This window comes from Diplotaxodon limnothrissa, linkage group LG18, assembly GCF_057381915.1.
Source record: "Diplotaxodon limnothrissa isolate DT_005_m linkage group LG18, D_limnothrissa_male_GT1.1, whole genome shotgun sequence".
NCBI lineage: Eukaryota > Metazoa > Chordata > Actinopteri > Cichliformes > Cichlidae > Diplotaxodon > Diplotaxodon limnothrissa.
In genome coordinates this window covers 7760321-7997986 of record NC_140613.1, presented here as the reverse complement: position 1 = coordinate 7997986, position 237666 = coordinate 7760321, and the positions used below count along the sequence as shown (strand labels likewise).

General features: G+C 40.0%; 2 protein-coding genes across 2 annotated transcripts; one reads left to right on the top strand and one right to left on the bottom strand.

Moving 5' to 3' along the window:
* Window positions 1–20145: 20145 nt before the first annotated feature.
* LOC146613019 (contactin-associated protein-like 4) lies at window positions 20146–165590 on the bottom strand. The gene is made up of 24 exons (XM_085378639.1): window positions 165506–165590; window positions 110555–110665; window positions 86831–87024; window positions 81828–81975; window positions 80039–80245; window positions 73022–73197; window positions 72739–72885; window positions 69852–70119; window positions 68382–68531; window positions 67918–68089; window positions 58238–58344; window positions 55857–55976; window positions 52070–52270; window positions 50564–50726; window positions 49038–49165; window positions 48167–48337; window positions 44875–45093; window positions 39960–40199; window positions 37855–38079; window positions 32865–32998; window positions 28796–28883; window positions 22283–22501; window positions 21376–21447; window positions 20146–20342 (listed from the first exon to the last, which is right to left on the bottom strand). The coding sequence occupies exons 1-24, from the start codon at window positions 165588–165590 to the stop codon at window positions 20146–20148; spliced, it is 3942 nt and encodes a 1313-aa protein (XP_085234765.1).
* LOC146613020 (uncharacterized) lies at window positions 147624–149312 on the top strand. Its single transcript, XM_085378455.1, has 2 exons — window positions 147624–147965; window positions 148855–149312. Exons 1-2 carry the CDS (start codon window positions 147706–147708, stop codon window positions 149123–149125), a joined length of 531 nt encoding a protein of 176 aa, XP_085234581.1. The 5' UTR covers window positions 147624–147705; the 3' UTR covers window positions 149126–149312.
* Window positions 165591–237666: the final 72076 nt, after the last annotated feature.

Below are 237666 nucleotides of genomic sequence, written 5' to 3'. Positions count from 1 at the left end.
ATATATAAGTAAAGTTGTCAAATGTTACGGGATCAATAATCCTATTCTGATCGCTGACAAGTGTGCCGTTATCAGATACTGGACTTTTGGTGGCTCACTTTCCTCTTGGTGCTAAAAGCAGCGATTTGCTTTCAAAGGATCACACACAGGATGACACTCAGAAAGTCACAGTAAATATCTGCCAAGTCTGTTCGTCCCCTCATCGTTCTTTCCTGTTTCAACTACATATGGACAGATTCCTGACTTAACTTTTTTTTGTGACCTAGAATTTCATGCAGAACATTAAATTCTTGACAGTGCATCTTTCAATTAGCATTCATTTGTAGTATTAGCTCATGGGTGTTTTAATCCTCAATCAATTAACATCTGTTGCCAGACCCTCACATTTCAAGAAAGGCTTTCATGTTTGAACCATAATGTAATATTTATTGTGTTCTACACACAGACAAATTATGAAGGGACTGTTCACAAATTATGTCTTGGCACAGTAACAAACACTATACAGTGGATTAATGAGTCCCTGGAAAAAGGGATAATTCAAAAATGCCCAAAGACAAAATACAATGACACAAACTGCATATAAGGAAAAATGATTACCAATTAAAACAAGTGTGACTACAACAAACACAAGACATTAGCTAGAACAAAGATACTAAAAAGAAACATGGGGAAAGACATGGGGACAGAGGAGACACTAAATACAGAGCAGACCATTAAAGAATATGATGCGAAACCAACATGGTGAACTAAAAGAGGCAAAATGCAATCTAGTTGCAAATTTATGGTTTCCTTATACCTCAGTAGACTGACTTTAACATCTAATCTTATTCATTTCAAAATGTACCAAAGAAAAGCCGATATCCACGTCTGAAGCTGAGATTATTCAGAGAGCTGGCTGGAATAAACACATTTAAAGTAGACGAATCTGTCTATGATCCATATAGAGTGTAAAAGAAATGCCTGAAGAGCTGTGATGCTCAGAGAAAGGATATATTTCTATATACATACATACATACATATATCTCTCCATCCATTTGCTTCTGCTTATCCTTAGGGTTGCAGCTGGAGCCTATCCCAGCTGTCATAGGGCGAGAGGTGGGGTACACCCTGTCAGATTATTTTCATGAGCGACATATTTGAACAGAAGAACATTAGAATTTCATATTTTCCAAAGCTCTGTGCAATGTTTTGGAGTCTCATATGGAATAATACCTGAAATGACCTGCCTGTGTTGCATTCCTTCATCTCTGGCACTCATAGCATTAATTTGGGGACAATTTTACCCTGTGATATTATCAGCTACAGCCCTTGACAACACCATGCAGAGTCATTCCTCGTGATAAGGTCTTCAATTGATATGGAATGGAAATTCAATCATTTTAATTATTAAACTTTATAAAAACCAAAATAAGTTTTGATATTTCTCATGTTTTTCCCCACAAATTGTAAACATTGATATTGTTAAAAAAAACAACAACAACAATTTCTAGAACCATTCGCCCGTGAAGATTACTGATGCTAGTCTCCCATATCAGCTCTGTGAGTACTTGTACTTCAGATTTGTGGTACAGTTTTGAATGAATCCAGTCTTCCTCAGCTATTTTTAATCAACCTGAAGTACCTGTGGTCACAAACTTTCATGAATCTTATGGAACATTTATTGTAAGTCTCTACATTTTTTATGCTTATAATCTTGCTGAGAAGTACATTTTGTTTGTACTGTAGACAGAAACCACAAAGTCTTCCTCTGACCCTGTGTTCTTGCAGAATAGAGAATAATATTTTTCTATTTGTTGTTTGCTCTCCATGCACCGTTGTCTGCTTGTTGCTTTCAAGATTTAAGATCTTCTATTGTACCGTCCCACCTGAGTGTGTTGCTTAGTGCGTGGGCATCGATTAGACACCTACAGTTAAAAGTAGAGGTGGTGTCTGCAGCACAGAGAGATTCAATTGGAGAGAAAGCAAGCTGGGAAAAAGCTAGACACAGTGCAGCTGCAAAGGGGCTCGTGGCAGACACAGATTCTCCTTGCTTGGTTGCTTTTATGGCCGGGAACAAAGTCATTCAGCAAGACAGAGCTCTGCAGGCATCTGCCATCGCACACGAACAACTACCAACACTGTTCCCTGCTTGAAAACCTGTTACTCTTCTGGGGTCTTTATTAGAAATGAAACTGCACAGGGTGGTTCATTTGTGCAGAAAACGTTTTTAATAAAAACCCATAAAGAAAAACTATAAGACAAAGCCACAAGAGAATATAAAGATAAGCCAAATGTCCATCCACTTTGTGTGGCTGTTACAGTTTTCCCACTCAGTGATGAAATTCAGCTTTTATGGTTTATTGAACGGCATATGGTTTTGACCAGAAAATCAAAATAAAGTTCCATATCAGGAATGATAGTCAGCTCTACTGATAACATGGGGTCCTCACATACAGACTCTGTCCCTTTTTTTTTTTTTTATTGTGGTGTCAAGAAGTCTCAAATAAATAAATTATGCGCCTGAAAAAACCCACCAGAGATTGATTTAATGATTTATGCTAGGTGAGAGATGATATTGCTTCAAAACCCCCGGTATGTCAGCTGGTTAAAAGAAGCATGTGGGGTTAAGCTGAAAGATTGCAGGTTTAAAAGGCAATGAACCTCTGGTTTTATTGGAAATTTGGATCAAAACTGCATTTTGAACTTGCCTTTTTAGATGTTAACGCTGATAAATGTACGATAGAAGGCACAAGAACCGCTTCTTTAAAAATTCTAAACTCATCCTGGAGCCCATCCAAGCTGTAATAGGACAAGAGGCGGGTTCTTGATTTGTTACCAGTCTGTCACAGGGCTAACACGCCTACTACCAAGTTAGACTCACCAGTTAACCTAACAAGGAGGTTTTTCTACTGTACCTAAAGAACCCACGCAAGCACAGGGTGAATATGGACCGGTTGACCTTAATATTCAAAAATTGTTGTTAAATGTAGACTTATTTATTTGTGAATTTAAAACAAACTACAAATGACCACTGTTACCACCATTGATGCGCCAATACACTGCAAAAAAGGACATTTTTGTTATTCTGTGCTGCATATAATCTAATCCAATTCAAATGGCTGCAAATCTTCACAGTTCCAATGACGCCCTCAAAAGCTGAAAAGAAAATGACACATTTCCAACACTGAGCTGTGGGCGAGAGACTGCTCTGAACATAAATGAACGCAAAATGATGAGATGTAGAGTATGTACTCCGCGAATTTCAAGCTTTCGCCTTTTTTTAAGCCTCCCCCGTTATGTATTATATTGTAAGAAACATAAAGGTTGCAGATCTCCCACTCATATGAGCTTGCCACATGAATAGCTTTCATTTACTTCTGATGGATTCTCCTCCATCTGTCTTCCGTCACCTCCCGAGACTGAAACCGCATCTGCATTCATCACCGTGAATAATTTCACCAATTTAAAGACTTTCATTTGAAAGCCATGCAGCAATTAGTCATATTTCACTTCATCAATCATCCATCAAGTCTTTATTGCAGTTTGTATTATAACAAGAGTTAAAAGCTGAATAACAGGATTTCTGATGGTGACAAAAATATAGTATCTTCCTTTTCATTTTTTTGTTAAATGAAAAGAATGACTGAAACGAAAAGCAGCTGCTCTGGAATGCACGATCTCTTCACTGTCGTTCTGTTAAAATTCCAATTTTCCATTTTTATGGATTGGTTGGAGCAATTATGGTTTTGTATTGAAATGAAAACACAAGGACAAAATAAGAGTTTTAATTTCTATAGAACAGCTATAAGCTCTGGTTTTATTCGCATCAGTGCAGGAAATTGCTTGATCCCATTAATTTTTACACATTTAACAGTTGTTTAGAGTACCGATCATGACCAACTCAAAGACTAAAACATTAAGCTTAAAGTTCCCAGCTGTTCAATCATGAAAGCACTGAGCATGCAGTCCGCTAAATGAAGTTCCTGTATTCAGCACATGCTACTGATCTTTTTTTGAGAAAGTAACTGAAGAAGAGGTTGGAAATCCTGGAAACGCTCCTGCACTTGTATTTTTCCTTTAATCTTTTAATAGTTCCTGTATTCTTCGTGGATTTAATTCTCAAGGTGGAGTGTTTTTAAAGTGGAGTGCGTCAGGTTTGTCATTAAAAAAACAGCTCCATCAGTCATCAACTTATTTCAGCACCACAGCCTTCGTCAGCATCAGGGCAGCCAGAAAGGTTGCTCATTGATTGACAGGTGTGATGTGCTTCTCTGCTTTTGAGCTAATTTTGACAAATAGCCCGGTGTGCGCAGCATCACAAACTGCAGCAGCGTGAAATGAGCTTTAATTACTACCGGTTATTACAGCTCTGACGTTGTTTGGGCTTTGTTGCGCTCCGGCAGCCACCGACTCGTTTGGTTTGTAGATGAGCTGAATATGTTGTTGCTGCTGAACATCTGTGTGAGAAGAGATGTGTTACTTACTGCACAACAAATGCCCGAAGACAAATTAATCTCTTTTACTTCATAGATTATCGATATTCAACGACGCTTAAAGCACTGAGTAACCTACAGTTGTATGTCACCATTATCCCATTAAAATATCTGATTATTTATTACAGTATGTGGTGGACCTGCACAGCAGCGTCCAATACACAAGCATAATTCAGTTCTAAGAGCACAAAGTTGAAGGAGAGCTAATTAAAAACTATTAGCGATCGCGCATGCGTACTGAAGCACTGCACTCTCAGCTCACCCTTTTTTTTTTTCCTAAACTTAACTTTTACTTTTTGCCTGCCAACCACATTTTCTATGAATAAAAATTGAAATTTCACAGAATACCTTACAGGGTCAAGACATTCAGAAATTTCATTTGCAGTGTAGACGTGCAGCAGGGAACATTAGTTTTTGGGCCGTGAGTGCATTTTGATCTTCTTCCCTCAGTGATAAACAGGTGAAGGAGATTGACAGCAACAGAGATTTTGTTAGCCGCAAGGTTGCTGAAAACATGTCAACTAAGGGGACAAAAAGCTCAACTAAACGAGGTTCAGAGGCTCACTGCAGAGAATGTCAGGCTTAAAGTCAACGATGAGAATACAGGATTGGTTGAGAAAGTGGAAGCTGCTGCTGAGTGGCACCTGGACAAGCTGTAGTAACATGGTCTGCCTTACACCATTTTTAATTCACTTATATACTGTGTGGTTTTTACACACACGCACGCACACACACACTCTCATTTTTGATAACTATGAATAATGGAGGTCATGCTAGTGTGTGATTAAAAGGGCTAGTTTTGATGCTCATGAAATTTATGGTTGGTCTAAAATTGCATCTTGCACAGCAACTCCTTGTGAGCTTTATAGGCCATTAAGTGGTGTACAGAGCTTGTTGAGCATATGTTTGTGAAAAAAAACAGCCTACAGATCAACTGAGGTTTTCACCATTTTTATCTATGGTAATTCTATTAATTAGATTTTCTATAACTAGTAAAAAAAATTGCTAAGAATATTCAAAACTACAACACAAAACTCAAAAACCTGTGATCAAGACTGACGATATTAGAAATGACATGTAATCTGTATTTAGTTTGTGGCTAAAAGCATCAAATCTCAATAAATCACTTTAAGGGGAGAGAGGAGAGCTGTTCAAACTGAAGTGATAGTGAGACCATCAATATAGAGCCTGGCAACTGATGTCACCGTGGCCTCACCATGCAATTTGGAGTGGAGGCCTCAAGCTAAAATGTCATTCTTTGCCACTTCATTTGATCGTGTGTGCTACTTGTGTCAGAATTATACTTGTAACTTTGATAATGGCCTGCACAATGATGGACTGCAGGCTGCAGCATCTATCGATATGCATTTCACACAGAAAAACACATTTACTTTAGGAGTGAAAACATTCATTTACCAGTTATCACTGCCTCCAATTTAAAGTTCATTAAGTCTCAGTGGAAGTAATTTGGGAACAAGGTTGTATCCAACGATAGATTAAGGAACATGTTTTAGACTGGTTCAGGGTTTATACCTGGGATGGACTCCTGTCCCCCTTGACCATGAAGTGAAGTGATGTTTATTTGAATACTGAGTGACAAATTATTTATGAGCTCCTGGGGCCAGGCCAAGGCACGCAGACAGCTGTGGGTGGTCACTGAGTGGACACGGTAACAAGCTGTAAGTCAATGGTTTTCTGGGAAGAGGCAGCGATGACCTAACAGCTGAATGCGAAACCAATTGCTTGAACATTTAAAGTCATGATTAATAGCTGCACTAAAAACACCAGTAATCAGGAAATGGTTCTCTATTTCTTATGCTGCCTTCTTGATTCTGATGAATCAAAGACTGTTATACAATAGAAAAACAGAACTATATAAATAAGAGGTACAAAACCATGTGTTGATCCATGTTTTGATATTGGGGCTGCAGACTAATGAGAAGGTCTGGGATTTGGAACAGAAATATACCAACAAACAGCAAACTTGATGTAAGGTTCCCGGGAAATGAGCAAATTATCACCTGAAAACAAACTACTGGCAAAGGTGGAGCAGATGGGAAAAAAGAAGTGGAAAAACAGAAGTGCCAGTGGTGTTGCAGTCTAAACTACTTCATTGCTTGACAGAGCAAACACATTTGGCCATATGTTGGGTGACGCAAAAAGCACAGTGAAGAGAGCAAACTTACAAGTAACATTCAGTGGAGCATGTAAGGGTCTGGCCATACACCGTCAGCAGCACACCGGCTGATCGAGCAACAAATTGTGCATGCAGTAATATTTAAGGATAAAAAAGTGTTTTAATAGTTGTTTTAAACACAAAAATCAGCTTCCAAAGAAAATAAAGTATTGATACTCAAACATTAGCCATTAACCAAAAGCAAAAGACTGAGTCACATGTTTACTTATTCCCAGGATCCTTTAATGATAACTGTATCTGCATTTGATGTGCGTTTTTGTAATGCTGGAGACTGAGATATTTTGGTTTTTTAAATTCAGTTACTCTAACATGGCAGTTAGTGGTCACATGAAGCTAGTTAAATGTGGTTACTTGGTAAATCAGGGTTTCACCAAACCCGCAGCCAAATGAAAGAGGGGGCAATGGTAGAATCTGACCAGTCAGACATGGGTAAAGGTCAGCACTGTGTTAAATCACTGCAAACTGCAAAAAATGCTTTAAAAAGCATTGCAGCTACAATCTGTATCTGTATTAGCCATATATGGAAGGAACAAGCGGTGCCTCATTTATTGATTGCTAATTGGAACCCACACCTGTAGTTGGTGTTCTGGTCTACAAAGTGTGTCATTTATGTGCCTTTCCAAAGTTAGTTGAAGCTTTAGTGCGGGTTGGCAAACTCATGTAATGAGTAGGTTGTGACAAATCACCGTGTTCAGACTGTTTAGCTGCCTGTACACAAAAAGGCTTGTGCAACAAGTTGTTTCTGTGAACGTATCAAACATTTGCTATTAAAGCACAACAGATACAGGCAGTGAACATTTTATTTTAAGTAAATAATGCAAAGAGGGGCATACAAAGTGTGTGCACTGTTTTACAACTGCTGACCTCATCTAATTGTATCACATGTCTGCAGGGGTGTGCAAATCCAAATATCAGTGATAATGATGCAAAGTAATTATCAAAACCATTATGGCTAACAAAGCTTTTATTTTCCGGTAACCTAGTACTCCAATAGTCTGTCAGTCCATTGCATTGTAAATACTCTTCAAAAGCCTCCACCCTGCTGCTTATTGCTTCTGCACTTGTTTACCATGGAAACATTGCACAAAGAATCTATGCTAAAATCTTTTTCTTTTTTTGGGGGGGGGGGGAATGCAAAACACCTGATCTGACATGTCATTCACTTAGCTCAACATTTTAATGCATGCAATACTATCCTGCAGATATGGGTGTGTTTTCTAAAAACTAATTTCAACAGTTCCCAGTGGGGAAATTAAACTGTAGCCGTCAGCTCATTCTTACCTATGCGGCTTCCTATGTGAGCACACAAATGAGCAGGGAGGGGAGCCCTCAGTTTAAATGGTTCGGTTTGCAAATACATTATTCATGTTCATCCAGCAAACACTAATATATTTTACCTGTCGCTATTTTTTTATTTTTTATTTTTTTTAATTCATTATATTGAGACTTTTTCCCCCACTTGCCTTAAACTTGGTGAACGAATTCTGGGATATGTTGTGATATTTCTTAGAGGCAGTTGTCTCCTCACACTACAAGCCCTGAATGGCACTAATGATTCCTCAAGAAATAAAATCACCCTCACTTTAGCAGAGAATATTCCCCGAGGGGTTACCAAACAGGGGAAAATTGCAAATGTCAGTTTGTGGCAAAACTGTTTGACAGGTGAAAAGGCATTCACAGTAATGAGCAGCTTACATCACCCACAGCGCACTCCGCCCCCCCCCCCCCCCCCCATTCAATTTCTGATGGCCAGTATGGTTGCTCTTATAAAATTTTAAGATGACTGAATTTTATAATTCAAAATGTTACTTGTTCTGAAAGGATTACTGAAGTCTCCAAACTTGAAGAGCTTCTTAACGATGTCTTGGCTGCCAACAAATTGGTGCTGTAACACTCATGAACTGGCATGTGAATTCTATCACTTCAACCAAATAGGTGAGGTGTCAAGATCAGTATCCAGCTTATTGGAAGTGATTAAGAACAACTAAAAATTTGTAAATGGGATGCTGCCAGAAAGCGTAAATTGCTGATGGAAAAGCAGAGGGAATGGGAGGGAGCCTGCTAAGCTGTGAATGGCCTTCTCATAGTGAGGTAACAACAAATTAGGATGTCAGGATGTAGGTGTAAACATCCAACACCTTCTGACATTGGTCCCAACACTTTGTGTCTAAAAAAAAAAAAAGTGTTTTTAAACACTCTTAAAACAGTCTTCATTGTGTATTCTAAGTTGTTGGAGCATCAGATGTTGTTGTGTTTTCGTTTGGTTTTTTTTGGGGGGGGTCGTCTTGTCTCCAGGTAAGAGAAAGTGATTCACAGTGGATCATTTAAAGGGAGACAAATGTCACTAATGCAAATGATGTGACTCAGCGGGCAAAAAAAAAAAAAAAAAAAAAAAAGAATAGTAAAAGCAACAAGCCCTCATTTTAATGTTTGAAACGTAGATTACGAACAAGGTATTTTACAGGTGTGATGGGGTTAAAAATTATGGCCCATGGGAACTGGGAGAGCTGGCTCCATGGCTGATCATTAAGTGGGAAGCTAGGGTGAACGCTAATACTGTTAATTCTCTACAGCCTGTCAGCACACATATTTACTTTAAACTATAAATAGCCTCTTTGATACTATTGAAAGTTTGAGACTGGGGGATCCATGACAGGGATGGACAAATATCTCTCACACGTTGAAAGGGATTGTTCAATGAAAATTTGTCCAGAGCTTAAATACATGAGCAACATGTTTTTAAAAAAAGAAAAAGGAAAAAAAATCAAATCAGTAATAACACTAGCTATTTGGCCAGATGGTCACATGCTAGCTTTGTTTTGCTCTTGCGATGAAATTTTTAACAGACAAGTGCAAATACATTCAGAGCACTGAGTTAGTATAGATGATTAACTAGCTAGCTAATTGACAAACAGGAAGAAAAAAAGCTTTGCTTTCAAAACATCCCTCAAAGTTCAAAGTGAGCTTTCTGCCAATTAGGAAAGTAACAGAAAGACGCCTGAAATCATAAAATACTCATTCTATCAGGGTTTCTAACAATTGGGACACAGACTTGAGGCCACGCCCTCCCTGCTGATATCCGGGGAGGGCGTGGCCAGAGAATGCTTCAAATAAATGGCGCCCATTTCTATGAATCACTCTCAATCCTTCCTGTTTGACCCACTCCTGCCGCTTGCCAGAATTTTATTTCTTTTTTTTTTTTGGGTAGGTACTAGTATCAAATTATGTCTTACACCTCACTTTGTAAACTGTCATTCTTTTATTATAATAAACATGCTACCTATGGCTTACCATTGGACCTCTAATGGTTGTGTGAAGTGAATGTAAAATTTCCAGGGGTGAAATGTAACAAATAATCTGGGGATCTGAGTACCACAGAATACAACAATCAGCCTTCTGAGCCTGCCTGGAACTAACAACTGATATGTCCACTCAGTAGAATATAAACATTGAAACTGGGTATCCCAAAGCTGCTTTTTTCGACTAGGACCCAGGAAATAAAGTACTCATATAAATGCACATACACTAAATTGTCTAAATGATATAGAGCTATTCACACGAGGGTCCAAATTTTACAGATGCTAACAAGGAGGTGTTTGAATGAAATAAAGTTTCCCTTATTTGTTGGGTATGAGAAATCAGAGTGATGCTGCTTCATGCTCTGGGTGGGCTGATAATGAGAAGGACAAACTCTGCCATCTAATTGCTCACCTGATTGAATTCAAACTCCAGAGTGAGGAACTTTCACACAGAGTCTCAGATTATAAACTGTAGGTGGGCTGGATAATTAACTGTAGAGAGGAGCTCCTTTTCCTCCAGCAGAGCATTATGACAAAACACTAGGGGCTCTACTACTTCTGACTACTGTTTAATGAGACAGCCTCCCCTAAGGTAATGGTCCTGAAGTTTCTAGGGGGAAACATTTAACCAAATAACTAACTAGAGCTCCGTATACTATCTTTTTATGGAGTTTAAGTGGCTCTTACAGTTTTCATGCGTGGCTATAGTTTGCTCTGAGAAGACTCTGTAAAAATCAGCTAAGTGGATCATCATTGGAACCTCTTTCTTTCTGTCTGAACACAAAGAACTAAACTGTCCCAGGCCATCAAAAGGACTAAGTGTGCAAAGAAACTCCACAGACTGAAACCTAAAGCACATGTGGCAAGAAATGCAATGTATTACAGAGTACAAACCAGTACTCCAAGACTGCAGCAGTGATGCCTCATTAGAAGATGTGCTAACCAGCTTCTGCAACTGACAGCGGTGATATTAAGAACATTTTGAAGTTAGCTTAAGAAAACAGCTAGACCAGACAACATGCCTGGCCAGGTGCTCAGATGTTAACTGGCACATGTTTTGACATTTTCAAAACATCCCTGAGCACAATGGCTCGTGTTTGCCTCAGGATCATCCCAGTGTCCAAGAAACCAACTATGTCCTGTCTCAACAACATTGCCACCTGCCCAGGGCTGTGTGCTTGACCCATTGTTCACATCCTTAAGGCGATGAAAATGATTAACTTCAGGAAGAACTCTGCCACCCTACTTTACTCCATATCAACTGTTCTGCCGTCGAGATCGTCAGCAGTGCAAAATTTCTCGGAGTACACCTGATAGTGACACAGGGGGACATTACATTACATTACAATACATATGTGCACATAAAATTGAGGCCGTAAAGGGGTGTATGAGGCCACTTCACCAACCCCTACCCTCCAACCTCTGGATAACCCACATGCCCCATGGCCCTATGTGTATAGTGATGTATCATGAGCCATTAGGATTGTAGTGATAATAAAAAGGAAGGGTGGGTCACTGCACAGCAAGCAACAACCCTACCCACTGTTGCCTATGTGACCACCTGCTTGGCATACAGAGAGTCGAGAATACAGCCGACCACCTCCACTAAATAATTGAATTGATCACTGGGGAGCAGTGATACACTGATTGTACTAAGATAAATCTGAGTGCCTGTAATATCAATCATAATGGAGCTGCTAACTAAAAAGTAGTCTAATGTGAGTGGTGTACTGTTGAATAGGTGTGATCCCTGAGAGTAGAGTGATATGAACACCAATTATCACTGAGACAAACAATACAGCAGTACTTTTGAAGAATGTCTAGACTCACTGCTCACTCAGCCTGTCAATTTCTGGATTAAATAACAGGTTAAAGTCACCTGTTAGTGTTAGAGTGATCCCAAAATGAGGTAGTGAAAGCATGAAAGGAGGGAGGGTCATTTATATATACAAGCAATATATAATTTATCTATTCAAAATATGAATTTAAGTATCATAAATCTTCTGTATCTGTTACATTGTTGCTACAGTGAAGTTTCTATTTCTGTGAATGTGGCTGCACCTGCTTTGTTTTGAGTTGTAGCAGGCTGAGTAAGAGGGACGTGTGGGGAGTTGAGTGTGCGTGCAAATGTTTTGGACAAACTAAGTTTCCTGTAGAAAGAAAATGTGCCTGTAAGTCATTTAACCCACTAACAAGTGTTAGCCTATTTTCTTGGAACCTGCCCCTCGTACATTCCGTGTGGCAAACCTCAATGCGTTCACTTTTCCTAAATTAACTTGAGTGTGAATGTTCACTAAAGGTGTGTGTGTGTGTGTCTTGTATAGCTGCGTATGTGTCTGTAAATCACAGCACTGAAGGCAAAGCAAACATAACGCTGAGTGCTGAAAGGTGAAAAGAGATGACAAGTGAAATGAAACCTAGGAACCCTTCCAGAGTGACCTAAAATAAAACAAGAAGAGGAAAAAAAAACAACAAACTATACTATTTAAACGGGACTAATTCATCCATGAGAAAATCAGGAAAAAAGGTACTAGTGTGGATACAGATCACCTGACTTGGGACAGCCATATTGTGTTGATGTAAAGCTTACTGATCGGGGTTACAGCTCAGGAGGCTCCTTGTGGGACAGTTTTGCAGATCAGGAACAGGATCTAGCATCTCTAAGGTTTCATTGGGAAACTGGTAGTTGGCATTAAAGTCTGTTTCTCTCAGCTTCTTTTTTTTTTTTTTTTTTTTTACCAGGTTTTTGTGGCCAAATTTTTAAACAATCGGTCTGGATCTGTCTTTGCCAGGTCAGTTTCCTACCAGACCATGGAAGGTGATGGTTTTTATAAACTGTCTCACTGTTGTTTCCAGGTCTTATGCATTTTCAGCAGTTCCTGAAAACACTCATGTTGCACCCCTCATTCCATTGTCTTAGCAGCTCCTCACACCTGGAATCTCTCCTGCTAGACAGCAGCAAAATGCAAAGAGTGCAGATGGAAAGAAATATGAAAAATAATGGTAATATCTGAGTCCTTAATCTTGCAGGGTTTAGATTTCCATTTGTACTATATTGTTGTCAGAATATGGATCATTTTACAATAAATAATACTTAGACAACAATTTTCAGTTCATATTCAGACTAAGAGGGTTTGGGGTTGTTTTTTTTTTTTTTAATAAAATGTTTAAGCTGTAGCCAGATGTTCCGTCTAGTCATGACTGACAATTTAAATTCATCTTATGGAAAGGGGAAAAATGTAACTGTAAGACTTGCAAGACATTTGATAGTTAAAACAATATTACGAAGAGTTATCTGGCCTGCTGTCTCAACTCCCCTTTCAACCTAGCAAGGAGGTTCTGTTCCTCAGCTTGCATTTCTGGGCCATTATCACAGGTGTGGATTTCAGCATGTGAAACTTGTCACAATCATCTAAATCCACCTCAGCCTTACAGTTGCCTTCTAGCGTTTGAATACATTTATGTGAAGTATAAAAAGATTATTTTCAGTTTCCTCGTGGCAGACTCCTGCTCCTAAACAAACCCTGCTCCGGGCCATGTTCAGTTATAGTCTAGTAAATGTCTTTACTATTCAATTCATCAGACATCTTTTTGGTGTCTGGTTTAGGTTCATTTCCCCCCGTTTCCACCATTGGTAACTCCCCAGCTACTTGTCAACTCAGCCCACTTGCCAACCACCAATAATACTTACAAGAAGAAAAGGAGAAGAAGAACTCAGCCCACTGGATCCTAGTCTTGCACGGTGATTTAGAGGCTTGTATATTAGCTGGCGCTTGTAGAAAGTTATCTGACTTTTGTTTAAGATCCTTGTGTTTGCAACATTCCTGGTTTCTTGTGTTCTGCATCTGTATCTTGTTCAGTTGTGATTTTAGGTTTAGCTTTCCTTAAAGGTTCAGAATTCAGAAAATAAGTGTATTTACCTGACATTCAATACCTGTTTTCCAGTGACCTATTGCTGTTGCAGAGCCAGTCCTGCTTTGATACCTTTTCAAGATACAGACTACAACTCAACCTGTGTCAAAATGTGGCCATTATATATACTGCACCACTAAAGATGAGAGAATATTTATCATTTAAATTCCAATTAGGTTTTTTTTATATACCTGTTGAATTTTATTTTCCTTCACTATATCTTTGATGTCAAAACTAGTGCTAAATATTTCAGTTATTAGCTTCACATCTGGTCTCTTATTACAACCACTGATGGTAGATAGAGATTACTGATCTGAGGCAGCAGAATCATCATGTAACTCCAGATGTCTGAGACCTTTAAACAGGCAGAAAGAAGATATGGCTCCTCACAGAGAATCACTTTGGCATGCTCTGCTCCTCGATGCTTCACAGCTTTACATATTTCCCTAAACTCTGGGCTCTAAAATTGCTCATGTTAACAGGAATCAGCCATCAGAGGGATTCTCAAACTACTGAAAGCTAGCCAATGGTTAAAGATTAAGTGCAGTTTAAATGTATTCAGTGCTAAAGAATAAAATAATCTCTGGAAACCGTCAAGGACTGTTTTTACAATGTAATTTTTAATTAACCTTATTAAATATATGTTAAATAAATTCTAATATCACACTCCTGCAATACTACATAAAATAAGATTTTGTTTTCAGGACTTACTTTGTATTTACCGTATTCCATATATTGCCTAATATAATTTTGGGAAATGCATGCAAAATAAATTTGTAATTCTAATTTACATGCTACATCCTAGGAAAACTAGTGAAAATAATTTTTTTGCATTCTCATTGTAGCCTCTTCACCCTCTGTAAACTGCCTAAGTGCTTGGAGGGCACTGCAGGACCCATATTATCTGCAAAAAGCAGAGATGTGATCCTGAGGCCACACTCCAGTACGCCACAATTTACCATGAACTACAGCACATAAATGTATTTCCTTGTTACACCGAATTCAATAAATCTTAAATTAACATTGTAACACCTTGTGCAACTTTAGGTATAATTAATGATAATAGTAATCATACCTATTGTCCAGAATAGTGCAAGAAAAAACAGTTTAAACTCAGAGGAAGTGTTAACCATACGATATCTTTTTGGCCAATATTTTGTTTTCGTTGAACCAAAGTCCTTCTTTTGTTCTGTGAATTTTTCTTTTAGACTTTGAAAAATAAAAAAAAATAAAAACCTGAAGAAAAATGTAATTCTCATAATATTAAATTTTCCTTTCTGTGTGCAGTTTGCATGTTCTGCCCGTTCTTCGTAGGTTATCTGCGGAAACTCCATCTTCCTCCCAGAGTTTAAAGACATGCAATTGGTGCAGTTAGGTTAATTGATGTTTCTAAATTGCCCATAGGTGTGAATGTGAGCGTGAATTGTTGTATGTCTCCCAGTGTTGGCTCTGCAACAGATTGGCAACCTTTCTAAAGTGATATTGATACATCTCCTGTGTAACCCTGATAAAATTTACAGCACTCAGAAAGACACGTTTCTTTGAATGCATTGTAGTTTCTCGTCTAATTTCCAGGCTTGGCCTGGAGGCATCACCTGCAGCTCGGTGCGCGTGAAGGTGTGGCGCAGAGGAAAATGACGGCAAGGAAAAACTCCATGCTGCCTGGAAGCACGGTTTTCCAGTTAAAAGGGGAAAAAGAATTCCATTAACATTTGTGAGAGAGCACATGTGTGTCGAGTGAGGAACTGGTATCGTGGATCTAAGACGCTGTCGCTGCTGTGGAGGCCTTCTGTGTGTCAGGAGGACGCAGGCCTCAGTGCAGGCCTGTGGTCTCCACTCCCTATAGTTTTTCGAACTGGAGGTAAACACAATGGTGTCTTTGATGCGTTCCATCAACCCAAAGTGTTCGGTTTTTGCTGTGTGTTTACTTGTGTAAACATTTGGTTTACTTTTATCAGCTTACACACCAGTTGATTGGAAATGGTCATTTAAGCTGCATCTGCATTAAAATGAAGCTTAGGAGTCACACATCTGCCTGCCTTCCAGGTGTTGGGGGATAAACTAAGCTTGACATCACTTCCACTTTCCCACGCTGTCAAGCTTATTGTGACATCACTGGTGTAGTCCAATTATCTTCTGCCGGTCCTCTTCTGGCCAACCAGCCTTCGCTCCTCTGACTTTAGATCTTACTGCATATCTGTCATTCTTTCTCCACCGTCAGCGTCTAGACTCAAGGATTTGTGCAGGACACCCCAATCACTGCTGGGATGGGCTATCGGAGTCTAACCACTTTACTAGGCTTTGTTGGCCTGAACACATCTCACTTGTACTCCTAAGTGTTAAAAGTGAGTGCAGCAGAAATGATCTGCAGCATGGGGACCACTTATCGACTCCAGCATAAAGTTCATAGTGAGAAGACTGCAATACAGGAGAACGCAGTGTCTGTCATTAGTGTTGACAAAAGTACATTTTAAGACAAAATACACAAGGAGAGTGAGTTTAAAGTTTGAGCAACTTCTCTCATTAAAATCTCATCTGAGGTTTTGGATCTCACAGAGACTGTGGTGTGTATTTGGGAAGCAGCTGCTGTTGAGCTTCCCTCTGTTTCTCATCCTTCTATCAGCAGTCCTCTTTCCACATGAGCTGGATTAACACATGGAAGGATTGGCTTCATTTTCAAGTGTTAATATCAGAATGAGTTTTCATTATAGCCATGAATGCTTGGCAGTGTCTCCCAGTTATCTTTGTCTGATTCTTTTCATCTCCCTCTGCTTTATATCGAATCACAATCCACCTGTCAGCTCAAAGCAGATTAGCATTTCCAAAACACATTAACTGTCTCTGCGTGTACGGAGCGAGGTGACAGACAGACACACTGTTAGAGAGTCGGTGTCGCTGTCGGTGTTAAAAGCTTCACTGTTCAAAGACATTAAGGGAGCTGAGTGAGGAAGCTCCCAGCAGGCAGTATGCAGCAGGGAGGAGAAAACTTTTAAGTGGAGGCAGCAAAGTGAGGAGGATGCAAAGACTTTTTAAGTAAACTGCACATGTGATAGGAGTCTAGCAATGATCAAGGTTTTTATTTGTGTTTCCTCTTAGTGCTGTCTTTTTATGATTAAAGGGGCCCTATTATACAAATTTGCAGCTCCTTTTTTAAAATTCTTGGACCTACTAAAGCTTTGCATGATTAACAGTTTGAAATAATTTACCTTTATAAAGACATCCTGTCTGAAATGAGGTGTTTTAACTATTTTAAACCGACTTTCTTTTGATTTCCTCAATCCATCTTATACTACTCCTCCAATTCAAGATCCCAGAGCCTATTTCAGCTGCCATAGTGACCTCACCTCATGACTGTGGGAGGAAGCCAGAGTACCTGAAAAGAATATAAAAGCCTCACACAGAAAAGCCCCAGTCGGGACTCAAACCCAGAGCTTGTGAGGACACAGTGCTAACCACTACACCACCATGCTGCCCACATTTTTGGATTCCTGTTGCTCATAAACAAAAAATTTGATGAGCAGGGCATCTATGCTCATCACTACTGTATGTGATGACCATATAAGGGATTCCCCCCATCTTTGTTGTCACACAGAGCCCAGAGTAGGAAACTGACTCAAAGCGACTCTTTGCAGAAGTCTTAACTGTGAGTTTTTGTCTCTCAGAGACAGATGTTTCAATCTTTGGCAGCCGTGTTTAATATGAGAATCCATCAAAATAACACCATGTATATGATCATATATGTGAAAATAACTATAAGCCTAAAGATGTTCTTTAAAGAATAAGCTGAAAGTCTAATTGTGGCTTACATCTGTCACACCTTTACTATAACAGATACAAACATATATAAAGGTTTGTATAAATCAATCCAGAAAATTTACAGGGATGAAGTCATAGTATCATGAAGTATCCAGTGAAGTTAGTAAGGCTTCTATTAATGATTTTTCTTTTTTTCATGAGGAATTTCTTGAGCTACACTGAACAAAAGAACTGATTTCCATCCCGTCGTAGAAGGTTAGCTGACTCAGCACATCCGTTTTAAAATTTCTGAATTAAAGTGTCAGACTGAAATTATATAAAAAAAATCATCTGACTTTGATAACTGTTCACATGACATGAACTTACATATCAATTAGAGAATGTATTTTTAGGGTCATAATATTAAGACTTGAAAAAAAAACAACACATTTTGGATACCATTGTGCACAGCCTTTCCCAGAGAAAAATGTACTACTGTACTTTAGCTACTGTATTGAGAGTTCGTCATTCCAGCTCTGGTTATATAACCAACCACATCCCAGGACTGCAGCCCTGACACACGGCTGCTCCCCTATCTGTCTCTCTCTTTCGGTGAACAGCCTTATAAATAAACAAACGAGACAGCCAATAGATGACAGCCATACAAACCATGACTGTTTTGCTGAACAAAAGATTTAAAAAATATAATAAAATAAAAAGAGTGGCTGTGTTTTGGACCTTCATATTTCTCAGAATTAATTAGAACCATATTCTGTACCAAGATGTGAATACTGGAGTGGAAAAAATCAAAGCTACTGATCGTACAGTTGGAAAAACTACTCAGACACACTGCCATGTATAACATAGCAAATAGTCAGTGTCACAATGTAATTAAAGAAATCTTTAGACTAGCAAACTAGTCAATTTTTATCTCTTGCTTAAATGATAATTGCAAATTGGTGACCAGGCACGTCTGTAGTACACATCCTGTACCGACGGTGTAACAAGTTGGGAAATCTTTTTAGTTCTGGTTTGGTCTGATAAAAAGATATTTGGCTCTTTTGCTGCTCAATGCTCCATTACATTACACACGGAGCCTGATGTTTGAGCCGGTGTCCTGGCAAAACACCCTACCTATCAAGCTGTCCTACTTGTTGTTACTGCGCATGCGCACAACTCAAAACGGCCATATTTTAGGTGTTAATACTACACGCCTATTCTTTGATCCTACCCTTTCGTGCATGCGAAAAAAGGTTATTATTATATATTTTACTTCTTTATTACAGTGGATACTTGTTTTCCTTAAGCTGTTGTCAGTTTGTTAACTTTTCAAGCTAACATGCGTTTTGTTTCTTTGTGCAAAAATACTCCAATTTGGAGTCTCAATTAAAGTCATATTTCAAGTCTTGATTCAGTACTTCTAAACTTCTGTAAACTGGCGTACAGCTTAAACCTTGTCCTACCTAAATAAATAACAGCAGTGTGATTTGGCCATCAGAACGTCCTACCGTCCTATGTACGATGGAGGTATAAACCACGTAAGATAGCATATTCTGATAAGGTAGCACAGACTGATAGACATGACTATAATTTACGTTACAGTAGGATGTCTTGACAAAGTAGGACGTTTTGTCAGAACACCGGTACCACAGTGGGCCTTTTTTGTGAATACAGCTGTCTACTGACACCAAAGATGATGCTTTGAGTTGTGAGCGTGAACACAAAGCTTTGGGCCTAATGGCTGAACAGCGAGTGAAAAAACCTACAACGGACCATCACCTGAATCACTAAGACAATAACAACCTTTGTGGTAACATTGCTTTCTTATTGTCAGGATACACATTTTCCGTCAACAGTGATCAAACTCATAACTTTGGAATGTGTTTGTGTGATGAGGAATAATTTCTACGGATGTAATTCGCATATACTGTATATTTAGACCACTGACCTCACAAACGTTAATGAAAACTCGAGAAGGGGTTAAAAACAGCCAGTTACTGGGAAGAATAGCTGGAAACATGAAAAAGGTAAATATAAAATATCCATGGATGGCTTTTGTTGGATCATTTGAAATGCAGGCAAATGTCTCGCAGGCAGTTTGGAGTTTATCCCCATCTTTCTCCAGGTGAAATCCAAACAGAAGACAGCTTCACACTCTCCCTGCCCATGCACAATAAAAATACTGTTACCTCCATTATTTCCAACATTTCAACATTAGCCAGATTGTTACAAAGACATTAATCAGTGTTTCACATTGCTGAATATTTACAGTTGCTTGAACAAGTATATCAACACCCTTAAAGTCCAACGCTGTTGCATCAGTGTATTCACATTTTACATTAAGCAACAGAAAGACAACACTGTGAAAATTGTTCTTCTTTGTTTTTCACATGCTGCAGAGCCACTTCTGTCATAGAAGTGTCTGAGTGGCTCTCGAGTGCACTGCAAAGTCCCAAGGCGTGTCAAGATGCGTCTGTCTGCAGCTTCGGGTCCAAAAGCCCAGCAGTGCATCAGGTCATCGGGCCTCCAGTTAAATGAAATACTCCTTTGGGTTTTCAGTGGAGAGATTCTGGGAGTCAGCCTGGTTGTTAAAAGGAAAGTCTTGGCTGTCCTCCTGTTTGACTCCCTTCACTTCCTTGTTACGATATGTATCCTTCCTCCGGTAGAGGAATCTGGCCGTTATCGCCAGTGCAGTCACAATCACAAAGATGACTACTGCAATGACACCTGTAAGGTAAAAGGATTTTGTAGCATATCAGATATCACCTTTCAGAGTTCAATGTGGTTGAATGTTCTGACGTTATTGTAGCTGATGTATGGATTAGAAGAAAACTCTTCCCCTCGTAGTACCATCTCTAAATGTTTTGATTATCTTGCTAATCGCACTTTAGAGAACATTAAACACCAGTTTAAATCTTTTGAAGCCATCACGCTCTTCTGCTCTGTTGAGCACATTTGGGAATACGAGAGCAGGTTCCATTTAATTGGCATTCCAGAATCCATCTGAAATCAATTTCATACTACGTTACATTATAAAGTGACCAGAGGTTTTAAGATAAGAGCAGAAAAGGTTTTCCCATCAGCAAATCATCCCTACATTGGTTTAATTAGATGGGCTGCCCTTTGTGTACTGGATGGTTTAATGGACAGTTTTAAATGACTTTTCTCTGAGTCTCACCTTTTCTATCTGCACAATTATAGATTGAACCTTTTCAGTCTTCACTTTGAATCAATCCGTGCTGGCAGAGCAGCAAAGTTTTAAATGAGTTTTAAATGGACTCCTGCCTGGTAGACCACTTTACTCTTTCTTGGAGTTCAACCTCTCTCCACAACCTGATTCGCTTGAACTCATCACTTTTTTAAATAAAAAGGTACCAGAAAAGCACATGAAATTTCATTATTTTTAGTCAAGGGCAATACGATTGACATGATAAAACAACTATTTTCCACTGAAGCAGTGCTGGTGTCCAATTTTCCACCACAAATAACACGGACACCGATGTCAGGAGTTCTATCTTTAAGCCAAGCAATTTTGTTGTTGCTTAAAAAAAATCGCCAACAAATCACAGATGCAGGCCAATTTCTGTTTGCTGTCATTCTCCTCACACAAAAATAACCAAACCTCTGCTGAAAATGTTGCACAAATCTCTTGAAATGTAGGTAACGAGGTGTAACTGCCTGCACACCAGCACTGCACGGGTGGAAAATGGCTATAAGTAAAGTCCAGTGAAGAAGATACAAAGGTAAAGCAGTTTAGTACCTCCAATTAGGGCCGAGTCAATCCTGATGGAATTGACTAAGGGTACACCTGAACCCACTGAACCAGACTGGTCTACAGGAGAGAGAGAGGGAAAGAAAAAGGTGGAGAAAGCTAAGGACAAGAATGTGAAAAACCAAAGGACTCCAAGAATAAAAACAAGGAAGAACAGCAAAAATCATTCACACCAGAAGAAAGAAGCACAACAAGAGGCAAAATTAGAATAAAGAAAGAAATGAGATCAAATCAGAGTCAGAAAATGAAAAGCAGAGACTCAAAAAGAAAAAAAAAAGCCCAACCCATCAGATCAGGGAAGATTACTTGAGCTCTACAAGTGACTGCTGTAAAGCATTGCAAACTGGATTAGAAAGAACCCAAAGGATGGAAATCCCAAACGAATCTCCTGTGTCTCAAACTCATTAAATCATCAGTCATACTGTCGTTAGACTCCCAAAACAAGGAGCATACTTCACGTAATTAACAAGCCGTTTCTGAGCTGCAGCTTTCATTCAGTTTCAGTGCAAAAATGAAAGACAGCAGGAGATATATGCCACCCTAATCACAGAATCAACTCCAAACCCCATTGGCCAGATTGTTTTTTGCATTACGTGGCATCATAGTTTTTGTAATAAATTTGCCTGTGTACTGTTGTAGTGCAATCAATTACACTGGCCTTCAACGTTTGTCCTGAGAAATAAATATTTTGATATTATGATGATGAAATGCATTGTTGACGTAGCTCCTGTGGAGTTGAAGTGCTAGTATAAGCAAAAAAGATGGTAAGTTTTCATTTAAAGGCTTTATATTTGTACATGTAGATGTTCAGCCAAAACTTTTAATAAATGTTACATATTTATATTTTCAAAGATTATAACATAATAACAAGTCAGATGTCTCCTCCATTTCTCACCTGACAAGTGGTGTGTGTTCTCAGCTGAATAGGAATTGGCAGAAGCTGCGGAGCCGCAGTTGGACTGAGCTAAAGGTCCAGTGATGATGACGGGGCTGGAGTTGGGGCGGAGCAGAGCTTCTTTCAGAGGGCTGATGGTGTTAAAGTGGACAACTGACAGGCAGCCTGTAAAACCGAGGGAAGCCAACCTGGATAGGTCTGCATCCAGGTCATCAGACTCTGGAGAGAGAAAATGAGCAAGATAGAAAATGTGTAGTGAGCAGTGAGGATCCAAAGGCAGGGCACAGGAGTTGGCCTCAAAGAGCAAATAACAAAATGGATAAAGTTAAAAAAAGTAAGTAAATAACCCCCTATTTGTGAAGGAAGAAACACTGTCAATATACACAGTGACTGAACAGAGGTTTGTAGATGGGTATGAAAACAGACTAATGACTTGCATGGGAGAAACAGGATGTAAATAAAACATAAACATAATAAATTACTGACAAGACACAAGAGGAGAAAAAAGGGAGGGGTAAAGAGTTCAGATGTAAAACAAAAGAAGAAAAACCGGAAGAAACTGAGACACAATAAAAATGAAGAGAAGGAAATAAGGAAGAAACAATACAACTTATCGAAGGCAAACAAAACATTATGTACAACAAAACACTGCATATATCAAAACGAACACCAACATTCATGCAAAAACTACAGTAGCTGAGTGGGCCATTAGTAATAATTATATTTATAAAGAAAAAGTAACATTCAGGATGCAGATTTTATAATGAAGTACATTATTTGCTGTATAATCTTCCAATTAAATATTATGAATGCATATACCATTGTTCATTAGTAATAGCGAAGCCAGTTTTCTGAGGGTTAACAGGGACACATTTATTAGTTAAATCCGTGTCTATGGAAACTGCCACACGCTGAATAATTTCAGCATGCAGAAGTGCAGATGCAATGTGATCTGATTATACGTCCAGGCTTGGCTTTTCCAGTCTGGGCAATCACGAGGTGACAGGCGGTGTACAACCTGGACAGGTTGCTAGTGTGTTGCTACGATCATCTGATTATCATCCACACACCATTTTAAAAGGTACAGAAATCTTCTATTTATATACTGGCAGCATGCAGACAGAAGGGCAGATTGCACTTTTCTCCCTGGTTCATTTTAGCAATATGTTAACTTGAACTCTGTTAAGCGAATCAGTTTTGTTGATTGCATTACTGATTATCTGTTGGTGAATTGTATGCTCACTTGGGTGATGGCACCAGCAAGACACAAATTGCTGCTCAATCCTGAAAGTCCCAATTTCCAGGGCTCAACATAAAGTTCCATTCATGTTATAGTGACCGCCTTGTAAAAATGCTCATATTTACATTAACATCTATTTAAAAGGCATGTCTACAACAACAATTTTGGTTGTTACAGCTAGTTGCTCCCTTAGTCAAACCATAGGATGGATCTTTTTGTTGCACTTTTGACAGGTGGATAAGTGGTTGCCTCCTGCATCACTTCCACTAATTAGGGTCACAAAACTGGACTTTTAAAAAACAAAACAAAAACCTTTTAGAGCATTTTTAATGCAAGTATCTGATGAATAATATGCTTTGCAATGTGGTTAGCTTAGCTATGGCCTATTTGCAAGTTCAACCTCTCCCAGTCTGTTGTGGCTCTGACAAAGATGGGGATAGTGTGACATGATCCATTGGATTGATCATGTTTTTAGGTCGGAATTCTTACTTTCCGTTATTCAGGTTTTTATGGTTTAGATTTTTGTATTAGTGTCTTCTTCTTGTGTTCCCTTTTGTATCAAGTTTCTAGTGAGTTTCCTTGTCGGTGTTAATTTGTGTTCTTTTGTCATTTCCTGTCTTATTTGGATAATTTTCTTGCATCTTGTTTTGTGTTTCACTATCTCCTCTGACTCGCTGTCTTGACTGTCTTCACCTGTTGCTCGTTACCCTCCTGTATCAAATCCTTAGAATTAATCACAGGAAACTGACTATCTTTGTCGTTGTATTTATTGTGCCATTCTGCTTAGTGTAACTTTCTCTGTTAAAGTCCTGTCTAATCATTATGGCTTAATGGTTTGCTATCCCTTCCATCTTGCCCTGTTTGATTGGATATTTATTGTGGACCTGATCATCAGTATTAAAAGCCTGCTTTTTTTTGTTGTGTACGATGTACACAAACTGCAGTTTATGATGCTGTGAATCTGAAGTTAAAGCACCAAAACTGATTGCGACAAATCAATGGGTGGCATGTCCATCTTTCATATACAATCATATGATCATCAGCATACACCCAGTCACCTCTGTTATAGCAGTCAGTTATTCTGCTTTCAGTCTGCAACCATCACATTATGAGAGACTCTCCAGCATTATCTCTTGATTTTATTGACTTAGATCCCTCCATCATTCACCTCTGCTCCTTCACAGCAGTGTAAACAGCAGCTGTGGAAGCCCACATTAATGCTGGAAGCAGCTGCACCACTATCTGTTCAGATGACTGAGAGGTGACTGTGGTTTTTACCAGCATACATCTGCATGTTGATGAGAGCAGCAGGAGACACTGCCGCAGCCTGTAAGCTCCTCTCAGCTGATACACCCCCCCCCCCCTCTACTTCCAGGTCCATTAGTTAGGCTGATGGATGACAGGGTTGAAGGCGAGTGACAGAGAATCTACTTTCCTGATGTTTTCCTGATCTGACTTTCTGCCTCCTCTAGTTCGACTGCAGGGTAACATTCTGACATGACAGTTTGAAAACTTGGTGTGCTGTACTAAGGTCTATTGCAATATACAGTAGTGGTGCTTTACCTCTTGTTCTTAAATGTAGTTGCTGTAATTGACCGAGATTTTCCTATACACCAACATTAGCTAGATAAATGAAGAAATGAAGTTCACACTCACTACTTACATCCTACTAAAGTGGTTCCTTTGAAAACCAGTTTATTTATATTTTTAAAATTCCTTTTCTTTCATGATATAGCTTAAGAGTACTTATGGAAATCTCTGATACATGGAAGGAAAATGTGTATTTTTCTATTTTTGTTCCACTGTTAGTTGTTCTTTTTATGAAAGAGCTGTGACTGCAGCCTGTGGTCTCCCAGACGCTTATTCACAGTTCATATCTTAGTCCATCTTTCATGGAGGCACCGAGGGAAAAAATTACTGGCTTTTTAAAAATTGTAAAAACTGTAATCACACCAACACTGTTTCAAGTCTCTGCCCATGACTGGAGTGGAAGTGGAAAAAGCAACACACTACAGAAATAGTTGATTCCCATTTAAAAGTTTAAAACTTATGTGGAAGAAGCACATTCAAGTAGTCAGAATGAGACCTCCAGGGATGAGCAGTGCTGGAGCAGTCCAAAGGTACACAAGATCTGCACTAGATAGAGATGATATAATTATTATAGTATATAATAATAACTATTATTTTTCTTTTTTTAGTTTATCTAGAAAAAACAGCTGGCTCATTTGGGAGGGACTCAGAGTAGAGCTGCTACTCCTCCACATTGAAAGAGGCCAGCTGTGGTGGTTCAGACATTTGATTAGGAGTCCTGTTGGGGGTGAGGTGTTCCGCTTATGTCCTACAGGAAGGAGGACATGCCAGAGGGATAACTTCTCTCAGCCTGGGAACACTTACGTAGGTCATTTTTATGCTCACTGCATCGCTTGTGTCACGTGATGCGTATATGTAAGAGACATAAAGACACACAGAGGAAGATGTTGCATCTGTTTGAAAATGTGAGTTTGTGTAAAGAAATTTGCAAAAAAAATGCTGATGCCCCGGCAACATAGCCCCAGATACACAGCAGAAAACGGATGGATGGATGGATGGATGGATTTATCAACACTAGGAACTTAAATCTTAAATTAAGGCAGAAATGTGCCGGTTCCATTTATGATACAGTTCAGATCAATCCAGCTCGATTAAATCCAGTCCTAATCACAGGAAGCTAAAAGCAAAAACTTGCAATTATTTCTTTGTTTCTGCTCTATACATCTGGAAAGACTGTTCCTCTTAGATGATAGCACAGTTTTAAGGAAAATGCATTTATGGGTTGAGCAGCTGAGTTGAGTACATGGTGATGGCACGATAAACTTGCCTTTACTGTTGTGAACAGCAAAGAAAGATTTTCATTGCACAGGCAAACGTCTCTTGCAGGGAAACATGTACTGTGTATAATACAACTTTGAAACTTGAAATGTATTGTGCCAAGCTTGTTTTTTTGTATATACAGCAGTATATTTGCAGATAAGTTTCTTTCTTCCTGTTAAAAATGAACTTTAAGGGTTCTACAGGTGGGGTGTCAAACGTATTTCATATTTTTCGATTATTAATGGCTCGTCAGTATGTGGGAGCCGAATCCTCAACCTGGCTGAGAATCCACACAGGCAGGGGTGGGGCTTTATTTTGATGGGCACACCATGCAGCCACTAACACGCAAAGATAGACTGGAACCATAGCATGGGGGGAAAGGAAGGGGGGCAGACATTCCAAAGACAGCCAGTGTACAGGTCGGATTTAAACACGAGCATGTTGGGAAAAGTGAAGAAATGAGCGGAAACTTAAAATAAGAAGCATCTGGCTGCATTTCAATGATATTGAGTATCTGAGTGTCTAAATGAGTGTCACAGGCCTGAATGGGTGCTTGAAGCCATTTATAATTCTTGTATAATTCTAATTCTAGAAACACAACAAAAAAGAAATTTTGGACGTTTAACTGTATTTTCAGTTTTAAATTTTTTCAGTTTTTCCCAGTGATAAAAAACTCCCTTTTTCATACTACACAAAGTAATTAAGCAATAAACAATTAACTTGTTGAAACCCAATGCTCACGGTATTGGGGGACAAGAGGGAGAACATCTGGTTTAATGGGATATACTGCCAGATCTGTTATTTAAATATAGACATGTGTGGGATCCACAGAAACATCAGAATCTCAGCTAAAAGCTCATGTATAGGAATTTCTTTTATTTATGTATTAATCACATTATTTTATTGTATAATGCCTTGGTGACACTGGATTTTAACGAGTCTCACACTCATACATTAAGACAAATGGTGGGGGTGTAGTAAGGAAGTTGGGGGAAGCAGACAGCTCCACAGGAAGAATCTTTTGTCTCTTCGAGGACTCTGGTAGGTAGCAAGGGAGTGTGAACCTTAAGGTGTGAAACAGCTGTGTACTGCCTTTTGTTCCTGGAGAAGGTATTTAACTGAGAGCCATGCTAGGCTCAGAGAGACTCTGCTGACCGTCTGCCCCGCGGTCATGTAGGCTCTCCACAAGCTTGGTTTTCTGTTCTTTGTGTGTTTGGATTAAAGAATGTTAGCTACCGCTCACCGCTCGTCTGCAGGCTTTATTTAAATGGAAAAACTTCCACAACACTCACAAAATCATTTGAGCGACCACCAAACAGCTAAAATAGCAAATGATTAAAAAGCAGGTAAACAGATTTCCCCCCCAGCAAACAAACAAACAAACAAAACCTGGACAATCCGGGCAATGAGTTACCAGAACATTTTCTGCCATTTTGCACTTTTCTTTTTCAATTTAAGTCCAAAGAGTCATGCTAACAAGTTTCTTTCTTTGTCACAGCAGCGTTTTCTTTATCATGCACACTTCAGACGCAGACTACACCTTTCTTGGCTGCTGCCTCAAAGCACATTGTGCGCTGTCTATCTTGCGTGCTGCACAATAGCGTTTAATATTTAGTATCTACTGTTATCTACTGCTAGCTAGTTTATTGTGATGGTGCTGTATTTATTATGTTGCTTTTTTTTTTGTTTGCTTTCTCTTCTGTTTTTTTTCTCCATACAGGTGATTCAGGTGTTTTGTTTGTTTTCTTTCTTTCTTCCCCCTTTCTCACCGTCTCTTCTCCCCTCTGGTTTTCTTTCTCTCCCTTCTTTCTTTCATTCTTTCTCATGTCTGTCCCGTTTGCAACCGAAAATAAAATAAATACATAATTATAATAAAGGTCAATCAAATGGACCAATATGGCAAGGCCATGATGATCCACTTGGTAAAATAAATCCGCTTGGCATCTTTCTTGGCCTTAAGACAACAATTCTGATGGCTAAAGATCCAAACGAGACAAAAAAAAAGAAAAAGAAAGGGGAGCTTCACTGGCCTGCTTAAGATCAAAGTGGGCTATATGTGGCCTGTGGTGTAAAATGAGTTTGACACCCCTGCTCTACAGTAATCGGCAACTCCGTCCGAATATCAGAAAAAAGTTGTTGCTGCGGTCCAAGATTGTAGAGTGCATCCCCAAAACCCAGAAACTACTTAAAATATCTTTTGTTTACTTCTTGACTCAACATTTCTGAGCACTCAGTACTAAGATGAAAATATCCCTTTGTCCAGCTAACAGCTCTGGCTCCATGTATTACAGTCAGTTTTTCTAAGAAAGCTCACGCTGAGAGTCAGGCACCAAACTTCTCAGAGCTGTTATCAAATAAATGTGAGTCTGAGTGCTCCCTAACTAAAAAGACATTCTGTCTTCTTTTACTGTGTCCTCACTCACCGTGCACTCTGCCCAACACCAGCGACTTGATTGCATTAAATTCCCCGTCAGATGTCAGGTTGAAGTCTTCTCTGGCATTTTGGTCAATCTGAAAAAAAGAAATAAATAAATTGGCTTTTGTTCAACCTTTAATTTTTAAAGTAGAATACAATACAGGATAATTTAAGACAAATAAAAGCACAGAAAATTAAAAGATCTGAATACAAATTAATGATTAAAAAAAACAAAAGGAAAGTTTTTGAAATATTAGAACAATTAAGAAAAATGAAAACTGAAAGTTGAAAGTGCATCAACTAGGACATGAACAGCTGGAAGTGGAATAAGATCAAATTAAAATTTTAAAATGCCCTAGGCATAAAAACGAGCAAAGTATTACATTGTTCTGTGAGCTATTCTAGTTATTAGATGCAGTGAGTATTACTTTCGTGCCAGTCATTACTTTTCAGTCAGCGGTGACGTGAATCTGGCGCTCCATCCTTTTTAAATTTGATTTTTTTTTTTTTTTTTAATGTTCAGCTTTCCCTTTATCTCAACAGCTCAAAGGGAGGAATGAGCAACAGAGTCCAAACTTGCAGTTAAAAACATTCAGTCATCCAGAATGAAATTCACCACTGGAGATTATTTTAATTAGAGCAGCTCCACAGAGAGTATCTCACCATGTGGCCGTGAAGAAGAAAACCTAGTCAAAATCATAACTGAAGTTTCCATCAAAGGGGGAAAAAAAAGAAAAACTTTTGTAAGTCATTATAAATGCTGATTACTTCAACAAGACATCTACTGTTTGAAGTAACATTTACTTGAGGTCATAGCTACACTTCTTTATCGTAAAGCTGCAGAATGGTGTATTTACAAGACCTATTAGGAGAAATGGAAAAAGCATTCATAATGATCTTTGGTTCAGGCCCAGAACAGCTTCATGAGTGAGGGGAGGATTAACAGATGGCTGTTATTATGGTGAGGAGAGGTGAACGTGAAGCAAATCTGTAAGATTTACCGGTCGATCTACGTTGCTACCCAGACCACGGCCACAAGTTGTCACCAAAAGAATGAGGTCATGGATACAAGTGGTGGAAATGAGCTTTTTCTCATGGGTGACAAGGTTCTTCCTTAGAATGAGCTAAAGAGCTCAGTTATTGAGAAAGGGCTTAGATTAGAGCTGCTACTCCTGCACATTGACAAAGGAGCCAGCTGAGGTGGACCAGGGATTTCTTACTGGGAGGAGGCTCGAGGACAGACCCAAGACACCTACCCAGATGTTCCCCCAGAGAATGGGACGACAGGGCATCTTTGCTTAAACTGCAGACGACCCAGATGCAGACGTGGATAAGCGACTGAAAATAGAGTGCTGAACAGACCAAAAACAAATAAAATACTAGCTCTGACCTTTCACATTTTTATATTGAACTTAGGGCACATACAAGGCTAAAGAAGAGGGGTGATTTATTGCAATGAATCACATATCTTATGCATTTACACCATTCTGCTTGCTTCTTTCTGCTACTCTCTTATCTGTAAGAGGTCACCACAGCAGGATATTATTTATTTATTTACTTTTACACTCAATGCCCTTCCTAATGCAACCCTCCAAGGGATTTGTGTTTTTTAAAGGTGTGTGAAAATATGATGAGCTGTAGGTGAAACTGTAATTGGGTACTTATGTTAAAGTGTACATAGAAGTTTTTGCCAATCCATTACACACATTGTATTAAAAAAAAACAAGTTGGTGTGAATGAAAGTGAGTGTACTAGGAATCCAAAATTGCCATTAAAAGATTAACTAGAAAAATAAGAACTGCATTTAACCTTGATATGAGGATAATTTACAAGGTCTAAAATACAACAGATGTGCAGTTCCCTCAAACCACATTTTTAATTCAGTAGATAGACATTCACACAGGATAAAGAAACATACTACGTCCCTGTAGTCGAACTTTAGTGAAAAATAGACACAAATAAACTTTACACTGACTCAAACACCGTCTCTCCAACCCAACCTGAAAATTGCTTGCAATAATTGCTTACATTAAATTGTGGAGGCAAGTGAAAAAAATGGCTGAAGTTGCTATTAAACATGCTTAGAATTAAATAATGAAAACTCAAAGACAAGCAGGAAGTCAGAGTTTGTCCACTTTAACTACCTGCTTTGGATACCTATGCAGGGAGAGGCTGATAAAACAATTACTGGTTAAGAAAGCTCCCCCAATTGGGTTTGCAGTTTGCAGTTCTACTGATATGAAATAAGCTCTAGATACATTTTTATAGCCTTAAGCTGATATGATATCACTGAAATTACAGTAGGTTTCCACATATTATAACCTAGATTGGTTCTATTGAACAGGAAGTACCTTTTGCAGTTAGGTCCCTTGTGTTTACACACGGCACCCAAGTCCAGAACTTTATCTTGCTGTCTCTGACAAACTTTGATGTACTATTTTAAGGATCTAATGGAGTGTGTCAGTAAACCTAAAGGAAACGAAACACTGGGCCATCTGATAAGAGTGCAGAAAGAGAGGGCAATGATGTATTAGCAGCCCAGGGTGATTTAGTTTTTCATTTTTCATTCGCTCAGGGGGAGAGGATATGACGGTGTCCAATTGTGAGACCACTTTAGAGAGTCTATGCTGCTGGCCATCAAGATGCAGCTGGGTGACAATCGATGAAGGTCACCTGATGTTCCCGAAGCATGTTGTAACAATATAATGACTCAAGGTGATGGAAACCGGTAAGATGAGATGCAACTCATATTTCACTGGAGTCTTGACAAACTGCATCAAGACGAGGTCACCTTATATTTCATCTCAGGGTGTTGATAATTATAGAGACGTCCAGGCTGCTGGCTCCCAGTGAGATTAAGTTTACCTCATATATCATCTGAGGCTGTTGTTAACAAGATGTTAACGCTGTTCATGAGATTTAGATATTTTGAAGTTGATCCATATTTCACCCAGAGCTGTTTTAATGTGTAGTTTATCCCTGCTATCCTTCCATAGCTCTGCAGTAATAACTGGAGCTTCCTCGAACTAAATTAACACAGGGATTATTGAGCCTTCCTGAAGCGACATGATGCGACTGGATCAAATGGAAAATAATTTCGGTTAAAAAGTAAAAAACTTTTTAACAAATGGCAACTCGTTTCAGACAAATCATTTTTAAACTGCCAAATCTGCCACATGTTTGTGGGAAACACCTGTGCTATACATTTTATGTCAGTGGTTTCAGGATTATTTTCCATGTTATGACTGATGGTGAAGGAAGTAAAGAAGGAGCCTATGCACAGCTGTGACGTTATCGTATCTGTGACAAATAGAATCTGTGTGCGTGGCATGTTTGAACAATAACATACAGATAGAAAATATTAAATACAGAAGATGACATTTACGTATTTATATTTTTTTATTTTGGGGTCTTTATCTTGAAACTGAACGGAAATGACTTAATTACAGGGGCTGGAAAAGGGAGCACATTAACTTTTCTGTGGAAGTCTATGGACCATAAACGAAACAACATCCAATGCTCTTTAGTGTATAAGTGTCGGGGTTAATAGACTCAGGTTAATAAAAGCAAAAATAAGTCAGGGTTGCCCGATACTGACGGGTAAGTTGTAATAGGACCTATTCACACTGGGCTAATGGAGTTTGTTTTAAAACAGTGAGAGCACAGTGGCATATCTGGGAATAAATGCTCAAGCAGGAACTGCAAAACATTCAATCATTCTTTAAAATAATTTGATTGATCAGAGCATAGTGCTTTTTGTCCCCATCTGGTGGTGAAAAAAACATTGTAACCTTTTATTTTAAAGTGGAAGTCAGTTGAAATGGCAGAAATTACACTCTTCTGTCACTTCAAAGCTGTTAAAATTGAACAGTGTTGTTATTTTGTGTGTAAGGTGAGATGCTCCTCCCTATTTTCTACTCACTCGTGCAGTCCCTGCTTTTGTAGTCTCTTGAAGATTTAAGGAAGCACATATCACCTTGTCGTATACTGTATGCATGTATAGTATAGTGTATATTGCACACAACCTAAGTAAAACCATAAATGTAGTTATACAGTATTTGTGTTCTTTTCCTCACCTGTACAGACACAGAGTCTGTCAGCCTCCTGATGGAGACGGTGTGCAGCTGTCCGTTGGCGAGGCTCCTCACTTTGCTCCTCAGCACTTCGGTGTCTCTGCTGCTGTCCAGCTTGTATCTCACCTCCAGCTTATCTTAATCACACAAACACAAAGTTTTTCCACGTTAAACTTCTTTCTTTCTCTTGACGAAAACATCCGTGTGTTCTATAACCTTTACGAAAAAAACATCCTTAAGAAAAATAACCTTAGATTCGCATCTTTCGGATTCATCACTGAGTTAATAAAGCTTTCCATTTTAAGAGGATTAAGAGGTAATTCCCTATCAATAACAAAACTCTAAATCTAATTAATTTTCCTAATATACAGAGCATTAGGAGCGGATTAATATAAAGCAACGTTATTTCTTTGGGGCTTTTAAGATTAAAATCAAGGATATGAAATTATACATTGTCCTTCAAACGCATCCATGTTATCAGGATAATATTTTTCAATTATAAATAATCCCATAAGAAACACTTCATAATCATGATTCACTGTGTTCATCTTTTAATTAGGTGTATTTACCAAAAGGGAATAATTACTTGATGTATTAAAGCTCATTCCCGTAGCTGCCATCTCTGATAACGTGGTTTATGCATAAGTTCTTGAAAGCAAGACTTAAGTGATTAACAATGAATATCTCTCATTTTGGCTGAAGAATGTTCAAGTGCAGCAAAGGAAATAAGCAGAACAAGAGAGAGCTCTTAAGGATTTCACTGGACACGTTTAAGCACATTTACCTGTCAACTCCCCGGTCAGCATGAGGCCTTAATAACTCAGAGAAAGCCGACAGACAACAGGGCATTAACAGCAGAAAAAAAACAAACATTTATAGCTAACCAAGCAGCATAGTGCCAATTTTATTGCTGGATGCTGAAAATGCCATTCATCATCCAAACTCTTATTCCTGCAGCACTTTTTCAAAGACAAAACAGCTGGACGTGTTAAAAGGCAGGAGAGTAGACAGTAGTAGAGTAGACAGGGATCCAGAGAGAGGATAGATCTGACAGATTCTTATAGATCTTCTGAAGCTGCTAAGTAGAAGAGGAGGAGAAGACTGAGAGAAGCAGGAGAGGGCAGAGCCTGATATGTGGAAAAGATGACGGGAAAGGGGAAAGACTGAGAGGTGAGGAGAACTTTGATAAAAAAAACACCCAGCACGCCCCTGCGGGCGGTTTATCCTTCAAGCTCGGGTCCTCTACCAGAGGCCTGGGAGCTTGAGGGTCCTGCGCAGTATCTTAGCTGTTCCCAGGACTGCGCTCTTCTGGACAGAGATCTCCGATGTTATTCCCGGGATCTGCTGGAGCCACTCGCCTAGCTTGGGAGTCACCGCACCTAGTGCTCCGATTACCACGGGGACCACCTTTACCTTCACCCTCCACATCCTCTCGAGCTCTTCTCTGAGCCCTTGGTATTTCTCCAGCTTCTCGTGTTCCTTCTTCCTGATATTGCTGTCATTCGGAACCACTACATCGATCACTACGGCCGTCTTCTTCTGTTTGTCTACCACCACTATGTCCGGTTGGTTAGCCACCACCATTTTGTCCGTCTGTATCTGGAAGTCCCACAGGATCTTAGCTCGGTCATTCTCCACCACCCTTGGGGGCATCTCCCATTTTGACCTCGGGACTTCCAGGTTATACTCGGCACAGATGTTCCTGTACACTATGCCGGCCACTTGGTTATGGCGTTCCATGTATGCCTTGCCTGCTAGCATCTTGCACCCTGCTGTTATGTGCTGGATTGTCTCTGGGGCATCTTTACACAGCCTGCACCTGGGGTCTTGCCTGGTGTGATAGACCCCAGCCTCTATGGATCTTGTACTCAGAGCTTGTTCTTGTGCTGCCATGATTAGTGCCTCTGTGCTGTCTTTCAGTCCAGCTTTGTCCAGCCACTGGTAGGATTTCTGGATATCAGCCACCTCCTCTATCTGCCGGTGGTACATACCGTGCAGGGGCCTGTCCTTCCATGATGGTTCCTCGTCTCCCTCCTCTTTCTTGGGTTTCTGCTGCCTGAGGTATTCACTGAGCACTCGGTCAGTTGGGGCCATCTTCCCAATGTATTCTTGGATGTTCCTTGTCTCATCCTGGACTGTGGTGCTGACACTCACCAGTCCCCGGCCCCCTTCCTTCCGCTTAGCGTACAGCCTCAGGGTGCTGGACTTGGGGTGAAACCCTCCATGCATGGTAAGGAGCTTTCTTGTCTTTATGTCAGTGGCTTCTATCTCCTCCTTTGGCCAGCCTATTACCCCAGCAGGGTACCTGATCACGGGCAGGGCGTACGTGTTGATGGCCCGGATCTTGTTCTTACCATTCAGCTGACTCCTCAGGACTTGCCTGACCCTCTGCAGGTACTTGGTGGTTGCAGCCTTTCTAGCGGCCTCTTCATGGTTCCCATTTGCCTGCGGGATCCCCAGGTACTTGTAACTGTCCTCTATGTCTGCAATGTTGCCTTCTGGTAGTTCAATCCCCTCAGTTCTGACTACCTTCCCTCTCTTTGATACCATCCGACTACACTTCTCCAGTCCGAACGACATTCCAATGTCATTGCTGTATAGCCTGGTAGTGTGGATCAGTGAATCGATGTCTCGTTCACTCTTGGCATACAGCTTGATGTCATCCATGTACAGGAGGTGGCTGACAACTGCTCCGTTCCGTAGTCGGTATCCGTAGCCAGTCTTGTTAATGATCTCACTGAGGGGGTTCAGGCCTATGCAGAACAGCAGTGGGGACAGAGCATCTCCTTGGTAGATCCCGCACTTGATGGTGACTTGTGCTATGGGCTTGGAGTTGGCCTCTAGTGTTGTACGCCACATCCCCATTGAGTTCCTGATGAAGGCTCTTAGGGTCCCATTGATCTTGTACAATTCTAGGCATTCCAGTATCCAGCTGTGGGGCATTGAGTCATAGGCCTTCTTGTAATCAATCCAGGCAGTGCACAGGTTGGTCAGTCTGGTCTTGCAGTCTCGGCTGATTGTTCTGTCTACCAGTAGCTGGTGTTTTGCGCCTCTGGTATTCTTGCCAATTCCTTTCTGTGTCCCGCTCATGTATTGACCCATGTGCCTGTTCATCTTAGCCGATATGATGCCTGACAGGAGCTTCCATGTAGTACTGAGGCAGGTTATTGGTTGGTAGTTGGAGGGGACCGGTCCCTTCTTGGGGTCCTTGGGGATCAGGACCGTCCGGCCTTCAGTTAGCCATTCCGGGTGTCTCTCGTTAACTAGCAGCTGGTTCATTTGTGCTGCCAGACGCTCGTGGACTGCAGTCAGCTTCTTTAGCCAGTAGGCGTGAACCATGTCGGGCCCTGGTGCTGTCCAACTCTTCATACTGGAGACCCTTTCTTGGATATCTGCCACTGTGATGGTTACTGGACCCTGTTCAGGGAGGTCGCTGTGGTCTGCCCTCAGATCCTCTAGCCACTGAGCATTGCCGTTATGGGTTGCGTCCTTCTCCCATATGCTCTTCCAGTATTGCTCCGTCTCCAGCCTTGGTGGTGCTGTTCTCTTATTGTTCCCTTGCCACTGAGAGTACACCTTTGCTGGTTCTGTGGAGAACAGCTGGTTTATTCTCCTGCCTTCTATCTCTCTGGTGTACCTCCTCAAGCGGCTGGCCAAGGCTGTGAGTCTTTGCTTGGCAGTTTCCAAGGCCTCAGGTATGGACAGCTTGCTGTATTTCTTAGGCACCTTATTTGTCGCACCTTGCTGCAACTCCGTTATATATATATATATATATATATATATATATATATATATATATATATATATATATATATATATATATACGTATACAGTCGCTCCAAACAGAGACTGCAGCGTGTTGTGCGCTCTGCTGAGAAGGTGATTGGCTGCAGACTCCCATCTCTGCAGGACCTGTACACCTCCAGGACACTGCGGCGTGCAGCCCGGATCTCAGCTGACCCTTCTCACCCTGGACACAGTCTGTTTGACCTGCTCCCCTCAGGCAGGAGGCTCCGGTCCATTCGCACCAGAACCTCTCGCCACAAGAACAGTTTCTTCCCCTCTGCTGTTGGACACATGAACAATAACCACATGACTGTCCCCGCCACTAACACATGACCCTACGCTGTGTCACTGCATCATTTCATGTCTGGCACTGATCACCACCTGCACTCATGTATATATCTTTCTACGTAGCACTCATAATTCTTATTCTCATGTATATATCTCATGTATATCTCATGCACATATCTTTCTTTCTACATAGCACTTTAATTCTTATTGTCTGCACTGAAGCACCGCAGCAATTTCCTAATGTTGTAAACCTCAACATCTGGCAATAAACCCATTCTGATTCTGATTCTGATTCTGATTCTATATCGTTTGGTAAGCTTAACGCAGGAATGCTTTACAAACATTCAGAGATGGACTTACACACTTGCTTTACTTCTCTCGGGGATAACTTTGTCGGAGATGAAATGCCGGGTTGCTAGCGAAGCTCCACATGCTATCCAGACCACCGACAGGTCCCGCATGCCACAGCCGCTCTATCACGTGATGCATACTGCTCCGACGTGCTAACGTTCTGAGGTGAGTTACGGCGTGTTGCAAGTTTTGTGAGGTGCTTTCGTGATATTTAATGGATCGGATTACATTTTTTATTTTTCTCCGATATCCGATCCAGTAATTTAGGTCAGTATCGGACCGATACCGATACGCAATATCGGATCGGTCCATCTCTAATCCATACTGAAGGAAAAGCTGGATCATTAACAGGAAAGAATTACAGAAAGATATTTAGAGGGTGAAACAGTTGGTTCATAAATAACAGAAGACATTCAACCTCAAGTCTGAAGGACGAAGAGGAGAGAGACCAAACTGAACATGGAGAAGAAGAAATGCAAACAGAAGCCCTCTTAAATTTGTCATCAGGTATAAAAACTTTTGAAAAATTAAAAGTTTTGTCTTACTGTAAGACAGGTGTTCTCCTCACCATGTTTATTGATGAGCACAGCCAGGTATTCTCTGTAGTAGGAGCTGACGTAGAGCAGCAGAGCTGGACTCTGGTTCGTCCTGAAGCTCAGGGAGACGTTTTCTCCTCTGAGCGTCATGTCAGAGTAGATGGAGGATGGCAGAGCGCTGCTGTTCCTGCTCATCTCGTAGGGCTCCTTGAAGGTGTAGCTGACAGATGTTCCTGACTTGAAGCTGGCTGACACCTCTGGAAGAAAGCGGCCACAGAAAGGTTGTAGCACCTACCTACCTCTATTATTATTATTGTTATTATCTTTTTTTTAGCCATGTTATCGCTGACATTTTTCATAGATTCAACTAAAAAAGTGGGAACAAATTATACAAGATACAATTTAAAATAGGTTCTCTGCTAAGCTGCTATGTTTAGACACAGCACTGATTAAGCTCTTGAGCTAGCTGCCTTTTATTTATGCCTGTATGATTCGTAGGTTAGTGTGAAGTACCAAAAGAAACAAACAAACAAAAAATTATATATATAAGGACTGGACTAAAAAAAAAGTTAAAAAGCAGCCAATGTCCAAAGAAGAACTTTGAAAGATTTTTAGAAAGTCTGGAGAACCTCTGATCATGAACACTTAAAAAAAACTACAAAAATGTCTGGCTCATTGCAAGCGAGAAGTGAGGGATGGCTCAAGACGCTTGCACACATTTGCATGTACATGAGCAGATCATTGGATTAAATAGATCCTGTGTTGTTTTTCCTCTGATAGAAATGACAAAATGTACAATTCACATATCTAAGGTTGCCTCTCAGTTTCAATATTCAGTTGCTACTGGTTATTCAAAAACTCTTTAAGTTAACAATTTCACATAGCCTAAATAGTTTTTAACACCACAAGAATGTTCTGAAAAAATACTGGAGCAGGAAGAAAAACAAATACTAATCACCTAAAGTTTGGCTTCAACTTTAAATACAGTTGTATCTGTTCTCTATTCAACTAATGAATCAAAGCAATTAAACACACTTGTGGGACATCAGCAGGCTGAAGAGAGTAGGTGCCAGCAGCGGGAATGAAAGAGGGGTGGAGAGTCCTCTTAACCAGCTGAACTCAGTGAAATGTTTGTGCCCAGACATAGAGTTCAATGTGAAGATGCATCATTAATGCAATGAATTTACATCAAACCAAAATACTTTGAGTACTTTTTAACGAGTGTCAACTGCAGAAAAACGATTCTGTGAAACAATATAGATGAATACCTTAACCTTAACATCCACTCTGAATATTCGTATTTATTTTTATTACCATATCCATTTATTTTGAGTTTCATTATTATGATAATTCGTCCTATTATAGTTCACTTTACAAAAATAGAAAACTTTGAATGTCAGTATGTTCTACCTGACTTCACAGGGATGTAAACACAGAGTTGATTCTCGGGCTCGAGGACTCCTCCAGCAGCAACCACAAGCTGACACATAACCACAGCTTTAACCTTGGCTTGTAGGATATAAGAGCTTATGAAATTAAATGTAAAGCCGAGGAAAGATGTCAGACACATTAAGTGGCTCTGTGCAGCATGTGTTTATAACAGGTCTCCTATAGCGACGTCAAGACAGGTGGAACCATTAATGTTGCTCAGTTCAGAAGAAAACACGACCTTTTAATGGCTTCAGCTTTTGAGAATTTTGTCAACAGAATGTAAACGCTTCCTGTCACTTCCTGTTGTCTGACTTGTTGATGTTACTTTTATTTATTTATTTATTTTGAAAACTTCCCTGTTGATGAACTTTTTAACAGAACTTCTGTAAAAAATTCCAAGATGTGCCAGTTTTCTAGTTTACACCATGTAACTCAGCAACCAATCGTTGGCAGATCTCCCTACAGTACTGCTTCTTTTGTATTTTTGCATCATCTGTGAGACATACTCGCTCTCTTCCACTCCACTACACTAAGAACTTCAAGGATTTCTACCACGTACTTCTTTATAGGTATTTGACAACGTTGCAAGTGAAATAATTTGAGGATATTTGTTGGCGCCTGTGACAATGAGCTCCTTCAGCTAAACGACATCTTTACAGCATCCAGACATTTTTAAAGTATGACTCTCGCTACACTGTGTGTGTACCTGTTTGGCAGAAGACTCCGGTGTACGCTGACAGGTTACAGTCACAGTGGAAGCCATTAGCTCTCTCCACACAGCGGCCATGGTTCTGGCAGAGCGAGCCGTAGCTGCTGCAGTGACCCGGGCAGCCGGGTTGAACGCCTGGTGTTATCTTCGCCCTCTCCTCCAGGTCCAGAGTGACGCCGTTCAGCTGCAGAGAGCGGATACAGCCGCGGAAGCCCTTCTGCCTGGATGCTGTGCCTCCTGAAATCACAAAAGTTAAGCGCCATTATCTTTACTTTCCACCCTTCTGTGTAGAGATCTTCCCGAGGGGTTGAAATGGTTATATTGCTGATATCACAAGCAATCAAGGCCAAAGCGTGCTCCCCAAGAACAATGATGCAACATCGATTTCTGTGTCTGTTTTCTTTCAGGCTCAGGCTTTGTTTTATTCTAAGTGTGCTGACAAGCCTGTATGTTTTTTATTTCTCCTCCTCCTGTCATCTGTAGCAGATCCACATGTCGCCTCTGCTTCCCCAGAGGCTTCAAACTGTCAATACTATTTCTATGAAATGACACAATGATGAAAACACAATGAGGCAACAAGCTGTAGGTGGAAGGCTGATTTAAAGGTATAACTTTCATCAGTCTGTCTCTATAACATCCTTCCAGCTGCTGACTGTGTGTTTGGCAGCCTTGATGAATTACTGTCTGAACCAGTGTCTGGTTGTATGTCTGAATTTGTAGGGGGGGAGCAGGAAGGCAGATTTTCTTCCCTATACTAGACTTTGCGTTGCTCATTCTTTCCACACTTACCTTACTTGCACACAAACAGTGGAGAAAAATCAAAAATGCATGTCCACTTTTGCAAACACGCATCCCATCCTTTCAAACGTGATGGCACAGCCAGAGTTCAAACCCGACAACCTCCCACTTCTGCAAAGATCGGGGCTCAATCGTTATTGTCCTCAGAGCACAGACGAGGCAAAGCTTTGCTCTGCGTGTTCAAAGCTGACAGCTTCCTATTGTTTAGCAGCAGGAGCTTTTCACACCAATAAATCAGAGCTCTGCTAGACTCCTCTCTCTCCTCTGATGTAAGCCAACAAACTGTATATGGTTGAAACAGGCAGTTTAGCCAAAGCAACACGAGTGCAGAGGTAAATATTCCCTGAAAGCTTTTCAAAATGACAGTTACTCTAAATGATTTACTAAAATACTTAATCTCTGTGTTGACAGTGATACATTATACTGATACTAGTATAAAGGGCTGAATATATTTCCTGGCGAACATCAGAGATAAAGCAATGATTTGGAGAGAAAATTTTACAGAATGAGAAACATATTTTTTTAATGAGAAATGTAAGAGCATGTAATTAAAATTATGAATGTTGTTTCAAGCATGTTTTGGGTAATTCAAAGGTAACAAGAAACTACACATGATAATGAAAACACGTGTCTGAAAAGCAAAACCATCAGAATTTGGACCCTAACAGAAACTGAAGGCGATGCTTGGTGAGATCATTCCTCAATGAATGATTAGTGAATGACTTGTGGAGCTAAAAAAGACAGATGGAGATAAACGCAAGCATCATCAGTAAGAATATAAAATAACGATTGTGCTCTTTTCACAAGATCATAGTGGCGAGTACATGCTGCAGCTGAAGCAAACAGTATGTGACCACTGGGGAGTAAGTGGGAAAGAATTAGTGGGATCAAAGCAATCATCAAAGGTTGTGTAGGTGGCTCAAACTACAAAGATCCCTCAAGCTGCTGGCTCAGGAAATGTAGTGAGGATGAATTCAAACGCTGTAGCACAGTAAGCTTTATGTGAATGATGTCAGGCTTATAAAATAAATACACTGATGCAATACAGACAAGGCCAGAGACACGCAATACATTTGCAAGGCTCTAAATATTTATTACAGTGCATTTTTTTTTTACTTAATCATTGGACTTTGGCTTCATATCACATTAGCAGTGATGCTAAATGAATGTCAGTCTTCTACGCAGTTCAAACCCTTAACAAAGCTTTCATTTCTGCATCATATCAACTGGATCCATATAGAATGCATGACTTTTTTTGATTAATGTAATAACTGGATCTTTATTCCAACCCATATCAGCTGATACGATCCTTCATATTGTACTGGCAAATCTCATACTGTATGAAGCATCTTATTGAAGCTGCTTCAACTTGTATACACGTGTTGCTTTTCCACTGTTTTTGCTTCTGCACAAATTTGTGTTTAAGGGCAGGAAGGTCCCAAATTCATACTGTCAGGTTAACAAATATAAAGACGATTTAATTGTGGGGTAATATTTCAGCAAATCAAACTGAGATACACTAAATTTTCTATTAAGCAAAACAGATATACAGATCCTGGTCACGGCACCACTCGCAGCAAGCAAAACACAAATTTACGGACACAGCGCACCAATAAACTATAGCTTATCTATTCAAAGCAGGCAATACAACAAGTGATGTGAAATGTTCCTTGGAATGAATGGAAAAATCTTTCACTTGAAACTGCTGTGCGCAACTATTTTATGTAATTTGCTGCCTTATAAAGCAGTGCAAGGAATAATTAAGGCTCATAAATACACTGTTCATGGAATTATGGGTATGAATTTAAAGAAGACAACTCTGTGTCTTATTAAATCATAGCTAAGTAGATGGGCTAATACATCTGTGCGGTGCACCTGATGAGACTTGATTTATTCAAAAGGCACAAAAGCATTATAAATCCAAACTATAGGGACCTGGCAGGATTATGATTTATTAAAAAGCTGTACACAGGAGTGAGTACAGCATCGTTGTGGCTAATGCTTACACAATTTCTGAGCTGATACGAATAGTTATTATACAGTCGTTTACAGATTTTGAAGAATATGGGTGGAAATTCTTCATGCCTGTTCATCAAATATAAAAAATAAATAAATAAAATCACCTTGTGAAATGACACCAACACGTTTTCATTCAAACACTCCTTCATACTTAGTGCAGTGTACTTTCCTGATAATTTGGAGGTAAACATACACGGCTTTAGGCTGCCGGTGGCGACCCGCTGGCTATTCAGAGTGGATTATCGGCTAAGCACACTGAGCAAATCAATATTCACCTGCTGCTGCAGCTGCTGCCTTCATCCAATCTCATCAGTGTTTGGTAGTTTGTTTTCCTTCCAGTGCGCGTTTACTGATATGAAGTGACATGCATAATATTTACACAATGATAAAACCCGATAATACACAATGGATTTTCAGTTTTTTGTTGGATTTTTTGTCCCTGCAGAGCTACAAACAGACTCTGAGGTCAAACAAATAATTTCAATGGAATGAAGCGATGAAGTTGAGATAACGAGGGCTGAAGTATTGATAAAGTTTGAAGTTAAAGAATTTTAGTGAGCTGGTTGTTGATTTGCACAAACTTCTCACAAATAACTTCAGATTCATTTGTTTATTAAGAATTTGTGCACCACACTCTTTATTATGCCACTGCTCCCTGATGAATGCATATTCAGTGGTCAAAACCATCGCCTCAGCAGACTGATACTCGATAGAGCTGGCATTTAGTCAATAACAGTTTAGCACTTACATAGCTATAGAATATTTCTCTTCCTTTTCCAGCACGTTTCAGGAGACAGGACCTCCTAATTGTATTGTCTTTTAGATGTCACTAGTTTATGCTGTAGCACTGTGAGTGACGATGTAGTAGAAGACCCAAAGAATAAATGTGCAGATGCTGCACCTTTTATATCCAATACAGCTGAACAAACACAGGGTTCAGCAGCAACAGCAGCAGATTAAGTTACTGCTGCACAATGTTTGACATCCTACATAAAACCACTTTAAGAAAACTGCTTTATACCATCTATAACATCTACACACAAATCAGACTCATGCATTGTGTCTGCAGATGCTGAAAATAAGCACCTGGATTGATTGCTGAGAAAATATTGTTTTGTTTATTTTTTATTCTGAGACGATACAGCAGTATGACTCCAATCTTTCCAGCAAGATTATCAGTGTCAAATCTAACACTACTCATGTTTCCCGACTTCTGTTAAGACACATGACTTCTCTTTCATAGTCAGATTTTTGTTGGTGTTGCTGAACAACTTCCTTCCCACATTTATGGGTTTCTAGACAAATAATATTTAAAGCATACTGTCCGGCATATTGATTTTGTTTAATATTGGTTGCTCTGCTCCCTTTTTTTTTTGTTTACCCTTCTCCCAGTTTCTGATCACTAGCAATATGAAGCTTTTTTTTAAGGATGGATCCAGCCCAAGCATTATGCGTCTTTAATAAAGACTTTTGCAGTAATGTGCTATGGCAGTGAAGTATAAAACTGCAAGGAAACAATGTTGACTTCAAGTTTTCACAAAAATGTAACACTTTTTGTAATTTCATTCAACATATTCAGGGTTTTCTGTGCATTTGAGTGAGAAATCACTGCAAACGTAGCAGTTTTCACCTTTTAATTAGGGTGCTCTTTAATTAATTTTCTTTTTCTTTTCTTTGACTCATCTGTGATACGTGGTAAATAAACATGACCTGAGACATCTGATAGCAGTCTACTCCCAAATGACTGAATCCAGATGGCTCCTGAATTTATTAACTGTTCAGTTCCAAAAGCCTCAATAAACAAGCACTGAACTTGTCAATGTTTCATAGAATCCTGTCTAATGGGAACCTTTTTCTTTAACCCCTGAAAGGCACAAAAAAGACTAATTTGACTAAAATTTCTATAATTATAAAGCTGACAGTTACAGAGAACACTGAGATCCTGGAAGAAATGGCCTTGAATCATCCAGAACTAAGACTAATGAGGTGAAAATTTACACAAAGAAAGAGTCATGTTTATACTTCAGACATAAATCTACAAGTTACATGAAATATTCTTACTTCTTGAGGATCTGAATATTGGATCGCTACTCACCTATGAACAGCTGGCTGTTGAGCTGCAGGTGGAAGTGTCCGTCAGCTGGCGCCTCCTGTGTGGCGACAGGAAGTTCATCCAGTCGAAGCGACGCTTCCTTGACGTTCCGCTCGGCTCGGACTCGATGCCACCGGTTGTCATTCAGTGGGAAGCTCGACTCGACACGAACCTCCAACGGGCCGTTACCAACATCAAAGGAGAAAACCACCTGAGTGGAGGCTTGACAAAGGAGAATGGATAGCATGTGAGGCAAAGGGGTAGTATAAAAATTTATATTGTTTCATAGGAAATGGTTTAATTAGACAACATATTAAGTTATTCTGCTCTCTGGCTAAGCACTGTCAATAAATTGATAATAATCATGACCAAAGTAATCATTAAGATCATGCAGTTTCTTAGCTGTAGCAGTGAAGCAATTTCTTATGCTTAAAATAACCCATTTCTAGTTTATAATCTTAAAAAAAAAAAAGTCTGAAAATAATGAGTTCAACTTTTGTTTCAGGCAATGTCTCTTCACTGCTGTTGCTGCTGTCGAGAAAAGACTGAAGATTTCAGTCATCGCTTCTTGTAAAGACACGACGTGGCAGACCCAACATCAGCATTTAATTTATGCAAACAATGAACATTCACTGCGACTCAATTAATGGGAATTCTACATCTCTGTTGAAACCTCTATTTATTTTGACAACACAGGTGTTCCCTTGCCAAGTGCAGCTATAATCAATCCTTACACGTAGCTGCATGTTTCCACAGAGCTCCAACAGTCAGTCTAAAACCTGCCAATGGCAAGAGTGGGAATAGAGATGGGAGTTTTAACAAGCAGGTTTGACTCGAGTGTCTGAAAACAAAACAAGAAGACATCAGGGAAGCAGAGCTCTACGGAATGAAGTTTAATTACTCCCCCACAACAAAAACAACAAACACCAAAGCCAACAAAGCTCCTAAAGAAGCAAACTGGGAACAGTTCTCACAGGATAACAAACAAGAGAAAGCTAATTCAGGTTGTGTACTGAATACCTGGAAGAAATAGACCACCATCTGATTGTTGAGAGCACCATGAAAAGAAACAAACAGAGTTAAACAACAGGATTGTTAGGGCAAGTCAGGCTCTTTCAGATTTCCTGCTGTGCTTCTTAGACTTAAGTTCAGCCAGTGATACTTTTAAATAATGATCTGAACAGGTGTCAAATACCAGGACATGGTGTCCCAGCAGGATGTCGTATTAATCACGCTGATCAGAAGTAATTCACTTCACCTGTCAATGGTTTGTGGCTGATTATGCAAGTAAGCTTTAAAACGTCTTTTATGTATTACGATTTATAGTCCTGCTGTATTTTCCACATCAGGCTCCTCATTATGTGTTACTGCTTTTTTTTGTTTTGTTTTAGGACTGACCAGAGGTGGGTGTCTTGCTGCAGCACACTCTGGAGTGCTTGTTACGGCAAAAGCACTGAAGCAAAGGACATTTTGGGGGGCAGAAACCTGAGGCATGCTGCAAGAAACTTGAGCTGTATAGCAAGACAACAACAATATTCACTTTGGGATTTAGGAGCTGCCATGAATAATGAATGAAGCCGTTTAAGGTGTTAAGACCTCCGTGATTATTGCAAATTACCAAAGTAAAAAAAAAAAAATCCTTCTATAAAATAAGTCCAGTAAATCAGTAAATCAGATTCATTGCATTCTACTGTGAATTACAAAATCCCAAACATAACACAGCACTTACAGCATGCAGAGAGATATTGTTCATTTTATACCAGAATTAAATGTAGAAAAATGAAACCTTCAAGTGCAAACGTTGTAGCATTTTGCAGGTGTTTTTTGTGATACTGCTGCTTTTAAGGAAGATCTGAGTTTTCCTCAGAGATCCGGAGTCATGACTCAGGACCAGAGCCAGCACCAGCACCAGCACCATGAGGTGCAGCCCTTCTTCAGCACCACAGACAGCGACTCTGTGCTCAACTGGCTGAATACAATTCTGCAGATACTCTGCTCTGTTCTTTTTGTCCTCTCTAACAAAGGGTAATGATTTAGGAGACCACAGATGAAGCAAGCTACCATTCTTCATGTTTTACTGGTGGAAGGTGAGGATGTATCACTATGGGAGCACAAGAGCAAGATGAAGCAGTGTCCCAGCATCCTGCAGTAACTCTATCTCCAGCTACAGTGTAACCAGGCGATCTGAGGCAGCTGGAAACAGAGCAGCAGTATTCAGAGCTGGAACAACCACGCTGACTATGATTTCCCCGAGGAGAGATGCTGTTGGTTAGCTACCCCGTATTAGATTTCTACGTGTGTCTCTTAAATCCCATTTCTTATACAACTTCCTTTAAAATGCATACACAACATGAGGTCGGCAACAAGCTCTACACGTGAGGTTAAAGAAACCCCAAAAGTACCTACAGATTAGTCTAACAGCTGATTCAAGCCTGTCCAAATGACACACGCATTGAAAGCCATAATCGTATAAAGAAAAGGAGACCTTGTTGAGTAATACAGCTATTCTAAACTGCACAATCTGTGGTAGGCGGTAAGCATACATCCAACACTAAGGAACAATTCCATGGCACCCATAAACTAAATCATACTGTGCTGGTTATTACTGTCATAATATAAATGGCCAACAGTGGTGACCATAAATGTGTGCATTGCATAAGAGACAAGAATTAATGGAGGGTGAGGGTGAAAATGCCCCCGAGAGTTCATAAAACAACTGTAAAATTAAAAGCAATGGTGCACAAAAAAAACAAAAAAGAATTGCAGGGGTAATTATGAGTTCCCTTTTACGGGTTTAGTCTTATTCACATTTATGTTGTGTGGTGAATGCAGTGCCGTGGGTTGGCATTTATCATCGGTGTAGGTGTACGACTGTGAAATGCATTCAACTGCGGCCTGTGGGGGAAGAAAATTTGATCATAAAATAACAAATAATGCAGCTTAAAGCATAATAAAATACTGGAAACACAAAAGCAGCACCGAAAGAAAATGCTAAAGAAATCAGTCTTTTGATGAAAAAACGAAACAAGAATGAAGAGTTCAATGTTGTCACCCTCTTCTGTAGGACCCACAGACTATTTCAAACACTTTGCTCCTAACACAGAAAAATAACAAGGACACGAGCATTTGGTAAGATCCACAAATAGAAATAAAAGATTTAGAACTATGGCACGCAAATATTTTGATACATAAAAATAAAAACTTGTGCTTTCATACTGTAAAAAAAAAAGAAAACTCCACTCCTTTTATCTGTGTTTGATTTGGACTCTGTGTTTAGCCTCCAGCTCTTACTCACAGCTCAGTTCAATCCGGATGAAGTCTTTGATGCCCAGGTTTTCCAGAAATACACCGGAGGAGGCCATGGTTTTAAACAGGAAGGAGATATCTGCGCTCAGCTCTCCGTGGAAAGTAGGAAAGTGGAGGTACGATGTCTCCTTGTCGAAAAACGCAGCATTCCAAAAATTCCCTAAAACAATATATAAATAAACAAAAGTCACCTTCAGCATTCAGAAGTCACATCAAAAGAAACAAACCAACCTGTTAAACTATCTTAAGCTAATTGTAAATCTCACATTTGAACTGGAACATGTAATTTAAGAACACCAGAGAACATTTTAATAGTGCAAAGAGAGAATGATGTTCAATTTCACTGCACTGTTATTGAAACAATACTTAAACTGAGTTTGACATCATATAAAGGTAAAAGAATGTGAGTTAACACAGTTATCACTAAGCTTTTCTGTAACATGCTCCAGCTTAATCCTAAACCATGGACAGTATCTCCCATCTAGACTAGCTTTGCATGATCCATGATTAAAAATAAGCTCTGTAGAATGCAGCCCCTCAGTACATCCTCCTTATTTACCCGAAACAACCTGATTAGCTCCCTACCTTTAAGCCATCTTTCTTCAGACTGGCTGGCCCTCATAAAAAGACCTTATCTTTTGAAATGTTGGCCATGTTTAATTTTAGTATCCGCCAAGTAAGCGGTGCTTAACAAATTTATCAGATCACCTGATAAGGTTTATGGCACAGCTGCCCTAAATTAAACAATCTCTTCAATCGAAATGATTGATGATAAAATGAGAGAATAAAGACAAAGTAATATGAGTTTTCATAAATTAAATGTAGGTAAATGGGTAACCAAAACCCATAGGGGGTCTTACGATCGCCGTGACACTGCAGTGGTCCCACCCTGTACACAGCCTCTGATCCTGGCCTCTGTATGTCACCCAACACCAGAGACCTGACAGGTAGGCTCTCCTTATGGGTGAGCAGGCCTGAGTCTTCAGTCCTGGAGAAAAAAAATGCATATGAACAAAACATGAGGGGCAAAGTAGAAAAATCAGGATTAATGTAATAGAAAAGGTGTGAAGACAATAAACAAATACAGGATGACAAACCGTAATCTACATTCACTTAGTATTTATTTATAGATTTATTGGTTTGTGTGTTTTAATGTTACATCTCTCTTGCAATAAGATTACATGATGTGACGGTCTGACGCAAACATTGCAGAGTGTAGGTGCAATCTCTTGGGGACCTATTTATTTCAAAACCAATTTATAGCCCTCCTGCCAGTCAAAACTTTATCCTTGGCAGTTATCCTAACAGCTAGCCCCAAATGAAGAAATCCCCTGTCCATTTATGCTCACATTTTGCTTCCTGCACTTTGGATAATCTGCTGGTTATCCTGCTTCCTCTAGAAATTTGAGTAAAGAAATACATCTGGGACTCAGAGTGGAAAAGCAAAGACAGCACTTTGGGAATCTGATGAAATATTGAGGGGCAGAAGTAACAGCTCCGGTCGGTAAAAATAGAGTTAGATTTGCACAAACAGCTTGGACTGGGAAATGATGGAAGGAAGTGAAGCATGGCAGGATTGGTTACAACAGGAGGAAAGGTTAGAGCCGTTTTTGTTTCTTCCTCTGCTCCATTTATCCCAGCTGATTTAGTGTTTGCTAAACCACCAAAGTTGCAAGTCAATCATGTTTCATATCCTGAATAAGAGGTTAAAGTTGGAGACATGCACTGTGTGTGTATTTCCTGTAATTACTTACTTCAGCCAAGCTGTCTTTGACTTTTTTCATTTTCACCACTCATCTTGTTGCAGACAGAATGCTTTATGGCTGCTTTTCAGTTGTCAATGGACCTTTTTTTCCTCCACTAATTTTTAACCACATATATTCACCAGGAGCAGAAACAGATGTTTCTTTTTGGCGAATAAAGAGTTGTTACTTTTTTAAATCAGTTTTCTATTTTCTAATAAAATAATTTCTGTAAAATTTTTACTGTCATTTAAAATAAATGAACAATTTTTGTTGCATTTGACAGATCTAAGCACACTCAACTGCTTTGCCCATTAAAAAGGAAGTAGACTGATATGAGCTATTGTCTGACGTAGAAGGGCACTCTAAGAGAAGAGGGTGGCCTCTGTATTTTTTGTAAACAAATGCATATACAGTATCATGGTCTTTTGTTATTCTCTTGGATTTATTTGTGTTTTTCATTTTTCCTGTGTAATTATTACACAGTGCTTACTGGACCGTGGAATAAGGCCTGGCATCACTGATATTCACTTCTTTTTTTTTTTTTTTTTTTTTGATGATATTCACTTCACATTAGCTAAAAATGACGGCTCATAGTAGATGCATATGTAGAGAAAAATGTGTGTATTCATTAAGGTCAGTACCACTCCATGCGGTCAGCATCACAGTTGCAGTAGTGTTGTAGATCGACACAGTCGCCCTGCAGACCGCAGGCACACTGCTGGCTGCCCGGTTGAGCTCCACCCCAATAAGTCTGAACTCGACCTGCACCCGGTCCACCGAACCACCAGCTGAGTGGAGAGCCCTCTGAAACACAAATGTACACCAAAACCAACGTGAACAACTTCTGATAAGTCATCTTCATAAATCCGAGTTTTATCTTGAGGGGATATTGTGCTATGAAAAGCTGAAGCTGCAAATATTTAAATTTCCTAAATGTGTGCAACCTAAATTACAGTCAGACATGCAGTAACCTATACATTAGTAGTAGAAACCTGCCAAGTAAAGTCTAAAATGAGAAAAAAATACAGCAAAAGTGAAATCACCTAATCTAAATTGTGTGTTTTCTGTGTGCTTGAGGTCATTAAACTTGTCTAATATGCGTGTAATACAAAAAAACTGTATTCATTTCTTTTTAAAAAAATACATCTTATTAAGACTTCTCTCCACTATACCGTGTACATAAATACTACCTAGATAAGCTTGCTCACTGTCGCTCTCACATCACGTACTGCTCTTATCTTGCGATGCTGATGTAGAGAGTGACCTTTTTATTGTAAGTCACTTACAACAAAACTTTTAACTAAATGCCAGAGGGACATAACACAACACCACCACTCACTTAATTCTTGCAGTTCTCTTTCCTCATTTCATGCCCCATTTTCCCTGAACAGTGTTTTCTAGCTAGATGTCTTCCCTACCCCCAGACAGGCGATGGACAGAGGATTATAAATGCATAATGAGTACCAAAGGAGCTAATACTAAGCACGCAGTGCTCCACTGCACTTTTTCTCTGTATGCTGCTTGGTTACCAAAAGGATTAAAGATAAATGTTGGCTGACAAACATGAATGGTTTCCAGTTAGATATAAAGGGTGTTCTTTGTAGTTTAGCTCAGTCTAAATGGCTGTGTTTGGGTCAATTAAAGAGTTGCAGGACCGTGAAAAAACATCGAAAAGAAAAACGCAGACAAAATAATTGGGCTTAATTCTCGAATCTAAAAGAAGGAGACATGTAAACACAATCCATTAGTCTGACTCACTGGTAAACAGGAAGAAAATCCTGATGCTGATTAAGTTTGCAGCAATGAGCATAGCAATCATTTTGTTTTCTCTAGTGGAGCGGGGAAGACGTGTGGAGCCGCTGGGTGTTTGATTGCTTTCTTGAGAGCTTTGTTTTTGTACAAAATGATATATGCCTCTTATAACTTAAAAAAATTGATTCAGTGAGTCACTGCTTGAATATTTTACTATCCTAAAGATGATTATTTGCTTTGCTGTCATTTTCTGTGAGTAAATCATTTTTTGCTCTTGGTGGTAAACAAATCTAAAAAGGCAAAGTCAGCACACGTTCACATTTTTGTACTTCTTCTCGTTTCATCAGCTGAGCAGTTGCATTGCTTTTGTTTTTTTTTTTAAACAGGGGTCTCACCTGGGGTGTTGAGGAGACGGGACATTTTGCAGTGATAAGACAGTTCCTGTTCACAGTGCTCCGACTGCTTAATAACGGCCAACAGCTGCTCTTCCTCAGACGAGTAGTCAAAGTGGATTGAATACTGGTTTACGCCTGTAAATGGTCGGAGTCTGGTCAGTTCTGTGTTGTTGTGCTGGATCACCATCCATGTGTTCTCCTCTGCAGACAGAGATATGCAGGCATGATTGATGCCAATTACACCACAAGGTGAAAGAGAATTAAAATAAAGGAAACTTTTTCCTCCATTTCTTCTCCTCTTTTAGGTTCAAAGAGTGGCTTTTTTAAAACAAGCTTTATTTAACCAAGGTAATCCAAAAGACATAAACAACAGGGACACAGTATGAATCAAAAAAGAACAAGCTGAGGTCGGGCACAGTAGAAACACCAGGTTAACAAGGCGTAGCTTAAAATAAGTTGATAACAAATAAGAAAAAATAAGGAAGTAACTAAATGGAGAATCACAGAGACGAGATGAAAAAAGGCACTAGACTAAAGCACAAATAAACTTTCTCACAAAGAAAGTAACAAAAGTCTAGAAACAGTACAAAAACCAAAACCATCCTTCATCCGCTTTATCCGGGGCCGGGTCGCGGGGGCAGCAGCCTAAGCAGAGAAGCCCAGACCTCCCTCTCCCCAGCCACCTCCTCCAGCTCATCCGGGGGAACACCAAGGCGTTCCCAGGCCAGCCGAGAGATATAATCTCTCCAGCGTGTCCTGGGTCTGCCCCGGGGCCTCCTCCCAGTGGGACATGCCTGGAACACCTCACCCAATAGGTGCCCAGGAGGCATCCTTGTCAGATGCCCGAACCACCTCAGCTGGCTCCTTCTGATGTGGAGGAGCAGCGGCTCTACTCTGAGCCCCTCCCGGATGGCTAAACTTCTCACCCTATCTCTAAGGGAGAGGCCAGTCACCCTTCGGAGGAAGCTCATTTCCGCCGCTTGTATCCGCAATCTCGCTCTTTCAGTCACTACCCACAGCTCGTGGCCATAGGTGAGGGTAGGGACGTAGATCGACCGGTAAATTAAGAGCTTTGCTTTTACACTCAGCTCCCTCTTCACCATATATCTACAGGGAGTGCAGAATTATTAGGCAAATGAGTATTTTGTCCACATCATCCTCTTCATGCATGTTGTCTTACTCCAAGCTGTATAGGCTCGAAAGCTTACTACCAATTAAGCATATTAGGTGATGTGCATCTCTGTAATGAGAAGGGGTGTGGTCTAATGACATCAACACCCTATATCAGGTGTGCATAATTATTAGGCAACGTCCTTTCCTTTGGCAAAATGGGTCAAAAGAAGGACTTGACAGGCTCAGAAAAGTCAAAAATAGTGAGATATCTTGCAGAGGGATGCAGCAGTCTCAAAATTGCAAAGCTTCTGAAGCGTGATCATCGAACAATCAAGCGTTTCATTCAAAATAGTCAACAGGGTCGCAAGAAGCGTGTGGAAAAACCAAGGCGCAAAATAACTGCCCATGAACTGTGAAAAGTCAAGCGTGCAGCTGCCAAGATGCCACTTGCCACCAGTTTGGCCATATTTCAGAGCTGTAACATCACTGGAGTGCCCAAAAGCACAAGGTGTGCAATACTCAGAGACATGGCCAAGGTAAGAAAGGCTGAAAGACGACCACCACTGAACAAGACACACAAGCTGAAACGTCAAGACTGGGCCAAGAAATATCTCAAGACTGATTTTTCTAAGGTTTTATGGACTGATGAAATGAGAGTGAGTCTTGATGGGCCAGATGGATGGGCCCGTGGCTGGATTGGTAAAGGGCAGAGAGCTCCAGTCCGACTCAGACGCCAGCAAGGTGGAGGTGGAGTACTGGTTTGGGCTGGTATCATCAAAGATGAGCTTGTGGGGCCTTTTCGGGTTGAGGATGGAGTCAAGCTCAACTCCCAGTCCTACTGCCAGTTTCTGGAAGACACCTTCTTCAAGCAGTGGTACAGGAAGAAGTCTGCATCCTTCAAGAAAAACATGATTTTCATGCAGGACAATGCTCCATCACACGCGTCCACAGCGTGGCTGGCAGGAAAGGGTATAAAAGAAGAAAAACTAATGACATGGCCACCTTGTTCACCTGATCTGAACCCCATTGAGAACCTGTGGTCCATCATCAAATGTGAGATTTACAAGGAGGGAAAACAGTACACCTCTCTGAACAGTGTCTGGGAGGCTGTGGTTGCTGCTGCACGCAATGTTGATGGTGAACAGATCAAAACACTGACAGAATCCATGGATGGCAGGCTTTTGAGTGTCCTTGCAAAGAAAGGTGGCTATATTGGTCGCTGATTTGTTTTTGTTTTGTTTTTGAATGTCAGAGATGTATATTTGTGAATGTGGAGATGTTATATTGGTTTCACTGGTAAAAATAAATAATTGAAATGGGTATATATTTGTTTTTTGTTAACCTCTGGGGGGTCCTAGAAAAATGCATACACTATTGGGCTTAGAGCCACAAATCGACCACGCCATGAAAAGTGCCATAAAATATCTATATATTAATATTTTTTTCCACTTTAAATTAGCCAATCTTTTAGACCTACTTCTCCTTGAAATATTCATATCAAGTTTTAATTACATTTCGCGGATTTTAACCCTTTATATCCCGGTTTCGTCACATGGCCGCACTGTTTTTTTAGCCCCAAAAAACAAAGAAATCAAATATTTCCCAAAAGATACAATTCCAAGGCCCGGACTCCCGAGTACCACCAACATTCGGAAGATGGCCCATTATTTGGTTGTAATGACCGTGGAATGGGAAATAGCGTTTATAATGGGTTTCAATGGGGCACAAATCGACCACTAGGACCAATAGTGTAAGTTTATCTGTAGCTCAGCCACTGAAGCTAATTTAAGGGAGTCAGACTGGAATTTTGAAATATATGTAACCAGACTTTTTTTTGGAAAAGTTGGCTATATTCCGTTCAACACAGTGCAAATGGCGTGTATACGAACAATGAAAAATGGCACAAATCGACCCAAGACCACCCAGAGGTTAAGTTGCCTAATAATTATGCACAGTAATAGTCACCTGCACACACAGATATCCCCCTAAAATAGCTAAAACTAAAAACAAACTAAAAACTACTTCCAAACACATTCAGCTTTGATATCAATGCGTTTTTTGGGTTCATTGAGAACATGGTTGTTGTTCAATAATAAAATTATTCCTCAAAAATACAACTTGCCTAATAATTCTGCACTCCCTGTATATATCTCACACTAGGAACTGCAGTCAGTGTCTGTTACGAGGAATCCCAGCCCCACTGAAAGCCAAAACCCCACTCACGGCACTTGAGTCTGACTTCTCAAATGCTAATATAGATGAATGTGAACATCTATTCTAGCTTGGCTGTTTGCCGTATATGTTTGTAATGTTCAGTTTCCACCTTCTTCTACACTAAAAATCACTAAATAAGTTTTTCTGTAAAATAAAAAGCATGGAATTAAATTAAAGTTATTTAAACCATATCAATAGATGGATAGAGAAGAGTCTAGGAGTCTAGACAGAAAAAGTGCTGATAGAGACTGACTGGAATATCTATATAATAATGAACAAGAAAAAGTTCTGTAGTATCATAACAGAAATAATACAAACATCAGAAAAAAGGCAAGGGGGTGCATAAGGTGCATTAAAAACAGTTGAGTGTCATTATTTATGTGCAATTATGTAAATGTTAATACAAGCAAATGTTGACTGTTGATGGTAGTAAAGGGGTCTGTAAGTGTGGTTGTGTCACCTGTCATGTTGCAGTAGACCAGCTGCGGTTTGATTGGTCCGCTGCCGTCCACGTCGATATAAAAATGTCCCGATGTGTTGCCATTGTGTTTGTATGCCTCACAGGACTGTTCATACACAGCTGGAAGGAAAATGATGAGATCAACAACGTCAACATGCTGGCCCATGGGAGCTGCCAGGGGATGGAGATCAAAACTATGGAGGATTTGTTCTGGGGTTCTGCTTCATACGTACGTATTGCCACTGAATCAATGTCATATGATCAGAGTGAAGAAAATAATCAGAGGTTCTCATGAACTAAAGTTATATCCAGCCGGAGACGATGGTAATGACTAGTGGGAATACACAGTGAATAAATAAACTTCTGCTCCGTCTCCTTCTTTTTATGCTTGAGCCCATAAAGCAACACCCATATCTAAACACTTCACCTGTTTATCTCTTTTCCTCAACTCAAAGAAAATACTTTTATTTATCAGGATTAAAAAAGGCTTTCACAAAAATCTCTTTACAAGTCTTGAGGCTCTAACTTGAGATAACTGACACAGAACTAGAAGCAGGGACCACCTTATGTACATAAATGTATGTATTGATTCAGTATTTGGCAGTGTAGCATCATCGCCCTCTTTCCTTTTAATCATGCACCATGAAAAAGTGAGAAGTTTCCTGGACAGGCATCCCAGGAAGCTCTTAAATCTAAAACGCCGCTTAGTTGTCCAAAGAAAAACTCTTTGTTCTGTCACAAGTACCAATTTGCATCACCACCACCAACAAAGGGAAAAATCCATGTCACTGTAATTGTAGCACCCTCAGAATCACGAGTTTTGTAAACACTGGAGCTGGAGCTACCAGCTCGACAGGTCATTCGATGCTGCTTTAAAACCCCTCACGTGAACGATGGGGAGCAAGATGAGACTATTATGTAGATGAAAGCAGCACAACACACTATTAAGGGTGATCTGTCTTTCAATAAATAATACTGTCATAAAACAATAAAAAGGGAAGAAAAATGAACTGCCTGCAAGTTTTCAGTTATTATACTGTAAGTCATCCCGTTACATTATGTACAAGGTAATTAATTATCGGAATTAAAGTTCTTTTTCTCTTACAATTTTTCTTCCAGCTTAATTTAATTAAAGCAAAGTTTCATCTGTCAAAACTATCGCACTGTCTTTTAATTAATATGAAAAATGCTTTTGGTTTTGACGAAATGGGAGTTTAATTATGCCACGTCAAGGCGGCGTTAACGGGGTTGTCACATTTGTGATTTGTGACAACTTGATTTTTTTTACTTTGTCTTCTGTTTGTTGTTTTTTTGTTTTATTTCAAACATGTAAATATATAATAATAAATCACCTGCCATATTTTACACAATCAAAGAGTCCAAAACATTAGGACATTTTGCTTAATAACTAGTTTAACACTAGCCTAAAAGGATGTGCTTCACGTCTCAGACTGAAAGTTTGGACCTTGTTTTTCACCTTTGGCCAAGACTCCCACAAATTGTATTACATGATAAGGTATAGGTAATGCAACAAGATGAAAGGAAACTAAAACAGTGTCGGATTAGGAACAGGTAAAAAAAAAAAGTGGTTATGATGGATAAAAGCATTAATCACATTTGTTCAGTCTCAAGGATGCACACACTCACGTCTTCTGATGAGTAACATGTATTTTTGAATAACTTTATTTAGAAAAGCAAAAGACTCATTTTAGAAGGTGAAAACTACGCATCAAGTCAGAAGTTCACAGTGCGATTAAAAACTAAAAGGATATGTACAGTAGCGAAGCATAAATATGATGACTAAATCCTGAAGCCATGTTTACTTTTAATAGGTTTATTGGTTTCTTATGGTTATTATCTGTTGAGGTGAATTAAACACAAAGAAAGCAGGGAAGCTAGTTAAATTCCTCAGCAGGGGAGTACTGGATGGCACCGGGTAGAGTGGTTACTATTGCCAAAGGTCCCACGTGTCCTTTTTCTTGTGTGTCCATGTTCTCCTTGTGCCTGTGAGTTCTCTGATTGTATTCCTTCCACAGCATACAAAACATGCTCATTAGGTTAACTGGTGATTCTAAGTTGACTGCAGGCATGAATGTATGCATTTTTATGTATTTTATTCATGCAACAGACTAGCAGCCTGTTGCTGGGACAGGATCCTGGATAGGTTTTCCCTATCCATCTATACATGGATGGCATACTGGAGTATGGTTTTCAGGACAAGCTATAAGTGAGACCTTTGTCTCATACATAGATTTACCCGAGATACAGTTTTGAATCAAAAATGAATGCTGTAAAATAAAGATTTATACAGCTATTCTTTTAAATTTTACAAATTCTATTTGTGGCTGTTATGACTTAAATCTGCTTGAAAGGTGACTCACAGCTGTGGCAGGTCGCTCCACTGTAGCCACTGTCAGAGCAGTTGCAGTGAAAGACAGTCCAGGACTGACTGCAGGGACCGCCGTGTTCACAAGGACTGGGAGAACACCTGAAACACACCGAGGGAGAGAAAAGTCGAGAAGATTATGAAATGGCACCCTGCTGGATGTTTGTGTGGGAGACAGTTGAACGTCTCTAAGGTCACAAAGCAAAAAAAAAAAAAAAATGTATACATTGTTATATATACATACATACTGTGACAGCAGATTTGAAAACATCCATTTGTTTTTTGGCAGCTTGAACACTAGGAACCAATTTTAACTGCTAAAAACCTTTCAAATGGGACAAAAGCAGTTGATGCCAAAACATACCTTTCATCTGTTATTGTCAAGCGCATCCAACTTTGTTTTGTTTGAAACAGCTGCTGAAGCATCTTTTATGTTTTAGCCGAGTCACTTATCGTACAATGAGCGAGCAGACTCGAGCTATTTATGAACACTTTGACGGGAAAACCGACTGCCAGGATCAACTCTTTGACCTTTTGGAATTACTTAATGGTGCAGATGATACTAGATAATTATGATTGGCCAAAATGCTTTCAAACTCTCAGTATACTCAGTGTACTCTCAAAGCACTTGAAATTATTTTCACAATGACTCTGTTATATAAAGCTCTTTTGTTAAATGGACAGAAAGCATTTCAAATGTTTACTCATACATGTCACTCACTTCATGGTCAAATGTGTGTAGGAGGGTCAGGAAAAAAATGCAGAAAATATTTCACTTCGAATATTTGCAGGAGGTTCTATTTTCAATTTGGGTAACTTATTGTGGGAGGCTGATGAAGTGGGGGAAAAATAATCCGGTGTACAACATCTTTTGTAACATTGCGAAACAATTCAGCTGAAAGCTCATTTAGTAAAAGACAAAATATAATTTCTTTGCTTTTCACATACTTTCCTTCTGAGAGAAAGCATGCGCAACTGAGTTTAATATTTCTTTCCATAGGTTACAACTGGTTTTATAGGAACTGACAGTTATATAGACCTTTTCTAGTAACATATAACATTCAAAGCACTTTACCCTTCAAGCTATATTCACCAATTAACACACCCTTGTATGCATCAGTGCAATTTGGGGTGCAGTGTTTTGACTGAGGATAGTATGCATGCAGGATGGATGAGCCAGGAGTCAACTCTCTCTCTGACCTTCCAATTAGAAGAAAACAAGCTCTATCTCTTGAGCCATAACTGCCAAAAATCCTTTAATTCAATCTGCATCCTTAATTTTGCAAAAATAAGTCAAGGCTGGGAAAACATTTCCTCCCAAAAAGTCGAAAAGCAGATACTTTTCTTTCAGACAGATTTTTGTGATTTGGTTACTAAACATGTGTTGACAAGACTATAGTAAGTCCAGCGATGCAGACACTATACTGCTATACTGTGGTAAAGAGGTAATCATTAAGGCATAGCTGGCCCATACACATTCCTTCCCTTACCTACAGTATGGCCACAACTTTGGGTGGAACAAATAAGCTCACAGTGTCAGGGGTTCATGTAGTCTGATCCTTAGGATCCGAATACATGCTGCATTACATTAAATGGAGCCAAATGAGGTGGTTTGAGCATTTAACTAGGATCCCTTTTGGATGCATCTTTGCTGAAGAGTTTCACAGCTGGCTTGAGAAACACCTTAGTGTTCTTCTGGAGGAAATGTAGGTGGTAGCTGGAGAGAGGTGAGTGCTGCCCACAGAAATGACTTTGGACAGAGGGTGATTGTACAAGTGTGTGCATACATACATGCATACACTTGCTATTTTTTTTTTATAATAAAAGAAACCCCAAAATAAATATTGTAACTACATAAAATCTCAATTGTCCCAAGGGATTCAACTCCACCATCTTGAACTGCAGCTGTTAATGTGCATATGTGAGCTCAGCACCATCTGAGGCAGCTTCTGGTTGGAGGGGCCCTCCAGGTTGCAGCAGATCTACAGAGCAGAGCAAGCAAGCATACCTGTGTGAGGTGGGTGTGAGAAATGCTAACAAATTTTGTTTAAAAAAAATTTAAGCATAAAAACAACAAAATGAAAAAGAAAAAAAGTGTTCAGCCTTTAAAAGAAAGATAAATAACCAAGCCTGGTCAGGTCTTTAATGTTTTGCTTTATCGTGCTTTTGCTGTGGCTGCTCCAAAGTTGTGGAAAGATCTGCGCTTGCACGTTAGACAGGCCTCTTCTCTTTCTGAGTTTAAAACTCTTCTTAAAACATATTTATTCGCTGAAGCCTTTGTTTAAGGGGGTTGACTCAATTTTGTTTTAACATGTTTTATTTTAGTTTAGTTATTTATTTATTTTTTTATTTTTATTTTTACTTTGCTTATGCTATTTCCATATGTACAGCACTTGTGAACTCTGGTTTTATGTTAAAGTGCTTTATAAATAACGATGGTATGGTATGGTATGTGGATTTGCACAATTATAATAATTGCACAAATCACTCAAAAGGAAAAATATTCTCTCAGTTGTGTTAGTTTTTTCTTTTTTTTCTAATAAACACTCAGCTCCACTCTGACTGGGATAATATATAAAGACATCACGTACACAACTTTGAGTAGAACAAATAAGCTCTCAGGGGTCAGGGGTCCATGTATGCAACAATATAGATAGAATGACAGAAATGTTGGAACAAGGGGCGGGTTTTTCATATAACTAAAGACATGTAGATGCAGATTTCTGCATACTGCCATTTTGTCTTGGAAATTTTTGTTAATGAAGTTTATTTTTGAAGATGTGGGATTAAACATGATGATCATGAAGGTGGTGACAGAGATGAAGACTTAGATGAAATGGAAAAAGTACAGGAAGAAAGAAAGCACAATTTAACTTCTACCCTTCCTAACTGAAATATCCCAAGCATCATTTGGCACTCTTCAAAGAACAGAAAAAGAATGCAGACACAAAACATCCTCTACTCCCCCAGTGCACACAGGCACATGCCTGCCCTGCACATATATTATGACATAACAGCCTCTGGCAAACACTTTCTACACTGAAATGCACTGTCACAGACAGATAATTGCAGATAGATGACCAACAAAGTTGTCTACAGACTGCAAACAACCTTATATAAAACACTTCCATCCTCTGCATTCATACTTAGCCCTAAGGCATTCAGGGATTGTCTTTACTCAGTAAATCAGGGTCCAGGAGCCCACTACCTCACAGAGCCTCGTGAGCCACATGACCATTTTAACATACCAAAACCAAACTCCACAGAGATTCCCATCTTTTCTCAGACTGTGTTTTTATTGGCGGTCAATAAAAACTTTAAAATGTGTTTCAACCAATTCTTGTTTTTAGTCTGGCCCAAAATATGTTTTGCCAGTACTCAGTAAAATGCCTATTTACTAAAGACAGGGATTATTTTTCACTCAATCCAAGTATTTTCACTTATAATGAGGAAAAGAAGAATTTACTGAAAACCCTTTGTCTTTTGTGGCCTCAGAATCTCATCTCTGCTTTTTGTGGATGATGTGATTCTGTTGGCTTCATCAGCTGGTGACCTCTAGTATGCACTGAAGCAGTTCACAGCTGAGTGTGAAGCGGCAGGTATAAGAGGTATCTCCAAGTATCTCTGAGTCTGAGGCCTTGGTTCTCAGCCTGAAAAGGGTGGAGTGCCCACTCTGGGACAGGGATGAGTTGCCCTCATTGAAGAAAGATATTGGGAGCAGGGCATTTACAGACAGATTGGGCTGCATATCCAGTGATGCCAATGCTGTACTGGTCTGTTGTGATGAACAGAAAGCTGAGCATAAAAGCAAAGCTGTCATTTTACCAGTCCATGTCCTTACCCTCACCTCACCTGGTCATGACGTCTGTGTAGTGACTGAAAAAATAAGACTGTGGAAACAAGAAATTAACTTTCTCTAAAGGCCTCTCCCTTAGAGATTGGGTGAGAACTTCAGTCACACATGAGGGACTTGGAGTAAAGCCCCTACTCCTCCACATTCAAACGGAGCCAGCTGAGCTGATTCTGGCACCTGGCTAGAATGCCTCCTGGATGCCTCCTGGGTGAGGTGCTCCAGGCATGTCCCACCGGGAGGAGGCCCCAGGGTGGACCCAGGACACATGGCAGAGATTGCTTCTTCTGGCTGGCCTGAGTTTAAAAAAGGTCTTCAGTTGATGTTGAGCTCTTTATGGGCTTTCGTTCCTTTGTACTATTAATAAAGCACTTCCTCACACCTTCCTTAAAATAGTATTATTAGCCACAGCAAACAGCTTTGCTGCTGGCAGAGCTGTTTGCTTTTGACACCAAAACGCACACACATACAATAACACAAAGAGTATACAGTAATAACCTGCTCTGAAGTATGACCACCACATTAAAGCCGTGTTGCCGAGTCCATTTTCCACCTGACTTTACAGTACGATATATCCCACGAGGCCAAAATTCAATCAGCAGGATTACAGTGAGGGAACATATGGTTGATTATTTTCTCCTGTCTTTATTGGAAAACAGATTTTGTTTATAGTTTTGTTCCAGTGAGCAGTCAGATCTGTGGAAGAACTGTATTCTACTGAATAATAATGATAATAATAATAATAACAATAATACAGGAACAGCACAACATTTAATTAAAATCATCCAAGCAGACGCTCCTTATCTGGCAAGGGTGTGTGGTTTGTACAATATTTGTGGGCAAGCTTTACATTCAGTTCACTGTATTTGCAGGAGGAGTGTTTGTGCTTCTGTGTGTGTGAGCGTGTGTGTGTTTGTTCCTGTTCCCTAGAGGCTTTTATAATTGTTGTAATTGTCTCATTAATTGTACTGCTATTTGGTGTGCCAACAAAACAATAAATGAGTGGTTCTGCTTTCCCTCCTTCCCTCCCTCATCTGAGTCTCTCCTCCTCCGAGGCCCCAACTCTGAATCTAAACTGTCACTGATGACATAAAGCACATGCTTGCACGTAATTGTATCATCTTTCCATCAATTATTGAAAATATGTATCATGAGGTGCAAAATAGCTCTCGGTTCAGTTCTTTTCAGTTTAATTCAAAGTTGCATTAGCCTCGTAATAGGTAATAAATATTCTGATTCTGGTAGTTCATCTCAGCGCTGCAGAAATTTATGGCATCTTTTAGCTCATTATTCTTCCTTAATGTTAGTTCATTCTCAGTGTTCTCATCAGCATTGTTTTAATTACAAGCAGCTTAAACTGAATGGAAATTATCTGTTTTTATTGCTCCCATTCATATTGAACTCAAAGGAAAATTTCAACATATCTTAGGAAATCAAAGGATATCTTATTGTTGTGTACCCACAATAAGATATCCTAGATAGCATGTGAAACTGGTTAACAGGTAATGTTAACATGCAAATTATTTGCTAATTTCAATTTTGGGGCCATTTTCTTGGAGTCAGTGTCAGAAGCTTTTACATCTTCCCTGAGATGATGCAAATGACATGTAGTTCATGTAACTCGACATTTTTACCCGCACTGCATTAATTGCATGGCTCAAGCAAGGATCAATAAACTAAAAGTGGGAAGAAAGTCAGAAACAACCTATTCTGGACAGAAGAACAATAATGCATTCCATAACCGATGGCGTTAACAGCATGCTAATTTCAAATGTAAAAATTCACTTATAGGTACACTACTGAATTTTAATCTCTAAACAGTTTTATATGTAATATAGTTCACTAAAAACAGCTTTAGGCGTGACCTTGATTAAAAAAGAACTTTTTCACATGAGGAGTTTCTGTAAAGTAGATATTATCGCTGGGGTGTCATAATTGACTGGTTAGATGGATCTAATAATGGATGTGTACTGGATGTGCTATCAGCAAGCTGTTGGTCATATATTGAACTTGATTGGTCCACTGCCTAAATTAGTTTAAAGCTCAAGAAAAAAAATTATATTGGCAAGGAAAAAAAATGTCACAGCACCTATTTTACATCACTGGTTTCCACCGATCATTTCCTCTTAATAACTGTGTGAGTGTGAGTGCTTGCTTGGGTTTGCTTGTATGACTTCTGAATGGAGAAATGTCTCTTTCTAAGCAATAAAAAAACAATAAAAATATTAAAAATATATCTAAAAAACAGTCTTCCACACCATTGTGTTTCTTATTTGACACAACATGACTGGAAACTTTTTTTTTTAGCTTTCCGTCTACGTAATCTATAATTATAATATAAATATTAGGGGTGCAACGATATTCGTATCGATATTGAACCGTTCGATACAGTGCTTTCGGTTCGGTACGCATATGTATCGAACAATACAAAATTTGTAATTTATTTTATCAACTTTCCTTCTGACTATGCTGTCTGTGTTGAGCGCTCAGTGAATCTGCGTTTGACTACTCCGCCTAGGGTCGACAGTGCAGCCTAGGCGGAGTAGTCGAACGCAGATTCACTGAGCGCTCAACACAGACAGCATCGTCAGAAGGAAGAGCGCAGGGCAAGCTAGCGAGACAGAAGTTAAGCTCTCCTTACAACATGGACCTCCCCCACCCTCATTCAGATCTGGCGTTTGGAATTATTTTGGTTTTCATGTGACGTATGACCCTGAAGGTAAGCAGTCATGGACTAAAGTAAAACAGTATGTTGGATGTGCCATGCAATGCTTAATTACATGGGTGGGAACTAGTGTGTTAGCGCAGTTAGCTCGTTAACGTGTTGGCCGTCTAGCCCCATGCACGGGCGATCGGCGGTAGCTCGTTAATGGAGATTTGCCGTGTTGTGGCGTTAAGGTCATTTCAACGAGATTAACCTGAAAGCACTAGTGGGAACACAATGAATATGACTGCACATTTACGCCGACATCATCCTAGTGCAAAGACAAAAACAACAAGCATGCTACTAACTTTAGCCGAGTCATTTAGACAGCTGTTTAATATGCTGCTGAGAATATAGCCCAGAAGAAGCGGATAGTATAGCTTTTATTTTGGAAAGAGACATTTCTCTGTAATAAACTCTCTTTTCCAAAGATGAGTGATTCCTCAATCAGATACAGGGCTTGCAATATCGCTAGCCCAACGTCCAGGAGCTAGCGATTTTTTTCAGTCGGGGTACCAAAATCTATCTCTGCCCTGCCCGTCGGGCTATTGTAGGAAAAATATATGTCAATGCTTTTGCATTCTTTCAGAAATGTAGCTGGGTAATTATGTCATTGGCATCGGTGAGCCACTGTCAATATGTGACATATTGAAATCGCATTTGAATTTGCGCTTGTTTTTTTGCTTTCACTTTGCAATCGCGCGAACTGTGTATAGACAGCACTGATCTGTGAGTGATGATAATTTGCGCACCAATTCCTCTGACATCGTCTTATTAATTGTTAGCTTACTATGCAAACATGACAAGTGAAATCTCCCGCAGCTTAAACATGTGAGAGGTTGATTGCGCAGAGAATCGCTGAGCTAATGTGAGTCCGTGTGTAAAAGCAGCAGGATTTATATTTGATTACGATGACCTGGATGACTGAGAACCTTCACAGACAGATATATATTTTAGTTCTGCTGAGCCAAATAAGACAGGTCAGGGTGAAGAAGTGACAGCCAAAGAAAAGCTTACCACAAAACGGAGAAGTTATGACAAATCAGACTATAAGGCAAAAAGAAAGTGCAGCTTTATGGTTTCATGGACAAAAGAATTTCTGTGGCTGCAATATGACGAGCTAAATAACCAGGGCTGCACATAAGTGGTCCGCAGGTGCGCATTCGCTGTCAAAATAAAAAACACGCACAAGGGTTAGGGTTAAATTTAAAAACTGTACTTTTGAGTTAAAATATATATTTATAATTTTAATAAATGACAAATTAAAAATGCATGAACATTTTTTTGTATCGAAAAAATATCGAACCGTGACACCAAAGTATCGAACCGAACCGAACCGTGAATTTTGTGTATCGTTGCACCCCTAATAAATATATGACTTTAGCAAGCCCCCTTTTTTTAATAAGAAATTGCTTATTATGTTTCGTGACAACAGCTGCAACCCTGCTAAATGCCATCACATTCTTATTATGCTGTATGAAGTAAATGCCTTAAATTGTTTGCCTTTTATATATTGCATTACTTGCACTAAACTATTATAACTGTTTGCGTTTTCAGCAGATGACACCTGTTGTCACTAGGATGGCCAAGTGATTTAGGTATCGCACTGTTATGAACGTTTCTTCTTGTGGCTCTCGGTCTCACGCCTGGTACAGTAAAGGCCATAAACTAAAGTTCCACTTGATAAATGGTCCTGTCACGTTACTGTAATAGAGAGTTCTGCTTGACAAAGCATGTATGAAGTTCAGTGGGGGCTTTTTTTCAATTAAATTATAAAGAGATGAAACAAGTGGTCTTACAACCTCTGGCAAAATTACAGAATCACCACATGTGGAAGATGTTCATTTAGATTTTTTACTTTGAAGGAAATAAACTAATGACATAGCTGATCATCTATGTATGTCTATGTATGTATGCCTATATATATATATATATATATATATATATATATATATATATATATATATGCATGCATTAAATGCTATATTGGTATAGATGCTTTTTGGGGGCAGATATAAATCAAATCAACATGCAATCAATTAGGCCTTGTTTACATAGCACTTCTCAGACAAATCAGATGCTATTGAAAGAGCTTTTCAAGTGATTAGGATGCCCTCCTACAACAGTCATGTTTCTGATTCATGTTTTAGATTACATCAGGCTTATAACTGTCCACTTTTCTTCTTAGAGAAGTGAACATATCATGCATTAACAAAACACACAATTCTTTGTGCAATCTGTCTTGGCATTTATTTAATCTCAGTGTTGCTCAGTTGCTCCTACATTCCAACCAAACACTGGCCCAGTCCCATCTCCACCTAAAGTCTAATCACTAAGGCCTAATCACTTAATCCTCACAGACTTAACTGACTCAAGAAGCAATTGACATAAGACCTTGAGGGTTCAAATCACACCTCTGGTATAAGTACAAAATCTCATGCAGTTATACTTATATGTGGTATAGAAAACATAATGTGTTCCTAAGATTTAAATAGGCCAGTGGTACCCATATTATAGTAATACAGATTCCAATTCTTTGAGCCTATCTCAGCTAAACAAACTGCTAAGGAAAAGGTTTGAGTCAGTCTTAGTATTTTTTCTTCTAATCATGCAAGTATGTAAGTACATAATACTTTGAAGTGGAATTTAAAAGAACAATGTGTCATGCCACATTGGTTGTAAAAAAAAAAAAAAGGGGAGACAGTATTATGTTTTTAAAATACATTTTTACCAAACTACTAAAACTTTCCATGGTTGGCTTTTACCTGATATTCTTGCCAGGAAAGTGGTTATGAAGGCAACACAGTTAAGATGCAATGGACAACAATCTTTGTGGGGTAAAATCAGACAGAATTATTTTGAAATAGAACATTTTGGTCCCTATTCCTACCAGAAAATGTCACTGTCAGCACTGCAATTTTGGACAGCTTGCAATTTGTACACCAAAGCTTCACGATGATTTATTCTATGAATAACTGCTGTACTTGTAACAGACTGCACTCTGACATAAATATTTCCAGATTATCATTTTTCATATCTCTGCTAAATATCAGAGGGCTGCGTCAGAGCTAAGAGAAAACACTAATGTGCCTTAACAAAAGCAGAGTTTTTGAAAACTGACCTGTCAATGATTCCACAAATGTCAATCTGCAGGTTGCTGTAGTTTCCAAGTTGCTTTTCCTGCACCTTAATCAGGTCCAGGTTTTGATTGTCCACAGTAAACAAACGCATGCAGCCCTGGAAGACACTAAACAGGTTTCTGCACTTCTGACTGCCATCTTCAACAGGACAACCTGAACAGAAGAGAATCACAGCAGATGGCAAGAGTTAATAAAATAAAAGTGCACCAAAAAACAAATACAACAGATTTGTAGAGATGAACTGAGATGTGTATTGTATGTGGAAAACCCCCCTAAAACATTGCTGTATTGTGATGCAAACTGTGACTGTAACTGACTAACTAATGCACTGTGGACAGAGAATTCTATATATTTTTTGGTTTATTACAAAGTTTCTACATTTTATGCTCACTGATGCTTGAGTGGGTATAATTGCATGGAATGACACAGCTGAACTGTGTCTTACCGCCGAAGAAGAGGTGACTTTCTACAGTGACAGGAAACGATGGGCTGGCTTGAGAGCTGTCTCTTTCCTCTTTATCCACTGTGATGGTTAGACGACCTTGTCTGGAATTCAGCTCCACTGAATGCCACTGACCGTCATTCAGAGAAGCACCTGGAAAGCAAACATCCATTAACACACCGCTGAAAATAAAATCTTTCCCATGTGCCATGGTTGCACATCGAGCCATTAAAACCTTCGACAGATGTTGGGAACACTTTTTTCCCCCACATGGAAACCAAGCGTGGGTAGCAATGACCAAATTATATATCCTATCATACACCGTCTACTACACAAATACACCTAATTTAGATATATACCACTTTTCTTCTTGGAAACAGCTTGTAAATCATTTCTTTTTATAAAACATAATGTTATAAACTGATTGTTTCCTTGCTCATCACTTCACATGTGCCACAGAGGGGAAGGGCCGTATCTAACACATTGATTGCAGCAAGTGAGCTTCCCACTTCCTACATCCTCTGAGTGATCGACTTGTATCAAGTACAGACGGCACTGTGCCAGCCCTGTGGATCTGTATGTTATTAGGAGTTAAGGGAATAAATCAATATCTCATTATCTCCACTGTTTTCCTTACTTGCACTTCTTTGCTCAAGAAGACATCCTAATCATCCTACAATGCCATTTGCTGTTTGTAACATTGCTGAGTGACCAGAGGTTTAAAAATTAGGACAATGCAGAGCATAAATATTACATCTAAACATTTCAAAGCATGAAATGCAAAAATATTTGTCAGAAAAAGATTGGCTTATGTTTCTACATGAACTGAGATGATCTTTTTTCTCCATGTGCCATTAATAGGTCAGGCTGTTGAAGGATACTTTTGTCTGTCTTAATTGCTTTTCCAAAACCTAAATTAAAACAGCAAACATTTGTATATCAACACTGACGTCTGATCAATGCGACTCACCTTCTGTTCACATTGTTTCCTTTTTCCCTGTAACTTGTTTTGTGTGACTAGTAATGAACAAGATAAATACAGCTAAGCAGTGTCTGGAGACGTTCTGCTACAGTTGTGTCCTTGTGTTGATCACACTGCACATTTGTCACTGTAACCCTAGAAACTACATGCCAGCCATGCATCGCCCACTGATCACAATTACCTACCATTGTTACAGGATATAACAAAATAAATAAATAAATCAGTGTGAAAAACAATGATTGTTATATTTATTGTGCTAGAACTGGGTAGGGATTATTATTCTTCAAGGTATCTGGTCATTTCATGTCTTTTTACTGATATGAAGTTTAAGTCTAAATACTTGAAATTAGATGGACAGAAGTCATAGCTCACTGCTCTTCAAAGTGCAGTGAGTGTGGAAAGATAATGATTTGACATTCGTGTGATCGGTTCTAGCAACTTTACAGTTGATCTGTGGATCTGAAGGTGCTTGGGATTTGCTTTAGACTGACCTGCACTGAGCTCCAGCAGCGCCCTGCCGCTTTTATGGATCTGTAGTTGGAGTCTGGCCTCACTCAGGTACAACCAGGCCACGCCTCCTTGTTGAGGGAGTTCAAAACTAAGCAGAAGCCCCTTCTTATTCCAAGTCCTGAACTGAAAGCCTATAGATACGCCCCCTGATGAAGACATTGTAGTCCCCGGTAACTGAAGGAAGCTCTCAGGCCCAGTGAACGTCACCGCAACAGAAACTGGCTCAGCACACGAAAAGGTGACATTGCCCTGAGAGGGAAACACGCAGAGTGGAGAGAAAGAGGAGGTGTGACAGAAAAAAAGATACTATAGAGATAAAACAACATAAAACATGAATATTAATCAGCTACAGAGGGCGTGCTGATCTGACCTCATGTCTCCGTGATCTCATCAGCAAGTCTCCTTAAAGAGGACATTGGTATTACCATAATGATAACAGCAGAGCTTAGGATAAGATTAGAAAAGCAAACTCTAAAATGCCAAAGTCACCTAGTGTGGAGGTAAAAGAGATTAAAAAAAAATGGAAATAAAATGAAGAGAGCATAGAGCATGGCCAGTACTGCAATATCTGACATCTCTGTTACAGTCCATTGTTTTGAGTAGTGGTAATGACGCGGGGTTCACCGCTAAAGCTGCGGCAGTAATTTATTATAGTCCTGACTCTCTGCTGGGAATTTCAGTCTGCTATCTTTACATTGCTCTGGAAACACAGATGACATCTAAAAGCCCTTTGTGGTGCAGTTAAAGTGATGTACAATTATTCATGTTGGAGTGGGCTTTGCTGCTGCACAACACAAAGTAAAGTTACCTTAAAAACCCTCAAAAGCCTTCAGCATCGGCACACCATTCTTCCTCCATTTACACTCTTATTTTCTTCTTATTATTGTCTCCGCAAAGAGCTGTAAGAAGACCCATTTAGTGCCTGTAGCAGATTAGACCACAGCTTTGCAGTTAGTACCTTAAGAGCTGCAGGACCACTCAAATCTTCAGCCATGCGTGTAAATCTTTGAACCTGTTTACCAAGAATTCATGTTTCTTTCTGCTGTTTGGCCCTATACTGTAATGAGAGAGCACATATTACTTCATCACAAGCGCTTCACAGCTCCCAGATGAGCTTGATCCACTCATTGCAAATGCAAAAAACTCTAAAGGCCATAACTCCCACAATGACGAGGCATAAGTGAGTCTAACCACACAACACTGCTTTGTCTTGGCTTCATTAACCAGCTTAGTAGGTCCTTAAGAGCAGCACAAGCATATAGTTCAACCAGCACAGCTTACAAAGCTTGAAAATTTAAGGATAACCTAAATTTACAGTTATGGAAAAAAAAAATTCAAATTCAAATTCAATTCAAAAAGAAAGTAAACCCTTTTTAATTTTAAAGGTTTACATATCAGGACATAATTTTAAAAATCTGCTAAACTACTAATCCTTTGTAAGTCTCAAAATCACGTGAAGACAACCTCAGATGAAGAGTGCCCCGCATATTGCAACATGACAGTATTTATTTAACAAAAATGCAAAATGCAGGAATATGTCGTTAGAAGTTCCATAACCATAGATTGCAGCCTAATCAAATTAATGAATTAATTAATCATCATCGAAGGGGACCAAAGGGGAGATGTGTGGCCATAATGCACATTTTGCAAAGACACAACAAAGCATATTAGCACAAACACCTCATACCACCTGTCAAGCATGTTGGTGGAGGTGATGATTTGGGCTTGTTGGATCATAAAGTCAACCATGAACTCTGCTTTCTGGTCATGCACCAAGAAAATGAACCTGAGAACACAATGACCTCAACCTGACTAAAATGTTGTGGTACGACCTTAAGAGAGCTGTGTATAAAGCCTTTCATCATTTTAACAGCAGAAATGAATCTGCTGAACACACTTTGAAAATAAACAGTAAAATGGTATTTGGATGGTCATAATGACATGATAGCAGACACATCGCATAACTGACACTTTTCACCTTAGTTTCAATGAAATGTGATTATATCAATGTATTAAAAAGATAATAAAACGATTCTATTTCTTTAAACATTTCAGCAGGTTTAAATTATTCATAGTTTAAAGAAAGACAAAATTAGGTCAAGGGTAGCTTTTTTTCAGGTGTGCTCTAATTCTTACTTGGCTGGCAGAAGCAACACTAGTGGGCTGAACCTGTGAAAGCCACAGCTGCTGGGAAGGGAGCTGTCATGCAGGGTCCATAGTTCTATGCATAGCTCACTGTTAAAGACTTGGACTAATGTCAGCTGGTTATGGTGCAGACTGATGCAAATGCTCTTAACACTCTAAGTCTTCAGTTTGGTTGGTAGAACTGTTGACGTAATGTCCTTACTTTTATCTTTGATATTTGTCTCTACAGTTGAATAAAGCCACTAAAATGGCCTCAAAAACAGAAACCTGGTGTTCACTACATGATGTATAAACACAAACACTGCAGTGCCTTAAAGGATCATTTAACATACATGCAAATCTTGCAGGCCCCAGTCTGCAGTGTGCCTGTATGAAATTGGTGAAAAACAAGAGCCCGAAATGTTTTTTGGGGGACAACATTTTTTACATTTCCTTTTCTTTCATTACAGTTTTTCTGCAGGTGAGCACCTTTTTTGATTTACTACACAATGCACACTCTACCATGGGCTCTTCAAATGTTTTTATTATAAAAACCTATTCCTTGCTTTTATGGGGAGAAGCCAACATGCATGTTTTCAGTTTTTTCCCCCTTTCTTAAAGTCCTTTTCTTAAAAACAAAATACAGTTTTCACTGAACCATCTGATGAAGGAGAAAAAACCCCCCAAATCATTAAAAAAGTCAGGTTGTGTTTAAATTGTGTTACACAGGTTAAAATTACTTACCGAAATAGTAACTTGTTGTTTTTTGTTTTTAGCTAGTTCTATCAGGTTGTGGCCATTATACAGCAGATTTTCCAGGCACCCGTTGAAGTTCTTCTTGGAGGTTACTGGTTTCTGAGAGACTTCACTCTGAACTGCCCCCAAACTCAGCTGTATGAAAACAATGATACACAAATAAACTGATTATTTTAAAAGAAGGAAACATAATATCTGCAACTCATCTTCTGCACTTTTGTTTGCACAAAAGGTAGAAGCTAAATTTAACCCTTTCTGTATTTGAAAATACCTGTTCAATGCTCCAGTGGCTGAATTCTGCAGGGATTTGAACCCTCTCTGTGTGTTTATCCACAGTGAGGTTTAGGTGAGAGCCACGCCGCTCCACTGCTACATGATGCCAGTGCTGATCATCCAACAGGCTGCCAAGGGAAACAAGGCGCTGGGGTTCAGTGGATGAAGTCCTGCCTGTAAAAGGGGTCAAGGAAAACAAAACAGCACTTAGGAGGACAAGGATTATTTCTGATTTGACCGTTTTACTCAGGATCCCACTGAGAGGTTCATACAAAGGTCTGTATGAACCTCTATTCTCCATGATGTCTCCTGAATATATCTGCATACTAGCGTCTAATGCCAAACTCATAATAATGCCTAATCTAAAAAACCACAGTGGAAACATGGTGAGAAATAAATTAATCATAGAAGAGCACCACCAGGTCTTAATTAGTGGATAGATTTTTTGCATCCCCCAAAGAACTGCGAGAGAAACTTTCTGCTGAGAGGAGAAACATTAGAAAGAGCTGAACACGGTCAGTCATTAAAAATGTATAAGAAACAGTTTAGAGACAGACAATTCCAACTTCAGAGAGAGAAACACAAAGTTTGGAGAAAAAAAGAAGACAAGCTCTGATGCTTTGTCTGTCCTGTTAATGCAACTATTGGAATGAGTCTTTTTATTACAGTCTGGACAAATAGAAAGAGACAGCTCAATTAGGGCTGGGCGATATATCGAGTTTTTTAAAAATATCGATATATTTTCATACGAGATATAAGATGTGGCAATATCGTTTATATCGATATAGTCTATGTTACGTTATAATTATACTTGTGGAGCCGCAGGTTTGCCTCGCTTTCGTCCACTTTTGTCTCTACGCAACGTTACTCGGCCTCGCCTCCCCCATAGCTTCACCTGCAGGCAATGACAAGATGAAAGCGGAAAATCTCCGTTAGCGAGTTACCGCGGATGGCCCCGTGCGTGGGGCTGGACGGCGTCAACGTGTTAACGAGCTAACCGCGCTAACGACATGCAGCCCGGAGGGGCTGCACGGCCTAAAATCCTTTCATTTTCTCAAAACTCGACAGTGCGCCTTATGTATGAATTCTGGTTGTGCTTACTGACCGCGAACCGATTTTATGTGGTACACAGCGCTCAGCAATCTGTCAAAAAATGTTTTAATATGACTTTGCTAAGCTACGGAGCTGCACGGCTTGATGTCGGAGGATTACGGCTACCGGGGAGGAGCCTCGCGGAGTGATACGTACTGTGTGTGTATAAGGACCACAAATGGCACCTGTTTAGAGACGTGATGCAGCTGTGAAATCTGTCTCTTTGTTATTATGCTCAGCGTCTATTAGTTTACATTTTGACTGCACAATTGTGAGCTTTTTGTTATGCACAAAAACAACATTGTTTTCTTTTATTTATGGACCATGATTATTTAATAAATGCTGATAATTTATTTTTGAGTAATTTCTTCATGTACGTCTACGCTGTATGTAAATAAAAGTGCCCGTGTGACATCTGGGACACAGTGTGACTAAGAACTCTCTTTTTGTTCTTAACTTATGGCTTTAAAAAAAAAAATCGAGATATATATCTTATATCGCCATCCAGCTAAAAAATATCGAGATATGAATTTTGGGTCATATCGCCCAGCCCTAAGCTCAATCAATATAAGAGGAAGGATGGCACGGCTTAAAGACAAATAGGTTCTCTTTATAGGCATTGATTAATGCAGCCCTTATTATGTTGTGAGCAGCAAGAAGGAGAGGAAGAGGACCTTATGATAGAGTGTGACAGATGATTTGATTGAAGCTTGAATAACAAGAGAAAACTGGCATCACTATGAAAGACGAAAGGGCAAACAAAGAGAAAATAAAGGAATTTTAATAAATACAGTCTTGCCCTCTCTTCCATTATTTGTTACTTTTTCTTCCCTTTTCACTGTGACTCCCATCCCATCCTTATCTCCTCTCCCTTTTTTAGCAGTACAGAGCTCATGAGGGGGAACAAAATAAGATATATTTTTTCTAAAGCAGCAAAAAGAATGCACAAGTAGATGATGACTACCAATGCGTTGAATTTTTGAAGAAAGTAAGAAAAATCATGCTGCAAAATTCTATGCTATTTTTATTTAAACTGTGATGCAGGGGTCATCAGAAATCAATAGGTTACTTCCTGATGGGAGCAAGAATGCACACAGCAAATATTAACAAGGACCAGGTCACCAGATATAAAAAATTCAAAGGGTAGGGTGATGGAGGCAAAGAAGAAAGGTCATGGAGTCTTAAAAAAAAAAGTAAACGTCACTATACGCATTATGTTTTATTGTGTGACATATCAACATGAAGCCCAGAAAATCAGGCTGTGGTGATGAATAAGAGCAAGGAAAATCTTTGGATAAATAACTGAAAAAAATGACTATGGCATATTTTATTAATGACTAAGAGGGTCAGACAGGATGTGTTTACCTCTTTTTCACAGCATTTGCTGAACACTTGCTGCAGACTAAGTCTATATGATGTGTTGTTGACTGTACCTTATTATGCAGGAAGATGTTTTTCTTCAGGAGCAGCTGTCAATGTATTTGACTCGAAACATATTTTGCAAACTTTGGGATACCAAATAGTTATCAGCCTGGTAAGGTATTAGGAAACTCTCATGGGGTTTAAAAGTGAGTCGAGAGGACTTGGCCAGTCATTACAGGGTGCAAATGGTCCATACATATTCTAACGTCATCTGCTGGCAGTATTTTGGAGTTTCTGTGAATCTGTCCTTCTGCGTTAAAGGGATTAACAAGTATCCAAACATGTTAAAAAGATGTCTTACAGCTCACATCATGTACTGGAGCTTGAAAAAAGAACAATCACTATGTTTGTTTTCCTAAACTGACAAAAGTAAGAGACAAAGACTGAACTGAGTTCAGTCAAAGCCACATCTTTATATGGTATTTACAGGTTTATAGTAGATAAATATAAAGCAGCAGTAATAATAAATCGTGAACAGCAGTCACAAATGTTAAAATAATCTTTCAAATGCCTGTAAACGGACTCCTAGACTGTATTTATAACTAGAGGCTGAAAACATCTCCGTATATCGGTATGGTATTTATAGATGAAAATTAAAACTGTGAAGAAGAGACAAGGGAAACACCGTTCAACCTTGTTATCAGTGTTGCAGTTGCATCGCTGGCCTGCCAGAGAGTACTTCCCATTTGGCAAATGTTTGGACTGTCACAAACACAACAACAAGCTGATCACATCCCTGCGGGGGCCCCGCAGGGATGTGTGCTGAGCCCCCTCCTCTTCACTCTGCTGACCCATGACTGCACTCCATCATACAGCTCCAACCTCTTCATCAAGTTTGCGGACGACACAACGGTGGTGGGTCTCATTAGCAACAGGGATGAGACCGACTACAGAAGTGAGGTGAGACGCCTGGCCACGTGGTGTGCTGACAACAATCTCTCTCTGAATGTGGAGAAGACGAAGGAGATTGTTGTGGACTTCAGGAGAATGCACACCCAACATGCTCCTCTGACCATTGACGGAGCGTCTGTGGAGAGAGTGAGCAGCACCAAGTTCTTGGGTGTGCACATCACAGAGGATCTCTCCTGGACGTACAACACCACAGCACTGGCCAAGAAATCACAGCAGCGTCTCTTCTTTCTCCGCAAACTAAGAAGAGCAGGAGCACCAGCCCCCATCATGTACACTTTCTACAGAGGCACCATCGAGAGCATCCTGTCGAGCTGCATCACTGTGTGGTTTGGAGCCTGCAATGCGTCCTGTCATAGGACCCTCCAACGCATAGTGAGAGCTGCAGAGAGGATCATTGGTGTCTCTCTCCCCTCCCTCCAGGACATTTACAGCACCCGTCTCACTAAAAAAGCCCTTTGCATAGCGGCTGATCCCACACACCCAATGCAAAGCTTCTTCAAGCTGCTGCCGTCGGGGAGGAGACTGCGGAGTCTCCAGGCCAGGACCAGCAGGCTGAAGGACAGCTTCATCCATCAGGCTGTCAGGAAGCTTAACTCCCTCCCGATTCTGCCCCCTCTCCCCTCTCTCCTCCACGGTCTCACTGAACTCTGTCACACACACACAAACACACACACTCTCTGACTCACTCACTGGCCTGCACCAGTTACCAGTCACTTTGTGGAGCATTGGACTGCCATTACCTCATAAGACTTTGTTGTTACACTTTCTCTTACCGTACACTACTAAATCTCCATTTGCACTATTTGCCTATTTGCACTACTCTGCCTGGTTTACACTCAATGTCACTTACCCATTATATTGTATATTGTATAGCTTCCTTGTTATATGTAAAATTGTATTTATTTAAATTTTTACTTTTTAATTATTTTACTTGCATTTTTTTTAAATCACTTTTATATTTAAATATATTTAAATGTTCATTTGCTATTTATCTAGGGATTGAAGAGTAACGCAATTTCTATTCTCCGTATGTCCTGTACATGTGGAAGAATCGACAAATAAAGTTGACTTTGACTTTGACTTTGATCTGAGTAAAGTGGGAGAGAATCTGGGGAAATCTGTTTCTTTAGTATTTTTTAGGTAAATATGGCCTAATATCTAGAATATTAGTAGTATTTTGATTAAATGTTTTTAAGTCTGTTTAAGAGATAAAAAGTCTGTTTTTAAAAAACAGACTTTTTGATTAATTCAATTTTATCATCATATCATTTTAAATCATGAAATATGCAGAAAAAATAGGATGGGGTGAAGGATCTATTGCTTTATTAAGTATTCAGGTTGTGTATCATGTTTTTAAAAAGTAACTAAGTCATAAAGTAATTACTTTTGAAAATAAGTAATCAGTAAAGTAACAGGATTACTTTCTTGGAGAAGTAATCAGTAATTAGTAACTAATTACTATTTTCAAGTAACTGACCAACACTGGTTATGACAGAAATTTCAATTCTGTTTTCCAGAACAGTGTTGCTGTTTCCTGTGTCGGCTGTTACTTAAGTATGCTGACAGCATACTTGGCTGTGATCTCAAGTAATGATGAATCTGCCTAGTGGGATGAGATCAACCACCTGCCTTTCTCAGAATCAGAATCAGAATCAGAATGGGTTTATTGCCAGATGTTGAGGTTTACAACATTAGGAAATTGCTGCGGTGCTTCAGTGCAGACAATAAGAATTAAAGTGCTATGTAGAAAGAAAGATATGTGCATGAGATATACATGAGATATATACATGAGAATAAGAATTATGAGTGCTACGTAGAAAGATATATACATGAGTGCAGGTGGTGATCAGTGCCAAACATATATACATGAGAATAAGAATTATGAGTGCTACGTAGAAAGATATATACATGAGTGCAGGTGGTGATCAGTGCCAGACATGAAATGATGCAGTGACACAGCGTAGGGTCATGTGTTAGTGGCGGGGACAGTCATGTGGTTATTGTTCATGTGTCCAACAGCAGAGGGGAAGAAACTGTTCTTGTGGCGAGAGGTTCTGGTGCGAATGGACCGGAGCCTCCTGCCTGAGGGGAGCAGGTCAAACTGGTGTAAGAAGAACAATCTTGAGCTGAACACCTGTAGGCCGAGGTGATCATTGTGAGAAATATCAGGAAACAGGAGAAACGCTTCCATCGTCATAGCAAAAATGGAGCCCAGGTGGAGGGGCTGGATAACTTTATATAGCTTGGTGTTCTCCCAGGACCTGTCATTAACACCCCAGTGAGGAAAGTCCATCACACGTCTACTTTATTACCTTAGATAATTAAAGGACTGCAAACACCCACCAGGCAGCATGGTGGTGCAGTGGTTAAAACTCTTGTCTCACAGCAAGTTTGAATCCACCTGGCTGGGGTGTTTCTCTGTGTTTGTGTGGTTTCTCTCTGAGTACTCTTGTTTGTTTTTAACTCATAGTCCAAAGACATGCACTTAGTAGGGTTAGGTTAACTGATGATTCTAAATTGCCAATAGGTGAGAGTGAGAATTACTGTCCTATCACAATGGATTACACTTGTGTATGCAAGAAATTTGAGTACACGGTTTTGAAATTATGCTAGTTTTTAATTTAATTGGCTGCAAGGTTATTCCTTTTGTCTGTTAAAAAAAGCGCTGACATATTTAAGGATAAGCTCATGGACACAAAGGTGTATTTAGCTGCTAATGGAAAAGGGAAAGATGTTCAGAGGTTCGTGAAATGGAGCAAGAGACAGAAGACTGATAGATGGATAACGTACTTCAGCAACCAGATGGGCTTCCCGATGAGAGATGTGCCATATGGTGATGATTCAGCATGGCAGCCAGACAAACTCTGCTTTAACCCCATTTACACACACACACACACACACACACACACACACACACACACACACACACACACACACACACACACACACACACACACACACACACACACACACACACACACACACACGCCGTGCATCAACTCTCGCACAGTCCAGCCCTAACACATGCTACACTGAACGGGAGCCATCCATCATGGCTGTAACTAGACAGAGACGCAAAAGCAGAATTTGGAGCCAAGATTTAAACCAATCAGGTGCCAGTATACATGCCATCGATCTGATCCACCGAAAGCCAATCTTAGTAATTTTAGTGGTTTTTATATTGTCCTCAACCTTTAAACAGATGTTCTGCACTAACACAAACAAGTGACTTACAAATATAAAAATACTTTCTATCTTATTAAATCGTTGTTTAGACATAAGCTGTCAGATTGGAACATATTTTAAATTTAAAGAAATTTAAATGTGAAACATAACAATATAAGGCAGTAAACTTTTCATATAATAAAGGTGTTCTTGGTTTTGATACTTCCAATTCAGTTATATTTCTGTAGCTCTGGTTAACAACTTATCTCAACGTGCTTCTTATTTTAAAGACTTTACAGTATTATTTTCTATCAACTTTTCAGCTGATGAAAATAGCATTCATACTGAAATCTCAGCCATACCCAAGTATATTATTAACGGATGTAAATGTTCTTGATATCAGTTAATAGATCTGTGTGTTTACCTTGTCTCAGCAGCAGTAGTAGCTTTCCTCTCTCTAACTCCAGACTGAGGCTGAGTCCTTCCTGTCCCTCTGCCTGCAGCAGTGTCCCAGAATTCCTCAGGGCTTTAAACTTCAGAGTGACAACATCTCTGGATGTCCGCTTAAGCCCAGAAGTCAACCAGTACAACAGACCGCTGCTGCCACCATCAAAGCTAACCACATCAGAGGCTGAAAATGAACGAAAACATCAGTAGAGAACTCAGGACTTTATGTTCAGAAGTCAGTGCTGTAAAGGAAGGGAGCAATCAGATCGAGACATAAGCTCAACTATAATCATGCACCTGACTTGACCAGCTCAAACTGTGATTGTTCTTTCACTGTTAAGGAATATAGCCCTCACATTTTACTAGCCAATAAGAAATGATGTGTTTTAAATGTATGCATTACACACAATCTTACGAGGGTAACACAAAAATGCAAGTGTATCACTTGCTGACATGTAAAAAAGGCTGAATGCAACTACTTTGTAACAAGATAACTTACAAGAAAATTCACCACCTTGTATTTGTTTTTAAAAACAGATGTATAAAACAGCCTTTTCCCCAAAAGGTTTGTATACTCTACACATTTAACTGTCAGCATGACTAAAGTAGTTAAGCTGTGAAAGCAGAAGTGACATGTGGTAATTTTTGTTTTCAATGCAAACAGCGGATATATCCACTAAAGAAACTGTGAGATACTTGACGTTTATTCAGAGAAAAAATCTGTGTTTTGAAATGTGAAGCTGCAAAAGTTACACGCATGGCTGAAAACTAAGTTGTGTGATGTGGGCTTGCTATCACTTTAATTCATTCAGTTAATCTGTGAAATCTGCAAAGCGAAAAGTAGAGCCAACTAAATTGTTATCACAGTATGTTTTCTGGCTTGAGGAACGCGTGAAATGGATGGTTGTCGAGGTTGATTACAGAGGTGAAAATTAAAAACATGAGCGAGGGAAACAATAGCTGGCAGGCTTTAGGCGCCATGGTGTATTTAAAAAACACACACACACAACAAAATGTTACAATATCAAGAAGGGTGATAATTGATGTGCTAACATCTTGGTTGTAAAAATAATAAAAACCAAGAACACGACGCGACATAATGAAGCGTGAAACTTAGAAAACAAGAAAAGTTGAAGTATTCAGAGGATACAGAACAACACATACTTAGAGTAATGGTGAAAAAACTTTTTGAAGCCAAATAGAATTTTTTTTCTGTAAACACAGAATTTTTTTTATTGAAGATACATTATTAAAAATGCCACAATATTTCTTGTTAATTAGAGGCTAGAAAAAACTTTGCATTTCATTTCTTTTGAAAACCTTCTTTTCAGTCATTCCACTAATTTATCTTTGTTACTTTTACTTAAGTTTCTTTTAATAACTGTGATAAATTTATAGCCCTTGGATATGATTAAACATAGCTTTAACACACAGTGAATAAATAACTTAGAATATATCAATAATCTAATAATGCTAAGTGGCTCTGCTAGTGTTTTATAAATGATCCCTATTCTTACAATTCTAATTACATTAGTTTTATATTTCTGCTTTGTACACTTACTCATTTCACTTACTTGGTTATTTGAGTTAAAAACTTTGGACCTGTGTAGTTTTGTTATGTCGTCTTAGAAAGCTTCAATTCTTTAATACAATTAAGAGAGAAAGTATTAAAATGAATGAATAAAGTTATTTGATCTGAATCTGATTTGATCTCCTTACAAATCTGTAAAGATTTTCATTTGTCTAGTAAAGAATATACGACTTACTGTAAGGACATCCATAGGTCTCCAGCCGGAGTCCAATCCGACCGTTTGGATTCCAGTCCAGAGGAATGAGACGGATAAAGCGGGCGATCGCCGGCTGCTGCAGCTTGTAGTGGACCACACTGTCTGCGTTACTGTTACCTGGAAAAGACTAAAATCACAGACAAAAGATCATGTGCTGCACTATTCTTACATGAAAAAGCTGTAATTTACTTTTCAGCATATAGATTGATTGGTCTCTGTGGTTTCTGTTTACATCCCCTTCAGTTTGGCTTATCCTTTTTGTTCATTTTCACGGCAGATTTTTGTAGCATTAACTATTTACTTTCTGCACATATATATATATATATATATATAAATTATACATATACATATTACTCAACTCCTAAATCTGAGTTACGTCTTTTATTGCATAGTTTTGGCTTTTGCTTTTCCATGCTTTAATGAAAGTTTCTTTTTGGAATTCTAGACTGCATCTTTGCTGCTTGGTTCGCCACAGGGACTCTCTTCTCTCTTCCTGTGTATCAGTCTGCTGTGTAAACACTCTTACAATGGTTTGGATTTTGAATTGCTTTGTGCGATTGGGAGTCAGCTCCCACTTTTACTTTGTTATACAGACCAGCGGTCCCCAACCTTTTTTGCGCCACGGACCGGTTTATGCCCGACATTATTTTCACGGACCGGCCTTTAAGGTGTCGCGGATAAATACAACAAAATAAAACTAGTACCGGTACCGAAAAAAAGAAGATTTATTCATAACACACGTGAAAAGACCCAGGAAAACAGAGTTAACGATAAAAACGATAACAAAATAACGCTGAAAACCGATAAAAACCCTGAAAACCATACATTTCACACCTGAGCCTCAACTCTCGCGGCCCGGTACCAAACGACTCACGGACCGGTACCGGTCCGAGGCCCAGGGGTTGGGGACCGCTGATATAGACCACTAGGTGACTACTTTTACTGTTTTAAATCTGGTATGCAACATTTGCAGTGCATCTCTGGGTATATCTGCATCCATCATCACCAAAGAGCATTAGCATATAATAATACAGGTGTGCAAATACAGTGAATATCAATCATTTTAACAAGACTAAGTCAACAGCCTCCTCTGCTGACACAATTGTGACCATGAACAAAAGGCTAACATCAGCATGCTAACATGCTTACAGTGACAAATGACATAATATCTATCATAATGACAAAACTTCTAGGTGCAACAGATGCATTGAACAAAGTAAGATTCAAACGAAGTATTTCTTTAAGATATGTTTTTGGCCTGAAGTTTTAATAGGTATAGTTAGAAATCAAGACACAAATCACCCACACAGTATGAATCCTAACCTCCAGTCCACCTGACAGCTCAGGCAAGATCACATTTGGTGGAATTTAGGGGGAAATTAAATCCAGGGTCTCTTCCCTGTACCCTGTCTCCCATTGACTTCAGAGCATTTCACCGAGTATAAAGGTTATAAAGGTGGGCTGTATGTAACTAAAAGACACACCGCATTAAGCATCAGGTATCTGATTTAAGTACAAAAATGCATAGTGTTGAAGAGATCCTTAGAACTGCAGTGAAAATATAAACTGTAAAAACTGTAGCCTGGTGCCAAGACCCAATAAATGTTTCTGGAACATCTGAGTCTGAGAACTTGCACCGTCTTTGTGCAATGATGACACTTGTCTCATCAAAATTTCCATAATAGTTCATCACTTCCATAACCACAACTGTCTGTATAAAATTTCATTTCAATCACTCAAATGATGATTGGATTTTTCACACAAAACTGAGGAAATGAACAAATAAAAAAAAAGTTAATGGTATTTTGCTCTGATGTTGCTTTGGATTAACAATAAACAGCCTGCCTTTAAAAATGTGAACAGAAAATTGGTTCCTTCTTACTCCGGGCTGGGTGACAAATGGCTTAATTTGGTTTATTTTATTTATTTTATTTTTTTACAGCCATTCCATCTGGCAATCTATCATAATTACATGCATCCTGTGAAGTTGACACGCAGGTTAACTGGCTCCCGCACTACTGAAAAAAAAGCTTATACACCTAATTAACTCATTAACTTAGGAGAGTTGGATCTGCTTATATGGTGAAAAGAAGAATGATGTGTAACTTTAGTAGTGTATATATCTGTATGGTTGTGCCTGGATACTGCTCATGTTTTTAAAATAAAAGCTTCCTCTGTTGTTTCCGCTAAAAGGAACAAATTGGCTGCAGTGCTACACACACACACACACACACACACACACACACACTGATACACGATTCCAGCAAGCACACCATCATATTATAGTATATAAAATTAGCAGCATATGTGAACTGACAGTACTGTTCAGTGGACCCTAGGAGCTGTGTATGCTTGGGTTATGAGGAGGCCTTATTTTTAGACCAAGCAGCTGAACGCAGTTTTTTCATCTCAGCTGATGAACCAGAAGAGCATTCAGCCCAGCAAAGCCCAGACTTCGTGGATTGAGCAGCATCTCATTTACTTTAACAGTCAGAGAAGAGAAAGCCCTGGAAGAGTCCTTGGACACAAACACTCAGTTTTCTGTCTTGCATTGTTCATTCACTTGACATGGACAGGTGCACTAAGACTGCCCCTATGTTAGGCAACTGTAAATATCTGTTAGGTGTACAATTATATATTATTATTATTATTATTATTATTATTATTAACTTATATGAATGGGCTTTCTATCATTTACTCAAGACAGCTTAAAACTCTTGATTCATATAATTTTATTTATACAAAAGAGCCAAGACAAGAGAGAAAGCTGCCAAAGGAAGGTGACTGTCATTGTCTCTCGAGTATCTAACACGTTCTCATCCCAACAGGTAAAATACAGAGGACTTGCCACAGTCGTCTGTATTTTACCTGTTGGGAATGAGAGCGAGTTGGAATGAATCTATAAATGTGTTTTACTTGTGAAATAGAAAATAATAAACCTAACAAAGCATTATGTACGTTAAATCTGTTCACTTTCAGATCCTGAATCAGTTTGGAAAACACTACGTGATGGCCCCAACACGAAGCTATTTTATTGTTGAATTATCAGAAATACTTTGATGCGTTTGTGTTGGAATGGACAGCTGGATCCTGTGCTCTAAGCATCTCTTACCGCCACGAGCGGGTTTATATTGGAGTCAATTGAGAACCCAGAATGTTTCAAACAGACGAGGAAGGGTACCTTTTGCATCACTATGAGATGCCTAGAGGTGTGACAATGATACGCGTTGGGAATGATAATGGGCTGTTTAGTTCTCATTTGGGTCCAAGTCTAATTTCTTCTCTTTGTCTTCTGGGTTTTTTCTGCTTTTTTCCTTGTCTCTCTTTTTGAGTACCCACTGTCTTACTTTGTAGAGTTACTTGCCGTGCTTACCCTATGTGCCTCCGGGAACAATGATACAATTTTAATATCTTCCCCTTAGTTTCCCTTTCTCATGGAAAGAAAGATACAACCCTGCCAGAAAAAGCAGCACCAAGAAGTGGTGTGGTTGATCCGGCTGCTTTGTCATCAACTTTTTCTCTGACAAGCTCTCTAAGCCTGGCTGACTAACTCACAAAAGTTCAGAAACACTTTGAAATGTGACTGGGATTGTGCAGAGTTTATGTAGAGCATCAGATCAACATGTTTTTAAGCTGTGAAGAGCTGTCCTCTGCTCTCTCTCACAGAAGATCCTCAGCACCGAGATTAACTCAATTCTTTTCACAGGAGGAAATTGCCACGGCTCGACTCCTAATCGAAAGCTTCTCTCTGCAGCACTGTAACAAATGCGGCTTCACCCCGGATAAATGGTCATGCTCACAGTGGAGCAGTATACCATATTTTGCATGTGTACTAGACTACTGGATTTGACATTAAAGCCACTGGAGACATATTTACAATGGGCTCACTGTTCTTACAGGATTTTTTCCTGTGTTTTTACAGATCACAAAAACTGAAAACTACTGAGTATCCCTCTGATACTGACCCATATTTTCAAGTGCAACTGCAAGTCTGACAAGACACTTGCAAAGGGAAAACATCGAAGCAATGTGCTATGAGGGAATGCCTCACTGCTTCTTCAGTCCTAAAGAAGCAACTGACTCATTGACAGTCAAGATTTAAACTAATATAAAATGTGTGATTTATGTAGCATTACCATTCCTATAGCTGGGATTTATTTATCCCAAAGACTGCAGTATTTTATTTAATGTTCAAAGCAGTCAGGCAAGAGACGCAGCTTCTGAACCTTGTAGAAAGAAGTTAAAAAGTAAAGTATAAAACTATAGCCAGTAGCTGTGTTACTTAGCTTATAATGGAGACTGAAGGAAGCTAAAAAACTGTGTGATGTTTGTAGTGTGCAAGTATCACAAACATGTAATTTCTATTCAAAAATCGAATACAGAAAACAATCCAACTATTATAACATCCTTTGAAGTTTTTAAAGTCACCCTCATGTCCATACCGTACATCAAGTGAAAGGACAGGTGAGACTGAATATGTGCATATGTAAAGACGTCCTTGAATTGAATTTAAAACAAAGTTGTAGTTTTCTTCAGTTTAGCATTCAGAAAGCCTTTAGATTAAATTGCACAGCCTCGGTCTCCTTGTCTCACTTGTGTCCGTCAACAGCAGCTTAAGTGTTTTGGCAACAGGTCAGCATAGTCAGCAGAGCCCTTTCATTGGTTCATCCATTATTAATGAGGAGTCAAAGGGCTTCTGATGACTGTGATTATCTCTGCAGGACTGACTGATTCGTGCAAATCAGCTCTACGAAACACCAAATCGTCTCTAAGTATGACTGTAGTGGTCCAGGAAAATTAGCTGCAATCAATAGGATTATTTTTTCAGTGTAATGACGCTTGTACATTTCTACTTGTGTAGTTTTAAAGGTATTTTTGCCATATAAGCTTTCGTTATACCTGTTTAAATTATTAAAATCATTAAAACACTTCTATAGTCTTCAGTTTGTTGTTTTGGGACTACTATTGCTCTGTGGACTCACCCCAATACTGTCCTCCTGTCTGTACTGCCTCCAGTTGTGCCCCGTGTCACTGAACATCAGCAGGTAAGACGTTAGCCAATCAGAGCTGCCATACCGGCCCTGTGTGGCGACAGCTGTGATCTTGGTCCGCTCACCCAAGTCAACCTCGAGCCACTGATATCGGTCTGAAATAATAGGTGACCAACCTCCAGCTCCTGCAGAGACACAAAAATGATAAAAACAAAACATTGAAAGAACTTTATTACATTTCAACCTTTGAGGTGTAGAAAGTAATAAACTTTCTTCTGTGTGTGTGTGTGTGTGTGTGTGTGTGTGTGTGTGTGTGTATACATCTGTGTCTGTGTATATACATCTGTGTTTGTGTGTCAGTGTGTGAGAACATGACAGATTAAAGAATAGCTTGACCTTTAAGTCATGTTTAGTTGTTCCAGACGCACAAATGCATTGTAAAAAATACTGTCAGCAGTTTAAAACTAATTTCTGTGCAGTGGCCGAACACACGGTTTCTAGGTTGTTCTTAACTTATTTTACTCAAACAGATAACTTGTTATTTTCAGTGCAGAAAATGTCATTTAAATGGGTTAAGGACCTCAGACTGCTGCTCCTTTATTACAGAGAATGTTTCTTAATAGCCATTTAAACTCAATACATGTTGGAATTTCATCACAAGTCTCTTTGGTCTTTATAAATCAAAAGAAGAGTAAAAACAAAGCCTTTTTTCAGAGTTACAAACTTTCACTTTCAGACTTTAAAGTTTTTCATTTGTGTCTCTCGTTTGTCCTTGGGTGAGTTGTTTTGCAGATATCCTTACCTTCACACTTACTTTCTAACCGTACACACACACACACACACACACACACACACACACACACACACACACACACATGCAAGTAAACCATAAATCACGACTCCCCATTTCTAATAATGTACGATAACAAATGGAGTGCAATGTGGTACTTTATTGTCATACACACAGTATAACTGTACCGGATATTAAATCTGAATAGATATAGAATGTTATCTTATAACACCGGCTCACTCCTTGGCGGCCGCTTGTCGGGGCCTGGGGCCTGGGGCTCGCTCGGGCCCCTTTGGAGGTGGGGTGCCCCCGGCCTCTCGGCCTGGGGCTCGGTCACTCAGGCACAGCTGGGGGCCGGCGGAGCTCACGGGCGCGTCACTGCAACCCCCCCTGGCTTCTGCTCCGCGGCTGCTGAGTGAGCCCTCATCTGGGACTCTCCTCAGCTCTTACTGGAACAGTGGCGCGGCTGCCCCTCTGTTGGTCTTCCATGGTCTCTTGTGTTCTGGGGGCCTCTGGATGTCTGGAGTTTTGATCTCCTCCATACCCGCTTCACACCCTGGAGGACGGGGCTGTGGCCCCCCCACACTCCCTAGCAGATCATTACATGGAGAAACCTTTGGAATGCAAGCATGCTGATCCACACAGGTATGCACACATGGGTATTCACAGACGCGGACTAAAGCTTTCTTGGCTGCTGCCTCAAAGCACACTGTGCGCTGTCTATCTTGCGTGCTGCACAATATCATTTATTATTTAGTAAATATTGATATCTATGACTAGCTAGTTTATTGTGATGGTGCTTTGTTTTCTCTATTATTATGTTGCTCTTTGTTGTTTGCTGTCTCCTCTGTTTGTTTTTTTTGTTTGTTTTTTTTTTTTTTTCTCCATACAGGTGACCCAGGAGTTCTTTTTTTTTTTTCTCTCTCTCTTCCCCCCCCTTCTCACCGTCTCTTCTCCCCTTTGGTTTTCTTTCTTTCTCTCCCCCTCTTTCTCTCATTCATTCCCCCTGTCCTATTTGTTAAAAAAAAAAAAAAAAAAAAATGACAAAGGATGAACTGAAGCTCTGCCATCACGTAATGTCGCATACTGCTGTTTCTGATGTCATTTAGAAAAAAATAAATAAATAAAATAAATAAAATAAAACTAATTTCTGTGCAGTGGCTGAACACACGGTTTCTAGGTTGTTCTTAACTTATTTTACTCAAACAGATAACTTGTTATTTTCAGTGCAGAAAATGTCATTTAAATGGGTTAAGGACCTCAGACTGCTGCTCCTTTATTACAGAGAATGTTTCTTAATAGCCATTTAAACTCAATACATGTTGGAATTTCATCACAAGTCTCTTTGGTCTTTATAAATCAAAAGAAGAGTAAAAACAAAGCCTTTTTTCAGAGTTACAAACTTTCACTTTCAGACTTTAAAGTTTTTCATTTGTGTCTCTCGTTTGTCCTTGGGTGAGTTGTTTTGCAGATATCCTTACCTTCACACTTACTTTCTAACCGTACACACACACACACACACACACACACACACACACACACACACACATATGCAAGTAAACCATAAATCACGACTCCCCATTTCTAATAATGTACGATAACAAATGGAGTGCAATGTGGTACTTTATTGTCATACACACAGTATAACTGTACCGGATATTAAATCTGAATAGATATAGAATGTTATCTTATAAAAAACCCATTAAATGTAATTACAATTAGGTTGCTTTATTGTCTCCCGTAGGAGGAAATTGTGATTGTGTCGTCTTGAACTGAAAAACTTGCTGCTTCAAACTAAACCAAAAATGTAAAAAAACAAACAAAGAAACACTTTAATGAACGCAAACCTGCAGGAGCTATGTTAGAAGCTTATATTAACCTTTGCAAATGTGAATGTAACACTAATTGTTACTTCTCATACCTTTACACATAGAAAATGACGACTAATGCAGCTGTTGTCATTGCTCCACCCTGACTTAATAAGAAAGGCATTAAGATTTGGGCAATAAACAATTCACAAAAAGCATTATGCAAATAACATAGTTTCAAATAATACTTGCAATTTAGTGCACCAGCTAAAAGGCCAGCATCCAAATCTACTTAAATAATTTAAGCTGATTACCTAATAATAACATTAGCAGGGTACTCAACAACCACCCTTAAATTTATATAAGTCATTATGCATGTAAACAAAATATGATGATAACATTTTTTAAACTATGCCATGATTTCCAAATGAAGGTGTTTATCTTTAAATATTGTGATATTTATTTTGCTTGTTTAAATTGTCTGTCTAATCTGTCTAATGATGCTACTATTACCGTAGTTATTATCATTATTATTACAAAATTTTGTGACTGTGACGTCCCCACGAAGGAGGTCTAGGGGTGTGAGTGTGGGGACCGGTAACAAATGGGAACGGAACGGAATGAAAAGGAAACCAGACAGAGGTGTTCAGCACATAATATGGCTTTATTACAAATAATCTTAACCTAAAGAGCTGGCAAAGCCGTTTTACCAATAATGCCAAAGAAGCAAAGGAAGCAGTCGCAGCAACGAAGGAAAAAAACTACCAAACAAATAAAGGAGGCACTTCCCACTTAACTCCTCACCACGGGGAGACACTTCCGGGGCCCACAGGCCCGTCTACTCACTCAACATAAAACCACGGACAGGACAAATATGCAGTGGGACCTTTCCAACACCTAGAAAGACAGTGTAGAGCCACAAGGGAAAATCCCCCCACACACAGTTCATCCCCAGCCCATATTATCTCCGAGAGGTGATTGCTGGCTGGGTCCAGGTGCCAAACGAGGGTAATGAACAGCAGGTGTGTCGTGGAGAGAGGGCAGAGTGAAAGAGGGACAGAGGGGTGGGAGGAGAAAGAGAGGCGGAGACAGAGAGAGAACACCACACCCACACAAAGCCAATATCAAGAGGAGGCCCTGCTAGGGCTGTAACAGTGACGTTATCACTAAAGTTAATGCAGTTCATCTTGAGAGGCATGTGCATGTCTTAACAAAATCCAGCGGTAACCCATGCAGAGGTTGAGATATTTTGTCTGAATCAAATCAATCAAATCCAACAGGCTTATCAACAGCTTATCACTTCTTCAACAGGTTTGACCAGCCCACAACCCCCCCACCCTCACCCTCACCTTCACTACAGAGTCCTCTCCCCACTCTCCTGCCTCCCTCGCTTCCCCCCCTTCCTGACACCATGACACCCCCCTCCTCGAATCCCTCTCTCAGCAGCAAGACATCTCCCCCCCTCCCCTCCTCCCAAACATCTCCCAGTGTCACAGTGGATCAGGTCAGGAGGCAACTGAGGAAGCTTCGCCCCAGAAAGGCAGCAGGCCCAGACAAGGTGTGTCCTAGGATGCTTAAGGCGTGTGCTGCTGAACTTGGGGAGCCGCTACAACGAGTCTTCAACCTCAGTCTGCGACTGGGGAGAGTGCCCGCCCTATGGAAGACATCCTGCATCGTCCCGGTCCCCAAAAAGAACCGGCCCAATGAGCTGAATGACTTCCGACCGGTGGCACTGACGTCACATCTTATGAAGACTCTAGAGCGGCTCTTCCTCAACTTCCTCCGACCACAGGTACAACATGCCCAGGACCCACTACAGTTTGCATACAAGGCGGGTGTCGGAGTGGAGGATGCCATCCTGTACCTCCTACACAGAGCCCACTCACACCTGGATGGGGGAAAAGGCACGGTCAGGATCCTGTTTCTTGACTTTTCCAGTGCCTTTAATACCATCCGGCCCTGTATGCTTCAGGAAAAACTGAACAGGATGGAGGTGGACCCCTGCCTGGTGGCTTGGATCTCCGACTACCTCACCGACAGACCACAGTACGTCAGGCTGAAGGACATCACGTCTGACACAGTGGTCAGCAGCACAGGAGCACCACTGTGCTGTCCCCTCTTCTCTTCACCCTGTACACCTCTGACTTCTGCTACAACTCTGAATTATGCCATATTCAGAAGTTTGCAGATGACACAGCCATCATGGGGTGTATCTGGGATGATCAGGAAGAGGAGTACAGAAGTCTGGTGAGGAACTTTGTCGCATGGAGTCACACAAACCACCTGCAACTCAACACCTCAAAGACTAAGGAACTGGTTGTGGACTTCGGGAGGTCCAGAGAAGGTCCACTGCCGGTTCAGATAGAGGGGGAGGAGGTGGAGGTGGTCAACAAGTACAAGTACCTCGGGCTGTGGGTGGACAACAAACTGGACTGTTCATGCAACACAGAGCACCTGTATAAAAAAGCCCAAAGCCGACTGTACTTCCTCAGGAGGCTGAGGTCTTTTAACATCTGCAGGAAGCTCCTGAGGATGTTTTACCAGTCGGTGGTTGCTGGAGTACTTTTCTATGCTGTGGTGTGCTGGGGGAGCAGCACAGCAAAGAAGGACTCATCCAGGCTGGAGAAACTGATCAGGAGGGCTAGCTCTGTGGTCGGCATGAAGCTGGACACTCTGGTGACAGTGGCAGAGAAAAGGACATTAAAGAAACTGCTGGACATTATGAACAATGCTGGGCATCCTCTACACACGGCCATAAACAATCAGAAGAGTCTGTTCAGTGACAGGTTGCTTCTCCCCAAGACAAGAACTAACAGACTTAAAAACTCCTTTGTCCCACACGCCATCAGACTGTTTAACTCCTCTCTGGAGGGGAGAGGGAGGGGAAACAGGAGGACAAAGGAGGGGGGAACAACTAAGCTGTAGTGCCTCTTCACCTCACTGTGCAATACCTTGTGCAATACTTTTGTAAATAGTCAACAGTGCAATAGCCTCAATACTTGAAATGTGCAATTCACTTGTATTTTTATTTTTTATTCCTATTTATTCTATTTATCCCCTTTGTATATTTTATTTATATTTGTGTGTGTGTGTGTGTGTGTGTGTGTGTGTGTGTGTGTGTGTGTGTGTGTGTGTGTGTGTATATATATATATATATATATATATATATATATATATATATATATAACAATTCTGTAACCGTAACTTCGGTCGTTGCTGTGCTTTTTGGAAGTCGAATTTCCCAGAGGAACCCACCCGAGGGATTAATAAAGTTCTATCTTATCTTATCTTATCTTATCCATTGCACTAGTCTTTGTGTAGCACTGTCTTTAAATGCCTTCTCGGCAGCTGCACACGCAATAGGGGGTACAATCCAAGCTTGAAAATGTCTTGCGTCTTTTTTAACCTCACTGCTACGATATTTTGCCCTTTACAAACAACCGCACATTGCTGTGAAGTCTCTATTATCATTTCTCAGAAAAAGCATCGCCAATAAGAGGATGCAGTTCTATACACTGAAGAGTTGCCAGACCATTTGTATCCTGTCCCCAAATATTGCAGTGCTAAGAAGCTGTGGTGTGAGCTATTGATTAGTTTTTAAGTTTGCCTGCAAGACTGCATCCGTTGCTATATAAAATATCATCAATAAAGGGTTGTGGTGCCAAGCATTGATTAGTTTTACAGCAGCTGTGCAGGTTCCTTTTCCGTATTACACATCACCAATAAAGAGCGGTGTGGTAGCATATTGATTAGATGTTTTCTAGATCAATAGGTTGAAAAAGGAAAAGCAAACCAAACAAAAGGCAGAGCTTTGAAAAAGTTATTTTATTCAAACATTATATACACATTTAGTTTTGTTCTTCATTTGGCTAGCAGCACTGTGTCTCACTCCAAAACACTGTCACTATAAGTGGTGGTGGTGTAAGCTATTGATTGGAAATACACCAGCTTATTGTAATTAAATGTATCTGTGTTTTCTGATGCAGTGACAACAGTTAGGAGAGAAAGAAGAAGCCAGAATCTGTGTTTGTGTGCGAGTGTGCAAAAGTGCTGTGTCAGGCCAAAGAGATGCCTCAGAGCTCAAACACCAGATGGTCAATTCTGAAAGTGGAGAGTGCTGACCCGAGCCCCACTGAGCACACACGCGCACACACTTTTCATCACTTCAGAGGTCTTTGTCATGATGCACATTTATTTCCTATGGAATTATTGTAACACTAATCACAGTTACCATAAACAGTATCTCACTTTAAATCTAATTGTTTCATTATTTACTTTTTTGATTCTGTGGACCAAATTTCTGCAGCCAAGCAGAAAAGATCCGCACAATGTGAGCAGGTAAACAGGTGTCCCACATGATGAGACGCTTTAAATGTACACAACTACTAATACTATAAAGAAAATCGAGGAGGAAATTCTGCACATTTGATGGTGTAGAGGTAGTAATCACAGTTGGATGCCATTTGTAACTCGAAACACCAGAAAGCTTTTCTCTGTCATGGACCCTGAGTTATTTTGCCCGAGTTTTGAGTTATTATATATTAATACTTGGACTTTGTTTTGTTTTTTTGCTGTTTTGACTTCTTTTTGAGTTTTGTTTTCTTTTTATGTAGCTGGTATTCCCTGGCTAGTTTCCTCATGATTACATTCTCTGTTTAGTCTTTAAATTGTAGTTTTTGTCATTAAATTTCTGTTTATGGTCAGATTTATAGTTTATATTTAATTCCTTGAGTTTCCCTGTTTCTTGTTAAATTTGCATCTCTGTGTCAGATGTTGTCCTGTTAAGTTACTACCTGTTTTACTGGTACACAGTAGCTGTTATTTTCTGTGTCTTTTTCCTGGGTTTTTTTTTTTTTTGTCATCCATGATTAGTTTCAGTGGAGTCTAATTATCCTTCTGCGTCCCATCTTCCTGATTACCTATTTTGTATTTAAGCCCTCAGTTTGCATCTATTCTTTGCTGTGTTGCATTGTGTAGTCTGCACATTTGTTTCTCGTTTGTTCCTGTAGTGCATTCCTTGGACTCCTCTGGCTTCTAGTGACCCTTGTAATCTTCGTGTACTTTTTTTTTTGTTTCCCTTAGAATTTAATCATCCTTGATAAATATCTTTATTTGTATTCTGAACTCTGACCTTCTGCATTTGGGTGCACATTTACACCCACTTACACTTGCGTACAAAGGCAGCTGGCAGAAATCAATTAGAGAAACTGTCTTGTCCAAATAACATAAAGACCTGGATGAAGTCCTTCTAAAATCAGACAAAACAGAGATTATTGTAATTGACCCTAAATATTTTTGGAAACATGTTTAACCATAGTTACTCATTACTTTGCATTACTTGAGTTCAAGAGACAGACAACTTCTTTATTTTGAAGATGATTGTGCGATTAAAAAGTTTGATTCTATTGACTGATGATAATTATGTGTAATTATGCATTTGGTACTTCAAATTGTCACGTTACTGTCACGTTACTGTACTGAGCTTGTTCCGTGTACAAGCTGTTTCCATCGAACTGCTAGGCAGAGTCAGTGAGTTGGGATTTACAGTCTGGGCTGCCCAAATTCCCATAGTACCAGCAACAAGAAGGTCATAAGCCATCTTGACAGTCTACAAAGGATAGTTAGCTTGGGTGTGCAGACTTTCATGGCCCAACAGTTTGACTGAATTGTCAAGAATTTTCCCAGAACTGAGACAGAATTTGCATTCATCAGTCAACTGAAGCCTTTCTTCCAGCATGCAGGCATTGCTAAGCTTTTCCAGGACACTGAGCAGTGTCATTTCTAAATAAATGTGCTTTATAGACTCACCATACTTCCAGATCTCCACAAGACATGTCACATGTGATTCAAGCCCATGCCATTTTCAAAAGTAAATTAAAAATATACTAAATGTAAGAAAATAAATGAATACATGATAAATGAATAGTCAAGGGGGGAAACCTACAAGTGTACAACTGTAGACATGTGGCAGTTGTAAACATTAGTGCCACCATTCATCATTTTGGTTTTAATATGTTCAATAAGAACCAAATGTGTGTGGCACCAGGCCCAGCAGAAATCTAAAAGAACTAGTATTGTGGCTGCTGGAAGCTGATCTTAAAAGAGCTAAAGGCCAAAGCTAATAAGCACTTGACTCAGACATGTCCAGTGACAGCAGAACTGTGAGGGGCAGACACTCCTGACCTTTACTCGTGTTGATAATGCTGTGGAGGCAAAGAGAAAGAGATCAGAGACAAAACTGAGACAAAGAGACGCTGCAAAGATTTACTATGTCCTGTCAGGTAAAACAACCCTGTCTCCATAAAAGATGGAGCACTGTAAACTGTACAAACAGAATACAAACCATTGGTAAAACTAGCATAACAACACCAGGATATGTTTTTTAAATATGTACTTATTTTCAACTTGATTCAAACCAACAGAGATTCAAAGCACTGAAATGTTCTTCACTTCTATCTATGTAGTCATGAATTATAAATCAGTTCCAACACCTAAAGAAACAATGATACAAAGATACAGTTTGACATAAAGTGTAAAACCAGCTGAAGCACAACAGTTGCTGTCCTAGAAAATCAACACATTGAATTGAATTTTACATTTTTACATTTTGCACATTTATACACTTCACAACTACTTGTTAGGAATACTCATTTAATCAAATGGATACCAGAGAACTTGCACTTTGCACTTCCCCACAAAACAACAGCTCTGCCACAAGTTGATGGTCAGAAGATGCTATAAATCAGAAGACAAGAGTCTCAGTCATATGGGATTTTTATTTTTTGCTTACATTGTTCTTTTGTAACTTTTTGGTTAAGTTTAGGTGAAAAAAAAACACAGTTTACTACCCATTCAAACTGAAAAATCTTACTTTTTTATTATTATTTTATTATGTTTTAATAGACAAAAGGTACAGCTATTAAGTGATGTGTCTGTGGCTATCCTGCTTAATTGCCACATGCTTTGGTCTTCAAGGTGTACACTGAGGTGTTTCCAGGCTGTCCTGGGTGCATATAGAGATTGAAAATGTGACGTCATTCAGGGGTAAAACTGCAAAGGATTCTGGGAACTCGTGGCAAGAGGTACTAGCGCACGCAGGCTTTCAATTGAAATCAGTTACACAGCGATAAAAAGAAACCCAAAAAATGGCAAGAAGCTGTTGTATTATTAACTGCAATAGCCGGTCGCATGACAGCCACGGGAAGCCGACGGGTAAAGAGATCGGTTGTTATCGGATTACGTCGTTGAAGAGAAATTGTTCGAGCCATGTTTCCGAAGTAACAAACAGGCGACGGATGGCCTGGATTGCAGCCATTCAAAGACCAAATATAACGTCCCAGAACCCTCCAGCTCACATGTTAGTCTGCTCCAAGCATTCCCACAAAGGTCAGTCTGCTGTAGTAGTTAATACGTCATTTTTCATAACATAATTGGTGATATAGGTTACAAGCAAGTCTGGCGCTGAACAGAAATTGCCGCGCAATGCTCCTTTGTTTATTGTGCATAAATAGTGAATTGTCCTGACACAATATTGCGTTTCGCTTCTGTTATTACCATGGTACACTGACAAAAACATATACTTTTATTCACAGGATAAAACAGGTTTTTTTTTGTATCACCAATTGCCCAGTGCGATTACAGCATTATTGTCACTGCTACATTTCTGTAATGCGTACCAGAAATTATTTCCACTACTAATTAATTACCGTTGAGCTTAAAGGTCCTATTATGAAGACGATTTGTGAGACTGGTAAACTTATGATAGGTACGATGGTCTTTCGTTCTACGCGGTGCATTTCAAGGTCCTGTACCCATTCGTTGGTAAACTGTACCTGGGCTTGTTGCAGTGACCTGAAGTTACTAAACTTCATGAGTGTATGCACTCACTCCAAGAACCGTATAATTATAAATATGAGCGTGGTGAAAGTTGGGCAGCACGCTAACGTATTTTGTCCACTCTGTGTGCTCGTACGGGTCTAAACCTTTCACTCCTTTGATTTTTTCCTCGTATCTTTTCTTTGACTTTTCATCATGTCTGTCTTTGTACGGACCGGCATTGTTCTCATTCATTTTGTACATAACTTTTTTGGGGGACAAAGAACAAGCAAGAAGGTATTGGAACCGGAGAATGAACGTTTTGCGGTGCTGCAAATGCTTGCATTTGATGCAGTATTTGGATTGTTTTGCCACGAGTTCCTGGCATGCAATGCACGAAAGTCACGTGGTCTGTCAATCTCTATACTCAAAACTCCTCACCTAGATGATGTCCAAACCGAAACCGCTCCTTTTGACATGGAAGAGTAGCCACTCTATTTTGACCTCTTCTTAAATGACTAAACTCTCCTAATAAATCCCACCACAAGCGTCTGGCACAGTCTTCCACAAGCATCCTTTAGTCACTACCCACAGGTTGTCACCATAAGTTGGGATAGGAATGCAGATCAACTGGTAAATCAACAGCTACAGCTCACCAACATTAGTGCAGGCGCTACACTAGTCCATTTGTTAATAACCCTCTCCTAGCTTCACACCTCATAAACAATACGCCTAGACATGTAAAATTCTCCACATGGGGCTGTAACTCATTCCCAATGGGCACTCCAGCCTTTCCCTATCTGAGGCCTCAGAGGCTGAGGCTTCACTCTTCTGGACAGAGATTTCTGATGCTGTGCCAAAAATGCCAATTACAGCTGGATAGTGTTGTGACAACAACACTGCCTTAGGAAGAAGACAATGAATGTTACCCAAGCCTACATTGGAACCTAAGCGAGAGATATATTGTCAGTTTCCACTCATCCACAGGATAAAAGACTTGCATGAAAGGCAGATGATTAAATTGTGCAGCTGTCAAAAGTCATTTACATGCTACGAACAACACCAGCTGAATATTTTTGCCCCCATTTCAGACGGTGAGAGACTCCTATTGAATAGAGTGCATTATAGCAGTGAAAAGAAATACAAACCACCACCCACTGCAAACTCGATTATAGAATTATCAGCTTTTGGACAATGTCAAAAAAGCCAAATATACAGGCTCCATTTATAGGTAGAATTCATGGCACTGTTGTAAGGGATTGTATTATAGTGCACAGGCAATCCCAATTAAATGCTTGGTGAATTAACTCATCTTTTGTGCTTTCTGTTAGCGTAATGTATATTGACTAAAAACTTTCTGGGTTATGCTACCAGTTAATTGGGGTTCATTAAAAGCAGCTGAACTAACTGACCATTATCTTTATTCTCCCTAATTAGCTGCAAATTAAATTGAAAATTGGTTTCCAGAAAACTTTATCCTAATTTTCCCCAGAAAGTCCCCGAATAATCATACATAGTATAAGACTTTGTTTTTTTCTGGAAAATTCTTCTCAACAAAGACTTAATACAACTAATGTGAGACAGGTTTGTCCCTGATACCAACTGAATCCAGTTAACCTGTAAGGACTGACACCTGAAACCAACTCAATTTGTCCCGTTACTAGAGCATTAAGGAGTGTATGTAATAGGTGAAGAGAAAAGCTGCTCAGGCTGCACAGTTGCCCTTCTGCTTTACTGCTGAAGGGAGACCAAGCTTGACATGAAGCCACTGCGGACAGAAGCACAGCTATAAGAAGCAGATAGATGGATAAGCAAAGAAAGGACCACTGAATCATTAATAATGCACCGAAATTCCACCTGACAGGTACAGAAGACAGACAGGAACATACAGAGATAGACATGAGCAAAATGAAAAGTCAAAAGTTGAAAGGAGAGACAGGCAGAGGAAGAGGCAAGCTGTTACCTTAAGAGACAGGCAGCACAGTGAACAGACAACACTACAGACAGACAGGGAGCTGAATGGGAAAGACAGACCTGGAATGAAGGTTAATCATTTACATGAGAATAGCAAGCCTGGATGGTAATTTCAGCAGCCTGATGACATGTCAGACGAACAGAAGGGCTAATGGGCTCGATGTAGCAGCAGCAGGCTGGGAAACATTGGATATCTCCTGCAGGGAAACTCCAGCCTATTTCCCCTCAAGCTTCAAGTGTAATACTGGAACTTTGAACAATGAACACACACACACTCACACACAGAGACAGGCGTAAATCAGTACTTGATTAGTTGGCAATTCGTAAACACAACAGGTTTCCAATTAAAGTTAAATTCGCATTTTAAATCAAATTCACTGAGAAAGTGATTACAGTGGCACAATAAGTCTTAACGTCTATTCCAGCATAATTGCAGCAGCTTTACTGATAATTGTCAGCGCTGCCCGAGAAAAGAACACGAACACTGCTATTAACATTTGGCAAGAAGATGTGGCTGACGAAATTAGTTTTTACTGATGAAAATGTGGCTGCAGACGGAGTGAAACTAATGACTACACCAGAAAACAGACTGCAAAGAAAAGGAGACAACTTCAAAGAAGCTCATTTAAAACACGGAAAGCAGATGGATGGGAAAGGGGGGTAAAAATTCTACAAGGATAAAAAAAGAGGCTTATGTGAGAAATGAGCGATAAACTGTAAGAACAGGAAATCAAAATGAAGGAAGATCTAAACAGAGAGGTGGGGAGCCCAGAATAGTGAGTGATTCATCCCACAGGTTTTGGTAAGACAGACATTTATCTTCAACGAGCCTCTTGCCAGAGCTTTTCAGGCTTTTCTGCACCCAGATGTAAAAATACAGTGACTGCAAAAAATATTGAGTGTGCCACCTTTCAAAAGAATCTGCCATCTATATAAAAACAAGAATGTGTATATCGCTCTTAAGCGATACACAACATATAAACACATTTATCACTGCTTAGCTGAGCTTTTTGTGTGATAAAACTATGTGGCAAACAATAACATCGTCATTTCAGACGTGGTTTTTATTTGTTCAGCAAGTCTGCCAAGCACACTTCACGTCTCAACTGAGTCCCACAAAGTGGCAAAAAATGGCTGGCTGAATCCAGTAACGCATATGCTCGTCCTGCATTTGCACATTGATTTCATCACAAACTCAAACCTGCGCAGAGAGCGAGCATGTGCAAGAAGCCAAGAGTGCTTGAACACTACGTGTTTCACAAAGGGGACGTCATTTAAATTTATATCAGCTATTTTTTCAGTTGTTTTTTTTAATGAGCAGAGACAGAAATTTTAAATGTACCTATGTGTTCCCGTGTATTTCATATATCATATATTTCTGCCTGTTTGAACACAAAGGCCTGACATTGTTTGAAAATGGAAAGTTTGTGTAATCAGAATCAGAATCAGAAAGGGTTTTATTGCCAAATGTTGAGCGGGTTTACAACATTAGGAAATTGCTGCGGTGCTTCAGTGCAAACATACTGTTATAAATACTGTTATAAATTAAGCTTAAATAGACATGAAAATAAAAATGAGAGTAATAAGTTATACATTAGATCTTTATTCTCTGAAGAAACAGAAAAATGTAACAGTGCACTGAAATAGTTTCATAAACCACTGGCCACAAATAACTCTACACAGTACATTTTGGATATATGCTCAAGACTATCACCACCAGCAACAATGTCTCCAAGCTGTTTTACAATTTATGGCTAGGTTTTAAAGTTAAGCATTAGCAACCACTGTTGTCATTGCTGGAGTCAAGCAAGCCAAGCAAATCAATGATGTAGTCAAGCAGTAGAGCACCTGCTCTATACCTGCTGAGCTACAGCCATCTCTAATAACAAAAAGGCTTTGAAGTTAAAGCCCAAATTTAATAATACATGCATTTATATGTAAAAGGTATTTCAGGGCTTTGATAATCTCTGTTCATTTAGTGAGTAAATGAACTGAAAGGGAAGCTGCTCCTCTGAGAACAGCTACAGCAGCCAGAGTTTTTGCAGCATCAGCAGCCGCAGAAGCAGCAGTAGGAGTTGAAAATGAGACGGAGGCGTTCATTAATTCATTGATTTCCTCAGCAAACAGCCGGGATCGTGTGGGCTTTGCACCGTTAATACAGCTGGGAAGGAAATGTGACACACACGGCTCTCCTGATCTGCCACTACAACTTGATTTGAAAAATGTAGTAGTAGAATGACAGCTGAACCTGATTTATGAAGCCATCAGCAGCACAGTGGCCATTCATTACCCTCCTACTCCTAATGTCTGCGTTTTTGCAACTTGACGTGATTTTTACTGATTATTTTTTACAGTTATGATCCACGAGTATCGTGTATGACCTGACATTCATGGCACTGAATTTGTCATTAATTATCATTTTTAATTAATCAAGAATCTGGCCGCTTGAGGGAGCAATACTGATAAATTATTAGCATGTAGAGCGGCTTTTCCTTGACTAAATTCTAAGCCGTGCTCAAAACAAGTTGTTAAGTTAGTCTGTCTGCATTTTGGCACTGCACGAGTAGAACACACTCATGTCCTGAAAGTACTTTAGCTTTGAATTCAAAAGTGAAGTTTTAAACATTAAAGAGTTAGTGTAAATATTAAATATATGTCTATTATAGATTAAAATTGATGACGTGGAGTTATTGGCATAATTACCAAGGCTGTGACCCTGGAGAAGGCGCCACATTGAATGAAAAAGGACAAATATGTAGAGTTCTTATTTGGTTAGGTTTGTGCAAAAAAAACTACTTGGTTACATTAAGGCACAGATCATATCAACTCTAATGTGTTTTACAGCATCATGGGCCACAGGTTCTAACTATGAATGATGCAGTGAATGACAGTGGGATTATGGTGGATTTTTCCCACACACAGAAATGTGGGTGCTTCTCTCTATTGGCTCATTACAGCTGCTGCTTCATCACTTGCCAAGCCAACAAACCATGTCCTTAACACTTCTTCAGAGATGCCCTTCATAAAAAGCAGGATGTTGCAAACAGCACCCTTACTGCTGTTAAATTGCACTGCAATTTAACAAGTTGAAATAAAAGGCGGTAGGGAAGCTGATGTAGTCTATAAAATCAAATATGCGGTTGGTTGTCGGTAGTCATTCAAGTTTTTATTTTGTGTTTTGGATTTCTTTTTTGTTGGGATAGGTTAATTGAACAATCTAAATTGCCCATAGGTGTGAATGCGGGAGTGAATGTGAGTGCAACTGGTTGTCTGTCTCTGTGTGTTGGCCCTGCGACAGACTGGTGACCTGTCCAGGGTGTACCCCGCCTCTCGCCCTATGACAGCTGGGATAGGCTCGAGCGCCCCCTGCGACCCTGAAAAGGATAAGCGGAAGCGAATGGATGGATGGATTTTTTTTTGTGAGTCTGTTGTAAAATCTGATATACAAAATTCTTTTTTTCTTTTATTTAGTTAGTGGTAGTTTTCACATTGAAACAGCAGTGGTATAATGGTGGCATAATCAAAGATGAATGGAATAGGAAACAGATCATCCTCCCAACAGTGTCCTGTTTGCAGTCACAGGATCACAAGTTCTGGAAGTGAAAGTCAATGTCTTTGTACTGCAGAGTGTTTCAGGGTGTTAAAATCAGAGGGGGATACATTTTTATCCCCACCGGGCTTAAAAAAAATCCTTTAGAAGAAGCAGGGACGTGTAGACCCGGTCAAATTACACCCTAATTTCATCCCAGAATAAACTCACAAATAGCTCCGGCCACAAAGACTGAAAAAAAGTCCTTTGATTGCTGTTTACCTCCTGCAGTCTTTATTTCACAAATCAGTCAAAAGTCAGTGACATCACTTCCACTACCACCAATAAGGACAACATAGTGGGGAAAAAAGGCCTTTTTCAGAACATGCCAATAACAGGAAAAGCACAGGCAGTTCATTAACCAAAATTATGCTCTATGTAAGGATGCCAGTAAGTCGTAGCAGTGTGACAGTGTGCCAGAAAGAACAATAGCAGACTTGGGAAACTGTAGCAAGTAAATGGTATCCATTACTAATTTAAGTTTGGTCTTTTTATGGTAATGGTAAACTGATATACTTAATCACATTGAGGAAAATAAAAAATATAAGGCGGTAGATCTTTTTTCCCCCATTCTAGATTGTCTTTCATCTTGAGAGTCACTGTTTCTAGTTCCTATTTTACTTTTTCTGCCTGTGATCTTGAACACTGCAGTGTATACCCTGGACATTTCGCCAATCCGACGCAGGGCTAATACGGAGAGATAGACCATTCACACTCACATTCACACCTATCGCCAGTTTAGATCCAACAGTTACTGAGTGGATGTCTTTGGACTGAGGGGACCTGGACAGAACCCACACAAAGACGGGGAGAACATGCAAACTCAGAACACAGAAAGGAGTGGTGGTGGTGGTGTCAAACTTAGGACCTTCTTGCTGTGAGGCAACAGTGCTAACCGTACTAATTTTTATTAGGAATTTTATTTTGAAAGTAATTCACACCTGTGATATCCTAATTGCTTCTATCCTTCCTTTATTTCTCAGTCAGCCCTACATCATCTTGTCTCCCTCCCCCTGTCTCTGTGAGCCTTGCTGTCCACCTGCTCACCCATCTTTGGTTGCCTTTATGTTTCTTCTTTTGAGTTGTGTTACCATTTGGATTTGATTTTAAACCCGTTAAGTTTTTCACTTTGTTCTCCAGTAAATTTTATTAACACTATCTCCAGCTGATTTTCCAAACTGTCGGGGTGTCTGCATTTATTACCTCATTTTAACTTCTTGTCACCTTTGCTCTATGACTTGCCAAAATCTCTACACTTTTCAAACCATCATTTATGCAATACAATGAAAAGAGAACTTGATTTGTCATTAACCTAAAGTTAAGCAACATTTCAGAGCAAAGTCGTTGACTTGTAAGACAGGAAAACAAATTGGCAACAGCCTCGGCTGTAGCACAATTTTTCCATGCTCGGATTCTTTGTTTCCCAGGTGGTGGAAATCATTCAGATCCAGATTAAACCCATCTCACCCTCCCAGCTGATTTAGAGCTTTGATGTCAGGATAAAACACTGAAGCCTGCTCCCTGCAGAACGCTCCACAACAAACCACAATCTTCATTTTGTCGAAGCTTCACATCAGCATCCAACACAAGATTCCCTGCTGGGTTTTCATGCTGGACAAACAAACACCACACAGCTATCCTTCTAGTATCAGCATCCAATACAAATGGCATCAACAGAGAATAAAGACAAAGCAACTGGTGCGTATTCTTCTGTTTTGTCTCGTCTTATAAATTATTCTGATCCTCTGTCTACCTCTAAACTAGTCACCAGTGGGCTGTCTGTTTGTCTGAGTAAATCAAGTAAGGAAAAAAATCCTGTTTGGTGTTTTGTGCTTTTGTCATGGTCCTGGGCCATGTGGGCCCAGTATTCTTAGTTTTCATGTATTTTTGTATTTTGTTCTTTATTTAGGCCATGCTTCCTGGGTTGATCTGTTACGTTGTTCCTTATGTGTTTTCCCTTCGTGACTCTTACCCCCTGTGTGCCCCTCTGTGTATTTATGAGCCCTCGTCTCTCTTTGTGCTTTATTCTATGTTTTCCCCAGCCCGTTATGTCTGCGTTCTCCCCGTGCTCTCTCTCCTCCTGTTTGAACCTCTGTGTACTTCCTGCTTTACTTTGCCCATCTCCCATCAGTGTTACGTTCACTCCTGCCGTGTCTTGTTATGATTATCAGTGTCACCTGTGTTCCCCGTGTGCATCCACTTCCCCTGATCATCCCTCATGTGTATTTAGTCTCTGTGTTTCGTACAGTCTGTGTCGCGTCGTCTGTGTTCCCACCCTCCGTGTTTCCATGCCCGGTCTATTATATTCCAAGTCATAGCCTTACCTTAGTTTATTCCCAGTTCAGGTTTCTGTTTAGTTATTGCTCTTGTGCTGCCCTTATTCTGGTTTGCTTCTGTTGTATTCATCAGCCACAATAAAAGGCTCGCTTTTGTTTAAGTCCACTTCCTTATCACTCGTGTCTGCACCTGAGTCCTCCACGCACTTTCCACTCGGTCCGTCACAGCGGACCGTGACAGTACGACGCGACCATGTTGGACTCAGCGGACATTTCGGAGGAGGTGGGAGAGGAGCTGAACAGGCTCTGCCGCGTAATGGATCGCATCATCGGATGCACGGATCCGAGAGTGGTTTCCACGGGATTGGCGGCCGTGGACGCCATTATGTTGCGGGAGCCGCGGTTGCGACAGCTCCCCCGCCTCGTCGAGGCATTTGACTCCCTGGGCCCCCTGAAGGAGGAGCTTCGTGCCCGTGCGCTGGCCCAGAGGGTCCTGGATGCCGCCTCAGCACCCACACCTCCACCCCGTAAACGGGTGTCGGCGCCGCTGCCTCATGAGCCAGAGGCTGCGACAGGGGGAACGCTGAGGCCCACTTCCACTCAGCCATCGCCTCACCGTGGATCGGCTTCCTCGTTTCCGCCACCGTCATGCTGCACTAACCGGCACACGGAGGCGGTGGAGGCCATAGACTTCGGGGACGATGAGCGTCAGCAGGTGTTACGGGCTTATCGGGAGGACGAGCTCCGGTGGAAACCCTGGCTCATCCCAGAGGAGGAACTCTCACCTGCTGCACCGCCTACCAGCCGCTCGCCGTCTCCAACCCGCTCAGACTTCGCTTCCCCTGCCTCGCCGTTAGCGAGGATATGGGCAGAGGAGGGTGTTGCCGCTACGCCACCCTCTGCAGTGGTGGCATCAGCGCCCATCGCGCCAGCTACCAGAAGGGGGCGGCGCCGGCGCCGCCGTTGCACCGCACTAACTCCGGTGAGTGACTGCGTTTTTGCGCCTCACGTCCCTTCTATGAAGCAGAGTGAGATGAGTGTTGATTTGCCGGGACCGGAGACTATAACGGAATTGGGCTCCAGAGCTGAAAGAACTGTGTGTAACTGTTTTGAAGGAGCACACAACGAAACCACAGACCATGTTCTTGTCTCTGTAGAATCCAGGACTTTTTCTAGCGTTGCTCTCATAGTCGTACCACATGAAGCCCAGGTTCATGAGACAGCGAAAGGGATTCACACGTCGACTGTACAGTCTGCTTCTGAGCCTGCTAGGAATGGCGTGAGCTTTCTCTCCGCCTCAGACTGTTATCTACTGCAGCAAACTCGTACAGCCGAGACGGAGTGTTACCCCCGCGTGCAGATCGTAGTGGAGTCTAGCTCCGTATTCCCTGATGGTGGGATTGCAGACAGTGCTCAAGACCAAATGCACAGGAACGTGAGCTCTGATGCTACTGCTTCTCAGTCGCAGACTGTTAGGCCAGCCATAAGCATGCCTGCCTCTTTATGTGACTCTGAATCCAGCTACGGACTTATGTGCAATCCTACCATGAACTATTGTGTTGACAATACCGACAGGGAGTTGGCATCTACTACTCGAGTTACCGAAAGTGTTCATGACCTGAGAAATTATGTTTTCAAAGCTTGTCATGCTAACAGTGTTCTATGTGCTGCCTCACCAGTCGCTTCTGAGCTTAAGACTCTCCCCAGGGCCTCCTCAGATGCCACGTCAGCTGGAGGGTCCGAGGGGCCCGTTCAGCCTCCCGTCTCCGCTGGAGGGTCCGAGGGGCCCGTTCAGCCTCCCGTCTCCGCTGGAGGGTCCGAGGGGCCCGTTCAGCCTCATGCCACGTCAGCTGGGGGGCCCGAGGAGCCCATCCAGTCCCACGCCACGTCAGCTGGAGGGTCCGAGGGGCCCGTTCAGCCGCCTGTCTCCGCTGGAGGGTCCGAGGGGCCCGTTCAGCCGCCTGTCTCCGCTGGAGGGTCCGAGGGGCCCGTTCAGCCGCATGCCACGTCAGCTGGAGGGCCCGAGGAGCCCGTCCAGCACCATGCCACGTCAGCTGGGGGGCCCGAGGAGCCCGTCCAGCACCATGCCACGTCAGCTGGAGGGCCCGAGCCGCCCGTCCAGCCACCTTCTGCTTCTGCTACGCCTGGTTCAGCCGCAGCTCCAACCTCAGAGTCTTCGTCAGCCGCAGCTCCAGCCTCAGAGTCTTCGTCTGCTGCAGCCTCAGAGTCTTCGTCTGCTGCAGCCTCAGCCTGTGCTTCGCCTGGTCCCGCCTCAGCCTGTGCTTCGCCTGGTCCCGCCTCAGCCTGTGCTTCGTCTGGTCCCGCCTTGACTGGTCCCGCCTCGACTGGTCCTGTGCCCACCGGGCCTCGGCCAGTACGCCTGACACTGGAGAGCCGCCGCTGCCTTGCGCACTGCCGGCCCCCTGAACTGCTTCGCCGCCGCCGCTGCCTTGCGCACTGCCGGCCCCCTGTACTGCTTCGCCGCCGCCGCTGCCTTGCGCACTGCCGGCCCCCTGAACTGCTTCGCCGCCGCCGCTGCCTTGCGCACTGCCGGCCCCCTGAACTGCTTCGCCGCCGCCGCTGCCTTGCGCACTGCCGGCCCCCTGTACTGCTTCGCCGCCGCCGCTGCCTTGCGCACTGCCGGCCCCCTGAACTGCTTCGCCGCCGCCGCTGCCTTGCGCACTGCCGGCCCCCTGTACTGCTTCGCCGCCGCCGCTGCCTTGCGCACTGCCGGCCCCCTGAACTGCTTCGCCGCCGCCGCTGCCTTGCGCACTGCCGGCCCCCTGTACTGCTTCGCCGCCGCCGCTGCCTTGCGCACTGCCGGCCCCCTGAACTGCTTCGCCGCCGCCGCTGCCTTGCGCACTGCCGGCCCCCTGAACTGCTTCGCCGCCGCCGCTGCCTTGCGCACTGCCGGCCCCCTGAACTGCTTCGCCGCCGCCGCTGCCTTGCGCACTGCCGGCCCCCTGAACTGCTTCGCCGCCGCCGCTGCCTTCCGCGCGGTCGGCCCCCTGAACTGCTTCGCCACCGCCGCTGCCTTCCACGCGGTCGGCCCCCTGAACTGCTCCGCCTTCGCCGCCGCCGCTGCCTTCCGCGCGGTCGGCCTCCGGATCTGTTCTGTCACCGTGGCCACCTTTCCCGTGGCCGGCCTCCGGAACGGTTGGACTGGACTTTTGTGTTGTCGCCTCTCGGGTTGGCCTTCGGGCCTCTTTGGACATTCGCCTTCCTGTTCTGGACTCTTTTGTGTATTTGTGGACTCAGTTTTGTTCTCGTGCTCCTTGTTTTTGGTTCGTTTTGTTCCCTCCGTCCTGGTCCCCCGCCTCCCGCCCTGGGTGGGGTGTTTTCTGTTTCGCTTGTGTTTTGTTTCTCGGGTTTGGGCTGTCGGGAGCCAGCCCTTTAGGGGGGGGGTGGTGTCATGGTCCTGGGCCATGTGGGCCCAGTATTCTTAGTTTTCATGTATTTTTGTATTTTGTTCTTTATTTAGGCCATGCTTCCTGGGTTGATCTGTTACGTTGTTCCTTATGTGTTTTCCCTTTGTGACTCTTACCCCCTGTGTGCCCCTCTGTGTATTTATGAGCCCTCGTCTCTCTTTGTGCTTTATTCTATGTTTTCCCCAGCCCGTTATGTCTGCGTTCTCCCCGTGCTCTCTCTCCTCCTGTTTGAACCTCTGTGTACTTCCTGCTTTACTTTGCCCATCTCCCATCAGTGTTACGTTCACTCCTGCCGTGTCTTGTTATGATTATCAGTGTCACCTGTGTTCCCCGTGTGCATCCACTTCCCCTGATCATCCCTCATGTGTATTTAGTCTCTGTGTTTCATACAGTCTGTGTCGCGTCGTCTGTGTTCCCACCCTCCGTGTTTCCATGCCCGGTCTATTATATTCCAAGTCATAGCCTTACCTTAGTTTATTCCCAGTTTAGGTTTCTGTTTAGTTATTGCTCTTGTGCTGCCCTTATTCTGGTTTGCTTCTGTTGTATTCATCAGCCACAATAAAAGGCTCGCTTTTGTTTAAGTCCACTTCCTTATCACTCGTGTCTGCACCTGAGTCCTCCACGCACTTTCCACTCGGTCCGTCACAGCGGACCGTGACAGTACGACGCGAGAAATATTATAATTATGATCATTTGTCTTTGTATATGTAGTGTCAAAATAAGCCTTCACACCTTGTATATTAAAAATATTTAATTCAAACGTATTTGAATATTTCTCTGCAATTACATACTCAGTGTAAACTTGGTATAAAAACAAAGCTGACACTTGTGAGACTTCATCAGAGTTGCAAGCGTCACAGCAGATGCCTTTGTGTCAATGTGACTGAGGATAAAACACTGAAAAATATGAAGGAGATTTTCCTGGCCAGGAAATTTGCTTTCTTGTTGGAGGTCATCAAAAAAACAAAACAAAAACAGCACCCAACAACACTGTACAAACATTTGACTGGTGCACAATAAGCAAGCAAATAATGCAGAATAGGGATTTTTGATGGGAAACTGTTCTTGAAGTACACAGAGAGAGCTGTGCAGGAAGTGGGATTTTATTGTGTTGGAAGCAAAATAGCCAAAGTAACAGGAAATTCATGACAATGTTTTTCAAACGTGAAGCATAGTTTTGATCTTATGCTGCTGGTTCAGTGAATTTTGGTTGGAGAGTAACGAAACCTGCAGTTTTAGAATCTGTGAGATGTCGGCTTTCAGTATCTGCCGGCATGTAGGTGTTATCGTGTGAATCTGTTTACCTGCTCTTTAATCCTTTGCTGTTTTAACTGTTTGGTTGTTGTGGTTGAAATGAGCCCCAACAAATTCAGCATCCTGGATGAACAGGACTCCACTCACCATCGCACCATTCCAGGAAATTCAACTGAGCCAGGCTCCCAAAAGAAACCTGCATCTCCACTGGCCGGTTCCACAACCTTACAAAGAAACCAAACTTCTTGAGCTTCTCCATGGCCTCCTGCACTGCCTTGCACTACACAGCCAGGCTGTTCCACAGCCGATCCTGCCTTTCTCAGTTCAGGTATATTAACTATAGTGGGGGTGATTTAAACAGACATGTAGAAGTTGAAAAGAACAACTTCAGTGTATTTACTTTATTTATTAATAGACTCGATTAGCTTTTCTCAAAATGTAAATGAGCCCTTTCATAATTTTTCATGCATCTCCTGACTGCATAGAAGATTTAACAGATTTAATCTCTAATCTGACCACTCTCCCCCAACACAAAATCTTGAATAATCGGGCCCCATCATATCTTCAAGACAGCAAAGAAAAACATCAAGGTTCATTTACCATTTATCTATACATAAGGAAATGTTTTTTTGACAAAGCATGTGAAATACAAGAATTAGGTCATGAAACACAATTATTTTGAACCTCCAGCACTTTAAACAAATCCACAGCCAAAGTCCTACTCATTAAGCACAACAGGTATCTGTGAATGACCCACTCCCCAACAACAGTAAAACCTCACCGTCTCTTCTGTTGAGTTTGGCAAAGCCAGGCGCATGGCTGGTGGACAGCTGTGAAGAGCTCCTGAAGGATGATGGAGGCAGGCTGGAGACCAGTGGTCTGTCACACACCTCTGTCACCGATAAAAAAAAGAGCAGAAAAAACATGCAAGGTTAGAACTTCATACAAAATATTGTGAAAAGTTTGTTGTTCAAAATAGTCAAAAAGATTCATAAGAGGTTGTATGTTTGTGCTTTCAATATCTTCTGCACTACAGACGAAATGGAAATGAAGGAAACTATGAAGAGGTGTGCATCATGACCGATATGTGACCCATCACGTATCTTTAAATTGTATTTCTAAATCATGTATCAAATGAATGATTACTCTCAGTTCACTGCACTTTTGTTGGCATATGCGTTGTTAGTCCTAGATGAAATAAATATTAATTTAACATTAATGTTTGTATTCCTTTACATTTACATGTGTTTCCTCAAAATGATCTAATACTGTGTAGCTGTTGTAATCATCTTTGTAACACATGAGGAAAATCCACTGATTGGGTAATGCAAACAGGTCTGATTCTGGACCAACTGTAAAACGTGGAGTATCATCGGCTTTTCTAAATACACTGATGGGTGATGAAATGCTTCTCCCACTAAAAATGTTAGGTCCAGATGAACAGAATCAACTTTTTGGGACTGACACTAATGTTATGCTCTTCTTTTCAGCCTCTTGGGAGTTTTTCTGGTTTCCTATGGTTTAAATTTGCCCTGAGAGAATCTCGCATTAACTACTGATTATTTTTCTGATTTAACTTCTGATAATTGGACATCAGAATGGATTTTGACCAGTCTCTCAGAAACTCTAAATCTTTTGGGTTTCTTGGCTGCTGCTTGGCAACTTGAAGCTCCAGCTCACTCAGCAGATTTTCTATAGGATTGTGAGCTAGAGAGGTGCTAGGCCACTTCATGAGCTTAATGTGCGTCTTCCTTAGCCACTCCTTCATTGACTTGGAAGTATTTTTTTGGATCATGATTATGCTGGAAGTCCTATTAAAGACACATCTTAAGTGATCTGGCTGCGGGAAGATTTTACAATGCAAGTTGTCCCCTCAATGCAGTGAAGTCATTCTGTACGCTTGGAAACATTATGCTTTCTGTTTTCTGGTGTGCTTGCATGTAAGAATAGCAATTTTTAGGTCATACTCAGCATTTCTCTTCCTCCAAGTACAGCGGGTTGAGTCGATGCTAAAGGGCTCAATTTTGGTTTCATCAGAGCACATCACTTTCTTACAAGACTTTCCTGAGTCATTTAGACGTTCATCTGTAGGAATCTGTAGGTCAGAATTCAGAGTCGGTTCCAGGAGATCAAATATTTATTTATGCAAGTCAATGTATAACTTTTTGCTGGATTTTTGGTTGATATTCTGTCCCTCTCGGTTAAAATTAAACTACCATAAATACTGCTGACTCTTCATTTTTCTGTAAGAGAGCAAACTCACAAACAGGGGATAAACTAATAATCATTTCCCCCATTGAATTATAAACTAACATACTATACAATGAAAAACAATGTGTGTAATGAATGTTTGTTTTGAGATTGCCTTTAGTCTGAACAGTGCATCATGCTGCCCAGACATGAGCTCCACAAATTGTGTAACTATTCGCTAAAGCAAACTTTTTTTTAATTTGTCTCATTAAGATACCACAGAGTGCTTGGAGGTGTTATCAGTTGTAAGTTTAATGTCAGAACATGCCTGTCACATTCATCTCCAGTCTCTCACTGAACCAATCAAAATCTTAAAAGAGATTGGATTACAGTCTCTAAGCTCATCTTCGGAGTCGAAGACGCGTCTGAGTGATTCATATAACAGAGATAAACAACAGAAACCATGCTGAGGAAATCACAGTATCAGATGCAATTGGAAATGGATCAGCCTACATCTCTTAGCATGTGTAAAAACCACTGAATTGTTATAAACAGCAGGAGAGGAGCTTCAAATGATCGCCTTTTCAGGATCAAAGACATGCTGTGTTGCTCTCAACTTGATCGCTGTGCATTTTGATTTATCCGGTATGGCTGAGGGGCTTTTAATGCCTTCAGACAACACTTGGAGAAGCAAACAGTCCTTAAACTTGAAAAGCTAACATCTAATGAGTGTTTCATACGACAGCTATTCATCAATCCTATAGACTCTGAGTATAACAACATGAGTGGCAGAGTGGAGTCTAATCATTGAGAAGCAGGTTTAATGTTCCCTGGGTTGAAACAGGTCTTTCAGCTGTAATGGCCTCATATTAGATGAATGAACAGTCTAATAATGTCCAGTTGGATGAGTAAATGGTGTAATTCTGCCTCGATAGATAAATGAATGTTGCAATCATGTCGCCTTGTGGAGATGAATGGCATCCTGAGTGACTCATTACAGGCTGGATACTGATGTGGATGAATCGGTGTTGTCAAAAGAAACCTTGGTTTACAGATGATGTCCTGCAATCAAAACATCACATCACTAATGATGAAGAAGATCATTTGATTGTTTGCTTGTTTATGTATATATTATTTCATCTCATTATTTGTAGATAATGATTTTTTTACAGACTTAATTCTGACAGTTAATTGAACCTGAGGTGAGCAGAAAACAACAAAACAAACAAACAAACAAAAAAAAGCCAGAATTTGGAAAACAGACAGCTTTCCATCTCCTGCAGCTCTCCTTCTGTTCTCAGTCTCTCCCACCAGACAAGTAGGAGGCTTTGTGCTAAAATTAAGCTAGTCCCGATGTTGGTTTCACCCTGAATTTAAACCCTGCTGGCCCAAGTAAAATCTACTTAACTCTTTGCAACACCCAATACTTTCTTACTCTTTATGCTGGTCATCTCATCTGGTCTGGAGAAAACAGTGGAAACCAGTGTGTCTAAAGCCTGAAAACAGCCCAGAGCCTACCCCAGATTAAAGGCAGTAAAACTGAATATATGGAGTAACAATTTACTAACCAAGAAATCAACACACAATACAAATTAAATTTTAGTTTTACGAGATTGTCGTTGGTCTGCACGGCGTAATCGTATCTCACAGATATACACACAGATTCAGCCCCATAAATATTCATCGTTTTCCTCTCAAGCTGCAAACATAAGCTAAAGCCAAACTAACACCTCCTCCCTCTAAATCCTCTCTGTTAATGGATGTTGTTCTCCACCACTGAGACAAGAGCCAATTACTATGATTCACGCAGCAGTCCAATCTGGCCCCACAACTCTGACAGCAAGGCTTTAGTTTCGATTACTCTATCAACATCAGTGCACTTCATCTCAACAACACAAGGTCTTCATCCGCTCTCCCAATATTCACCAAGACCCAGTGCTTTTACTTGTTGATGAGAAATACCACACCATTTAAATGAGTGAGTGACACAGATTTCATAATATCCATATTCAACACACTCTATATGGACAAAAAAAATGGGTAAAGTATGCGTTTACAAATATTCGTGAAAGAATGGGCTATTTGAAAGAGCTCACCGAGTTCAAGTATGGTACTGTGATAGGATCCCATCGTTACAACTACTCAATCTGTAAAATTTCTTCCCCCCTAGATATTCCATGATTAACCGTACGAGACATTATTGCAAACTGGTGTGTTTAGGAACCACCACTAAACAGCAGAAAGTTGTGCTGTCTGCCGACTCAATAACTGAAGAGGTGCAAGCCTGCTCTGGCATTAACATCAAAACAACAAGTGTCCATACAATATATGTCAGGGTCCTGGGTCTCCTGACCCAGCATGTTTAGTTCTTTGTGATTTTTGTATTATTGTACTTGTGTGAGTTATTCTATGGTTTCTAGTTTCGATCCCTTGCCCTTCATGTTTCTCTGTGTCCCCTCTGTTCTGTGTAAGTCTGTGTCTGCATGTTTGAGTTTCCCTCTGTGTCTTTTGGTTCTTAGAGTCCTCTGCCTTATGGTTTATGTCTCTGTGTTTCTTAATTGCTGTCTCCACCGTGTCAAGTTTGCGTCTCTGTGTGATACTTCCTGTTTTACTTTGATGGGGCGTGTCTTATGTGAATGCGTCCTGCTTTGCTTGTCTCATCAGTCCTGATTTCTCCCAGCTGTGCCCTCCTTTGTCTCATTCCCCTCGTTACTTCCCAGTGTATCTAAACCCTGTGTTTCTCTGAGTCAGTGTCGCGTCGTCCCTCTTGCTGTGTGGATCTCCCTGTGAGTTTTAGTTTGTTGTTTCCCAGTTTAGTTTTTTTTGTATGCCCATTTTTCTGTGACCAGCAAATAAAGCTGTGGTTTCGAGTTCATCCCTTGAGTCTGTGAGTCCTGCACTTTGAGTCCTCATCTCGTGCCTGCCACACGGCATTTCATGACAATATATTTCACTTTGTAGGTAGCAATGTCAATTTAATAAACCAGTTAATTTTTATCATAGTTTTCATCAGCGGCCTTTTCTAAAGAAAACAAGTTGATAATTGAATGAAAACTAAAAAAGAAGGACAAAGACTATGACAAAATGTATTGAGATTTTTGTCACGAATAAAAAGGAAAATGAAATTTATTCTGCAAGTTTAAATCAGAACTAGTTATGTAGAAAGGTGGGACGAGTTTGGAAAGTAGCCAATTACAAGTAATTTCCTTGTGCAGTAAGGTTAGACACACAAATCTGATCTGCTGCAGACAAACAGGGTGGGACGGGGAGTACAGCTAACTCCCATGCTCCCTGTTTCTCAGGAAAATGTGACAGAAGGGAAATGTGTTTCATTTGATGTCAATGAAAATAAGATACCCCAAAAGTTGATTCTGTTCATCTGGATGTAGCGATTTCAGTGGGAGAAACGTTTCATCACTCATCCAAGTGACTTCTTCAGTCTCAGCTGACTGCAGGTTTCCCCAGTCTTATAAATAGTACATTTGCATAATGACTGAAACCAGCCCACTGAATTGACAATGGGCTGGGAGGTCAGTTCCTTAATCTTAATTATGCAAAGTCTCATGACCATTGATCAACAGCCACTGATCAAAACCCACTGGTCATTGGCCATGAGTACCTGTCACAGAGAGTTGGGGGATGGCTGCAATCACAGCATTGTAAGATGGTGAAAGATGTACCCTTAGGCCTCCTCCTCGATTCAGAGATGGTCTTTCCCTTTTCATGTGTTCATAAGATTGGGGGAAACCTGGACTCAGCTGAGACTGAAGAAGTCACTTGGATGAGTGACGAAACATTTTTCCCACAAAACGCTACGTCCAGATGAACAGAATCAACTTTTGGAGATTTACTTACAGTGGGGCAAAAAAGTATTTAGTCAGCCACCGATTGTGCAAGTTCCCCCACCTAAAATGATGACAGAGGTCAGTAATTTGCACCAGAGGTACACTTCAACTGTGAGAGACAGAATGTGAAAAAAAAAATCCATGAATCCACATGGTAGGATTTGTAAAGAATTTATTCGTAAATTAGGGTGGGAAATAAGTATTTGGTCACCTCAAACAAGGAAAATCTCTGGCTCTCACAGACCTGTAACGTCTTCTGTAAGAAGCTTTTCTGTCCCCCACTCGTTACCTGTATGAATGGCACCTGTTTGAACTCATCATCTGTATAAAAGACACCTGTCCACAGCCTCAAACAGTCAGACTCCAAACTCCGCCATGGCCAAGACCAAAGAGCTTTCGAAGGACACCAGGAAAAGTATTGTAGACCTGCACCAGACTGGGAAGAGTGAATCTACAATAGGCAAGCAGCTTGGTGTGAAAAAATCAACTGTGGGAGCAATCATCAGAAAATGGAAGACATACAAGACCACTGATAATCTCCCTCGATCTGGGGCTCCACGCAAGATCTCATCCCGTGGGGTCAAAATGATCATGAGAACGGTGAGCAAAGATCCCAGAACCACACGGGGGGACCTGGTGAATGACCTGCAGAGAGCTGGGACCAAAGTAACAAAGGTCACCATCAGTAACACACTACAACGGCAGGGAATCAAATCCCGCAGTGCCAGACGTGTTCCGCTGCTGAAGCCAGTGCATGTCCAGGCCCGTCTGAAGTTTGCCAGAGAGCACATGGATGATACAGCAGAGGATTGGGAGAATATCATGTGGTCAGATGAAACCAAAGTAGAACTTTTTGGTATAAACTCAACTCGTCGTGTTTGGAGGAAGAAGAATACTAAGTTGCATCCCAAGAACACCATACCTACTGTGAAGCATGGGGGTGGAAACATCATGCTATGGGGCTGTTTTTCTGCCAAGGGGACAGGACGACTGATCCGTGTTAAGGACAGAATGAATGGGGCCATGTATCGTGAGATGTTGAGCCAAAACCTCCTTCCATCAGTGAGAACTTTGAAGATGAAACGAGGCTGGGTCTTCCAACATGACAATGATCCAAAACACACCGCCCGGGCAACAAAGGAGTGGCTCCGTAAGAAGCATTTGAAAGTCCTGGAGTGGCCTAGCCAGTCTCCAGACCTCAACCCCATAGAAAATCTGTGGCGGGAGTTGAAAGTCCGTGTTGCTCGGCGACAGCCCCAAAACATCACTGCTCTCGAGAAGATCTGCATGGAGGAATGTGCCAAAATACCAGCTACTGTGTGTGCAAACCTGGTAAAGACCTATAGTAAACGTTTGACCTCTGTTATTGCCAACAAAGGTTATGTTACAAAGTATTGAGTTGTATTTTTGTTATTGACCAAATACTTATTTTCCACCCTGATTTACGAATAAATTCTTTACAAATCCTACCATGTGGATTCATGGATTTTTTTTTTTCACATTCTGTCTCTCACAGTTGAAGTGTACCTCTGGTGCAAATTACTGACCTCTGTCATCATTTTAGGTGGGGGAACTTGCACAATCGGTGGCTGACTAAATACTTTTTTGCCCCACTGTACCTGGATGATTGAGCATGCATCAAGATGAAAATAAGATACCTTGTAAACCGTGTTGAACGGATAAAAACGTTATTAAAAAAAACTTCTAAACTTCTACACTTCATATATTAGTCAACTGAATCAACTTTAGATTTAGTCTTCTACAATCGTGGGATTTAGTTGACTAAAACTAGAATAAAAGCCTATGACTCAAACTAAATCAATATTTGCTGTCAAAATGAACACTGGCAGGTAGATTTAGTAAATGACATATTGTAGAAAAATTTTAAAAAGGCACATGTCTTAACTTATTGAATGGCTGTTTTGAAAGTAAGAGGTCATTACAATAAGTGGACCAAATTAATAACAAAATATAGGACTTCGGTGCTTGAAACATAATATGGCTGATAGTACTTTTAACAACACTCAATTATCTGGGGGTAGCTTTTAAAATTAATGTGTCATTTAACCCTGACTACTGCTGTAGCTGGTGTCTGAGTGAACTGTTTTTCTCAGTGAAATTTTGGTTTGAGAAAAACTTCACAAACAAGCTCTTTTGCCAAATTAGCAGGGATCTGCTTTCATTGTAGAAACGAGTCTAAGTATGCCTGAAGCTAGTTGGACTGACATTTTCTGAATGTTTTCTGCTGCTTTCTCAGTCAGTCATGGTAACGAGTATAATAATAATTACAGTGCTGTGAAAAAACTATATTCTGCTCATTTCGAATTCTATATTTTTATCTTTGAACTATATTAGGCCAGCTTTGTAAAATGTTTTTTTTATGTTAGTCTTGGGTTCATCCACTGTTTGACAAAGATCACCTCGTTTTAAAAGCCACCTTTTCCCTTAATGGCTGCCACTCATAAACAGAAGGTCTGAGCAGCTTGTTGGGCTGCTGAGCTCACAGATGGATATCACCTGAGATGACCAGAATAAGCACATCACCTCTCTTTGTCAACATACAGATCAAAGATTTAATATAAAAAAAAAGAATAACAACTGGGTTTAACATGCAGCCTTGAGCTCATAAGACATGAATTGCAAAGTACTGACCTCAGAGTTTGCAATTTCCTGTTTTACACACAGTTATTTTCATAATTCTGTGGACAGTATCTGATTTGATTGAACATTCATACATATTTATACCACCCAGCTATTCAACAATCATTAGAAGATGTCTCTTTTGTCCTCTGAAGTTTTCCCTTTTTGTCTCACTCATCCAGATCTGGCACTGGCACACACTTGTGGGTGTTGGGAGAGCTCTCAGTATGAAAAGCAGGTGAATTACAGTAGTCTGAAGAGGTGAGATAAGAGGGACGGCTCTACAACGCGGAGTGCTGCGATCCCTGAGGAGATAATGTGTGGTGAGAGCACAGCCTCGCTGAAGTAACACTCAAGAGGGAGACTCACAAGAGGGAGTTTAAAAACACTTGGCCAGTTTTCTTCAGCGGCGCTGTGGCATTTAAGAGCCGACATCCTTGACAGTGTGACCAGTAGAGCACAAACAAAGACAGCTCAGAAGAAAATGAAGCTAAATGTTGAATACCTGCTGGCCTCTGCAGCCAACGAACCTCAACACTGACCCTGGCTGTGTTGGACAGAGAGCCTTTCTGAATATTAAACTGCTGCACCTTCCTGAAAACAAGCACACCTCCTGTCTTGGTGTTAGCCTCAACATTTAATTGAGGGTAGACTCGCATAATAACACATCTCCCCTGACATTTACATTTTAGACTTCCAGGAGTGTGGAGTTAAAGGTGTGTGAGCCATAAAACACTCAACAGCAAATAGCTGAACACATTTTTATGACATTAGATGGCCTATTATGGCGAACGACACCAGGGAAACGAGACCTGTTTTGCTTCAAGATAAGAATACGCCACCGAGAGTAGAATAGGATGTTGAAAAGAGAGTGATCCAGGTTGCAGATATTTGCCTTTTTAGCCTATAAAAATGTATAGGAATTATAGGAGAAAATATCAAGGTGGAAAATAACACAATTCACTTATCTAACACAGATGAGAAAAGCAGCTCTTTTTGCCTGAGGTGACAATAATAAAAGAAGGAAAGCTCCCACTGTAATGCAGAACTCCACTGACAAAAAAAACTATTATGTTGACACTTGAGTGATGGGACAATACGTTTCATCTCAATAAAATATCCTTCCATCATCCGAAAGTTTAATCATTTCTGGTACCTGAGTTAGATTTAGGAGTATGAGAGTTAAACTTCGCCTGTCCATTCATCCACAGTGTCAGTTTTATTATTCAGGGTGAATAAACTGTGAATCTGACAGCAGTAAAAAGTCTCAAAAGATTAAAAAATTTCTCTGGAGTGCCAAGGCCTCGGCGTTGCCAAGTACAATTAATCACCACTGACTGACAGGCACACTAATACTTGGCACTGAAGAGACAAGGAGGGAGATCACGGCTCATTCACCTGCATTGTCCACTTCTTTACTGTTTTACTGAATAGAAAGTGCCCACAGAGTGCGTGACAAAGCTGAGGACCTTGAATACCGATGAGCTCCATCCATCACCTCAGCAAACAGAAGGTGCTGCACTTCAGAGCTCTATAAGCCCCACAAACCCAAAGTTCAGTGCCTGTCAGTATGAGCGGAGCCAACTTATTTAGCCGTTCAAAGCACGTAGCAGTAAGCAGGATAATGAGGCTCCAGCGATGGTTGTTTTTGCTCCAGAGCGCTAACAATCATCCTCAAGCAGAAAACGTCAATGTTTATTTTACTAATCTGCACTACTTCTGCCTCGAGCTTGACCCAAAGAGGCTGAACCTGGGTGTAGCGGTGAAATAAAAAATGATGCGTATTCAAGTTTACCTTTTTCCTTTTGACTCAACACTACTTTATGGGAAACTAATAAAACAAGAAGAGACAATAAAATCACAGAACTGACCTGAGAAAAGAGCAAAAACACTACTAGAAGGGCCAGAGTTCCAGTTTAGCTGCACTATTCTACACAGCAGAACACATCCATGCATTTGCTTTCATTGCCCAATAAACAGTTAACATCCCAAAGACAAACCATTTACTACAATGTAACAGAAATCAGCCCCAAATTTGCTTTCTTGTGAAATCACTACCTCTGATTATGGCTTGACAAATTCATTGACTATACTACTGGCACCACCTTTGACTAATTGCTATTGTTTCTGCTATTTTACCCCTTCCCTTCTGTCTCTTGTTGTTGCTCTCCTGTTTTCCCTGCCAGCCTCACCAGCTCCATGCCATCCCTCCCTCTGTTCAGTTCACCCAGTCTGCCATAGCCTGCCAGCCTTTTCTCCAGCCTCTCCAGCTCTTCTTCCTCAATCTTTAACAAAGCCTCGCTCAACTATTTGCCTGTCTAGTTCCCAGTTCACCCTGTGGGTCCACAAAGTTGTTTCTTAACCAGTTATTTTTACAGCTAGCTTTACAGCTTTTTGCATCACTGAAATAAAATGTATATATATGCATGTCTTCCAAATAACAGAGTATTTGGAATCATCACTGAATTTATTTCATGTCTGTGCACTTGTGAGTTAGGCTGCACATGAGCTTTTATGATTTTTTTTTTCTCACCAAAACAGCTGTAGGACATTGTTTTGTTGGAGTTATACATTTCTTCACAGATCTGGACCAGAGCATCACTGAGCTCCTGGACAGTTTGAGGTGCAATCTGGAAGTTTTGAAAAACATGAGGTGTCAGGATCAGTCTGTAGTATCACTTCCTTAATCCTCCAGGATCTGCCTGCATACTCTTGCCACATGAGGCTGGGCACTGTGCTGTACCAGGAGGAACCCAGGCCCCACTGCACCAGCATAGAATCTGACAATGGGTCCAAGGACTTCATTGTGATACGTAAGGGCCGTCAGGGTGCCATTGTCTAATCTGTAGATGTCTATATGTTCCTCCATGGATATGCCTCCAAATAGCATGACTGACCTCACCACCAAAACAGTTGCTTGATGTTCCAGGCACCAAAACATTCTCCATGGCATCTCTAGAACTTTTCCTATCTGTCCCGTGGGCTCAGGGTGAACCTGCTCTCATCTGTGAAAAAGTGGTGGACCTGCCACTTCTGGTATTCTATGGCAAATGTCACTCAGGTTCCAAGGTGCCGGGCAGTGAGCACAGGACCCAGTAGACATCGGGCCCTGAGACCACCCTCATAAAGTCTGATTCTGATTGCGTGGTCAGAGATATTCACACCAGTGGCCTGCTGGAGATCATTTTGTAGGACTTCAACATTGGTCATCCTGTCTGTCTTTGCACAAAGGACCAGACACTGGTCCTTTTGATGGGTTAAGGATCTTCTGCAACCCTGTCCAGCCCTTCGAGTGTAACCACCTGCCACTTGGAATCTCCTCCATGCTCTTGAGACTGTGCTGAGAGACTCAACAAACATTCCTCATTGTTGTCTCTCTAGTCCACCTATTGTTAATGTTAACAAATAAAAACCACAGCTCAAAAATCCAAGTAAAATGAAAGTGAATCCAAATTAAAATGAAGTAAAAACTCAAATGTCCGTTTGATAGTTTAGAATTATGTTATGTTTAGATTCAAAAGGTTTCCGATTTAAATGTATAAATTCAGGTCTCTTCACACGGTTCTCAGTCTCCTCAGTGTACACTTTATTGTTTCCCTGTCACTCGCCAGGCTGTCTTGATACTTTCCACAGTTAAGTGTTCCAGCTGTTCAAAGTTGCATTTCCCATTTCATCTTCCTAGCTAAGGTTGCTCAATTTCTTATCTCTGCCTCAGTTTCTTCTCTCGCTTGTATTCCTACTTCCTAGTCTAGTTCTTGTTGTGTATTGCATTGCTTTTTTGCACCATTTCCCTCATTTGTTTGCCTTGCTGAGTGACCTCCCAACATGATAAATAAGGGCCTTTTAATGAGCTAATAGAATGACATTTGAAGCAAGCAAATGATACTTCTCTATATTGTTGACTCTACAGCTCCTCAGTTTCTTTGAATCTCATGAATGTCCAATCTTTTTACTAAATCCACTGATGTCAGTTTACCGAAACAAACTGAATTGTGCATGTTTTCTGGGGGTAAATAAGTCTTCAAAATGTTTTCTTCTATGTTTGCTTGTAAAAAGAAAAAAAACAATTTAAAAAAATTCCAAATGCAAATTTAATCATGTTAAATAGGAGCATCTCTTTTTTTTTTGTTTCAATTGATTCCATATTCTTAAAATAAAGAGATAATGTTCACTTAAATAAATGAAAGGCAGACATGGCTACTGTAGCAAGTTGACTGGAAAATGGAGAAAAACAAAATAATGATCTCATTAAAAAAATCAGTGACAGCTTACATATGCCCTAAAGATGAACAGTAAACGAAAAATACACTAACAGTTCTCTTTTTTTTTTTTTTCATTTACACATTATGTAAGATTTATATTCCGGCCTTGATAGACAGAACAAGCTGATTAAAACTGTTGAATTATTCAACAGCAGCCAATATCTGTTTTAAAGCTGCCTGTGGCCCGACTTGTTAATTGATTAATTTAAATGCAGAGCAGTGTAGTGTGCTAACTAATACCCTGAAGGTAAGGACATGGCAGGAGCGCTCCTCTCCTGGTTTAATTAGCATTGCTTTGACACATAATTAATAGCACAAGATGAGAGAAGCTGATCAGGCTTTAGAGCAGCATATGGCACCTACCGTGCCATCTACAGAACAACCGCACTGTAGCTACAAATGCCCAAAATAAGTAATTCAATGCAGTTTTACATAATTTGGGGTACTGCATTCTACCATAGCCTTCTACAAATTACAGTATTATATTTATGCTGGCAGACACACCAGGAACCAGAATTTTTTATGCAGATTATAGTAAAAAAAAAAAAAATGACAGTACAGCACAGTGGATGGGAAAGCAGACTTTGATAACCTGCCCTGCACCACAAGGGAACCAGACACAGTCTTTTTTTACTTATTCTGCAATTTGAGCAGGAAAGACAAAGAAATAACACAAAATACTGATAAGATGGAAATGGACTCTATTCTCTGCAGCAAGAATGAAGCAGAATCAGTAGAAATGCTGAACACACTCATTCTCAACACAAAGCTCTCTTTCATGGTATGGTTCTCATTTTTGTCCAGCTACTTAAAATGTTCGTCCCATGATGTCCACAGTCTGAATTACAGACGTAAATGTTAAAAATAAATGACAACAAATTTTAACGATGACAGGAAGTTGGTATTTGTATCATATGACCGAAAATAAAACCTATTAGGCCAAAAACATTTCGTATAGCATTGCATAATCTAGAGGCAGTTCTTGTAAACAAGATTGCTTTTGGCTAAGAGAAGATCAATACCATCTCTGTACTGTATATGAGGCTGGCAGCGGATTAGTGGTGTACTCACAATGGCTTCTGTTGCCTTGTACTACTCCTGAGCATGAATGACCCCCTCCCCACTCCTCGTCTGGTCCACTCTCACACTGTGCTTAATGATTTGGGCCAAAGTGTGCTTCAGTTTGTCTCGGAGTTTCAGCTCCTCACTCGTGCTTCCTCTCTCTATTGTTCACCTTTTAAAAGTGCTCTTATTTGCAGAGCTGAATGAGTTTATAATATGTATTTTGTTGCTTAACTGTGGTAATTTTTGAAAATGGTGATGCACTGTATTAATTTATTAACTGACACAGTGATGGAGAGTCATGCTTAGGCACCATTACCAATCATTCGGGATGGGAATCGAGAATCGAGTAGTCCAATTCCTTGGAATCGTTAGTCTGCCTGCCTATCGATCCCGATTATCGGTTCTTGCACTCTCGCTATGATCAGCTGATTTCAGTTCATGTGTCAGAGTAGGGAAATAGTGGCGCAGTTTACAGCATGGATATGGGCATTTCTTTTATTTTTATTGCACAAAAGGATGAGGGCGGGATGGTAAAATGGAGATTGCTCCAGGACAAAAACAACTGAATCATACTGTTAACACAACTTCGGCTCTTCGCAAGCCAGCCATAAAACACAGAGTAATGTTAAGCCTGAGTGAATGCTGATCCCAGGATGAATGTCTTTATTCTGGGTGTAATTAAGTAATGTACTGCGTTACTACTAAGAAAAGTGAAAACTTTTTTACATTATAACCCCAACACTGATCACAACAAAGACGTTAAATACCTCCAAACATTCAACCATGCAGCATGTAATTAATTTCCATGAATGTAATGTCTTTGATACGCTGCTTAGAGACGGTGGTGACTCTGAAAGTGGAGCCAATGGGAATCACTAAGGAATCGAAACGATAAGCGATATGACAGTAGAGCAGGGCGATATGGCCAAAAATATTTATCACGATATATATTTGAAAATTTGCGATAACGATATAACCGACGATATAATTGATGCGAGACAAAATACAACTCCACAACATTACTAGCGCAAAAAGACAACCTTCCATTTATTTTCACTTAAACAAGAAGCTGGTTTTTATGTACATTAAAGCTTTATAAAAATGTAACAGTGCAAATGCAAATTCCTTGCTGAAAGTTTAACCAAAAGGCATTTCCAGTAGAAATGGGCTGACATATCCTGAGCATAACCATGTATAATATCCACTGAAGTTAAAAAGAGGTGCTTTGCAACATTAAACTGCAGTGTGCAGTACGCATTTTTCAGACCATAAGGTGCACGGGATTATAAGGCACATTAAGCGAAACAAAGCAGTCAGATAAATCAAACTTTATTAAACTCATTCTTCTTGCTTCCTCCACTTCTGTACCATTGATTCATTAATGTTGAATTCTCTGCAGCTGCTCTATTCCCATGTTGTTGCAGTATATTAATGACTAACCTCGTATTGTGGATGGATTATCTCAGTTGTTCTCCTGACTGAAGTTTGGTCTGTTTACAGCATCCTGCCATGCGATTGCATTTGTCTCTAACCATGAAGAACCTTCACGTTAACTTTTATAAGTGGAAAAGTGTTAGTGTTCGTCCTCCAGCTTCACTGTTTATGTTATGCTAACATAGCTGTGTCGCTAGCGATCACGTAGCACATCATTATATACCAGCTAGCCCAACTTCAGTAACCCTACAAACGTCACTGCTGTTTAGTTTCCTGTCTTCATTTATGTTGGAAGTGATAGCAGAGCTGTACGTTTGATTTTTTTCAGAAATCTCTCAGTCAGAACATGCAATATCATGCTTAGGTAACTAGCGAAACTAGCGAGCTAACTTCCGCTAGCTTCCTGCTAACTTCTAACTCCGTTAAATGTAATAACTTTTGTTTTCATGGATGCCTGGAAGTTAAACTTTATAGTTACACCTGGTAAAGCAGCAATGCTGATCGTTTTATTAAAGATGAAAGAATTTAGACAGTTTTTAACTCTAAGTGATGCTGCAGTGTTGTTTGACCTGAAGCATACGGAGTTTAGGACCCAGATTACTCCCAGATTTAAGAGCATCTTAGTCCGACAAATATGACAATAACAACGGCCGCTTGCATGTTCTGCAAAAAAATGTGCTTTGTTGTGTATCTGACGGACAAACACCAAACCAGTTCCACATCACGGAAGTTGCACCATTTTTACAAACCAATTCTGGTTCATCTGTTTCACTCAACAATCGGCCATGTGCGTATGAAAACAAAGGCACTGCGCACGCGCGTTTTACTCCCATTCTATCGGATATTTCATTTTCCTATCGTTGCCTAACATTATACCGGTATTACCGTGAACGGTATAATATGGCCCAGCCCTATATGACAGTATCGATAATGGAATCGGAATCACTTATTTCTTATCAATTCCCATCCCTAACCCATCACACTACAGTTACGGTACATAGTAAATATAGTAACATTTTATTTATGTAGCACTTTTCAAGACAAAGATCACAAAGTGCTTCACAACAAAATGCCAGATCGCAGCAGTCAAAAAAGGTAGCCTTGGGGGTCAAACGTGCTTTCGTACAGTAGAGGTTACCCAGTATAAGGATGCACTAGCTTAGCTTAGCATGAAAACTTCAAGGAAATGGCTAGGCTAGCTCTGTCCAAGAGCAACAAAATATACCTGCGAACAACTCTAGAGTGAGTTTTACAGGTGTTTTGCAGGCTGTGTTGGCCAGTTCTGGATAAAGCTGGTAGCTGATTTCAGTCAAATCATATTCCCAGATGACATACCATTCCTTTGCATAACAACATGTACACCAGTCAACAAGCCCTCCATATAAACAACCACTTCAGCCATCCCTCTGTACTATCTGAAACAGCATATGGAAGCCTTATTGAAACTTTACATATTGAATATTTTTCTTGTTTTGGATACAGTTGAAATTCCACCCTTCGGACTTCCTTAAAAGTACCAGGTAACATCACGGTGAACACTCCAGAGTCTTGTTAAAGTAGTGGTTAGATACTGAAAAGTGGCATAAGGTGATAATTTGTCTTTGAATGTATTTATTCATATGCATGCAAGGGGTGCATTCAGGCTAAAACTGCTAAGCTTCTCATTAACCAATAAACACGCTATGCTAATTTTAGATCTTTTTCCTGGTCTGATCAGCTTAAATCATAAGTATAATCAGCCCCGTAATGGCCTTCTCGTTTGGTGTCAACAGACGTGTCAACATCATAATACAGCCCACACAAACTCCATCCTAATGCACAGGCAGTCTGCATTATAACATATCACTGCCTTTCAAAGAAGAGAACAATCGTCCTCCTTTTTGAGACATGCCACAATGAATAATGACATGAGAGTCATTGTGGGATACAGGATTCAACCAAATGAAGCGGCCACAATGACAAAGCAACATTTAAAATCTATTCATCTTTAAATAGCAGGGTTTATCGTACTTGAACTACTGCACAGAAGAGTTGAAAGACACTGCTGAGAAACAGGATTTTCTCGAGGGTTCAGATCAACCGCAGCTGAAACCCAAAGCATTCACTCACTGTGAATCATAATGCCAGAATTATGCAGATTTAGAGGGAATGCTGCAGGCAAAATCACTCGTACTGATGGCTCCGGGGGGAAATGTGTATAATAAAAAATCTACTAATCCGTCAGCTGCAGTAAGTAAATGATTTGAATATATTTGACTCTTAATTGAAAACATCAACACATCTTCAGAGAAAGAAAAATTTAATTTGTCTCTAGCATTCAGTCAAAAGGATCCCAGATATTTGTATCACCGAGGCATCTTATTTTAAAAGTGAGACATTAAACTGAATGACACACTCTGGGTTTAAAAGGAAAAATGAAAAAGCAATTTTCTCATTAGAGTTAATGATGCTTAAAGAACATACTCAGCACAGGCCACTGATCTATAGTGTTGTCCATTATGCTAAAACTCTAACCACATAAGAAACAGTTAATCCACCAACTGTACTCAAGATTAAAACAACCTGATGACAGACAGGATGCAAACTCCTGGACTGTACTAGGAACTGAGGAAAAAGACCTTTAGGATTCACTTTTATACAATAGATATAATTTCCCTTTTAACCCTTACCACAAAGGGTGTAGTTTCACTTAATATTGTAAAAAGTATTTCTGCTGTATCACTCAACTTAACTCTCTAAACTGGTCAACAAGTACTGACAGTTTTCCACAAATTGCATCACCAGTGTTCCACATATCTAAGAGGAGAAAAAATCGATTTGCCAGTTTAAACTTCTCTCTCAAATTTTGAAAGTTCAGCATCTCAAGTTTCCCTCCCTGCAGGCCTACTAGGTTGTTGTTGTGGCTGTCCTCTAGGTCATTCGGTGGTCTCTTCTGTGGTTGGACACACTAACATCATCTTGGACTGCAGCTTGGATGACATTCCTTTTCCTGCATTGGACTTCGATAGGACGGGCAGTTTAACAAAATAAGGACCAGAATGGCTGTGAAGGTTCTCAGTCATCCAGGTCATCGTAGTCAAAGGAGCTTGCAAAGAAAAGCGTCTGGACTTCTTTAAGTTGCTTGAAGACGTTTCACCTCTCATCCGAGAAGCTTCTTCAGTTCTAAGGTCAAATGGTGGAGAGTCCCAGATATAAACCTAGTGGGAGTGACCCCCCACAGAGGGACAAAAGGACCCCCTGATGATCCTCTAATCGCCTGAGCCAAGGTGTGAAATTGGGTGTGGGACCCAATCAGCTAGAGTTTCGGGTGTGTTCATTGTGAAACCTGGCCCCACCTTATCATGCGAATTCCTGAGGTCAGATGGCCCAGGATGTGGCAGAGAGTTGGTGTCGACAACCTGATGACAGGTTGTCAGGTTGTCAACTCTCTGCCATCTATAATCCAGTTTTGAGATCCCTTCCCAGACGCCTTAACGCCCACTCACATCCTGGGCCATCTGACCTCCGGAATTCGCATGATAAGGTGGGGCCAGGTTTCACAATGAACACACCCGAAACTCTAGCTGATTGGGTCCCACACCCAATTTCACACCTTGGCTCAGGCGATTAGAGGATCATCAGGGGGTCCTTTTGTCCCTCTGTGGGGGGTCACTCCCACTAGGTTTATATCTGGGACTCTCCACCATTTGACCTTAGAACTGAAGAAGCTTCTCGGATGAGAGGTGAAACGTCTTCAAGCAACTTAAAGAAGTCCAGACGCTTTTCTTTGCAAGCTCCTTTGACAAGGACCAGAATGGATTACAGTCCTCAGCTACAATCCAAGACAGTGAAGTCGTCCATCAGCACTTCAGCAGGAAACTCACTGTAGAGGCAGTTGATTACTGTATATGTTGGAAAGTACTTGGCCATGTACCGAAGCTCCTCAGCCATGGAGTCAATGCCACAAAACTTCCTGCATACAGATTTTGTTATTAGGTGGCATGCCACTTCAAGGCCGAGTTGCTATGGTTCCTAAATGCTTCCACTTTACAATAAAGCCCCTCTATGGCATGATTTTTTTAATGCTATGAGGGTACCAAAATGTCACAGTTTTCTGTATATACAGTGGTCCCTCGTTTATCGCGGTTTATTGTGGGTTTTAAAAATAACCCACAATAGGTGAAATCCGCGAAGTACCCAGATTTATAGAATGAAACCAAAGATCAAACCCTGTTTTCAGGTCCATAATATGGGAATAGAGGAGATGCAAGACAATTTAACATTAATGAATCAATGGTACTGAAGTACAGAAAGCAAGAAGAAGGAGTTCAGTAACGTTTGACTCTATCTGACTGTTTTGTTTCGCCTAATGTGTCTTATAATCCGGTGTGCCTTATGGTCCGAAAAATACGGTAACTTCTAACTTCCTTTAGCATGTCCAGAAGTCCAACTTTTTGTGTGATGGTTAGCATCTTCCTTTGCCCTTTGGGTGCTACCGCAGGTGTCTTTGAGGGTGCAAAACGTTTCGTCGACAGTGTTGTGTTTGTTGGGGAGAAAACTTACAAACATACAGTCACACTGCTAGCGATCGAAGAGTTATGTAAATTTCACAAGCTGAACGCATTCTGTACTATACAGGAGACACGGCACGAGATTGACTGACAGTGGTCTGCAGCCGATCAGGACGCAGAACAAAATGCACTGTAAAAAAATAAAAAATAAAAAAGCATACATAATTGCGCACACAAACACAAAAAAAAAATCAGCAAAGCAGCGAGACCGCGAAAGGTGAACTGCATTATAGTAAGGGACCACTGTATTTATGTTTAGCACCAACACCGGTACAGTGTCTTAAAAGCACTGATATTGGGATTTGGTGCTATATAAATAAAAACTAAATTGAATTGAATAAAATTAAGCAAACATCAAGTTATTTTTCTTATAAGCACTTAATCCAATAACTTTATAACTGTGTTTGTGTGTCAATGATACACATGCATCATCATTATGTTCCTCGAACCTGTTTCTGGGTTCCACTCTTACCTACTGTCACTCACATAAAGTTCACTGTCCTCACTGAGGGGATGACCCTAACTGTACAAGAGTGCACATTCTCACTGTGGAGCAGGGAAATTATTTTACTGCTATTGTTAAATAATAAATATAATCTGCAGCATGGATATTGCATTCAGGGGTTGAACAGTGTGTGTCTTTCAGAAAGGCTAAAAAGTCACAGGCTGACAGGAAACAGGCTTGGAGAGTTTTGCAGAAGTGGAAGTTATTTTGAGCAGCAGGCTAAGACGAGGCTTTAACAATGTAACAGATAGCTTTAAGAAGGCCTTAAGCAGTTATGACTATTTTATACACAATGCATATCTGTGCTTATTAAAGAGTTTGAGCTCGGTCAATTAATTGGGGGTCGGAAGCTTTGTTCGGCGCGATGTTCGGACAATCTATTGTGCAAGTGACTTGGAGCCATAGAAGGAATTGCAATACATGCTTACAAAACACTTATATATCAGATCATTTTATATTAAGCTTTTAAGTAGAAGTTCTTGGTTAAAACATTTATTTAGTAGAAGACATACACATAGTCTCAGTGAGCCTCTGGTCTGGTGAAAGGTCAGAAGTGCAACAGGTGAATTGAGAAAGAGCATGTGAGGTCGTGACACACACACATGAGTTAAATTTATTTAGAGGAGAGATTAGTCATGTCTGGTTGTAACTACAAAAGTGTCTCGGTAAAAGAGGAACCGTCCTTGTTGTCTCGGCAAGAAAGAGGAACAATTTACTTTAAGACAAGAACGGAAAGTACCAGCCATGAAAATAGAAGATGATCTTCTGGGTTAAAAGCCATTGTGGTGTTGATCTGATCTATGTATAAAATGTATCTGTGACGCATGAAGGGGCGTCAGTAAATCAAACCCTGATGCTATAAAATATCTGTTTATGCTTTGATTAAGTCGGAGATCACTTGCTGTCGGCGTACAGAGTGTTCTTCCCACACGTGTGTTCATTAAAATCATTGTTTGACCAAGATCTTCTGGACCATGGGTGGTTTGTACTCTCCCTCCTCAATTGTGAACCTTAACATCACACACACACACACACACACACACACACACACACACAGCACTTTTCTACTCTACTGAAGCACTCAAAGCACTTTATACAACATGCGTCATTCTCCAATTCATACAATTACTTTTTTCTATTTTCTAAATCATACTCATTTTCTTATCTATTTTCTAGCATACACATTTCCTAGTTATTTGCACATGCTAGTGCTTTCTATTTAACATTCACACTCCAGTGCAATTAGTATCTTGCCCCTAGGATAAGTGGCATACAGACTGGAGCAGCCAGGACTTGAACTACCACAATTACAATTAGTAGGTGACCTGCTCTACCTCCTACACAACAGCCACCCCCAAACACAGAGGTTGTCCTGAAGATCCTGATCCCTGCTCAAATGCACCTGATTCAAAAGATCAACTGGGTAGTAAATGTCCCAGCTTCTTGATAACAAGATGATCATTTGAATAAGTGTCCTTTTGCAGGGAAGTGTTAATGTTACTTTTCCCTGTTGGGTCATGATGTTAATTTGTGTCAGCTGTTTCCCCATGTGTTTCCACTTCCCCTGATTGCCACCTGTGTGTATTTAGTCTTTGTGTTTTAGTCAGCCTTTGTCAGGTCGTCCGTTTTCCCACCCTCCACGTCACTCCAGATTTTTAAGGTTTTCATGATTCTGTTCACGGCATGGCCATGTTTTTAATTCATGTTTGTATTCTGTAGTTTCTTTCATGCTTGTGATGGACCAAGTTGAAAAACAGGAGGAGTCCCAGGAATCACTAGAAAAATATGGTTTTCATTTATTTAACCCACAAAAATTATATTTACAAAAGTAATAAATGTTGAGCTCATAAAAGAGGTCAAAGAAACAAAACTGAACTCAGGCAAAGACTGCAAACTTAACAAACCAAATGACTGCACGCACAAACATAACTGACCTCCACGAAATGACATACAAGGGTTTATATAATGGCTGATCAGACCATTGTGACACATGAGGGGTATCTAAACAAAACACAATCATAAATCACAGAACAATGCAGCACAATCTAGTTTAATAAACTAAACACTAAAGAAGAAAATCAAAACCCATTAAACCCTGAACTCAAATACTTTGTTCTTAAATGAAAGAAAACACGCATTCTCCCCTTCAGTAGGAAGTGGTGGTGTGGTCCAGTTATCCCTCTTTGCATTTAATGGTTTCAAACCCTGGCTGCCATCTTTTGTCCACCAACTCCCAAGGATGATGGCAGGTAAGAAATAAAAAGACAAAGTTTAGTCAAAAATCAAAGTAATGAAGTGGTATGAATACATTGTGCACGCTTACAAATAGAACAAATGTATCCAAACCAATCAATACATTTAGTAACACACTTTAGTTTTCAATATGTTCAAATGAAGAAATGAAGAGTTACTGATTTTAGAGTGTGGCCCCAGGTTTGGCCATCACAATGCTCCTGCGCAAAATCGTGTTCATAGTCGTCATAGTTATTTCTAGTATTTCCTTGCCACTGTTAATGTTTTGTTCTGCACTCTTCTCATCAGCCCAAATAAAGGCTCGCTTTTCTCACACACACACACACACACACACACACACACACACACACAGAGGACTTTACTGTTTTATAGGTCTATGTTTTTTTGTTTTATATCTGATCCTGACAAAACAGCAAGAGGAAGAATCCTCAGGTGGGGAAAAAAGTGATCTAATCAAAAATCTAACAGGGCAAAGAATGCATTCTCCAAGCTGAGAAACTTGATATTTACTACACAGCCACCCTGCCTGTCTGTGCACACTTTGCCACGAGTCAGAACAAGACTCTTATCTCTTCGTGACCAAAACTCCAGCGGCCAGTGCAACACAAAAAAGAAAAAAATGACCTCGGACAAACAATTTTCTACTTATTGCTAATGTCAGAGTTTTATATAAGGTGCATAGGGCTGCTCAATTAATCGAATTTTAATCACGATTACGATCTGGGCTTTCAACGATCATTAAAAATGACTGAGCCGATTATTAGCCCCTCCCTCATTTATCCGCGACACCTTAAAGGCCGGTCCGTGAAAATATTGTCGGGCATAAACCGGTCCGTGGCGCAAAAAAGGTTGGAGACCGCTGATTAAGAGGACCCGAGGGAAGCTCGGAAAGCTAAGCAGAAGTTATTTGGAGAGGAGAGTGACTGCCGCTGGTTGAAAAGAGAGTTTAAAAAAAAAGAACTTCAGTGGTGTTGCACACTATTTTATATTATTTTTTAAAGTCATTGTTAACCCTTTAAAGCCGGTCAGAGCAGCATGCTCCGTTTTGCATAACTATTTTTAAATCCATGTAGAACCTGAACCATGTAAGCTAGCGCAATAATTTTTTTTGCATATGAAACTTACATCTTATGCCATCAGCTTGTCCTCGGTCACGGTTTCCTTCCACATAAAGCTTTGCAAAAATTGCATAAAAAGTGCTTGCAGGAACAAAAACATAATATTCCAGAAACACGCTTTGCCGATCCGATCAGCTGTTCGTAAGACTTCCCACAGTGAAACAGACGTCAGCGCGAACGATCGCATGTCCGCCATTTCCTGCCCGAAACCGGAAGTGACGTCATTTTCGCGGAAAATGTATACTGGTCATGTTTGACTTTTCTGAATAGTTTCTGGGATGCTTAGAACTCGAATTGCACTGCTGGAAATAGTTTATTTTGATGCACCTGCTGTTTTCTTTGCAAATTTGCATCATAGGATTGTTTTTTCGTTTTTCCTGCAGTATATAAAAATTGGTGTATCTCCAAAATAAAACTATGAAGACACTCAAAATAAATTTCCTGTTGTTGTAAACTATTTTTTGCAACTTTTTTGTATTTAAAGTTTTGAGGGATAAACCTCTTAAATTTCTCCAAGTAGAAATATATGTAAAAAAAAACAAAAACGATTTTCAATTTTTTTGTAGTTTATTGCACTTTTTTGCAATTAATGTAGTTACTATGGACTTAATGCATACATATTATTAAAATATGGGCTATAACAGTTGTATAGCAACTTGAAATGCTCCCACAAATGGCACTACAACATGTAAAAAAATTATATAAGCTCTGGCGGACTTGGTTCTATAGTAGGTCTTAAAGGGTTAAATAAATATCGTCAAATAATCGAGATCTCAATTTTAGTGAAAATAATCGTGATTATCATTTTTGCCATAATCGAGCAGCCCTAAAGGTGCATAACAGCTACGTTTTCTCTGCCTGTGCACAGCCTCTTCATACCTCAACTAAAACACAGAAAGAGCTGCAGTCACAGCATCTCTTCAGTTTTACTTTACAGCCATCCCCCCCGGGGAGTCATTAGAACAGCAAGTGCTCTTCAAAAAAAACTTCTTTGCAGATAATTTGATGTTCTCAAATGTCCTCTGCCTCACTCAGCTTTTTCGAGGGCTTGGGGAAAAAGAGAATACTTTGATTTCTTTGACTAGCGAAGAGATTTGGTCCAAAGTTGTGACCAGTGTGGCAGAGCTTTCAGACTTAGCCTTTATAGGACAATGTAAGTGTGGGCAGCAGAGGATTCAAATGCAGACAGACTCAAGTTCACCACTGCTCAGAAATAATAAATAACTGAGAGACCACGGTTGCTTTTTGACTCTATAGCAAGCTGAAAAATCCAAAACTCAGAGAAGCACACACATAAAATGTTAAACCACCCATTTGACACCAAATAAGCACTCCAGTTCCTCCTCAGAAAAATGCTCATCCAGGTGATGATGATTGTAATTGCAGAGCAGAGGGCTGTAGATGACATCACTCAAGAGCAGTACTGCGCACATTTGTTCTGTGCCTGCCTTAGATTTAATCTTTCACTCCAGCTTGAAGTATTTTATCTTTGTGTTGATAATGTGTTTCACCGAAATTGAATTTTTTGTTTCCTGGTATGTCTGAATGAAATTTATCACACAGCTGCAATATGAGCGATCAAGACTTGAAAACTTCCTGCAGCTACTCTCAACTCCCTGACGACTGAGAGAAATAACAGACTCCGCTGTCAGTCCAAAAATCTGCTCGTATAAAAGTTCTAATTCTTTTCAGGAAACCATAAAATACTGCAGAAATACTGAGGCACAAAATGTAGCTGTTATAGTGACACAATGGTTGTCCACTCTAAATAATGACGTCTAATCACTTATTGCTCACTTATGGCTTTGTCATGTTAGAGTAAAAATAGGACTGAAAACTCTTCGCAAACAGTAAAAATTGGTGGTCGCATGGTGATTGCACTGAATAGGCAACCTCCAAACAATCATGGCCTGACTTCTGTACATCTGTGTATTTTGACAGCAAAAAAATTGTGATTTCTGACAATTTACCACAGTTATTATCACAATTTAACAGCCAACTTGACCCTATTTAAATGCAAAGCGTTAGCAGCTTGATCGCTGTCTTAATGCACCAATGTTACTTTGAAGACAACAGCAGACATCTTCTCCATCTTCAAAGCAAACATTTCAAAGGCAACAAGACTGCAAGTTCATTGCACATGTTTGCAGTAATTTTGTTAATGTCACAGGCTCTAACCACTGTTTTCTCTTGTGTGACTATCACATTTGTGAATGTTATGGCTATAGTCAAAAAACATCTGTCAGTGAGTCTGGCTTAATCGTAGGCAGTTTTGTAAGTCACGAGGAAGCCTAGCTGATATCTGACGTCAATGTGGCCAAGCTACTTTTAAAATTGGCTTAACATGCTGCAAGTTTGGGGCATTTCAGTATTTCAAAATGTTACAACGCGCTACTTCTACTGCGACTTTTACTGTATTACTGCAGCAAGATAATAGATTCCAATCATATCAACGTAATAAGTGGAGAATAATACAATTATGTTAGTACCTCTACGTGAAATATTTCTCATGTGATATAAAATATACAAAATATAAATCTTACCATTTGTATATTTTATTATGTTTTGTATAATAGTTGCTTAATAGCATATACATGCCATGCCTTTACCAGCTCAAGTATCTGCAGCAGCTGCTCAACCAAAACCGAGATGGATATGACTCCTCCTTAAATTAAAATAGCAGAATGTCTTACGTAAAAAAGTGATTTCATTTTTTTTCCAAATAATAGATCTGTCTTCCTATTAAATAGTGTAAATGGTAAATGGACTGGTTCTTATATAGTGCTATTTTAATTTGGGCTCAAATGGTTAACAGGTAAAGTATACTCCACACACTGAGGCAGATGCAGAGACAAATCGTCTGCATCTGGCAGCTAGCTGTGACAAGTACTAGATAGACTTTAGCCAGCTAAAAAATTCTCAGGTTGTCTACAGACCTACTTCACAAGGCTGTGTTAATAGAAAACAACCCTCATTACCAGCCTGGTGGTCCTAGGGTTTGTAATACACTTGCAGAAACTCTGGATTCATCCATCATTCACCTCTTCTGTTGGTTATATTTAGAAATAAATTGTATTATAAATATCATATTCTATTAAAGTTATATTTATTAAGATCAGGTAAGCTGTCCAGAAGCACTTGAAGGTGGTCGCCCCAAAAGTGTTACTTGACATGTGTTGAATAGGTTGCTAACGCTAAGCTTGGGGTATTATAATACTTTGAGTAGACTAGCCCAGAATGTGAAGCTAACTAGATCCCGAAGAGGCGGTGAAGGGAGAAACCATTAACTACCTTCTACTGAAGCACAACCTGGTCTTTACTTGAAATGCAGTATTCTTTGGTGACTTAATTAGAAAGAAGATACAGAAAGAAACAGTAATATTCTCAGTCTGAAATCGGTTCAGTCTTCAGATTTCTTATATGGCTGGATCTATTTTTTTATGCCCAGGCATTAATATTTATACCAGTGCAGTCTTGGCAAACGCACACAAAGTTGCAGGGGTCTGCAAAAACAAAGAGCTGAACATGAAAACCCAGGCACACTCTACTAAAAGCCAGCAGGGGATTAAATTATAGAGCCATTTGACAATATGACTACAGAGAGACAGGAATGTACTAAGGTCTGAACAAAGCTATCCTCTCATTCTACCAATGTCTTCTTTTTCACCTCTGTGTTCTTTACTTCACCTCTCTTGACCCTCCTACTTCCCAACTGACGTTATACTTATTTTTTCCCCTTTTTCCTTGCTCTTCTCCCCTTTTCTACATATCTTGACCCTCATTCCTTAGTTTCTGTCATAACTGCTGCTATCCTCCCTGTCATTGTCCTCCTCCTTCGTCTCCTGAAGTCAAGTCAGCTCATCTTATTGAAGTGAGGGGGTGCATCCAGAGAGCAGATGGTGACACATACACACATACAGCAAAATCAGTGAGGGATAAAATGGGAAAGGCAGAGGAAAATGTCACTGCAGTTGTGAGAAACACAGAGGGAATACTCCAGCCAGACAGCCTGCAGACTCTGACCCCTAAAGTTTATCCTTCCACACTTTATACAGCTCTCCCCACTTCTCATTCCTCCTCTTTCTCACTACCCATCTCTTCGTTTTGTCCTCTTCTGTTTCACCTCAAAGTGCTTAGTTCTAATTTACCGCTGTCTTATTGTGTTGAAATTCAGCCTCACCCTTCTGTCTTTAATGGCCACTGACTCAGCTCTGTCCTCCTCTCTAATACAAACTGACTGGCCGTGCTTCTTCTCATCAGCAGTCGCTGCAGAATATCAGAGGAGCAGGCTGCAGAGCTGTGGTCATGCAGTACTGACTTCATAAAAAATACACAGCAGTGGCAGCATTAAGCTGTGATCAGCATCTATTTTTGTAACGAGGGCAAATTAGGAGCGTGAGGCATGAAGTTACTATATGTAATGACGCTGAACACACATTCGCTAATTAGCCTTGCAAAAGTGGAGAATAATGCAGAAGTCATAAGTACCATTTTAACAGACCAACACGCTGGAATTCAAGGTGAAACCTGTTCTGCAAAGGGAAAGACATGAAAATGTGACATTAATAATTCTCATAGCGGTCTGTGTCTCCAGAGCTCAGTGACACCACCTGTCTCCTTCTGCGACTCGATGTTGAGCCAGTTTTTCATCATTTTTCTACTGGGCTCAAGTAAGGGTAAAGGCAATGACACAACTGTCACAGAGTAGTTGTTCATTTTCCAGCTTGCTAGTAGTGGAGGGTTAACATAAATGATGACAATAACTAATCAGAAAACAATACTTTGAAATGTCTAGAGAAGCTTCTGTATATGTTGTTACTCTAGTACACGAGACAAATTTATTTTATGCATTCTTATTATTGGGCCCATAAGGACATTTATAGTTTTCAAGTTTTGTAAGTATTAATTTCTAGGAATATAACAATAATTAATTCACACTGAGTCACATTTGGCCTTAAAAGCCTTTTCACACTGTTTCCATTCCTTGGCTTTTTAATAGCAAACCTTCCACCGAGACCATTTTTATTGAGGCTTTGGCAAATAGTAGATGGATCAACTGAAGGACCACATACATCTAAGGTCCTGTGTCCAGTCTTTGCTGACACAGGACCTGAGCTGGGTTCAGCTGCTGTTCATCTGCTGCAGGTAGTTTTGTACGCCGGCTACTTCTTCTTTTGTTCTCATCTTGTCCAGTTTCCCCAAATTTTTCAAGGACACACTGAACACAGTGCTGACATATGCAAAAGCTCTTTGGGAATCACCTTTTTTGTGCAAAAATACAAATATTGTGCTCTTGCAACAAAGTTCCTAAAGATATCTAAAACTGGTTCTTTGCCAAGATGTCTGTTTTGTGTATACAGTGGTTCTCTGCTTCATCCCTGGCCTTTCTGATTCTTGAATGTTTCATAGGTCAGTGTTAAGTGGCTTAACAAGAAAAACAATTCCTCTGAAAACAAAAAATAAAAATAAAAATTAGTGTAAAAGCACAAAAAAAATTCCTGGATAATGTGGGAGAAGTATTGCTTAAGGCCACTTAATAAAATGACGAGAAAGTCTGGCTCCTTGGGAGCAAAATATAAAAAAAATGAAGAGTGGCACAAGATTTTGGAAATAACTGTAGATGTAAGCTATTATTTAATAGTATGGTTGTATTGTTGTTACTCTAAGCATCACCAATGCACGTTGGTTATACTGTTGGTCATGCTTGCATTTAGGTCTGTGTTTTTACATGCATATTTACATGCTTTTTTTTAAACGTATGCAAACATTTTCAAAGCTTTATGAAAAGTTACCTGACAGCGAAAACCAAAGCGAAAGAATGAAGAGAAAACGTCTGCACCGCCGTGGCAGAAGGACAGACCTCAGTAGAAGTAGCACTTCCAGAAGACTATTAAAGTGACAACAAGTTCTCTGGGATGATGATTACCTCACAAGATAAATGGTTTCATTGTTTTTGGGAGCCAGGTTTCTTCTTATGGGTGGCCTTGGAATAAAAAATAAACCCATCCACCATGTCCTAATGTCAAATGACTGCACTTTAATCCTCTGTCAGGTCCTCACTTACTGGTTCTTATGATATTAAATCCAGATTCATGGCTGGTGGTTTCTCGCTTCCTCTGTAACCTTGACTCCATCATACCCCATTCATGACTCTATATTGCACAAATTTACATAAATGACCATTAAGAATCCATGACAAGGTTTTATTCTCAGCCACTTTTTTCAATATTCCTATGTTTATGTTCTTCTCTGTGCAAACAAGCAGCTCATTGAGAAGCAGTAAATTCCCTTGAGTCAAGACTGCGACACACCTGAAATATGCTGCTGAGTCAGCACCATCCTCTGCATTTTCATTATCGTATTAATACTGAAAGAGATACGGTATACTTTTACATTTACAACTCCCTAATATTCCCCTAGAGCCTCCACAGCCTAAATGACCCCCCTTTTTTTTGAAAAACTTTAATTTAATCTACCAATCAGCATTCAATATCTGAGTACTTATCTGCATAAATTACCACACCATGCTGTCTTTAATTTGATGTAATTAGCAAAAACTACTGCCAAGATAACTAAAGCATAATAGACTCTTTTTGGTGTCTACCTCAGTTTAGCATGATCAATGCACAGAATGGCAGCAGGTGGTAAGAAGAAAAAAAAGATTCACGACCAGATTGAATATGAATGAACATTACCTCCACTTTCCCAGGAGTCTGCTTCACATGACAAAACGTCTGACTCCCAAATAGCTTTTCAAACTGACTTTGAAGCTACGACAGGAGAGGACACCTTTCCTTCTCTCAGCAGGCAGAAAGTAAACTGACAACTAATAACACACTGAAAAAAGTGATATTGGCTCCTTTTAGATATAGCATATTTTATTTTGGTATATCTTTATAATTTAAATGAGTAATTCCTGTCCACATATATAATTCGAGTAACTCCAGAATACATTGCCTGCGTTTTAATCCAATTAATTTTAGTTAAGCATTTTGAGCTACATTTAATTAAGTATGTTTTTCATAGCCTCCTCCTGGGCCATTTTGCGCATGCGTTAGGACAGGCCACCATTTTGCGCGCGGACTGAAAGCGGACGTTTTGTGTGCTGCAAGCGGGCTCAAGTTAATCACACAACTTCGTGTAAAGGTGGACTAGCTTTGGTAAGTAAACCTTTTCCGGTCGTTTTTGTTTTATTTTTTTTACCTCAGTCAAAGCATGTTGACTCTTTAAGACGTGTGCACATGGAGAAAGAAGTCTAAGTAGTTGTACACCTCTGAACTTTGTCGTGATTTGACTCAAGCTAGCTGTGTGCTCTATTAGCTACTGCTCTATTAAAAGAGTAATTTAAAACTGCTACGTTAAATTGTCATGTTTTTAGCTTAGTTCTGGTGGCACATTTTGTACTAACAAATTATGTAACGAGGCAATTTCTCTGTTGTAGTTAGCTGCAAAGTTCACTGTACAGACAGCCTGCAGTTTTAAATTGAGAAATCGTCCCTCCCGCCACAACATTGGCATTAAGGAATAGTCGGGCGGGGGAGGGGGCTTCTGAACGCACCTGCACAGTCAGGGGTGCAGTAGGAAATAAATAAGTAGGATTGGCGTTGCACAACGTCTTTTGTGCAGAAACAAATAATGGTTGAAAACTGTGGAGGAGAATAACTCCGTGGTTGCCGATAATGTGAGCTCAAAAGGCACTGAGAGTGAGGTTTGTCAGGACTGAAATTAACTCAGAAAAGAAGTTGCTTCACTTGATAGCGCTGTTGAGTGCAAGACCTGTCAGCGGTCTGGTTTAGCATTTGAAACATCGCTACGTGTTTCCAAACCGCTGCATTTAATCTCAGAGAAAACTAACACAGAGAAGTAAAGCAAGTGTGTAAGTTAATCTCTGTATGTTTGCATAGTATTTCCATGCTGAGCTTAACAACCGATGTATGGAGCCACAGCTGGACTGGCTGTCGGAGTTTTGTATTGAGGGGGAAAGGAAGCGATTTGTTTTGTACTTCAGCTAGAATGAAAAAAGACACAAAGCTAGAGTTATTCGGTGTCTTCATGCTGAACAGCTAAAACTTCTTCCCTCATTCTCCCCCCTCCCTCTCCTGTTGCTACTTCAATCATGAAACTGATCGATTATCAGCTGATGGCTTTTCTGTCGCTAGTCCTGCCTCTCTTGTTTGTTAATCGCCCAGTTTGCGCTAGAAAGTGGAAAACGGCAGATAAACAACAGCAGCACGTTTAAGCTTGATAAGCTGTTGCTAGAATTTTTTAATATTACTTTCTAGTTTCCGCTTGTGTTTTCTGAAGGCACAGCCGTAATAGCTGCTGGTCATGATATCAGTTTGTATATGTGGTGAGAAGGAAACATGAAGGTGAAACCAGGAGATGTTTTTACTGAATCATTAGAGCTGAACAGGTAATGAAGAAACAGGTTTACCTTTTAGGTGACATGGATGAGTTGAAGTTATGAACTGTTTCTGAGAGACAAATAACACCAGGATCCTTTTCTAAGTAGCTGACAGCTGGTAACTGTGCAGGGGCGGATCTAGCAAAGTGTTGTCAGGGGGCCAGGTAGGGCATTAACAAGGAAAGGGGGGCATAAATAATTTTCTTTCTTATTCTCATTTAAAATGTCTAGCTTTTAATAAATAATTATCTAAATCTTACAAGCAAAGTGGTGATCTGGTTAAATGTATAGAAATCCATTATTGTATGTAGTAAATATTAAGTCTAATATATACCCTAGTAATAGTAGTACATATAGCACTTTTTCCTTTGGGAAGGTACCATCTGTGCTGTCTGCAACTGTATTGAAGAAAAATGTTGAATCTAATTATTGTAGGAAAATAATTGTTTCTGTGCATTAAAGTCGATTACGTCAGTTAAGCATTATGAGGCAGAGGGTGGGGGGTGGTTTCCTAATATTTTTGCTGGGAGTTGGCAGCCCTATTAGTTAGGTTGTTTAATATTTCTATGTGCTGTTTAGAATACCTGAGTAAGGAGGATGGTGTAAGTTTTTTAGGTTGATCAGTATTGCTGAAGTATAAAATATTTTGGGTGCAGTGTATTTTTTGCATACAGGTATAACAGAATAGTTTTAATGTTTTTTTTTTAACTGAGTATGAACTTATACAAAATGCAGCAAAATATTTATTTAAAAACCCAGTTTTATTATAAAATACACTATATCGGATTCACATCGGCATCGGCAGATAATCAAAGTTATGATATCGGTATCGGACATAAAAAAAAGTGGTATCGTGCCATCTGTAGTTTTTACAGAGGCACAAGTAAGATTTGTTTTGTTACAAGGGAGTATCATGAAGTGGCTTGGAAATGGTAATTGTTTGTCTTTCTAAAGTCCTTTTCTGGCAGATTTTCTTCCCCTTGTGTGTTATTGTTTATTCAAGGAAACTGTGTTATTTTGGTAAGTACATGCAAATTCCTTACATATTTATCACGACAGTATTGCATTGACAAGTTTATCTATCTCATCTTAAGGGTTCTTGTGATTATTAATATTGATATTAATTAATATCAATTATTACATATGATTAATATAGTTTAAGAAAAGATGCCTCTATATTTTGTACAGTTTTTTTTTTTTTTTTTTTTTTTAAAGACTAGGGCGTAGAACACTCATTCCATGTGTTGCCAACAGTTCCCATCCTTTAGAGAAAATTATTTAAAGTTGAACATGAAAGTTGCTGGCTGTAACATATTAGTTTTTATTTTTTCCTTTTATTTGATTGTTCAATTGGCACTGTTATGGTATTGCTTTCTAACCTGATCAGATTTTAGGTGCACTCTAGATCAGTGTTTCCCAACCCTGTTCCTCAAAGACCTCTGTTCTGCATTTTTTTAGATGCCTCCTTGCATCGCCACACTGATTTGAACTAATGTTTAGCCTAATTTCTTCAAGTTGTGCACAAGTCTGTCACTGACACAGTTAATATGCCAGGGTGCACTGAAGCAGAGAAACATCAAAAATATGCAGGATGGGCATCCTCAAGCAACAGAGTTGGGAAAAGAATGCTCTAGATAATACAGCCTACAAGCATACTTCTAAGATGCATCCATTCTTGTAGGTTAACCACAGCTAAAGTTTTCTTTGTGTAAAGTACTAAGTGTGTTTTTTGTTTTTGTTTCAAATTTTCTCTCTTTGTTGTATGTCCAGTTTATGTGGAAGTGTAAAGACTGCAGTGCAGAAGTTTCTAGACGATCAGAACTTCTTAAGCACTATAGACTGAAACATAGTCATTTTGGGCGTGGCCATCACATTAAGTGCCTATATCCTCAGTGTCCATGTCTTTTAAAGACTTGGAATTCACTTCTGACACACTTGTCAAGGAATCATAGCAATACCCCAGAGCACTCTGACAAATTTACAACTTTTTCCTGTCAGTTATGTTGTTGTAGTGAATTAGGAACAGAGCGTGAATATTTTGTGCACATTAGCCGTCATTTAAAAAACAATGAGACAGTAACATGTATGTTTAAAGGTTGTGACTACAAATCAAATATTTACAGTACCTTTAAGTCACACAAAAGTCGCAAGCACAGTTTACACTCGCTGGTAGACTTCAAAGAGGATATTGTCAGAGGATCTTTTGCAACTGAAACTGCAGAGCATGTTGCTTCAAATGCTGAGGAATTGTGGGGTGACAAACAGCCTGTTGATTTAGAGACATCAAATTATCATGAAGACGTAGTTCAGCTAAAGCTTGCGGCAGTGTTATTAAAACTAGAAAATATTTTTCACGTTCCAAGTGCTGCAGTTGATGAACTTTTGGAGGAATTTCAGTATTTGTTGGGCACAGCATCTTTGTGTACGGCAGCAAAAGTTATCCAAGACACATTGAACAGTCACAGCTTGCAAATAGACCAGTCAGTCATTGAAGAACTTGCATCTGCACTGTGTACATCTAATCCTGTGTATAAATCAGTAGGTAAAGGTTGTCCCCTGGCAACATCCTTTAAGCGCAAAAATTTCTACAAGGAAAATTTTAAAGTTGTAGAGCCTGTAGAGTATGTGTTGGATGAAAAAAATAAAAGAACATTTCAGTATGTTCCAGTTTTAAAGGTTTTACAGCAGCTTTTCAGTGATTGCCACCTTCTTGCTAAGGTTTTGGATGGTAGTCGCATAACAGAACAAAGTGGGGAAGAAGTGATTTACAGGTCTTATAGGGAGGGGTTGTTTTTCAAAGAAAACAGTTTTTTATCAGCAGGTGAATTGCGAGTTTTACTGAATTTGTATATTGACGATTTTGAGATTTGCAATCCACTTGGCACTTCCCGTAAAAAGCACAAAATCTGTGCCATATATTGGACTCTTAGCAATTTACCACCTGCTTGCCATTCATCACTGACTTCCATTTATCTGGCTTTACTCTGCAAGTCTGAAGATGTAAAGACATATGGATATGAAAAGATTCTAGAGCCGTTGTTGAGTGATCTTGTTACTTTGGAAAGTCAAGGGATTTTTATTGCACATCTTGGAGAATTTGTCAGGGGCACAATACAGTGTGTCATAGCAGATAATTTAGGAGCACACAGTATTTCTGGATTTATTGAGAGTTTTTCAGGTGAATACTTTTGCAGATGTTGTGAGGCCAAAAGATCTGATATTCAAGAAACAGAGGTTAGTTCAGGTGTGTTTACTCTGAGAAGCAAAGAGACACATGAAATGCATGTAAGTTCTGCACAGAGTAATGCAAAACCATGTCACGGTGTTAAAAGACGGTGTGTTTTCTCTGCACATCTCTCCCATTTCAGTGTTTGCAGTGGATATCCTCCAGATATTGCACATGACATATTTGAGGGCATATTACCAGTTGAGTTGGCATACTGCCTGAATATCTTAATTTTGAAAAAATATTTTACACTTGACAGCCTCAATGAGTCCATTCTGACATTTCCCTACAAATGGGCAGACAAGAGTAATCGCCCTCATGCTATTCCCAGGACTTTCATGCAGAACAAAAGCATTGGAGGAAATGCTCATGAAAATTGGAGTCTCTTACGATTCCTTCCATTGTTGGTAGGACACTTGGTACCTCCAGATGAAACAGCTTGGCAGGTAATTTTGGACCTAAAGGACATTGTTGAACTAGTTGTTGCACCAGTACACACAGAACAATCAATTGCTTTCCTTGAGTCTAGAGTCTCTGACCACAGATGTAGGTTGAAAGAGCTGTTTCCAGGACTGAAGCTGTTACCAAAACATCATTTTGTGGAGCATTATCCACAGATGATTAAATTCTTTGGGCCACTTGTTGGCATGTGGACCATGAGGTTCGAGGCAAAGCACAGTTTTTTCAAACAGGTTGTTCGTCACACACGGTGCTTTAAAAATGTGCTACTGTCACTGGCAGTGAAACATCAGTTCATGATGGCATACCACTTGGAGTCTGTCACAACTGTAAGGCCGAGCCTAACTGTCTCAGCTGTTTCTACTGTCTCTGTTGACATTCTGCATCATGATGTACAGCGAGACTTGAGGATTAAATTCCCTGATATTACCCATATTCAGCTCACAAAGAATGCTTCTGTAAATGGAACAAACTACAGGCCTGGCATGATTGTAGTTTATGGCTGCTCTGCTGGATTGCCTGAATTTGCAGAAGTTGTCCAAATGGTTGTTGTGGAGGAAAACCTGAGCTTCATTGTCAAAGAGATGGGTGCCTGGTATAGGGAGCATTTTAGAGGTTTTGAACTTTTTCCCACATCACACATCTCCCTCGTTGATCTTGGTGCCTTGGTAGACCAGTACCCCTTGGCAGATTACAGGATTGGAGGCCGGCGAATGGTCATACTTAAAAGATTCATTCATATAGAAGGTAGTAAATGTTGTCTTCAATTGCATGTGTTCAGTTGCATGTGTTCAGTTGCAGTTATCTTCATGGCAACAGGAGGGGTACCACAAATGTTTAGCTTATTTTTAATAAAGATTGGATACTTCCCACAAGGGTAATATTTTTTTTTTCCATTACATTTGAGTTCTTTTGGCCAAACATGCCTCATGTTGTCATGTGTCTTAAAAAAAAACATCATTGATGATGCTCAAAACATTTTGATAAAGGATGAATTGCAACACATACCACTAAAAGCAAAGTGACACTTTTTGAGGATTCTGGCTGACGTATGCAAAAAAAAAAACCCAGTATGAAGCTATAGAATAAAATTAAATAAACTGCTTTTTACCCGTAAAACCTGTGTTGCAGTTCTGCACTCTTGTGCTCCCTAATAAAATTATTCAATGCAAAGTATTTTAACTTTTTTTTTTTCTTCTAATGTCTTTAAAAATCAGATTGAAGAATGGCAGAGCAGCTGAAGCTGAGAGTCATCGTGGCAGATGATGATTTTAGGAGACTTGACGTTCCATCTGGGATGCCAAGAACTTTGACTGATCTTCAGAGCACAATTTGCCAAGCATTTGGAATTGAAAGAGACTTTCGTATTCAATTCATGGATCCTGACTTCAATAATGAGTTTATGAACATAACATCAATGCAAGACATTCAAGACCGAAGTACAATCAAACTTGTGTACATGGCAAATCTGGATACAAGTGCAACTTTGTCAAAGCAGTATCCCACATGCAGTCTTGACTCCTCTGCAAGTCCAGAAAGCATTCAAAGAGACTCCAGTCTCTCATCGTCTTCATCCAACTCAGACAGCACCATAATTCTACCACAGTCAGACAGTGAGCTGAGATCATGTGCATGGCCTCGCGAGTTTACTATTCCTCGATTTTCATTCAATGTAGAGGTGCAACTTCAGCGTGGAAATGAGACCTTCAGAGAAACTGGAACTCGGCTCAAGATTACTCCAGGTGTTAAATCTGACATCTTACGGTGTGTTCACACCGAACGCGATGGACGCGAATAAAACGCCCCAAACGCCCCTAATTTGACGCGTGTACATTCGCGTCTCAACGCGTGTCCAAGAAAAATCCATCGCGCGTGTGAACCGGAAATGTGGGAGGAATGTGGGAGGGAGTTGTGCCAGACCGGTATCTTTGCAAGATGGCAGCTATCGAGCTAGCGCTTGAAGAGAGAGTCTCCCTTCTCTATGTACTGTGGAGAGCAGAGCAGCAGCGTAAAAGACGTCCTCGCCGTACCTGGGTCCATCAGGTCCTCCAGAGGCATGAGCAGTTTGGTGAGTTTCACCACTTGCTCCAGGAGCTGCGCCTGGATGACGGCCGATTCCAGCGCTATCACCGTCGGCCAGTTTGAGGACCTGCTTTCCCTCGTCGGTCCCAGCATTGCCCGCCTAGACACCAACTACAGACGCTCAATCCCACCTGCAGAGCGCCTGTCCGTCTGCCTGAGGTTAGTAAAACTATTTAATACGGTAGTCCTTTATTGATATCTGTGCTAATATGCTAATCCATCCAGTTATACACTGCTAACATGGATGTGCTATGCTAACAGTGAATGCTGTCGGTGTTTACTGAAAGCAAACTGTGGTACAGAGACGACTCTTTATAATATTTCTAGTGATACTCAGAAGGTCTCATCAAGTCCCGATTTAATTCGATTTATGCTGTTATCAGTGTTTGAATGATAGCATGGCTGTGGTGTCACATCAATGTATGCGCTCGGTGTTTGCTGATATCAAACTGTAGCATTAGGACCACTGAGTTAACCTTGTAGTGATACTCACTCCTTTTTATTTAGACCTGGTTTAATTCTGGGATAGTTGAATATTTGTATATAATCCCTGCAGCTGTCAGACTCTATAGCAGGGGTCACAGCCTTTATTAAAACAGAGTTAGATAAAACTGTGAACAGTTTGGTTCATCTCTAGTTACATGGTTCTATCTTGATAAGCTATGTCTTATCACAGATTAATTTTTCAAAAATATTAATGATTTAAGCAAGGAAAGGGCTACATGTCAACATACAACTCTTTATTTCTATTAATGTCTCACTTCATTTCTACCTGATTGACATGTTTAGGAATTGTGAGTGATTGGCTCACTGTAGTTGTGAAAGTTGCTACCAATCAAATTATGATATGTTAAAGTTAAAACAAAACACAACTGTTTTAGATATTATCTAATATACATTTTGTAATTATCCTTATAATTACAAAAGGTTTTATGTAAGATTCATGTTTTGTGATTTAAATCTGACATCACAAAAGTATTTTGGAATTTGAATAATGTATTTTGTAACTGCAGTACACATAATACTGATTTTGAACAATTTTGTCCAGGTTCCTTGTCACCGGGGACTCCTTCAGGACCATCGCGTTCAGTTTCAGAGTCGGTGTGTCCACGGTGAGCCAGATCACCCCCCAGGCAGCGACGTCCATCTGGGACTGTCTAGTGGACGACTTCATGGCTGTGCCTTCACCTGGAGACTGGCGCTCCATCACAGAGGGATTCCAGGAGCGCTGGAACTTTCCTCTGTGCTGTGCAGCTCTGGATGGGAAGCACATCCAGACAAAGGCACCCCATATATCATATAGGAGACACACACATTGATATACACTAAATATTCATTTCATTTCTTTTTTGTGGTGCCCAAATTGATGCACCTGCTTGATTTTGTTTAAACAATTATTGCACACTTTCTGTAAATCCAGTAAACTTCTTTTCACTTCTCAAATATCACTGTGTGTGTCTCCTGTATGATATTTAACTGACATTTTTTATTGTAACAACCAACAATTTATACAGGAAAATAATGTCTATTAACAAGGTTGCCCAAACCTCTGCATCCCACTGTATCAGTATATTTTGTCATTAGTATAATATGAAATAAATTCTACATGTGTCAAGTCGTGTGCCAACATTTGCTGTGTAGTAGAACTGAGACATTAGTCATTATAAACATTTATTTGAAATAATATTAAAAGTCTCAAACAGAAAAACATTAAACATAAATATATAAAATATAAGAATTTACAGAGAGACAGGAATAAAAAGGACCAGCTGCTCTCCAGAGCAGGAACAAGGCTGAGGAGGAAATGCTCCATTGGAGACTGGTGTGGCCTCTTCAGGGACTCCAGGATGGCCAGCTCCACCGCCGATGGACCGTCCTGGGACCCGTCCCTCATCTGCCTCGGAGCCGTCCTCCTCTGTGGGCCTGTAAAACAGCACAAAACACAAAGAAATGAGAAGGCTGCTACTAGATTTTAATTTCAACATTGAAAAAAAAAAACAAAACAATAACAGGATATAATCAGATTGGTTGTAGATATTTAGTAAAGGTGATCACAAGGGAATCCCACCGACTAAAAAGGTATCAGTGCTTGCTGTACATATCTGTGGGTGCAGCAGCAGGAGCTCAGGGACTGGGGATGCTCTGCTGCAGAATCAGTTGGTTCTATCAATACAGTATTAAATGTTAACAGGTTCGATATAATAATCGTAGAGTAGACAGTGGTCCCTCATTTATTGCAGGGGTTCTCAGAATAACTAGCCCCTGGTCACAGTTCTCACAATTGATTCTCAAAGTGCAAACCTTTGTAGATTGCAAAACGTAAAAGTATTATTATGCCGCATTTTGTCTTCATCTGCCCGCCACTTTCGTGCGCCTTTTTCCCTCGCGGTGCAGGTGTCTATTTCCGAATGAGGCTCATAGTTATGGGTGTTTTTGTGCTGTTTTTTCTATTGGACGCGATGGTTATCAAAACCAAACGTGATAAATTTGGCAAGCGCAGGAGATTTGTCAATCAGGCTGCAGAATGCAATGCTGTACTGTGCAATAAAAAAATCAGCGAAAAAGCAAAGCAGTGACGGATGAACAGCGGGACCACTGTGTGCTGTTTATTAATAAACAATAAAATATATTCCTAAATGATAACATGCATAAAAGCAGAACGGTATTTGTACGTCAGTGGGAAAATAGCGGTGGCTTGCTAGCTTTTGTGCGGCTTCCCCGGGTCAGTGAAAACTTTCAAAAGAGAAATGAATGAACTTACCAGGTTGCCCGATCTCTTCACATATCTTCCTCCAAGCTCGGTCCTTTTTATTCCTGTCTCGGTACTGAAAGCAGCTGGTGTTGTACAGCTCCGAGTTGTTTGCTACCGCATTGATTAGCCTTCCCCTCCATTGAAGTATGAAAGGCTTTGGCTGGATCTGCCCCTTTGACCTAGGTAACAGCCACATCACCAGGCTCCTGATTGGTTGTCGCGGCGCGATTTGACGCTGGAGTTCAGATTTTTCCAACTCGAGCGGTAGACGCGAAACGCGTGTATGCACAAAATGCAACACAAAAACTCACGCGCGTGGTTTTATTCGCGAGTCAAACGCGCCAGACGCGCTACACTGACGCGCGTTTCACGCGTTTTGGCGTTTTCGCGACGCAAATCTGCTTCCGAATTTTCGCGGGACCCGCAATCGCGCGTCATCGCGCCTTTCCATTGACTTTACATGTAAACCTGACGCTCTATTCGCGTCCATCGCGTTCGGTGTGAACACACCGTTAGAGAAGCTAGCTGAGGCGATTTTTCAGTTTACTGCTTATCCTCAAAATTACCAAATAGATGAAGTTGCAGGGGCACTGATCAAAAAATTCCCTTGTCTGCGAGAGCCATCTGCCACAGGTTACTATGGCTGGATGATTAGCCTGAAATATAAGATGGCTAATTACAGGACAAAGATGCGCAACATTGACTGTCCTGAAGTGACTATAAATGCTTTGAAAAACAAATCCAGTGATGATTGCCTCCCAGCCAAAAATGTTAAGAAACCTAAAAAGGCTGAGGTCAATTTTTGTCCATTACACCCAGCTGGCGAAACGGATGACAGTCTAGAAAATATCAGGGTTGAGCTTTTGACCGACGTCAGACGAAGAAACAGTGCCTCAGATGTAAGACAGAAGATGTCAAGAACATTTTCCTACCGTAGACAAGAGGTGGTGCAGGGAAGTCCAACCGCTGGGGAGTTTAAAGCTAGGTGGCCTGCACTTTTCCAGATTAATGAGGTAAAGGCATGCTTTTTTTTTTTGCTGAGTTTGCTTTTCAGTAATTCCTTATGTTATACATTAATTAATCTGGGCCACTTGGATTAAGACGATCCCAAATATAGGTATAAAGAGGCTGGCATTTATAGTGATTGACCTGTGTACCGTACAGAGTATTTATTTGAGCAGCACTTAAAATACAAGTTGTGTATGAAAAACATAAGTGACTTAAAGTGTAGAAACATGAATAAAATAAATTTTTGATTTTTCTTATAAATAAAAAATATTTGATTGTTTAAGTAAGTTTGCACTACATATAACCAACTACATATACCCAAACTATTTTATCGTGAGTTTGATTATTGAAATGATTGATTAATCATCTCAATAATTAATAGAGTGAAATCAGATTATCAATTGTGAATTAACCTAAAACCTTTTATTTAGCTATTAGTTTTTAGTTAGCCTCAGATTGTTAAAAGCATGTGCTAAACAAATGTAAATTAAAAATGTGATGAACAAACTTTGTTGCTCATAAGATAAAAAAAATAAATGGGTCAAGTTAAAACCCCTAAGACCTCTCACCACCAAGAGGTGCTGACCTCACAGGCGAGACACTCCCACCAGCGGACAAAGAGCACAGGAAAATGTGTTGCCAACCACCTGAAACAGACAAATATCTGCTTTTTAAAACCCTTTAAACCCGCTAAATGGACTGATGCCATTCATTTCTTCTTTGATTAACAGTAGTAACATCCTTCATGCACTGTATACTAACCCATATGCTAATTATGCTTTATGAAGTGATGGCAATTGCATTGTAGCATTTAATGAAGAAATAACAAAATAATCATACCAATGATTAAGCACCAGTCTTCTTTTTTTCTCTCTGTGTGTGTGATACAGGTAAATGCTGAATTCCAGCGTATTACAACACTTCAACTGGAGACGACCTTTGCGGCACAGTTAGACAGAATTACACCTCAGCTGATGACAGTTTTCCAGAAGAAGGGCGGTGTTTCTGGGCAGAAACTTGCCCACCACTTGCAGATCATGCAAGAGGTAAATCTGAATATTGCAAATTCTATTTGGATTTAATTTGTCTTAAGTGGCAAGTCACTGGTGAGTCAAATAAGCCATTTTAGGTGACCGGCCAAGCAATCTAAATTTCGAAATTTTCATATATAAATTTTATTTACTATGTTTGAACTGACTTATGATAAAATTTACTTATTGCGAATGTCAGACATTGTTGTTGTTTTTTTCCAAATTGGTTTAATCAGCAACTCTCTTTAAACAGGCTGAAAGTGATGTTAAAGTGAAAAGGCAAGCAGTTCTCAGGGCACTTTGCCTCTACCTTGGTGAAGAGGACGGAAGCCTTATTCGGGAGTACTTGGTAAGTCATTGTTAGCAAGTCATCTATACACACACTTCTTAGATAGATATTTACACACACACACAAACGACTAGATTGGAATTTAATTGTAGAGTTAATTGTTTTTCTTTTACCTTTTTTATTAAATGTTTAGGACATTGAAGGAGATGACATCCAGAGAGGCCTAAAGAAGCACACCATGGGCATTTATGTCATCAACAAGGAGGATGGACAAAATGGACATTATGATGACAGGGGAGATAGTCATGGACAACATTGGATCTCCGGCCCAAGCTTGTGCATTGATGCTTAGAGTAATCTATGCACTAAACCTAGCCTACCCCAAGGAATTGAGGCACTATTATGAATTCATTCAGAAAGTGTTGATGGGATTGGATGGGGAAAAGCTCTCCCCCAAAGTCCTTGGGCTGAAGAACAAAATTGCTACTGGATAGGAAGATTTCTAAAACCACACATCCATTTACATTTTGTTATGTAAATTACCAATGACTGGTGCTCTTGTGAATAGGAGTGAAACATTTGTATAACCATCATTCGTTCTCACGTTCTGTGTTATGTTTTGATTGAACATTTTAACTTTCAATAATGAATGTTTCGCGTTTGGTACATTTGAGTAGCTTGAAGAGCAACTTTGTAATTATTCAGTTTACTGAAGCAATTTTTCTTTATTCCGGTCCTTGATAGCTGCTGACCTATAATCAGTGTTAACTCACCAGAACAGCAAGTCTGAAACTTTGGTTATTTTGTGGATGCATCAGTTTCTAATTGTGATACTTTATACCGCTGGCAGTGTTTTATTCTTTGTTAGAGGAAGAGAAACATTGGTTAACATTTCTCTTGTCTGTTGTTCCTGTTTTATTTGAATAGAGCTTTTTAAAGCTATTAGTTCATAGACAAAAGTTTTGTAATTTGCATTATACAAATTACAGCAATTTCCCTTACATGTGGATTCTTATTCTGTTTGCAACAAATTTTGCATTAATAAATGATGTGAAAGAATTTTGTTGTTTTCATTATTGGCGTTATTAAAAACTACAAATCAGGGTAAGCAATATTTTTTTTTAAAGTAAAATTTACTTAATTGAAATAGAGAGAAATTAACAATTTTATTGATTTGAATATAACTTTGGGACATAAGTTTAAAGGAAACAAATTATTCTGGTACACTTAACACAACCTTAGTTGGAATTACTAATATTATTTGACTAAGTCGTATCCACAACAGTTAAGTTAAAGTAGCTTAAAAATATATGTTGGCTTTACTCGCTTAAATTAAATTCTGTGTACTTAAAAAATATTTCTGGATTCAAACAAATTTATTTCGTGCAACCACTTGTCATAAAAAAATTTAGTAAATTGAACAAAACATTTTTTTCAGTGCAGCTTCAGGTTGAAAACTTCTCTCCTTGAGGACACAGAGAAACCAGTGAGTCACCATCGCTGAAACGCCAAGGAAAAATGCAAATGAGCGCGCGCACACACACACGTAAAGTAGGAGTGTGGTGGTATTATCTGTCATTAGGCTAGGATTAAAGTCATTTAGTGTTCTTGAGATTATCTGTCATTAGGCTATGATTATAGAGCACACTCCAGTGGCTCTAAATCAGCTCTGCGGGGAGATAAATACCTCAAGAAAGACTGATGAGACTGAGAAGTAGAAGGCAAGCACAAGACTGGGAACATACCTGAAGATGATAGCTGGGAAAGTGAGAGCAATCATCAGTCTTTCATGTGTGGATGATGAGTAATATGATTAATGACTGACTAGATAAGAAAAAACTATTTCAGAGGCGGCTAAGAAAGATAGTGTCACGTTAATAAATAATAGGGTGTGTGTTATCATAGCTGACCCATCTATTGATCGAAAGCTGACTCCATATTTCTTCCCACTGTTCCCACACCACCTACATGATCCAGAGCTGAAAGTCCAGAGATGAGAAAGAGTGCAATTATGTTTACAACTCCCAGCTGTGACTACAAGCTACAATATGTTTCCATTCATAATGTTACACTGCCTAAAATGATAAGACCCACAGTCAAATGGGACCAACTTGTCCATGAGTATTTGGACAGTGACCCGACTTTCATTATTTTGCCTCTACACACCACCACAGCAAATTAATGCGTAGAATCCAACAGCCAGAATGTGACTAAATGAAGACCTTTGGATTTAATTCTAGTGTTTTAACAAAAGTATCATGTTGAATGTTTTGGAGTTACAGTTACATTTTAGTTCTCTATTTATAAAGAAATTAATTTAGCACAGAAAGGCACATACTTTGTTTAATCCAACTCATTTTTCGAAAGTTTGTACAATGTTATGTCCTCAGTCACTATTTTAAAGCCTTATTTAATAAAATGTGACCAAACGTGACACATTTACCCCACATGTCTTTTGTCCTGCCATCCTTCTCTCACCCCAACGGTCGGGGTCCCTGAGCCTGGTTCTGCCGGAGGTTTCTTCCTGTAAAAAAGGAGTTTGTCTTTCCTACTGTTGCCAAAGTGCTTGTTCATAGCGGGTCATATGATTGTTGGGATTTTCTCTGTATGTTTTATTGTGGGGTCTATCTTATAATATAAAGCGCCTTGAGGTGACTGTTGTTGTGATTTGGCGCTGTGTAAATAAAATTGAATTGAATTACAAGTGACCAATCTGCAGCAAGTCTAAGATGTAGTACCAGATAAATTATCTAACGCTCAGTAAATAAGCACATATTAAGATTTTGTTTATTATCAATAATCACGCTATTTTTAAAAAACAAATTACATTAACTGAAAGATGGTAGCTATAGTGAAGAAAGAACAAAACATCAGAAACCCTCAGTAAATACGATATTGCCTTTCAATTTACTGTGATAAACAGATTCAGCCAGACCTTGCCCATGGCACTGAAACGAATGACTTGTGGAGTGAAGTCATGGACAATTATTAGATGAATGATGAACAATAGGGGGGACTCTCTAGGGAATAAAAGGCTGAAGGACAACTTGGGCTACTGGACTGAGAAAGCCATGGGCTGTTTTTTTTCCCCTCTGGTTGTGGCTCTTAGATGGCAGTCCAAATCCATTTACAGGGAATCAACTTTGACAGTAGATTTAGATAGCCTTTAAAATCATTACTTATATTTTTAGCTGTTCTCTTCCTTCTTGGAAAGCTGTTTGCTTTCTTTCATTTGTTCACCTTGCTCATTCAATCATTTTGTACGAGTTTGAGTCTGTTGTATAATATTCCAAACAGCCCAGCTCGCATCTACATATTCACCCTCTAATCCGGTTGTATAAATACATATTGAAGAATTTTAAGGTTTATTATATACTCTGCTTTCTAACTAATTCTGCACTTAAGCAGCCATTTAGCAAGCATTTAGACCGTGAATACACCGTAATCTTAAGCCTCGGCTCGAGGAAGCAAAGGCAGGGAGTGTCCTCTTATCCTAGGAGAAACATTAGTGCATTTAGCAGGAGGTCAGAAGTGTCTCCTTCACTTCAGGCAGCTACATCTTCATATTAATGTGCTTACATAAACCTTAACCTCATGTTTGCTTAAAACACCTCGGGCCAATATAATTAATTTCAACCTACCCCGAGAAGAGAAACATGCATAAATTATTATATGCACCTACTCACTGAAACACTCATCAACCAGATGGACTACACCATGGTCATCACAGGAAATAGCAGATTGAAACTGTCTTTAAAGGGCACACCAGCGACTTTACTCAAGATGTTTAGTTTGGTTGTGGAAGGTAAACTTTATGTCTTCTATAGTTGTATAATTTCTGAAATGAGCCAAAGCAAGAATTAAAATCTGAATATCTTGGTTGCTTTATTTCAGTCGTAGTTTGGATGAAGAAGAATTTCCAGGAAGTGCAACGGATAAATTGATCTCTTTTTCAGAATGGAAACATGCAAAAGTGTTACAATCCCTGGGTGTTTTGAGTTTTGTTTAAACTTTGCATTTCTTAGTTTCTCTGTTTATTAATAGTCTAAAGGTTTGTTTCACACCTAGTTTACTTCTGGGCTTTAGTTTATTTTGTGTTCCTTGAATTCCTTTTGTTCCCATGTCTGGTCTAGCGCCATTTGTGTTTTTGTCTTGCAATCCCTTGTGCCGAGTTAGGTGTTATTCCTCAGTGTCTTGTTCTTGTTTTCTCTATGTTGCTTAGTTTTCTCATTTGTGTTTTTTTTTTTTTTATCAGTTAAGATTGTTTCGTATTCCTTCTTTGACCTGTCATTCTTCCCTTGTGTTCTCATGCCTTGTCTAATTTTCGCCTGTCTTTGATTCTGTGTTTAGTAATTTCCTGATTAATTTTGATGGTCTTGTGCTTGGTATTGAGTTTTGCCTCCCCTGTCTCATTAATCCTGATTTACTTCCTTATGTGTTCCTTTGCGTCCCCATCTTATCTTTGTCCTATTGTCTTTCCATGTTCCCCTATCTAGTCTTCCTGTTCTGCTCTATGTTAGCTCGTGTTTCCTGTTCAGTTGTGTCTTCCAGCTTTCCTGTGCTGACCAGTGCTTCCTATGACTCATGTCATTTACTTCCTCGCCTCACCTAGTGGTCCCTTTAATTTATATTTTGTGTTTTTGAAGCTGCAGCATTAAAGCTATTATGTGAGTTCACACCTGGCTTCTCAAACTTTCCATTTGGGTCTGCAACCTGTTCAGCGCACAGCACTAGATGATAAAAAGGTTGTTATGAGTGTGTTTGTGTAGAAATGTCTCAGACTCTAAAATTATGCTTTTGTAACTGTTGTAGTAGACTCAAAGCAGTTTGCAAACTGATCAAAACTTTCATATAATGAGTCATGTTTATTGAACTGGGTTATAGTTCTTCCATGTGGCTGTTTGTTAGATTTAGGTAACAAGGCACTTCATTAGGTATAAGACAAAAAGTCAAGTTGTATAGATGTCTAAAGGGAAAACGCCCTTCAGCCCCCTTAGTCTTACACATCACTTTCCAGGTAAGTTAAATATCACAAATTTCATGCTTCTACATTATAGTTCTGTTACAGTGCTATGCAGTCAAACCGTGTCAGAGACACATTCACACTACAGCTAATTTAGATAGACCAATTAATCCAACACCAGCCATGTCTTTGGGGTAGATGGAAACCAGAGTACCCAGGGAGAACACCACACAGAACCACCAAGCTCCTTGTTAAGGTTAAATATCCGTGCTTGAATTGAAATATGTTTACCAGATGTTTGAAAACCAACTTTTTTTTCGATTTTTATGAGTAATGAATCCCATCAGAAAATAAACTACTTAAGTAGTTTGCCTGGGTTTGCAGAGCAACATGGACATAAACATCAGGGGGGAGTAAACACAGACAGAAGAGGGGAAATGAATTTTGAACCTGATCCTTATAATAACTGCTTTTGGTTGACAGGACATTAGACACTGAACAGTGTCCAGTGGAATTTATTCACTAATTAGAGATGGCTTGTACTGCATCTGCTGAAACCACACCCAGCTTTGAATAATACAGGCTTTTGTGTTTCATTATTAGTACACAACAGCCATGGGGAAATCAAGGCCAGCGAATCAATAACAGAGTTTAATACAGTTGTATACATTCCTCAGTTGGTTTGTCCTTTGGCAAGCTGCTAATAAATCTTTGGATATGGGTACAACACTGTTTAGTTGTGTCGTTCACAGCTGCTAACAGTAACAGACGCACCATGTAATTAAATAACCAAACCGGATATATCTCACATGTACCAAAGTTTTGCTCTGATAAAAAACTGTTATCCACAAAAAGCAATATTCCAGGAAATCTGAGGGTTTTTTCAAACACTGGCAAGTTATTATGTCCCAATAAAACATCAAAATTAATTAAACAAGCCTCTAATTAATCTAGAAATATATTCAGGGCTGTGCCATACTTCCTACATTGTGCTTAAGGACACACAAAATAAAACTGAACAAAGTGAAACATGAAAACTTTCTAAGGGTACAATTAGATCAAAGAGATAAACAGAGTGGTCCGTGCCAGAGTACCTACTCTGTTATCGATAATGTTATTCAAGGACATGTATAATTGTGGGATTGGGAATCTCTTTTTTACAGCGTTTTTCAGCCACTTTGGTCAAAATAGCTGACAGTAGTTTGCAGCAAATTCAAGGGCCACTCTAACTCCAACCTGCAGGAGGTGGAGTTCATTCATGGGCCACTACAGTATGTTGACCCAAACAAGGCTGCAAAATAGAGCAAGGGCAATTGTGCCAACTGCAGTTCAAGTTCACTCACAGAATGAGAAACTCTCTTGATAACAAACTCACATTATTGCTTGGCTCGATATTTGTTATAAATAAAATATTTGCAAGGAAAGACGAAAACTCAAACAGTGACTAATAAACAACAATTTTGCTGTTTTGTTTCAATTTCACCACTCTGATAAACCTGCTGTCTACTGCTTTGACATAAACAAGTGCCAAAAATAGCATTAATTGTCACCTGGCCATTGATGGAAACTAAACTGAAGAGAACGATTCCAAAAACATGATGACATTTTTTTAGTATTGTGAGTTTCTCAAAAGCCACTGGCACTGGAGATAACAGATGGTAAAAATTTGGGTTTAGGAAACTGGGAAGAAAAAACGACTGCCTTGCGTGGAGAATTGAAAAGTGTCTGGAGCACCGCAAAGAGGAGAGGTACACAAAAATTACACAAACAGAAAAATGCATTAATCGTACTAACACAAACACACATGCAATGAAGCTCATGAAGATCAAACAGTATTTTAAGCATGCGTTTCTGTGACCATCATCTTGTCCGGTTCACTCAGTAGGTTAAGAAGTGATACATAGACTAGTGAACTAGTATTATTTTTGGGGAAGGATGATTGAATCATAGCAGGGGTCAAACAGAATGATGCAGGAGGGTCAGATGAGTGGAGACTAATAGATTCTTGAGTTTCCTGTTTCTGATGTGTGAGGGAGGTCTTATCGTGACACACATCTGGGTACATGGGGGAAAACAAAACTCATTATCTAATAGAATATTGCTGTTGTGTGAGGTGTGACTGGTGGATGAATGTTTTGGGGATTTACTGATGCATTTTTTTTTTGGTACCACTTTGAACCTGCCAGTTTTGATCTATCATTCTAAGAGAGTATGCTTAGACAACTTCTAAAAAGAGGCCTTCATATTTTTTGATTTTTAACAGTGCACTGAGATTTTTTGTTTGGCAATTTTCTCTTTTTCAAGCAGGCCTGCAATATCGGGATCGAAAGCGCTACACAACATGTTGAACAATCGCAAGTGAGCTTCTCCAAAATTAAAATGGGCTCGGGAGAAAGCCACTTATTTGGGACAATCAAAAAAACAAGTCCCTGTCAAAAAGGATTCAGCGAGGTAATCCAGTCTAAATTCTTTTTTTTCTTTTTTGAAATGACGTCATTGCTGGCAGTAGAAACTTATTGCGTCACGAGAGGTTCTACTGTCAGCAAATAAAAAACGGGGACTGACTGGACTGACAAATGCTTGACTGACTTGACATCAGTATGCAAGATTGCACCTCCACCCCGAGTGACCAAAGGGTGGATGTATGTATGTTTCTTTTTACAGGAGCAGAAAGATGACAGCAACAGGTTGCATGAGCTTTTGGGCCGTGCTGACTTAACCTTTTAATTGCCACTTTCTGTGTCTTTGTGAATTTACCAGCAGTGTGTTATTCATGACCTTGTATTGTTTACAGTGCAGAGGTCACTGTGAGAAAGTGTGCATACAGATGTGTTGCGCTAACATCTACATCACTTTTTCCACCGCAGAGGGTTAATCGTGGGATCTAATCACATGATTTACAGCAGGACACACCGCTGGCTAATGTTTTTTCTTACGACAGGGCTTGAAGTGAAACTACTCCAGGGGAGAAGCCCTGGGAATTTTTAAGAGACAGTGCACAACTTTATTGTGCATGTCTAATTGTGATAACCTGACATAGGGCAAAAGAGGGTTTTCTGGGGAAGTTTTCATTTTTAAATTGCAGAGACCGTGACATGAGGGATATGGAAGGATTGACTGAGGTGCAAATGTAGACCATGACCAGGAGAGAAGGCTTCAAGAGGACCAGTGAGAAGCAGGGACCATCTCCAGGACAGCTGACAAACGACAGTGGGCTGCACAACTGGGCTGCACCACTGGGCTTCCAAAGGATTGTCACGAGGAGATTTTGAACAGCAAAATCTTAAAATAAAATGAAAGAGTTTCGATGTTGACGTTGAGGAAGACAACTAAGGTGTACGACGTGCTCTGCCTTAAATCGTCCGTGGCGTTGGAACAGAAATCAAGGGATGGAGAGAGCGTGCCAAGCTCCAAAAGTGAGAGCGCAGAGGGAGATCAGTGTTGGAATTATGACTCTGTAAATGGCACAGACACCAGGAGCCATGACCGTGACTGAGAATGAGAATGACCACCTAATGCGGTTTCACTTTGCCATGCAAAGTACTTTGACACTCTGGAGAAGACCTTTCCTCTGGATCATTGTTGTTTCCATTTGCATGTGAGAGCTTAGATTGTGGGGAAGATTAAAGATGAACAAAGGGTGGTGGGAGAACAGTGAAGTGAGGATACACAGTGTGAAACTCCTTTAAGTGTACAATAATGTTGATATGATGAACAGAATGTCAGGAAAGAAATTCTGGTATTAATGTGATTCTTGATTTAAGAATCAAAGGGTGGGATTGTATAGGAATTTCTTTTACTTCTGTATTAATCACATTATTTTATTGTATAACGCCTTGGTGCCACTGGATTTAAACAAGTCTCATACTCATACATTAAGACAAATGGTGGGGGTGTAGTAAGGAAGTTGGGGGAAGCAGACAGCTCCACAGGAAGAGTCTTTTGTCTCTTTGAGGACTCTGGTAGGTAGCAAGGGAGTGTGAACCTTAAGGTGTGAAACAGCCTTTTGTTCCTGAAGAAGGTATTTAACTGAGAGCCATGCTAGGCTCAGAGAGACTCTGCTGAACGTCTGCCCCGCAGTCATGCAGGCTCTCCACAAGCTTGGTTTTCTGTTCTTTGTGTGTTTGGATTAAAGAATGTTAGCTACCGCTCACTGCTCGTCTGCAGGCTTTATTTAAATGGAAAACTTCCACAACAATATGCAGAAGGCTGATGTGACAGAGAAAAATGTAAGGGACCGGGTGAGGTGGCGGCAGATGATCTGCTGTGGCAAGTTCTAAAGGAAGAAGGTAAAAGAAGAAAAACTGTCAAATGACAGAATAAAAGACAGCTGTAGAAACAGCTGTGGAAATTGTTTGCAGTTATTGTGTCAGTTAATCAGGGACTACAGCTCAAATTTATCTAAGTACCTCACAGACTCATCCAGATATGATTAAAAGTAATCGTGTTTCAGTTGTTTACCTTCGAGATTTGATTCAATTCAATTTAATCTAATTTTATTTATATAGCATCAAATAACAACAGTCACCTCAAGGCACTTAATATTGTAAGCTCAAGACCCTACAACAATACAGAGAACCCCCAACAATCAGACGACCCCATTTGAGCAAGCACTATGGCGATAGTGAGAAGGAAAAACTCCCTTTTAACAGGAAGAAACTTCTGACAGAACAGGGCTCAGGGAGCGGCGGCCATCTGCCGTGACCGGCTGGGGGTGAGGGGAGGGAGACAGGACAAAAGACATGCTGCGGTAGAGAGCCAGAGATGAATAATTACTCATAATTAAGTGCAGAGCGATGTATAAACACATGGTGAGTGAAAAGAGGTCAGAAAAGGAGAAATGCTCAGTGCACCATCGGAAGCCCCAAGCAGCCTAGGTCTATTGCAGCATAACTTAGGGTAGATTCAGGGTCACCTGATCCAGCCATAACTATAAGCTTTGTCGCAAAGGAAAGTTTGAAGCCTAATCTTAAAAGTAGAGAGGGTGCCTATCTTCCGAATCCAAGCTGGGAGCTGGTTTCACAAAAGAGGCCTGAAAGCTGACTTCCATGCTACTTTTAAATATCCTGGGAAGCACAAGTAACCCTGCAGTCTGAGAGCGAAGTGCTCTGTTGGGATGATATGGTAGTATGAGTTCTTTAAGATAAGATGGGGCCTGATTATTCGAGACCTTAAATGTAAGGAGCAGAATTCTCAATTCAATTCTAGATTTGACAGCAAGTGAATGAAGAGAAGCCAATATAGGGAAAATATAAAAAATATTTTTAAAAACAATTTTGGTACCAAGAATCAATTTATTGGTTTGGAATCATAAGAAATCAAAAGTAATGAAGAAGTTTCAGCGCCTGATGTTGTTATGCGAGACAGATTTTGTGATTTGAATGAAACCTTTTAGTAATACGTTTGGTCTCTGCTGAGACTGCACGACCTGCCCTTCACTGCTCTACTTTCACAAACAAGGTTTTTCAAAATACACAGAACTCTGTCACGCTGTTGATATCAAAGGTGATTAAATGCGCAGTGACTTTGCGGCCCTGCTGTTTCACTCACACACTCACTTTCTTGAATCTCATCACACAAAACCCAGCGCTCCACTCCTCCGGCTAACAAGTCATTGGAGCACCATCTGTGGCTGTTAAAATATGTATTTCTACTTTGTTGTCATTTAGTACCTCAGCCATAATGAACAGTGAACCATCTCCAGGGGTGGTGGAGATGTAGATATAAGGCTAAGTCTAAAACCTGCAGCTGGTGTTCTCTCTCCCCCCTCCGCCCCTGCAGTCTTAACTTATTACGCTGCTGTGGTTTATGGTCCATGCATGATGAGTGTGCTGCTGGGTCAGGCTGTGCGACACAAACAGAGAGAGACAGGCAGAGAAAGAGGGGCCAAAACAATTTAAAGCTGGACCAACAGAAAATTGATATATTTCTATCTACTGATAAGTGAAATGCTGTAAAAAGGCTTTTTTTTTTTTACAACATGAGAGAAATGGTAGTGGGAGGAACAAAAGCACACGGAATGAGTTTTCAGAAATGACCCAAAAAAGGAGTGTGTCAGGAGAAAGAGTACAAATAGTGAGCAAAATAAAGTGATGTGGCCATGACACTGACAAAATAAGCAGGTGGGGAAATCAAAAGAGGAAGGAAGTGACACGATACAAGCAGCCGTTCTATTCAGATGCAGCTGCAGAGCAAAGACCCAGGTAATGGGGAGCACAACAAGATGGCATTATAGAGAGAAGCGGAGCGAGAAGACGAAAAAAGGAAATCTGCTGTATAGAGACGAAGCTGACAGCAAACAGGAGGACAAAGAGAGAGAGAGAACAGAAATGAGCAGAGACATGAGTGCATTTAAGCAAGAGAAGAGAGGCGCAGCGGGAGGAAAAGGAGCAGAAAGGATATGATACGGCGGAACAGCTGAGGAAATTAAGCTATTTTGGTGAAGCTGTAGTGTATAGTGGATCTGATAACTTGACATCACCTGCGCCCCCTCATCCATCCAGCTACAGAAGAAAGAAAGAATCTGTCTGCAACTCACTCTCTTTACTGTCTTTCACCTGACCATCTTTCCATCAAACTGCAGCAGAACCACAAATAACGGTGCAGATTGCTTCCTTTGTCACTTTTATGGTAATGTGCCACATTATCATAAAGATGTGTCACAAAGTGTCACAGAGGTTGGTTCTTCAGCTAAGAAAAGTCAAGGAAGAGAATGAAGAAGAAGACATGAAAAGAATGAACAAATAGAGCATCTGGTCTCATATCAGGGAAGTGTGGAAAAGGAGAATAAAACCACGGAGAGAACTTTTACATCTGTTTCAGTTAAAAATTGCAATGGCTTATTACACATAAAGATTCACATCAATTCGTCTCCATTTTCCTCTTTTTTCGTTAACTCCAGCGAAATGTGGACGATCTCAGACCTGCCTCCACGTTTACAGATGACCTGAGCTATAAAATAACTGCTCAGTTAGATAAAGAAGTTGCGGAATCAAATTGTCTCTCCGATCTGCGTTCCACATTTTTCTCTCTCCCACACCTGACTCCTGTCAGATGTGCGTGTGTGTACGAACAGACGTGGCTCAGTTCCAGGATGATCGTCACGGTGTACTGAACACCAAATTAACTATGAAGTAACAATGTGCTTTTAGAGCATGCAAAGCAAATTAACTGCCGTCTTCAGCTTAGATTAAAATACATATGTTGATACCTCTCCAGAGCAACACCGTCCTCGTTTTCGTGGCCAAGCTCCCTAAGAGGAAATATTTTACCATGAATAAAATGTGAGGATTAAATATTTAAAAGTCGGAAAGGTGAAAATCTGCATTGTAAATAAGGTCGACTTCACTTTATGTGTGTAATTTTGATGCTGATAGAGTTTTAGTAAACAAGAGGAGATCTGATCACTCTTACTACAGCGAACCACTTCGGTACAGTGATGCGCAACAGAGGCGCGCCAATTCTCAGAGCAGCACCACATTTTCCTCATCATCACAACAAGTTCACCAAACAACAGACTCAACACATTTGCACACAGTACAGAGACAAGAAACTCTGATTTTCCAAAAAGAAATTAAACACTGCTCTGTGCGGTCTGCGCTGCCCGCACTCCCCGCATATCCTCCGGGAAAAGTAAGACGCGCACAGCCGGCTCACCTTCTCCGGTTGTCCCGTAAGAGATGGAGAGAAGCAGGGCGACGTGAGCGATAATCCAAGCGACTCTTTTAGTCCCCAGATCCATGATGAAGCGGCAGGAGGCTGCAGAGAAGCCCGGCGGCTGCTGGAGGAGAGACGGTCGACCTCTCCTCTCCAGCTACAAGAGAGATCTCCTCAAGCGCGAGGCAAGCGAGGAGGAGGAGGAGGGGGCAGAGAGAAAATAAGAGAGGGAGAGAGGTGGCTGAAGTGTGTTGTGCAGTCCCGTCCAGTTTATCAGAACTTAAATATTTCTGGATGTTTCAGTCAAAGATAATTGTTCTCAGGTTTTGTTTTGTTTTTTAGCTATATGCTAATATCACCATGCTAAAATAGTCATTGTCATTTATGTTTAGCTACCCACTGTAAGAGTGACTTTTCTTGACTATGGCTCAGGAGGTAGAGCAGATTGTTAACCAATCAGATCTTTGGTGGTCAGCTTCTCCAGTCTGCATGTTTAAGTATCCTTTATCAACACAATGAACTTCTGTATCCTGAGTCCAATTTGAATCCACACACACACACACAAAAAAAAAAAAAAAAACCCCACACTCCTGTGGTTTCTGAAGACATTTAGAAAATCTGGAGAACTATTGCCCAGCACCAATTTTAAAGATTACAAGAAAATCTGTCCCCTTAAATTCAAAATATAAAGAAATGAGAGATGGCTAAACCCTTTTGAATGTTACTGTATATGAACCAGTTAGCCCAAAACAGCTAAAATAAATTATATAAAGAACATGTGTTCATACAGAGTTGTGTAGCAGTTTGGTGTCATATGAAAGTGAATAATATCCACAAGCAATAACCGATGATGCATTTAGTGCAAACTAGATACAATGGGAGCAGCAGTGACACTGAGGACTGTGTTTCGGAAGAGATAACAGAGGAAGTACATGACTGTACAACCCCAGGGTGAGTGTAACATGTACAGCATGTACAGCAGTGTGAAAGACAATAGCAGGCAGTGAGCATGACAGTGAGTGGGAGGCTGATCATACCGACTTCTCGGGAAATAACCAACCTAGAATCGAAATGAGAAGATTTGTATGGTCATATTCAGGTCGTGAGAGATTCCAGTTCTCTGATCAGAAACAGCAGAAACAAAGGAAGATGGGTTCAATATAAAACCAACTGTGCTAAATAAATCGAGCAGTTATATGTCATTCCTGAAGGGAAGGGTTGGATTTTGCTGGCAGATGAAATCAAGTGTCAATCTGTATCATTTGTCACGGCCTGATAGCGGCAACTTTATGCAGATATTATTCTCTTCTGCAAGAATCAGATTCCTTACTGATTAAGAACATAAATTAAATGAATGCCAATGAAGACTTTTGACCTTATTGTGGGTCATAATTATTCACCACTGCCTGCTGAGTAACACTGAAAGAGTGAAGTGGTTTTGCTCAATTTAAATTCAGTTGGGTTCTGTATATTTAAAGATCATCACAAAAGAACCACAGAAACCTTTCACACCACTTGATTCCAAACCACGAGGGCTGAATATGCAGACATATTAGGATAATTTATGGATCATTGCAGATTCCTTTTTCTAATGTTTTTGGACAATAAGAACTTTGGATGATTAGCATCCCCAGCCCTAGAGTTCACCTGCAATCTGAAACAAGATCATTGAACTCCTCTTCCATTAAGTTCCCTTTAAGAAAATGTTCTTTTGCCTGGCTGCACGTTGTAAACAGAAAGTTTTAACAGCAGGTGGGTGGTGCTGCTGTGCTGACAGCCAGAGCCAAGTGCCTGAGATGACAAAATTATCAATAGCTGCTCCCAGTGACATCATACACAGCCAAGATAATAAAAAAAAAATGATTGAAACTAAATGTTTAGAACAATCTAAAGCCTGCGCTTATGGATCACAGCCTTTGGCTCACTATTGAAAACTTAGGCTATGTTTGTGAGGACATTATTGACAATAAGCATAGAAAATGTGGATTAGATACTCTCTGCAAAGGCTGAAGTCAGCAAGTAGTCTGCAAATTACTAGCTTTATCCAGCCTGCAGGAGATGACTGTTGAATTGTTGGTAGCAACGTAGCCACAATCGTACTGCAAGCTTAAAAATAGTTGCAGCTCAAACTCCAGAATACATTGTATATAACTCTAAAGGCTTCTGTTATGAAATATAACAACTGGCTGGGGGGTAAACACTATTCTTCTTTACTCCTCTGAGCCCATTATTTTCTTCATGTCATTTTGAAAGTAATTATGTTAAAATTGTATGTATCTGGACCAACATCTCACAGAATTGCACATGTATTCCAGCAAAATAAGAGCAGCGTGTAGCAGCATTAGGAATAATGCAAATGGAGTGATAGTCCTGTGTAAAAAAATGCACCCCAATTTTCATGCAGCTCACGGAGTTGGCCGTGAAAACCTTGAATAAAACAGCTCTGTGTTAGCTCAGATGCACACCCCTTTCAGTGGACAAGAGGGGTAACTGAGAACCTACACGGGAGAGGAGCTCTTGGTTGCATTCACCGGGATTTGTACATTAAAAGAAAGAGCCCTGAAAACAAAGACGAGAGGGGAAGGCGTGCAGAGATTGTCGGCAGGGGAATCTGATAATGAAAACCTACTGAGAGCGTAGACAGCAGGGGAGTCAGACGATAAAAAACCTGTTGAGAGAAAACAGCAAGACATCAGGGGAATCAAATAACACTGAAGTCAGTTTCTGAGGGAGGGAGAAAGAGACAGAGAGAGATGACCACACCTTGCATGTGGACAACACTCAACATGAGTGTCTGACCCCTGGTTGGCCTGTGGACACGTCTCATACGGAGAAACCATCTGGCTTTTTAATGCTCACATCAGGCGAATAAGAGATTTTTAAATGATTTGAATGTGAGCTATGCCACAAGCCATTTAATGGTTCTGTCACTTTTGTCTGAAGCTGATGTCTGTAGCGGAACAAGGCGATGTCAGTTTTTGTTTACTTCTTCTCGTCTTTAAGTGTTGAAAAATCATTTCACAATCTTTAGCTTAGAAAAAACCCCAGAATGAGCCGTTTCTGTTTTGTTAGGGAAAGATTAGTTGTTGCTGTATCTCAAAGGTTTGATAAAAATCATTTGGCGGTCCTGTGTGTGACTGAGCCACAATGGGGAATGTGGGAAAAGCAATTTGTTTCATTTCAAAGAGAAACGTCCTTTACATCGTAGCCGCCTGAGCTGTGGTTTCATGGAAATGCGTGCAAAATGACATCAGGACCAAAAGACTTTAGGATTTTTGTCACCATTAAGCCTTGGGTAATGACTTTGTTAATGGCTTCTCAGAAATTTGTCATTCGAGGAGAAGTTTATTTGTAACTCCAAAACTGTGAGGCTGTGACTCTCTGCAGAAAAAAAAGGGGTTGGATTAGTAAGTTAAGGAGTTTAATTTTCTTGCAAGCCTATTCACAAAGTAGAAGCTTGATAGATGGATCAAGAATGTCAGTCTTGTTGGTGCACTAAGGTCGATAGGGAGCAAAGCCTGATTTACAAAGTGCCAGTTAAGGTTTTGAATATACTAACAGATAAGGGCTCCACAAGATGTAAGAGCCTGGTGAAGTCAAGCATTGAGCCGGCTGCCTCACGAACACCAAACCTACTTTTTATTTTATTTTTATTTTATGTGATAAAGTTCACTTGTGCCTTGGGATTTTATGCCACACATACATCATTACTGGAATATATACAACTGCAGAAAAAATAATAAAAATAATCCTACACTTGTATGTTGTTGACGCTCAGTTAGAAAACAGAAGCAAATTGCAGAAAATTGGTTTAAAAACCTTTTATAAAAGAGATATTTGTCTTATTGCCACATGATGAGAGTTACTGCAGCATGACATGTCATAGACCCTGACCGTTATGAAAGAGGATATCTATATATCCATGTGGTGGAACCTCTGTTTTTAGTAAACCGTAACCCACAGCTAAATACAAGTATGACCCAAAACCTAAAGAACAGAAAAAAATCAGTAGAAACTATTGTGAAGAGCTGCCAATCTTCCTAGACACCATCTGTGCCTAATCTGGGAATATTTACAATTTATGACTCAGTTGCAGGGCTGGCCAAAAGATTGGCCATGACTAAATATCATAACACAACTGACGATGTATGTTAGACCTTTGGCTGACTTGTAGCAGCCACATTCAGACTGTTAGCAGAATCAGTCAAAGCTGAATGAGGCCAAATGGGTCACAGAATGACAATGAAGATTGTAAGTTTCTTATTGTTGGGTATCTTATGAAGGAAGTGTGTATACTTGTGGAACTTGTAGCAAAGCAAAAAAGTTGTAGTTGCCACTCTAGGTCTAGATGATTAAAAGTGCCTTCGTCTGACAACACACTCAAAAGAGCTGACAGCCTTTCCATAGATGCTGTTTTGCACAGATATGAATGCAGGTGTGCTTTGCTCTATGGTTTGTCTTGGGAACACAATACTTGAAAACCACTGGTGGATCCTATAATAGCGGGATTTTTACTTCAGACTTCAACTGCTATGTTATGTCCAGTGTTACACTAGTAGTTAGTTACGTTGTATTCTATGTCTCTTTCCCATTTTCACATATAGTAGTCTGTCTTTGGAGCTTATGGTTCTAGTCTGACAGCCACAGGTCAGAGGCCAACATCCTCCAGTTCCTGTGGATTCCTTTCACTCAACTATCATTTACTAAAGTCAGCATGCACTTTTTGTGTAACGCTTTAAATAGACTCAAACAAGTCCAGGTGAAGATTCTTTATTTCTCTTTATTACCAGCTGGTTGTGTTTTCGTCAGAATCATCTGAATCTCTTTATCTCTCTCTCTGTCTGTCTCTGTCTTGTGCGCGTACATGCGTGCGTGTGTTTTCCACTTACTGGAACAGCAACTACCACAAAGGTGGTTTTTATTTATTTATTTATTAACCTTTATTTAACCAGGAAGATCCCATTGAGATTAAAAACCTCTTTTTCAAGGGAGACCTGGCCAAGATAGGCAGCAGCAGATGTCTCACAGTTACAGAAATTACTCAAACACAGGCAGCAACAACACACATGCAACAATAAGTGAAAGAATACAAATAAAATAAAAATAAAATTCAATAAAATTCAAATAAAATAAAAAGTCAGTTAAAATGACAATCAATCTAATTGAAACAGTTGCATGTTATGGACTTGGCCTCAAGGATTCGTAGTTTAGATTTAAAATCACTTAATGAAATGAATTCAGTCATTTTCCATTCCTTCTGCAGTTTGTTCCAGGCCGAGGGTGCTAAATGGACAAAAGCTCTTTTACCAAGTTCAGTTCGGGCAAATGGAACAGAAAGCAACAAGTAACCATGCGGACGAAGAGAATACCGACCAGCATGTTTCATTACAAGCAGGGAACATATATAAGAAGGCAGCAACCCAAGTATCGCCTTATATATAAAACTGTATAAATGAGTTTTGTGTGCTTTGGAAGAAATTTATATGTCTGAAGATGGATGTGACTCATGAGTACTTCACACAGTAAATGGGACTGAAGTCAGAGGGCCAAAGAGACTATTAGCCCCATGCTTCATCCCCCTATTCTACTTTCTTTCAAACTTTTACTGCAACTCTCCATATGAAGAAGTAATCGCAGTAGCATCAATATAAATGTTATCACCATCTGAGTGCATGCACATTTATTTTTTCTGCCATCATGGCAAAATATGGTCCTGGAGACACATAATGTGATTGGAACAAGCACAAAGGCAGTTTTGAGTATTTTGGCAGGTGTTTATGTGTGTGTAGACAGATTTTGTCACATCCTTGCAACCTGCAGTTGCAAAACTTGACAGGTGTGTAGCTGACATCAAAATGAAGGCTCATCGGCTTCACAGCTGGTGTCATCCCCTCGCAAGATGGTTTCTGGCTCATTTAGTTTTAGTTTGTTATTTTTCTGTTAGCACAGCATAAAAGCCAAATTGCAGAAATGAATGCTTTGAGGACTCAAATCACTCTCGTTGGGGGCTTCTTTTTTAACTTGAAGGAGGAAATCACATTTTCATGTTGAAGCCTTGTTTGTCAGGAAACAGCTGGATAATATAAAATATTTTAGTGACAAATGTGGGCATAACATTACATTATCTTTCCTTTGCTAAAGTGATAAGCTAGTTATATCATATATACTCATATGCTTGTAATATGAATGAATTTAACAGGACATATCAACAAGAATCATTTAAGACAGTTGTTTTAAAACTGGATGAAAAATGTAAAGTGTGACTAAGGTGAATAACACAAAAGTTTACATGTTCACATGCACCACGTCAATGTGGTGCCTTTTTTTTCTGTTAATAAATGATTAAAAAACAACATTAAATTGAAGGAAAACATTTGTTTAACAACTATGATTTTTATCAAGTTCGCCATCTTAATTTATCTTGTCACCATGACTGAGTAATTGTGTGAATTTAATGGGTAAGTTTAGAGTTTCTGTTGGTTATATGACCTGCTCTCAATGTTCTTTTTTTCTCTCAGTCACATCAGTTCTCCCTGTCAAAATAACACCACTCTTGTCTACATATGCTTATTGATTAAAATATTACTTACTGTTCTTTATATTTATTGTAGTCTTTACTGGAACTTTCAGACCATCTATTGTCCCTCCGCCATCTCATTTGGCTCATCCTTAGTTTCCATCATTCTTCTTATTCTGCATCACCACCGCAACATCTGTGCTCCAGGGTTCCACTCTCTGTCGCTTACTTTGATTTGTAACTCAAATCTATAATGTTGCTTCATTTACGAGCTTAGCTGCTTAAAGTTCATTTCCTCACGCTTTTGCAATAACGTTTTATCACGCATAACCTGTCTGAATTAAACTAGTACAGCTGAAAATCTTTAAAGACCTAAAACCTAGTATAAGATAAATTTTAAAAAAAAATCAAGAGGATAAAAAATCCCAAACAATTAGAATGTATCCTAACATTATGTTACATGCATGTGTGTGCCAAATGTTATGGTTACATTAAGCTTCTTGGTTAACATGCTGGCCATTGTTTGTGGGAGCTGTGATGTCAACACAACCTCAAAACTATTAATGTTGACACTTAAGGCTTGCTGCAGTCTTTGTTTAAGATGAAAAAAAAGACAGCGTTAGCATCAATGCTAGTATATGAAGAAAATGAAATAGATGAAATGGCAGTGATTCCAGAGTTTCAGAGTTTATTGTAGAACATCTCATCCTTTCAGCTGTTGCAACAATCTCCCTTTCTGTCATCTGGAAATCTCTCAGTAGCTGCCTGGATATATTGGAAATGGTAGTATAGACTGACTCGAATGCTTATGTCTCCAAGCAGGACTTGTCAAATCATATATCCACTTAGGACAGTGTGTCTATTAGTCCTGACTCTGCAAATTTACTCTGCGATTTAGCCAACAGTTCGAATACACCAATGAGATCCCAGTAAACGTGGTAAACTCCTAGTGAGATTTCTAAGCTTGCTAGCTGTAAAATATCATTACCTGTCTCTTTAGTTCTCATGTTTGTCAAACTACACAGCAATTCTCTTAAAAGGGGAAATTAAATTGAATTTGCAGGTGTATCTGTTAATTGCTGCCCCTGCAGTAAAACGACTTCACTCTCACTTTGCCAAATGAACCAAACTAAACGAGTAAAAGACTCCTAGATTAAATAAAGTATTCCCACCATTTATCTCATTTAACACTTAATCAGCAACTGACCCAGCAAACATGTCCATGCAGGCCCACAGCAGATAGGTGTGGGTGAACTGTGGGGCTGTATGAGGTGGGCAAACTGTGGGGCTGTATGAGGTGGGCAATCTATCCCATATATGCTCAAGTAGATGTGCCTCCACAGGGGCCACATCAGTTTTATTCTTTGGGACTCCTATATAGAAAACCCACAAAGGATGGGTATCTGTTGTAAAAAAAAATAAAAAAAATTAGCTAAATCAAATAGGTGGTGCTACCTGCTATGGTAACCCCTTGCAAGTAAGGGAGCAGCTAAAAGTACTTCTTTTTTCTTTTCCACCATGGGCTCACTGAGGGCTATCTGCTTCTACCCACTGTGTCCCCATGCAGACCCCAAGGGGCCATGTTAGCTTGGGACTTCTTAGAGCTCAAAACATGCTGAACTGAGCAGAGTGGCAAATGGAAATATGGGGAGCAACAAAGTTTGACTGAGTGATGTAATGATGGTTTTGATCTGTGTGATTTGGGAATACTTTTGATTGATAGTGAGAAAGCTGACTATTCATGAAGTGTAAATGCTTGAGAAAATCCTTACTTAGAATTTATTAGGCTATTAGAAATTCCTTGTCATTTGCTGAATTAATATTAATAACAAACAGAAGGCTTTAATTTTGCTACAGTATCCTGATTGATCTCAAACAGAGAAAAGCTATTAGTTTTAGACTCAAAAGTCACTCTGACATGAGTCAGTTTACTGCTGAATGATATAAGTTATTGCTGAACTCCTGCTTCCTTGTTCTTCCCACACTTGTATTTATGTTGAGAACCAGATGGAACAAGCTGGTGATCAATGCACTCTGACTTTGCTTTATATTCACAGCAGCAGCTGCAGCCTGTTGGAGGCCTGCTGCCTGACCGGCCGGCCAGTTGGCTGGAACAACAACAACAAAAAGAGACACTCAGAGTTTCTTTCAGACTGAGGCTAAGATCGAGCTACTGTGCACTAGAAAAGAGGAGCAAGCTTCAGAGAAAATTCAAGTCTTTACTATAAACTTTTGCATTTTATGAATGGATATTTGCCTTATCTCTAAGTCTACTTAGAAGTAAGTAATGAATGGATCTCCCAGGGTGAGACTGTAAATGGATGATTCTGATGAAATTTCCCAAGGAGAATATTTGGTGGAAATGGCTTGTGCTGTATTTGAGTATTTTTACACAAACAGAAAATGTATTTCTGATTTGATGGGTCACTGTTTCGACATATTGGAGGAAAGTGTAAGGGAACAAAATATTAACCATGCAAATGTTTGAGAGTGGCATAAGATGATGATCCTGAATTGTTGATCATCTTTAGAAGATCTTCATAGGCCAATCCCATCCCTGCAATCTTTTGATCACATTTTGTAAAGTCAGCTGTCTCATATTCAAATATTTGATATTTTGTGTTATAGTATGCAAATCACTGCATTCTGTTTGTATTTACATTTTAACATCCCAACACTTGTATGAATAAATACGCCATGTCCCATATTGTTATAGAACACTTAAATCCACAACAACTCAAGCCACAGTTATTGTGACCAGTGTTCCTTTGTACACTGACACCCTTTAAGGCTTTTCTACTTGTGTTGGAAGCTTAGACCTGTAATTACGCAATGGCCTGCCAGAGTCGATTTCATGACAGATTTCCTAAATGCAGGAGGTACAAAGTGATGCTAACTGCAGGCTATCAAACATATAGCAGTGTCAGGGCAGCAGTGACATGTTAAACCTCCTAGGAAAACAATACAAGGCTGCCTTAAAAGTACCAGATAGATGCATGTCAGGCACTGGGAGGTGGTTTTAGCCATGACAGTGAAGTGACAAATACAGCTAAACACACTTTGAATTGTTGGCGATACAAAAGCGCAGTCAGATGTAAAACAGGTTTGGTCATTTTCCAAACAACTCAGTACATGTGCATGGGGTCATTAAAGCAAGTCCAGAAATCCCTGTCATTTGCATTTGACACAAACACAACAAAGGAGGACGTTGAGTTCTGGCGTTGTGGTATACCTGCTGTTCGGTGTGTTCGGCCACTGACTGGCCAATCGGTACCATGCAGTCTGTTCACATCACATTTTTCGATCTCTTCAGATCACTTGAACCCAGACCAAGTAGTCCCAAAAAGTTGATTCTGGTCATCTGGATGTAGCCTTACTATGTCATTACTAAGTAAACCGTAAAAACTGAGTCGAGCTGAGCCGAGCCATAAAAGGTACTAGCGGAAAGGGGCTGAAAGTTTTCCGTCACACGAAGGTCACGTCATAGAACTGCTGCCTCACCAATAATGCATATGCTACATAATGCTGGAAATTTAGTGCATATTTATGCTTCACTCTTTTGTGTTGGTTCTTTCTTTTTGTCTAGTTCCATCGAGGCAACCTATAATTTTAAGGTTTTAATTAGTCTATTTCCCACTGTCTCCTTGCAGTAAGAACATAGTTCTTTGTTTGAGCCTGCAATACACTCACAGCTATATGATTAAATATACTATATATATTCACAGAGGGTTAATAGGGATTAGACACAGCAAGGAGCAAACAAGACACAGGTGCACATAATCAACATAATCACAGAGGAGGAAGACACAGACAACAAACTGGCAGCAAAACAGGAAGTAAGTAACAATAACGTCACTGGGAAACTCACAGACAAAAGGAAACTTAACATGGGGAAAAGGCATGTTAAGTGCCTTTTCCCCATGTTAAGTTTACTCTCCAATAGTTAACTATTGGAGAATAAACTCCAATGCAAACCATAAGTGAAACTAAGAACTAGAAAATGCTAAGGGACATGAAGATGTAAATAAACATGGAGTCAAATAAAGAATATTAAAAAAACATTTTTTAAAAATCCACAAACTCCAAATCGAGGACCATTAGAAAAAAATTTCTAAATAAAATGTATAGGACATGGAAAAAACACTTCTATATATTTTTTGGCTTTTTTTTTTCTTTAATTTTATTTCTCTCATGTGAGATACTGTATAAAGCCGATGTTTGAACTGCTCACAACATGCAACTAAATCTGTGATTACTTTCTATAATTAGAGCCCACAAGTATAGTGGTGTGACTGTTTTGTCACTGAGCAAAAACAGAAGAATTGTGCAACAGGGAGGGTCCAGAGGAACAAAGATGACAACTCAGAGGGGTTACTCTGGGAGAGAAACGTGTCGGTCCTCACTGAATCTAGAGATGAGGCACTTATAAAAGGTTCCAGCTCATGTTTATGAGTACTAGTGATGGTGCTTACTTGGGTAGAGGGAGGAGAAGGTGGTGCAGAGAGCCACTGGTCAAATCTCTGTGGGTTGCTGGAATCGTTGGTGGGTGGACAGGCAAGTAGGCTGGTGATGTGTGTCTTTAGCCAAGGACTTCCAGAAGATATGGACTAGCTCAGTGGGGACAGGTGAGTAGGAGTTGCAGGTAGTTTGTCCTTTGGCTGCACAATTGTACAAGAACTATGAAAGAGCCCAATTACCAGTCTGCTGTGGAGTACTGTCTCCGAGAGACTGGGTGGTGAAGCTTTTCCTTAAATATCAGCAGATGATGAGACCAATGAGACACAAGTGTGACAGCTGACAAACGGGAGACCAAGATTCCACCTGAAACAGAGCTGAAAACAACTCCAAACCACCCTAGACTTAAAAAGAGAGAAAGACATGATCTACACATGACATAAAAGTCATCTCAACGTTGATTTTGTGTGTAATTTGGTTCTAAGTGAAGCCTGATTCATCATTTTGTTCTCAACAAATTGTGTAGTTTATGTTAGTGAAGAACTTGAATATTTCATTCACAAAAGTCCAAAGTGTGATTTAAATGCCCCCCCCTTTTTTTTTTTTTAATTATTATTATTATTTTCACAACTCATTCAGTTTCCATGCATTACAGTGCATTTGTGAATCCTCAGGCAGCCTTGTTCCAGTTTTACCAAGAGATAATTAATTTATTCATGTTACAGATTTTACTTTGGCAGAACAGTACAAAAAGTTTCCAACTGGCATTCAATAGCCCAAGAGTCACAGTGTTGGCTGCCAACACACTTTGATGTAATAATTTCTGTCTTTTTTTTTCCTGGCTAGAAATTCAGTACTATGCAAAACTTTTAGTTATTGAAAGCAAACTAAGGATTCTTTCAGAAATATATTCCATGAATGGTGAATTATATACAAAGTGCAGTAAATCAAAATAATGATTAAAATAAAAAAAGCACTTGTCTGTAAAACTGTACTTTACGCAGCAGGGGACTTTAAAGTAGATTAGTTTAACAGGTTCATAGATCAGAAACAGGTTGCAAGCTCATTAATGTGAACTCAATAAGTTCCCACAATTTAATGAAGCAGAATTCAGGCACAGGGGGGTAAAATGTCATGTGGGTCATATATTAAAAAAAAATGGTGTGAAAGGCAACATATGGCAGGCCTTATTAACACTAACTGATTAATGATAACTTGTGATTTGTAGTGCTTCAAAGCACTTTATAACCTGTGATTAGCTTCAGTGTCATGATTGAACACTCATGTTCATTTTGCTGTTTCACACAGTGTAGGATGAACAACTGTTTCTTGCCTCTGCACACTGCTAACACAATGAACCCTCCTATAGGAAAACAAGAAAAGTAGATTCTGACAGAAAAATCCACATTTTATTGAATCTTTTGGTGTGGACAATGTTTTTTAGTGGTTGATGTAGAAATGTAATGTGGACACTACAGCAATGGCTATTTGGACACTGTTTAAGTGTGTATGCATTGTTACTTCTGCAGTGGCAGCCTAACATTTACTTTTCATACTGTGTGTTTATACAGTATAGTCTGGCATACTGGTTGATAATGCCCCAGCAAATCTGCAGCTAATCCAATCACCAAAAGATTTCACCGCACCTATGACTTTTGGGGCACCTGGCTGCCTCGAGCTTGAGTGGGAGGTTGAATGTGATGCCCAGTCACTTTAAAAAAATGAAGGTGAACCAGGAAGGAGTCTGGGGAAAATCTAATCTCTTTAGAAAGTCATATGTGAAATCTTTGCAAGCCTGCAGAGTGAACACCGTCTTTAAGGGGATGTATTACTAACCCAAACAACAAGCCAGCAATCATTATTCCAGTTTGTCTGGGGAACTTGATGCTTCATCTACAGACACAAACAAAACAATTGTGATTTTTTTATTTCTATTATGCTCACATCTTTTTATGTGACGGTGTAGGTGTAGGTAGAGAGCACCAGGAGCACATACTGAGTTTAATACTTTATAACAAATATATTAATAATGTTTCAAATGAAAGATTTTTAATGTTTACATTTTTAACAACTTTCTAAAATGTATTATTTAATTATAATGCCAAGGAAATGTGGTTTCTGAGTTTTTTAGTGGCATATAAGGATATAAGAGGGGTATAACTGTAACTCCTGGTATTATGCACAACCCTAATCTTATGATAACAATTATTATTACAATAATTGTAAAGATGATACTTTATTTTTGCCTTTTAAGTTCTCCCAAACCTCCCACATAACAATGAAACCATTTTTCTTTTCTTGGTACCAACAATATTTTCCTATGAATAGTGCATCTAGATTTGATGGTCTTTTAACACTATATTCCAAAATACAAAGAGGCATATCAACAATGTATGATGAAAAGTGGCTCCCTGTCTCCAACCAATTTCTGAAAGAAAATATGGTGCAAAGCTCCGGTCTGCTCCAGACTTTGCTTTTAAATGTCAGATGCTTGCTGAGCATGAAATTTGAGTTTATTTACTTTGCAGAGTAAATAGCAGAGCAATAATGACAAGGATCCTGACACATGATATTACTCATTTATGCTCACCAAACAAGAAGATTAAGTTCAATACATCCAACCTAAATGTCAGCAGTGAACAGCTTTAATACGGGTTTCCAAAGAATAATCATCTTCCAGTTTGTGCCTTTCATGTCTTTTGTGAATTTTATCATAAATAAGAACCTAAAGCTTTGTTAAAGACCCAAACAGCTTTAATTACTTGCCATGGAATGATTTTATGGATGTTTTCAGGATGGCTTCTGCAAATCCAGGTGGCTGAAGAAATTCAATGCATGTAATACACAGCGAAAACACTCAGGCAAACAAACAGGATGACACAACAAATAACTAAGGAAAACTGAGCAAGAGGGGAGCTGAGTAATTAATGAGTAAGAAGGGAAGCAAAATAGACGAGGCGAGAGACTATCAAAATAAAAGAGGAAGCTTAAACACTGGGACACTACAGCACAAACCCGACAGACCAAACTGACAAAAAACGTGGGAGACCTAATGACAGGCAGACTAGGAAAAACACAACCTAAGCAAAGGTAATACTCAACTGAAAAAAAAAAAACCAATAAATATTTTACAAACAAAACGTTTCCTCATATATGAAACTGAAGTAGCTCTGTGATTGTTGGAGGTGAGGCTGACCATATCACTAAACATGACTGCATTATCTTCCCTGACCTTCCCTCACCTTGTACAACTGCTCCTGGCTGCTGCTATAAATATGTATATTGCTTTAACATGATATTGTTAAAAACAGCCTGAAGGTGATTTGTAAGCCCGGACTTACGAAACCAGGCCACAAAAGACAGGAGATCCAAAAGGCTTTAGAAGTGATCTTGGTATAACTTTCCTCTGTTTTATCCTCGAAACACTGATATTAGCCAGCTGCAGACGGCAGCTTCGCTAATCCTGTTGGTTTGTCTTTCCGAGCGTTTGAGGTGGATTTTGTTGTTTTCGAACAAAGCTGATGTGATTGGCAGCAACCTCCGAGAAACATCTGACAGTTGAGGTTTTGGTTGGTTCACCGCAGTTCATCTCTTCCAGGAATTAACATTGCTTACTGATGGATTACACAGCAACAGACAGCAGCTCTTACACACCACAGAGTAAAAACTTCTCACATTGTAATAAAGCCAACATGTCACAGTCTAATCCATGCATTTGTAATCCTAAACAAACAAATATCAAAATTACAAAGCAGAAAGACTGAGCAAAGCAGAATTAATTCTTTGTGATGCTGGAATTTAATAGAATAATTTGTTGATAGTTTTCTCTTAGTTAATACAATAATGTTAATCCAGTTGGTTTGTTTATTTATTGTTTCCATAAATAAATAAACAAAATGTCATCCTTTGTTTCTGACAGTGACAAAAGGGAACTAAATGACCAAAAGTATGATTTAACGTCAGAATATTGTGTGTTTTTTCTCTCTGTCTCCCACACAAACATTTTATCATTGTGTGTCTTTGCTTGTATTTCCTGCTCCTGCAGTTCTTTCTACCCCAGCTTTTCCAGCCACTTTTTGCCAGACTCTTATGTTACCCATAGTGGTTGTCTATTGCTCTCAGGCCATCTTCAGAATTTTCTATTTCTTCTGTGTATTCTAGCACCTGCCTGTGCTTTTTATTGTGTGTAGCTCATTCCCACAAGCAATTCTGAGATACATTTACGTCTTTGCTCATCCCTTTCTCCACTAAACTCTCTGGTGTGCTCACTCACCCTGTATGCATTGTCAGCTGGCTTGCTATGTTGTATATAAAAACATATATATGTACTTGAATATTACTTAAAATTAAGGTTCTTTTTACAAATATGTGTTGCCATCAACATTGAAGGAAAAATATATGGCATTTGAAGAATCCTCAACTGAAATATGAGAGCTGGTGACAGAAGTATAACTTAAGTTAGTAAAATTTAAAAAAGGTTTTGTTCAGTCATGGTCAAGGGAAAGATGAATGCAACAATATACAAAGACATCCTTGATGATAACCTGCTCCAGAGGACTCCAGAGGACCTGGAAATGGGTGAAGGTTCATTTACCAACTGGACAACAGCCCCTGAGAACACAGTCAGGATAACAAAGGAGTGGCTTTTAAGCCACCCTGTGAATTTCCTCGAGTGATCCAACCACAGCCCAGACTTGAACCCGACTAAACCTCTCTGGAGAGATTTGAACATGTCTATGACACCAACACTCTCCGCCCAACCTGGAGTTTAAAGATTGGGAGGAACTTCTCAAAAATAAGCGTGCCAAGCTTGTAGATTGTACTCAAAAAGACTTGAATCTGCAATTACTACCAAAGGAGCTGAACACATTATTGAGCAGAGGCAGAGAATACTTATGTACATGTTATATTTTATTGCATGTTTTAATAAATTTGCAAGAATTTCAAGCAAACATGTTTGACTTTGGTGGGGTATTGTTTAGATTTTTAAAGGGGGAAATGTATTTAATTTATTTTAGAATAAGCCTGTGACATGACAAAATGTGAAAGACTGAATACTTTGCGAATGCACTGTATGAACACAAAGTGACACAGTTTCTCTTCAGGAGAATTACATAAAAAATATAACTGTTATCATCTTATGATTTTTCAGGAAGCTCTGCATCATTATAAATATTGAATATTACAATTTCTCATAACCTGATATACGTACTTTTCTCCTTTCCTATAAATACCTTCACAGCAACATGCAGTTAATGTAATATATTCTAATACAGGAGATATAAATCATTAGGTTGTAGCCTACTTTGATTTCACCTGCGTCTCGCTATTTTAATTCATTAATGACCTCATTTGAGAAAAGGAGGGAAATAGGTTTTCACTAACCCCAAAATAGCATTTCAATTTACCATCTTCATTAAAAATCTGAGAACAAATCATCCATTATTGAGAGCAACAGCTTAACATTGGTAAGGAATTACCCATGCAGACCCACCTGAATGTTGGCTGTAATCTCCCTCTCTGTGTCTCAACATTCAATGCAGAGAAAGAAGTGAGTGTGTCTAATGTTGCATACATTAAATGTGGATTAACTTTTAATTGCACGATGCTTTTTAAACTGTTGATGTTGTTCCTCGTTACAGTCACTGCTGCTACTTTACAGTTCCCCCTCACTATCAGTACAGCTATGCCATATTGCAGAGAAGAAAAAACATTTATCCAAAATAGCTCAATTACCCAGAATATTGGCTGGTTAACATGGGGAGCAGACATGCAGGAGGACTGAAAAGAAGCCAGATAGACTGAGAGCTGTATGGGTGGGCAGCCAGCAGAGCCGGGAATGGATGAAATTATTCTGGAGGAATTCAATTCATTTCTGCCACAATCTTATCATCAGTCGACATGTACAGTGGATTATTGCAAGGAAAAAAATACTGTTACCAGACAGAATAGGAGACAGAAGCACAGCAAACCAGACACACAGTATGCCAACACACGCATGCATGGGCTTAGGAATTCATGCGTGTTTGTCCCACAGTTGCTCCTACAGGAGGCTTTCTTCTTCAAGTCATGTCTCCAATATACCACACAGCTGAAACAGCGTTTGTCCATGTTTACGGGTCCAGGTGCTGTTAAGGTGAGTACTGAGCATAATTTGTACTTCTGTGCTGAATCTATGTAGAGCCTGATGTACCCATCTGAAGTAACTGAGGCCGTTACCAACATTCATATTTGTTTGTTGCTCTGAAATTTTGCTTTGTTTTTTTTGTTGCACTCAATTTGAAAAATGATTGCAGAAGAAGAAGTAACCGGAAATACAGGGAAAGAAAGGTACTGAAGGGGCCACAGTCATTGTAATTTCAGTATTTCTAGGGAAGTTCACCTCAGGTTACCCAGAAAGGTAAGGCGTAGATTTCAGAAGAATTTGTGGTTAAGTTATACCTATGGTGTAAGTTTAACACAGCAGCATAAATCCCGCTTTAATCACTTTAACCTCTTAAGCCTCAACGCCCCCTGATACGGGGGCAAAAGGCAGGAGGAGATCAGTTAGGCTTGGGGCTTAAGAGGTTAAAGTCAAGTCAATCCCTGCTTTTTACAACCCCAGTGAACATAACACTGCTTCTTATGAGCCAAAGTGAACAAAATTTTAAAGATTTATTTGTGGTAGTTTGCTTAAGCTAGCCATATAGCGCTTACCTTTGCTTTAATCATGAACAATTTGTTGTTCTTCACCTCTCACACGGCAGCATTATTTACCCATCCAAATAGGAAATACATGTAGCTGTCTGTACTTTCCTTTTGGATGCAGTATAAGAAGAGAGATTCTCTACAAGACGAAAATACATAGTAACTACTTTAAGGGATTTAAATAAAGCTTTTGTGGCAGAATATAGAGCATAACTCCACAAAATTTGTCGTTTCTCTTCATATATTTGTTTTTCCTCCACGGATAGATGATTCAAGTAGTCTCGGCTCCACAGGTGAGAAGAACAGTACTACCAAATGTCCACTACTGGCCATCATGATGGAGTGATGATTTGCCTGCCAAGGTAGTGAGTCGCTATGTGACTGAAAATTGTGCATTGCATGTAGTTATTTAATTTGTATCTCAACCCTTTAAATTGTCCTAAAGCATTAAGTTATTAGTTTTTAAGGCTTTGGCTGCTTAAAGGATTCAGTAGAGTAGTTTTTAAGTATGTCTGTAGCTCTTTAAAATTAGCATCCCTGTTAATATCTGAATGAATTACCAATGCAGCTTGTAAACCATTCATTAGCTTATTAGCGCATTACCCAAACAGGATGTAATCCAGCTGACTCAGGGAAGGTGAAAAGGACTATTTAAGTATTTCTAATTTATTTATTTTTGCCGCTGAGATGACCTCTGTTATATCGATACTAGACGTGTTTTCCTGTTTGTCCAAAAAGTTATCATTCCTTTTGTATACTATTAAAAACTATTTTCTGAAGACTATTAGTATCTATTGAATTTATTCAAACAGTCTAAACAGGGAAATGTCTAAAATTGGCTGCAGGTCTACAAACGTATCTGATTTAATCTGAAAGGCTTCAGACATGGAAATGCTCTTTTATTTGTTAAAGCTGTGGTTCAGATCTTCAATCATATCAGATTTAATCATCCACTGTCCAGAGGTGCAAAAATATACATGAGAATGGTGTGCATTGACTTCACTTACAGGAAGAAGCAGCGTTTGGTTTATCTTGCATGACACACTAACAGCTCTTTCAAGATAAGAGACAGCAAAGCTCTCTAAGCTTTCTCAACTATATGAAGGATATACAATTACTTTTCTTGTTGTCTGAGATCAGGTAATGTGACAGAGTTTCTGGTGCTTGGCTGAAATGTCATGTTGATTCAAAGCTTATCTCACAGTGTGCAAAATACTTTCATTTCTCTTGATGTAAAGGGGACTGGCATCCTGAATTGAGGTTTAAAGGAGTCAGCATTAACATGTGTATCTGCAGCCACAACAGCGTCATCTATTTTTTCCATTTTTATTATCCATGTACTTTTATATTTAGCTGTTTGGATTAAACTCTCTTTTAAGCTGAATGCTTTTTGCCTGAGACATTCAGGGCAGAAAAAGATAAAAACAGATATGGAGTTGGTAAGGTGCTTCAGCATTTTGATGTTTTCCACAGGGAAAATAAGATGTTGCAATAGTTTTACAGAATTTCTCATGAGTGTGTTGGTGGTGGGAGAGTGAGTGGTAGAGATTTAACCGCTGATAAGCTGTTTCTAGCTAGGCAGAGAAGAGGCATGATGATCAGCATGAAATCTTCTATCAGCTACTTCCTTTATGGGCACCACAGTAGATCATATTCCTCCATCTTACCTTTCCTTTTCACTCCATCTTTGCCCAACATCTCAAGCTCTGCCAACTCCACCTCCTGTCTTTTTGTTAGTGCTATTGTCTTCAAAACCAGGTATTATTGCAGGTCTCACTACCTTCTAGCAAATTTCCCCTTTCACTCTTGCTGCTTTTCATCACAAATCACCCCTGACAACCATCTCCATCCACTCCACCCTGACTGAACGCTCTCTACTTCTTGCATCTTCACTGTGACACCTTCATCTCATTCACACACACATTTTTTTTCTTTCTTTTCTTATACTTCAGCATACCTCCACCTCTCCAGGCTCTCTCCCATCTGATCCCTACTCACACTTTCAATACACGGAGACTCCTGCCTGACCTTATCTGTCAGCCTGTCCATCAACTCTTCAAACACGGGGCTCAGAGCTGATCCCGGATTTAAGCCCACCCCCACCTTGAACCCATCTTTCACTCCTACCGCACACCTCACCACTGTCTCACTCTCCTCATACAGTACATGTCCTGCACCACCTTCACATGCTTCTCTGCCACGCTTCACTTCTTCATACAGTACCACAGCAAACTATCATATGCTTTCCATGAGCATCATGAGATAGTAAACAAAAGTACATCACTGCTCTTACAGTTTCAGTATGCGTTCTCTTTGAATAACTAAGCTGCATGAACAAGTCAGGTTAAGCTTGTTTGTGCAAGTATGCTTGAAATACTAAACACATTCTTTACCTTCTTAAGCATTCAGGAATTGATTACAAGCAGGGGCACATGGGCATATAGGTGCTTTTTTTTTTACATGCAGATTTAGTCTGAATCTATTAGGACTAAAAATTTATTTTCATAAACAGCAAGTCCTGCAAAGACTAATTGTTGCTTGAGAAACTAACTGATCTATATTCAGCGGGCGGATGGTCTGTTATAGCTCAAGGTTGGAGGTTCGATCGCGAGTTCCTTTCATCCACTTGTCAAAGTGTCCTTGGGCAAGACACTGCACCCAATAGTCATTTAAGCATATTGAGCTGCGTGAGTGTGAGTGAATACGAAGCAAATTGTAAAGCATTTTGGATAAAAGCACTAGATAAATCCAATCATTTACCATTAACTAGGCCTGTCTATTTAAAGAGCTTGTGGGGACAATGAGATCAGATAAATTAAAATGTCTATTGAGGACAGACAAATGTATTTCCACTTATCTTTTCTCTGGAATGAAGCCAAAGTTTTCTGAATTTATACTCTCACTAGCCATTTGGTTAGGCACAGCTTGATAGTCCTGGCTTGGACCCCATTTAGCCTTCAGAGCTGGCTCATTTATATCGCTGTTGCAGTTTCTGCAGATTTGTCAGCTGAATCTCTGATTCCTCCACACCCCGAATGTGCTCTATTGAACTCAGATCTGGTAACGGTGGATTATTTGAGCTTTGTGTTATGGCGTCCTATCCATCACAAGATTGGTAGACTGTTGTCATAAAGGATTGAACAGCAATAATTATCAGTAAAGATGTGGCATTTAAATAATGCTTGTTTGGACTAAGGGGTCCTGAGTGTGCTAAGACACCAGTACACCACCACCATTAGCCAAAACTGGTAATACAAGCAGGATGGGTCCTACTTTCATGTTTTTATGCCAAATTCGGACCAGATCATCCAAATGTTACAACAGAAATAGAGACTTAGAGCAGGCAATGGTTTCAGTCTTATCTTATTCTTATTTTTTAATGAGCCTATGTGAGTTATAGCCTCTGTTTTCCATTCTTATCTGTCCAGACTGGCATCCGTATGGTCTTTTGATGGTGTAACCCATCTGCTACAAGGCTCTACCACATTTCTTAGTTGTAATGAGAGGTTATTAGAGTTATTGTTGCCTTTCTATTAGCTCAAAGAACTCTGACCTCTGACAACAAGGCAATTTCACCCAAAGAACTGCTGCTCACTGGACATTTTCTCTTTTTTTTTGAGAAAGTTGTGGGAAAACCACCGTAGATCAGCAGTTTCTAAAAGATTCAGAGCAGCCTATTTGGTACTAACAAACATTTCACATTTAAAACAGGTCTTCTTGACCTCAAATTGTAGTTAAGATGGATTCGTGCTGAGATGGATTCATGGAGCAGTAGGTAAGAAAACAAGTGTAGTTTAGAAACTCTTTCATGTGTTGAAAGATCTCTATCTGTGAAATATATATACAATTATAAACTATCCTATATAAAGAAGTTATTTTATCTTTATCTTCTATGGAAATAAATGGTCTTTTCCCTGTGTAAATTACAGTCCATATTTTGCTTTTTGAATTGGGAAAAGCTGTTTTCAGTGCTTTAGGATGATAGTTCACCAGCTTGACTTAATATCATTGTTTTACTGACTGATGAATGAAATAACTGGCTATTTTCATGGCAGCGGGATGCTGAGAGTGTTGTGGAGCATGACATTAGCCCTGAGCTTCACTGCAGGGCTGAGTGAATGACTGAGCGGGTGACTGCCTGTTTGACTGACTGATTTTTGAGGTTTGTATCCAGCTGGGGCGCCTGTTGAGTGTTGTGAAGCGTGATATTAGACCCTGAGGTTCGCAGCAGGAGGCTTCAGAGTCCTAACAACCTCTGAGCATCTCCAGCCTGTCAGCTGTGACTGGCGGTTGCTCTCATCTGAAACAAAACTCTGCTAAAAGAGAGAAGCTGCCCAGAAAGTGTGAAAGGACAAGAAGTTGGTGAGTGGACCAAACCTGCTATTAGGAAAGTGATTGTCCACAGGTTACTGAGCACCCTGAAAAGACTGGTGGATTTGGACAAGACCAGGTTATAAACCCGCTAAGAGGACAGTGTCCACAGAACGACAGAAGTGGAAGTGGAACAGTGGTTTTTGATGTAGCAAATACTTTCAAGTCAAGTTATGGCTACAAAAAGATTTGCTCCCACAAGCTGATAAGAGAGAAAACTTCAGTTGTCACTGGATGGGGTAAGGACAAGAAACTGGCTTGTGGGACACAACTAATGTCACAGGTTTCTTCAACACAGGCCTTACTGTTTTTTTCTGAATGGTTGAAAGGGTGTGTAACTGCCTTTAAACAACAGCTGAAGCAATATTGTGACAGCATTCATCTTTTAAAGAGCAATAAAATCTGTATTTGGAGACTGAACGTCTGTTGGGGGAGTAAATCTCAAGGTTGTCTATCAGGAGGCCATGGTTAGTTTTCCATTTGGGAAATAATTTGAATTTATTATCCTTTGCTTTCCTATTTTATTCCGATATATAAACACAAGGTACATATGCACTAAGTTAGAAATATATTTATATTACTAATCTTGTGTCTTTGTTCTTGCTCCCTCCCTTTGTCTTGTTTCCTACCTTTTTAACTGTCTGCCCCACTGTAATTTTTTCCACCTGGTTCCAGTCAGCCCCCATATGTATAAATAGCTCCGGCTTTCCAATTATCTTTTCCATGTTATTGACCACCAGTTCTTTTTTGCTCTTTCGTTGGTCTCCTCTTTGCCTTGGTAGATTTTGTTTTCCTCTTTCCTGAAACCTTCCTATAGTGCTCTTTACTGAATCTTTATTGTGTCCATGGTGTCCTACTTCTGCATCCTTTTTTTTCTTCCTTTTCTATAGTAAAAAGCACCTGAAAGTAGCTATTTTTACATTACTACTTTCATTAAGTTTAGGGCACCAAAATCTACTTAGTTAGGTTTAGGAAAAACTTGTGGCTTGGGTCAAAATATGCCTTAACATCATTAATCCTGCACATGAATAAATAACGCGCGTCCTGTCTTGCTATTTATCTAAACCACCTGAAATGTCAACACTGGACCACAGTACTAAGGTTCTTTGTCTGTGCAAAGTAAATTGCTGGCTCCACTCAAATTAAGTAAGTGACATTCAAACCTCTAGTTTCTAGTAGTCAGATAGAAATTCTCCCAGCTCTGCCAAGTGAGCAAGAAAAAAATCCCCATATCACTTGGCTTATTTAGTGTAGCAATAGGTCTGTAGAGTCTCAGCCTTAGCCTCTGTTCACCAACAAAACTCATGCACTTAATATCACAGAGAGGAAGGGAATCATTTCATTCTGAAGGTATGGATGGATGATTGTTCAATGCATTCTTAGTAATAACTGCATATATTGCTGCTGGGCCATTAGTGACAGCAAGGGTGAGGTGAAGAGTTATAGTATTTGATTAAAATATGGTTGAACGTGTGAAGAAGACTACAGATAAACAGAATAGTGCTGGATTCATTGAAATGGTCTCACTGATGTGTTAAAAATAGCTAAAAGAGAATAAACACAAGCACGGCACACAAAGGTTTTATATCACTGACTTCTATAGAGGTCCATTGTAATAGTGTTCACCTAAGGCATGCGTGCCACCTCTGCCAAGAGGGCTATATGATTGGTTTGGTTTGTCACTTACCTAGCAGTGTTACTTAGATTATTGTGGATTCGCAGACCAGATCCCGGCACTTTCCATTCATGATGTGAAGTCACAAACTGCTCTTGACTGCTGTTGTAGTTTAACCATGCTACAAATTATAATTAGAAAAGCTGTTTTGAATGTTAAGTGTTGGCTGGAAGAGTCCTGTAGTCAAACTGTTCAGAAGGTGTTGCATGACAGGGTGGTTGGAGTTATTTTATAAAGCTGGAGTACTGGCAGACTGGTTTCAGGCCTCAAACCCATGAAAGGGAAATTGCCCACATACACACTTTGACAGCTACTCATTCTAATAACCTGCTTCAGACTCCTTGGTATTAACATGATGTCCAGCTCTTCACTAACTCTTAATGCATTTTGCACTGCCTTAGGCTACATTATCCATTCAGATTAAATTTCTGCTTTGCATATGTAATTTCCTCTTGTGCCTCTCCTCCTGTTACACCATCTACACTGTCTCTTTACTGTCTTTCTGTCTCTCTCACATCAGCTCATTTTTCTTCTTTCCCTCACTCCTCCTTTTCCTGTCTTCCTGTCTGTCATTTTTCTCGGTCGGGCTTCTTGCTGTCACAGCAGACACTTGTCTCACCTTCACCAATCTTCTCTACTGACAGTAATAGAGATGATCTGAGCAAACCATTCCTTCTCCCGTGTAAACATCCATTACTGACCACCGAGAAAGGGAGGGGTTGGGGTGAACTGGGGGATGTACGATGTCAAAAGGTGTCCATGCACTGCTGATGTGATTTCAGGTGTACTCCACAAAACACATCTCATGAAATCTTGAAAGCTTTGACCTCAATTCCACAGCAGGTGAGAAGGTTTCTGCTTCCATTATCAAAATTCTTAGCATTAGTCATTCCCTACAGAGGCAACACACACAGCAGCAGCAAAAGAAAAGGCAAGAGATGACAAGATAACTAGAAAATACTGTATAACAACCGAAACAATAAAGTTATTAGAGCAACAGAGACACATCTGCTGGTCTGTCATTTATATTAGGATAGATTGAGTATTATGCGTGGTGTATCCTGGGGCAGGATGTTGATGTGGTGGAGTACAAGTACCTGGTTGTCTGCGTTATGCAGGACATGAAAACCAACAGCGAGGGAAGAGATGAGCAGGCTCTATTTCCTAAAGACTTCCCATCTCTGCATACAAAATGAAATCAGCTGATTCTCCTGATGGCATGAAGAAAAAGGGACACTTGATGTTTTTGTTCTTCCATCTGGCCATCATGCAGATAATTTTACATTACTACATTTAAAAACAAATAAACAAAGAAATCTGTACACTAGGGCTGCCACGATTCGTCAACTAGTCACAATTATGTTGACTATCAAAATCGTCAACAACAAATTTAATAGCGACACGTCGTTTGAAGCTTTGAAAGATCCCGAAAGCCGCAGGAATAAGCAGTAGGATTTAAGAGTGTAATAACGGACTGAAACAGAAGATGGCAGCACTGCATGTACAAGGATGCCAGCTGCCGTTAAACCCTGCAGAAGAAGCAGCAGTCTCCGGTATCGTAGCTGTTTCCAAATTAGGGGGCCGCATCCTTCGGAGGCTGCATTTGTAGGCCGATTACATCACAGCGGCGGGACGAAGGCTGTCCAAATTAGAAGACGCCTCCAAATGCGGTCGACAAATGCGTCCTTCATTTCCCCAGCGTGGCCCAACCTATCCCAGGATTCATAGCGCAGCCCAGCCAATTTCCAGTTTCCAACAATGGCGGCCGCTACTAAGTTTTAATATTATTCTTATTACTCTTTCTGGGTCACAAAATAAACTTTTAACAGATTTTCAGGCGAGAATGTAACTGTGTAAACTTCAAATATCTGCTTGGTTTATCAGGACATCACATATTTGCAAAAGCACTCCGACGTTTTTGGAGACGTCTGTTACCCACCAGCTCGATAGCTAGCCGGGGTTCAAGGCTCACTAGATCCGGCGAGAACAGCGAACTCCCGGCAAAAAGTATTTCAAACCCCCCACAATCTTTCGCTGCTCAGGTTAAACATGATATACAAGTCACTTGGATAACTTAAAAATGTTATTGTTTGGCTATTATTAATGTTTTATTTGTTCCTGAGTAAATCGGTTTGGCTGAGATTAAAGTTATAGTTTTTCACAGCTGAATAAACGTCAAATAGAAAACTGATTACAGTTTTTTCTGATGGCTTGAGCACATTTTTTGTAACTATTGGCTATTTTTGCAAAACTCTACACACAAATAAGAAAACCCTTCACCCAATCAGCAAAACATTGTAGTTTCCTTGTAAAAGCGAATAACCCTTGCTTAACTCTCCACACCTTTGTAAAAATGGTATTTTCGTATCCAACAGTTAACACAAGCCATCATATTAATAAGCACACAATGCACCAACTAAACACTGATGGTATGAATAAAAAACACATCTGGCTTTTGCTTTCTCTGTGCACAAAGTAGGCTATGGCTACGTCCACACGTACCCGGGTATTTTTGAAAACGCAGATTTTTCTATGCGTTTGCACCTTTCGTCCACACGTAAACGGCGTTTTTGGTCACTGAAAACTGAGATTTTTAAAAACTCCGGCCAGGGTGGATATTTTTGAAAACTCCGTTTTTGCATTTAGGTGTGGACGAGAAAAATGCAGAAAACGCAGCGTCAAAGGTGTGCGCATTTTTTGACGTCACACTGTGCGCCACATTATTGTTTCGGTGAAATGAATTTCTACAATATTGTTTCTGTTAATTGTACTCTCTGCAGTGTTTAAATGCTTACATATACACACAGTTACTGTCCCTCCACACATACGACTCGGTTCTGCTTCTATGCTCCAGCTTTGTTTACTTTTTCCCACCGAGGCTTCTAGACTTCTGATTGGCCAACATTTCTGCACGGTTAGGAATATATCGCCACCTGTTGCTTTGGCATGTTCCTAGCAGCGTTTTCCTTCATTTCTGCCTTTACGTGTGGACGGGATTAATTTTTAAAACGAAAACGGAAAATCTCCGTTTTCAAAAATACCCGTGGACGTAGCCTATGTCAGTTTGAGCTCATACTTTTGTCATAGGTCTGTAAACATGGAGGGATCCAAACTTCAAGTACTGGTGTTTATTTACACACATCAAAACAAACACAAGTGTTTATTTCCAAGTATAGGATTATTTGCAATCGCCATATTGACTATATGGGTTTCTTGGTCTGCAGTGAACATGCTTCCTCTGCCCCCAGCATCTGGTCGTCTAGCAATTCTGTAAAGTAACAACTTCAGTATTTTTACATTACAGTATTGTAGTGTTTCTCATTGGCATATGGGAGTGCTACAAATCTTAGTGCAAAGTGACTATACTAACCGATTCTCATTTCAAAATGTCCTTATGATGCTTGCTACAGTGTAGCGGCTCAAGTTAGGTTGAACCCGTTGGCCAGCTTCCCTCAGGGTCATTCCACGGTTGATTACATGGTCGCCTATTGTAGCTCTGATGTCATCAGCAATTCTATTTCTTACTCTTCTTACCCTTCCTCTCCCCCCTCCTTGTCCTCTCCCCCCTCCTCGTCCTCCTCTTGTTCCTCCTTGTCCTTGTCGTCCTCTACATCCTACTACTTCACCTCCACGTCCTCTTGCTTGGCCTCCTCTACTTCTCACTCTTCCTGCTTCCTCCATTGTACTCCACACACAGAGCTTACCTGCATTATAGTGCTTAGGCTGATTGCAAAGTGAACTAATTATCTAAAAAAGTTTTCACATGTGACAGTGTGCCAGACAGTTGGCAAAATAGCATAAATAATGGCCGTAAATGTATATAGTTTTGCTAGGAGTGCGTTGATCATTTGGGAATTGAGTGTAAAGCATTGAGTTGTGTTTACAATTCTGCAAAAAGAGTGCTGTGCAGTGGATTGTAACTACAGGTTTGCAAAGTGTGTGTTACAAAATGGCAAACTGAGTGCAAAGCAGTGTTTGTGCTTTTAGTTTTGCAAACTCAGTGAGTGGTTTTGCTATAAGTATTAATAGTTTTAGAAATTGTGCTATAAGAATCACAGTTAAAAACTGTAAACAGAGACGTGAGATGGTAGAGATTTTACTCCAATGTCCTGTTAAATTTTAGGGAAAAAGAGCAGACGGCTGAGTTTATTAAACTCTACCGAGACAATCGGCAAATTTCATTAAAAGTTTAATAAACTATCATCTTGTCTTTATTTTTAGTTAGCACGTACCTTAAACACTTCAAGCTGTAAGCTAATGATAGTTATATAAGAGCAGATGTATGCTGGTGCAATAAGCTGTACTTTTTACGTCCAATGGATGCATGATCTGATTAGTCGACTAATCGCAAAAATAATCAGTGACTAGTCGACTATCAAAATAATCATTTGTGGCAGCCCTACTGTAGACTGAACCACAGCTGGTCAGCTGTAGTGAGCACAATGCACTATGCTGTGGTATCCTGGAAGAACAGCATGGGAGCTGGTGACACCAGAAGACTGAAAAACTGAGGTAAGTTGTGTGTTTGGCTACAAACTGGATGTTTTGGAAAACTACTTAGACATTACAGTTACCCAGCGCATTTAAATATACATTTCAGGGGGACTTTTACAAGAATCACATGTAAAGAGATAGGAGTGAGAGAAACCCACTTCACCGTTGCCGTAAACGGAGAAGCACACCTTATGAGTATCTATGAGAAATCAGTGTGTATTGAACGTAATGTTATTATTTGCTGCTTTCCAGTTAAATAGTGCGATGATAAATGCTAGAAAAATCCATAGATGTGTTGTTTCACTATGAAATTAACAAGTAACACAATTGACATGGGAAACTTAACTCTTTTTGAATATCAAATATTGATTAGAGTAACTTTAAAAGTACTTTGATGCCAAACTACACATGTTTTTATAGCCAAAAGACTCAAGTTTGCTGCTAGAAATAAGATTAAGACTGTGAGAAAAATATCTGTAGCTTTACTGATGGCATCAAATTCTGAAAACTGTTGTGATTATCTGCTCCTCCTTATTCTATGCTGTCATTGCCAGTTCATCTAAAACATTTACATCTTTGTTGTACGTAGGATCTCACTAAGCCCAAGGTTTTACTCAAGCCTTGGGTAATGACACCTTGCACTGCAGTTTCTTTGAAGAAGAATGTGATGCTTTTAAAATGATAACACTGTAAAACTGTCAGGTCTCTGTCATTTTGCAGCTCAGGCCCGCCAAAGGTCAGACTCAATCTATGCTGACACTAATGTTCAGACTGACAGAGAATAAGTTAAACACCTCATTTTCCATCAGCACTTTCCTACAAAAGGTCAAACAATCATAGAGAAATTCAGCAGTTTTATGGGCAATCTGCACCATTTCTCAGCCCTCTGATCTGTCCCAGGCCACAGCATCAAAATGTCACCATTCCTCTGTTGATTCAGCATCATGATATTTTACCTGCACTGCTGTATTTGAATTGTGACTTTCCTTCCAAGCCCAACGCTCGGAAGAAGTAAATTATTTTGCTGTAATGATCCTTGGCAGTAACTGCCGACCTGCTTGTTTAGTCCACAGGTCGTATGAATTGTGGTGTGCAGCAACTGAACTAATTAATGCTGATTTAATAGAGACACTAAGGACTATATTGAATTAGAGCGAAGCTGTTAGTGCTTCAGTAGCTACAGGTTCAGTGTTAAAGGATTGTTTCTTCTATGGATCCAGGGAGGAAAATCATGTGCTGAAGACCAAGGAAATGAGAGAGTTCACAGACAAAACCATGAGAAAGTCTTATATCTTGTCTACATCTTCTCTTTAAAATATCATCTTAAGTTTCCTCCGTCTCAGTCTCCTCTAAGGTGTTGAATAACATCTGAGATTCAGCAAGTCGTTTAATCACAGCTACACTCTGCAAAGACTAATTAGCTGCTTAATATTCACTTTTTGTCACGGTAGAATTAATTGCTGCCCTGACCCAACCGAAGAGGAAACAAATCCTTCACCACGTCATCTGTTTCTTTCGGTAATGAATAAATATTGAAATGAAAGCTGGGACCATTATGTTGACGTTGAGCAGATCAGAATCTAATTGTGATTGAATGACTGCTGTGTACAACAATTAAGAACCCATTTAAGTGATTTTGGAATGAACTCTTGCGAGCTCAAGGCTTTATGGAGCAAGCTTAAAGAAATATTAAAGGGTCAGTTCACCCAGACTACAGTCCTTAAACCCTAAAATACATGTACAATGTACAGCACTGCTAGGTGGAGCTAAGTGAAGGAAACTCAGGATCTCATCACTGCTTTTCGTGGAGGACATTGCTCTGGTGGCTTCATTGGAGTTGTTTTCTGCCAAGTACGAACCAGCAGTAACTCAGCACCTCCTAGGCTGAGGCCATATTTCTCATCCAGAAAAGGATGGAGTGCTCAATCCGGTTGAGGAAGTTGCTGCCCAAAGTGGAGGAGTTTAGGAATCTTGTTCACGAGTGAGGGGTGAGCGGAGAAGGAGACTGAGAGATTGATTGGTGCTGAATCTGCAAGTGAAGCTGTCCAATTTTCCCTCCCTCTTAGAGATGAGAAGAGGTGAGAAGTTCAGTCGTTCAGAGGGCCTCAGAGTTGAGACGCTGCTCCTTTACATCTAAAGAAGCTGTTTGAAGTTGCTCTAATCTCATTATGATGCCTCTTGGGTGAGACTAATAGACATGTCCACAAGGAAGAGGCCTGGGGTAGCCCCAAGAGATGCTGGAGGTAGGGCTGGGCCATATTATACCGTTCACGGTAATACCGGTATAATGTTAGGCAACGATAGGAAAATGAAATATCGCGATAGAATGGGAGTAAAACGCGCATGCGCAGTGCCTTTGTTTTCATACGCACATGGCTGATTGTTGAGTGAAACAGATGAACCAGAATTGGTTTGTAAAAATGGTGCAACTTCCGTGATGTGGAACTGGTTTGGTGTTTGTCCGTCAGATACACGACAAAGCACATTTTTTTTGCAGAACATGCAAGCGGCCGTTGTTATTGTCATATTTGTCGGACTAAGATGCTCTTAAATCTGGGAGTAATCTGGGTCCTAAACTCCGTATGCTTCAGGTCAAACAACACTGCAGCGTCACTTAGAGTTAAAAACTGTCTAAATTCTTTCATCTTTAATAAAACGATCAGCATTGCTGCTTTACCAGGTGTAACTATAAAGTTTAACTTCCAGGCATCCATGAAAACAAAAGTTATTACATTTAATGGAGTTAGAAGTTAGCAGGAAGCTAGCGGAAGTTAGCTCGCTAGTTTCGCTAGTTACCTAAGCATGATATTGCATGTTCTGACTGAGAGATTTCTGAAAAAAATCTAACGTACAGCTCTGCTATCACTTCCAACATAAATGAAGACAGGAAACTAAACAGCAGTGACGTTTGTAGGGTTACTGAAGTTGGGCTAGCTAGTATATAATGATGTGCTACGTGATCGCTAGCGACACAGCTATGTTAGCATAACATAAACAGTGAAGCTGGAGGACGAACACTAACACTTTTCCACTTATAAAAGTTAACGTGAAGGTTCTTCATGGTTAGAGACAAATGCAATCGCATGGCAGGATGCTGTAAACGGACCAAACTTCAGTCAGGAGAACAACTGAGATAATCCATCCACAATACGAGGTTAGTCATTAATATACTGCAACAACATGGGAATAGAGCAGCTGCCAGAGAATTCAACATTAATGAAACAATGGTACAGAAGTGGAGGAAGCAAGAAGAATGAGTTTAATAAAGTTTGATTTATCTGACTGCTTTGTTTCGCTTAATGTGCCTTATAATCCCGTGCACCTTACGGTCCAAAAAATGCATACTGCACACTGCAGTTTAATGTTGCAAAGCACCTCTTTTTAACTTCAGTGGATATTATACATGGTTATGCTCAGGATATGTCAGCCCATTTCTACTGGAAATGCCTTTTGGTTAAACTTTCAGCAAGGAATTTGCATTTGCACTGTTACATTTTTATAAAGCTTTAATGTACATAAAAACCAGCTTCTTGGTTAAGTGAAAATAAATGGAAGGTTGTCTTTTTGCGCTAGTAATGTTGTGGAGTTGTATTTTGTCTCGCATCAATTATATCGTCGGTTATATCATTATCGCAAATTTTCAAATATATATCGTGATAAATATTTTTGGCCATATCGCCCTGCTCTAGCTGGAGGGACCATGCTAGCCTTGAGACACCTTGTTGTTCTCCTGAATGAGCTGGAGGAGGTGGCTGGGGAAAGGTCCTTATGCTACTGCCTAGTAACACAGGTCCAGAAAATGGAAAATATTTCCCAATGTGTGTGTGTTAAAAGTGAGAAACTTTTCTATCTCAAACCCCAACCTGCTTCCTAATGTAGATTTTATTAGTGCTTTTTAAATGAAAATGTTTGAAAAGTTATTTACAGAAAAGCTTGGGCACGTACATGTTGTTGTTGTCTAGTTTAGGCAACAAAAACACTAGTACTGCCACATAGATACTTCTAGTTTTATCAGAGCTCTTTCTTCTACAGTAAATCAGCTTACTGCCTTAACCTCAGAGAATATTCAAGTTTCTCCCTGTTGCAGATGTGGCAATGACTTATGCTGCAGTGCTGCAGTGTGTTTTTGTATGCCCCACTCCAAGACTTTATCATCCCAGAACCTTGCATGATAGTACTACTTACAGATGTATGTTGAATTTAAGGGACTGCTAGCAGCTGCATGAATGATAATAATTGGAAACTGCACTGATGTTATCACTTGTAAATTGAGTGGAAAGATCATGGTATTCATGGTATGGTAATTCAAATACATTATGGAGATTTTGAAGTTTATTTAAAAGTACACAGGGGTGCCATTTATTTAACTATTTTCTTTAATTTTCTGCATCTTTTTTACCTCACCTTTTTTGGCTTTGTTGACCTGGAGTGCTGTGGATGTGGTGCGTCCAGCCTTAATTAAAAGTTTATAATGTTTAAATTAATGATACAAAACACACTATATTTGGTGGAACTAGAAAAAGGTTGTCGCATTTTTGAACATCATGCATTAAACTCCCATTTTCTATGAGTATTTCTAAAATAACATGTCTCAAATATAACTCAGCAGCTCTTTGAAGTTCAGCGGAAAGCTTTTGGCATATTTGAACTCATTACTTTGCTTTATCTACTCACAAATGTACCGTTTTGGTTTACTCTGACCTCGCTCATCAAGGTCAATTCCAGGCACCTGCGTTGAGCAAAACAGGTTCAGATAAATCCTCCACCTCATCAGTACCAAAAGGCAGACAGACAAAGTTGGAGACAAGTTAGCTGAGCATTTAACAGCCAAAGAGCAAAATGTTTTGCCCAGGAATTAATGGAGTCCACACACTTGGGTAAAAGGAAAAGAGTTTCAGTACAAGCATCATAAACAAGTACTACCAGTAGATCCCACTGCTGTGCTGGATGTGCAAATCACAGACCTTTTTCAAAATGACTAACTGTGGCATTTGCTTTGCTTACAGAAATATATTTTTCTTTGCTGCTACCAGTAGTGCAAAAATAAATTGCTGCCAGTTTATACTGAACTTTAGACCAGAAATGAGCTCATACTGTAATTAAAAGCTATTGTTTTTTCCCCACAATCAGTAGCTTTTGACTGGCTGTGTATTTTTTCATAAATGTTAAGCTACACAGAAAATATCGCAAAACATGAGTCTCAGCTTCATCTGAAATCACCCAATGGCAATCTGTTGCTGCAATGAAACATAGCTATGGTTTGCATACTGTTGGTATTCTACTACTCCTCCCATCCTTAGTGCTGGACAGGGCTCAGTCACATCACATTGGCTGTGGGACTCTCTCCGCTCTGTGCAATTATTACCCATTTGACACAGTCTGAGCATCTCGTCTGGAATGTGAATGAGGAAGATAAAAATACAGAGATCACAGTGAACTGGAGCCTTATACCTGAAAGAATTATCAACGCCTCGACTCCCATCATTGTCCTCACCGAGCGTTCTCTAACACACAACAATTATCTCATTTGTGGCCACTTTGCTTCCGTCCATCTTCAAGCTGGTCATTTACTTCCTTTGAGAGTTGAATCCCTGCTGTAAATCCTAAATATCAGCCAGACTTGCATGTTTGGAGAGGCTGTATGGCACAAAGCCCAGACCTGCTATTGATGTGAAAAGCTTTTAGTGATGCAGCTAATAAGAGCTTAATGATTTGTGTGTGTGTTGTGACTCACGGGAATCTGTTTCCCACATATCAGAGGTCAGCTACAAGCACTTTGTCATCACATGCTGACCTTTGACAAGCCAAAGTAGAAATCAGGCCTTTCAAACATCCTCTTTAGCCTTGACCTTCGTAAAATATGCTAATCCAAAACCCACAAAGACAGCCTTGTAAAAGAAATCCTTTGGTTTCAGCTTCTTCTAAATGCTCATACCAGACAAAAGAAACCAAATCGCTTTTGAAGTAGCTGAAGGGAAGCGTGTTAATTGCTGAGGCTGTTTTGGCGGTAAAGGTTGAAAGACGTATCAGAATAATGTGTACCATTGGTATTTTCAGAAAGATGAATAACCATCGCCGTCTAAAACCGTGTCCTAAATTAGTCTTTTTTATTTTTTATTTGTCAGCTCTGACTGTAGTTTTAAGAAATAATGTATTTCCAAGATCAGCTGATTCTGACAAGCATCATTAGGCCCTGCAGTGAAAAACAGCGGAAGGCCCCCGCTGCCTCGTCAAGGCCGGACTGGCAAGCTAATGGCCCTGCTGGCTAATTGGACCTCAGAAGCTTCTATTTCAGAGAATGAAAATTAGAAGGATGCCATGTCTCAAGTTCATTTGGCCGGCAATCAAAATACAGTGGGGCAAAAAAGTATTTAGTCAGCCACCGATTGTGCAAGTTCCCCCACCTAAAATGATGACAGAGGTCAGTAATTTGCACCAGAGGTACACTTCAACTGTGAGAGACAGAATGTGAAAAAAAAATCCATGAATCCACATGGTAGGATTTGTAAAGAATTTATTCGTAAATCAGGGTGGAAAATAAGTATTTGGTCAATAACAAAAATACAACTCAATACTTTGTAACATAACCTTTGTTGGCAATAACAGAGGTCAAACGTTTACTATAGGTCTTTACCAGGTTTGCACACACAGTAGCTGGTATTTTGGCCCATTCCTCCATGCAGATCTTCTCGAGAGCAGTGATGTTTTGGGGCTGTCGCCGAGCAACGCGGACTTTCAACTCCCGCCACAGATTTTCTATGGGGTTGAGGTCTGGAGACTGGCTAGGCCACTCCAGGACTTTCAAATGCTTCTTACGGAGCCACTCCTTTGTTGCCCGGGCGGTGTGTTTTGGATCATTGTCATGTTGGAAGACCCAGCCTCGTTTCATCTTCAAAGTTCTCACTGATGGAAGGAGGTTTTGGCTCAACATCTCACGATACATGGCCCCATTCATTCTGTCCTTAACACGGATCAGTCGTCCTGTCCCCTTGGCAGAAAAACAGCCCCATAGCATGATGTTTCCACCCCCATGCTTCACAGTAGGTATGGTGTTCTTGGGATACAACTCAGTATTCTTCTTCCTCCAAACACGACGAGTTGAGTTTATACCAAAAAGTTCTACTTTGGTTTCATCTGACCACATGACATTCTCCCAATCCTCTGCTGTATCATCCATGTGCTCTCTGGCAAACTTCAGACGGGCCTGGACATGCACTGGCTTCAGCAGCGGAACACGTCTGGCACTGCGGGATTTGATTCCCTGCCGTTGTAGTGTGTTACTGATGGTGACCTTTGTTACTTTGGTCCCAGCTCTCTGCAGGTCATTCACCAGGTCCCCCCGTGTGGTTCTGGGATCTTTGCTCACCGTTCTCATGATCATTTTGACCCCACGGGATGAGATCTTGTGTGGAGCCCCAGATCGAGGGAGATTATCAGTGGTCTTGTATGTCTTCCATTTTCTGATGATTGCTCCCACAGTTGATTTTTTCACACCAAGCTGCTTGCCTATTGTAGATTCACTCTTCCCAGTCTGGTGCAGGTCTACAATACTTTTCCTGGTGTCCTTTGAAAGCTCTTTGGTCTTGGCCATGGCGGAGTTTGGAGTCTGACTGTTTGAGGCTGTGGACAGGTGTCTTTTATACAGATGATGAGTTCAAACAGGTGCCATTCATACAGGTAACGAGTGGGGGACAGAAAAGCTTCGTACAGAAGACGTTACAGGTCTGTGAGAGCCAGAGATTTTCCTTGTTTGAGGTGACCAAATACTTATTTTCCACCCTGATTTACGAATAAATTCTTTACAAATCCTACCATGTGAATTCATGGATTTTTTTTTCACATTCTGTCTCTCACAGTTGAAGTGTACCTCTGGTGCAAATTACTGACCTCTGTCATCATTTTAAGTGGGGGAACTTGCACATCGGTGGCTGACTAAATACTTTTTTGCCCCACTGTAACACAGAAAAAAAAAGCACACGCATGGTGGAAGAATCAACATGCTGCTGTGTGCTGTGGTTTGTGTGATGAAGAGTAACCACTCCTAACAAACAAAACAAAACAAAAAAACTTGTATTGGGAACCTGCTGAAAAACAAAGATTTATTTGCTTTGATTAAGCAGATGCTGAATGATAGATTCCAGTAACAAATTTCATATGCAAGTTTTCTCATTAGTTAATGACACATGCATCACTGCAAAAACTCCCAATGTAATGACTGTTATGTAACATAATAACTGCAACACTGCAAAACCCAGGACATCATTCTTCACTAGCCTCCCACCCACCAACAGGACCAGCTGCGTTATTATAATGCCAAGCTAGGCCACATGGCACTTCAGTTTTAGGTTACAGACTCATGGCTGTGGATTTGTTTTTGCTGTGGTACAAACAGTCAAAGCTGTTTCACACAAACTTTATCTATCACGCTTAGAAAGTAGTTGCTCATTCCTGACTAATGATTAGTAAGAATAGCTGAGAATTATAAAACAGGTTATTATTATAGCAGAAAATCAAAAAACTGAAATTGCTGGGAAGTACAAACTCTCAGAGATTGCAGAGGACACACACAGCTATGAGGGATAACACAACAATAAAGAATGGAAGAGTGAAACAAATAATGAACGGATGAGGAAATGAGTGGGATGGGACATAAACAATGAAAACAACCAAAGTTAGTAAAACTACCCACATCAAGAACTGAAGTGCACAAATAAAATATAGGAACTAACTAAAGATGGCAAACACAGACAAGACCAATAACAAAGCAAGGCAGCAAATCACAAGGAACCCATACAAAGCACAATATAGATAGATCTTATAAACAGAAGGGAATAAAACAACAACCACCTAAATAATAGGAAGCTAAGTACTAAACACACAAACCCGTAGAACTTAAATAATAAGCTTAAGCTAAACTGCACTAGCAGGCCAGAAAAACTGATGGGCCGACTTTTCTCAATCTGTCAGCACTTAAGAATCGTAGACAGTCTTCTATAGATTTGCATTTAAGGTTCGCAGGTCGACGACTCTCTACCCAGACAACCCAGAGCAAACGGTAAAATATAATGTTCAGTATCACAGGGCTGCCAGGAAGCCTGCCATGACTGCCCTTCACCATCAGTCCTGTTTGCACTTGAGTCAGCAATATGTGCCCTGGAATCTGAACATCTGGAGGAACATTATCAGTGATGAGTCCAAATTCTATCCTTGGCAGTTGGACTGTAGGATCAAAGTGTGCTGATTGCTTCACTAATATAGTAACAGCCTTTGGTGGAGACAGTGTGATGGTGTGGGTGGGCATCTCCCTAATTGGAAAAACAAGGCTTGTCATCATTAGCCTGGGCCCAAACTATGAGTCTACCTCCATAATTTGTGAATGGAGAGGATAAAATGGCCTGCATCCATTCCTGACCTCGACCCAAAATAACACTTGTGGGATCAGCTTGAGTGTGATTTTTGTGCCAGAGTCACCAACACAACCACAATGGCTGACTGATGACAAATGCTGTTTGAAGAATGGGATGCCATTCAATAATGGTGTGTGACCAAGCTGGCGACCAGCATGAGGACTTGGTTCCATGCATATGGTTCTTCCACATGCCACCGAGGCCCCTGTTTGTTAAATAAATAAACGGCTAAATGTCTTGTTTCTTTTTATTCCAAACATCCAATCCAATAAACAACACCGAACAAGAGTCAGTAGTAGAATAAGCGGTTTGACTTAGGTTTTATTTGAACTGTTATGATTAGGGATGGGTACCTGTATCCGGTGCCATGATGGCGCCGGTTCTGACATAAACGGTAGTAAACAGACCGAAAAGCAGCGCACATTTTGGTGCTTTATTTTGGTGCTTTTTTTTTTTCCTGAGATGTCATACACTTTGGATTCTAGCCAATCATTTTTTTTTCCAAGCATAGTAGACGGGCCCAGGTACGTACGGTATTTTAGAGCAGAGCTACAGATTAAAAATGTCCAAGGCGAAGCGGTCAAAGTCTGGCTGTACTTCACAGCAAAAGATGCAAACTCAGCAGCCTGCAACAAGTGCTTTAAGGTGATACTGTGCAAAGGAGGTAACACCTCAAATCTGATGAAACACCTGGCGACGCATAGCATTTTTTTAAAAGCCGAGAAATGCGCCGTATTTGATAGCTTGCTGCGAGACCTCACACCGAGCACATCTACTGCACGTAGGTTGCCTGTTATCGGACCCGGAGTTAGCAACATCCCCCAAGAACCCGAAGAGGAGAGTCCTGGCCCCTAGCCCTGCCAGTGTAGCAGAAATGATGACGGATGATGATGGCAGCAGCAGCCGTTCTTCTCTGCGTGAGTAGCTTAATGTTGTTCGTGTGTAATTTACGTTGAGTAGGCTAACCACGTTATTACATTAATGCATGTAAGGTGAACTAGCAAACACCGTCGTAGTTACATGTGACTGTCTTCTTGTTTGATGGCAGATACTCCCTTCACCCTGGCCAAAAAAGCTAAAATGACCAAAGAAAAAGTGGAAAACAGCTTAACATGAGAGGTTTTTGGACAAAGTTTGTGTTTTCCCATTGTTTAAGCACTGCTTCCTGCCAAGAGTGATACCATATATGCCCTATAGCTGCAGAAAAGGCTAACATTGTTATCATTTTACAAAAAAACAGCTAAACATGCACTAACACACATCAAACTGTGAAACTAGCTGCTGCTATCAGCCGTCTGAGCTGCATTGGCACAGAAGGCAAGCCGGAAACATTTTAATGCTAACAAGCAGCTTGTCGCAATACTTCATACAATACTTAAAGTATCATATCTTGTTATTTTATGTTATACAGCTGTAGTATAGAACCATTCACATAATTTCTAAATTTAAAATGAGTGAGATAATTTAATTTTAGTTGTATTATTAATGCTTTCAGCACTTCAGTTATCAGTTAAATGCCTCAGGAGGGTTGAAAGTTTATTAGGTTATTCCTGTCTCTAAAATCAGATATTACTCCTGAGAAGAAAAGACATATTTCAAGTTTCATAACTAATTACTTTCATGATTCATTTTGTAACATATGAAAAAAATGCCATAGGTGGGAATTGGGGGAGCTGATAAGAAGAACCAGATGCACAGACGGGAGGTGTACTCCTTAAAACTTGCTGACACCAAAATCAATGAACAATAAATATGCATAGCTGCAGAGAACAGTCCATGAAAGCAGCCAGCAAGCCATTAACATGCTGTACATGTACTAATCAATCATGTTATAGGCATCATCGACTGCAGAGTCATGCACTGACTGAAACAGAGCCACATCAAAAGTCAAGCAACAGGCCCCAAAGCTTATGAGTGACAAAAACTACAGTTCACAGAGTGGGCGCGTGAGGTTGGCTCCAAAAGTCACTCAATCCCAATAAATTCTGTTTTAAAAACTCAACTTTACATGCTTGAAGCCTAACACAAAAAAGGAGGATGGAAAAAAGGAGCTAAAGTTACATATGTTTAAGGTGTATCCACTTTCACTGAGATAGGTGTTGTTTCACCTTGTCTAGCATTCATTTGTACTAAAAATGCTAAGGATGTGATTCATAAACTCATGGGCCTTGAAGGTACCACCACATTTTGTTTGCAATAACGCAGAAAAAAAATCAGAGATTGTTAAATTTTGTACCTTAGCGTAAATTTGCTATCAAATATTTAAAAACAAAAGAATTAGAACTAGACTAAAGGTTTTAACCCATAGGGATACTGTTGTTATTGTCCTTCATTTTCTGACCTGTTTTTGATACTAAGCTGGTCCCACATCTATTCATTAGTTTGAAAAAATAGGACTGTCTATTATGTGGTAAATGCAAACTTGTTACTGAAGAGAAAGCCTGTTCCAACAGGTTTAAAGAGACAAGCACAACAGGTCAATATTTTACAATATATTTTCAGCGAATGAATTGATCAGTGAGGTTCTTGTTTGTTTCTTTTTTCTTCATTTTGATTCCACAGACCCAAAGGTGGGCAAATTTCCAAAATCACTACACAGATTTGTTTCCAGCAAGTGTGCTCTTCGGCAGGGAGCAAAGGTAAGTCGGGCAAGGCGGAAGGCAGAAAGGCAGACAGACTGGTGTGGCATGTAGGTTTCCTATGGCACACTAACAAGCAAAGGTAAGAAATGGTAACAAAGCGAGGTGAAGTTTACATAGCAAGTCAAGATGGTGTGAGTAACTCTACCACATTGAGCAGGATAACAATCTGGAAATGCGCGCAGAGGTGAGCCAAATTTATAAACTCCAGATGAGCACTTAATGTGACACAGGTGTTGCAGCAGGAGTCTGAGGAGGTAAGCGCATCATGCGCATATGATAACGAGAACGATGTCATGCTTAATGATGAATGAGAACCCCAAAGCAGACTCTTGAGCAATGAAGGATCAAAATAAAGATGAACCTTTATTGTAAGTGTAGCATATAATAAGTCCAAATAATAATAATAATAACAACAAATAATAAGTCCATGGTTAATCAGAGGAAACACTAGTGAAAATACTAGAAACTCTATGAAGCTACAACAAGCAGAGGCAAACGAAGGGTACTATACATCCAGAGACACTCAGAGAAGGTGATGCAGGAAACACAAGTGTAAATAATTGGGCAAATTTGGCATGATTAGAGGAAAGTAACTGAATACTAACACCTGAGACAAAAACATAACACCTAACACAGGGAGGAGGCCAGACAAGGCACACGGGTAACTGTAACAGGGGATAAATGCAAAGGAAATACACAAATGTGGAAAAACTAAACAGTAGGCAAACTAAGAATTGAATTGCACATAATGATAAGAAGAACTTAGGAGTCCAAACAGGAGGAATGCTCCGAGGATCTCATCTGGACGACCAACTGCTCCAAGCTGGTCAAGAAGGCTCACCAGCGCCTCCTCTTCTTGAGGACTCTGAGGAAGAACCACCTGTCCTCAGACATCCTGGTGAACTTCTATCATTGCACCATCGAGAGCATCCTGACCAACTGTATAACAGTCTGGTACGGGAACTGCTCTGCCTCAGACCGGAAGGCGTTGCAGAGGGTTGTGAAAACTGCCCAACGCATCGCCGGAGCACCACTTCCTGCCATAAAAGACATCTACAGGAAGCGGTGTCTGAAAAGGGCTGGGAAAATCATCAGAGACCCCAGTCACCCATCACATGGACTCTTCACCCTCCTGCCCTCTGGGAGGCGCTACAGGAGCCTCCGGACTGAGACCACCAGAACAGCTTCTTCCCCACAGCTGTCACACTCCTGCCTCCTGACATCTTAACACATGGACTGGACATACACACACAAACAACCACCTACACACACAATTGACAACTGTACCCTCATACACACAATAATAACATGGACTGAACCACCACTCACAACCACTAGCACTTTATATAGCCTCTGTAGAAATTATCCACATATCTCACTTACCTTAAGTGCACTACTGTATAGTTCTGTGTAAATAATCATTCTGTACAATACGATAGTTTTTAATTCTAAAACTGTTTATAACCTGCATAGTTCACATTTCTGTATAACTGTATATCTCATATTCTGTATAGTTTTTCATATTTATATCCTGTTCATAGCCTGTGCATAGCTTGTACTCACTACAGCCTGTACATACATATAGTTATAGAATATTCATTAACTATAAATGTACATATTACATACCATAATGGACCCATTTCTGTAATATACTCACATATCTATATTATTGCTAATATATATTGTAATATATCTATATCATGGCTAAAGCACTTCTGGATGGATGCAAACTGCATTTCGTTGCCTTGTATCTGTGACATGTGCAATGACAATAAAGTTGAATTCTATTCTATTCTAAAAGTACACAAAACGCTGGGTCAAGGATCCAGCAAAACGAGGACAGAGTGATGGCAGGCAAGCACCAGGAGGTGGAGGAATCATGACAAAATCCCCAACAAGAAACAGAATAAATGAAAACACAGAGAAGGAAACTGTTCATCCTGGATGTGATGGTAAGAGTTGTGATTTTCATTTTACTATGGTAGTCTTAAGTGCAGGAGTGGCTATGCCATTCACACAGGGACCAAAAAGGGCTTTCTAGGGGAGCTCAGGTCTATATTTCCTGTCATATAATTCAAACACTTTTGAGGCTGGAAACACAGACTTCTTGTTTCACACACAGCCCACACTGTTTATTATGTTTTAATGTTTATGGAAAATAAATGACATTCATCCCGGGCCATATTGGCAGAGCTGTTAGAGTTGCTGACACTTTGGCTGCTTATTGTTGTTTACACTGTCAGTTGTGTGGTTTCAGACTGATCTGTGCTCAGAACAGCCTCACAGAGAGGTGTTAAGTGTGCGCTGAAATAAATTCTACAGGATTCAGTATACAGTAAGCATATCCAACCGATGGACATAAATACACCCCAGTTTTGACATAAACACATTCACCTGCCTTGAACATCAGCACTGAGCTGACAAGAATAAACAAGTGATTATGCAACACTTCAGATGCTGAGGGACTAAACTTAAAGGGGAAAAAAACAAATTAATTTTAGTAAAGTCCAAAAACCTAACTGACAAATTAAATTTAATGCAAACAGATGATGTAGACACACACACTGAAGCACAATTAAAATTATAAGAAGAGATTATGCCAGGATTGAACAGACTTTAAGCCAGACAAATGTCTGTCTCTTTCCAATTAAAGCGCAGAAGAGTTTGCAGCAGTGCTGAAAAGACAGACAACTAATACTGTGTGAGGAATTAAAATAAATCCCAGACAAGCAGAATGTGGTACAGAAGCAAAACAAAATCATTACATCTTCATCTCAACCATGACCTTTATTCACCAAGCTCCAGCCTACACAGCACTGTCTCTCTGTCCAACCATCTGTCTGAAGGCAGAAGCGATTAAATCTGACACCAGAAGTTTTCCACACGTGAAGAGGGGCAGGAAACAGACCGGGCAAAGAGTGGAGAATCAAATTGAAGCCATTGTAAAGGTGGCTTTCTTTCTTTTTCTATCTCCTGTGCAGAGTTTAATAGTTGTGGATAAGTACAGGATAAGGGAATGTACATTTGATGCTGGTGCTTTTGCTGTACTTTCTTACAAAACTCAGCCCCTTCTTTGACAGCAAAACAAAGTGTTTATGATTTTTTACTTGCAAATTGAGATTTAGCTTCTTAAAGAGGACCTATTGTGCTCATTGTAGAGCCATATATTTATTTTGGAACTCTACTGGATTAGCTTTGCATCATACACTGCTTCATATTTATCTTAAGAGTATTTTCACACCTGTAGTGTTTAGTCCGTTTAAATCAAATTCTGGTTTGTTTTCCCCCTTTGTGGGCTTTTGTTGCACCCACCAAAGACTCATCTGGCCAATAAGCGAACTGAATATTCTTTGAATTTTCTCTGTGTGAAAAGAAACCAAATGAGAGGGGAAAACAACAAGATTAAAAACTCATCATCTGATTTGGGCCAGAGTAGAAAAACTCTTATTGCAAACGCCATTACACTAGGTGTTGGTGTAGTCCCTCAGATCATCTTAAATGAGCGATTGTAGCACTTCTTCCTTTACAGCCACCCTTAAAACAACTTTCATCTGACTGGCTACCCCTCAAAACGTAAGTTTTAAAACAGAAGCCATCAAATCTGGAAGTAGTGCACAACATTTCACTACATTTTTCTGTGTAGAACGTTTGAGCATTGTCCAGCAGTTTGGGCCATAAAAAAGGAGAACAAAACACAACACTGAGCCCATGGCAAGTATCTTTTCTCAGTGACATCACACACATCTAAGAGTAGACAAACAAGCTGCAGACAGAGCATTTAGAGCAGCTTCGATTCCGAGCTTTTAGTACATAAAAAGATCTCATTGTTTGAAACACTGGGACATGCTGAATATATGTATAACAGAAACTTAGAAAAATGGGAATACATTTTAAATGACATTATTTGGTTGTTTTTGTTAAGACTGAGATGAGGAGCTTCATTTAACTCTAGAGTGAAACAGTTCTGGCATAAAAACATATGGAACTTGTTGGAAATTGCTTTGGTAAAAAAACATAATACTGCATAAACAACAATACTAGATTTATTCCCCCTAAAATACCAACATCATCTTCAAAATTGAATCATCTTACAATTGTATTATTTATAAGCTGAAGTATGGGATGTTTGATCTTAAATGTAAATAAACAGCTATAAAATATTTACCCACAAATGCAACATCAGAGGGTCAAAACAGATGATTTGCAATTAAGAATGAATGCACGAGCAAGGCTATAAAAAAACTTAATGTTGCTTTTAAAGGAACGTAATTCATCATGTTAAGGAACTTCCTGAACAAGATTTAAACCAGAGTGAGATACTTGATAAAGATGGGACAGTCTGTCTGAGAATGACAGGGCTTTCAAACAAAAGCTAAAACAGAGCTGCAGCAGTGGTTCTGCAAGAAGAGCCATATCTCCAAGATTAGAATTTAGATTTACCACTCTGAAAACATTGTGCCATCTATGAACCTTTGGGATTTAAAAAACCTGTAAGTGCTCTTCGTTGCCACAAATACTGTCAGTGGAAACTTGGGTTTTATTGGTTGGTCATTGTGAATGACAAGCTACAAGGACAAGGTCTGCAGATAATGTCAAAGAAGAAAAACACTGGTCACAAAAGTGCAATATGAACTGGAAAACATGAAAAGAAGCCTGATGAATACTGACAGCACTATGTTTGGACAGAGGAAACAAAAATCTAGCATGAAATGGGGTTCAGTGATGGCACGGACCTGGCCGTGACCACCGCAGTGGCATCATCTTGAAGCAGGAGTGTGTGCACATGCGAGCCTGTCTGAATAAATGGGGTGTTGGTGAGATGACATTAATAAATAGGAGAGAACAGGCTTCCAGTCTGAAGACGCTTGGCATGTGAAAGACTCCAAACACACTGCAACAATCACAGAAAAGCAGTGATGCTGTTTTAAAATCTACACTTACTTCTTCATCGCATAGATCAGCGATCCCCAACCTTTTTTGCACATTTTTTCATGTCCATTTTCACGGACCAGCCATTAAGGTGTCGCGGATAAATACAACGAAATAAAATGATACGACCAAGACAAAAACTGTGGTATTTTGTAAATATAATAATAAACACGAATTCACTGTGTTATTGTGTAACTTTATTAGCAGTGTCTTCCTGAAATGCGCCAACAACATCCTCCTCTCTGGCCCTTAATGCTCTCTGGTTGCTATGGTAACCTGTGAATATTTCTTTCAAAATAAGACAAACAACTACAACACGAGTTGGAAAAGACCCAGGGAAACAGAGTTAACGATAAAATCCCTAAAACCCAGCCTCAACTCTCCCAGTCCGGTACCAAACAACTCACGGACCAGTACCGGTCCATGGCCGGGGGTTGGCAACTGCTGGCATAGATTCAACAAGGTGATGGAAATATTCCTCTTTACACAGTTGCTGCAGATTTGTCAGCTGCACATTCATCATATGAATCTCCCGCTCCACCACATCACAGAGGGGCCTTTAGATCTGCTGACTGTGAAGGCCATTTGATTTGAGGTGATTTGAGCTTTGAGCGTATTCTTCTGGAAGCAGCCATCAGAAGGTGACCACAGTGTGATCACAAAAGGATGGAAGTGGTCAGCAACAATACTCAGTTTCAACTGAGCATCATTTAAATGCCACAACCTACCTACGGGGTCAGAAATATCCTTCACAGCATTACACCACCAGCAGCATGGACAGCTGATACAGTGAGAGGGATCAATGCTCCCTTGTTCTTTACACCAAAATGCTGAACCTGCCCTCCGAATGCAGCACAAATTGAAACTCATCAGACCAGGCAATGTTTTATTCTTTAATTTTAGTGAGCCTGTTCTTACCGGTCCAGATTGGCATTCCAAGTTCATCTTCTGTATGCCTCCATTGGAGTAAGTAGTTATTTGAGTTGTTATTGTTATCTTCCTATCAGCTTTATATAGTCTGGAAGTTATTCCTCTGATCTTTGGTATCAACAACTTATTCTCTCTCACAAAAATGCTGCTCAGTGGATATTTTCTCGTTTTTAGGACCGTTCTCTGTAAACCCTAGAGGTGGATTAGAGTTAACAGAGAAACTGCTCATCAGCAGTTATGAAATACTCAGATCAACCTTTGTGGCACCAACAATCAGGCCACTCGCAAAGTTTCTAAAATCAACTTTCTTTATCAGCCTGTTTCCCTGTTTCAGCTTCAGCAGGTTGCCTTGAGCATGTCTACATCCATGAATGCACCGAGCTGCTGCAATACGTCTGATTAGCTGCTTAGAATTTTGTGTTAACAAATAGCAAATGACAGGTGTACTTAGGTGTTTTTGTTGAGGCTGTATTTTGGAGCCGGTATTTATTTGGCATTTTATCAAACAACTTTGTTTTTTCACTGGAAAGAAGATCAACTATACCCTACACTTCTGGTCATTATATTATTCAGTCACTGCAGTGTGATATCATTTTAAATAACTTAATACTGGTGTCAAATTAAGATGTAGTACTCCATGTTGCAGTATATATGTGTCATTTTCCTTTTCATTGTTCAAGAATACAAAAGAAGTTAATTCATCATTAAAAATCAAATCAAATCTGCCGATAAGTGGCTAATTTGAGTGGGACATGTAACATTGTTGCCAAACTCTAGTGAGGTATACTTTAAGACATTTTAGCAGATTCACAAATATGTTTTTTTAACATGTGTGTCTAATGTGGGTTATAACAGCCGTGGCCCCACAACTCTATCACACTCCTACTGCTTTCAGGTATAATAATGGATTTGCAACCAGAGGAAATGATAAAGGTAGAGAAAGAAAGAGATGAAGCACAGATTTCAGGTAATAAGAGAAAGAAATAGACACCAAAAGGACAACATTCAGCCAACTTTCCTTTAATATATTACAACATGAACAGGATGAAAGAGTCACAGAAACAGAGAAGAGACAGAAGGAGAGGAATAAAGGTTGTTTTTGTGCGACACATCAGCCTTCAAGGTGCCTGTTTGGAAATAAAAGACTGAGCAGATTTCATCTGTTGGCAGGAGGTCAATGAAGTGAGACAGGACACTGGAGCTGTGTGTTCAGCTGGTGAATGGAGTTCCACGGGGAGATCACACACACATTTATTCTCTTTCTCTCTCACGTTTATCAAGGTCACATCTCAGTCACCCAATCCTCTGATGAGCTCCTCGTGAACCTAGAAGCAAGGCAGTGATTGTGTTGGAGTGAAAAGACCTGAGATCTCACCGAGTCTAGACAGTCTGCTGCTATAAACACTTTTACTGTAAACACATTACCGACTGCAGTTACATGAGATAGCCTTTCAGTGAAATCTGACTCACCATTAACACGAAAGAATCTACAAGAGCTTTAAAAAAAGAGGATCGGATGATGTGTCTGATTTATTTACATAAATGTGCAGCAATGTCCATCTTTCAGTTTTGTTAATTACTTATCCGTTTAAAGGTCCCAGTGAGGCTGGAGTCTATCTTAGCAAGAGACGGGGGATGCTCTGGACAGGTAAGCAGGCTATCCCCGAGCTAGCACGTAGAGACAGACAGTGTGTAAGAATGACAAGGACAGTGACAACTCGCAACCAACATCGTCTGATACCTGACAACTTCTATAGTCCTATTTGTTTTAATCAAATGCCTTCTCTGGGACACATAATAGCTTCAAAATTCAAGATTGCTCCTTAATGAAATGCAAATAAATTGAATAAAATAAGCATGCTCTATTGAGATACAGAATCCAAGTAAAAGCTTGTTGGGATTAGACTCAAGGGAACCACCACAGAAGGGCTCACTCCAACAATAACAGGAATTTAGACAGGACCCCCCGGAGTCTAGATGCTGGTGATTGTGAAGATAAAGATGGAGACTTAGATGAGGCTCTGAGAGAGCAAGGTGAGGTGGAAATGGGTAGGAGGTGGGCTGAAAGGCAGAATGGTAGAAGAGCACTGAGAGTTAAAAAACACAAAAGAGAAGATGAGTAGCTCACAGAAGGCAAGCAAAAAAAAGAAGATTGGACTAGACTAATCATGTGACTACTAAGTCTGACAGTGTGGCAAACTAAAAGTCATGTAAAGAATAAACCAGCAGCCTGAACGCTCAAGAAAGCAACGAAATGAGTAAATACAGATCTTTGTTATTGAACTTGCTTCTTCATTATTATGAATAATTAATTTTACAACAAAATGTGAGAATTTCAAAAGCTCATATACAGCACAAACATCTTACTTAAAAACTGATTCTAAGGAACTGAAAAAAAAACAAAATGCTAAGTCTGGGGTTTAGAGTCATACACAGCAGTGTTTTTTGGCCCTGGCTGTCTGGGCCAACTGGCTCTGTGGCGTAATGGATGTCGCATTGGCCTTCTAGTTGACAACCTGAGATGTCACTTAAAGGTTGTGGGATCAAGCCCCACCAGTGTCTAATTTTATAGAGGAAAGCCTCTTTCAAGGGCTCTCTGTTGACTAGGAATCCTCATGATGGCTTCATTCAGGGTGAACCTGGAGAAACACGCAAATGCTTTCTACACTTTTCACTCTTCATTCACTGTGAAATGGCCAAAGCTTCCACAAAAAGCTCCCACTGGACCATTTGTGTCCATTTCCTCACTTTGGGATGTGATGACAGAGTCCTAACAGATTTTCTCCGATCTTGTTTAATGCATAAAAATATTTTCAGATGCAAAAAAAATCTTTTTCCACCTGTTCCTGACATCATTCCCTTCTTTGTCCTTGCCCCTTTGTGTTGAATGGTTGCTGGCATCCTTTTGTTTGGCAGTTTAACATTCAGTTTCTGTCCTCTGAGACAGAAGAGGCTCTGTGTCAGTTTAGAGGTTTGGCTCAATCAAAGAGCTCTGATTACATTTTAGAAAAAAAAGTTGTGCTTGTGATTTTATTGTAGATTTAAGTATTTTTTAGATTCTCTGATTGCTAAAACTTTCTTTCATCATTTTCGTCATCTCTTGTTAGATTCTTAGGACCCTCCACCGATTATAGACAAGCAGTTCGGTTAACCCGTGATTGGGATCGCCACTCAGCCTGAAAAATAACCTTGATGTTGTCATCAAGATTCTCTCAGGTTTAATTTTAAAGTCTTCAAATCTGTGCAAATTGAGTTTTAATGGCATGGGTATTCGCCATCCAGGCAAAATTTCAGAAATGCTGATTTGCATTATTGGAAAGCAAAGATAATCAGCATAATCCTAAGCTTGATGAAAACTTTTAGTCAGTCTGGTCTTATTTCGTTCAAAGCAACACCTTTTGAGCTTTCCTTCTTTAAGGCAGAGTGTTATCATATTGCCGCGTATCAACAGTAAAATGTGTCACTTTGATATGTAGATGGTAGTAATATTGAAAGAAGGGTTTCACTGCCCTCTTGGGCTGAAGGTTTAAATTATTACACAACTAACACAATTAATTATTAATGGGAACAGGTCCACCACAGTCGACCATTCTTACACTTTTACAATAAATGTGCATGCAAGGCTGTGGTAATGTGGTCACTATGGTTATGGTTGAGAAAAGGGATATTGTGATGGGATCGAATATTAAACTACAAGACCAGTTCAGATAGATTTTACATTAATAAGTTATAACTAAGCCAACTTGGGTTTGATTCTTAATTAAATGTTTTTGAAAGATAAAAATAGCTTGAATCTAATATGAATTTAACTGTTCTGCAAATTGTTATTATCCAATGAAACGACCACCACAATTTTGCATGTGGTTCAAAGACAGATTTATCTGCACCATATAAAAATTTTGAATTCTAGTGTCTGTGAAGGTTCTCAGTCATCCAGGTCATTGTAGTCAAAGGAGCTTGCAAAGAAAAGCGTCTGCACTTCTTTAAGTTGCTTGAAAAGCAAGCAACTTAAAGAAGTCCAGACGCTTTGACTTTGAATTCTAGTGTTAAATTCTGACACCTGCACCAGCTTTACCACCCTGTTTGACATTAAGCCTTCCCCACACACAGATTTTACTTACTGTTACATGCAAAATACATGATATTACAGGTTATACACGGCTGTTTTGACTTCGAGCTACTGCATCACTTTACTTTATAATGAAGACATCTTGTGTCCTTAAGTTAAACTGAAAGAGAGTTTACTTGTAAAAAAGTGTAAAAATGAAATGGATTTTATTGAAAAATAAAACAATATCATACAAAAAATAAGTTCAGCCTCCTTTATTTTAATAAAACATGGCGAATCTGAGGGCAATCTGCTGGATATGACAGCTCTTTTAGTGTCTGTGAATTTCGTATACCGAGCACGATATTTGTTAAAGTCAGGGGAAAAAAAGCCTGGAAAGCATTTTTTTAAAGTAAAAGCATCCTTTTTTTTTTAATACTGAGTAAACTGACAGCTAGTGAGACAAGCTCACTGCAAATAATCTTCATGCTGTGGCAAGCTGACACATTCAGGGTTTTAATAAAAACAAAAAAAACTTGTACTTGCTTTTGTGTAACCTCCGTTAGATTATAGCTAAAGCCAACATGTATTTTTCTTTTTAATCTCTTTAACTCTTTGACCCTGATAGCTGCTTGTTAGGGTTACTATTTATACCCAAACTTACCTGATTATCTCTTAAACTACTGTGATGTAGCAGTCAGGGGAAAAAGAATCACATAAAAGATCAATTGCAACCACAAACAAGCAATGGTGTAAAAACTGCATATGATTTACCCTCTCTATATACCCTCTATTACATAAATGTTGTTGCACAGGAATGGAGGACATAAGCAGCTGGAGATTTTATATATATATATATATATATATATATATATATATATATATATATATATATATATATATATTTATTATGGAATGCCCTTTAGGAAAATATTATATATATATATATTCCAGCCAAAGTCTGAATATATAGTATGAAACTTGAATATATAGAATGAAACTTGAATATATAGAATGATCTTCTGAATATATAGAATGAAACTTGAATATATAGAATGATCTTCTGAATATATAGAATGAAACTTGAATATATAGAATGATCTTCTGAATATATAGAATGAAACTTGAATATATAGAATGAAACTTGAATATATAGAATGAAACTTGAATATATAGAATGATCTTCTGAATATATAGAATGAAACTTGAATATATAGAATGATCTTCTGAATATATAGAATGAAACTTGAATATATAGAATGAAACTTGAACATATAGAATGATCTTCTGAATATATAGAATGAAACTTGAATATATAGAATGAAACTTGAATATATAGAATGATCTTCTGAATATATAGAATGAAACTTGAATATATAGAATGAAACTTGAATATATAGAATGATCTTCTGAATATATAGAATGAAACTTGAATATATAGAATGATCTTCTGAATATATAGAATGATCTTCTGAATATATAGAATGAAACTTGAATATATAGAATGAAACTTGAATATATAGAATGATCTTCTGAATATATAGAATGAAACTTGAATATATAGAATGAAACTTGAATATATAGAATGAAACTTGAATATATAGAATGATCTTCTGAATATATAGAATGAAACTTGAATATATAGAATGAAACTTGAATATATAGAATGATCTTTTGAATATATAGAATGAAACTTGAATATATAGAATGAAACTTGAACATATAGAATGATCTTCTGAATATATAGAATGAAACTTGAATATATAGAATGAAACTTGAATATATAGAATGATCTTCTGAATATATAGAATGAAACTTGAATATATAGAATGATCTTTTGAATATATAGAATGATCTTCTGAATATATAGAATGAAACTTGAATATATAGAATGAAACTTGAATATATAGAATGAAACTTGAATATATAGAATGATCTTCTGAATATATAGAATGAAACTTGAATATATAGAATGAAACTTGAATATATAGAATGATCTTTTGAATATATAGAATGAAACTTGAATATATAGAATGAAACTTGAACATATAGAATGATCTTCTGAATATATAGAATGAAACTTGAATATATAGAATGAAACTTGAATATATAGAATGATCTTCTGAATATATAGAATGAAACTTGAATATATAGAATGAAACTTGAATATATAGAATGATCTTCTGAATATATAGAATGAAACTTGAATATATAGAATGAAACTTGAACATATAGAATGATCTTCTGAATATATAGAATGAAACTTGAACATATAGAATGATCTTCTGAATATATAGAATGAAACTTGAATATATAGAATGATCTTCTGAATATATAGAATGAAACTTGAATATATAGAATGAAACTTGAATATATAGAATGATCTTTTGAATATATAGAATGAAGCTTGAATATATAGAATGAAACTTGAACATATAGAATGATCTTCTGAATATATAGAATGAAACTTGAATATATAGAATGAAACTTGAATATATAGAATGATCTTTTGAATATATAGAATGAAGCTTGAATATATAGAATGAAACTTGAACATATAGAATGATCTTCTGAATATATAGAATGAAACTTGAATATATAGAATGAAACTTGAATATATAGAATGATCTTCTGAATATATAGAATGAAACTTGAATATATAGAATGAAACTTGAACATATAGAATGATCTTCTGAATATATAGAATGAAACTTGAACATATAGAATGATCTTCTGAATATATAGAATGAAACTTGAATATATAGAATGATCTTTTGAATATATAGAATGATCTTTTGAATATATAGAATGAAGCTTGAATATATAGAATGTATGAACCTCTTTTTTAGAGATGATGTGTTTCTGAATTCTCTGCCTTTACAAAATGGCATCAGCTGAACTATTTCAGTACTTTTTAGAGCTTGACAACTGTTTTGCGACAGCTGTTCAAATTGCAAATTTCCATAGTCCACTAGTTGTATCCTGTGGTTGTACAGTGTTCCAACATTTACTGACAACATTTGAGATATGACCATCCAACTAAACCCAAAGTCTCGCATGTCAGTCAGCTGAGTAGCTGGTATGTTGTACCTAAAAGAGTTAGAAACAAAAGAAGAAATATGTTAACTTCTTTCTTATTTCTTGCATTCATTATCTTGTTTGCCATCTCTTGACTCTTTCAAGTGCCATACACATTATGAATGAATTTCTTTCCATTTTTATCACTTACCTTGACCTTCCTCTTTGAGATGTAGAATGATATAATGAGCCCATAACATGTCCTTCAGCTTCTGCTCGAAGTGTTAGCTCAGTTGACATCTCCATCAGTGATTGATAAATTCCCTCAAGTAGTGTGCATAATCTTCTCCCAGAAACATTTTGTTGAACATTATTCATGAGCACTAGAAATGTTGCAATAATGAAAACGTGTTCTTCAAGGTGACGTAGTATAAATTCAAATTATTTCTACCATTTGCAATTTGAACAGCTGTCGCAAAACAGTTGTCAAGCTCTAAAAAGTACTGAAATAGTTCAGCTGATGCCATTTTGTAAAGGCAGAGAATTCAGAAACACATCATCTCTAAAAATGAGGTTCATACATTCTATATATTCAAGTTTCATTCTATATATTCAAGTTTCATTCTATATTTTCAAAAGATCATTCTATATATTCAAGTTTCATTCTATATATTCAAAAGATCATTCTATATATTCAAGTTTCATTCTATATATTCAAGTTTCATTCTATATTTTCAAAAGATCATTCTATATATTCAAGTTTCATTCTATATATTCAAAAGATCATTCTATATATTCAAGTTTCATTCTATATATTCAAGTTTCATTCTATATATTCAAAAGATCATTCTATATATTCAAGTTTCATTCTATATATTCAAAAGATCATTCTATATATTCAAAAGATCATTCTATATATTCAAGTTTCATTCTATATATTCAAGTTTCATTCTATATTTTCAAAAGATCATTCTATATATTCAAGTTTCATTCTATATATTCAAATCATTCTATATATTCAAGTTTCATTCTATATATTCAAAAGATCATTCTATATATTCAAGTTTCATTCTATATATTCAAGTTTCATTCTATATATTCAAAAGATCATTCTATATATTCAAGTTTCATTCTATATATTCAAAAGATCATTCTATATATTCAAAAGATCATTCTATATATTCAAGTTTCATTCTATATTTTCAAAAGATCATTCTATATATTCAAGTTTCATTCTATATATTCAAAAGATCATTCTATATATTCAAGTTTCATTCTATATATTCAAAAGATCATTCTATATATTCAAAAGATCATTCTATATATTCAAGTTTCATTCTATATATTCAAAAGATCATTCTATATATTCAAGTTTCATTCTATATATTCAAAAGATCATTCTATATATTCAAGTTTCATTCTATATATTCAAAAGATCATTCTATATATTCAAGTTTCATTCTATATATTCAAAAGATCATTCTATATATTCAAGTTTCATTCTATATATTCAAGTTTCATTCTATATTTTCAAAAGATCATTCTATATATTCAAGTTTCATTCTATATATTCAAAAGATCATTCTATATATTCAAGTTTCATTCTATATTTTCAAAAGATCATTCTATATATTCAAGCTTCATTCTATATATTCAAAAGATCATTCTATATATTCAGACTTTGGTTGGAATATATATATAATATTTTCCTAAAGGGCATTCCATAATATATATATATATATATATATATATATATATATATATATATATATATATATATATATATATATATATATATATATATATATATATATATATCCATCATTACACCAAAGCTCATAATTATCTTCCACTTTAGCATCTTACTACATCCAGTCAGATGACAGAGATTCAGGCTAAAAGTGAATCAGTGAGAGTTTGTTTATTGCCGTGTTGACAGATGTTTTCAGTTTGAGCACTGCTTACCAGCATGTTGACAGAATGTCTGCGTGGTCTGTTGAAGCATGACACTTTCTGCGTGCAGCATCTGTGAGGCAGCGAGGAGAAACACATTTCCTGCTGAAACAGCTCTCTTACAGAGCTGTAATCTGAAATGGTCCAAATACTGTTGCTCTTTACTTTCCAATTAATTATTATGCTGACAGATGAATGTTTGTGGTTTGGGGGAATATGGTTCTTTTTCAGTTAATCCCCTTAAGTTTGAATGAATCACTGACTTAACAACAAGGTGGCAAAACCTTAATCAAAGCAATTGGAAGTGGGGGTTTTTTGTAATAATTTCCATGCTTTTTTACCGAGACAAGTTTCTTTAAATCTGCAGAGTTAATGACTACATCTCAATGCTTCATAGTGCTGAACTCACAATACAAAATACAAAGGTAATAGAGCTGCATCATGTTAAGATAAATAGTCCAAAACAAATGTTTTGGATGTTTCATGGCAGATAACCCTTAGACACTGAGGCTACGTTCACACTGCAGGCGAAAGCGCATCAAATCCGATTTTTTTGACCCTATGCGACCCATATCCGATCATGGTATGACAGTGTGAACGGCACAAATCCGATATTTTCAAATCCGATATGGGTCCCTTTCGTATGTGGTACTGAATCAGATACATATCCGATGTTTTAGAAAGCGACTGCTGTTTGAACGGTCAGGTCGCATTAAATCCGTCTTTTACGTCACTGACACAAGACAGACGCCAATTATCAGTGCCGGAGAAGCGCCCGAGAAGACATCGCGAACGCTTCCTGGCCATCCAGTGTAGATGTCAGTGAAACTGTTGGGAAGACAACGTTGGAGAAACGTGAACATTTTATTTGTACTGTATAATCTGCAGATTTTGACAGAAATCTGCAGCTATCCTTTGAAGCACCGCTCCTCTCTAAAACAGCAATAAGGATCATTATTAGGTTATTTACATTATTATGTAAATAACAAAATAACTTAAAGCAAAATTGGGAAATGTAAAGTCCGAAGTCTTTATATTAAGGCCATCAGTCAAACATTATTGTTTGCTCTGGGTCTAAACAGAGCACGTTGTGTGTGACGTCTTCTTTTGCGCATGCGGGCCGCTTTGAGGGTTCACACTAGAGCGCGTTTGCTGTCGCATTTTATTTGTAGTGTGAACAAGCAGACAAAAAAATCGGATTTGATCAAAAAATCGGAATTGAGCATTAAGACCTGCTAATCATCTGGCCCAAAAGCAGTTGGATTGGTGTGAAAATAATGAATATCTATACAAAATACGTAATAAATGGTTTAATACTTTCCACAACTGCATTCATATCTGTACAAATTTGCTGTACTTATAATCTGATGTATCATAAAATGTTTGATTGATGCTTTTGTTTTGTTGTTTTTTACCATTTGTGGGATCTAGACCAAGCACAACGCACTTTTTTTTGTTTTTGTTTTTTTAAAGCACCAACTTTCTGCTATTGACTCATTAGACACTTCCCACACAGTCCAACAAACTGTCTCCCTACCGCTGATCCAGATTCAGCACTCTGTTAGAGGTAGATTCGGTTTCCAAGTGTCTCTTTAGCTTGTGGTATCATGTTAGCCAATTTCTCTGACAGATGACCTATTTGGATTGAGGCCTGGTCTGGTTTAAGCCATAAAAGGCCAACATAAATCTACAAGGAGTCTAGTGAATCGTCTGAACGTGAAGCAGCTTTGAAGGTAAGGTCATATTTTGCCATCATAAAGGTCTGTTTGATCTCCTACTGCTTGTCAGTACAAAGAAGTGATTTATGTGTTTGTTGTCATTTAGTCAGAAACAGCTCCTTGTCATGTTTAATTCAGCTCATAGTATAAAACAATTTAATTGCATTTCCCCCTCAGAGGAGTCAAGCTTTGTGTCAATGAGCTTTGAACACCAGACCTCAACATGGAGAACTTTCTGTATGTTCACAGCTGCAGGGCCCAGCACACAGCCACAACCGTGAGCACACAAATGAGAACACATGAGTCCGTACACACAAGCACTCACACGCAGCCTGGGCTCTGAGGGAGTCGATTTGATGCAGGCTTAATTAATGATTTCATAACTGTTGAGGCGTTAAACGGTATGCGGGGAAAGGCGAGAATTCGAGATGAGGAGTGAAAGCAGAGCCAAACTCGCTGCTAATATGATGTGTTGAATATGAAGCGTTTCACTGCACCTGCTCCAACACATGCTGTTTCTCTTTTTCTTCAATTCCACATCAAGTCAGGCTTTTTTTGTGATCCCATTAAGCACTTTTAAGCTTTTCACAGCTTTCAGACTCTCAGAACACATGCTCAGCTCCAAAAATAAATGAATGAATAAATAAATGAAATAACTTAGGAGAAACAAGAAAGAGAAGAAAAATCAGAAGGAATTGAGTTTCACTACACTACAATACGATGGGTTAGGCGCTGGAGTGACGGCAGCCTTTCCAAGTAGCTCTGCAACACCGCACCTTTTTGTTAACTTTAACTTTTTAGACTAGGCTTTTCAAACTTTTTTTCACCTTCCTCTACTTATACCTCTTAGATATAGCGATACAAGATGGATAATGCACTTTTTAAAACTTCTGGAACCAGTTCCTTCATCTATTCGAGAGCGGAGCTGCTGGCACTAAAAACAAAGGGACAGACCGGCATGCGACACAACATCCCGGCCGAGCTAAAGAGGAGCTACAGAGGCTGCAAGGCTGGAGCGAGGAGAGCGGATCACCGGAGGCGATTCAAACCATCAATCCCGACAGTGATCATGGGCAACGTGAACTCGTTACAGAATAAGATTGACGAACTGTGCGCTCTGAACAACCACAGACTATACCGTGAGTGCAGCTTGTTTATCTTCACGGAGACGTGGCTAACCGAGCTGACGCCGCAGGCTAACGTAGACCTATGCGGTTTCACACCCGTGAGAGCCGATAGGGACACGCAGGCCAGCGGAAAAAGCAGAGGTGGGGGACTCATTGTCTACGTTAACAACAGATACTGTAACCCTGGACACGTCTCCGTTAAAGTTTCGGTATGCCGTCCGGACCTGGAGCTGCTAGCTGTTAGCTTGCGGCCATATTATCTACCTCGGGAGTTCAGTCATGTGATCTGTGTGTGTGTTTACATCCCTCCGAGGGCCGACGCAACAGCTGCCTGTGAGAAAATACACACAGTCACAGCAAGACTTCAGACACAAAACCCCGAGGCTTTCATTATTATATCTGGAGACTTTAACCATGCCACACTGGACTCTACTCTGGCTGCTTTTCACCAGTTTGTGAATTGTCCCACAAGAAGCAACAGGACAATTGACCTACTGTATGCTAATGTGAGAGATGCATACAGAGCCACCCCCCTCCCCCCACTAGGGAAGTCAGACCACAACCTGGTTTACCTACAGCCACAATACACACCCCTCGTCCAAAGGCAGCCGGTCACAACGCGCTCCATCCGGAGATGGACCCCAGAAAAGGAGGATGCTCTGAGGGACTGTTATGACACCACAGACTGGGATGTGCTCCTGAGCCCACATGGTGAGGACATAGAGGGGGCGACACACTGTCTTACAGACTACCTCAACTTTTGTGTGGACACAGTCGCCCCTGCTAAGACGGTACGGTGTTATCCTAATAACAAACCGTGGGTAACACAGGAAGTCAAAGCTGTCCTCAACATGAAGAAGAAGGCTTTCAGGAGCAAAGTGAAGGAGGAGATGAAGGCAGCACAGCGGGAGGTGAAACGCTGCCTGAGGGAAGCAAAGGACACCTACAGGAGGAAGGTGGAGCAGAAGTTGGAGAGGAACAATATGAGGGAGGTCTGGAATGGTGTGAAAACCATCACAGGCCACAACACCAAGAAAAGCACAGTGGGGGGGACTGTGGAGAAGGCAAACGAACTCAACAACTTCTTCAACAGGTTTGACCAGCCCACAACCCCCCCACCCTCACCTTCACTACAGAGTCCAATCCCCACTCTCCTACCTCCCTCGCTTCCCCCCCTTCCTGACACCATGACACCCCCCTCCTCCAATCCCTCTCTCAGCAGCAAGACATCTCCCCCCCTCCCCTCTTCCCAAACATCTCCCAGTGTCACAGTGGATCAGGTCAGGAGACAACTGAGGAAGCTTCGCCCCAGAAAGGCAGCAGGCCCAGACAAGGTGTGTCCTAGGATGCTAAAGGCGTGTGCTGCTGAACTTGGGGAGCCGCTACAACGAGTCTTCAACCTCAGTCTGCGACTGGGGAGAGTGCCCGCCCTATGGAAGACATCCTGCATCGTCCCGGTCCCCAAAAAGAACCGGCCCAATGAGCTGAATGACTTCCGACCGGTGGCACTGACGTCACATCTTATGAAGACTCTAGAGCGGCTCTTCCTCAACCTCCTCCGACCACAGGTACAACATGCCCAGGACCCACTACAGTTTGCATACAAGGCGGGTGTCGGAGTGGAGGATGCCATCCTGTACCTCCTACACAGAGCCCACTCACACCTGGATGGGGGAAAAGGCACGGTCAGGATCCTGTTTCTTGACTTTTCCAGTGCCTTTAATACCATCCGGCCCTGTATGCTTCAAGAAAAACTGAACAGGATGGAGGTGGACCCCTGCCTGGTGGCTTGGATCTCCGACTACCTCACCGACAGACCACAGTACGTCAGGCTGAAGGACATCACGTCTGACACTGTGGTCAGCAGCACAGGAGCACCACAGGGAACTGTGCTGTCCCCTCTTCTCTTCACCCTGTACACCTCTGACTTCTGCTACAACTCTGAATTATGCCACATTCAGAAGTTTGCAGACGACACAGCCATCATGGGGTGTATCTGGGATGATCAGGAAGAGGAGTACAGAAGTCTGGTGAGGAACTTTGTCGCATGGAGTCACACAAACCACCTGCAACTCAACACCTCAAAGACTAAGGAACTGGTTGTGGACTTCGGGAGGTCTAGAGCAGGTCCACTGCCGGTTCAGATAGAGGGGGAGGAGGTGGAGGTGGTCAACAAGTACAAGTACCTCGGGCTGTGGGTGGACAATAAACTGGACTGGTCATGCAACACAGAGTACCTGTATAAAAAAGCCCAAAGCCGACTGTACTTCCTCAGGAGGCTGAGGTCTTTTAACATCTGCAGGAAGCTCCTGAGGATGTTTTACCAGTCGGTGGTTGCTGGAGTACTTTTCTATGCTGTGGTGTGCTGGGGGAGCAGCACAGCAAAGAAGGACTCATCCAGGCTGGAGAAACTGATCAGGAGGGCTAGCTCTGTGGTCGGCATGAAGCTGGACACTCTGGTGACAGTGGCAGAGAAAAGGACATTAAAGAAACTGATGGACATTATGGACAATGCCAGGCATCCTCTGCACACGGCCATTAACAACCAGAAGAGTCTGTTCAGTGACAGGTTGCTTCTCCCAAAGACAAGAACTAACAGACTTAAAAACTCCTTTGTCCCACACGCCATCAGACTGTTTAACTCCTCTCTGGAGGGGAGAGGGAGGGGAAACAGGAGGACAAAGGAGGGAACAACTAAGCTGTAGTGCCTCTTCACCTCACTGTGCAATACCTTTTGTGCAATACTTTTGTAAATAGTCAACGGTGCAATAGACTCAATACTTGAAATGTGCAATTCACTTGTATTTTTATTTTTATTCCTATTTATTCTATTTATCCCCTTCGTATATTTTATTTATATTGTCTCTGTATTTATATATATGTGTGTGTGTGTATAACTCTGTAACTTCTGTCGGTGCTGTGCTTTTTTGGAAATCGAATTTCCCAGAGGAACCCACCCGAGGGATTAATAAAGTTCTATCTTATCTTACAGCTTACTGATTGGCAACTAAACAAAGGACATGTCCTTTACTATAACCCAACTGTTTTTATGCTGAACAACATAAGGAAAAAAGCTGAACCACTCGACCCCCTAATGTTGGCTGTACACTAGCAGTTTTGCTTTAACTTCGATGAGATATGACTAAATAACTGTAGCAATCTGGCAATCAACATGGTGGTTCTACATCACACAGTGAGAGAGGATTAAAGTCGGTTGTTGTAATTGTCTTGCAACATGCTCAGTAAATTAAGGCTGGGTACCTCACAATGTCGCTACTGCTTTGGCACTGCTGGGAATGCAACATTAAAATGGTGTGCTCGTCAAGTCGTTTGGAGTTCTGAGGAAAAACTCTAGGTGAGGCGTGGCACCAAAAGCTTGTTTGTAATAAATGTGTCAAGATTCGCCTGAAATACTCAAATGTAGTTTTAATACACATCTTTGATGAACAGTGGCAAGGAAAATTATCAGGTAGCACAACAACAGGGATTTGGATCAGGTAAGTATTGTTTACAGTTAGCCTTCAGTTCAGAAATTGTTGGGATCCGGACCTGATTTCACAGATACGTGGATAAGTAATTTTCCAGGTAAGGGGGTTAACTTGGATGCAGTTACAGTTTTCCTCTGTTTCCTAGGGTCTTTAGTTTGTGAGCAGATAAGTTATTCAGCAGTCAAGCAGGTATGCAGGTAACCATGAGACAGACTATCCAGAAGAAGGAGGAGTAAGTACAAGTCTCATGAAGATTCAAAGAAGCAGGTAAGTAAAGCAAAACAGGCCCTGAGGCCTGAGGGCACCCCACCCACTGGAAGGGGCCCAGCTGGGCCACAGGCGCCAGGCCCCGCCAATCGGCCACCAGGAATGAGTCGGTATATACATGAGCGCCCAGCCCCAGACACCAAGAACCACCAACACACCAACGTCTGAGGGCATCAGCCACCAGCAGGGAGTGTGGTGAGGGGAGATAGGTCTCTATACCTCGGAGAGCCTGAGATGTTCCCAGAGAGGTGGAGTCTAAGACCCAAGCTGACATATAGACACAGACAATCAGGTGCACGCAGACACAAACGTGCATTCCCACCCCCATATACACAAACAAATACTCAGCACTCACCCGACGTGGAGACAGACACAAATAGACACTGTACACACATTCACACTCCCCAAACATACTCTATATCCCAGGTCCGGGTACCCCCGCCCCCAGAGGAGCAAACCGTACCCGGACCCAGGAGATGTAACCCTTCTCTCTGGGGTGGAGGAAAGCAGACCGCCTCCTTATCTGCAGTAGCAGGGAGGCCCCGCATCCCAGACCCCAATCTAATGGCCAGCACCTCCTCCCAGCCCCGACAGTTAACAGAATAGGGGTGAGTGAAGACCCCAAACCTCCCTCCGCCCGCTCATATGTAGTGTTGCTGCGTGCTGTTCTAAAGTGCATTTAAAACACAGGAGGGCATGGTGCTTCCTGCCAGAGAGCAGCACGGCTCCACCCAAAAACCCTCAGTGTCTATATGCATTTTAAATTGAGGGTAGGGCACCAGCGCCAGAGGTGGGTTTGAATACACAGACCATCCTCTGGATGCTGTATAATGTGCCCACCCCCAAGGCCCTATATGTATATGTTATGAGAGTGTGAGTAATATGAATGTCTAGATTGCGGAATAAAATTGAGGCACAGGTGGCCAGAAGGGGACAGAGGGGGAGTGCCTCCCCTGCACCCTGGTGACACACCTGCACCCCAAGCACTGCGTGTGTGTGTGGGTGTGATGGAGCCGGAAAAGGGAGGCAGCTGAGGATGGGGAGGGAAGAGAGGGAGGGGCAAGTGACCCCTCCCTGGGGCCAGCTCCCCCGCTGACACCAGTAGGCACCCCCACACTCTGGATCCCACCAGGGCAAGGGGCCCGGGCCCATCCGGCCCGGCGCCCACAGCAGCAGCACCACCCCGCCCCACAGAGTTCGGGGCAGCCCACCCGACCCCACCGCAGAGAAAACTGCACCCACCCCATCATCCAATCATCTCCCAAACTACACAAGACATTAGACACCCAGGTTGAGTTCATTCTCCACCTCTCCTATATCTCCCTCACCTGCAGAGTGAGCTCCTGTAGAGATGTAACAGCCTCCCCACCAGTTAGCGAGCCCTCCAGTTGGGCCGATGCACCAGAGGTCCCCCGCACCGGGGCTGAGCCCCCATGCACCCACCCGCCCACAACCCCGGTGACACAGCAACCAGGACCCAAGGCCCAGCCAGAGCCCCAGCCTGGGGGCGGAGCACCCCCAAACCCCTAAGCCTCCACGCCTGTCCCATCCCACTGTTGTTTTAAGCGCACACACACACACAAACACAAAACCACGTATTACGCTGTATTGCTATCGCTAGATAAATGACTCTAACTAGCTTAAAAACCAAAACAAATCCTGTTTTTCCTTACTTTTTCTGGAATGTACTAATTCAAACATCTTTGTTTCTAGATCGCGGGTGAATAGATTACCAATCTGGCAGGAAACTGTGGATGATGAAGTGTGCAGGCTTGAGGGTTTCTCAAGACCACGCTAACCACCAAAAGAGACTGGTTAGTTTCCAGTCACGCCCACACTCCCAGACAGGAGAGAGAAACAGCAGTCAGAGGAAGGAGAAAGGAGAAAGGTAGGCGCTGCACCTGGAGGTCAGGAGGGACCATGACAATATGTCCACGAGCTGACACGAGGAAGTGGCATGAAAACAAGTGGCAAAGAAAGAACAGTTGTGCGTCTTGGTTTTCACTGGGTATTATCATCAAACAGTGTACATACATCAGATTAGATGTCCCACTCGTGGTTGTTAAATCCATGTCATAGTTTGATTTGTCATGAACTCGAAAGATGAGTGTGGTAAAATATTGTGCATTTATTATTCACACTGAAAAAAAACTGGAATGCATTTTTATTGCTTTCTCTTGTTGTCTGAATAATATAAATTATTCAGTTTGCATAATTCAAGCCTCACATATGATCAGCAAACGGTATGTTGCCTTTTGGCTGCTGCGTTTCATTTGTTTCATCTCCTTTTTCCCCCCTCTTTAAATACATATACATTTCAAAACTTTTAATGGCTTTAACTAACTTTATGTTGCAAAAAGAAACAAAACAAAACAAAGAAACCCTAATTTGCTGGCTTATATTTTGTTTATCACCTGGAAAGTTTTCTTGAATCTTGTGTCAGAAATGCCACATTTCTTTTTTTCTACAAAGAATTGCTGTAATGTGTAAAAGCTTTGGTTGAAGCAGAAGAGGATAATGGGAATAAAGGTTCATGCATTGAGGAGTGCAGCATGAAAAAGCGTGCTGAAACATCTGGATCTATTATGGCTGATTACATCAGTGCGCTAGCTAACAGCAGTTTATCAGCGAGCCGACTGAACCTTCAGTCGTGTGGCTCTTCTCTGCTGTCATTAACAACTCCACCGCAGCTCCGTTCTGCTCTCTGAGCTGCAGGCAAAGTCAGTCAATAAAGAAACAGGACAATTACACACATAATGAACGCTGCCAAGAGGAGAAATTAAAATTTAAAGTGAGGCAGGTGAACTGCTGAATGAGGGAAAGAGTCAAATGTGTTGCCAAGTTTATGAAATTAGACAGAAAGCATGACCAAGAGGTGGGACTGAATAAATAATCACACTGAAGAGAGGTGGGAATTGGCCTGACACTTTATGAATTTCAATTTCTCTTCATCAATGGCTGGTTCCAGATCAGACAGCAGAGGTGATGGATACAAAGAGATGAGAACACAAAAGAAAATTTCTCTTTATGTTTAGTGTAGTTAAGAGCAGTTGGCTGCTTTCTAATTCAAACATTTGTACAATTGTTTTTAATTTTAAGTGTCTGGGTTTTACAAAGGCTCCAACTGATTAAACACAGTCGATAGTTTTGTAATTATGTAGCTTCAGACATTTGGAAATCTGACTGTTTGAAGATAAAAGCTTTTTTTTAAATTCAAGAGTAGAAAGCTATGCTCACTGCAGGGAAAGAACTGCCTCATAACTCTGCTTCGCTCTCTGATGACCTTATTTTCTCTAAACTATAATTCAGAGGTTTTCAGTTAAACAGCCTTTTGATCTAAATTATGTTATAAATCACCACCCGGAGCAGTGGAACCACTAATGACCTTTATAATGAGAGGGTTGGAGTCAACATGCTGCTTCTACTCTCCTCATCACCTCCCACTGTGCACTCGTCCTACTCAGTCGTTGCCGTTTTGTTCTTTCTTCTCCTATCTCTTCTTTTATTTTCAGCCTAACTCCGTCTGTCCACCCCACCTTTTTTCTTTTCTCATTTTGTTATTCATGAAACTATTCTTCTGGTGCAGGTGTACAGAGACATCTTCATAACTTAAAAATTAGCACCACCGCTCTGCTGATACCTTCATGCCAACTTGTTTCTGCCACTTTCCTGCAAACAAGCTGTTTATATTGAACAAGAAACACTGTTTGTCCATTTCTTCTAGAATGACACAATTTCAAATCTGACACTTCAATCATCAGGACATCTTGGCAGAGAAAATTAGCTTTTCATCCCGCAGTAGTATAATTTTGTTTTGTCTTTTTTGGCCAAATTTATGACTTAAGTAGGAGAAAATCAGATTTTGAGATAGGAAGAACTACCCTGTTATCAAGCCACTACTACCTTTGCTATTGTAGATGGAAATAAAAGCCATTCCTTTGATCGTCAAAGCTTTCTTACTTCAGCGGAGGTGTTACTGTGTAGTATCCAATGCTTTTTTTGTATGAGAACAGTGTACCCATATGGAAAAGAAATAGTAAAAACATATATGATTTACTCATGAAAGTGGCCACTTTCATGAGTAAATCATATATAAATCATATAAGGCTTACATGATTTACTCATGAAAGTGGCCACTTTCTCATTACTTTCATATATTTTTTAGTAAGTATATAAAACATACAAGTTTCATTATAATATAATTTTTCAAGGGATCTTATATGTGTTTTCACTCCTGTATGCTTTTCATACAAGTTTCATACAAGACAGATAAAAACTTTATAAGATTTATATATATCTTTTTCATATGGGTAGTGAAGCCACTTCAATGCGACCTAATGAGATTTACTCCAGCTATATGCAAACCATGACATTTCCTTTCAGTGCAAAAGTCAAAAAAAAGGTTTCATATAGTTCACTTGTAAGCCTGTGTTAACAGAGTGGTGGGCACGAATTACGAAATTACACACATCGAAAAACTTTTTAATGACCTACAAAACTGAAGACCATTAAGATGAGAAGGTGTGAAGGACATTTTTAGCCTATGTCCTGGTAATTTATGCTGCAGGATCGAGAATGAAAACTCCCTTTGATCACTGAGATGTGAGACAAATAATGACATGCTGCTGTGCGTCTGTTTCTACCATTGTTTCCAGTGTTAGGGTAGATGAAATATACTACTGGCACTACAGGTTAAAATAAAGATTTTAATTACATGTGGTGAAGCGTCATCGTCCTGCTCAACAAAGGTTGTGCACATGGATGCTGAAATAAAAAGCATGAAGCCTGAATGTCACTCATATACGAGGTAAGCAGTGTATCTCAGGCCTAATGGTTATTTGCCAATGGTGGAAACAGATATGGTTGAATATATGTGCGACACAGCTTTTGTTCTGGGCATATAGTTGGGGTGGAAAACAGAGGTGACTAATGTGATATATTTGAGTCCATTCATACCCTTTTCTTGGTGAAATCTTTGTGCCTAACTAAAGAGTTACTGAATACCAAGCAGAGGTGACAAACAAAGTCAATGTAAAAGGTGGGTTACAGGTTTTCCAACAGTCTACTGATTAGTACCTGCTGGGCCATACTGTCGGTTGTTTTTGAGGTGCAGACCATCCAAGAAGTTTATGCTTTTCAGTTAATTAGCTAATTAGGCGGTGTGTTTCTCTGTGCATTGCCCCACACAGTTTATGGATGTAACTTGCTAACCAAGCTCCGTAACTTTAGCTGAGCACTCCACCACTCGTGCAGCCGAATCACTAAGGTTGGTTCAAAATCCTGAGACCAAAACCAGTGGGCGACTTCAGTGGGTGTTACATCAAGGTTTTATACACGCTATGCAGAAATCAAAAACAAATCTAAGAAATTATAAAAAATAATGGTCCCACACTTTTTGCCTCAATTACTCATCATGTGAAATCTGTTGCTCACTTTCTTTTTGCAACGAAAGAAAAAAAAACAAACTTCGGAGTCATGTAGCTCTTACATTTGGATACAAGACTGTGTTGGCGGCACACGCATTGCTGGCCACGTTCCCTCTGCTTGATCTTGTTTGCTGGCGTACATTTTGTGTTGCTGTTTTTCTTTCTTCTTTCACCTCTTACATCTCCTTTGGAATAATAATAACTCTCAAGGTGCCAAAGACATTTGTGCTCTTATCAGTCACTGTCCCCTGCATCCTGCTTTTCTGTAAGTAATTCCAGTGACAATAAAATTCTTATCCTGGAAGTGTATATACCTCTTGCTTGACCCTACATGTACAGAAAACATTTATCTACAAAGCTTCTGAAACATCTTTAACAGCAGTTTTTCCTTTTCTTTCTTTTTTTTCCAAATTTTCCTGTTTGCAATGAAAAGGTCATAGTGTTATCCATAACAGCAGCTTTGGTATTTGCAGCACCCAACACCAAGAATACTTCACCAGCATGTTTAAAACTGACTGATCAAATCTCCAAAGCCTCTCACGTGCAGCGCATAACCATTTAACATCAACTGTTTTACTACTCTAAGCAGTTGTGAGACCTGAAATAAACTGCTTTAATCACAGGCAGCGTTTCAGCTCTTTCCTGCCGGCTCTCAGCTGATTCATCATATTAAACGTGAAGCAGATGCGGGACTAAAATGTGTAAAACAAGGAAACAAGGCTTGTTTTTGTCATGTTCAACATCAGGGGAAATAAAAGACAGAAGATTGTACCACTGATTCTACCACTTGGCTGGTCAAACTTATTTTCAAATGCTAAATTACTAAGTACTGAATATGAATTTTTTGGATTGCCCGTAGTGATTTGCTGCATGCTGCACATGTGTCACCTTCCCGCTTATGTTGATGGCAGATGAAAGAGATCTGCAGCCCCAGTGGGAAAACGTGGTTAAAGAAAATGTGGGTGGAAACTCAGGCTGTAGGCTAAACTGGGGCATATCTAATTCACGTAGTATGTGGTCGCTTGTCTTGGCTTTAAACTTCAAAGCACGAGAAAAAGGATGATACAGAGGGAAGAAGTGCAATGTTCAACACAGGGATGAAATATAAACGATGATTTATTTATTACTTGATGAGATTGGCGAGCCCATGACATGATAAAAATAATCTGCCACCACAAAAGAAAGGAGGAGAAGAAGGAAAGGTCCTCTGGCCATGCTCCTGTCCATTCATGGTTCCCATGGAAACAGAGCGAGCCAATAACTGAGATTTAGCAGCGAAAATGGTAAATCAGACAAGAGTGACCCACCCAAAATCCCAGAATAAGAAACATTTGATAAGATAAAACCTCACAGAATGCAGTGTGAAAAGTGAAGTTAGAAATTTCTGGGGTGAAATGTTCATACCTCCAACACATAATGATAGCATCTCCCTGTCAGGTGCCAAATATTCAGCAGGGAACTAGTGAAACAAGCAGATATGAGCCTGCTGGTACACACACTAGACGCACTGCATTCAAGTTAAGGTTCAGTTTGTAACCTGCAAAGCCGTCAGGACGTATCACTCAAAGCTTCAAACCTTAACGTACTAGACAAGCTAGAGGAAAACAGACATCTAGTATTCAATGAAATTTTTCAATACTGTGCAAAAGTCTTAAGCCACCTCTTTTCTCTGTTTGAAACGCGCAAACATACATGGAAATACAGTATATAAGGCAACAAACACTTTGCACAACTCTACTAAGCTTGAAATTCATTATTTAATATGACCACATTTATTCTTCAACAAACTTTCTTGAAATTACTCTACCGTTGGCTAGTAGTAGAAAGGAAGAGTTCTCCAGGCTTGCAGGACATTCAAAGCTCTTCTTTGGATGTAGGCTGCCTTTTGATCCATTTTTTGTCAAGATGACCCAACATTGCTTCAACAATGTCAGGGTCTAGACTCTAGGGATGCTTAGACTGATATGGTTAAACATTAAGACATTATAGTATGAGAAGTATTTTTTCATAGTACTGTATGCATGGATTATAATTCTGTGGGAATTATCTTGTTGGTGTAAAAATGCTATTTTATATGTGTCAACCTGTGTTAACTAATAGCTCTAGGTTAACTAAAAAAAAAAATCACGTGTTTTTCAGACAGGCTGCCTAAAGATACAGTTTAAAAGTGATTTTTGCCAAGTTGTCTACTTTCTGTAGACAATACTGGTTTATCCCTTGACTCAGGCAGTTTTCATGCTTAAAAAGATTCATGTGTCAGCATTAAGTGGCTTAACAAACAAAAACCTGAAGATATTCAGGTATAAGGACTAGGTTCTGACATAAACAGTAGTAACCAGACCGAAAAGCAGCGCACATTTCGGTGCTTTATTTCTGTGATTTTTTTTTCCTGAGCTGTGATACACTTTAGATTCTAGCCAATCATTGGGCCCGGGTACGTCCGTTCTTTTAGAGCAGAGCTACAGATTAAAAACGCCCAAGACGAAGCGGCCAAAGTCTGGCTGTACTTCTCAGCAAAATATGCAATTTCAGCAGCCTGCAACAAGTGCTTTAAGCTGATACTGTCAAAGGAGGTAACACCTCGAATCTGATGAAACACCTGGAGACGCATAGCGTTTTTTTAAAAGCCGAGAAATGCGCCGTATTTGATAGCTTGCTGCGAGACCTCACACCGAGCACATCTACTGCCTGTTATCGGACCCGGAGTTAGCAACATCCTCCAAGAACCCGAAGAGGAGAGTCCTGGCCCCTAGCCCTGCCAGTGTAGCAGAAATGATAACGGATGATGATGGCAGCAGCAGCCGTTCTTCTCTGCGTGAGTAGCTTAATGTTGTTCCAGTGTAATTTACGTTGAGTAGGCTAACCACGTTATTACATTAATGCATGTAAGGTGAACTAGCAAACATCATCATAGCTACATGCGGCTGTCTTCTTGTTTGATGGCAGATGCTCCCTTCATAGCAGGAGTGCTATCACTTGGCTAAACCAGGATAAATAAACATCACCAGCAGCTCACTCAGTGAAGAATCCGTGAGTGCCTTTGTCTACCTTTTATAGTGCTCACTTACTCAGTATTTTGGGGACTTTTGTTCTTTAAGTAAATAGAATATTTACCAAATATTTAACAAATTGGCAAGCATTAAAATATGACTATGTTAGAAAATGAGCCGAGGTCTCAGATGGTCTTTGCTACACTGATGGATCAGAGACCTAATGCAGTTCGTACACTTGGAGATAAAGAGATCAACTTTGAAAGGATCATCTGACAAGTTTTATAGTCTGGCAGTGGAGAGTATTTGGTCATTCCTATTAGGGCTGCCACGATTAGTCGACTAGTCACGATTACGTCGACTATCAAAATCGTCGACGACTGATTTAATAGTCGACGCGTCGTTTGAAGCTTTGTAAGATCCCAAAAGACGCAGGAATAAGTAGTAGGATTTAAGAGTGTAATAACGGACTGAAACAGAAGATGGCAGCACTGCATGTACAAGGATGCCAGCTGCCGTTAAACCCCGAAGAAGAAGAAGAAACTGTGTCCCAGAATTCATAGCGCAGCCCAGCTCAGTTTCCAACAATGGCGGCAGCTAGTTAGTTTTAATATTACTCTTATTATTCTTTCTGGGTTACAAAATAAACGTTTAACATATTTTCAGGCGAGAATGTAGCTGTGTAAACCTCAAATATCTGCTCAGTTTATCAAGACACCAAATATTTTCAAAAGCGCTCCGACGTTTTCGGAGACGTCTGTTGCCCACTAGCTCGATAGCGAGCCGGGGGCAAGGCTAACTAGAGCCGTGAGAACACCGGACTCCCGGCAGATCGTTTTCAAACCCACCGCCGTCTTTCGCTACTCAGGTTAAATATATACAAGTCACTTAGATAACTTAACAATGTTATTGTTTGGCTTTTTTTAGTATTTTATTTGTTCCTGAGTAAATCGGTTTGGCTGAGATTAAAGTTATAGTTTTTACACAGCTGAATAAACGTCAAGCAGACAACTGATTATCAGAAGTGTGAGATGCTCCAGAATTTACTCCAGTGTCCTGTTATATTTTAGATAGCAAGGAGTTTATTAAACTTCACTGAACCAATCTGCAAATTTCATTAAAATTTAATAAACTATCATCTTGTCTTTATTTTTAGTTAGCACAGACCTTAAACACTTAAAGCTGTAAGCTAATGATAGTTATATAAGAGCAGATGCTGCTGGTGCAATAAGCTGTACGTTTTACGTCCAATGGATGATGATCTGATTAGTCGACTAATCGCAAAAATAATCGGTGACTAGTCGACTATCAAAATAATCGCTTGTGGCAGCCCTAATTCCTATTTGTTTTAGTTATTATTTATGTTACTTGTTTATTCAGATAACTTGATTATTTATTAATTTAAGTTTTCTCTCACTGTCTTCTTCTAAAGTTGGGGTTTTGGAATGTTTTTTCTTATTGACATGTTCACTCTTGTCAAATTATCCATCTTCATCCGCTTTATCCGGGGCCGGGTCGCGGGGGCAGCAGCCTAAGCAGAGAAGCCCAGACCTCCCTCTCCCCAGCCACCTCCTCCAGCTTATCCGGGGGAACACCAAGGCGTTCCCAGGCCAGCCGAGAGATATAATCTCTCCAGCGCGTCCTGGGTCTGCCCCGGGGCCTCCTCCCGGTGGGACACGCCCGGAACACCTCACCGAGGAGGCGCCAGGAGGCATCCTTGTCAGATGCCCAAACCACCTCAGCTGGCTCCTTTCGATGTGGAGGAGCAGCGGCTCTACTCTGAGCCCCTCCCGGATGGCCGAACTTCTCACCCTATCTCTAAGGGAGAGGCCAGCCACCCTTCGGAGGAAGCTCATTTCCGCCGCTTGTATCTGCAATCTCGTTCTTTCGGTCACTACCCACAGCTCGTGGCCATAGGTGAGGGTAGGGACGTAGATCGACCAGTAAATTGAGAGCTTCGCTTTTACACTCAGCTCCCTCTTCACCACGACGGACCGGTGCAGCGTCCGCATCACTGCA

Coding starts and splice junctions, on each gene's coding strand:
- LOC146613020 (XM_085378455.1), top strand. CDS start 147,706: ATGTACTGTGGAGAGCAGAGCAGCAGCGTAAAAGACGTCCTCGCCGTA. Junction 147,966..148,854: donor CGCCTGTCCGTCTGCCTGAG/GTTAGTAAAACT, acceptor AATTTTGTCCAG/GTTCCTTGTCACCGGGGACT.
- LOC146613019 (XM_085378639.1), bottom strand. CDS start 165,590: ATGGATCTGGGGACTAAAAGAGTCGCTTGGATTATCGCTCACGTCGCC. Junction 87,025..110,554: donor CAAACTCAACAGAAGAGACG/GTGAGGTTTTAC, acceptor GTGTCTCTGCAG/GAGCTGGAGGTTGGTCACCT. Junction 81,976..86,830: donor GACAGGAGGACAGTATTGGG/GTGAGTCCACAG, acceptor CTGTGATTTTAG/TCTTTTCCAGGTAACAGTAA.